Source organism: Schistocerca americana, chromosome 1 (genome assembly GCF_021461395.2).
Source record: "Schistocerca americana isolate TAMUIC-IGC-003095 chromosome 1, iqSchAmer2.1, whole genome shotgun sequence".
NCBI classification, from domain to species: domain Eukaryota; kingdom Metazoa; phylum Arthropoda; class Insecta; order Orthoptera; family Acrididae; genus Schistocerca; species Schistocerca americana.
The window spans coordinates 558,876,916-559,165,273 of record NC_060119.1 but is presented as its reverse complement, the minus strand read 5'-3'; the positions used below and the strand labels follow the sequence as shown (position 1 = coordinate 559,165,273).

Genomic DNA, 288,358 nt, shown 5'->3' with positions numbered 1-288,358 from the left:
TAAGGACGTGGTACTGGTCTCTCAAAGTACACCCCACGTGGGTTGAACATAAAGAAAAGTTGCTATATTGAAAATATTGTCAAGACGAGACGTTATAATCTCACGCACATTCGCATTTAAGATTGATGATCTTAGTTAGAGTTACTGATGAACACGTGGTTCCACTTTACTCACAAAGTAGTGACAAAGCAACTACCGGAATGTATTCTGAACTTCACACTCGAATTACACTGCGTTGCAATTTAAGATAACATTAGATATTTTAGAGCTAAACCTGAAATAAAGGTGATTAAATTTTCAGTTAGGCTGATCTTAAGAAATCCATTGTCCTACGGACTTAGCAGACACACGCTTAGCCGGAGATCTTACCACTTCAGACGCTCGCCGCGGACAGCCTGACCTGCGCTCCTACCGAGCGTGCTTCACAAATACAAACGGAAGTGACCAGAGAGGCAGCTCCCTATACCAACATGACAAGGAACGGACAGGCCCATACTAAGAATAGAAACCTCTCTGCTTTTAGAAAGCGTAGCTACCTGTTCCGACGTTGGTCCTACTGTTCTCTAGCAGACAGGCTTGTCTGCTACCACCCAGAATTCAACTAGAAATACATTTACTCATTCACCCTCTCACACAGAAGGGAAGGGGGATGACAGTATCTTATCATATACCGTATATAAAAGAAAGCATGAGACTGTGAGACATGAATTGCATATAAACTGTGTTTTAAAGTGTAGTAGTGTGACAAATCGTTCTTGTTTATGTGTAAAAGTAACTCGTTTCACTGCTCAGTCTCCTCCCAGATAGTCAGAAACACCACAGTAAATTTAGAAGAGGAATTTATGCCGTAAATGACAACATATTTAAGAAATTAACATGAAAGGAATCCAACAGAGACCTTTCATGATATCTGCTCGCATCTGTAATAAGTGGGCAGAGTAAATGATTACAATCTTGTTTGTTTTTGTATCAAGCAAACCATAAGCTTGTTTCCTCACACGGTCATCTTTGAACTTACATATACACACATCAAAAAACTTTTGCATCACCCCAGTTCCCGAACTCCTGAAGACAGACGATGACTGTGGATACTGTACCACAGACACAGGCCCTTTAACTGTTCAGAGATGTCATTAAACCCACCCAAAGACGTAAACAACCATGCATGACCAGCGCCTATTACACGGATGGGGTCCGACAACCGATCCGTTCCAGTCATTCCACCAGGAACGAGGTACAGGGCTCGCGTTGTCTGTAGTTCAACCATTCCTAGACGCTCAATACCGTGGTTCGATCGCGTCCGCATTGTTAATTTGTGCCAGGAAGGGCTCTCAACAAGGGATGTGTCCAGGCATCTCGGTGTGAACCAAAGCGATGTTGTTCGGACAAGGAGGAGATACAGAGAGACAGGAACTGTCGATGACATGCCTTGCTCAGGCCGCCAAGGGCTACTATTGCAGTCGATGACCGCTACCTACGGATTATGTCTCGGAGGAACCCTGACAGCAACGCCACCATGTTGAATAATGCTTCTCGTGCAGTCACAAGGACGTCGTGTACGACGCAATAGGCTGCGTGATGCGCAACTTCACTCCGACTTCTATGCCGAGGTCCATCTCTGCAATCACGACACCATGCAGCGCGGTACAGATGGGCTGAAGAATAGGACTGACGTCACGTTCTCTTCACCGATGAGTGCCGTATATGCTTTCAACCAGATAATCGTCGGAGACCTGTTTGGAGGGAATCCGGTCAGGCTGAATGCCTTAGACACACAGTACAGCGTGTGCAGCAAGGTGGACGTTCCCTGATGTTTTGGGTGGCATTATGTAGGGCCGACGTACGCCGCTGGTGGTCACGGAAGGCGCCGTAAGAGCTGTACGATACGTGAATGCCGTCCTCCGACCGATAGTTCAACCATATCAGTAGCATATTGGCGAGGCATTCGTCTTCATGGACGACAATTCGCACCCCCATCGTGCATAACATGTGAATGACTTCCTTCAGGATTTGATTTGATTTTGACACGGAAGCTAAAACAGCTTAGGTATAACCCGCCACTGCCCGCGCCGAAACCGCGTTTATTGCGCTGTATCGCTCCCTGTATATCTAGCGAAGCCAACCAGTGCCCTTAAATAGTGCGGGGAGTCGCTTTACCAGTTTTTTTCTTAGACACAATTTCTTCAGGTCTAGTTGTCCGGAAGATTCTGTATCTTTTGCTCTCCAATGCCATGCTTTCGAAGATTAGGTGTGACGCAGTTTCTTCACCCTCATCACAGATCCTACATTTAGGGTCTTTTTCCGTTATGCCCATTGTGTGTAGGTGTGTTTTGAAATTCTCATGGCCAGTTATCAGCCCAGTCATGAGTTTGATCTCTTTCCTGTTCACTCCCAGCCGCGTGACCGTGGATGTGTGTGATGTCCTTAGGTTAGTTAGGTTTAAGTAGTTCTAAGTTCTAGGGGACTGATGACCACAGATGTTAAGTCCCATAGTGCTCAGAGTCATTTGAACCATTTTTCACTCCCAGGATTACAGAGCTTCTTTTAAAACATGGCTTGGGCATCATTATCTTACCATGTTTTTGTTTCTGGACCTTTGTCCAATATTCTACGTGCTGTTTTCTGAGCCAGTTCCGTAGTTCTAGTTTGATCATAGCCTTCGTGATTGTTAGGACAGGTTCCGGTCCAATAAATGGAGTTGTTGCCCCCATCCCATCCAATCTGTCGGCTTGTTCATTGCCACAGATTCCTGAGTGGCCAGGGGCCCACATTAGGTTTACCCTATTCCTTCCCCCTAGCTCCACCAGAGCCCTATGGCATTCTGCAACAATCTTAGATTTTGTTGCAGAAGCTGCCAGTGATTTCAGGGCTGCTTGGCTGTCTGAATAGATGTAGATGCTACGATCATTGTAGCACATATGCATATTCTCCTCCACACATGCCCTGATTGCAGTGATTTTAGTTTGGAATACAGAGGCCAGTTTTCCTAGAGAGATGATGCACTCCATCTTGGCTGAACCCTGTACACCCCTGCCCCAGCGCCTTGATCTGATTTTGTTCCATCGGAGAACCAAACAATGTCCCCCGTACGGTGTCGAACTGGTTTTTCCCACTGCTCCCTGCTCCCAATTATTATGCTGTAAGGCTTGTTGAAGCAGTTGGGAGTTATTATATAGTCGGCAGGCATTTCCCCAGCCATTCCTATGTTTACCTCACTCACTATGTTACTGTGTGATTCTGGATATCCCGATGAGATCAAGTTTTTGCCAGTTTTAAGTCTGTATGACCCAGCTGCTGCCTCCATCTTGACCCAAAGGTATAGTGGAGGTATGTTGAGCATGGCTTCCATTCCAGCGGTTGGTGTGCTGCTAATTCCGCCTGTTATGGCTAAGCAGGCCAGTCTCTGCACCTTAGCAAGCTCCTTAGCTGCAACCCACTGTTCTACCTTCTTCCTCCGCGCTACAGCCCTGTAGGAAATCCTAGGTCTAACCACTGAGGTGTATATCCAGTGCATACCTCTGGGGCTTAGGCCCCAGTTTTTACCACAGGCCCTTCTGGTACTCACTAGAGTACTTTTTGCCTTGGAGCAGATGCTCTTAATGTGAGGGGTCCACGTTAGTTTCTCATCTAAGGTTACCGCTAGATATTTCTCTATCCCCTTCACAGGCAGAGTTTCAAGGAAGAGCTTTAGATTCCAACATGAGTGTTGGACATGCCTCTTCGTAAATGGCACCACAACAGTCTTCTTAGGATTAACCCTTAGATCCTATTTAATGCACCAATTTTGCATAATGTCCAATCCTCCTTGTGCCATATTTCTAACTGTGTCAGTAACTTAGCCAAGTATTACTATGGTAAAGTCATCTGCGTATCTTTGGCAGAAGCATTGTTTGGAATTTAGTTTCTCAATGAGTTCGTTCATCACTAGATTCCACAATAAAGGGGACAGAACTCCTCCTTGTGGGCAGTCTTTAGTGGTGTTAATTACCATATTTTCATTCATCATGGTAGCCTCTACCTTCCTTCCACTAAGCATGCCCCTGTTCGGCCTACATATAGTGGTCATGCACCTCTGCTGCCCTTACCATGGAATCGAAGGTCGAAGGCCCCTCGATATCCAGGAAGATCGTAGAGGGCTATTTCTTGGAAGTGAAGTGCTTTCTCCACCCTCCCAACGAGTTGGTGGAGAGCTGTATTATATGATTTACCTGGTTTATATGCATGCTGGTTTGAATGTAGAGAGGCTCTAATTAGCCTCCTCTCCACAACATATACATTAACCAATTTTTCCAATGTTTTGAAAATGACGGAGGACAGAATGATTGGTCTCATATCCTTGGCCTTCGTATGATCTTTGGATGTCTTTGGAATGAAGACAACCTTCACTGCCCTTCAAACATTGGAAATGATGCCTACTGCTAGGCTAAACCTGAATAACCTGCATAGGACTCTTATGAGATTATCTCCTGCCTGTTGCGAGAGAGCTGGAAAAATTACATCTGGGCCAGGTGACTTGAATGTTTGCAATGATCCCACCGCCCATTGGATTTTATTACAGTCCACACACTCCTTGGTCGATTTCCAATCCTCTCTTCGAGTGCCTGAGGACCATTGTCTCTCCGGGATCACATTCTGGTCTGTGTTGTCCGGCAGTGCATATTGAGGACAGTGAGTTTTGAGGAGCGGTTCCAGTGTCTCATGTGCTGTCTTTGTATGTTCCCCATCCACCTTCCTCAACGTACCTCCTGCATTAATTGGTACTCTACTGAGGATTGTGTGAAGTCTGGCTTGAGCAGTTGTGCTCTCCACTTTCTCACAGTATGCTTTCCAGGATGACTTATTTGCTTGTCTGATTGCGAGGTTGTAGTTCACAAGGGCCTCACAATATTTAGCCCATTGTCGGTTACGTCTCTCAATATTTAACAGTCCTTGTACCTGCTTTCTTTGTATTTCTAAGTTATTATTCCACCAAGGCACACTCCTATTTGTGCACTTCTTGGTGATTGTGCAGGTGTCCTGATATGAGGTCACTATGGCAGCGGTAACAGCCTCTGCTACTTTCTCAAACTCTACTGGATTCCTTATCGAGGTTTTAATTTCTGATAAGCCTAAGTCAAGGTTCCTCCTATATGTGTCCCAGTCTGTTTTTCTGGGATTCCTATAGGTTACGGTCTGTCTGATTCCCATTTCAACCTTGAATTTAATGTACATGTGGTCCAATGAGGATGGCTCTAACACCACATGCCATTATTTGACATAGCTGCCCATCATCTTGGAACCAATAGTTATGTCAATTACTTCTTCCCTTCTGCTATTCCTGAATGTATGTTCATTGCCCCTATTCAGGACCTTCAAGTTGCTAGCTAAAAGAAATTCAAGAAGGTACTCGCCTCTACTGTTGGTTTCCTTGCTGCCCCACACTAGGCTGTGAGCATTGCTGTCGCATCCCACCAGCAGTTGGTCACCTTGCCAATTGCAAGCCTCTACCAGTCTCCTCACCTCCAAAGGAGGAGGAGAGCTGTCTTCGTAGGGAAGGTATGCTGAGGCCCAAATAATTTCCCTCACATTGCTGCATTTTAACGGTCATTAGGTCCCTGGAACAGAAATCCATCAGTGGCATGAAAGAAATTCCATTTCTTACATAGATCCATGTTCTGGAGTTTCTTAGATTTCTAGCATAAATCAGCCACCGAGGCCCGATACGCCCCCTTTAGATAAGTAGGGTTCTTGTACCAGGGCCATGTCCACTTCCTGCCTCCCCAGGTAGCGGCTCAGGGCAGCAGACGCCCCTTTACTGTGCTGCACATTAATCTGCAGCACCTCCAGTCACCGTCTTGTTACCATCATTGTCTTTGAGGTCTTTGAGAACCCTGACGGTGACCTGCCAGAACCCTAAAAACAATTTCAGGTCCTGCTCTCGCATCGCATTCAGGGACTTCTCTCCGACCTCCACCATCAGGATTCGTCCTTCCGGTACAACCTTCTGGTTGATCACTCTCCAGTCTTCTGTCGAGACTTTTGGGTTCTGAGCCCCTATTTTCTCGAACAAAGTCTTAGGAGAGACACCCTTAAGGATCTTTGGTACCCCTATTGATACCTTTGCGGTCTTAAGAAGTTCCGCTGCCATCTTGACCAGCAGCTTCGCATCTTCCCATGGGGATATCGTGGGTATCTTGTCCTTAAGCCATTCCACCGTGTGCACCCTCTCACAGACAAAAGTGAGGGCACCACGATCTAGATAGACCCGCCTGAAGTTGGGTCCTGGACAAGCGTCCCCCCCCTTCCCCCCCCCCCCCAATCTTTTCAAACAGGGCCATCTGTACAGATTTCTCCTGCTGCGAGGTGATGACAACCAGTGGATAGCCTTCCTGGATAACTGCCATCTTAAAAACAGAGCCTGCGGTACTATAGGTCTGTTTCCCTATTTCTTGCCTCAGTTTTCTCTGGGCTCGCTTATCCAGGGAGGATAGAGTCTTAGTTCCCTCACTTACCCTCTTGCTGCCTGTCTTCGACGTTGTGGGGGTCTCCGTATCCTCTCTAACCTGAGACAGTTTTTTCTTGGGGGTCTTAGGTTCAAGTCCCTTTAATTCCCTCCACTTGTCTTTAGGAAGCCATTCTTTCCCTTCCTTTTTCCTCTGTCCTCTGAGTAGTTTCCTCCTCTGGGCCCCAGACAAGGCTTTAATCTTGATCTGGTCCAACTTCTCGGTTAGCGATATCGCTCGACTAGAGAAACCAGCATGTTCCTCAGACATGAACCCTATTGAACATGCCTGGGATAGATTGAAAAGGACGACGTGGGCAACCAACCACTCTGAGGGATCTACGCCGAATCGCCGTTGAGGAGTGGGACAATCTGGACCAACAGTGCCTTGATGAACTTGTGGATAGTATGCCACAATGAGTACAGGCATGCATCAATGCAAGAGGACGTGCTACTGGGTATTAGAGGTACCGGTGTGTACAGCAATCTGGACCACCACCTCTGAAGGTCTTGCTGTATGGTGGTACAACATCCAATCCGTCTGTGAATTGCTCGATTTCGATGCATTGTAAGTATATGACTTTTATTCTACTTTATTTTTGTTTCGATCTGCTTTGTATAGTTTCTCATATGTAATGGAGAACACTATGTTAGCAACTTTTGACATACTTGGTATTCAACTTTATTACATCTTGTCAGGAATGCTTAAGTAATGTTTTCAGTAGTGTTGTTTCTTGCCAGTGAGCGCTATGCATTTCACAGTGATTTGCAGAGCGTGAATGGAGATGTGGATGAATATGCTTTGTAGTCTTCATGACTACAGTATTCTTCCTTGTAAATGCTTAACATGGAACAGCAGTTACTCAAACGTGTTCACATGTTATTGACAGGTACTGTATACAATATATTTTAGCTGAAATCAATGCACTAAAATCATCCTATCATCCCGATAAAAATTTCGAAATCCTCTATTAAATGCGAGAAAGTAGGAAAAACTGTTGCGAACGAAAATAATGTAGATTATGAGCAACATACTTCCGTCGCATTTAAATCGACCAGTTTGTATAAGGATTCGAAAGCAGTAACCAATAGACATGAGTTCAAAGAACACCACGTGATGAAACCAACTTCTGTTTTATATGAAACAAAAACACACGAGGGTTGGAACTTCAATAGTGGCAACTATTGTTTACAGCTCGTACATAATAGGTAAGTGTTTCAAAGTTTTACTGACCTTCAAAGTAGTCACCAGCATTGTGTATAGCCCGTTGTCAGCGATGTGGAAGTCGTAGGTTCCTCTTAGCAGTGCCAGTTGTGTTGACAGTTCGAGAGGCGTGGTCTATTCCCCGACGAATATGTAGCATTTCTGAAGCTAATGCCGTGAAATTACGGCGGCTTAAGTCAGGGGAGTGTAGTAGATGGTATAGCACTTAGCAGCCCCTTCAGTCAAACAAATCAGTAACAGCTTGCACTGTACGTGCTTGAGAATTGTCCTGCAAAATGATGGTCAGGTCCTGCAGAAAGTGTCGTCACTTCTGTCTCTAAGCTGGTCGTAGGTTGTGTTCCAAAAATGAACAGCATAGAGAAAGAAGTGGTGACACTTTCTGCAGGATCTGAACATCATTTTACAGGACGGTAAGTGGATGCAAGCTGTTACTGATTTGTTTCATTTATGGCGCTGCTAAGTGCTATACTACCTATTGCACTCCCATGTCTTAAGCCCTCGTGAGTTCAACTCGATTTCTAAACTGAAGGAAACACTTCACGGCATTCGCTTCAGAAATGCTACATATTCGTCGGGGAATAGACCGCGTCGCTCGAACTGTCAACACAACTGGCACTGCTAAGAATATCCTACGACTTCCACATCGCTGGCAGCGGGTTATACAGAATGCTGGTGACTAATTTGAAGGTCAGTAAAACTTTGAAACACGTATATATTTTGTTCGAGCTGTAAACAAATAGTTAAAGTTGCAACCCTCGTATATGGAATCTCTTGCCCCACCCAAAACGATATTACAGATACAATCAAAAATTAAGCACATTACGAGCAACATATTTCGAATGTATTTCTAAGAGTGCAGTACACACAAGAAGGTCGTAAAGAAAAACAGAATGTGATGAAATGAGCTTCTGCGTCACTTTTGTCAGACTATTATTAGACTTTGGGAACTGTAATCGTTTTCACTTGATAACAGCCACACAGTTGAAATTGCAGTACTAGGTTTTACAAATTTTATATGACTGAACCTCAGCTAAAAGAACTTATTTTAGTTTGTGATTGAGATTTATCGAATGTATTACTTAGTAAGACCACGAGACTATGACGCGCACCCATAAAGTATAAATGAAAAATATTGCCATCTAATATTCGTATTTCAGAAAGCAAGAATATGGATTTCCTGTATTTAAATTTCACATCCAGGTCACTAGGAGCGCTACTGTCATTTTATGTTTTCGTGTCGTAACACGGGCTTTGCACTACTTATAATTTCCTATTCTGTGATACCCACGCCAGCTTACCTGCCTCCATCTCGATGTCTGCTGGCGGAGATACTAATGAATAGGACGTCAACGAAAGAACATACGTGAAACTTAGTCAATCTGGAACAAGATAACAGTACCGAAACCACTGTCAAGCCGCAAGGGAAAAAGTTCGAGAAGCGTCTGCACTACTGTGCCAAATGATATGAAACCGGGTAAGGTTCGTGTGTTTATTATTATGATTATTGCAGTAAGTACTGAAAGTGTTGACGTTGATCACTGATACCAGCTGTAAAGTGATTCCAGACAGACAACGGTGCTCGCTGAACCTCATCTGGACTTAGTGTATCACAGGCTCGTGTTATATCTACATCTAAATACATACTGTGCAATCCACCATACGGTGCGTGGCGGAGGGTACCTCGTACCACAACTAGCATCTTCTCTCCCTGTTCCACTCCCAAACAGAACAAGGGAAAAATGACTGCCTATATGCCTCTGTACGAGCCCTAATCTCTGCTATCTTATCTTTGTGGTCTTTCCGCGAAATATAAGTAGGCGGCAATAAAATTGTACTGCAGTCAGCCTCAATGCTGGTTCTCTAAATTTACTCAGTAGCGATTCACGAAAAGAACGCCTCCTTTCCCCTAGAGACTCCCACCCGAGTTCCTGAAGCATTTCCGTAACACTCGCGTGATGATCAAACCTACCAGCAACAAATCTAGCAGCCCACCTCTGAATTGCTTCCATGTCCTCCCTCAATCCGACGTGATAGGGATCCCAAATGCTCGAGCAGTACTCAAGAATAGGTCGTATTAGTGTTTTATAAGCGGTCTCCTTTACAGATGAACCACATCTTCCGAAAATTCTACCAATGAACCGAAGACGACTATCCGCCTTCCCCACAACTGTCATTACATGCTTGTCCCACTTCATATCGCTCTGCAATGTTACGCCCAAATATTTAATCGACGTGACTGTGTCAAGCGCTACACTACTAATGGAGTATTTAAACATTACGGGATTCTTTTTCCTATTCATCTGCATTAAGTTACATTTACCTATATTTAGAGTTAGCTGCCATTCTTTACACCAATCACAAATCCTGTCCAAGTCATCGTGTATCCTCCTACAGTCACTCAACGACGACACCTTCGCGTACACCACAGCGTCATCAGCAAACAGCCGCACATTGCTATCCACCCTATCCAAAAGATCATTTATGTATATAGAAAACAACAGCGGACCTACCACATTTCCCTGAGGCACTCCAGATGATACCCTCACCTCCTATGAACACTCACCATCGAGGACAACGTACTGGGTTCTATTACTTAAGAAGTCTCCGAGCCACTAACACATTTGGGAACCAATCCCATATACTCGTAACTTAGTTAGGAGTCTGCAGTGGGGCACCGAGTCAAACGCTTTCCGGAAGTCAAGGACTATGGCATCCGTCTGATACCTTCATCCATGGTTCGCATCATATCATGTGAAAAAAGGGCGAGTTGCGTTTCGCAGGAGCGATGCTTTCTAAAGCCGTGCTGATGCATGGTTCAAATGGCTCTGAACACTATGGGACTTAACATCTGAGGTCTTCAGTCCCCTAGAACTTAGAGCTACTTAAACCTAAATAACCTAAGGACATCACACACATCCATGCCCGAGGCAGGATTCGAACCTGCGACCGTAGCAGTCGCGCGGTTCCGGACTGAAGCGCCTAGAACAGCTCGGGCACCGCGGCCGGCGCTGATGCACGGACAAAAACTTCTCTGTCTCAAGGAAATTCATTATATTTGAACTGAGAATAAGTTCGAGAATCCTGCAACAAACGTATGTTATGGATATTGGTCTGTAATTTTGAGGATGCGTCCTTCTGCTCTTCTTATATACAGGCGTCACCTGCGCTTTTTTCAGTCGCTCGGGACTTTACGTTGGGCAAGAGATTCGCGATAAATGCAAGCTAAGTAAGGAGCCAATGCAGTAGAGTACTCTCTGTAGAACCGAATTGGAATCCCATCAGGACCTGGCGATTTATTTATTTTCAACCCATTCAGCTGCTTCACAACCCCAAGGATGTCTATCACTATGTCCTATCTATCACTATATGGCAAGTCATGTCGTGGGGGTTCATCGGTTTTCTTTGTAAACATGTTCTTTTAAGTTTACTCACAGATAAAAGGTCAGAGGGGGGTGTACAGGCCATTTCATTTCACGTTTCTCGAGTAATCCATCCAAAGAGTTCCAAATGTTCTGTTAAGAAAGTTCGTGTTTTTCTGTGCGTAATGAGTAGGACACGCATAATGTTGCCGGTCGGGGTGGCCGAGCGGTTGTGTTTCAGTCTGGGACCGCGCGACCGTTACGGCCTCAGGTTCGAATCCTGCCTCGGACATGGATGTGTGTGATGTCCTTAGGTTAGTTAGGTTTAAGTAGTTCTAAGTTCTAGGGGACTGATGACCTCAGAAATTAGGTCCCATAGTGCTCAGAGCCATTTGAACCATTCTGAACACGCGTAATGTTGGTGCCACACGGTATAACATCCCTTCCACAAGCTGCCTGAAATATAGTACTAATTCTCTCTTGAATGAATGGGCGACTGTGCAGATAAAAAAATTAAAAGAAAAAAAACAAGAATATTATGAATGTTTGTGAAGTAATTGCAAGACTTTTGCTAATAAAAATCGTGAAGATTTTCTGAAAATAATAATAATTATCATTATTGTATCTCCAGCAATAGAGATTCGCTGGAAGAAGAAGAAATCTTCTGAATCGCGACGATGTCGATCCCGGGACTCCACAGCTGCGGCGGTCGGTGATTTAGTATTGACGGCTCTGCACAATCTCAAAGAAAAACGGGAGGGGAATGAAAATGGCAGCAGATCCTTGATCGTTGTAGCGAGAATAAATCCAAGTCGGGCTGTTGAATGTTACTTTTGAGAAAAGACGGCAATGTCGCTCGTCACTGGTTTTGATGCGTGTTATTATAAATTCGACGCAGGCTCTTGAAATTATTTTCACCACAGGATGTACGAGTAAATTTGCTGGTAAAACTTAAACATATATAATGCCCAATGTGAGGTGTTGGGGTTTTAAGAGAATGAATTGCTTTTTCCTGTTTTGTTGTCTTTGACGATGATTGTATTCGCCGTTTATTCATCAAGATGAATTCTTCCGAATTACAACTGTTTTTACGCCTTCCACCTTTTCTATATAGACACCAAACATTAAACTCACAATTCTGATTGCAATGGTGGACTATCCCTTTCATACAAAAATAAATACTTCTCTCCACTCCCGCTAGGAAGACAACATCAAACCAAAAAATTAGAAGTTACATGCAACTCGGCTAACAAAGCCAGAGATACAATGTACTGCAGTCTCTTTTTAGCATCGCTGGTGCCATCGCAGCCACTGTATCTTTGAGTGTCAATATTACCGATGTAGTTTTTAAAATATAAAACAATGTACAGCTTTTCTAGTCTGTACAGATCGCACGTAAAAGAACAATTATGCAATACATTTCAAAACATACCCGAAATAAACATTTGGTCACTACCAGCTTGAAACAAAATTAAAATCATTTCCACTGCGTTGGCACGTTCACCTTGTGATGCCAACTTAATGGATTTTCCACAAAAACTGGAGGCTTATTCCCTCCTTTTGGTGGCGAAATATTGCTTCTAGCGGCTGGTAGATTTAAAAGTGGTTTAGTAGAATACAGTTTCAGTTACTGAAAATACTATTATATGTTTCGAAATATGTTATTTCTACTTTGTTTGATTTCAGGGGTATTTAACTTCTACTGCGAAGACAACGCTGATGCATTACAATGTGACATGAAGCAAACCATCACACTCGATAGATTATATGCGGGGATTGCCTGTAGAATGAACAGTATTTAATAGCACCTAGTTATAGTTCATTTCACGAGCGAAGGCGGCTTGCGCAGGTGCAGGGAGTGCGGTAACCGGTTTCAAACAATGGGTGGTCATTTACTTCACTGTCGCTTCGAATAAACACTGAGCGCTTGTTCGTGGTGTGCACTATACAATTGTGACTCTCTCTGTATGGTATTAATTCACGAATTCATACGTGTCTAACTAGCCCGAAACCACAATATACGCAAAAGTTTCGGGATTCTTGATTTCGAGATCCACATTTAAAAGATTTACTTCAAGTTATTGAAAGTAGTAGTCAGCGAAGTGCAAATTTTGTGGTACAGTTTTAAGGAGTCACTATGAAGATTTGAAATCTCATGGGATGTCAAAGAACCATCTAAAAAATAAAAAGGTAAGCAACCTTCTTTTAAACTGATCAGTCATTCATTGATCGGTTTTATATCTTTGACCACTCTTTGACTGAGAAAATTGCTGCAGTTTGTAACTATGCAGCCTAAAATTGCTTTTAAGTCAGAGCCCATGGGGAATAAAAAGAGGAGGAAGCAAGACTGACATTATTCATAGCCAAGCGTACTAGTATACGTGAAGTCGACCATTTGAAAGAGGTGATTAACCACAGTCATGAAAAATACATCGAAAAAGTTCAGCTACACCGAACTAAGTGTACCTCAGTTATAAAAAACGTGTTAGCACCGCAGTTCACTGATGTTCTAAAACAAGATTGCAAAGATTAATTAATTGATGAATCTACTGATAATGCTGTACATAAATGCATAGGATTGATTATATTTTATTACAGTAAATTACACCAAAAAATAGTATCTACATATCTTGACCTTTCTGAACTGCATGAGTACAATGCTGAAGCTATTGTCTCTGCTATATTCGATTACACCAAAAATTGTATTTACATATCTTGACCTTGCTGAACTGCATGAGTGTAATGCTGAAGCTATTGTCTCTGCTATAAAGAAGACACTTCAACGATTCGATCTGGCCTTGAAAATTTAATGGGCGTTGGTACAGATAATGCCTCTGTCATGGTTGGATTAAATAATGGACTATTTACGAAACTGAAAGAAGAGGTACCACACCTGATTCTAGTAGGCTGCTTGTGCCATTCCTTGCAGCTGGCTGTTTCAGCTGCTGGAAAAGAATTTTTACTGAGAAATTTTGAGTTTTTAATTCAAGAGACATATGATTCGTTTAGTCGCTCTGCTTCTAGATAATCTCTTTATAAGGAGCTATACAAAACCATTAACGACGGACAGAAACCGTTAAAAATAGTTCAAGCATGCCAGAAAAGGTGGTTATCAATAGGATCCGCTGTATCATTAATATACATGTAATTGTCAGAGCTAAAAACCAATTTTCCGTAGCTAAAGTGCGCGAAAGGTGTCACATGGCAGAGATATTACACGCTTTATTTGTGAACGAGATTAATTACGCATATATTTCATTTTTATATCCCATATTAATTAAAATAAACAAAGTGAATAAACTGTTCCGAGTTGAAAGATACAGATCACACCAAACTCATTGAGTTGACCAACCTGATAGATATGCTTGTTAGCAAAGTTACATTACCTGCAAATAAAGTTAATATTTTTACTCAAAATATTCGTGATTTCTTCGATCGAAGATGTTATCTGGTATTCCGCTTTGAAAAGTAATTGCTTGAAATGACAGAAAAAGGATTACCATGGGCAGACGAAGAAATGTTGCATAATGGGTGTGTAACATTTATAGTATGTCTGATTGAAGAAATAAAAAAAAACAGGTTACCAGAAAATCTGGCGTTGGTGAAAAAAATTTCCAGAATAAGTGTAGAATAAGCACTTAATCACAACAAAGAAAATCTAATTGATATAATGGTTCAATTCAATAAGATTGCAAAATTTCTAGCAAGAGTGGATGATCAGTGGCTACAGACTCATTTGTTGAAGTGGAAGGAGACCATAGACACAAAAAATTTTTGAAATGAAGTATTGCATTTGAAAAATTCTCAAGGGAAATACACATTTGAACAATTAGCGACTTTTGCGATTACTCTCCTCATACTGCCTCTTTCCAACGCCGATTTTGAGAGATTATTTAGCAGTATGAATGTAACAAAAAACAAACAGAGGAATAGAATGAAGTTAAATCTCTTAATTGCTATATTAAGAATATGCTGTAGTTTGAGGCTGGAAGGAAAATGATGCAACGAGTATGAAAGTCCAACAAACATTGTAAAAGAAATCGGTATCAAAGAGTCGTATCAATCTGAAACCGACGACGACGATGATGATGATGATGCAGTCAAAAATGTGTCATCTGAAGAAGACGAATTCATTAAAATAATTAGCTGTTGTTGTAGAACTTTTTGTATTTTCCAGAACTTGCCTTGCTGATTTATTTATTGTATGTTCATTTAATGATTGTGAATATTTTATTACTTAATAATAAAGGAAACTAATTACTAATATACTTATTTTTTGCTTCCATAATAATTAAAAAGTTTTAGTGGAAATTTTAGTTATTATGAGAGTAGGGGCATATTTGTTAGAGGTTTTCTGGTGGCTTTTGCACTTGACACTGGTGGGGAGCTCACTTTAACTGTTGGCAAAACTGCTTTTGCCACTTTCGCACACAGTCGTAAGACAGAGAACACATTGAAATGTCAAATTCTCTCAACGATACTACATAGTCCTTCTTGGGAACGAAATTTTTCTGACATACAAACATTTCGTGTCCATAATTTTTAATGGTTTTGAAAAGATTTACAGAGTATTTGCCTTAAATTTTAAACGTTAATGAATAAATTCATAATTTCTTCAGATAATAATGGAAACAGTTTTCTCTTAACAGTGATCTATGTTTCACCTGGTTGGATAAATTTATAGTTTGCACTCAGAATAAATGGTTTAACAAGAAGTGGGGCACCCATTTGGGCGAGGCTGACCAGGAAAATGAGCCCTAAAACCTGCCAATGCCTATATCCAGAGAAGGTTTACTCAACAGCATCAGTAACTATTACAGCAAAATTCAACATTACACAATTACAACAAGTTCTGCGCAGAAAAATCATATAGAATTCATCTTGAATGATTTGAATATATTATATCTGCAAAATATGCCGATGCTGACGAACGATGGTGTCGATGAATGTTTAAGAATGGTGAGAAGCTGGATGTAAACTGGAAAGGAATTCTGTCGTCTAAGGTGTAGTGAGATACTGGTAGTGGTGGTTTGGCGGGGCTGTACACGGGATGGTATGATCTAGGCCTCACAGTGCCAAGGTAGATGTTATTACGATATGTAAAAGAAAGGTGAATGAGAAAAGACTAAATGAATCGCCACGGCGCCTATCTGGAATGGAATTGGGTTAGTTTCACATTCTGACTCGCTTCTGTCAACAAATAGTCAACTTCGGTAGTGTTGGTTTGCACATTGTGTCACGAAAGAAAAAAGCCCTCTCACAACACAGTCATGTTAATTGAAGAAAACTTCCCGACACAGGTATTTTGTCCTACAATCGACAGTTACATTCACTCCGATAAAGTTTCTTCAGAGAAGAACAGTGCAAAATTCCTCATGTGCATTAGCAATAGATCAGAAACACGGTGTCTATGCATAACACCCTTCCAAAACGACAACACAAAAATCCAAGGAATTTTGCGACACTGTCAAAGGTCAGCACTTCAGCACAAGATGGTTGAAAAGACAGTTCATCACCTAACACAAAATCACAGGAACATGGTTCACTGTTCATCTCGCAGAAGGCGATTAACACAATGCCCAAGGCCACTGTTCTTCTCAGCCACAAAAGTTCGCATCATGTAAGAAGGCGGCCAAATTTTCAGCTCTTCTGCGCATCCCCCTACACTACCCACTGGCGGCCAATAATATTCATTCTTAGTCCAAGCAGCTGGCAGAGAGCTACAGATAGAAAGCGAGAAACTCGCTCCTACATGCTGCACTGTTGCCATAGTTCGCGACAACCGAATTATTCATTAAACTATCAATTTTTTGTTCTTTTTTTTTGTTACAGCAGCATAACTGTGAATATGTATATTGTAAATGTTTAAGTGCTATTAAAAGAAAAGTCATGTGACGGCAATAAATGTGAAGCAAATGAGGTGGATTATTTACTTCATTTATAACTTTTTCAAAGATGAATTTAGAAAGAGGTCGCTTACTGTTGACACTGGAAAACACAAGAACGGACCTCAGAACCATGTCGTGTCAAAAAGAGAACTGTATAGAGATTTGTAAACAAAAGTGTCAGGGCTGTAGGAACTGTAGAACCAGTTGGTTTCGTGTCGCCTGGAAAGCATCGAAATCACAAGGAACCTGTAACATAAATGGACGGTTTTAATAACGATGTTTTAAAGTGCTACATGTGAATGATGCATGCTCAACATAACAAAAACGTGTTGCAGTTATGCAGGCTTCAGTGGTAAGTGCTTCGGCAAAGTAAAAAAATTTTAAAAGACGCATTGGTTCCAAATTTGTTCAGAAGAGAGTTTTTAGTTCACAGAAGTGACATAGGTGCAGCACGAACTATATCCCATATAAAGATTCACGATACAAGAGAAGGAGGTAGTTCAACAGTGTATTACCTTGATGAATCTTGGATCAATTTGAAACATTCCAAGAAGATCTGCTGGAAAATGAGAGATGGTACTGGCGGTTTTAAAGTACTCATAGGGATAAGCTCTCGTTTAATTATTCTGCTTGCTGACTCTTCTGATTTTATTTCTGGGAATAAACTTGTATTTACGTGTAAGAAAAACAACATGATTACCATTCAGCAATGAACACTGTCAGTTTTGGGACATGATTCACAACTCTTGACATACCTTGCTTCGAAGTCGTTCATTGCCAGTTATAAATCAACTGTTATAGAGAAAACATCAAGTGCAAACACCAGAAAAGCGAATATTTTCCCCCAACCTAAAATTAAAATATGAAGCACCATATAAACCAGACTCGTGCTGATCTCCTGCAGCTCGTTAATATATAAAAGTCACGTGACAAAACATACAAACTTGACTTCCTTGCACATGAATAGGATCACACAGTTTTGCGTTTACCCATGTGTCATTGTCATTGTAGTCCCATTGAATAAATTTGGGCAAAGTGTTTTAAGGCTGTGTGGGAGAGAAAAACGAAACATTCAAGATAACATACTGTGAATCGCTTGTGCATGAGGCAATACACAATGAAGTAACAGACAACATCCCACCTGTAGCGTGGGCACAGTCTGTGTGGCATGCTGAAAAGCTTCGGAAAGAAGAATTTGACAGGGAAGTGATGATGGATATAAGCTTTGAACCTGTCATCGTAAATTTACAATCAGATTGTTCGGAAACAGAATCAAATAGAAGTGACAATGGTATTATGATGTAGACTTTGGAACAAAGTAATAATATTTCCTAGATTTAAAGATTCATGTTTTAAAAAATGTGTTTGTCAACATTCTAGTTGCATACATAATGAGAACTTCCTAGCCTTTCTGATTAGGACCTTGTATCCTTTTAATTACACAAACTATAATGTTCAACATATTGCCCAAGGAGAAGCTAAGCTTCTCTCACCATGTTGTAAACCTTTTGTCTTTTTCAAGGCAAGAACTGGATAGAGCCCTAAAATGGCAGTAACTGTTACTTGTCGAGATATCGGTGGTTTTCGATGTAATCGGTCAGATTCCCCGGAGTTATTCGCAGATGACGGTTAATTGTTTACTTGTTCAGTGGATTACATTTGCGGTCTCTCACTGTAATGAATGTCGAATGAGTTAGTTTACACTCATAATGCCCATTAACAACGAAAAATATGACAAATTACTGACCATTTTTATGATAGTCTTTTATGTTTATCTCTCCTACCACTAATTCTTTTCTGCAAGTAGCGATTACACTTAACTATAGTCAAACACATCCACACATACACGTTACACATTTTTAAAAATTCTGTTGAGCAGAAGCTGTTGTCAAGCAAATATAACGATTTCGGTTTCTGCTTGAAGTTAGTTTTGTTGTGTATTAAATTTTTACTTATAATGCAATTCAAATCGCAATAAGCGGTAATTATTGCGAGCAGCTTCAATAACATTGTCTTTAGACAATAACCGTTTCGAAAAAAATTGTGCCTCACGTCTTCACAAAGCTGAGTCAGCTGTTCTCGCCTCCCGACGTCACGCAGAGTAAATCTATGGAGCAGTAGACGCAACGTCATCAAGACGTGAATTAATATCTCTCTCATGACGACTGATCGAAACTGGTTTTAATATTTATTATTCCCCTCATACATCTGAACGTATAATACGATGTACCGTAGACAAACGAGCCTGACTATTGTCTGCAGCAATGCAGTTCGGCAACCTGGACTCTGTCCGCTGTCTGCTGCCGCGCATTGGCAATACTCATCTTCTCATACAGTACTGGCCATTAAAACTGCTACACCAAGAAGAAATGCAGACGATAAACGGGTATTCATTGGGCAAATATATTATTCTAGAACTGACATGTGATTACATTTTCACGCAATTTGGGTTCATAGATCCTGAAAAATCAGTACCCAGAACAACCACGTCTGGGCGCAATAACGGCCTTGATACGCCTGGGCATTGAGTCAATCAGAGCTTGGATGGCGTGTACAGGTACAGCTGCCCATGCAGATTCAACACAATACCACAGTTCATCAAGAGCAGTGACTGGCATATTGTGACGAGCCAGTTGCTCGGCCACCATTGACCAGACGTTTTCAATTGGTGAGAGATCTGGAGAATGTGCTGGCCAGGGCAGCAGTCGAACATTTTCTGTATCCAGAAAGGTCTGTACAGGACCTGAAACATGCGGTCGTGCATTATCTTGCTGAAATGTAGGGTTTCGCAGGGATCGAATGAAGGGTAGAGCCACGGGTCGTAACACATCTGAAATGTAACGTCCACTATTCAAAGAGCCGTCAATACGAACAAGAGGTGACTAAGACGTATAACCAATGGCACCCCATACTGTCATGCCGGGTGATACACCAGTATGGCGATGACGAATACACGCTTCCAATGTGCGTTCACTACGATGTCGCAAACACGGATGCGATCATCATGAAGCTGTAAACAGAACCTGGATTCATCCAGAAAAATGACGTTTTGCCATTTGTGCACCCAGGTTCGTCGTTGAGTACACCATAGCAGGTGTTCCTGTCTGTGATGCAGCGTCAAGGGTAACCACAGCCACAGTCTCAGAGCTGATAATCCATGCTGCTGCAAACGTCTTCGAACTGTTCGTGCAGATGGTTGTTGTCTTGCAAATGTCCCCATCTATTGACTCAGGGATCGAGACGTGGCTGCACGATCCGTGACAGCCATGCGGATAAGATGCCTGTCATCTCGACTGCTAGTGATGCGAGGCCATTGGGATCCAGCACGGCGTTCCGTATTACCCTCCTGAACCTACCGATTCCATATTCTGCTAACAGTCATTGGATCTCGACCAACGCGAGCAGCAATGTCGCGATACGATAAACTGCAATGGCGATAGGATACAATCCGACCTTTATCAATGTCGGAAACGTGATGGTATGCATTTCTCCTCCTTGCACGAGGCATCACAACAACGTTTCACCAGGCAACGCCGGTCAACTGTTGTCTGTGTATGAGAAATAAGTTGGAAACTTTCCTCAAGTCAGCACGTTGTAGGTGTCGCCACCAGCGCCAACCTTGTGTGAATGCTCTTAAAAGCTAATCATTTGCGTATCACAGCATCTTTTTCCTGTCGGTTAAATTTCGCGTCTGTAACGTGTCATCATCGTGGTGTAGCAATTTTAATGGCCAGTAGTGTACTTCCTTTCTGCTCGGCCTCCATGTGTGGTAGCACCGTGCTAGGTGCATCAAACAATCATTCTTTCGGGAAACACTCTTCCGCCATCTGTTGGTGTTGTGTTAAGACTGTAGATTGGGCTGCCCTCTGCAGTGGATAACATAACTTCTTCACTGTAAATGGACGTTGTGAAAATAAATGTGTGTGAGCAGAAGTTTTACTGTGACAATTCCTTGATTTCACTAGTGTGTAGCAACATTTTGGTGCCGAAACCCGTAAGTGTATGAAGAGAAAGAGTGCTACTACACATTAACGAGGACTCGACACCGACAGAGAAGGTTTTGAGCGACTTCAATTTCAAACTGCCGTCACGTCACGCCATGTTAAGCTCACACAGATAAGTTGCAGCATTGCTCTGAAACTGCAACAAAGGACACTATGGGTCAATTGATTTCTTATAGTTACTTGGTGCATGTTTGTTGGTGGAAGAGCAATATAGGGCAGTTGGCGTATTATCTGCAAAGCACAAAGGAGACTGCTAAAGTATCAGTAGACTGCAGCGCTGTCTGTTAGGAACAGCGACCACTTCCAAGGGTAACGGCTCACACTCCAGGACAGCGCCATCGCATAGTGACAGCATTCAACTGGTGGGGGTGTATTATCCTTGAACGCACTCTCGCGACAGAAAGCACAACCACCAACTCGCCATGACAGAAGCGGTAGCTACGAATTTGGGAAAATTGCGGCTTAAGCGGACGACTTTGCGACCGAATGCCACGCCTTTCGTCAGCCAAGTAAACGCTTTTGATGGTTCTACAGCAGCAGAAGAAGTCAAACACTTCCAGGAACACCTGCAGGAAACATTGGGAGAGTTGGCCACACTCAGTGACTTGCTGGATGACTCTGAAGACGAAGCCGACACAGAAGCTTGGAAAGAATATACAAATAAATGGAAACGCGCCCTCCGAATGCCGAAAGGCCTTCTAGGAGCAGCACGTTCAAGGGACAGAAATGCGACGTCAGCGACTCAATAACACGCCTGTATAGACATAAAATTGCCTACTATCAAACTGCACTCACTCTCAGTTGACGTAGAAGCTTGACCTCGATTTTGGGAGCAGTTCACAGTTCCATAGACGAGAATCCGATGGTGACAACTATGAAGCTTGTATTCCTCCGTAGTTGTCTTGATGGGGAACCTAAGGAATTGATCGTTGGCATTGCTGTTCCAGCTGACACATATGAGCAGACTAAGCAAATTTTGGATAAGAACAGAATTATCCAAAGTCAACTGGATTTCTTGGAGAATCTTAACACTTCGACTTCAGGCAGTCCTGAGGCTCTTAGTTGCACCTACAATGAGTGCCATAAGTGCATCCAAGCACTACGAGCACTAGGAGAAAATGTGGACTCTCATGAAAGGGTGCTTGCACCCTAACTACTTCGAGCCTTTCCTGAAGAAATTTGCAAAGATTGGCTTGTGCATGCCCGAAGGCACAGGATTGAAGAAAGGAGCCTCACACGCCTTATGGAGTTCCTAAATGAAGAGGTGGAGGGAGCTATCAACACATGCAAAATTTGTGGAGATACTGTTCCACACGAAAGTTATGTACCAACAGCATCTGCATTCCATGTAAAGGTTAAGACGAAGGCGGACAAGAAGAAGAAACAACAAAATTCAGAGCCCTTCTGTGTGAATTGCAACGAAAGAGGGCACTGGGGCCAAGACTGCCAAAAGAGTGCAAGCTTGCAGGTATGAATAGACGCCCTCAAGACAATGAACCGTTGCTTCCTATGCTTTGGACATGACCACAACAAAAATCAGTGTTTCAAACGGGGAAAGGCATCCTGTGTGAAATGTAAGGGTGAGCATCACATTTCCATCTGTGATAGCCATACCACAACAGTAAATAAAATTGGAACTATGACTTCTAACTTCACATACCTGCAGACTGCTCGCGCGAGTATCATAGGACCAACGGGTAAGAGCAAACAGACACATGCCATCCTGGACACAGGGAGTCAGTCGAGTTTCATTCACCATTCAATGATTGAATCTCTCCAACTGAGTGTCACTGGAAGCACTAATCTGGAGATAAGAACTTTTGAATCCACTTACTGTTCATCTCTCTCAAGGAGGAAGGTGTAGTTTAATATAATGGGGTGCTCCACCAATGCCCACATATCAATGGTGGCCTTTGAAAGCACAAATGATTTTTCACAACAACCAACAGTGCCACAAAATGTAGCAGATATGGCCTTGAGGGATGGTACACCGCTGGTAGATCCTAAAGGAGGCACTGAAGATCTACCTATTGAGATCCTGATTGGAGCTGAGATTACTGGAGAATCGTGACTTTGGAACAACCAATCAAGTTATCACCATCACTGGTTCTTCTCCCAACAATCTTCGGATATATTCTCAGTGGAAACAGATCTAGTACCACCGTCAGCATAGAAACTGTCAACTTCATTCAGGGCAGCTTCAATGACATGTCTGCTGAGTCAGTGCGCCGATTTTGGTACCTGGAGACAATCGGGACAGCAGAACATCAAGAGCGAGCATTAACGCCCATTGACCACCCTGTTTATCAAGAACCCCAAGAGACATACTGCGTGGAATATGGTCGCAGTGTTGTATCCCTGCGTCGAAAGAAGGATATGCTTTTCTTCTGCAACAGCACAACTGCTGAAGCGCACCTTCGCTGCTTGCAAAACAAGCTGCAAGCGAATGAAGAGCTAAAGGTCATTTACTGTGAGACCATGTAGGAGTATATTAAGAAGGATCAGCTAGAGATAGCATCTGTGGACTGTACTACTGGAAACACATTCTACCCGCCACACCACATCGTGGCGAAACGCAGCAGTGGAAGTCTGAAGTACAGAATAGTCTTCAATGCATCCTCACACGATGATGCCCTCGAAAAGGGACGAAATTTACTTCCAGATATTCTGGCAACCTTATTACGATTCCGCACACTTCCGGTGGGATTAGTGCGTGATGTAGATCAAGCTTCCCTGCGGTTAACATTGAATGAAGAGGACAGAGAACTCAAAATGTTCTTTTGGTATCGTGTTGAACACGCTGGAAATGGTTCCTACATGAGCACAAACGATCTGATTCCATATCACTTCAAACATTTGCCATTTGGACTTGCACCAAGCCCATTCCTTTTGTCAGCTGCCATAAGGGAGCTAGCAACACTAAATAGTGAAAAATATCCACAAGCTTCAGGACTTGTAAACAGCTCTGTATTCATGGACAGTTTCAAAAAAAAAGTTGAAATGCTCTGAGCACTATGGGACTTAACATCTGAGGTCATCAGTCCCCTAGAACTACTTAAACCTAACTAACCTAAGGACATCACACACATCCATGCCCGAGGCAGGATTCGAACCTGTGACCGTAGCAGTCGCGCGGTTCCGGAATGGAGCGCCTAGAACCGCTTGGCCACCGGGCCAGCGGGACAGTTCTGTAGCGAGTGTTACAGACAGTGCATGTGCGGCGTGATGGGGAGGCTGGTGGGAACCCATGATAGGCTCTGTCAAGCGCTGCTTGAGGAAAGGGCTTGGTCGCTCCCAGGTGGCTGAAAGTGTTTGAACACCACCTTGATCAGCATAGAAGCCGCAATAAACTCACGACTCATCACTCAAGGAGAGAGTGATACTTCATTAACGCCAGCCCACTTTCTAAATGGTGGGAAATTAGTAACAATTCCTTGTGGGCCAGAGCCAGCAATTGCAAGGGACATTGCCAAGGAGTTGCGACAAAAGGTCAATGAGGACATTTGGCGTAGGTGGAAGACTTGAATACCTCCTGCTGCTGAGACAATACCATGAGGTGAAGGGATACCCCTCGCAAAGAAAACCTAAAATTGGAGAGATTGTTCTGCTGCAAGAAGACAGCAAATCAAACCCTAGACAATAAAATATGGTGCATCGTTCTCCACCAGACAGATGGTATGAAGATCTATCGACCGTTCCAGCTGGTCATCACCCTCGAGATGGACCAGTGTGGGGAGGATGTCGGGGAATAAAGACTCTTACGCCATCGGTTGGTGTTGTGTTAAGGGGCTCCGGAAAGGCTCAAAATCATGAAAAGTTCAATTTTTACTTTTTTGCGTTTTCTGAATCTGCAGACTATTACCTTTTAATAGATATATAATTTATTCAATTCCGAAGACTACAACTATTTTAAAATTTTTTTTGAAATGTGTTCTGCATGGGCGTGACCCACTGTGGCGCTGTTAAACTGCTGTCAAATGGTGTTATTATTAACGTCCGTGTTATCAGGTACTTTAGTGATGTGAGATAAAGTATGTGTTGTGGCTAACCTGTGATGGTTCAATATATATCGCTGGTGTGATTGTCGATTGTTTCATGTTTATTTACTCTGTCGTTATCTCGAAAATATTCGTAATTAATTCTGTTTCTTGAGTCTCTGTTTTGTTGAAGTATAATAATGAGTAAAAGTAAAGTTATTAGAAATCCTCTGAAGGCTTTTAAGGAAAGGAGAAATGTTGGAAAGCCAAAGGTATGTGTTATTACTGTAAACAATAGAGACGATAACAAAGTGAGTGAACCTAACCTCTCAAGTACACCTGCCCATAGCAGTCAAAGTGGGAAAGAAAATACTTCACAGAAGAAGCTTGGTTCAATGAGTGAAAACTATGAATGTTTTATGGGCGAATCGGATGTGAATGAAATATTTGATATGTCGGTTCTCAAAGGAATTTTTTCAAACTGTGTAAAAAGTATTCATTGTAGTGAAGTTGGTCTGGAACTCTCCATAATAAAGCACGTAGGACTTGCTAGTGAAATACAACTGAAATGTGATAAGTGTTCATACATGACCACCTTTTGGAACAGTGTTCCAGTAACTGCAACTGAAGAAAATGGTAGCAAAATCTACGAACACAACAACGAGCGATGCTTGCTTTAGACAAGGAACGCCTTCGGGCTGAACACAGGGCTGTAAAGAGTCTAGAAATACAAGCAAGAGTAAACAGGAGGAGGAACAAGAGGAAGCTGGAGGAGGAGTTTGCAGAGGATGAAGATAATCTATCCTATGGACCTGGAATGCACTAAAAAGTTAATCCAATCTTTGTCGCTCGATTCCCAAAACTTTTATTTTCTCATACTAATTACATGTTTTCTAAGGATCTTCCAAACATATTTGTTTCAAACTTTCAGTAAATGTTACACAGTACCTTCTGCATAATTTAACACAGCCATTTTCCAAAAAACTGTATATTTTTGAATATATAAATAAAAAATTGCAAAAAAATGTTGTGAATTTTCATTACAATTGAAAAAAAATCATCTTTAATAACTGAACTAAAAGTTTGTAAAATCCCTGGGTTAAGTTGTAGCCCATATTCAAATAAATAATCTGTAAAAAGTTCAACTTCCTACCTCAAATACTTTGTGAGGAAAGATGTAATTTATAAGCGTTATTTTAACATTGCAACTATAGGGCGTTCCGGAGCCCCTTAAGACTATAGATTGTGCTGCCGTCTGCAGCGGATAACTAACTTCTTCACTGTAAATGCAAATTGTGAAAATACACTACTGGCCATTAAAATTGCTACACCACGAAGATGACATGCTACAGAAGCGAAATTTAACCGACAGGAAGAAGATGCTGTGATAGGCAAATGATTAGCTTTTCAGAGCATTCACACAAGGTTGGCGCCGGTGGCGACACCTACAACGTGCTGACATGAGAAAAGTTTCCAACCGATTTCTCATACACAAACAGAAGCTGACCAGCGTTGCCTGGTGAAACGTTGTTGTGATGCTTCCGTGTAAGAGGAGGAATGCGTACATCACGTTTCCACCTTTGATAAAGGTTGGATAGTAGCCTATCGCGATTGCGGTTTATCATATCGCGACATTACTGCTCGCGTTGGTCGAGATCCAATGACTGTTAGCAGAATATGGAATCGGTGGGTTCAGGAGGGTAATACGGAACGCTGTGCTGGAGCCCAACGTCCTTGTATCACTAGCAGTCGAGATGACAGGCATCTTATCCGCATGGCTGTAACGGATCGTGCAGCGACGTCTCGATCCCTGAGTCAACGGATGGGGACGTTTGCAAGACAACAGCCATCTGACGAACAGTTCGACGACGTTTGCAGCAGCATGGGTTATCAGCTTGGAGACCGTGGCTGCGGTTACCCTTGACACTGCATCACAAACAGGAGCGCCTGCGATGGTGTACTCAACAACGAACCTGGGTGCACAAATGGCAAAATGTCATTTTTTCGGATGAATCCAGGTTCTGTTTACAGCATCATGATGGTACATCCGTGTTTGGCAACATCGCTGTGAATGCACATTGGAAGCGTGTATTCGTCATCGCCATACTGGCGTACCACCCGGCGTGGTGGTATGGGGTGCCATTGGTTGCACGTATCGGTCATCTCTTGTTCGCATTGACGGCACTTTGAACAATGGACGTTACATTTCAGATGTGTCACGACCCGTGGCTCTACCCATTATTCGATCTCTGCGAAACCCTGGATTTCAGCAGGATAATGCACGACCGCATGTTGCAGGTCCTGTACGGGCCTTTCTGGATACAGAAAATGTTCGACTGCTGCCCTGGCCAGCACATTCTCCAGATCTCTCACCAATTGAAAACGTCTGGTCAACTGTGGCCGAGCAACTGGCTCATCACAATACGCCAGTCACTACTCTTGATGAACTGTGGTATCGTGTTTAAGCTGCAGGGGCAGCTGTATGTGTACACGCCATCCAAGCTCTGTTTCACTCAATGCCCAGGCGTATCAAGGCCGTTATTATGGCCAGAGGTGGTTGTTCTGGGTACTGATTTGTCAGGATCTATGCACCCAAATTGCGTGAAAATGTAATCTCATGTCAGTTCTAGTATAATACATTTGTCCAGTTAATACCAGTTTATCATTTGCATTTCTTCTTGGTGTAGCAATTTTAGTGGACAGTAGTGTAAATGTGTGAGCAGAAGTTTTACTGTGTCGATTCCTTGATTTCACTATTATATAGCAACATATTCAATGATAATCACATGACATAGTCTTCTTTGACATATCTCTGATTGACTTTAGAAAACCTTCTTACCTGTCCAGGATAGCATCAACCATGTTTCCGTCTGTTCCTCGGCAAATTGCTCTTAAAGCTAGCACAAACAAACAAAAATTCTAATGATCTGAAGGATCAACAAAAATAATGAAAACCTGAGGACAAGTGTGGAATGACAGGGAATAAAGAACGATAGCTCTATCTTCATGAAGAAATCACAGAACAAACAACCAACACCTAATCAACAAACTGACATGAGCCACAAGAGAAATCTGTAGTGAGACACTTTATCACCTGTACACAGGATCAAGAAATAAAATATAATTGTGAATCTTCACAAAAGAAATTAACTTCCACCCTTAATACTAGATGTAAATCACTTATACTCTAGAGAATAAAAAAAAAAAATCTTTCACTGTGCACAAGATTGTCCTGTGAGTAGCGATTGGCTTAAGCACACTTAATGTCCAATAATGTCCCTCAGTAGTTACTGACATAGTATTCAAACAATATATCAAAGAACACCTAAACTACTATATGTACACATCAATTAATATTATAGATCTGATCCTAAAATCAATAATGTTTCACTGCCTGTAGTAGTTTCTCCATGAATACTTCACTTATTAGTCCACTATTTAAAAAATACTTTAATGTCCTTATGTGGGTACACACCCTTGACTTTCATCGAAGTTGGATATCCCAGTAGATTTGTCCCAGGATGTGGGATCTTCATGATGTAAGGGCCTCGATATAAGGCCTGCTACTTCCTATTCCTCTTGACAATCGATGACGGCTTCATGTGCAACCTGAAAAGTATCAAATCGCCCACAGCGTACAATTCTCTAATATTTATCCTTTGATCATGTTTCATTTTTCGTCTTTCAGCTACTGCTGACATATTGAAGTAAGCATTCCTAATCTTTTGTCCCCAGTTTATCCTGTTTCTTAGGATTCTTGGTAACATTTTTGTCCACTCGTTTTCTTTTACTTTATCAAGCTCTATCAAAATTTTTTTAGAAAGTAATGTATTCAAGAGTAGCCTCCCATATCTGTAAAAATAAAGTACTAACAAAATGTCAGTTTGGTTTTCAGAAAGGCTTTTCAGTAGAAAATGCTATATACGCTTTCACTGATCAAATATTAAATGTTCTGAATAACTGGACATCACCCATTGGTATTTATTGTGATCTCTCAAAGGCCTTTGATTGTGTAAATCATGGAATTCTTTTAGATAAGCTAAATCATTATGGTTTGAGAGGGGCAGTGCACAAATGGTTTAATTCATACTTAACTGGAAGAATGCAGAAAGTTGAAATAAGTGGTTCATGTAATGTTAAAACAACAGCTGATTCCTCAAACTGGGGGGCTATCAAGTATGGGGTCCCACAGGGTTCGGTCGTAGGTCCTTTACTGTTCTTGATATACATTAATGACTTACCGTTCCACATTGATGAAGGTGCAAAGTTAGTTCTTTTTGCTGATGATACAAGTATAGTAATAACATTCAAAAACCAAGAACTAAGTGATGTAATTGTAAATGATGTTTTTCACAAAATTATTAGGTGGTTCTCAGCAAATGGACTCTCCTTAAATTTTGCTAAAACACAGTACATACAGTTCCGTACAGTAAATGGCACAACTCCAGTAATAAATATAGACTTTGAGCAGAAGTCTGTAGCTAAGGTAGAATTTTCAAAATTTTTAGGTGTGTCCATTGATGAGAGGTTAAACTGGAAGCAACACATTGATGGTCTGCTGAAAGTCTGAGTTCAGCTACGTATGCTATTAGGGTTATTGCAAATTTTGGTGATAAGAATCTCAGTAAATTAGCTTACTCTGCTTGCTTTCATTCACTGCTGTCGTATGGCATCATATTCTGGGGTAATTCATCGTTGAGTAGAAAAGTATTCATTGCTCAAAAACGTGTAATGAGAGAAATTGCTGGAGCCCACCCACGGTCATCCTGCAGACATCTATTTAAGGATCTAGGGATCCTCACAGTAACCTCACAGTATATATATTCACTTGCAGTGTGCATAGCTGTAACACCAGGAGAAAGGATGATCTTCACTATGCAGGGTTAAATCTGACTTTGGCACAGAAAAGGGTAAATTATGCTGCCACAAAAGTCTTTGGTCACCTACCAAACAGCATCAAAAGCCTGACAGATAGCAAACTAACAATTAAAAATAAATTAAAAGAATTTCTAGATGACAACTCCTTCTACTCATTGGCTGAATTTTTAGATATAAATTAAGGGGGGCAAAAAAAACCATTAACAACTTAAACATTAGTGTCATGCAATATTTTGTGTAATGTAACATCTTGTACAGACATCTTTTATTAACCTGACATGTTCCACATCATTACGAAGTGTCGTATTCATGAGCTATGGAAGAAGTATTAATCTAATCTAATCTAATCTAATTAGTTCCGCCAGTGTATACCCGGTTGTAGTATGCGGCAAATTATTCATAATCTGAGTAAAATCTTCAATGTATTCAATCCATTTGGTTTGCTTTTTGGAGCAATAAGTCCTCATAAACTGGTTCAGTTCTCCAAAGTCTCTTTCTATCGGACTGGCTTCAGGATGGTAACAACTCGTTTTGATATATTTGATATCTGCTGCTTGCATAGCATTCTTCCAGGTATAACAGGTAAAGACAGATGCATTATCTGTAAGAATTGGTTCTGGCTTTCCAATGGATCGGATGAAGGCATTAAAATGTTTCTTCAGTATGGTCTTGCTGGTTTCTGTACGTACTGGATACAACTGAATGTACTTTGAAAAAGGTATCAAGCACTCCAATAATGTATTTGCATCCTCCTCTTTCACGAGACACAGGACCACAAACGTCCAGAGAAATTAATTGCAAGGGCTTTTCAAGAAGGATTGAATGTAAAATGTCTAAATTGCCTTGGTTATTCGGCTTAGTTACTCGATAAATCTTACATTTTGTTAATACTTCTTGTGCTTTTCTTCTCAAGCTGGGATAGCATCAGTAAGTACCTGTCTTCTTCGCACATTTCAGCACATCACAGTGCCCCCAAACATAATGCGTAGCCGGCCAGTGTGGCCGAGCGGTTCTAGGCGCTTCAGTCTGGAACCGCGCGACCGCTATGGTCGCAGGTTCGAATCCTGCCACGGGCATTGATAAGTGTGAAGTCCTTAGGTTAGTTAGGTTTAAGTAGTTCTAAGTTCTAAGGGACTGATGACCTCAGATGTTAAGTCCCATAGTGCTCAGAGCCATTTGAAACACAATGCGTACGTACAATCAGTCTTTCAACATAATCCGCCGGGATGCACACATGCCATTCATCTGAAGATTCTTTTCTTCTGTCAAATAATACGAGTACATCATTCACTATTCGGAGAAACTTCTTTAATTGTGGCTGCTTGCTCTGTCTAAGTTTGGCTAGAACTGAAGACCAATGTGGATCCTTCCCTTTGTATACTTGCTAAATTCTTTCACATGGTTTTACAGTAGAGCGTTTTACAGGAGAGCACATCTGCAATTTGGTTTTGTCTTCCTTGAATATACACAACTCGGGAGTTATAGTCCTGGAGTGCAGACGTCCAATGTGACAGCCTAGCATGTAAGAGCTTACATTGTTGTAAAAAAACAGGGCTTGATGATCGCAGTATACTGTTGTGCATGCACCATATAAGTAATGATGAATTTTTTTAAAAGCCCATACGACTGCAATGGCCTCTAATTCAGTTGTCATATGTGATCACTCACAACAGGACAAAATTCTGCTCGCGAATGCAATGGGGCAGAACGTTGCAGTAGTTTGTTTAGTCTGCAAGAGCACTGAGCCTAATCCAGTGCTCAAAGAATCATCATTAGTCCAAATTCCTGGGACATGTCCGGGCAGGATTTTTGCATTTGCTAAGGCATCTTTGAAGCGCCGGTATGCAATATCGCATTCACTTGCCCACCGCCACGGCACATTTTTAAGTAGCAATCGGTGAAGCTCTTCCGCGTTCGTAACTTGATCGTCGAGAAATCTTCTAAAAAATGACAACATTCCGAAGAAGGAAATGAAGACATTCTGAAAAAGGCTTTCAGCTGTTTATTGTTGCTGGGCGTTGGAAAGTTCTTTATGGCGCTTACCTTCACAGAAGCTGGTGACCAAGGAACTTGATCTTGTTCAGTGCAAAGTGCGACTTTTGTAAATGCGTAGTATCTCCAGATTGTTGAAATGTTGAGAGAACTTTCTACAAGAGATTGTACTCATCCCACAATGTTGTTGCTATTAGTATATCGTCTATGAAGAGCGTTAGCTGGCTTCGCCAGGTCAGAGTACTGCATCTAGGGCCTGAATGAAGACTCCTGAACTCACGTTCAGTCCGAATGGCAGAATTTTAAACTGATAGCTTCTGCCCACGTTGACAAAAGCTGTATACTTCCTAGATTCTTCTTCTAGCCTGACCTGCCAGTACGATTCGCGAAGGTCGAATGTGGTGAAGTACTTCTTGCCGTGAAATCTTTGAATCAATTAGTCTTTTTTTTTCGGGGTGCGTTCTGACTGGAACGATAATATTGTTGATCTGATGGGCATCCAAAACTAGGCGAACATTACCACCTGGCTTGGGTACAACCAACAATGGACTGCAGTATGGACTAGACGAAGTCTCGATGAGATTTCAGTCCATCATTCGATGAATTTCTTCGTCAACAGGTTGACGTAGCCTCCATAGTATTGAGTGAAAAACTATGACAATGTGTGTCATAGGGATATACGTCCAGGAGACACATATATCCTTTGATGATTCCTGGCTTTTCATCGAAAACCACTGGGTTGTCTTTCATAAGGTTTGACAGTCGAGCTCTTTGACTATCACTCAGACAAGTAGATTCAGATGTCTTCTGAATTACATGATCATCCAAGGTGGAAATTCTCTTAATATCAGCTTCTACAATTACTTGGATCCCTGACAAAACTGCCCGTGTGTGCTCTCTTCCCGTATCGACTCCACACAAGTCCTTCCACCATCAACATTAAAATCTGCGTATGTTGCTGAGAAGTCGAAGTGCACGTCCTTCTCGCGTATCACCTCCATTCCTACCGTACTGTCCTCCAACAACTTACTAATTACTAAGAACGCGCGTAAAATCGCTGCATTTCCTAGTCTTAACTCAAATAGAGTCTGTATACGTATACTCTGAGCCTTACTGTCCTCAGCTCCAATTACCTTAGAATTCCTTACGGTAAATATTGGCAATTCGCATTTCGAGACAGTTTGTCAAACAAAGATGCTGAAGTAGCGTTAACGTTGGCACCTGTCTCAACAATTACCTTGACCGTTATACCCAGAATTTCGTGACCTAGTTTATGTGTTGTTGCCCTGGTTGTTTGGATACATAGGGTCAAAACGCCTATCATACCTCCTGGTTTTGTTCCAGCGAGGTTGAAAATTCGATGCATTTGCATTTGCATTAAGTCGCTGAACGTTGTTCATTTGTTGACGTTCGGCGTGATTCGTGCTACCTGAATTGTTTTGCCTCTTTTTGTGGTTCTGTCCATTCTGGTTTGCAAAATATTTATTAAAGGAATTAGACGGACTACTATTTTGGTTTCTTTATCTTAAATCTTCTTGGACAAAGTCAACTGTGACTATCACGAATAGAAATTTCTCAACATTGTCTTCTGGTGCGTAAATTAACGTCTCACGCACCTCTGCCGGAACCTTGGCCTTAATAATTTGCACTATGTCCTTCTGAGGCACTGCTTCGGTCCAATATCTGGCCCTATTCAAATACTTCTCGAAGTATCTCCGGAGGTTGCCTGATTTGAAGGAAAAGGGTTCTGGATTGCACATCTCTTTTTTCAAACATTCCTGGATTCCCTTGGACCAATATCGGCTGAGAAAAGCCTTTTCAAATTCTTCATACGTCTGACATGTCTCCATTACATCTGTACGCCAAAGTCTTGCTTCCCCTTGTATGTAGCCTTCCAGGAAACTGATTTTCTAGGCATCAGAACATGCCTGAGGCAAGACTACTCGATATCTTCGAACGAAAACGACTGGATTGACTGATCGCTCCTCTGTAGAAAGGTCAAGGATTGTCGATGCTTTAGTAGCTTCTCTTCCATGAGCATCTGTGCGTACAGATTATTGTTCGATATGTTGCCATGAAATGTGTCTGACACCGCAAGTTCACTTTCAGCTGTCGGTACAGAGCTACGCATTACGATAGTTTTTGCTTGAAAATTCGGTCTGATTTCGTCAGAAAATGCAACGTGGGTTGTTGAAATATTCCACTTGAGGTCATGAATGGTTCTATTGCAGTCATCTATGGTTTCCTCCATTTCTTCCTTCCATTTGATAAGTTCGGCTGCGATTTGCTGATTTACGTTAGTAAATTCGGTTTGGATTTGTGCAATATCGGGTATTACAGATGCTGGCATTTGTTATATTGCTTACTGTAACTGTGTAGCAACACACTGTGACACTTTAGTTCCTATCACTTGAACACAACCCGAGGATACTTCCTCGACCTTGTCTGCTAATATTGCTACCTTAGATTTAATTTGTGAAATCTCAGATGTAATAATTTATTGAGAGATTTTTAGACTAGCTATATCCTCCACTAAATCATTTTGTGAGTTTATATGATGAACATCAGATCTGAGATTATCAAAATCTAACTTGGTAGGTAATGTGTTAACATAAGCAACCAAATCTCTAACAGTGACAGAAATCTTTCTCTATTCGGCTACAAGTTTATCTTGTTTCTGCCCTAAACTATCTTGTTTTGCAGATAAGCTAACCTGTTCAATAACAGCCGGCCGGAGTGGCCGAGCGGTTCTAGGCGCTACAGTCTGGAACCGCGCTACCGCTACGGTCGCAGGTTCGAATCCCGTCTCGGGCATGGATGTGTGTGTTGTCCTTAGGTTAGTTAGGTTTAAGTAGTTCTAAGTTCTAGGGGACTGATGACCTCAGCAGTTAAGTCCCATAGTGCTCAGAGCCATTTTTTTTTTGTTCAATAACAACGTATGCACTACGTGAGATATATTTTCTTGTTCGGCAGCTACATTCAGAACAGTTGGGGATACACTATCTTGCTTTGCAGATAAGGCTTGGACAGCTGTCGTTAAATTCTGCATCATTTGTGATGTACTCTCGAGCAGATGTCTAATATTCATTTCTTCACAACGGGGTGGTGCCTGAGTTGTAACTCCAGTCTGAGTTGCAGGAACCTCCTCAACTGTCTGTACATTTCCGTGCAAATTACCTTCCTGCTCCATCTTACTTTGCAACATAGTCTTAACCATATGATAAAATGTGTAGTCTACGAATAGCTCCACACTCTTATCTAGATACAACAAATCACAATAAATACAATTTATTTGCAAAAATAAATCAAATCATTAATAGTGAAGGGAAGTATACTTCTAGAAAAAGATAGAAGAGAGAAACAGGGCCGGAACGATGGTTGTGGCTTACCTGATGTTCACACTGCTACGAAATTGATGTGTGACGTACTCACGATGAACATTAAGTTGCTAGTAGCAGCCTCAGTCCGTCACGTTCGGGTTACAGCACATAAAACACACAGAACGAGCACATGTCATGCCACAAATAATATTGATGCATACACACAAACATATGAGTATATAATTCCTATCTCTTGCCCGAAAGTCCTGTGAACTGTTGCCAATTCTTATAATACCCCTTCCCAAGTTAATTGAAATAATGTACTAATTCTCTCTTGAATGAATGTGTAATTTACTGGGCGACTGTGAAGATAAAAAAAATGAAAATAAAAAAAACAAGAATATGATAAATATTTGTGGAATTAAATGCAGGACTTCTCCTCACAAAAATCTTGAAGATTCTCTGAAAATAATAATAATTATAATCATTATTGTATCTCCAGCAATAGAGATTCGCTGGAAGAAGAATTCTTCGTCTGAATCTCTGCGACGTCGATCCCGCGACTCCACTGCTGCGGCGATCGGCGATTTAGTATTGATGGTTCTGCACAATCTCAAAGTAAAACGGGAGGGGAATGAAACTGAAACTGAATGTTGCTTTTGGGAAAAGACTGCAATGTCGCACGTCATTGGTTTTGATCCGTGTCAATATAAATTCGACGCAGGATCTTGAAATTATTTTCACCATAGGATTTAAGTCTTGCTGGTAAAACTTAAACGTATATAATGCCCAGTGTGGAGTGTCGGGGTTTTAAAGAATGAATTACTTTTTCCTGTTTTGTTGTCTTTGACGATGATTATATTCGCCGTTTATTCATCAAGATGAATTCTTCCGAATTACAATGGTTTTCAAGCCTTCCACCTTTTCTATATAGACACCGAACATTAACGTCACAATTCTAATTGCAATGGTGGACTATACCTTTCATACAACAATATATACTTCACTCTACTACCGCTAGGAAGACAAAACAAACCAAAAAAATTAGAAATTACGTGTAAGTCGGCTAACAGAGCCAGAGATACAATGTACTGCAGTCTCTTGATAGCATCGCTGCTGCCACTTGCAGCCACTATATCTTTGTGTGTCAGTATTACCGTCGTAGGTTTTAAAAGTCTGTCCAGGTCGAATGTAAAATAACTAAAATAACCACTAATGCATTACGTTTCAAAACATATTCGAAGTAAACATTTGGCCACTACCAGCCTTTAACACGAGTAAAAAACATTCCCACCGCGTTGACGCTTTGACGACTTTCGCAGATGAATCGCAAGACAAAGAATGCAATGAAATATGAAATTATCTCAAAGTGTTACTGCAGCGGCTTGCCTTATGTCCAGTGAGACGCCTTCCATCAACTGTGGCGGCATAACTGTTAGGAACTGCCAGTACTTGAGTTGATATAGAAGCCGATGAAGAAAACAGGGACCAATGATGTAATTCTGGAAAAGCCTGCACTAACAGATCAAACGTCGTTGGTTACCCACTTCACTCAACCAGCGAGGATTTTCAACTGACCAGCAGTACATATTACGAAGCTTGATTTGCCCAAAATTCATCCGTATAAAATCTTCCACAGAAACGGCGCGTAAGTATAACTTTGCAGATTTGTGGACACCGTTTCGAGAACTGTAATCGATTTTGAAAGTCATTGTCACGAAGCTGTTGATGAGGCGAGATGTAGAATGGATTGGATGCGTTGGAATGTAGTATTCTTAGAACGCTTCTACAGCTGATGCCTTAAAATGTTAGATGCGTTACTATCAACAGTTAGTGTTTTCATTGCTTGGTGTATTTCGTTCTTCATAGTTCAATTTTTATGATATTTTGCCATGTCTGCCAAACCAGATCTTGAGGGCTTGGGAAGATCTGATTATCTTTTATCATATAACCGCACCGCTGCTTCAACACTTTAGCGATATTGGGCACAAACGAAAATCATATGTAAAATTGTGAGGAGCTACACGAGCAACTTGTCTGATCACAACAACAACAGACTACAGACAGGTTGTCTTCAAATGCAGAGGTACACAAAGGCACAGTAAGTGACGTGTACTGGTGTGCAAAGTTAAAGTAACATTCTTGTGATGTATCATGATAAGTAATATACCTCAAAGGAACTTTGACAATACGTAAAAAGAACTGCTGCAGTCTTTTAGAGAACTGAAGCGAAAGAAATACCCAGTGAGACTACCGAAAATGTCAATTTTATGCAATGACGATAATTACACTCAAGTCGTCGTGATTCATGGTTGTCCCCTCGACATAACAAAAGGGGGGACATAGTTGTTAATATGGAGAGCGATTACTATGAACAGCAGAGCATGCTCTACGACGTGCTCCCATGCTGGCCATAAGGTGGCCGGACGTTCCATTCCCCCATCATCAGGCCGCCGCAGATGATAAAAGGGTATTCATTGGACAAATATATTATACTAGAACTGACATGTGATTACATTTTCACGCAATTTGGGTGCATACATCCTGAGAAATCAGTACCCAGAACAACCACGTCTGGCCCTAATAACGGCCTTGATACGCCTGGGCATTGAGTCAAACAGAGCTTGGATGGCGTGTACAGGTACAGCTGCCCATGCAGCTTCAACACGATACCACAGTTCATCAAGAGTAGTGACTGGCGTATTGTGACGAGCCAGTTGCTCGGCCACCATTGACCAGACGTTTTCAATTGGTGAGAGATCTGGAGAATGTGCTGTCCAGGGCAGCAGTCGAACATTTTCTGTATCCAGAAAGGCCTGTACAGGACCTGCAACATGCGGTAGTGCATTATCTTGCTGAAATGTAGGGTTTCGCAGGGATCGAATGAAGGGTAGAGCCACGGGTCGTAACACATCTGAAATGTAACGTCCACTATTCAAAGAGCCGTCAATACGAACAAGAGGTGTCCGAGACGTGTAACCAATGGCACCCCATACCATCACGACGGGTGATACGCCAGTATGGCGATGACGAATACACTCTGCCATTGTGCGTTCACCGAGATGTCGCCAAACACGTATGCGATCATCATGATGCTATAAACAGAACCTGGATTCATCCGAAAAAATGACGTTTTGCCATTCGTGCACCCAGGTTCGCCGTTGAGTACACCATCGCAGGCGCTCCTGTCTGTGATGCAGCGTCAGGGGTAACCGCAGCCATGGTCTCCGAACTGATAACCCATGCTGCTGCAAACGTCGTAGAACTGTTCGTGCAGATGGCTGTTGTCCTGAAACGTCCCCATCTGTTGACTCAGGGATCGAGACGTGGCTGCACGATCCGTTGCAGCCATGCGGATAAGATGCCTGTCATCTCGACTGCTAGTGATACGAGGACGCTGGGATCCAGCACGGCGTTCAGTATTACTCTGCTGAACCCACCGATCCCATATTCTGCCAACAGTCATTGGATCTTGACCAACGCGAGCAGCAATGTCGCGATACGATAAACCGCAATCGCGATAGGCTACAATCCGACCTTTATCAAAGTCGGAAACTTGATAGTACGCATTGCTCCTCCTTACACGAGACATCACAGCAACGTTTCACCAGACAACGCCGGTCAACTGCTGTTTGTGTATGAGAAATCGGTTGGAAACTTTCCTCATGTCAGTACGTTGTAGGTATCGCCACCGGCGCCAACCTTGTGTGAATGCTCAGAAAAGTTAATCATTTGCATATGACAGCATCTTCTTCCTGTCGGTTAAATTTCGCGTCTGTAGCACGTCATCTTCGTGGTGTAGCAATTTTAATGGCCAGTAGTGTAGATTCTCAAGTGTTTACCAAATCAAAACTGAGGGAGACTTGAAACAGGTCCCTTCAATGATTTAATCATTCTTTGTCTTAGCTTTTATCGATGTTGGAAGGCGCCAGCTTAAGAACGTCAAGATGTAAATAATCGCCATCACTGCACATCATACTAACGAAAATACCAGATTAAGTTAATAAATTCACGGTAGGCGTGTTCTTACGTCTGAAAGATGATGCCTATTCAGATTTCGAGACAGTTGCGTAAGAGCGGTGCCAGAAGTGCCGCTATGAGGATGCAAATGAAGTTTGCTCTGAATATACGCTGTAACGCTCGTGAGCATTAGTTATCCTTCAGACTGGACGTGGTGAGTTTACGTTAGTCGAGACTGTCTTTAAGGCCACAAAGACGCCTTTATTAACGCCTCTTTGAGTTTGACGAGGTCGTGTAATTGGGCTAAGAGAACTTGGACGTTCCTTCTCGGATACTGATGAAAGGCTTGATATGAATGTAGCCACAGTACATGATCGTTGACAGCGGTGGTCACGAGAAAGAACGGTCGCAAGAAGTCCGGGTCGCTTACGGCCACGTGACACTAAAGAGAAGGAATACCATCGTGTTCGGCACATCGTACTTCATCTGCAATAGCAATCTGAGCAGCTTTGGCTCCACAGTGACTCAAAGAACTTTTTTATTTCTTTTGATAGGATGAGACCCCTCCACGCTCACACCGACGTAGTGACCAAACCAAAAGTTCTACTGTCACCTCCATATATCATGTTAGGTTTCAAATCAGGAGTCACAGAATGCGGGCTGTAATGTTGTCCATGCGTCTGGGTAGGATTATTTATTTACTGTCCCGTGGGACCAAATTAAGGAGAAATCCCCATGGTCATGGAACGAGTCAATACATGAAATTATAACACGATAGTAGAAACAGATAAAATGAAATATAAGAAACATACTCAGGCGATAATTTGTAAGTTTAAATAAAGAAAATCAACAATGTAATACCGGAATTTGCTTAATTTTTCAGCTCTTCCAGGAGCTCCTCGACAGAATAGAAAAAGTGAGCCATGAGGAAACTCTTCAGTTTAGACTTAAAAGTGTTTGGGCTACTGCTAAGATTTTTGAGTTATTGTGGTAGCTTATTGAAAATGGATACAGCAGAATACTGCACTCCTTTCTGCACAAGAGTCAAGGAAGTGCATTCCACATGCAGATTTGATTTCTGCCTAGTATTAACTGAGTGAAAGCTGCTAACTCTTGGGAATAAGCTAATATTGCTAACAACAAACGACATTAAAGAAAATATATACTGTGAGGGCAATGTCAGAATTCCCAGACTATTGAATAGGGGACAAGCGGTCCTCGAACTTACACCACACATAGCTCGAACAGCCCGTTTTTGAGCCAAAAATACCCTTTTTGAATCAGAAGAATTACCCCAAAAAATAATACCATATGACACAAGCGTATGAAAATATGCAAAGTAGACTACTTTTCGTGTTGAACTGTCACTTATTTTAGATACTGTTCTAATGGTAAATAAAGCAGAATTTTGTTTCTGATCAAGATCCTGAACATGGGCTTTCCACAACAGCTTACTATCTATCCGAACGCCTAGGAACTTGAACTGTTCCGTCTCGCTTATAATATGCCCATTCTGTCTGATCAAAATATCGGTTCTTGTTGAATTACTCATTGACATGGTCCATCAGGAGACAGAAAGTGGACGAAAGCGATCGAAGGGTAGCGGTCTGTAAGGGCAGAGGGAAAAAAGTGCCAAGGGAAAAAAAACTCTGCGACAGTAGGACGGGCAGTAAGGGCAGTAGCGGCTTGCTAGCTGCGACAGTGCATGCAAGGTGTGGTTATGTTAGTGCGAGGCATCGTGCATCGTTACCTTTGTCGTTGCGGGTGCTCGTTGTAGGTCCTGTTCCAGCTGCTGAGTCCTGTAACAGTTCGAGGTCATCATACATTAGTGGGAGATCGGCCATAGATCAGTCCACAGTGTAGGGTGGGGGAGGGGGGGGGGGACTGGTTTGCGTATTGTGTACAGTACGGCTTCCATGCGATTGCCTGTTTTTCGGCGGGTCGCGCATCTGGGGTTGCCAGTAGTAGCTGTGTTGCAGGAGCTCGCCAGTACTGTTGTGTTAGCGTGCTATGGAGCACAGGTGTTCAGTTTCTTGCTAATAGTGTCTTTGGCCTATTATGTTTCCATCTATGGTTGCGGTCGTAGTTCCCTAGAGAAAGGATAAACGGGTTACGCGAGTGTCTCGTGTTTCTTTACAGTCGTGTGGAGAGTTTTTGGAATACCTGCAAGAGGGTATCTAGCCGATATTCCCGGTGAAGATCCGCGGTGCGTGTGAAACGCGGAGCATTGCTTTGTGCGGTATGAGCTGCAGACGGCGACGGTGTGTGGGCGCAGCGCATCTCCAGGCGGGAGCAGCAAACGTCATCAGAGGTCTAATAAGTGTGGTGTACATGAACCTGGACACCTTCCTGTTCAGTGTGCTACACCTGTTAAGCATAGTGTAGAGCTGCTTGAACCTCGCGTTTGCTTTGGTGGTAACGTGTTGAAATGTGGTATCCCCAGAGTAGTTTCCGGTCCAGCCAGACACCTTCTCACGGAAACGTATTGGGCGTGCATGTAGTGTTATTGGGTTGCAGTGATGATGTTTGCGCAGTAGTTTCGGTCTTCTAGTGAACAGAACGGCATCGCACTTGTCGACGTTTACTCTAACATGCCATTTCACCAGCGCCGCTCTGAGTGCAATTACCTCAAGGACACCGCGAGCCAGACGCTCCGTAGCGTGCATTCCACAGACCACAAACCACCTCCATTTGCGATTTCTGTGGTGTCAAACTAGAGCTAATTGGAAGGCAGGGTGGAGGCCTGTTGTGTTTTCTGACGAAACATGGTTCTGCCTCGGTGCCGGAGGCGGCTGTGTGTTGGTTAGGAAGAGGCCATGTGAACACCTGCAGCCAATCTGTCTGTGGGCTTGACACATCGGACCTATACCTGGAGTTTAGACTCGGCTGCGATTTCGTAAGCCGGCCGAAGTGGCCGTGCGGTTAAAGGCGCTGCAGTCTGGAACCACAAGACCGCTACGGTCGCAGGTTCGAATCCTGCCTCGGGCATGGATGTTTGTGATGTCCTTAGGTTAGTTAGGTTTAACTAGTTCTAAGTTCTAGGGGACTAATGACCTCAGCAGTTGAGTCCCATAGTGCTCAGAGCCATTTTTTGCGATTTCGTATGACAGCAGGAGCACTTTCGTGGTTATTCCACGTACCCTGGCTGCAAATTTGTGCGTCATTCCGGTGATTCGACCTGTTGTGCTGCCATTCATGAACAGCATTCCAGGAGGTGTTTTCCAACAGGATAACGCTGGCCCACATGCCGCTATTGTAACCCAACATGCTCTATAGAATGTGGATATGTTGCCTTCTCCTGCTCGATCAGCAGATAACTCTCCAATCGAGCACAAATAAAGCACCATCAAACGACAACTCCAGCGTCATCCATTCCGGCATTAAACGTCCCCCTATTGATCGACCAAGTGCAAGAGGTACTGTGCTCCAACCCACATACTGACATGTTCAACAACTTCGTAGTGGAATAATTTTATGGTAGCAATGAAAGCACACAACCATTCTCATTGGGCAAAATTCATTGTGTTATAGCCCTGAATCGACTTGCAGAGCTATCTTCTGCTTTGCAGAGATCGTCTTCATCAAAGATACTTACTCGGAGAAACATGAAAACAAAATTTGGAGGTTTCAGGTACTGTAGCATACAGTTAATTTACGGTCATCCTATAGATCGTTCCCGTGCTCTGCGCTCAGTGAATGTATGCTACTGTTCGTACTGCATAAATTTATGTCTATCACAAATCTCATAAGTCAAGAGTTTTACTTCGATGTCAGTGTAAGCGTTCCCAGCTCGCTAAAAAGAGGCCTGCATAAGCTTCTAGCGATAACACCACTTACCGTCCAGAGGGTGTTAAAAACTTGCTGATGTGTATGAAAAGGAAAGTTTACATGCGTATTAGCAGTATTCATTCATTTACAGCTAGACCTATAGTAGTGGGATATACACTTCAAAAGCGAAAACCATTCAAAAATTAAACGTTCAGCGATTAATTGAGATACGCATGTTGGTAATCGGTCGGAGAGGCAATAAGAGTATCAAATGCCACAGGGACTATAATGGAAAAAGTTACGCTGAAATGAAAAGGACGTGTGCGACACGTCCTACCAGTTCTTTCTGTGTTGCAAGGCATAAAAGTGCACAGACACGGCGAGACGTAATGGAAGGTGGTTTTTACAGCAATGGAATCAAACACTTGACGATGACAATGGTTTAGATGGTTCGCTTTTGGACTGAAATTAATTTTTCTGCCGGAATTCTGTTGCTATAGAATACTTTGCCACATGCAATCAATGAATGGAAGCATGTAAAGTAAACAGATTCTAGTGCATCACTGTTGCTGACTTTTCACAGTATTCTAACCACAAAGGCGGCTGCAGTCATCTTGTGTTGTGGGTAGTTATCATGTACGTAGCACCGGAGATCACTTCCTGTCCTCCGTCTTACAAAGTAGAGTGCTCTGTTTCACTACTCGTGTGAAATTGTAAGACATCTGTTAATTTCAGAAAACATACGTGTATGCATCATGTAGGCTGACTAAGTGAAGCATTGTATTACAAGAACCACGGCATACTGTGGTACTACTTGGGGTGCAATATGCTCAGCGAGTTTTTGGTTCTTATTCATTTGCATTTCTTCTTCTGAGCAGAGAATAATGCGAATTGTAAACGGTTACACTTCATGTTCGATTCTTCTTGTTACAATATAATAATAATAATAATGTCGGGTGACGAGGGCCTCCGTCGGGTAGACCGCTCGCCTGGTGCAAGTCTTTCGATTTGAGGCCACTTCGGCGAGTTGCGCGTCGATGGGGATGAAATGATGATGATGAGGACAACACAACACCCAGTCCCTGAGCGGAGAAAATCTCCGACCCAGCCGGAAATCGAACCCGGGCCCGTAGAATTGACAGTCTGTCGCGCTGACCACTCAGCTACCGGGGGCAGACCTTGTTACAAAAAAAGTGATGGAAGCAAACGTTCGAAAGTTGTGAACTCTCTTAACAGTGAAAGTAAACGACGATAATACTGAGCACTGAAACAGGCCGCGAGCTGATACGCTGTCGGTTAGACGCAGCTTGCGTCAAACGGACTATTATAAGCGTATGCGCGTCCTTGTTTCAATAGAATTTACCAGAAGGTGCAAAAATATTCGAGATGTGTAAGCACCAACGTTGAACATGAAAAGTATACACTAAATATTTCTATCTATAAATCCAAAGAAACACACGTTTTTCTCGAGATGTTTTCCGACCTGAATATCGAGTTTATAAACCTGTTAGTCAACTAACTTGGCACTAGTACAGAGCTGCTGCACAACGGCGAACATACATCTGACAAAAGGATATGCCGTTTTCAGATGCGAGTGCAATTCAGAATGCAGTGAAGTGCGTAAGACGAACCAAAATATCAAATGTTAACAACCATAACTGTGAATATGTACAGTTAGCAAGACATGTTGAAGAGTCTCTCTCTTTCGTTACTTTCCAGTCACAAATTGCTCGCCAAAAAACCAAAACAGTTGAAAATACTTAAGCAACAGTTATATTTCATCACCTATTACTCAGAATATGGAAGAATCCTGGAGATACTAAAAGGTATCAGATAGATTATATAATGGTAAGACAGAGATTTAGGAACCAGGTTTTAAATTGTAAGACATTTCCAGGGGCAGATGTGGACTCTGACCACAATCTATTGGTTATGACCTGTAGATTAAAACTGAAAAAACTGCAAAAAGGTGGGAATTTAAGGAGATGGGACCTGGATAAACTGAAAGAACCAGTTTCAGGGAGAGCATAAGGGAACAATTGACAGGAATGGGGGAAAGAAATACAGTAGAAGAAGAATGGGTAGCTTTGAGGGATGAAGTAGTGAAAGCAGCAGAGGATCAAGTAGGTAAAACAACGAGGGCTAGTAGAAATCCTTGGGTAACAGAAAAAATATTGAATTTAATTGATGAAAGGGGAAAATATAAAAATGAAGCAGGCAAAAAGGAATACAAACGTCTCAAAAATGAGATCGACAGGAAGTGCAAAATGGCTAAGCAGGGATGGCTAGAGGACAAATGTAAGGATGTAGAGGCTTATCTCACTAGGGGTAAGATAGATACTGCCTACAGGAAAATTAAAGAGACCTTTGGAGATAACAGAACCACTTGCATGAACATCAAGAGCTCAGATGGAAACCCAGTTCTAGGCAAAGAAGGGAAAGCAGAAAGGTGGAAGGAGTATATAGAGGGTCTATACAAGGGCGATGTACTTGAGGGCAATATTATGGAAATGGAAGAGGATGTAGATGAAGATGAAATGGGAGATACAATACTGCGTGAAGAGTTTGACAGAGCACTGAAAGACCTGAGTCGAAACAAGGCCCCCGGAGTAGACAACATTCCATTGGAACTACTGACGGCCTTGGGAGAGCCAGTCCTGACAAAACTCTACCATCTGGTGAGCAAGATGTATGAAACAGGCGAAATACCCTCAGACTTCAAGAAGAATATAATAATTCCAATCCCAAAGAAAGCAGGTGTTTACAGATGTGAAAATGACCGAACAATCAGTTTAATAAGCCACAGCTGCAAAATACTAACACGAATTCTTTACAGACGAATGGAAAAACTAGTAGAAGCCGACCTCGGGGAAGATCAATTTGGATTCCGTACAAATACTGGAACACGTGAGGCAATACTGACCTTACGTCTTATCTTAGAAGAAAGATTAAGGAAAGGCAAACCTACGTTTCTAGCATTTGTAGACTTAGAGAAAGCTTTTGACAATGTTGACTGGAATACTCTCTTTCAAATTCTAAAGGTGGCAGGGGTAAAATACAGGGAGCGAAAGGCTATTTACAATTCGTACAGAAACCAGATGGCAGTTATAAGAGTCGAGGGACATGAAAGGGAAGCAGTGGTTGGGAAGGGAGTAAGACAGGGTTGTAGCCTCTCGCCACTGTTATTCAATCTGTATATTGAGCATGCAGTAAAGGAAACAAAAGAAAAATTCGGAGTAGGTATTAAAATCCATGGAGAAGATATAAAAACTTTGAGGTTCGCCGATGACATTGTAATTCTGTCAGAGACAGCAAAGGACTTGGAAGAGCAGTTGAACGGAATGGGCAGTGTCTTGAAAGGAGGATATAAGATGAACATCAACAAAAGCAAAACGAGAATAATGGAATGTAGTCGAATTAAGTCGGGTAATTCTGCGGGAATTAGATTAGGAAATGAGACACTTAAAGTAGTAAAGGAGTTTTGCTATTTGGGGAGCAAAATAACTGATGATGGTCGAAGTAGAGAGGATATAAAATGTAGACTGGCAATGGCAAGGAAATCGTTTCTGAAGAAGAGAAATTTGTTAACATCGAGTATAGATTTAAGTGTCAGGAAGTCGTTTCTGAAAGTATTTGTATGGAGTGTAGCCATGTATGGAAGTGAAACATGGACAATAAATAGTTTAGACAGGAAGAGAATAGAAGCTTTCGAAATGTGGTGCTACAGAAGAATGCTGAAGATCAGATGGGTAGATCACATAACTAATGAGGAGGTATTGAATAGAGTTGAGGAGAAGAAGAGTTTGTGGCACGACTTGACTAGAAGAAGGGATCGGTTGGTAGGACATGTTCTGAGGCATCTAGGGATCACCAATTTAGAATTGGAGGGCAGCGTAGAGGGTAAAAATCGTAGAGGGAGACCAAGAGATGAATACACTAAGCAGATTCAGAAGGATGTAGGTTGCAGTAGGCACTGGGAGATGAAGAAGCTTGCACAGGATAGAGTAGCATGGAGAGCTGCATCAAACCAGTCTCAGGACTGAAGACCACAACAACAACATGCCCTTTGCGGGTTCTCATTTAACATTCGACAACGTTTCTGCTCGTAAAGCATTCCGATACAGACTTTATGTTAGTGTTCTTTTGTTGCACGTACTTAGCTCCCTGCGAAGTGGCTGGTGGGAGTCGATGAATCGATAGAAATACATAGTGTCATTATTCGGTATTGAATCATTTTTGTCGATAGCAACTTTATCTAGCAGTTAACACAATATATAAAGTGTCCGAGATGTCAATAAACGAGGTGATTTCAAGCTCAGTTACGCAGAATATTTCAGAGATCGTTATCTCCATGTGTCGCTTTCGTTCTCCCGGACACGCCAAACAGTGTGGTCGGATGGTTGAACCTATCGAGACAGGATGTCGGCTTTGAACCGTAACGTTTTATCTTGTTCTATGTGATGTCATAGTGCGCAGACTGATATAGAACGGAAGATTGGTAATATACATTTTGTTTCTGTGTTATTTTTGTAATGTAAGTTATAGTGGCGGTGAGATCTGTAGCCTAACCCGAAGTCTAGGTTAGGTTGGAAGGTGACCGATTGTGAAATGGAGAAGCCAACGAATGTATTGTTGTAAGAATAACTACAACGTTAACCCGAACTCCATCGACGGACGTAATTTCAGAGGTTATTCAGGGATGTTCAAATGGCTCTGAGCACTATGGGACTTAACTTCTGAGGTCATCAGTCCCCTAGAACTTAGAACTACTTAAACCTAACTAACCTATGGACACCACACACATCCATGCCCGAGGCAGGATTCGAACCTGCGACCGTAGCGGTCGCGCGGTTACAGACTGTACCGCCTAGAACCGCTCGGCCACCCTGGCCGGCTATTCAGGGATGTACCGGGTGATCAAAAAGTCAGTATAAATTTGAAAACTTAATAAAGCACGGAATAATGTTGATAGAGAGGTAAAAATTGACACACATGCTTGGAATGACATGGGGTTTTATTAGAACCAAGATGTCCGACAGATGGCGCTGGACAGGAAAACGTCAGTGATTGCGCATGACAGTCATGTATAAAAGGAGCTGTAATGAGAGAGAGAATCAGATGCGCCAGCAGTCGCAGCTAGTTTACGTTACCTGAAAAGGCGCTTTTAGTGAAGCTGGATTATCAGAATGGGGAATGTGCTAGTTCAGCGTTACGATACTATCGCCATAGGAAGAGGATTCGAACGGGTAAAGGTCCGTTGGCAAATGCATCTGTGGCGAGAATTATTTCGAAGTTTGAAGCCACGGGTTGTTTAGAAGATAGACCCCGTAGTGGCCGACCGAGTACAAGGCGTAATGCTGCTGAGACAGTTCAGGAAGAAATGGAGACTATAGCGGGTTCGTCTATGTACGGGGAAGTTGGACCGGCATTCCATACACTAGTGTTTGGATGGCACTTAGGCGTACCTTCCGATTCTATCCGTACAAAATCCATCGGCATCATGAACTGTTACCTGGAGATTTATTGAAGCGGAGGGCATTTGCGGAGTGGGCGTTTCAAAAGATGGCGGAAGATGACGATTGGTTGAGTAACGTGTTGTGGACCGACGAAGCTCATTTTACGCTCCGAGGGTCTGTCTACGCCCACAACTGCAGAAGTTTTGTAACTGCTACCGTGACGGGTGAGAGGTACGCCGATATGTTACAGAATCGCATCATCCATAGCCTGACTGATAAACACCTGCTGGAACGTATGATGTTTATCCAGGATGGCGCTCCACCCCATATTGCTAGACGCGTGAAAGCTCTCTTGCGCGCGTCGTTTGGTGATGACCGCGCGCTCAGCCGCCACTTTCGTCATGCTTGGCCTCCCAGGTCCCCAGACCTCAGTCCGTGCCATTATTGGCTTTGGGGTTACCTCAAGTCGCAGGTGTATCGTGATCGACCGACATCTCTAGGGATACTGAAAGACAACATCCGACGCCAATGCCTCACCATAACTCTGGACATGCTTTACAGTGCTGTTCACAACATTATTCCTCGGCTACAGCTATTGTTGAGGAATGATGGTGGACATATTGAGCATTTTCTGTAAAAACATCATCTTTGCTTTGTCTTACTTTGTTATGCTAATTATTGCTATTCTGATCAGATGAAGCGCCATCTGTCGGACATTTTTTGAACTTTTGTATTTTTATGGTTCTAATAAAACCCCATGTCATTCCAAGCGTGTGTGTCAATTTGTACCTCTCTGTCTACATTATTCCGTGATTTATTCAGTTTTCAAATTTTAACTGACTTTTTGATCAGCCGGTATATGAGCATTTTGGTATCAGGGACCCGTGGTCTCCGATGAATCGCTTACAGATTAATTTGATTTCCTTCGACAACAATGGTTTAGTGACCAGTGCGGTCACCATGTATTGTCACATCCTCCGTGGATGGCAAACTATTGTCGGCACACCTCGGTTAGGTTGACTACAGAGTAACTCACCGTTGAGGATACAGCAATATAAAGTATTAAATATTACCTAATGTATATTTGCGGTTTTACGTGTGTTGAGAGGGTGGACGAGAGATACAGGGTGACCCCAAACGTTCGTTAACATTTAAAAATACACTAATTCACCGAATTTCGTAGATAGAGAGGTAAAAATTGACACACATGCCTGAAATGACATGTGGTCTATTAACACTAAAACGAGTGCACAAACTGGTCAATATCTGGCGCACGACAGCAACAGTGGCGTAGCATGAAAATCGTGTGTAAAATGAGCTGTTGTGAGAGAGAGGGAGTCAAATGCGCCAGCAGTCGCAGCGTGTTGACTTTACCAGGAAAGGCATCGTTACTGAAGCTTTTCTATCAGAATGGAGAATCCGCCACTTCGGCTTTACGATACTATCGCCGTAAGAAGACTATTTGAACGGGTAAAGGTGTAGCGACAAGTGTCGCTGTGAAGAAGATGATCAAGAAGTTGGAAGCTACGGGTTGTTTAGACGATCGACCCCGTAGTGGGCGACCAGACACAAGTGCTACTGTTACTCGGACAGTTCAGGTCGAAATGATGATTTTAGCGGATCCACCTCCGCATGGTGTTTTCAGAGCTCGTGAAGTCGCACGTCGCATCGGCGCTACTGTTTGGAGAGCACTAAGGCGTAGCCTCTGATGCTATCCGTGCAAAATCCGGCGCCATCATGAACTTGTTAACCACCTGTTTTGTGACGCAGAGAGCATTTGCAGCGTGGGCACTGCAAAAATTGGGGGAAGTTGCCGATTGGTTGTCTAACGTGTTGTGGACTGACGAAGTTCATTCCACGCTCCGAGAGTCCGTCAACACACACAACAGCGGAATTTGGGATACCGAAAACCCTAGAACTATCATGGAAACCCCATTACATGACGAGAAAGTCACGGTGTGGTGTGAATTAACCACATCAACCGTGATCTGACCCTTTTTCTTCGAGAAAATTCGAGTTGCTGTTTTTCAAACTGTCAGCGTGACGGGTAGAGGGAAGCCGATGTGTTACAAAATCATATCATCCCAAGACTGGCTTGTAAACACCTACTGGAAGGTACAACTTTTATGCAGGATGGCGCTGAGCTCCATATTGCTAAACGTGTGAAAGATGTCTTGTATGTTGTATGTTGTACGTTAACTGGGGACCTAGAAACGACGGAGAGACTCCGTCCCCGCCGCAGCCCCAGTGGTCCACAACCCCACGACGACTACCTCAGTCCACTTCACCCCTCCGCCGGCCCACACTGAACCCAGGGTTATTGTGCGGTTCGGCCCCCGATGGACCCTCCCAGGGAACGTCTCACACCAGACGAGTGTAACCCCTATGTTTGCGTGGTAGAGTAATGGTGGTGTACGCGTACGTGGAGAACTTGTTTGTGCAGCAATCGCCGACATAGTGTAGCTGAGGCAGAATAAGGGGAACCAGCCCGCATTCGCCGAGGCAGATGGAAAACCGCCTAAAAACCATCCACAGACTGGCCGGCTCACAGGACCTCGACACAAGTCCGCCGGGCGGATTCGTGCCGGGGACCCGGCTCTCCTTCCCGCTCCGGAAAGCCGTGCGTTATACCGCTTGGTTAACCGGGTGGGCTGAACGATGTCTTACGCATGTCGTTCGGTAAGGACCTCGATCCGTGTGGTTATTGGCTGTGGGGTTACCGGAAGTGTCAAGTCTACCGCGATTGTCCGATCTCATCAGGGATGCTAAAAGACAACATCCGACGCAATTTCTCACCTTACCTATTGATACGTTGTATCGTGCTGTTCACAACATTGTCCCTCGACTTCAGGTATTGTTGATGAATGATGGCCGACACGTTGATCATTACTTATAAAGACATCGTATTTGCTAAATGACAATTGTTATTGTTAATTATTGCTTTTGTATTATATGAAGCGTCATCTGTTGGTCACTTTGTGCATTTTTTTTTCAATAAAACCTCATGTCATTTCAAGCATGTGCGTCAATTTTTACCTCTCTGTCTATATTATTCCGTGGAGTATTGAATTTTCAAATGTTAACGGACTGTTGGTCAACTTGTAAACTGGAATGATGCCAAGGTGTAGGATTACTGTCCCTAAATTTTGTGGCTCGTAGTTGCCATAAATTCAAGAGTTGGTAATTTTCACCAAGATGGCGTTTTCTGTTGCAAGGGAGCCTTTTGTGCCTAATATGAACTGTCCTTCGCGCATGGATACACCCAGGGCGTCGCGGGAAGAAGCCTAACAATTCGAGGAAGACGTTGCTATCTCAACGAAACTTAACTTTGTAGCATTTCCCAAAGCGTGAAAAATGATCACCAATAGATTGACTATAAAAAGTAAAACCTTCGCGCAGTCGGCCGTTTTCTCCCAGTCCCAACCAAATGGTCCTGCCGTTTAAGTGCCATGTTGAGACAGTTATCTGGATGATACAGGCATCTGGAGGTCGTTATAATGTAACCGGTTGGTCCGAAAAACAATTCATAGTCTAGTTATTCGCTAGTTGCGACACTCAGACCATCGTAAATTATGATGATGACTCGTAATTGCAAGCGCAGCCTGGACCACTGACGCCTCATGCAGCCACCATGGTAAACTTCTTCGTTCTATTGCCTTTTGCCATCACTAGACCTATCTCTCTCGCACTTCGCCCTCAATAATGTGTTCTACACTGATCAGTCAGAATATTATGACCATTGACCTACTATCGACATAAAACCGTCCAGGCGACAGCAGCGTCGCCTGGCGAGGAATGACTGCCAGTCAGACACGCACGATGCATGTAGTATCAGTGAGCGTGTTGTCCTTGTGTAGAATAGGAAAAGCGCGCGATATATCTGAGTTTGACTGAGAGCAGATTGTGATGGCTTGGAGGCTCAGCACGACCATTTCGGAACTACGCGACTTGTCGGATATTCGAGGAGTGTTGTGGTGTCTTCAACACGGGGCGAAAGCAAGGTGAAACCACCCCAGAAGTGGTGGGGTTTCGCGGCCACCACTCATTACAGACTGGACAGACTGGTCAAACAGGGCAGGCGGTGAACTGTGGTGGGACTAACATCACACTTTAATGTTGCGTAGGATACAAGTGTGTCTGAACACATAGTGCATCCAACACTCTTCACGATGGGCCTCCGCAGCCGACGACCCTTGCATGTGCTAATGTTAACACCACGACATCGCCAACTACGACTGAAATGGGCACGCGACCATTGGCTCTGGACGTTGGTGCAGTGACAGGGCGCCGCATGATCTGATGAATCCCGGTATTTTCTTCATCATGCCGATGGGAGGGCCCGAATCCGTCGTCTTCCAGGGGAACAGCTCCTTGACACCTGTACTGTGGGACGGAGACAAGGTGGCGGTGGCTCCATTATGCTCTGGGGAACATTCACGTAGTTATCCATGGACCCAGTGTAGCTCGTGCAAGGCACCAGAATGTCCAAGGAGTATATAGTACATTGATTGCAAACGACGGACACCCTTTCATGGCGATCATGTTTACCGACAGCAGTGACATTTTTCAGCAAGATAATGCGTCATGTCGTAAGGCCAGCAGAGTGATTGGAGTGGTTCGAGGAACACAGTGGGGAGTTCCAGTTGATGAGCTGGCCCTCCAACTCGCCAGATCTGAACCCGATCGAACACGTCTCGGATGAGGCTGAAAGTGGCGTCAGAGTTCATCGGCTGCCTCCCCGGCCTTTACGGAAGTTAGGTGACTCGTGTGTCCAGACGTTGCGCCAACTCCCTCCAGTGAGGGAGGCCTCTTTGCTTCCATGCCACAATGGACCGCCGATGTTATCCGTGCCGGATGGACATATTGGCTACAATGGTCTGGCTGATCAGCGTATTTATCCCTTTAGTTAACCCTCAGCTTCCAAGGGAAAACCACCCGCCCGCACTATTTGACTTATTGCGCATGCGCGATGTAGCATAACCTCAGCTAGTGTGTGCTTCTACCCATTCCACGCTCACACTAGTGGAGGGGTGGCCTGCTCTGTGTTGCGTACTACCCAGGTGGGATTCCACCCTACCTTGTTGTTAACGTCCATCCAATCCAACTTGTGGGCAGAGAGTTAAAAGTCCTTTAATAATATATCGGTATAGCTTTTCTCGCCCGACCGAGCATTGTCTCTCGTTCTTGTAATCTCTCTCTTGCGTCAGTGCAACATTGCCACCAATTTTATCTGGTTTAAACCCCATTATTGACGTAATTATGGTCCTTCCTTTTCCAAATTATATACAGGGTGACAATTATTGAACTATATGAAACAAAATCGTCATAACTTCTGAATGGTTTGCGTTAGGACATTAAAACTGCACGTTGGTCGCGGGGAATGATGGTAATTATGTGAATGTGAATATGGTTTGGTTTAGCGACGAAGCCCACTTTCATTTGGATGAGTATCAGTATTTCGCCATCGACAAGTCTCTTCGCCCTCAACGGGTGACTGTGCAGTGTACAATGTCCAGTCACGGAATAATCGGTGCGATATTCCTTGATGGCACGGTGACTACCAGACGGTACGTGAAGGTTCTGGAAGATGATTTCATCTCCATTATCCAAAGTGACCCTAACTTCGAGAAGATGTTCAGACAAGACGGAGCTCGACCCCATCCAAGCAGAAGAGTGATATCCCGGAGGAGAACTTTGGGGGACCGTAATATGGGTCTGGGGTACTCAGAGGCCACTGGCATGGCCTCGATTGGCTGCCACATTCTCTGGATCTGAACGAATGCGATTCCTTTTTGTAGGGCTATATTTAAGACAAGGTGTAGAGCAATAACCACGAAACCGTTGCTGAGCTGAAAACAGCCATTCAAGAGGTCATCGCCAGCATCGATGTTCCGATACTTCAGCAGGTCATGTAGAATTTCGCTAGTCGTCTGCGCCACTTCATCACCAGTGATGGTAGGCATATCGAACATGTCAGAACTGAATCCGCATATCTGTAGTGACGTTAACGTGTTCAACAAAGTGTGTGCACGCTGTAGTTTCTAACTAATTTACCTTTCTTTCATTTTCTTCAATGACTGTCACCATGTATTTTTAAAATGGTCTGTAGTCTACTTTTATTTCATTACTGTCTTTAATCTACTTACTTGTGATCATGCAGCAGCAAATGAATCTGATGTTTTAAGCACGATCAAGGCAAGAAGTACAGCAGTGGGTGGTTGTTTCCAAGATATACAGCTCGGAATGCTGTTTCATTTTTTCACAGCCATAAATGACATTGGTGGACTCCTTCTGGGGCTTGTGAAGAGCTTACTTTACGAGTCTTCTGTGCGTACTCACTTGGACGTGGTTAAGAGAATTGTTGCAGCCGCAGTGGTACACCAGATTATTGGTATTCTTGAGAGTATAAAAGAGTTCGTGGTGCATTGTTGTACTCTCTGCCGTGATCATAGCTGTCGGCATTTTTACCATTCTCTGAAAAGGAACAGTTCCGCATTTGTTGCAAGCTGTACTGTACACTGACAGAGCAAATACATTGTGAGATAAGTTGGCTTGTTTCGTCTGAGTTTTTTACGTTAATCTACGCTTGTATCGTACGGTTTGGTGATTACATATTGCAGGCTTTTTCACTGTTGTGGAGGTATTTTCACAGAAACAACAGGAAACCGGAATAAGAGACCGAATAAATCATTCCTCTGTAACGAGCCACCAGATACCATGGGCCCTTTCTCCTAAGTACACAGATAATATCCCTGACCAACCCATGAAAGAAGTCGTGGTTCACCGTTTAAAATAGTCATGGTGCTTATTTCACGCACATTGGATTTCGATGAGGAGTTTTTGTTTCTGTCCGCCATTTTGATAACGTCATGCGTCAAAGGGAGACTTACGCTGAGGTGACAAGAGTCACGGGACACCTCCTCATACCGTGTCGGACCTCCTTTTGTCCGGCCTAGTGCAGCTACTAAAAGTGGTATGGACTCAATAAATTGTTAGCAGTCCATTGCAGAAATATTTAGCCATGCTGCCTCTATTTCCGTCCATAATTACGAGTGTGTTGCTGGTTCAGGATTTTGTTTACGAACTGATATCTCTCGATTCACCCCATAAATGTTCGGTGAGATTCATGTCGGACTTTCTATGAGGCCAAATGATTCTATCGAATTGTCCAGAATGTTCTTCAAACTGATGGCGAACAACTGTGCCCCAGTGATTTGGTGCACTGTCATACATAAAAATTCCATTGCTGTTTGGGAACATAAAGTCTACGAAGGGCTGCAGACAGTCTCAAAGTAGCTGAACATAACCATTTCCAGTCAATGATCGGTTCATTTCCGTGTAAACACAACCCACACTATTGCGGAGCCAACACCAGCTTGCACAGAGCCTTGTTGACAACCTGGGTCCATGGCGTCTTGGGTAGTGCGGCTCGAACCCTATCATCAGCTCTTACCAACCGTAATCGGGACTCATCTGGCCAGGCCACTGTACTCCAGTTGTCTAGGGTCCAATCGATATGGTCACTAGCCAAAGAGAGGCGTTGCAGGCGAAGTCGTGTTGTTAGCAAAGGGCCTCCCGTCGGTCGTCTGCTCTCATAGCTCATTAACGGCAGATTTCGAAGCACTGTCCTAACGGATACGTTCGTCGTACGTCCCAAATTGATTTCTGTGGTTATTTCACGCAATGTTATTTGTCTGTTAGCACAGACAACTCTAGGCAAACGCCGCTGCTCTCGGCCGTTAAGTGAAGGCCGTCAGCCTCTGCGTTGTCCTTGGTGAGACGTAATGCCTGAAATATGGTATTCTCGGCACACTCTTGATACTGTGTATCTCGGAATACTGAATTCCCTAACGATTTCCGAAATGGAATGACCCATGCGTCTAGCTTCAAATACCATTTTGCATTCAAAGTATTTTACACTACTGGCCATTAAAATTGCTACACCACGAAGACGACGTGCTACAGACGCGAAATTTAACCGACAGGAAGAAGATGCTGTGATATGCAAATGATTAGCTTTTCAGAGCATTCACACAAGGTTCGCGCCGGTGGCGACACCTACAACGTGCTGACATGAGGAGAATTTCCAACAGATTTCTCATACACAAACAGCAGTTGACCGGCGTTGCCTGGTGAAACGTTGTCATGCCTCGTGTAAGGAGGAGAAACGTGTACCATCACGTTTCCCACTTTGATAAAGGTCGGATTGTAGCCTATCGCGATTGCGGTGTATCGTATCGCGACATTGCTGCTCGCGCTGGTCGAGATCCAATGACTGTTAGCAGAATATGGAATCGATGGCTTCATGAGGGTAATACGGAACGCCGTGCTGGCTCCCAATGGCCTCGTATCACTAGCAGTCGGGTTGACAGGCACCTTATCCGCATGGCTGTAACGGATCGTGCAGCCACGTCTCGATCCCACAGTCAACAGATGGGGACGTTTGCAAGACAACAACCATCTGCACGAACAGTTCGACGACGTTTGCAGCAACATTGACTATCAGCTCTGAGACCATGGCTCCGGTTACCCTTGACACTGCATCACAGACAGGAGCGCCTGCGATGGTGTACCCAACGACGAACCTGGGTGCACGAATGACAAAACGTCATTTTTTCGGATGAATCCAGGTTCTGTTTACAGCATCATGATGGTCGCATCCGTGTTTGGCGACATCGTGGTGAACGCACATTGGAAGCGTGTATTCGTCATCACCATACCGGAGTATCACCCGGCGTGATGGTATGGGGTGCCATTGGTTACACGTCAGGTACCTCTTGTTCGCATTGACGGCACTTTGAACAGTAGGCGTTACATTTCAGATGTGTTACGACCCGTGGCTCTACCCTTCATTCGATCGCTGCGAAACCCTACATTTCAGCACGATAATGCACGACCGCATGTTGCAGGTCCTGTACGGGCCTTTCTGGATACAGAAAATGTTCGACTGTTGCTCTGACCAGCACATTCTCCAGATCTTTCACCAATTGAAAACGTCTGGTCAATGGTGGCCGAGCAACTGGCTCGTCACAATTACGCCAGTCACTACTGTTGATGAACTGTGGTATCGTGTTGAAGCTGCATGGACCGCTGTACCTGTACACGCCATCCAAGCTCTGTTTGACTCAATACCCAGGCGAATCAAGGCCGTTATTACGGCCAGAGGCGTTTGTTCTGGGTACTGATTGCTCAGGACGTATGCACCCAAATTGCGTGAAAATGTAATCACATCTCAGTTCTAGTATAATATATTTGTCCAATGAATACCGGTTTATCTTCTGCGATTCTTCTTGGTGTAGCAATTTTAATGGCCAGTAGTGTTTTTCAGTCGTGCGGCCATAATCACATCGGAAATTTTTCACAGATTCATCTGAGTAGAAATGACATTTGCAGCAATGCACTGCCCTTTTATAGCTTGTGTAGCCGATACTACCGCCTTCTGTATGTGTGCATATCACTATCCAATGACGTTTGTCATCTCAGAGTGTATTACGGATTCAGCCACCTCGCCGAGCTTTTTCTCAGAGTACGTATGTGGTAATGATTAGACAGTGATAAGAAGTATGGAATGTAGTGTAATTTAAAAAGTGTAATCTAAATAACAATTGTCACTTTGGAGGCAACCATTTATGTTGATAGAATGTTCTCGCCTAATCAGCCGATTTACAGCGTCTTTACGACAAGCTTCCTGCTTACTGTCGTCAGGAGAATTTTTCGAAATGTTCTTGAAGACAACGCATGCTAATATGTTCACAGATATCTCGTGTATCTACTTTCGCAGAAGAAATGAATTTCCAGATTACGGTGTGGTAAAATAAGCAAAATCATCGTATTCTTGCAGAAAACGTATCGTTTTAGTTCTGGAGGGAAGCGAAAGGAGATTTAACTCCTAGATGACATAATCAGTCGGTATCGAGTGACGCTGAGAACGAAGTCAGTGTTACGTTTCGTTACGTAACAGCGGAGAGTGGAGGCGGAAATAGCTGTTGATTTTTCAGCCGGCATATAGGTTACGGCGGTTGTCCGGGCTGCAGCCCTAAGCGCGCAGGTTCCAGGAGCTTAGCTTGTCAGCGCCGAGAATCGCGTTAACAGTGAACGTGCAGTCGTCGCGGCCCGAGGCCTTGGCTACCGGCGGACCGCCGCATCTGCAAACCTGATGGCTGGCCACAGTGCCCGCGCTGGACCACCGGGCCGCCTGCGAGGACAGCACGTGGCGCCGCCGGCCGCCAGGTGGCAGGCCGGTAGCGCGCACCCTGTATAAAGACTTCGCCACAGGGATCGACCAGCTTAGCGTGCGCGCACCTGCTACGTCTTCGACGAGCTCGCCTCCCCCTGTTCCGCGCCAACAATGGTAAGTCTCAAAGCATACGCTTTCCACGTGCTGTTGTTTACTTTCCTGGGCTGCATTTCTTTTCTGTTTTGCTGCTATTTTAATTTGTATCTTCCAGTTTGCCACCATTTTACAATATTTTTTGTCTACCTTAGAGAACATAGTTTTTAACGTAACTGGTGTTTCCTTCTTTTTTTCTTCTTTTTCATTACGTAAAGTCAAGCGGGAAAAATCGCGTGATTCTCATACTGGTTACAGGGTTCAACACCGCTGAAACTATTCGTGTTTTACGATCTCGTCCTCCGCCAGTGACGTGTGTCTACGCGAAACAAGTTGCTGCTTACGTATGCGTAGTTCACGTTTACTGACTGTCGCAGGAAAGTGTGTGACATGCTCCCAACAGGCACCGTTTTCGATTTGTTAATTCATTGTAGCTTTGCAAAGTGATAAAAGGAAATATTAGGAGCTCGTACCATACGTACATCATTCTTAACTCACTGTAATGAATGCTGTGGAGTAACTTAACTTCTCGTTAATGCTGCTTTTTAAAAGAGGAAGTCGGTGTACAGAAATTTTGTAGAATTTCGAAAGAAATCACAAAACGTGTGCGCGCGAAAATTATGTAACGCTACAGCTTAGCACGTGTGGAATGCAGGCACGTTAAAATATGTACATTAATCACAGAGTATCAATACTGCATCAGATGAGCAGGACTGAGAAAATTCTATGCGGTTTACTTAGAAAAGCTACGCATGTGACTATGTACAGCGTCTAATGAGCGACGTTATTCCAATTTCAGTAAGTAGCAGACTAAACACTCAGGCATCGACGTAATCAGCTATAATTCTTTTAAATTTTGTTTTTCTGGGGATCTACAGCCTCCTAATGCTTAAGAAAAGGAAATGTGGTCCGTAGGCCGGCCGCTGTGGCCGTGCGGTTCTAGGCGCGTCAGTCTGGAACCGCGAGAACGCTACGGTCGCAGGTTCGAATCCTGCCTCGGGCATGGATGTGTGTGATGTCCTTAGGTTAGGTAGGTTTAAGTAGTTCTAAGTTCTAGGGGACTGATGACCTTAGCTGTTAAGTCCCATAGTGCTCAGAGCCATTTTGTGGTCCGTAGTAGGCTGTGATGTAGATGATCTTTATTTAAATCGTGTGATAAGCTCGTTTCGACGACTTGTCATTTTCTCTCAAATGATGTGAAGGGTTACTGTGTATCTGGTTAAGGTAAGACGATATATACGTTTTTGAGAGGATCGTTTTAGCTCCCTCGTGTGTCTAACAAGGGGTGCCCAGAAATGTCATTTATACTCGCAATCTTTTTGCGTTTTTGGTATCTACTATCTCTTCAAAAATGGCTCTGAGCACTATGGGACTCAACTTCTGAGGCCATTAGTCCCCTAGAACTTAGAACTAGTTAAACCTAACTAACCTAAGGACATCACAAACATCCATGCCCGAGGCAGGATTCGAACCTGCGACCGTAGCAGTCTTGCGGTTCCAGACTGCAGCGCCTTTAACCGCGCGGCCACTTCGGCCGGCTCTACTATCTCTACTTATCCATTTTAGCAAAATACAAACCAAACATACAGGCATACGTTTATGTGTATAAATTGAGGATTCTGCTCGTTCGTCAGTAATAATATAATTTTAAAAATATGAAAATTGTGTTTCTATGGATAACTCTTCTCTAAAAAAGTGTCGGTAGTTTGCCTCCTTGTGTCTATACGCAGCATTCAGACACTGATCACCTGCGATGTAAGGCATTCGTTATGTCTGGCTCGCCAGCAATTAATGGACTGTTCAGTTCTCAGTATTTTATGAAATTTGTACTTATTTCGTATACTATGGCTAATGTATTGCATAAAATAATTTATTGTCTATTTGTATGCCTTTTAGTCTTTGGTCGTTGTGTGTCTGATATACAACACATCAACTAAGTCTGGCACGGCAGCAATATATATAATGTGCCTCTCACATGTGCTATCGATAGTCGTACAGTGATTGGATGTAGGTATATCTCTGGCAACGAAATATCATCTGCCGTTAGTTGTCAAGCTGTAGTACTTAGAGCAAAGATCGCAATACGATGTTTGAAATTGTCGAGTTATTGTGGACCCATTCACAACGTAAGGATGGAATATGATGTCTACTTCTTATGTGTAGTGAAAAATAAACAGACAATTTTGACGTGTAATATGTAATAATACACATGTGAATAGTAATTTAGTACTATAAGGTGCTATGTTAGTGTGAGGTGTGTAATGTGTTACACATGGCGATGTATGCAGACAATGTGATGCTTTTTCCATTGGTTTTACAGGTGCTCGAAAATGACAAGTCGTCGAAATTAGCTAATCGCATGGTTTAAGTAAAACTCGTCTACATCACTGCCTACTGCGGACCATGTTATCTTTTATTAATAAATCGCTGTAATACTGATATTTGATACTTTATTTTAGTCAGTGCGGACAGCAGCCACACACATAGATGAATGCTTGATACAGTTTAGAAAAATAAGAGCTTCGCATTTCGAGAAGTTATAACTTCTTTCTATTCAACAGAGGATACGTGGGGGGAGGGGGACGATTACGCGATGGATGATAGTGGAATGCTCTTTTTGTACCGAAGCGACGGAGCCTGAAAAGAACCTGTATGTGGAAAAAAAGTTATGTTATGGTGTTCTTCCGTGTAGAAAGTGGGCGTCGCGGTAACACAAGTATTTCCAAAGTACGCCCTGTAACCAGCTACAAACGAACTGACTGCTCTTGAATGCATGTGCTATTGCCTTGTCAAACTGCCTCCTATTGTTTCTCAGTAGCGGGAACAAGTGCGCTCCACTCACGTCATTGTTACGGTACTCCTCAATCGAAACTTTAATTTTAGCCAGACAGAACGTCTGCCCTATGATGAGTACTAAAGCTGCAAGTATACGGTGCGAAGCTCAACTTTTTCATCTCAAATAACTGCCGGCTCGCTAAAGATATTTATAATCTCTATTCAACTGCAGGAATAGTATCGAATCTGGGACCGCATCAAACCAAGACCAATGCATTTTTACAACTTCTTTAATCGCCGAGATACAAAACCATCGACGTTTCGTAATATAACTATATTTTTTGTCGCAGAGTTGTAAGAGCTGTATGCTACAAATTCAGTGATATTATTATTCATTGTAAATCAGTCAGTAGCTTGCACAGTAAAAATGCATTGAAACAGAAATTTCTGTGCTGTTGTTGCGGCCATTTGAATGGCGCACCCTCGGATGTTTTCTCCACAATTCACGAATACCAGCGCTGCGCCGTCAAGGTAAGCGATACGAGATTTTCGCGCCACACTCGACGGATCTTCCACCCGTTGTTTTCTATGCTGTATAAAAGGAGGGGCGCAACTACGTAGTGGCAGCGGGGTGCGTGTCCAGGATGTCGATTCCGTGAGGGCATAGTTTTGAACCGGGCGAAGAAAAACGAAGGAGGGTGAAAGTATAAGTAACATGGAGGGGTTGAAGGAAGAAGGGGAAGAAAATGAAGATGATGATGATGATGTTTAGTTTGTGGGGCGCTCAATAGCGCGGTTATCAGCGCCCGTACAAATTCCCAACCTTTGCTCAGTCGAAACTCGCCACTGTCATGAATGATGATGAAATGATGAGGACAACACAAACACCGAGTCATCTCGAGGCAGGTGAAAACCCCTGACCCCGCCGGAAATCGAACCTGGGACCCCGTGCTCGGGAAGCGAGAACGCGACCGCGAGACCATGAGCTGTGGACGAGAAGAAGAAGAGGGCACTAAGACGGTAAAGGGGGGGGGGGGGAGGGGGGGAAGGCGGGTGTATGAAAGATAATTATGAGGAGATTCGGCTTGAACTACTGGAGCAACAGTCTTGTAAGACCTACCTTTTCCAGGTACCCAGACAATTGTTTCTTGTTTTCGACAACTAGATGTAACCATTCTCATTATGCCAAGTGAGACGATGCAACGAAAGGGCAAAGCACATTTTTTGCGTTTGTTGTTATGTCTGTTGCGGCCTTGCACTGATGCGTAACGAAACGATAAAAAATAAATCACTTTATTGTTGCGAGCAATACGACTTTGGACTGTGTTTGAACTGTGTCATATAACAAAGAATTATTGAAATGTGTACCTTTTGCTTAGTTAGAAAGTTGTGTTCAACCCAATAAACGAATAAACAGGAAGGGCAGCGATCAGTATTAAACAAAAACTGGAGTGATGTTGGTTGGTGGGAGAAAAAATGGGTGGGGGGGGGGGGGAGGAGGGAGGACTGTCGGAGTTTACACTGCGCGCCAGCTACCGCTGTTAGGTCATTGTGTAGAGTTATACTCCACACAAACACTTTAAAAAAAGACATTCGAACGCTTACGTTTATATTCAGTGTTACCATACTCATCTATTTCAGCAAAACCTTTTACTGCTGGCCCCACTCTGCATTTTATTTACACCTACGTATATACTCCGCAAGCCACCGGAGGAGGGTATCATGTACCACTACACGTCATTTCCTTTCCTGTTTCACTCGCAAATAGAACGAGGGAAAAACTACTTTCTACACGCCTCCGTACGGTCCCTAATCCCTCTAATCATATATTCGTGGTCCTTTCGCGAATTGTACGTTGGCGACATAGAATCGATCTTCAGTCGGCGTCAACTGCCTTTCCTCTAAATCTCCGCCAATAGTGCCTCACGAAAAGAGTGCCGCTTTCCCTCCAGTGATTTCCTTTTGAGTTCTTGAAGCATTTCCGCAATACTTGCTTGGTGACCGAACCTATCGGTAACAAATCCAGCTGCACGCCTCTGAATTGCTTCAAAGTCTTCCTTTAATCAGATCTGGTTGAGATCTCAAAAACTCGAGCAATAATCAAGAATGGGTCGCATTACCTTTCTATACACGGTATCCTTCGTAGATGAACTTCGCTTTCCCAAAATTCGCCCCACAAAACAGAGTCGAGCATCCGTCTTACCGACTATCAACCCCACGTGCTCATTTTATACCCTTTTTATTTCTGTCGTCAGTTATTTCGCTATCCAAGTAGCAAAATTCGTGTAATACTTTCAACGGCTTACTTCCCACTCTGATTCCTTCAGGATCACCTCAGTCAATTCGACTACGCTCCACTGCCCTCGTATGTTAACACTAGCCACTTGCTCTGCGGGGGTGATACTATGTATTTATTTCCAGACAAATTGTTTTTGATACGTAGTGATATACGAAACCCATTCTCGTGAATAAGTTATCTATCGGCGAAACCCGTATTAAAGTCCCTAAATCAATTCCTGGTTCAAAAAATGGTTCAAATGGCTCCGAGCACTATGGGACTTAACTTCTGAGGTCATAAGTCCCCTAGAACTTAGAACTATTTAAACCTAATTAACCTAAGGACATCACACACATCCATGCCCGAGGCAGGATTCGAACCTGCGACCGTAGCGGTCGCGCGGTGCCAGACTGTAGCGCCTAGAACCGCTCGGCCACCTCGGCCGGCTCAATTCCTGGGATAAGCCTTCATAGACAACAGTGAAACGCAGTGGGCCACTTATTATAATATATACACTGAGATGATAAAGACATGGTATAGCGATATGCACATATAGAGCTGGTTGTAGTATGACGTACACGAGGGATAAAAGGGCAGCGCATTGGTGGAGCTGCCATTTGTGCTCAGGTGATTCATGTGCAAAGATCTCCGACGTGATTATGATCGCACGACGAAGATAAAAGACTTTCAACGCGGAATGGTAGTTGGAGGTAGACGGTTGGGACATTCCATTTCGGAAATCGTTAGGGAATTCAGTATTCCGAGGTCCACAGTGTCAAGAGTGTGCCGAGAATACCACATTTCAGGCATTAACTAGCACCACGGATAACGCAGGGTCCGACGACCTTCACTTAACGGCCGACAGCAGCGGCGTTTGCATAGAGTTGTCAGTGCTAAAAGTCAAACAAAACTGCGTGAAAAAACCGCATAAATCAATGTGGGACGTACGACGAACGTATCTGTTAGCACAGTGCGGCGAAATTTGGCGTTTATGGGCTATGGCAGCAGAAGACCGACGCGAGTGCCTTTGTTACCAGGTTGACATCGCCTGCCTTATTTAACTGTCAGTAGAGTATAACTATATCAATTAAGGTACTATTATTGTATTAGTGTACAATATTGTATTGAAAAACAAACTGCGGGTCCATATTACCACCACTTCCTATATATAGTACTTTTCCCGGCTTACATGCTTCATGCCAAACATTTACCATATTAACGCATTTGTAAAGTAATCAGACGTTCGTGGCTGTTTTATACATCGGTCTGAGATTCCTTAAATACTTGGAAATGAGGGTTTAGTGGTTATTCTCTATAATACGTAGCTTTATCACAGAAGAGTTGAGTGCGTTCGAAGGATGACTCGGTTTTAATGTCTCGTCGACGATGATGTCCTTAGAGACGGAGCATAAGCTCGTATGGAAGAGGAATCGTTCCTAAGGGAATTCTTTCATCTTACTCGACCTTACGTACATTTGTTCAGTGTAGGAGAAAATAATATTTCGATGTGGGATGTGCTGTTTATGTGTTTCTGTTGGTAGCCATCATAAGTGAAGAGAGGATACAGTACATCCTCGGCACATAGCTCATTCTTCTTCCATAGCACCAAGTGTATCACGAAGCATATCAGTTGATTCCACCAACAATATCACATATTATTCAACGGTGTATTATGGAATTTCCACAGCTAAGCGCTGTCGGGCGTGGTCGGCACTGGGATGGGTGACCATCCGGGCCGCCATGCGCTGTTTCCATTTTTCGGGGTGCACTCAGCCTCGTGATGCCAACTGAGGAGCTACTCGACCGCATAGTAGCGGCTTCGGTCAAGAATACCATCGTAACGACCGGGAGAGCGGTGTGCTGACCCCACGCCCCTCCCCTCCGCATCCTCCTCTAAGGATGACAAGGCGGTCGGATGGTCCCGGTAGGCCACTCGTGACCTGAAGACGGAGTGCTTTGTATTATGGAACTTAGCACAGGGTACTCGCAAACAACCTGTTCAACAAAAAAGTATGTCTTTGTTTCCCCCTTTTTGCAGGCCAAACCCTGGTGATTACAATTTTGTACACCGTCAAGACACGAAGCAACTATCTTACGACTAAGTACTACATATCAATAATTACCGACCACTACAAAAAAAAAAAAAAAAAAAAATGGTTCAAATGGATCTGAGCACTATGGGACTCAACTGCTGAGGTCATCAGTCCCCTAGAACTTAGAAGTACTTAAACCTAATTAACCTAAGGACATGACACACATCCATGCCCGAGGCAGGATTCGAACCTGCGACCGTAGCGGTCGCGCAGTTCCAGACTGCAGCGCCTAGAGCCGCTCGGCCACTCCGGCCGACACCGACCACTACAACGGCGAGTTCTTTCTGCTTCGTTTATTATCTCGCAGAGAACATGTGTTCTAAGCGACGTCGTAGACGATTACCCGCTGGGCAGAATTAACCTCGCCGATGTTCCGTGATATCTGTAAGAAACGTGAAGAACGCAGAGAACATGTTACGCATCGCTGGCGTGCCGCGGCGTTGAAGGTTGTGATGCATCTAGTCTCTTGTGGAAGCAAGTGGTCGAAGTGCACTAGGTAGCACGTCCTGCAGACGGGGCTTCCGTGCGCTGTTAGAGATCGGAAAACATTTCTGCACTGCCGGTCGACGTTCACCTCAATGGCGCAGCGGTACTTGACATGCATTGTCCCCAGTGGAAATGATGAGGTATTCGTGTATTTCCAGGTTCGGTTACGTGTTTTCTCTTCGTGGTGCTCAGAGACGACAGTGTACTGTGAAAGTTGTCTACAAACCCGTGAAATTTTTTTTACTGTTGAAATCCCTCGTCTCTTAGGGCGTACATTAATCGTGAATAAATTTTCCTGTGTCTGTAAGTAACTAGGTAATTGCCACAATTAATTTTCAGTCTGCAACGGCACGTGCGCCGACTAGAAAATCCCTGACAGCCACTAAGCGAGTGGTCGTCATACTTGTTTGCTCAACAATGTGGGGCAGCACATCTACCGATGATACACTACTGGCCATTAAAGTTGCTACACCAAGAAAAAATGCAGATGATAAATGGGTATTCATTGGACAAATATATTATACTAGAACTGACATGTGATTACATTTTCACGCAATTTGGGTGCATAGATCCTGAGAAATCAGTACCCAGAACAACCACCTCTGGCCGTAATAACGGCCTCGATACGCCTGGGCATTGAGTCAAACAGAGCTTGGATGGCGTGTAAAGGTACAGCTGCCCATGCAGCTTCAACACGATACCACAGTTCATCAAGAGTAGTGACTGGCGTATTGTGACGAGCCAGTCGCTCGGCCACCATTGACCAGACGTTTTCAATTGGTGAGAGATCCGAAGAATGTCCTGGCCAGGGCAGCAGTCGAACATTTTCTGTATCCATAAAGGCCCGTACAGGACCTGCAACATGGGGTCGTGCATTATCCTTATCCTGCTGAAATGTAGGGTTTCGCAGGGATCGAGTGAAGGGTAGAGCCACGGGTCGTAACACATCCGAAATGTAACGTCCACTGTTCAAAGTGCCGTCAATGCGAACAAGAGGTACCGAGAAGTGTAACCAATGGCACCCCATACCATCACGCCGGGTGATACGCCAGTATGGCGATGACGAATACACGCTTCCAATGTGCGTTCAGCGCGATGTCGCCAAACACGGATGCGACCATCGTGAGTACACCATCACATGCGCTCCTGTGGTGCAGCCTCAAGGGTAACCGGAGCGGTGGTCTCCGAGCTGATAGTCAATGCAGCTGCAAACGTCGTCGAACTGTTCGTGCAGATGGTTGTTGTCTTTGCAAACGTCCCCATCTGTTGACTTAGGGATCGATACGTGGCTGCACGATCCGTTACAGCCATGCGGATAAGATGCCTCTCATCTCGACTGCTAGTGATACGAGGCCGTTGGGATCCAGCACGGCGTTCCGTATTACCCTCATGAACCCAACGATTCCATATTCTGCTAACAGTCATTGGATCTCGATCAATGCGAGCAGCAATGTCGCGATACGATAAACCGCAATCGCGATAGGCTACAATCCGACCTTTATCAAAGTCGAAAACGTGATGGTACGCATTTCTCCTCATTACACGAGGCATCACATCAACGTTTCACCAGGCAACGCCGGTCAACTGCTGTTTGTGTATGAGAAGTCGGCTGGAAACTTTCCTCATGTCGGCACGTTGTAGGTGTCACCACCGGCGCCAACCTTGTGTGAATGCTCTGGAAAGCTAATCATTTGCATATCACAGCATCTTCTTCCTGTCGATTAAATTTCACGTCTGTAGCACTTCATATTAGTGGTGTAGCAATTTTAATGGCCAGTAGTGTAATTGCTAGATGGTTATCATAAAACGCTGACTGAGAACCGCGGGCGGCACGAATACTTGATTCTAGGCTGTACCTGGGACAGTTCTCCGTAATATCCTTTCTTCCGAAACGCTAGTCCAGTAAGGTACATAAGAGAATATCTGTGGAGTTTTGAAGATGAAGAAGATACACCGGCGGTAATAGAGCCGTGAGGGCGACTCGTTCACTTATGCTTCGATAGCTGCTTCGGTAGAGCACTTGGCAGGGAAAAGCAGAGGTCCCAGGTTCGAGTGCCGGTTCAGCACACAGTAATAACCTGCCAGTACGCTTCGAATACATAATTTGTTACTGCATTGTTATGAAATTTGTGTATTGGACTCACTGAGATACATTTTCTTCAACTTCTGTAGGTCTTCCTCAACTATAGGTATCGACTGGACGTTCTCTACTTTCCTCTGTCCCGAGCCTCCGTTAAGATGTCTACAACCTCGTCCACTTTTAATGTCATCCAGCATTCCACGATTACATTTTACCTTTGATGGCGCTTTGTTACAGGCAACTCCTTCGATGTACATGCGCTAGCAAGTTGCTGTCTTCATTCCTATGATTTCCAACAGTTTTCCTCTCTTATCGTATAAGTAACTTTCATCCTCTGTTCAAAATGGCTCTGAGCACTATGGGACTCAACATCTTAGGTCATAAGTCCCCCAGAACTTAGAACTACTTAAACCTAACTAACCTAAGGACATCACACACACCCATGCCAGAGGCAGGATTCGAACCTGCGACCGTAGCAGCCTCGCGGTTCCGGACTGCAGCGCCAGAACCGCACGGCCACCGCGGCCAGCTTTCATCCTCTGTACTTCATTTTGTCAGTCCATTTAGCTTCAAGAGTTCTGCCCCTTAACCACATTTAAAAAGTATCCTAGTATATCTCCTGTTTCTTTTAGACTGTTAATGACGTATTGGCATACAAACAATAAACTGCACATCGCCGATTCTTTAAAGCTTCGGACTCACGTGCATAAAACAACTTCAAATGTCTGATTACTTTAGAAATAACTTAATGTGTTAAATATCTGACGTTAGCATATATGCGAGAAAAAGTCTGTTTAAAGTTTGTTGGAAGGTCTAAGTTTTATCATCTCAAATTCTCGATGAATGTAAAAATGGTTCAAATGGCTCTGAGCACTATGGGACTTAATTTCTTGGGGTCATCAGTCCCCTAGACTTAGAAGTACTTAAACCTAACTAACCTAAGGACAATACACACATCCATGCCCGAGGCAGGATTCGAACCTGCGACCGTAGTAGTCGCGCGGTTCCAGACTGTAGCGCCTAGAACCGCTCGGCCACCTTGGCCGGCTAGCCGTTTAGTAACATACACTTGTGTGCAGAACGGAGGCTCGAAAGTAACTTTCGCATTATGTGTCACAGTCTAGTAACATATCTCGTTGAAACATGGAGCACAGATAGAAAGAACTGCTACAATATACTACAGAAGCTAATGGAAAGAAATACGCAATGAGACAACCATAAATGACATTTTATTTAATGAGAATAATTACAGTGATGTCGTCACGATGTATGATGGCCGCTGGATATCACAAAAGTCGGGGTACGGTTCTTAACCGTGTGTGATCAGCAGGGACGGCAATGCCGGATGACCATTGTTGCGTGTGGACGTGCTTCAGTACTTCTCCCCAACGCACCCCACATATGATCGATGATATTTCAGTCAGGAGAACGGGCAGGCCAGTCCATTCGCCAAATATCCTCTTGTTCAAAGAGCTCATCCACCTGCGCTTTCGATGCGGTCGCGCGTTTAATCCATAAAAATCAAGTCGGGGCAAAATGCACGCTCGAAAAGATGCGCATGGGGAGGGACTAAAGGTGTATTCACGTTGGCGGTGAGTGGACCGTGTTCAAAGATTTAGATGTCGGCACACCTATGCAACTTTATGCTTCCACACGCCATAACACCTGGACCACCAAAACAATAATGTTCGACAATGTTCCGCGGTGCGCTAAGTGTTCTCACCCCTCTCCATATGAGGGTACGTACAGCATTGTCGAACACGATCACTTTGGTGGTCCAGGTGTATTGGTGTGTGGAGCCATAATGTTGTACTAGCATACTGACACCCACATCTTTGAAATCTATATTGTGGTAGTTCTATATATGGTCGAAGTTTCTTCGAGCTATATCTCTTGGCAGTGACGCATCATGGGAAAGTTGGTTTCGTTCTTACGTTTTGTACACAGTTGTAAATACTACACTCTAGACTAGGCTTTTAAGCAAATGTCTTTTTCTCGTTTTGTCGAAATTATCTTTGCTGTGAGCAAGTCTTTCATCTAATCAAAAAGCTCTTTTAACCACAGATGTTCTACTTCTTATTACCTCCACACATCTTCTATTGTTTCTCTAACATCATAAGTCAGCAGAATAAAAAAATATTATACAGCATGACCATGAAGTCTTTCCCTCAAGACAAAAAATTATTTCTAAGGAACTATATTAGATACAACTGTGCGGTTTGTTACAAATGGTACCTTAAGTCATAAGGTTTTTTTATGGATACATTTTCATATGTGCCCAATTTCTTGCCTATAGAACATCTAGGCAGTTCCAAATTTCTCTCCATGTCTTTGCAAACTTCACTTCCGTCACCGCGTCTGCAACATGGCGTGTTCGAGCCACAAGTGTTTACACGTCAAGATCTGGTATATTCAACAATTTATCTTTAATGCAACCCCACAAAAATATCAAGACGGGTTATGTCTGATGAACGTGGTGGCCATGATGGTGGACTGTCTCTATAGATCCATCCTAAAAACTAACGAACCAGTAACGCCGGCCGTTGTGACCGAGCGGTTCTAGGCGCTTCAGTCCGAAACCGCGCTTCTGCTACGGTCGCAGGTTCGAATACTGCCTCGGGCATGGATGTGTGTGATGTCCTTAGGTTAGTTAGGTTTAAGTCGTTCTAAGTCTAGGGGACTGATGACCTCACATGTTAAGTCCCATAGTGCACAGAGCCATTTGAACCATTTGAACCAGTAACCCACAGGGTGGCGGTGCACCATCTTATTGAATCACAACCCACGGCTCAAATTCCTGCAACTGACGTGCGAAGTAAAAGTCCGACGCGTCCAGGTTAACTGTTATGGTAATGGTAGACTCAAGGACAAAGAGAGGTCTAATAACTGTGTTGTGATTGTGCCATAGCACACATTCCCTTCCGGGCTGTCCCTTATCTGCTGTACCACGATGTATGGATTCTCCGACCCCAGGGTCCGGACATTATGACTAGTTACTTCCGGGAGATGTGAAAATTCGCTTCATTCGAGAAGGAGACTATAAGGTCGCCGTTGCCTGCATCGAATGCTTCCGACATGTTCCTGGTGAACTTACCACGCCTGGACCTATCATCAGGGTGTAAAGCTTAGAGGAGTTAGTAGATTTTCTATGGGGGTTCTGGAACACATTGCGGACGTATACGTACCGTCCTTAGCACCGTACCGCCCCGTGACATCACTACTGCTCGCTGCTTGCTCTGGCAGCTCTCCAGTGCAGATGTTACGCACGTGCGCGCACACACACACACACACACACACACACACACAAACACACACACACACACAATCAGCATGTACTACGGATTTTTTATTTTCTTTTTACAAATTTATCCAGCTGTTGTGTGCACTGCTGAATCCAAGCCACTTTACCAAAGCTTTTCTTCCTTTCTTACGTATTATTTTCTCAACAATATATGTTGATGGATATTTAGTTTTTTGTAACTCTTCAACATAGAAAGCTCCAGCTATGGGCTGTGATTTGTAATCTTCAAGGAGGTCGTTCTCGGATTGGTTTCTTGCACTTTACGTATTTTGAAAATTTCCGTGGACCAATTGGCGGTGTACCCTCTGTCAGAGACTGTTTTCTGTTTACTAATTCTGACGTAATCACCAACTTTGAGTTTTGACTGGCGTGGATCAATCATTTTAATTTTGTTATACACAGTAGATAGAAGACTATTATCTTTTACATCCACTGGTCGCATTTTAATCGTTCTGTGTGTCATGTGATTATACTGTTTGCCCAGATCTCGTACAGTGTTAATCCATTTGTAGGAGCCCTGAGCAGTAAATTTTCGGAACATAAGACTCTTGAGAGTTCTGTTAAAGCGTTCAACTACGGAAGCTTTCATATTTACTTTTTATATATATTTTTTTAAGTGCATTTGCAACTGCAATTCCAGTTTTAATCTTTAGAGCAGCGACCCATGCATATTTTGAATAAACGTCAATTACTGTTATCAAATACTTATACCCAGAATTCCATTTAGAATATGCAATCATATCGACTAAGTCTGCTTGATGGAGATCATCAAGTCCTTTCATGATAACAGACCGCCTGGGGTACGTTCGGCGAGCAGGACGATGAAGCTCATCAGCAATGGTAGCTTGCATCTTCCTTTTTTTATTCTAACTTCCTACTTACTGAAGGCATTATGCTTTTCGAAATGACACAGTTGTGATAAAAATGTTTGCCTACATGGAGCTGGAAGGGGGCGGAGACACGGGGAGGAGAAAGAGGAGCAAGGGAAAAAGAAAAAAGAAAGATAACAGATATTTTAGGAAGATGTTTTATTTTCAAAATACCATCGCATAATTAATCGTACATTAGTCTTTGCTAAACATCGATCATTTTCTTCATCAACAATATTGAAAGATTTTTTCAGCATTTTCAATGATGGACAATCCAGAGATTGCATGTTAACCACTCTGCCATGATCTGTGCCCAATAAAGTCGTCGTCCAATCTGCTTTTTCTAGACCCATTACCATAATGTAGTCACAAGATTTGCACAACTCCCACAGCGTATTTCTCGCAGTAAGTAGTGACACTCCATCCATTCCCCACTGCTGATGAAGATGATTGCGTGTCACCCACGAGCTTATCCTCTGAGTTTTTTCTGATAAGGTGCTGAATGCTAAAACTTGTGCGATAGTGACAAACTGCTCTGCAATAACTTGATTGCCGTCCACGAGGAGAGCAGCAACTTGTTTAGGCACAAAATTATTTGCATCGTCTTTGAATCCTTGCAGGTCTACGAAAGCTATCTTCATTCTGTCATGATGTGAGAAGGAAAAAAAAAAGAATTGATGAAGGTATCGTCTAATTTCGTTTAATGTTGCTAGTATCATTGTAAATCGCCATCCATCACCGACTTCTCTTGCCTGACAAACAGATAATGTCTCTCTCTCTCTATAGACGATAATGGCGATGATAAGAGGAGGAGGATAGAAGGAGCAGCCACCTCGGTGAAACATACACTGATAGCAGTTCTCTAAAAGCATCTCATTTTATTTGCTGTTTTTTTCAAAGCAGAAGTTATTACTTAAAAGCAAAAAATATGGATGTAGAGGATGCTGTATGACAATAATAGCAATGTTAGCAACAGCAGGAGGTTCGCAGCTGTCCAGGAGGGGCTTTAAACACCAGCTGTGTAAAAGGAAGAGAAGAAGACGAAGTCGGCTGGCAAAAAAGAAAAAAAAAATTTCATTGCGAAAGGTCATAGTGAACATCTGCGCATGTGATCGAGGCTGCCGGGACGTACCGTTTTTTCTTGTTCTCAACCATCTGGAGTAATCAGTTGCATCATTGCCCTTGCTTTTGGGCTGGCGGTCATTGTCCTCGTCCAACAGCTGATGTTATGTGATCGCATAAAGTGAATGCATGATACTGCAGGGTGGGAAAAGAAAAAAAAACCTCTCTCTGAGGATATGGAGGGACATTATCTGATAACATGACTAGCAAATAACACGGTAATATGATGCAGCACGCTGAGAGAAGAACCATACGAGTCTCTGCCAATAGCCTTTCGCTCTGCAAAGATTTGTCATATTTGTAAGGAAGCCTTTGAGGCAGGCGATGTGAAGCATCGTGATCATTGCCATTTTACAGGTGAGTACCGCGGTGCAGCGCATGCTAGCTGCAATGTAAACTACAGACCTCAGTTTACAGTGCCTGTCGTATTCCACAATCTGTCCAATTATGATAGTCATTTCGTAATTACAAATATTTGCGAGCAAATAGTCAATGAGAACGGGAGGAGGAAAACTAAATTAAATCCAGGCCGCGTTTCTATATTACCATCGAATATGGAGAAATACAAATCTTTCACGAAGAGCATTCAAGTAACACATAAAGACCGGCACTGCTACATAAATTTCCGATTTATAGATTCATTTAATTTTTTATCATGCTCGCTAGAAAAGTGTGCATCTTACCTAAAGCCAGAGGAACTCAGGATAGTGAGGAAATACTTTCCTGATGATCGTGAATTTTATTTAGTCAATCAGAAGGGTATATTTCAATATGAGTATGTAAGTGATGAGAGTGTTTTATCAGAAGAACACTTACCTCCGATTCAGGAATTTAAAAGTTTGCTGACTGGTGGAAGAACTGTCTCAGAGTGTGATTATCAAAGGGCGTGCAATGTATGGCATTTGTTCAAGTGCAAGACCTGGGGGAATACTCCGATCTTTATTTAAAAATTGATGTGTTATTGTTAAGCGATGTTTTTGAAAATTTTCGAAATCTCTGCATTAAAACCTATGAGTTTGATCCTGCGCATTATGTTACTTCACCTGGATTGGCTTGGGATGCATTATTGAAAACTACCAAAGCAGAATTAGAACTCATTACAGACATTGAGCAACTTCAATTCATCGAACGAGGTACTAGAGGCGGCATTGTTCACTGCTCGTGTAGACATGCTGTGGCAAACAACAGGTTCATGTCTAATTATGATGAAAATACTGATGAGTCCTATATTATTTACCTTGATGTTAATAGTCTTTACAGTACCTCCCAGTTTCACATTTTTCTTGGCTCAACCCTGAAATTGTTAAAACTTTTGATGTAAACAACATACCGGATGACTCTGATATAGGCTACATTCTGGAAGTAGATCTTGAATATCCTGAAAACATCCACGATATGCGTTCTGATATACCACTATGTCCTGAGAAAATGATACCACCATCTAGCTGTGTGGTAGGCAAGGCTAGTGCTCCCAAAAAATTAATTTCTACTTTGTATGATAAGAAAAATTATGTAATTCATTATAGAAATCTCAAACAGTCTTTGCAACATAATTTGAAATTGAGAAAGATTCACAGAGTACTGTCATTCAGACAACTTCCATGGATGAAACCATACATCGATATTAACGCACAGAAACGTATGGCAGCAAATAACGATTTTGAAAAGAATTTTTTTAAGCTAATGAATAACAGCGTCTTTGGTAAGACAATGCAAAATGTACGAAAGGGACATAAAACTAGTAACTTCATGGGATGGTAAATATGGAGCATCTGCAATGACTGCAAAACCAAATTTCAAAAGGAGCGTTATATTTCAGGAAAATTTAGTTGGTATTGAATTAGACAAACTCAATATAGTGTTTGACAAGCCTATATCTGTAGGTATGGCGATTTTAGACATTTCAAAGACGCGTCTTGTTGACTTTCATTATGGGTATATACTGAACAAGTTCCCTGTAAAAGATGTAAAACTGTGTTACACTGATACCGGTAGTTTAATTTACCATATTAAATCTCAAAATATTTATGAAGATATCAAAAGTGATGTGCAAAAATGGTTTGATACTTCAGATTTTCCTGTTAATAACAGATATAACATTCCACTTGTGAATAAAAAGGAGGTTGGACTATTTGTGCACAACTACAGGAGAAGTGCAGAGAACAGCAAAAGCCTTTACTACTTGTTTTCTACGATCTAGAAAAGGCCTTTGATACAGTTCCTAGAGAAGCCATGTAGATGGTCTTAAAACGCTTCGGCTGCCGTGATCATTTTATTGACTCGATTGAAGCTCTCCACGATGATAAGACTGGACAGGTCCTCTGCCAGAATGAAACAACTGGTGAATTCTCAATAACAAGTTGGCTTAAACAGGGATGCGTTCTTGCACCAACATTATTTGCATTGTATCTGGCAGCTATGCTTCACGAGACATCCGTAAACAATGCAGGAATAGAACTAAAGTACAGGTTCGATGGAGGATTATTCAACCAGTCCAGACTCCATTCAAAAAGGTTCACCAGTACCACTCGTGTGACAGAGCTGCAGTTTGCTGATGACAATGCTTCTGCAGCTCATTCACCTGCAGAGTTGCAGCTGTCAGTTGATTCCTTCAGCAGGGCGTACGAACGATTTGGTCTCTCCAACAATATTCTGAAGACAAAGGTGATGGCGCAGCCAACTCCTGGCTCCTCCGTTCCTGATTTCAGTATATCCATTTATGATACACCCTTGGAACAAGTGGACCATTTCCTCTACCTAGGAAGCATACTGTCATCTAACTGCTCATCTGGAAAAGATGTGGAGAATAGATTACGTGCTGCCCGTGTAGCATTTGGACGTCTTACAAAGCGTGTCGTCCTGAATAAAGACCTAACACTGTATACCAAACTGATGGTGTACAAAGCTGTAGTCATTTCCCCCCTGCTATATGGTTGCGAAACCTGGACGTTATATTGCTGTGATCTGAAGAAACTAGAACGCTTCAACCAACAGAAGCTAAGATCTATCATGAACCTGAAATGGGATGATTTCATATCCAACACGGCTGTTCTTGAGAAAGCAAAAATGTATAGCACGGAAGCTCTTATCATTGGGCATCAACTCAGATGGGTCGGACATGTCCAGCGGATGAAAAATGACAGACTTCCACGCCAAATGCTGTACAGCGGAGTGAGCACAGGTAAAAGGCCACGAGGTGCCCCTCTCAAAAATCATAAGGATCAGCACAAGAAAAATCTGAAAAACTTTAACATCGATCCGAGTAACTGGTCCACAATAGCAGAAGATCGAAGCCCCTGGCGCTCAGTTACCTCAAATGCTCTTCAAAACTTTGAGCTGGAACGGCGAAGAATGGAGAATGACATACGCCGGAGACGTAATCTCCTCCAGGCTCATCCACGTCCTCCACCTTCCATTAGCTGTGATGTCTGTGGCCGCCTGTTCCACGCTAGGATTGCATTGCTAAGCCATCAACGACACTTCCACGCCTGAACCGTGACAAAGGAAATCTCAGGAGAGAAATGAAAACTCGGATACGAGTATCAGCCGACGAACGATGTATATAATAAGAAAGCAATGTAATGGCGACATCTTGTGACTACATTATGGTAATGGGTCATTGGACGACGACTTTATTGGGCACAGATCATGGCAGAGTGGTTAACATGCAATCTCTGGACTGTCCATCATTGAAAATGCTGAAAAAATCTTTCAATATTGCTGATGAAGAAAATGATCGATGTTTAGCAAAGACTAATGTACGATTAATTATGCGATGGTATTTTGAAAATAAAACATCTACCTAAAATATCTGTTATCTTTCTTTTTTCTTTTTCCCTTGCTCCTCTTTCTCCTCCTCGTGTCTCCGCCCCCTTCCAGCTCCATATAGGCAAACGTTTTTATCACAACTGTGTCATTTCGAAAAGCATATTGCCTTCAGTAAGTAGGAAGTTAGAATAAAAAAAGGAAGATGCAAGCTGCCATTGCTGATGAGCTTCATCGTCCTGCTCGCCGAACGTACCACAGGCGGTCTGTTATCACGAAAGGACTTGATGATCTCCATCAAGCAGACTTAGCCGATATGATTGCATATTCTAAATGGAATTCTGGGTATAAGTATTTGATAACAGTAATTGACGTTTATTCAAAATATGCCTCGGTCGCTGCACTAAAAACTAAAACTGGAATTGCAGTTGCAAACGCACTTAAAAAAATATATATAAAAAGTAAGCGGGCCCCAGTAAATTTTCAAACTGATCTAGGAAAGGAATTCTACATTACTAGTTTTAACAAGTTATTGCATAAACTCAGAATTAATCACTACTCCAATTTTTCAAATATGAAAGCTTCCGTAGTTGAACGCTTTAACAGAATTCTCAAGAGCCTTATGTTCCGAAAATTTACTGCTCAGGGCTCCTACAAATGGATTAACACCGTACAAGATCTGGGCAAATAGTATAATCACATGACACACAGAACGATTAAAATGCGACCAGTGGATGTAAAAGATAATAGTCTTCTATCTACTGTGTATAACAAAATTAAAATGATTGATCCACGCCAGTCAAAACTCAAAGTTGGTGATTACGTCAGAATTAGTAAACAGAAAACAGTCTCTGACAAAGGGTACACCGCCAATTGGTCCACGGAAATTTTCAAAATACGTAAAGTGCAAGAAACCAATCCGAGAACGACCTCCTTGAAGATTACAAATCACAGCCCATAGCTGGAGCTTTCTATGTTGAAGAGTTACAAGAAACTAAATATCCATCAACATATATGGTTGAGAAAATAATACGTAAGAAAGGAAGAAAAGCTTTGGTGAAGTGGCTTGGATTCAGCAATGCACACAACAGCTGGATAAATTTGTAAAAACAAAATAAAAAAAATCCGTAGTACATGCTGATTGTGTGTGTGTGTGTGTGTGTGTGTGTGTGTGTGTTTGTGTGTGTGTGTGTGTGTGTGTGTGTGTGTGCGCACGTGCGTAACATCTGCACTGGAGAGCTGCCAGAGCAAGCAGCGAGCAGTAGTGATGTCACGGGGCGGTACGGTGCTAAGGACGGTACGTATACGTCCGCAATGTGTTCCAAAACCCCCATAGAATATCTACTGGAGTTGCACATTGTATGCATGGAAATGCAGCCGTTTGTCTATAATCTTCACCACAGTGCTCTGAGGCATGCCAATTTGTCTGAGGACACGACGTGTCGATTTCAGCGGACTTCGTTGAAACGCTATACCGTCGGTTATCAACAGAGTCGTAACTCACCCAAGGTCTACTGCTTCTTGCCTTGTCACCTACACTGCTAGTTTCTTTAAAGTATTCATACCATCATTCGACGGTAGAACGGTCGCTGAACTGCAATAGGGGACAGTGTTTTGTGCTTTCTCCTGCATAGCCGCCATGCTGACAGCAACACTCCTGAGTTACGCTACCTGCAACAAGAGAGAATGAAAAGAAATTAAATGTTGACGAAACACATGTGTCAAAGCACAAGTGTACCCATAAGAAAATTCTTGAATTAAGCTGCCAGGTGCAACAAACCGAATAGCTGTATCCAGCATGGTTACCTAGAAAAAAAGATTTGGAGTCAGGGAAGTATTTATGCCTACCCTGTACGATTGGCATATACAACACCTTTTTACTGTCGTTATGACCAGCATTTTATTGTTATTACGAACGCTGTCCAAAAAGTAGCCTCCTTTAGCCTGTAAATGAAACACTGGATAACAAAGTCAAATTTATGGCGACAATGTTAAGCCTACGCGGTTGCATTACTACCCTACGCAGGCGCCATTCAAATTCAAGCAATTATCTTTTAACTGAATGACATATATCCTCTGCATAACACTCTGCAGCGTGAGAAATTTAGAACCCAACGAGCCTAATTTGCGGAACCCTGATTGTTTGGTCACGTTGTTATGTACAATAAAATGGTTCAAATGGCTCTGAGCACTATGGGACTTGACATCTTAGGTCATCAGTCCCCTAGAACTTAGAACTACTTAAACATAAGTAACCTAAAGACATCACACACATCCATGCCCGAGGCAGGATTCAAACCTGCGACCGTAGCAGTCCCGCGGTTCCGGACTGAAGCGCCTAGAACCGCACGGCCACCGCGGCCGGCTCATGTGCAATAATTCGACAATTTGTGGGGAGTTGTTCAATAGTTGAAATATCGTGCAACGCCGGTTTTCTTATTTTTTTCTCTCATAAGTTTTCTATGCCATTTCGTTGCTGACTGCAGACGGACGGTTACTTATCATCATGAACATTCTTCCTTCCGCAATTAAATAAAGGACGTCACTGACGCACGATACCTTCACTCACAACATTCGATCGGTGTACACCTCAAATTTTACGATGAATGTCAAAAGTTTTCAGTTTTTCTGCAAGTAACATATGGCAGCATTTTCAGTTGCAACGTTCATTTCGAACGATTGCTGTGGGTAAACGAGAAGCAACGTCATTTCCTTGCTGTCGCATACTGACCTGCTGTGTGTCAGTGAAGCGGATGTTTCGTTCCTCCCCACTACTACCCCTGCTACCAATACCCGAATGTGGTACTTGCAAATTATTCTCCTGTTCTGTCCAGATGGTGCTTATAGACCTGCACGACTATTCCGTTCTCTATCCGCAGCTTTTGAAACAATTCTTACAGGACGTGAAAAGTACATTTTATTGTTAATTTAAATACATAGTCATTGATATGGATTGGATTGGGAATATCTCAAATGTGTACCAACAACGATTTATTTTTTCTTATTGTGTTACCACTAACATTTTAATCTGTGTATCCTGGGATATATTTTCGTCTTGGTTACAAGTTTCAGTGTAACGTGGTTGTAAAATTTCTTTTATGTCGGAGTCAGACCTTTGTTACGCCTATGTACTTCGAATTACGCCTGTGTACTTTGAATTGTCAAAACAAACTGTAATCTGGAATATAACATTTCCAGTGTTGAGATGGATGTATGGACACGTTGCGGAAGCCAATAAATTATAAAAAGAAAAAAAAAAGAAAAAACTTCCCATGATATATGAAAATGGAGGTTATTTTCCTGAGACTTATCATACAGATTGAGAATCGAAGGATGCATAATTCGTCTGTCCATGGAGTGCATCGTTCTACCATCTCGGTACAGAGTCAGATTTCGACTTTGCTTACATGCTGTTAAAATTTTGTAAATTCATGGAAGCTATAGAGGTATACGGGGCAGTCAAATAAAAACACGACAGATGGAAAAAAGTAAGTGGACCGTTTCATATTGCATTAAATAATCGCCATAACTGTTAATACCTGTATCCCACTGTAAGAGAAGACAGCCAGTGCCTTCATGGGAAAATGTTTGAATTGCCTAAGAACCGTGGATGTACCCAGCAAAGCAAATCAGCGGCCACAAATTTCTTTCTTTGGCGTTCGAAAAACACGGAATTCGCATGGGGGGAGCCCAGGACTGTATGGAGGATATGTAAGGCCTTCTCAGTGAAACTTCTGCAGAGTAGTCTAAACAGCTATGGCAACATCTGGGCGGTTTCTGCAACGTTGCGGAAGTTTCGCTGGAAAGCCGTTACCCATCCTCCACACCGTCCCCATCTCTCCCCATGAGATTTCCATATTTTTGGAGTCCTGAAGAAAGACATTTGTGGCGTCGATTTGCCTCGGACGAAGAGATGTACGCCTCAGTACAATCATAATCCCGTAGACATCCGCAAACATTTTTCCATGAAGGCACTGACCATCTTGGCTCTCAGTGGGATAGATGTATTAACAGTTACGGCGATTACCTGCGAAATAGTAAACGGTTTATTTACTTTCCTTACACCTGTCTCGTTTTAATTTGTCTGCCCCTTACAAAACAAACTATTATATTGTTATTGCACATAGAACCTCTACGCCTTGTTATTTTTATTTGTTGGGCGATGTTTCTTATTGTTTTATCATTTTCAACACTGCAGTGCTAGGTGAACTGTGTTATCCTTTGTTTTCTCAGGAGATTAGTAGAGCTTGCCGAAAAACCCACTAGTGACCTGGAGGGAATGTGTGCAGTACGACTCTTTGTCTAACATTCCCCGACAGGCACTTTAGCGTTTTTCTTGTACAATTCATTATTATGTTTTCTCATCGAGAAGTCCAAAGTTTATCTACTATCACAGACGCTGTGAAACGCTACATCTACATAAGTACTCTGCATTTTCACATTTATATACATGGTAGAGGGTCTAAAATTATTTATCTCTGAATGGAGATGAAAGGAAATACGTGAGTCATAATGGCAATACTATAATTTTTCAGTCGAATACATTATTTATCAACTACAAAACACTTCCGCTGGAAGTACTCTAGAATTTTCATTTCGCTAGTACGTACCCTAATGCGCTAATATAAGAGACCTGTCATTATCAACAGAAGATCTGAAATCGATTCGAAAGCAATTAAGAAGGAACCACCCAAATACAGAATTGGCACTAGAGCTATTACGTCACTATGCATAATTGGCGGACAACTTCTGGACGCTGAGCTTACGTAACGGAGCAGTTACTTAAGCAGCGATGGAGCGCGGCTGCCCTTCGCATCTGAATGTACATAGCTCTGTAGCTCGATTGAACGGAATTGATCTTTAACACGTTGCCTGTCAACAGGAAAATTTTCATCGGCTAAGGGGCCTCTGTTTATTCCCCTCTTTATGACAAGCGTCGCCACGTTGGTATGTCGTACGGCTTCTGCCACAGATGCCTTCCAAGGGCAGCGTACTCCTTACCGTCTCCTTCCTTGCTTATTCTCCAGTCTATACCCAAAATACTCTCAGAATAAGAGTACTATCAATCTGGAAGAGAACTGAAACAGTCATCGAAAGAGGCAGAATAGAAATACCATAGGAAAATCGACCAATACCAGAATGAGTCCTTTCACTGTTTGCAAGTTCCTTACAGGTTAGCACTATGCACCAGACTGGACTCTAATCGGAATTTTTCATTTGACGGACAATGTTGTTACCGACTGAGCTATCCAGGCACGATTCACGACCTGCGCTCACGGCCTTATTTTAGCAGATATCTCTCTTAATTTCCGATCTTCAGCGAAACTCTTCTGTGTGCGTTAAAGGATTAGCATTCCTGCGAGAAAAGATATCGCAGACATGTGCTGGCAGAAGTGAAACTGTGACGACGAATCCTGAATTGTGCCTGTATAGCTCAGCTGGTAAGAGTGTACTAGCCAGAATTACGAGACGAAGATAGTGGACAAATGTGAACATATTAAAAGAAAAACATGAGAAATGTGGCATTAAATGCAGTATTGAGAAACGTAAGATTATGGTGATGACTAGGGAATATAGAGAGTGGAAAGAACAAGTTAATATTAAAGGGCTGGAAATTGAAATTGTGGGTGGATGGGGGTAGGAATTAGCAAAAGTTTGTAATAGGGCAATGGATTTTATCAGTTTGTGAGGGGGCTTAGTATAGGGAAGCGAGGCAACGAAGTGCTCTACAAGACGTACTTTACGCCCATATTGACATAGCCATTGCAAACCTGAACAGTGACAAGAAGATAGTGGAGCAGAATCCAAGCTAGTGAAACGAAATTCTTAAGAAATGTGTTAGGGAAAACAAGGAGAGAGAAAAATAGAGATGTTGGGAAGAAAACTTGAGCAGGAAAGAATGGAAGAACTGCGAAGAGTGGGTTGGAATAGTTTGGACTTGTAAAGAGGATAGAAGAAGACCAGAACGAATGATGAAGACCAAGTTCGAGGGTAAGAGGGAGACGCAGAGCAGAATGACTCGATCAAGAACAGTCAAAGAAGAGGGAATCTGGACTCGAACAACAGTGTTGTTGAAGAAGACGGAGGAAAAGTGCAATAGTACCATAAATGTTCCAACACGGCCTGCTGCCAAATGAATAGAAACAGAGACGACGACGAGTTGACAAATTTAGTAATTTACATTGGGTTTACCTTCGAACCTGAAAATAATAGTAAACTGCAATTCCTTGATTTGAATATCAAGGTACAACATGATAGACGTAAGTTCAAAGTACACAAACAGTCGATAACAACGGATATTTTGATAATAAATCTTGTTATCCTTATGGCCAAAACCTGTGTAGCTTCCGCAGTTTCCGAAACGTGCTAAATTAATGGTTTTTGCGTTGTGAGTGGCTGAGCCTACATTTTAGCTTCCATCGGTGTTCTTAGCAATTATGGAGAGTTTCTTGGTGTGAGGGGGAGGCGGCGGCGGGAAATGAGGTTTGGTGATGTCTGCACAAGATACTATCGTCAAAAACAGATAACAAAAGCTCACCATTGTTGGGCAGTTCAAGGAATGAGTGGGGTTCATCTACATGTTCGTCGAAACACGGCTGAATAGACAGAGCTGTGTCCAAGGGACCGTTATCAACTTGGCATAAAGTGTCCTTATTACCGGAGAACATCCCTACCAGTCTGCCATGACGTGTAATGTATGCATTCCATCGCTTCGGCAGTGCGTGGATACCTCGTGAAAAGTATTGTTTTGGTGATGAATACAGCCATTCGTGCACTTCGGTTTTTACCTCTTCATCGCTTCTGAAATGCTTGCCTCCTAGTGCTTCTTAGAGTCGTCCGAACACATGGAACTTACTTGGGGTAAAGTCTTGTGAGTAAGGTAAGAGTCTGAGACATTCAAATTTCGTATTTCGTACTGTTGATAAGACTGAATTGGCTATGTGGGGACGAGTATTATCGTGTAACAATGAAACTCCTGAAGTCCTGGTCATTTACTTCTGACTGCGGGTCGAAGATACTGTCGTAGCAGATTCGAAAATTACTGGTCTGTCTTAACTTCACATCCATGTAATGCTCCAAAATCACACCTTTTGCATCTTTCGTAAAAAAATTTGTCCACAAATCAGTTACCATCGACCTGAAAACGACGCAAAACTTCCTCACAGGCACCGATGCGCTGATTTCTCAATTCAGCAGTCAACTGAAGTATTAGTTACCTTGCGGACAATTTATTGACTCGCAGGACAACACTTAAAGCCCAAAATAATGGCTATTTATTTTACAGAATTATGCCCCTTTTCCTTCACGAACTCTTCCACGGCAGCGATGTGTTCCTTCATCACTGACCATACACTTTTTTCAAAATCATTGGCTTTCGGTATGTGCTCAAAAAACCAAAATTACAAAATCCGCATACTACAGTTAGTAATTAGTAGCAAGAAGATAATCTTAACCAGACCGGATAGCAGCACACGTTAGTACGCTCTTCGGAGTCCGTTTCCCACATCCGGGCTGGTACCTACCTGTAAGCCCCGCCTTAGTTACGTGATTCGCAAATACTTCGTATACGTTCACACATTATCACATGCGATAACGCTTGGCGCAAACCGATACATCTACATATATCCCATAATGGGAGGGGGAAAACGGATACGTCTACATATATCCCATAATAGCAGGGGGATGGAAGGAAGGGTATCCGGGCACACAAACACGGGATAAAGTCAGGAAAGGAAGAAGGAATATGAAAATAATCTTCCCAAAACGCATCAAGATGGATGGGAAAGAATTTTGTTCTGTATCTATGTACACCCACGAAACAAACAAATTGTTTTGCAAACACAAAAAGAAGCAAATAAAAACTACAAATCCTTAACAATAAAAAATAGATAGCTTATGCCTTCTTAAAACTGACATAGTTGCAGATGGCATTCCATTCGTTTTTAGGGTCCTGTATCTCACTGTATCTCAAGTGGTTAACACAGAAACCTTGCAGGACCACTTCGTTATCCGACTGTCTGTTAGCCCGCCTATCCACGTGCTTTTTTTTTCTGAGAACCGAGTAGACGCATCAAATTGAAATTTGTCAGATACTAACGTCTACGGTCCCTTGGGCGGTGTGAAACACTTACGCTTCTAACTCAATGCAGTCAAAAAATACGGCCGTTTGTCACTTTTTTGACACTCGCAAACTCACTCATCAAAACCTATAGAGTACTTCCTGATGGTGTAGAACCATGAAATGTGGCGAGCGAGGTTTCACAGTACAAGTAAAGGAAAATGTCCGAAAACTGTTAATTTATAATTATCTCATATAAAAAAATTCTTTTTCATTTGCTATCCGACTATCTGTCAGTCTCTAATGAACCCTTTTTTCTCAGGTGTGGATAGACGTATTGAGTCTGAAATTTACGTCACACATTAAGATCTATGATCCCTTGGCGCTGTAAAAACTCAAGCTTCTAAGTCACTGCACCTGCTGGATACTTGCCGTTGACCTAGAATAATGAAATTTGGTAAGAAGCAACGTTTCACGGTACAACGAAAGGATACAAATCCGAAATTGTTAACCAGTAATTATATCACGGGAAAATTTTTTTTTGTTGTCATTGGTTCTCCGACTGTAAATTAAAACACCTTGAAAGTCTTGGAATTCACCGAACTGTTATCTTGCCAGTATCAGTGCCGACAGCGGACACAAATCGTCGAGATTTTAGATTCCCGGGTGGATTAGCTGTCTGTATAATCGTTAAATTTGTACGGAACCGTGTGAGCGTGAGTCCTACACACATCTGTCCAAAATTTTCTCTGTATAGGAGTTTTCATGTCCGTGAAACACGGAGAGCAGAGGTGTGGAAACTCACAGCTGACAGTCTCATTAACCGTTGTAAAACTTTCCTTGTTGTTTTCCTCCTTTTTTTTCCTCGTCAGGTAAGCTGTTGTTGGGCCATTCATTAGAAGGGAGTACGTCCTGCAACAGCGAAGCTAGCCGATCGGGGTGGCCGAGCGGTTCTAGGCGCTACAGTCTGGAACCGCGCGACCGCTACGGTCGCAGGTTCGATTCCTGCCTCGGGCATGGATGTGTGTGATGTCATTAGGTTAGTTAGGTTTAAGTAGTTCTAAGTTCTAGGGGACTTATGACCACAGCAGTTGAGTCCCATAGTGCTCAGAGCCATTTGAACCCCTCAGAATTGATGCCATGTTCTACTTAGTAAACTCATTCCCTTTTGTTATTCTACCATGATCACAATGAACGAAGCTCTATAAACGTTCTTCTAAAACTTGTGTATCGTCTCAACTTTTTACTTAAGTGCAACAACCTCTTGCCATGCATCATCATGGCACTATTTCGTTATGGTTCTTTTTTTCAGGGGATGGCGTTTCATTATAAGATGATGCGGGAAATAAGGAGATTCAGACACTGTAGTTGACAGTCCCTGTACCTTGCTGAACCGGAAGTAAATCAGATTATCGCAGCCATAGTTTATAAACAATTTGGTAGCCTAAGTAGTAAAAGACAAATAAAATCGTCGTTTCCAATCCGTACAACTTTCTCTAAATTTCTGTCCTGTTTCATTGTAGCACAGTACCGAGAATTCGAACGTGATGCAGAAACAAAGTGTTTTATCCGTGTTTGATAAAGACTGAATCGTGAGACTCGATAGGAGTGGTGCCTATATTTCCCTAAAGGACCGCACACGTGGGGGGGTTCGAGAGCTGGAGTGATTGAAGTGAATCGATGTTGGTGATGTCATGTGAACGACGCAACACTCGTACAAAGTGGGGGAACAGAGAAATACAGATAAAGAGATATAGTGAAAGTGAAGAAGAATGACGTGATCTGCTGAATGGAATGAACAGTCTAATGAGTACAGAGAATGGATTGAGAGTAAACCGAAGAAAGACGAAGGTGATGAGAAATAGTGGAAATAAGAACAGCGAGAAACTTAATATCAGGATCGATGGTCACGAAGTAGATGAAGTTAAGGAATTCTGCTACCTAGGCAGTAAAAAAAGAGTGACGGACGGAGCAAGGAGAACATCAGATGCAGACTAGCAATGGCAAAAAGGGCATTCCTGGCCAAGAGAAGTCTACTAATATCAAATATAGGCCTTAATTTGAGGAAGAAATTTCTGAGAATGTACGCCTGGAGTACAGCATTATATGGTAGTGAAACATGGACTGTGGGAAAACCGGAACAGAAGAGAATCGAAGCATTTGAGATGTGGTGCTACAGACGAATGTTGAAAACTAGGTGGACTGATAAGGTAAGGAATGAGGAAGTTCTGTGCAGAATCGGAGAGGAAAGATATATGTGGAAAACGCTGATAAGGAGAAGGGAAAGTGTGATAGGACATCTGTTAAGACATGAGAGAATGGCTTCCATGGTACTAGAGGGAGCTGCAGAGGAAGACAGAGATTGGAATACATCCAGCAAATAATAGAGGACTTAGGTTGCAAATGCTACTCTGAGATGAGGAGGTTAGCACGGGAGAGGATTTCGTGGCGGGCCGCATCAATCCAGTCAGAAGACTAATGACACCCCCCCCCACCCCCACCCAAAAAAAAGAGATAGAGAGAGGGAGAGAGAGAGAGAGAGAGAGAGAGAGAGAGAGAGAGAGAGAGAGAGTCATAAGGCATCTTTGTCTGGACGATCAAAAGTCCTGGTGCCGATGCAAGGCCTACGAGACAGCCGTGCATAATGTCGGATGGACGGATGTACGTCTGCATCTACATCTACATTATACACGCCACCTGACAGCGTACACCACTATAACTTCCCTCCTTCCGTGCTGCATTCCTGAATAGTGCGTGGGAAGACGAATTTTTACATCAGCCTGTTTCGTCCCGTTAAAAACAACGTGTTGAGATCTCTCTGGGAGAAAGTCCTGAATGCATTCACAAATCAGCTAGTATGGTTGTTGAGTAAACTGCAGTGTGGAACTGTATCGAATGCCTTCCGAAAGTCATTCACTCGGCATCAGACTGGGTACCTCTGTCTCCAGCGCTCTGGATTTCATGGACGAGCACAGCGAGCTGAGTTACGCAAAATCTCTGTTTACGGTAATCATGATAATTCTCATACAGATGATTTTCATTCTCCAGAAACACCATAATGCTTGGAGCATAAAACGTGTTCCATAATATCCCATCACCATCGTTAGCACCACTTGACATCAAACATAATGGAGAGCTCCGACCAATGGCAGGCAATCTGGGTATCTCAAACTTCTGCTGTCAAACTATAGTGATGATTTCTTCCACCCTGGTATATTATCCATCGCTATGCGACGCACGATGCTAGTCCGTCAGATACCCAATGCCCTAATCACGGCACACTGGACTCGCATTAGGGAGGACGACGGTTCAATCCCGTCTCCAGCCATCCTGATTTAGGTTTTCCGTGATTTCCCTAAATCGTTTCAGGCAAATGCCGGGATGGTGCCTTTGAAAGGGCATGGCCGATTTCCTTCCCAATCCTTCCCTAATCCGAGCTTGCGCTCTGTCTCTAATGACCTCGTTGTCGACGGGACGTTAAACACTAACCACCACCACCACCCTAATCACGTCAATAACCGGTTTGCATATTCTATCCCCGTTTGACCGTCAAGATTGAGATTTTCCGAGTTTTCTCGGAAATGGTTCCTTTTAAATGGCCGTGGGTAATTTTCGAGTCTGTGGTCTTTTCCGAAGCGCTTTTTTAAATCCTGACGTTTTTTGCTTACTTCTTTATTCATGATCGTTAATGACCGATGTAGTGGAATGAGCATGCCAGCTGGACATCTAACGACTGAAAAATATTTGTGCGAATGAGGAGGAGCATAGTGAACGGAAGAATATTAAAGTTCAACGCCCGTCTGTAGACTACGCTATCGTTAGAGACGGAGCACAAGTTCGAATTAAGGAACGATGCAGATTCATCCCGGAATTTGTCTTAATCGATACAGAGAATCCGTGGGAAACCTAAATCTGGATATTCTGTCCGTGATTTGAACCTCCGTCCGCTCGAATACAAGTCCAGTGTCTTGCTACTGAGCCACCTCCTTCGGAAAGCAGAAAATTTGTTACCTCAATCATTTTGTCCATCTACCTCCAGACTTTCTCCTCCATTCTGAGACAAAGACCGAGTCACTGTCCAAGAGTGTTTCATTCTTAGAAACAGCGTCTCTTTGTCTGAGAGTGGAGGAGGAAGTCTGGAGGTAGATGGACAAAATGATTGTGGTAAAAAATTTTCTCTGCCATGACCCGTGCCTTGGTTCTTTGGATTATAGCTATAGTGAACGATTCCCTTTTTCTTCTATAACTCGCATGTCTTCTGTGCTTCAGGAAATGTAATTTGTTCGTCGGTCATCCAACACTGCGCTGCGTGGTCTGAAGCATCTTATTTGTTTGTTTATTTTTCTCAAGTTACGAGGGACCGTTACATCGTAAAACAGTAAAATATTGCTTGCAATACCTGTAAAGAAAATGATTGTCACGAGAAAGTCGTGTAACCTGAGTTCAAGAACTAGCATGTGTGTCTCAAATTTTTCAGTTTTGAATGAACTGTATTGAAACTGGAAGCAGCAGAATAGTTTTTACCTGTCTATACGATATTTAAGGAAGTATCCAAGCACAAATCGTTTTTTGTCGAACATTCGCCTTCGGCCATTGTGGCCGAGCGGTTCTAGGCGCTCAGCCTGGAACCGCGCGACCGCTACGGTCGCAGGTTCGAATCCTACCTCGGGCATGGATGTGCGTGATGTCCTTAGGTTAGTTAGGTTTAAGTAGCTCTAAGTTCTAGGGGACTGATGACCTCAGATGTTAAGTCCTGTAGTGCTCAGAGCCACTTGAACAATTTTTTTGAACATTCGCCAGGTAAGCTGTATCTCCTATTAACCGCAAATCACACGAGGGCACATTTAGAATTCCGATAAGCTTGAACAGCAGCCTGCACGACACTATAAATCGTTCTAACCGCCATTTTCCCAACATTTTTTAATCATCTGTGATGTTGAGTGGCAGGTTATTAGCCTGTTTTTCTTGTTGTGCCCTCCATTCAGAAGACTGGTTTGATGCAGCTCTTCAAGTTAAGCTATCCTGACCACTCCTCTTCATATCTGCTTAACTCCTGCAATATACATCTTTCCGAATTTGCTTATGTTTTATGATATCTACCACACACACGTCCCTCTTATCACCAAAGTGCGATTCCTTGATGCCTCAGGATGTGTCCTATCAACCGATACCAACTTTTAGTCAAATTGTGCCATAACGCTTTTTTCTCCTCCAATTCAGTTCTTTACTATCTCATTAGCTATCTGACCTACTTATCTAGTCTTCAGCATTCTTTTACAGTGTCGCATCTCTTTTTGTTTGAACTGTTTATTGTCCGCGTTTAACTTTCTATAAGCCTTCACTTCAAACCAATATCTTAGAAAGACTTTCCAACTTTCTTAAATTTATATTCGATGTTCAAAAATGTTGCTTTTCAAGAGATACTCTTCTTAGTAATGGTCCAAGAACATAACCCTGTGGTACACCCTATCCCTACTTATCAGCCCATAAGCAGATTCTAATCTGTTCTCTGTTGGAGGACAACTTCCTGCTTCCTATTTGCAAGATACGAATTGAACTATTTTTGAGCCTTTTTACCTAATTCCATGACGGTCCAATATGCCTAGATCCAGAGATGTAAAGCACTTAATTTTGCGCAGTCCTTGGCGTACTTGCCGTTCGCTACAACGTATACAGCGGGAGAGCGGGTTGGATCGGAAATGGGTGGAGAGAGAGCGGCTTTAGGAGTGGTGCGTGCGGTCTTGGCTTCCCAGAAATGTGAGTAGTGTAATCGGATCATGCCGCGCCGGACTGAAGCCACCAACCAACCCCTTTGGCGCGTGTGGGCAAGTCGGCGCTCGTGCGCTGCCGTAACGGAAAGGATAACAGTGGATTAGGCGAAAATAATTCCCGCTGTACGGCCAAGAAGGAATTTCCAGATGTGCGTAAGACACCCTTGGTCTCCAGTGGCTCGTTACAGACTAATTAAATTTCGTTTGATTTCCTAAGTCCGATTTATCTCTGTATCAGTACTGTAATTAAAATATTTGCGCAAAAATAAATTGTCGACGATAGATTAGATATAAACTTGTTCCTTTCTCTCATGGTACTTGCTGCTGAAAAGAGTAACGTCCGCTCTAATCCTCGTGCTCAAGCTTTCTTTTAGCACAGCTCAAGTCTGTCTCGGGTTTGTTTCTACGTTAACAATGGTACACAGCAGCATGGATGGGTTTAATGATGTTGAGTTGACAAATATGTATCTCGTGTATGGGTTCGCTGAACACAGTGGAGTCGTTATCTGTGATATCAAAAACAACAATAAGCCAAGTAGGGCCAAAGAGGAAATCGAAATAACTCTTTCTGGACAATAAAAATATCTATAATCACACAATACAAGCGAGTGCAATTCTCGTTCCCTTTTCTGTGATTTTTAAATAACTGTTTGTTGAGTGTGGCCATTGTGTAGAATAAAATACCGTCCCAATTACGTCAACTCAGCACTACAATAGGGTTAATTTGTTATCTGTGGATCGCCTAAGTAGGCAAAAGTTGTGAGACAGTAAGAGATCTTGGAATCTATATCAAAATTGAGAGTAACGTATTTATTTGTTCTTGACGAATGACACAATTCCCGGGTTTCCGGGTTCGATTCCCGGCGGGGTCAGGGATTTTCTCTGCCTCGTGATGGCTGGGTGTTGCGTGATGTCCTTAGGTTAATTAGGTTTAAGTAGTTCTAAGTTCCAGGGGACTGATGACCTAAGATGTCAAGTCCCATAGTGCTCAGAGCCATTTGAACCATTTTGACACAATTCACATAAAATCGACAGAGGGCAAGGTGATCTAAAATTCAAATGAAATTACAAAATGACGCTAATACTGAGGGGAGATACCAAATATGTGGAAGATTGTACAGAGAAAGCGCAACAATATCTCCTCATCTGAGCAGCTGGCAAATTCAAAGTTCCGAGAGAAAGGAGGCCACTAATTATAACCGATTAAGCAACACACGTTATGTGGCAAAGTAAGTAAGTAGCGGGCTGCTACTTATTGCTATGGATCATGCAACAACAATTGCGAAACTTACATTTCTCTAAAACCAGTTAGTAGGCGCCAATCAGCACCAGACGTCAGCCGAGAGACGAATCGCCAAGAATCTCAGTTCAAAAGCCTCAACTGCTAACTCTCCAAAAATACTCCCCATAGATGGGACGACTCCATTTTGGTGCCAAAGTGACAAACAAGAATGTTGCTTACGTTACGAAAAAAGAAAGGACTGCAGCAGAAACTTCCCACTCTTGGTGTACAAGATGTACATTTACAAACAGGAAGTTGGTACTAGCCCGGAGCAGTATCTCCTCGACTGGTCGGCCTCTTCGAGCCAAGCATTCTTTTTTTTTGGGGGGGGGGGGGGGGGGGGGCGGCGATTCATTCGATGGGTACGTCAAAATTAAGGAGAGAAACCAACTGACTTTCCCACGTTGATCAGGCGGTGCCACGGCATCGCATCGTTTGATGTTCATGCAGAGTAGGCATTTATACCCTTGGGATGGCAGTGGCAGCGCAGTAACTTCTGGGCTGAGCAAGGACAGACACCGACTCTGCTAGCAAAAGTTCAGAGCAGACCGCGCTCCATCTTCTGCAGAAACTGCCCAACTCCACTAGAACGTTGGCCCCCCCCTAATGAGATCTACTGACTGCCCTCTGCCGACAAACACAAACTTAAGACCACACTGAGAGTGAACCTTCCCAGTGAGAAAAACGCAAAGCTACAAAACAGTGGCAGAAAAATGAAACGATATCGTGTGACTGTATCCCTCACTTTCAGTGTGCTGTTATCATATGATTTGCAGGTGGGAACTGGAAGTAGGAAGTTACTCATAAAGTAACATTATATAAGTTTTGGTCGTCACAGTTTCTTGTTGATGAAACGTACACCGTCATTGTATAAAATTTGACGAAGTGCACGAAGACGTACGCGTATCAGTCAGCAGCAGTATACATACCATTACGCCAAAGGGGCGACTAGAAAGGCGCTTGAAGGATGCTTTCCTTCATTATAAAATAATATTATATCATTGTTCCGTTTATCAGTATAATAACAACTATTTCTTTTTCCTGACCTTTATCTCTTATCTTCAAAGGGTCAGCATGTTAATTTTCGGATTTGCACCCTACCCCCGGAACAGCAGTTGTGTACCCCAAACTATCTGCATTTAAGGTTATCCCATGAGAAAGGGCGTGAATGTGTTCTAAATGTTTGCAGATTTTGTAGTTGATGTGAGGTATAGGGACCACCCCAGTATTCACCTACTCAGTAGTGGTTCAAAAATGGTTCAAATGGCTCTTAGCACTATGCGACTTAACTTCTGAAGTCATCAGTCGCCTAGAACTGCCCGAGGCAGGATTCGAACTTGTGACCGTAGCGGTCTCTCGGTTCCAGACTGTAGCGCCTAGAACCGCACGGCCACTCAGGCCGGCCTCAGTAGTGGGAAACCGCCCAAAAACCACATCCAGGCTGTCAGCCACACGGCCCTCGTTCTACCCACGTACCTCCAGAATAACACACCATTCTATTAGCATAGTGAAACTTGTTTTCTTTATTGATTTCTCTATTTATCCTGAAACTACTGTGGGCCATCGGACCCTCTTTACACCTAACCAGCATTGTGCATATTTTATACTATGTTTTTAATGACACATACAAGGTATATTCTAAACATATTGACACTTAACATGAGATACGACACTTAAAAAACCTGCAACATACATCGTGGAAAACAGTTAAGAGTTATTATAGAGAAAAAACAGAGATGTTACCCCATCGAAAGCAGAACAAAAAAGACAGGTATGGCTAGGTAAATTTAAACTGAAGACACTACCTGCAATGGATGAGAGAAAGGAAGTGGAACGTGGAAGGTACTGAGAGAGAAAGAGATCGGTGGATAGGAGTATCGTGGCTGATTGAGAAAAGAAACATGGAAAAAAAGAGAAGCATTTGGTTTACTGTTTGATATAAGGAAAAGAGGGGAAGGCACTGTCATTCGAGCACAGACTTGACAATGGTGCCTGACGACCACTATGTCATCCTGAGGCAACGGCGTCATCGAGATACAGCATGGAGGGACATGGAGACAGAACACGGCTCTCCCGGTCGTTGCCGGGTTAGCAGACCTCATACCACAACTTCTATTCAAGTGACTGGTCAATTGGCATCACGAGGCTGACTGCATCCTGTTCCAGTCCTCCCACCAAGAAAGAATCCCTGGCAGTACCGGGAATAGAAGTCAGGTCCACCACATGACAGTCAGCCGCGTTGAGAGAAACATGTCACGCATGTTAGTTCTCTAGGAAAATGTTATGAGACTGACAAAAGAAAACGCTTCAGTTTTCAATAAAATCCAACAGGAAATTGAATTATGCGCAGTGTGCAGGGTAGCTTATTACAGAGGCCGGCAGAAGCAACAGAGGAGTATAGTGCATGAATTTTTTTTTTACTTACTCCTGGGCACAGCTAGGATACTAGGTAAGTGAGCCTTGTATTATGTGTAATGAGATTACAGGTTCCTGATCCCTGATGTGTAGTACTGAGTAAATACTGCCTACGGAACCGACGGAGCGGTCATATCATACGGTTGCTAGGCCGTCTGGCCGCAACCATCCTTACTGGGCTTACAAAGCCGTAACAAGGGTCAAATTCATTGAAGAGCCAAAGAAACTGGTACACTTGCCTAATATCGTGTAGGGCCTCAGCGAGCACGCACAAGTGCCGCAACAAAACGTGGCATGGACTCGACTGATGTCTGAAGTAGTGCTGGAAGGAATTGACACCATGAATCCTGCAGGGCTGTCCATAAATCCGTAAGAGTACGAGGGATGGAGATCTCTTCTGAACAGCACGTTGCAAGGCATGCCAGATATGGTCAATAATGTTCATGCATAAAAAGTTCTCGGTTTACTTGCCGCGTCAAATTTGGATAAAGTCCCAAGCTTTCGATGACTACCTCCGTCATCTTCGTCAGGGGTAAAACTGACTGTCGTGGACCGGTGAGGCTTCCGCTTTTATAAGCAGTGGACGGCTTCTCATTGGCTGGATGACGTCACGGTGAAACCGATGCCTACTGAGGTGGCGGCCTCTATATCCATACATTTTGTTTGCGCGCTTTATCCAGCGTTGCTTGCAGCGCCATCCATCGCAACAGGCGGAGAACTGCGAGGAATGTAAGAAGTCTCCCTCTGTGCTCTTTCTATATCAATTGCGCGCTTCCATGCATTGCTGAGTGCATAACCGGAATCTCTGTTGAAATTATTTTCACAGAGTCTAATTTCAACTGCTTCCCTGATGACAGAGTCCCAATAGTTTGAAGCGTGAGCAAGTAGTCTTGTTTCATCGAATAAAATCTTATGTTTATTTAACAAACTGTGCTCAGCCACCGCTGATTTTTCTAGATACCTGTATTTCAGGTGACGCTGATGTTCCACACAGCGATCGGCAACAGTTCTTATAGACTGGCCCACATAACTTTTTCCACACTCGCAAGGAATGCTGTAAATTCCCGGTACTCTCAGGCCAAGATTATCTTTCACGGGTCGCAGCATTTCCTTAATCTTCCTGGGTGGCCGGAAGACTGGTCTGATTCCCTGCCGGCTCAGGACTCTGCCGATCTTGCTGGTCGTTGCACCGCAGAATGGTAGCCGCGCGATGTGTTGGTCCTCTTGATCTGTTCGAACAGCATCCTTTCTTGGTTTCTTCGCCAGAGTAGATCTGATATCACGAACAGAATAACCATTTTTTATAAATACCGTCGTCAGATGGTTAATCTCGGAGCCGATATGATCCTTGTCCGAAATAGTCCTTGCTCTGTGTACCAAGGTGTTCAGCATAGCTCTCTTCTGAGCTGGGTGGTGAAAACTACGCGCGTTTAGATATAAATCTGTATGTGTCGGTTTTCTGTGCACAGAATGTCCGAGACGTCCATATGATTTTCGCTCCACCAGTACATCTAAGAAGGGTAACTTTCCATCCTTCTCCACCTCCACTGTAAATCTTATGTTCTGATGTATACCATTCAAATGTTCAACAAACTGCTGCAGTGCCTCATTGCCATGTGGCCAGATTAAAAATGTATCATCAACATACCTGAAGAAGCAGGATGGACGTAAGGGAGCACTGTTCAACGCTCGTTCTTCGAAATCCTCCATGAAGAAGTTAGCTATGGCTGGTGACAGTGGCGAACCCATGGCTGTTCCGTCAATCATTTCATAATATTTTCCACCATACAAAAAATAGGTGGTCGTCAAAGTGTGTCGAAATAACTTCAGTATTTCAGGAGAGAAATGAGCAGCCAACATTTTTAACGTATCTTCCACTGGAACCTTTGTAAACAAAGAGACCACATCTAGGCTGATCATGATGTCATTCGGACCTATCCTCATCTGCTTTATAATGTCAACAAACATTTTTGAGTTAGTAATATGATGGCTACAGTGGCCGACTATAGGTGCTAATAATTTGGTTAAGTATTTTGCCAACCGATATGTAGGAGACCCAATAGCACTAACAATAGGTCTCAACGGAACCCCATCCTTATGGACTTTGGGTAGACCATATAACCTGGGTGGCCTTGGTGCTCTTGGTCGTAGATTCTTGACTAGTTCTTCTGGGAGGCCAGAGTTCTTCAGTAGCTCCCCTGTCTTCCTACTAAGTGCTGCTGTGGGATCCCGTTTAAGAATACGGTACGTGGCATCTTCCAATAATATGGCCACTTTCTTATGATAATCGGTAGCATTGAGGATAACTGTGGCATTCCCTTTGTCGGCTGGTAGTACAACTAACTCTTCATCCTTCCCCAACGATTTCAATGCCACTTTCTCCACTCTGCTCACATTGGGCTTAGGAGGCTTGGCTGTTGCTAAAATCCGACTAGTTGCAAGCCTTACCTCATCTGCTGCCTCTTCGGGAAGGTGCCGAACCGCTTGTTCTACTCCACTGATAATCTCGGCCACTGGTAGCTTTTGTGGAGCTGGAGAAAAGTTCAGTCCCTTACTGAGAACCGAGATGGTGGCGTCGTCAATTTCCTTGTCGGAGAAGTTGATAACAGTGCGATGTGCGTCGCTGGACCCAGAAGTTCCTTTTCCCCGGCTTAGGCGCACAAATTTATCAGCCTGTTTTGCTGTAGTCTTGCTTAAATTCGCTCGCTGATGTGCAGCCAAGGTCGTGTCTACCCATTCCCAGTCCCACGGTGACAAAACTTGAACATTTGAATGGTATACATCAGAACATAAGATTTACAGTGGAGGTGGAGAAGGATGGAAAGTTACCCTTCTTAGATGTACTGGTGGAGCGAAAATCAGATGGATGTCTCGGACATTCTGTGCACAGAAAACCGACACATACAGATTTATATCTAAACGCGCGTAGTTTTCACCACCCAGCTCAGAAGAGAGCTATGCTGAACACCTTGGTACACAGAGCAAGGACTATTTCGGACAAGGATCATATCGGCTCCGAGATTAACCATCTGACGACGGTATTTATAAAAAATGGTTATTCTGTTCGTGATATCAGATCTACTCTGGCGAAGAAACCAAGAAAGGACGCTGTTCGAACAGATCAAGAGGACCAACACATCGCGCGGCTACCATTCTGCGGTGCAACGACCAGCAAGATCGGCAGAGTCCTGAGCCGGCAGGGAATCAGACCAGTCTTCCGGCCACCCAGGAAGATTAAGGAAATGCTGCGACCCGTGAAAGATAATCTTGGCCTGAGAGTACCGGGAATTTACAGCATTCCTTGCGAGTGTGGAAAAAGTTATGTGGGCCAGTCTATAAGAACTGTTGCCGATCGCTGTGTGGAACATCAGCGTCACCTGAAATACAGGTATCTAGAAAAATCAGCGGTGGCTGAGCACAGTTTGTTAAATAAACATAAGATTTTATTCGATGAAACAAGACTACTTGCTCACGCTTCAAACTATTGGGACTCTGTCATCAGGGAAGCAGTTGAAATTAGACTCTGTGAAAATAATTTCAACAGAGATTCCGGTTATGCACTCAGCAATGCATGGAAGCGCGCAATTGATATAGAAAGAGCACAGAGGGAGACTTCTTACATTCCTCGCAGTTCTCCGCCTGTTGCGATGGATGGCGCTGCAAGCAACGCTGGATAAAGCGCGCAAACAAAATGTATGGATATAGAGGCCGCCACCTCAGTAGGCATCGGTTTCACCGTGACGTCATCCAGCCAATGAGAAGCCGTCCACTGCTTATAAAAAGCGGAAGCCTCACCGGTCCACGACAGTCAGTTTTACCCCTGACGAAGATGACGGAGGTAGTCATCGAAAGCTTGGGATTTTATCCAAATTTGACGCGGCAAGTAAACCGAGAACTTTTTATGCAAGGACTCCGCCGCGAAAGACTTCGTAGTCAATAATGTTCATGTCTGCGCAGTTTGGTGGCTAGCGTAAGTGTTTAAACTCAGAAGATCCTTTCTGGAGCCGCTCTGTAGCAATTCTGGAAGTGTGGGGTGTCGCATTGTCCTGCTGGAATTGCCCAAGTCCGTCGGAATGAACAATCAACATGAATGTATACAGGTGATGAGACAGGATGCTTACGTACGTCTCACCTGTCAGAGTCGTATCTAGACGTAACAGAGGTCCCATATCACTCCAACTGCACACGCCCCACACTATTACAGAGCCTTCAACAGTTTGAACAGTCCCCTGCTGACATGCAGGGTCCCTGGATTCATGAGCTTGTCGGCCGATGTGGCCGTGCGGTTCTAGGCGCTACAGTCTGGAACCGAGGGACCGCTACGGTCGCAGGTTCGAATCCTGCCTCGGGCATGGATGTGTGTGATGTCCTTAGGTTAGTTAGGTTTAATTAGTTCTAATTTCTAGACGACTGATGACCTCAGAAGTTAAGTCGCATAGTGCTCAGAGCCATTTGAACCATTTTTTCATGAGCTTGCCTCCATACCCGTACACGTCCATCCGCTCGATACAATTTGAAACGAGACTCGTTCGTCCAGGCAACATGTTTCCAGCCATCAACAGTCCAATGTCGGTGTTGAAGGGCCCAGGCGAGGCGTAAAGCTTCGTGTCGTGCAGTCATCAAGGGTACATGGGTGGACATTAGCTCCGAAAGGCCACATCGATGGTGTTTCGTTGAATGGTGCGCACGCTGACACTTGTTGATGGCCCAGCATTCAAATATGCAACAATTTGCGGAAGGTTTACGCAAGTATGTATGTGTCGTCTGTGGAAATATATCTCAAAATTGTTGGAGGACAAAGAGGCAAGTGGAATTTTTCTTATCCGTGGAGACTGTATTTTTTGTCCATTTGAGGTGCTGATGCAAAGTTACACCCAAGTTCTTCACCACTTCATGATATGGTATTGAGATTCTGTCAGCACTTAAAAAGAACAAAATAAAATTAATAAACAATGTGGAACATAAATATTATTTCTGTCGGTGAGGGGTACATAGATTGAAAACACTGAAACCCTCTTTTACTTCCTACTCTTTTTCCGCGTGTTATTTCGGATTTTCCTTTGTTACTGGCAGAGGGGTGTCTCGTGTTCAGGTGGGAGAGTCTTCTAAGTGTTTGCGTAGCGTGTCTCTGAGACGGGACGTGGGTAGCAGCCCGGTAGTTACCTAGTAAGATGCGGGGAACCGTCGAATAACCACAGCCACGCTGGCCGGGACACCCGGTTCACCTCGATAATCCGCTGGGCGAATTAGAGCCGCAACCGTCTCGACTCCTTGCCCCGGAGCGCTCCTCTGTCCGGGCGGCCCAGTGAAAAAACTGAGATGGTAGAAAATCTGAGCCTACGTAAAGCAGGCCTAAAGCCAGAGGTACTAATTCTCCGCCCACAAGACCAACATTTGTTGTCGCCTGATTGTCGAAACGTGTCCATGACTTCCGTATAGCTGGATCTTAGATGACCTCGACACCCAAGGATTAATTACACACTAAATCCCGTTACATAACATACCAACTGACCATGCATAATTCAAATATACGAGCCCTGCCTTCCATTTCCAAAGTCTTCATGTAAGAGAAGGTTTCTTCGCTATTGTTGGCTGTTTAACAGTGGACCTTTCTTTCCGCATATTAAACTGTTACGTGACTAAAATAACTTGCGAATTTGTGAGGATTTGGTCCATCCATTTATAGCTGGCATTTCATTTCTTCGATGCTGAGACGTAGCCTTTAAAATTTTACCCGCATTTAGAAGGAACAGACTTCAAATCCGCATTGAAATTTAGATTCTTCGTGATTTCCCTAAATCGTTTCCTATTAATGCTTTCTGATACCATCCGGCAGATGGGACAGAAAGAAACTAATCTCTGTGAAGTTCAGAGAAATGAACGCTGCATGTCGGTTAAGTGTCATTACATATTTCAAATTTGACATACTTGAATACTGATCTGAACAGGATCGTAATTGGTGACATTAACAACCTATTGATTGCTTTTTGCGACTGTTTACTGGAAAACAAAGAATGTCGAACCTTCAATGTATTTAACGGAAGCAGTTTTCGCCAAGTACCTCACAGTGTTATATGGAGTAAAGATGTAGTTGGAGAAAATACAAAACCATATCCACAGCACTTGATCACGGAATATATATGGGTCCTTTTATCGGATATTTGGATTGAAAATATATTCCAGATACCGAAACAGGGCATCAGTTCTATTTCGCTATTGCCTCTGAGTGTACCTACAAAGGGCAACATTTCTCTCGGATATGCGCAAGCAGATGTTCAGTGAGGCAGCATTCGTACGCATCTTTCAGCCCTCCTCTTCAAAGAATCACTAACTCATGTGAACACGCCAGACTGACCTCGGATTTGCTACCGTGTGCGAAGTGGCGCAGTGGTTATTACCCTGGACTCTGATCATCCAGATTTAGGTTTTTCCGTGGTTTCCCTAAATTGCTCAATACAAATGCCGGGTCTATCATTACATATTATAAACAAGTGGTCTGACCCTAGATACATAGTGCTACCCGTGCGGAGCCAGATCGGTCGCTGGTCGTTTCTAAATCGAATCTGACGCCTTGCTTTCTTGATTCACCTCTCTCCATACGTGAGTTCATAACGCTGCTCTGTGTGGGTCCTGCCTCGTTCGTGAACAGTGTATTTTCTGCGCCTCCTCTTAGAATCCATTCGCACAACAATTGCAATCTGGAACGGAGGTCTTGTGATCTGAGAACTTGGGCACGCCGTTGCCATAAGAGGCAGTCAAAGGGAAAAGTAAAACGAGACAGAATGAAAAACAGTACTCAACTGTTTATTATCTCGCAAGTAACCGCCGTAAGTGTTAATAAATTTATAACACTGGGAGACAATGGCTTCATGGAAAAATGTTTGCGGTTTTTTTACGGAACCAGATTTCCCCCAGGCGTGCATCTCATCGTCCGTAGCACATCAGCGCCAACAAATGTCTCTCTTCAGGATTCCAGAAACATGGAAATTGCATGGGGAAAGATCGGAACTGTATGCGGAATGTGTAAGGGCTTCCCAGCGAAACTTCTGCTAAATAATCCAAATAACATCGACAGCACGTGAGCAAACATTATTCTGCAACAGAGCGATGCTGTCCGTCAACATTCCCGGATGTTTGCACCTGACGGCGTGCTTCAATTTTTGCAATGTCCACGTACCGCTATGCGATAGGTACGGCGCCGTGTTCCAGAGAGTGAATGATCGGTGGGTCCTTGAAATCAAAGGAGGAGGTCAGGAAGACTTTTCCGGAGCTGAAGTGCCTGTAGTTTCGACTACACTGTAGAAGTTTCGCTGGGAAACACACCTCCTCTATGCAGTTCCGATCTCTTCCCATTCGATTTCCGTTTTTGAAGCCCTGAAGAAAGGCAGTTGTGGTCGTCGATTTGCTTCGGACGAACAGATGCACGCCTGAGTACATCTACATCTACATGGTTATTCTGCAATTCACAGTTAAGTGCCTGGTAGAGGGTTCATCGAACCATTTTCATACTGCTTCTCTACCATTCCAGTCTCGAATGGCGCGTGGGAAAAATGAACACCTAAATCTTTCCGTTCAAGCTCTGATTTCTCTTATTTTATTATGATGATCATTTCTCCCTACGTAGGGTCAACAAAATAGTTTCGCATTCGGAAGAGAAAGCTGGTGTTTGAAATTTCGTAAATAGATCTCGCCGCAAGGAAGACCGCCTTTGTTTCAATGACTGCCATCCCAACTCGCATATCATATCAGTGACACTCTCACCCCTAATGCGCGATAACACGAAACGAGCTGCCCTTCTCTGCACTTTTTCGATGTCCTCCGTCAATCCTACCTGGTAAGGATCCCACACCGCGCAGCAATATTCCAGCAGAGAAAGGACATGTGTAATGTAGGCTGACTCTTTAGTGGGTTTGTCGCATCTTCTAAGTGTTCTGCCAACAAAGCGCAGTCTTTGTTTTGCCTTCCCCTCAATATTATCTATGTGGTCTTTCCAATTTAAGTTGCTCGTAATTGTAATTCCTAGGTATTTAGTCGAATTGACAGCCCTTAGATTTGTGCGATTTATCGTATACCCAAAATTTATCGAATTTCTTTTAGTACCCGTGTGGATGACCTCGCATTTTTCTTTGTTTAGTGCCAGTTGCCACTTTGCGTACCATACATAAATTCTCTCTAGATCGTTTTGTAACTGGAATTGATCGTCTGATGATTTTACAAGACGATAAATTACAGCGTCACCTGCAAGCAATCTAAGGGGGCTGCTCAGATTATCACCTAGATCATTTATGTAAATCATGGTTCCCTAGCCCACCGAAAACATTTTTCCATGAAAGCATTGACCACCTTGTCCCACACTGGGATGAAAGAATTAACAGTTAGGACGATTACCTTTGAAGTAATAAGCAGTGAAGCTTCCTGGCAGATTAAAATTGTGTGCCATACCGAGAATCGAACGCGGGACCCCTGCCTTTCGCTGGCGAGTGCTCTGTCAACTGAGTCTCGGTCCGGCACACAATTTTAATCAGCGAGTTAGTTTCATATCAGCGCACTCTCCGCTGCAGAGTGAAAATTTCATTCCCAATAAACAGTTTACTTATTTTTTCCGTCCCTTGTAAGTACAGTGTCTGGGAATGGGCTCGTTTTCCACTCGCCTGGCAATTTGGCCCGTTCTTCATGGTTTCTTCTGCCCGTCAACCGTCCAGCCGTGAATTTTCTTCCTAAACTTATTCCTGTCTCGTATATCAGGTTTTGTTATTCCTACTTGTCTCAGGTCTTCTCTTACTCCATCGATCCATTTTATAATTGCAATTTTTGCTGCACTGCGGGTTTCGTAGAATTCCACAACCTGTCTAGCTAAACTGGTTCGTTCCCGACTTTTAATATGCCCATATTGTTTTATTCTGCGTTATTCGTATCCGATCGTACTGCGGTGGTGTAATGGTTAGCACTTCTGCGTAGCAAGCAAGACCCGTATCCGAATACGCTTTGGGATAGTATGCAATTTCTTTACTTGTTCTTAGTCTGTACCTCCCTTCTCTAGTATAATTTAGACCTAAATACACATTACTTTTCTTTCTACTTTGGATTTCTTCAGTGTCGCACATCCTGTCTAAAATGAGTGCCACAGACCCGCAGAGACACTCTGGTTTGATTGGTATGTTGTAATGTCTGCGTTTGGGGTATTTTGAGATGCATCTTTTGTTACAAATGAGGCCGGCCGATGTGGCCTAGCGGTTCTAGGCGCTTCAGTCTGGAACCGAATCCTGCCTCGGGCATGGATGTGTGCGATATCCTTAGGATAGTTAGGTTTAAGTAGTTCTAAGTTCTAGGGGACTGATGACCTGAGATGTTAAGTCCCATAGTGCTCAGAGCCATTTGAACCATTTTTGTTACAAATGTCTCTTCTAAGCCTGAAACCTGCTTCCATGTTTCGTCATCAGTCCTTCGCAAGCCAGTTTCCGGAATAGTTTCGCCTAAATATTTGAACTGAAATGCTCCCTCTGTTCTCAGGAATTTGGGTGCCATGTTGTTGTTGAATAAACAACACCTGGAGTTCTTCTCTCTCCTCTGATTCTTTAATTATTTCCGTTTGTTTTTGCACCGGTACTGTTTAAATGTCCTTACTTAGAATTGCCAACTCATCTGGAAAATTACGCAGTCTTTCCTACTATTGGCTCTTCCTAATTTGATTGGTTCTTATATTTTTAGCACTAGTTTTAGTTCTAGCGTTCTTAGATTACTTTTTTAAGACTCAGCTGAATAGCAATGGACAGTGTATATCACCTTGTCTCACCCTTGCTTTAATTTGAAAAAATTCCGTAATTTCTCCATTGAATTTTCCCTTAGATTTTGTGACACTTAATGGTCCACCAATAATTGCAGAGCTTTTGGAGTCCAGACCTCCTCCTTTTAGAATGTGGATGAGAGTTATACTGTGTACCGAGTCATAAGACTTTTTAGAATCTACGAAGGTACGAAGTACTTTCTTACTATAAATTTTTGGTGCCTAAGAACTAGTTTCAGAACTAAATATGGTCTGAAATCTGAAATATATTCATATCAATGATATCGTGTGTGCTTTTGGAGTTTGCTGGCGCTCAACGCCGAGGTTACCAGCGCCCATTAAAACATTACTTAGCATATAGTAATGAAATCTGCTTACCATTTCGGTATCAAAGTCCTCTGCATAGAAAGATTGAGCGGATCCCTATCCGTCGTTTGACAGACAGTAAATCTTGTTTGTAATTGCTGTTAAATTTAGTTTTTCATGCATTATACACTACTGGCCATTAAAATTGCTACACCAAGAAGAACTGCAGATGATAAACGGGTATTCATTGGACAAATATATTAGACTATAACTGACATGTGATTACATTTTCACGCAATTTGGGTGCATAGATCCTGAGAAATCAGTACCCAGAACGACCACCTCTGGCCGTAATAACGGCCTTGATATGACTGGGCATTGAGTCAAACAGAGCTTGAATGGCATGTTCAGGTACAGCTGCCCGTGCAGCTTCAACACGATACCACAGTTCATCAAGAGTAGTGGCTGGCGTATTGTGACGAGCCAGTCGCTCGGCCACCATTGACCAGACGTTTTCAATGGCAACGAATGGCACCCCATACCATCATGCCGGGTGATACACCAGTATGGCGATGACGAATACACGCTTCCAGTGTGCGTTCACCGCGATGACGCCAAACACGGATGCGACCATCATGATGCTGTAAACAGAACCTGGATTCATCCGAAAAAATGACGTTTTGTCATTCGTGCACCCAGGTTCGTCGTTCAGTACACCATCGCAGGCGCTCCTGTCTGTGATGCAGCGTCAAGGGTAACAACAGCCATGGTCTCCGAGCTGATAGTCCATGCTGCTGCAAACGTCGTGGAACTGTTCGCGCAGATGGTTGTTGTCTTGTAAACGTCCCCATCTGTTGACTCAGGGATCGAGGCGTGGCTGCACGATCCTTTACAGCCATGCGGATAACATGCCTGTCATCACGACTGCTAGTGATACGAGGCCGTTGGTATCCAGCACAGCGTTCCGTAATACCCTCCTGAACCCACCGATTCCATATGGATCTCGACCAACGCTAGCAGCAATGTCGCGATAGGATAAACCGCAATCGCGATAGGCTACAATCCGACCTTTATCAAAGTCGGAAATGTGATGGTACGTATTTCTCCTCCTTACATGAGGCATCACAACAACGTATCACCAGGCAACGCCGGTCAACTGCTGCTTGTGTATGAGAAATCGGTTGGAAACTTTCCTCATGTCAGCACGTTTTAGGTGTCGCCACCGGCGCCAACCTTGTGTGAATGTTCTGAAAAGCTAATCATTCGCATATCACAGCATCTTCTTCCTGTCGGTAAATTTCGCGTCTGTAGCACGTCATCGTCATGGTGTAGCAATTTTAATGGCCAGTAGTGTATGTTCTCAAACTCACCGAGTCAATCTCTAATCGACTTAAATAAATACAGCTACGATGGACTATCATACTTTTCATTCAGTTTTATATTTTAACTGTTTTAAGATAAGTATTTAAACACCTGCTGTACTGCATGATCTGGTCGGTTAATCATGTATATAGAAACTATAAATTTTGAAATCTTGCTCCCCCATGGATAAATTTCTGCTAACGCCTATGGTTTTACGACTGTAGCTCTGTGAGTCGTTTACGTAAATGAGTTTCAGATTTGACGCTACTTTTCGACTGATCCTTACAAGGGAGAAATGACTGACATGACTCATCCTTGCGAGAGGGGAGGCTGAGCTACTGTCACGATATCCTGAGGCACTGGAAGTGTTGATAACCGACGGCCTTGGGGGCAAAGAGGTCAGAGCGCCACGTGTATGCCGGTAAAGCAGCAGGCGGTGCGCTTACGGCGCCGGCGCGTTACGTAAAGCAGGTAGGCCGCGGCTGGCGCAGACGGCCGGCCGCACATGTTCCTTACGTAACCAACCCGTCCCGCAGCCTTCGCAGCCCGGCCGGCGATGACCGCTGTCCTGCGGACCTCTGGAACCGTTCCAGCCGGAGGAAGCGCTCATTGCCACAATTAGGCGGCGCTTCCACCGTTCCAAATACCTATTCTCAAAGGAGTTGAAATCAGCCAAACTAGTCGTCAGCACGAAATGTTATTAGTGGCGTGTACCAAATGGGAGACGTTCTTCTGGTAGACTACAAGGGGCATTCAATAAGTAATGCAATACATTCGTTTTCTGAAAGCAGGTTTATTTTATTCAGGATTCGCCACAGAAATGCAAACGAACTTTCACAGCGCAAGGCCTCATACAAGTCACAGGTGTCAACTGTGTGCAGATAGCGCAGACGAATTGTCGCGTTATGGTTGTCACGTGGAAAAAAGCGTCAACTTTCGTGTCAATTACTTTACAAATTACAGGGCTTTTCAGTGTGGTCAGAATTGGAGGAAACTACGAGGGACGATCAAAAAGCAATTCCGCACATTTTGTCACGGCAAATTGCGAATGAAAAAATGCGGAGTTTGTTACGTGACATTATGGAATATTCCCATTTTAGCACCTTTAGTTAGGTTCCGATAGATGGCGGCGCGTGGTATTCATAGGCACTTATAGGATGACTACGAAGACCTAGCAGTGAACAAAAACACAGTGAGTCATTCGTTATTCGCGTCTCTTTTGGCTATCTATTTTTCAACATAATCTCCGTTAAATATGGCGGTCTTACGCCGCCTTACTGGGAGGACCTCTATGCCATCATGGTACCACTCTACTGGTGGACTTCAGAGCCAACGTCTCGTAGTATCAAAAACCTCTCCATTATCAATCCACGTACGGCTTCTCGCGGAGTGCGTCCCTCACTGGGCCAAACACGTGGCAGTCGGAAGGTGCGAGATCTGGGCTGTAGGGCGCATGAGGAAGAACAGTCCAATGACGTTTTGTGTGCTCCTCTCGGGTGCGCAGACTTGTATGAGGCCTTGCGTTGTACCATTTCTGTGGCGACGAACACATTGAAGTAGTTTCTTCAATTTCCTGAGGATACCACAAACATTTCAGAGTTGATCGTTGCACCATAAGGGAGAACATCAAACAGAATAACTCCTTCAAAGCTCCAGAAGACCGTCGTCATGACTTTACAGCCTAAGGTTTATACACTACTGGCCATTAAAATTGCTACACCACGAAGATGACGTGCTGCAGACGCGAAATTAAACCGACAGGAAGAAGATGATGTGATAAACAAATGATTAGCTTCTCAGAGCATTCACACAAGGTTGGCACCGGTGGCTACACCTACAACGTGCTGTCATGAGGAACGTTTCCAACCGATTTCTCATACACAAACAGCAGTTGACCGGCGTTGCCTGGTGAAACGTTGTTGTGATGCCTCGTGTAAGGAAGAGAAATACGTACCATCACGTTTCCGACTTTGATAAAGGTCGGATTGTAGCCTACCGTGACTGCGGTATATCGTTTCGCGACATTGCTGCTCGCGTTGGTCGAAATCGAATGACTGTTAGCAGAATATGGAATCGGTGGGTTCAGGAGGGTAATACGGAACGCGGTGCAGGATCCCAGCGGTCTCGTATCACTAGCAGTCGAGATGACAGGCATCTTATCTGCATGGCTGTAACAGATCGTGCAGCCACGTCTCGATTCCTGAGTCAACAGATCGGGACGTTTGCAAGACAACAACCCTCTGCACGAACAGTTCGACGACGTTTGCAGCAGCATGGACTATCAGCTCGGAGACCATGGCTGCGCTTACCCTTGACACTGCATCACAGACAGGAGCGCCTGCGATGGTGTACCCAACGACGAATGGCAAAACGTCATTTTTTCGGATGAATCCAGTTTCTGTTTACAGCATCATGATGGTCGCATACGTGTTGGGCGACATCGCGGTGAACGGACATTGGAAGCGTGTATTCGTAATCGCCATACTGGCGTATCACCCGGCGTAATGGTATGGGGTGCCATTGGTTACACGTCTCGGTCACCTCTTGTTCGCATTGACGGCACTTTGAACAGTGGGCGGTACATTTCAGATGTGTTACGACCCGTGGCTCTACTCTTCATTCGATCCCTGCGAAACCCTACATTTCCGCAGGATAATGCACGACCGCATGTCGCAGGTCCTGTACGGGCTTTTCTGGATACAGAAAATGTCGACTGCTGCCCTGGCCAGCACGTTCTCCAGATCTCTCACCAATTGAAAACGTCTGGTCAATGGTGGCCGAGCAACTGGCTCGTCACAATACGCCAGTCACTACTCTTGATGAACTGTGGTATCGCGTTGAAGCTGCATGGGCAGCTGTACGTGTACACGCCATCGAAGCTCTGTTTGACTCAATGCCCAGGCGTATCAAGGCCGTTATTACGACCAGAGGTGGTTGTTCTGGGTACTGATTTCTCAGGATCTATGCACCCAAATTGCGTGAAAATGTAATCACATGTCAGTTCTAGTATAATATATTTGTCCAATGAATACCCGTTTATCATCTGCATTTCGTCTTGGTGTAGCAATTTTAATGGCCAGTAGTGTACGTCCGGCCGGTCGGCACGCGAGAGAGAGGACAGGTTTGAGCGACCTTGTTGCAAGGGTGACAGTCGCCTCGCTCAACGAACGACTCACTGTGTTTTTGTTCACTGCTAGGTCTTCGTAGTCATCCTATAAGTGCCTATGAATACCACGCGCCGCCACCTATCGGAACCTAACTAAAGGTGCTGAAATGGCAATATTCCATAATGTCACGTAACAAATTCCGCATTTTTTCATTCACAATTTGCCGTGACAAAATGTGCGGAATTGCTTTTTGATCGTCCCTCGTAGTTTCCATGAAAACCGACCACACTGCAAAAGCTTGGAATTTGTAAAGTAATTGACACGATTAAGTTGAGGCTTTTTTTCCACGAGAGAACCATGACGCTACAATTCGTCCGCGGTATCTGTACACAGTAGACATCTGCAAAGGCAAATCGCGGAGTGTGTGTGTGTGTGTGTGTGTGTGTGTGTGTGTGTGTGTGTGTAAGACAGAGACAGAGAGAGAGAGAGAGAGAGAGAGAGAGAGAGAGAGAGAGAGAGAGGGAGGGAGATGATGTATTGCCGCCTTGGTCTAAAGGCGCCTAGGCATGTTCTATTGAGACAGCTGCGATAGAGGGTGTAGTGAGCAATTTATGAAGGACACATTTGAAAGCTAACATTTTTCCTGATGTGGCTGTTTTTTTATATGAGAGAGTCAAATGAAAACCTAACATCCGCCACGACGGAACCATGGAATGGTTCCTTTCGACAGTTATCACCATCACCATACATGTTAAGACATTTATGCCACTGAGAGACGAGACGATCAATTTCTGTTTTACAGAACGCGGTCGGCCGCTAACAGATCCACATTTACACCCACTCTTGCACTTCCTCGTCCGACTGAAACGGACGCTCTTGCATATTTTTCTTCATGTCGCCAAAGGAGTGAAAATCACGTGGTGAAAGATCCGGGCTGCACGGAGGATATTGCAGTATTCCCCAACCAAGTCTCTGAAGTATAGCCTTCGTTCAACAGGCAGTGTTGGTTCGGGCAACTAGGTTGAAGTCCGGAACGTGGGCGAACGGCAGAGCCAATAGCGCAAACATCGCACATCTACCCCGTCAATGACATCCAAAACTGTTCACTGTAAGGTCATGATGGCCTTCTTCTTCGACTGCAGGGGTGCTCTGCTTCTCGAGTTTCTAGAGCGTGGAACCACAATCAACGCGCAGCGCTATGAACACACTTCGCAGAAACTGCGACGCACCATTAAAGTCAAAACGCCCTGGAATCATCTTATGACACAATGTCGCCTGCCCCCACACTGCCAATCGGACAAATGCTACGCTTCGGCGCTTTACTTAGGAAATAATGCAACATCCTCCGTAGAGCCTGGATCTGTCATTGTATCATTTTCACATCATTGGCGACCGTAAGATCGACACATGTGGATGGTGGTTTCAGTCGGGTGAAGAAGTGCAAGAGCGGGTGCTGTTGTGGATCCATTAGCGGCCGACCGCGTTCTACGTAACAGGAAATGATGGTCACGTCTCCCAGTGGGATAAATGTCTTAATGCGTATGGTGATTACTATTGAATGGCACCATTGCACGGTCCTGTTGTGGCGAGTGCCCGATTTTCGTTTGACTGACCCTTGTACTACCCGCTTGAGAATTTACATTAGTTAGTTTTATTAATTTTCAAAATGCGTGGAAATGATACTGGTTCAGAACACTTCAGTGCATTATCGAGGCTGTTATCTGTCCTGGGGCTTTATTGTTAATCAGTTACCACTAAATCTTGGCAACATACCGAGCAGCAACAAGTGGGGTGGTACACGTTTAAAAAAAAACTTAAGGTCCGAGATGCAGCATATCGCTCGTTTTCTCTGTTGTATTCAGCGTACAGCAGACGACTATTAGATGACGCCTTCAGTAAAACTAGGCTTGATGCCCTGCCGTGCACCTGTCAAACTGAAGATTGCCTTCCTTCACGAGGTATCGCTACCGGCGGCTTGTCAAACGCAGAACAGGTCAGCTAAAAAAACAGCTCCCCCTACGCAAAAACTAGACGACCTCAGATTACTTTTCACACTCGTTTTCCAGTCACTTTCAAGCCGCGTTGCACTAGCTAAAAACCGGTCTGTATGTTCTTAATACGATAAGAGGAGCTCACAAACTAATGAACACAAAACTGTGTACTTCAGTCGGTGCAGTGCTCAAGGCAAGTTTTAATGTTGACGTTGTTATTAAAATCTGGAACACAGTTACTACTTTAAATTATTTACTCGGTGATGACTAGTCCTGTTTAGATAGAAACCATTAATTACAGGTCAGTAACGCCAACATTCCGGAATATTCTGGAGCGTATTGTAAGCACGAACGTTGTATGACGCTCCTACAGTAAAATATGCTTGTCTCAAAAAATTAGCACAGGTTCAGAAACAAAACCACTTGTGTGAGGCACAGATTGCTTGATTCACACACGATATCTTGCAAACAGTAGATGCAGGTGAACGGATAGATTTCGTCTTCCTAGATTTCCGAAACACATTGGACACTGCACTACATTTACTAAAATATTCCATGTTACAACGTCGTGGTCCCATGAATTTCTTGTCAAAACGCAATGTTTCTTCCCCTTCTGCAGAGGACGTTTTCAACGGTGTGTAGCTTTTCCGGACGTCCCATTCACACCCTGGCCAGCTACTGAACGAGTCAAGCCATGATGTCCATCGGACCTTCGAAAATGCTACCTGAACCCTCTATGTCGTCCTCCGCAGATGGGACGAGACGTTGGATTTCAACGAGAAATTCATGCGACCACGACAAAATAGCACGGAATATTTCAGCAACTGTGACGTTTCTGGTAGTGAAATTTTACATTTTGCAATGTAACACACTGGCAACTAACAACCAAGATACGATGATAGTGAGATCTTCACAGATGTGAGATAACCTTGACAAATTTTTCACTGGTACCAAGGCGTGTTGAAATGTAATGCCTCCGATTTTTATGTGAAAACTATTGAAGCTTTTTAAACAAACGTTATTAACATTCTACATGTTTATTCTTCATTTCTACGTATTTGTTTCTCCATGTATTCAGTGTTGCGGAGAACACAAAAAATGCTCAAATGTGTTTGAATTCCTAAGGGAACAGAACTGCTGCAGTCATGGGTCCCTAGACTTACACACTACTTAAACTAACTTATGCTAAGAACAATACACACACCCATGCCCGAGGGAGAACTCGAACCACCGGCGGGAGGGGCCGCTCAATCCGTGACATGCCGCCCCTAACCGCGCGGCCACTCCTCGCAGCGCGCCGAACACATTTCTCCCGATAAGAGACAAAGTGTTTTGACGTCGTCTCTACAGAATGTTTAACTTCGTTGACGCAGCCACAACTCGTCTCTGTTTGCATAGCTTCATCACCATCGAAGTGAGGTCCTCGAATGTATTAAAGTTTTGGGAAGAGATGAAAATCAGACGGGACCAAGTTGTCACTGTATGGAGGATGATCGACGACAGCGAACCCAATGCGTCGAATTGCTGCAGATACCGCAGCGCTCATGTGTGGTCTGACTTTGCCATGCTGAAGGAGGGGGTGCTACATGTGTGGAAGAACTCTTTCCAATTCGAAAATCGATTGCAGTACGTTGTTTCTCACGTGACGACATAGTTACGTTATACACCGCCATGTTACATGTTACAATTCGGGCCCTCCAGCGGCAGAGGGCTGCAGATATGTAGGAGTGGAGAATAAAGATATAGAATGTTAATAATTTTAGGTTTATTTAAAAAGCTGTAAGAGTTTTCACACAAAAAATTTGTAGGCATTGATTTCCTGCAGCTCCTCGTATAAGCTGGTATGTTGTACTGGGCGAATGGTCTAAAGAAAAGAAAGTAATAACGAGCGAGGCACAAAGAAGTGTAAAAGGATCACCAATGTGATCAGACACTTTTGTCTAGATCAGGTAGGCCGGCCGCAGTGGCCGGGCGGTTCTAGACGCTTCAGTCTGGAACCGCGCGATCGCTACGGTCGCAGATTCGAATACTGCCTCGGGCATGGTTGTGTGTGATGTCTTTAGGTTAGTTAGGTTTAAGTAGTTCTAAGATCTACGGGACTGATGACCTCAGATGTTAAGTCCCTTAGTGCTTGGAGCCATTTCAACCATTTTTTCTAGATCAGGGATCCCAAACCTTTCGTCTGACGGAACACTTTCAGAATCCTGGTACTCTGATGTAACACCTTTTTTTTTTATTTTGAACGTTAACAAAAGTAATAAAAGATTTAAAATTGAGAAAAACTTGTTTTAATCAGAACTACTTCAGTTTAAAATCATATTTAATAAAACAACATCATAAAAACTTTTTTTAAAAAATAAGAGTGCTTCAAAAAACGCCATGTTAGGTTATTTGCGGACCTCGTATTCACTTCCAGCGGAACACCAGTGTTCAGTGGAACACAAATTGGAAAAACGCTGGTGCGGACGGAAGTTCAAAAATGTTCAAATGTGTGTGAAATCTTATGGGACTTAACTGCTAAGGTCATCAGTCCCTAAGTTTACACACAGCTTAACCTAAATTATCCTAAGGACAAACACACACACCCGTGCCCGAGGGAGGACTCGAATCTCCGCCGGGACCAGCCGCACAGTCCATGACTGCAGCGGCTCAGACCGCTCGGCTAATCCCGCGCGGCGTGCACGGAAGTCTTGTCACTGGACGATCAGAAGTAAATGCAGAAAAACGGACAAAATTTTCTCTGTGTTTATTGAACTGCAACTGCACCAGTATGAATATGTGCAAGAAAATTCCACACCAAGAAGAAAGAACCCGCTAGTACATTATTGGCGCGCGTTTGGAGCACTCCACACAAAGTAAATACTTATGGGTACTATGAAAGACTATCCAAAATCTCCGTTCGAAGATCATACCATCCAGAATCGGTAAGCCAATCACGCAAAATCGCCGTGAGCATTTAGGCAATCATTTCACCGACCCACTAGGTTGAAGATACCGGTTGATAGAACACTGTGTCCTGGTGCGTGAAAGAGGCCCTAACTGCTTGTTGCACATCCTGGTCCGACAGGAATTATCGTCCGATAAAAACCTTTTTTAAGAGACCGAAGGTGTGACAATGGCATGGGGACACACCAGGACTACAGGACAGCTGCTCGAGTGTTGGCAATACTTCTTCGTTCCGACATGTGCGATATGGGACGTGCGTTACCACGAGGAAGCACTCCTTGTCACGCACTATTCCGCAACGCTGGTTTTCGGCAGACATGCTGCCCCGTACACATTCTCCATTCTCAGATGGATTTCTACCGCTGCCAGTCCTTCGACAGCCAAGAAAAGAATAACAGCACGTTGGACCTGTTCGGACGCATTCGGAAATAACGTCGTCATAGTTCACCTTTCCTTGCCTACATGTCGGTGCTTACATACCAGCAACGGCGTCGCTCTACGTTTCACATACGCTGCAGCAACGCCCTCAAACGGAAACTTTCTGATCGCCTCTTGAATTAAAACCCTGTATACAACGAGACGACCACGTAAAATGCTTAGTACAATAGCGAATGGAAGTATCACATTTGTTGAAGGGGTGCTAATTAACAGCAGCGTAACTATAAACGAAACTGCGTATAAGATGCTAATGCTGCTGTTTCTTAGTACAGTACTTAGTGATTGGAATACTCGTCAAATAGGCCGACAGCAGATTCAAAATGAGTGAAGAGATGCGCAGCTAGGATCGTAACAGATCCGTATAACCCTTACGAAAGTGCAACAGAGTTGCTCGGGAAACTTAAATGGGAATTTTTGCAAGAAAGGCGGCGTTGACCTCGCCGAATCCTGTTGGGTACATTTAGAGAACAGGAACTCGAAGAATGTGTGACGTTTCTGGCACTATCGCATATCTTTGGTAGAATATTGAAAATAAGAGAAGAGAGATTAGTGCGCATATTCGAATGGAATAGGAGTGGAAATTGCTATCACTGATACCAAGTACCTGCTGTCATGTGCGATGGAATTGGCGAGAACTTCAATCGCACTTGCAAAGCTCAGATGCAGAGCAATCTAGGATAATATATGGTGCAAACTCAACAATGTATAACATCTAATTGCCTTGGGTTCCCGACAGCCATGAACTTCGCAGACGACCTTGCCCGCTAGCGGTGGATCCAAGGTTCCAGAAAGCATCCAGCTCCAGACAAATGGCTGCAAATTTTAGAGATGCACATTCTCTGCTGCAGACAGAGACGCAGCTTTAACAAATAGTGCTATGGGTAAGTCTTATCCAAAGTTTCAAGAAACGTTCGGCACCGATTTAGGACCACACCTTCGGGTCGCTTACGTAAAGTGGCCATCAGGATCAAGGTCGCCCGCTATACTGATGTAAATGGCGTGCTATGTACCACACAGTACCAACTTGGAATCCAGGCAGCCTCTAGGCCACGCCTCTGAACTCTGTATCGTCATCGGATTCCTCAGCGTTGAAAATGGATAAGCGAAACGTCTGAAATACGTTATGTGTGTTCTCTTGTCTTCGAAATGTTTGTGTGTAACTTCCCCGAAGTGAAGAAGCGGAACTTTTCTGATATTCACCATGACTAGTATGGAAAAAAGCTTAAAAATTGAACATTATCTGAGTTTTCCCATCCCTGTTTCTTTTTCATCTCATCTACTAATTTCTGAATATTATTTCTCGCTCTTTCCCGAAGATCATCTCCAGAGCGGAGTCCTCCTTTCTGCTGCCATTACTTTGTGTTAGTCATAACTCCCATTCGAAAGGAATATTATGTTACGAGAAAGGTACTTTTCACCATATTGATTACACTTATTGCGTTACTGTAACACCACACATTTATTACCAACACTACTACTACTACTACTATAACCAGTCTCATCATTATGACAAGAAAATAATTCCATGACACTTGATATGGACCATAAGCAGCTTACACAATGAAACTAATTTTGTAGTCAAAATAGGGAGCAAAATAAATAACAATGTTATTATTATTAACCGAGGAACTAAATAAGGTTGTCGTATTTCCCTAATTTTATTCAACTTACATATAAATGACATGATTAAAAATAGAATGAGGAAAAACAACAACAAAAAAGGAATAAAACTATATATGGATCGTGATACAGTATACAAACATTAATGTAAGCTGACGCACAGACTATAATACCACTTCAAAAGAACTATTATAAAGAAATATTTTTAAATTAAAACAAATCGACCAAAATTATAATTTCAAAATATCTGCAGATTGTTGTGATGTAAACATACTAAGGATGTATTGTTAAATATAAAAGTGGGGTCTGAAGGCTGCAGTCCTGCCAGCTGAAATAAATACATAAATAAATAACTGAAAAGCACAACGCGGCTGGCTTGTGAACAGATGAGTTATAATTTTTGATAACAAATTTAGAGTTCGTATCAGTAGAGTCGAAAGAGATCAAAGGGCTGAGCAGACTCACTGAGGTCAATGACAGCCGACGCCAACTTCTTTAACGTCTTGCGTTTCATTGCAACAAAATACTGATAAATATTCTTTTGCTTAATGTGTGGCACAAACTAAGTAACGACAAAGCCCCACGTTTTTCTGATGTAACTCATACTAAAAGTTATACAAACATTCCTACTTATGAACAATTATGAGCGAGTTGATATGGTACAATTTCATGTCACAACCGCGTAATATTAGTAACATTTCGCAGAACATATAAACTCTCAGGCATTACAAATACGTAATAATTGCCAAAGGAACTGTCTACGTATACAGTATTAACACCCATTAAATTTGCTTGTTTGAGAGTCACAATCAGGTTTTATATTCTGCTTACCAAAGAATGCCAGTTTTAGAGACAACGAGCAACGCCATATCTGTACTTACTCTCAGATGCGTTCACACATTTGCCTGTACTTTATAAATAAGAAGAAGATCAAACCGCAAGCTGAGAATCATAACATTAATACGTGAACACAAAAACTGAAGTATGGATTTTTAATATTAATTATACAAGGAGGCCAATGAAACTTATCTCATTCTCAAGGTATTTCGCCATATATGTGCACAAAAGAAAATCATGAGGGTACGTAGCCGTTAAGAGTGGTAAAAAGAAGTAGTTGCTTTCATATTCGCAATTCTGATGATACATTCTCTATCACGCATTGAAATCTCCAATACATGAACATCGAAGTTTGAAGTTCTAACAACTTCTGTACTGCGTATCGGTCAGATGCTGTCGTAGAAGTGACACTCGAAAGTAACAACGTTTCGTGAAATCGTATTCTAGAGATGTTCATGTTTGCAGGGTTCATTTGCGGTATCACACACATACCAGGCAGCTACATTGCGATAACTGCTACGCTGATGACGTTGTCAGCAGGGTAAATCAAAATATCGTTGTAACGAAGTCTGTAAGTAACGTTGTCTGTTGGCATCGTTATTAAGCTTACTTTTCTCTAAGAGTAACTTTGTGGTTATTTGGCACTGTTAATAGAAAATTTGAGGTAAGTTTAATTTTTAATTTTTTCGTTTTGAATAACTAAGAGATCCGACTTCCTCTATTGTACGGAAGCTTATTTGTTTTAGGCTACCAGTTGTGGAAGACGCAGAGCTAGACAGACCCAATTTTTGCGTGGAAAAAATATTAGGAATGTTGACTCTCGTAACAATGAGGTTGAATGGTACATTTAAAAATGCTCGTTAGGTAATTCAACATAATTTGGACAGTTGCAATTGCGGTCTGATGAATTTACAGCGTAGATTTCGTAATGCTGAACATTTCACTTCAGAGGTTACTATACGTGATACCATCCGCCAGGGTAGCCAAGAGCGCTAACGCGCTGCTTCCTGGACTCGGGTAGGCGCGCCGGCCCCGAATCGAATCCGCCCAGTGGATTAACGACGAGGGCCGGCGTGCCGGCCAGACGGGATGTGATTTTTAGGCGGTTTTCCACATCCATCTGGGTGAATACCGGGCTGGTCCCCACGTTCCGCCTCCGTTACACACGTCGCAGACATTTGAAACACGTCCGCACTATTTCACGATTTACACTGGATGCAGACAGTTGGGGTACACCGATTCGGTCCTGGGGGGGGGGGGGGGGGTACAGGAAGAGCATCCGGCCATCCCTAACACTAACCACGCCGACCCTGCGATCGCTGCGCGAATATGGCGTAAGCGAAAGAAAGAAAGTTACTGTAAGTGATATCAGGGCATTGACACACTGTTGTCATAACGGTAAATTAATTTGCCAGCATTTAGGCAAAATTTATGTTTCCAATATACTTTACCCAGGACGCACTTCAAACGATCCAGCAATTCAAATAAAATCAAAGAATTATTTCAACAATATTAGTAGCTACAATCCACAGTGTGCTATAGTCAGTTCTGACGCAAAACCTTCCGATACAGTTTAACGTGGAGTAATGATACATGACATTTTTTTTTATCATCGATCAGGTCCATTGACTTCTACGTACAATCAAAAAATGGTTCAAATGGCTCTGAGCACTATGGGACTTAACTTCTAAGGTCACTCCCCTAGAACTTAGAACTACTTAAACCTAACTAACCTAAGGACATAACACACATCCATGCCCGAGGCAGGATTCGAACCTGCGACCGTAGCAGTCGCGCGGTTCCAAACTGTAGCGCCTAGAACCGCTCGGCCACCCCGGCCGGCTACGTACAATCATTCACCATGTTATGTGCAGTTATATTTTATGACATCCACTCAGTCGATGAATGTTAATTCATTGTCAAGTACTTTAATTTAATACTTTATTTTAATCCAAAGTTATATTACCTTCTACAGGGCCTCAAAATAAAAAGAAAAAATAAACACCGAGAACGGTTACAGCGTTGTGCGGGAAGCCACACCGATCTGTTTTCAAGAACCGCACGGCTTGAGCGTTGGAGAGCGTCTGACACGGGTATGCGTTCCACATCACGTTAGTAAACCCAACATGTGTAGCACATAGTGCTGCCTACATTACAAACGCGCTTCAAACTGCGTACATCCTACGTCACCGAGCGACGTGGCGCAGTGGTAGCACACTGGACTCGCATTCGGGAGGACGACGGTTCAATCCCGGGTCCGGCCATCCTGATTTAGGTTTTCCGTGATTTCCCTAAATCGCTCCAGGCAAATGCCGGAATGTTTCCTTTGAATTGACACGGTTGACTTCCTTCCCCGTCCTTCCCCAATCCGATGACCTCGCCGTTTGGTCTCTTCCCCCAAACAACCCAAACCCAAACATCCTACGTCAATGCAGAGCCTGTATCGACGGTGCTTAGCCTCATGCACATGAGCCAGTACGTGCGGTTCACTATGAACTATTTCAGTCACTGTGTGAATTTTAGCAATACAGAGGTGTACCGTACACCATACTCATCATTCTACCCCACAGAAAATTGTCGAGTGGTGTCAGATCCAGCGACTGTGCTGGCCGTGGACATCCAATAGGGTAGGCAAAACATCTCTAATAAATATGAGGTAGCTGGGTCTTGTTAGTCTCTTTGGCAGTAGATATGGCACGGTGATACGCTCACTAATTATCCCGGCCCCAATGTTAATACTGGAACTGTGTTGGCGATTTTGAATCACCTGTGCACGCGGGTTTTCGTCCGCCAAAACATGCATGTTGTGCAAGTTTAATACGCCGTCTCCAATAATCGTGCATATCCGTGAAAAGCGTCAAGCTCGTAAATAGGGGCTCGAGTACGCATTGTTGTAAGTACCACTGTGCAAACTGCACCCGTCGTGAGTAGTCCTCCTCCCGTAATGCCTGGATTTTCTGCAGATGGTATGGATAGAACCGGTGTTCATGGGCAACTTACCACACGGCGCTTTTACCTCGTGGAGCGCCTGTGGCACTTGCTGAGTGCTGGTGGCTGGGTCCTCTTCGAACATTGTCAGCATCTCCTCCACCAAGAATGCCCAACAACGCGATCGGAACTTGGACCATCCGTATCGCGTTTCAGCACCCATCGGAGGACAAACAGTAGACTGCGGATAGAAAGTGCTACTCTCTTACTGTACAATGGACACACTTAATGGCCGGCCGTTGTAGCCGAGCGGTTCTAGGCGCTTCAGTCTGGAAACGCGCGTCCGCTACGGTCGCAGGTTTGAGTCCTGCCTGAGGCATGGATGTGTGTGATGTCCTTAGGTTAGTTAGGTTTAAGTAGTTCTAAGTTCTAGGGGACTGATGACCTCAGATGTGAAGTCCCATAGTGCTCAGAGCCATTTGAACCATTTTTGACACACTTAAGGCAGGAAACAGTTACGTGCAACTTTCCGGCTACTCCGAGGTGTGTCTGGATGCTCGTGTCGTCCACCTGCATACACAAATGGTTAAAGGGTTGCATACCTTCCTTATTCAGACACTAAAACGAATCGGAACAAACCGTCACACCCGTTCCTTCTCCGACTACGACGCTCTCCAGCACATAAGCCGTGCATTTCCAGATATGAGTTCCTTCTTGAAAACCGATCAGTTTGCCTTCCCGCACAAGGTACGAACGGTTGGTGGTGTTTTTTTTTTTTTTTTTTTTTTTGGGACGCCCTGTATGTTCGAACCCGGTTTAATAAAACAATTACAAACTATGATTCTAACCAATAAGGAAGCGGATTACTGCGAAATTTTACTTAGATCATAGTAATTATGCTCATATTAATACTGAAACTGCAAAACAGTCAGTATCTAAAATGCCCAAATTTGCACATTAGTCACTTCTTAGGCGAGCCTACGAGTAGCACTCAACATAAGTGAATATGCTTCATAAACAGTTTGTCACTGAGAGAAATTCTGTCAATATGGCTGTTTATCAAAGTTGTAGCTGCCTAAAATACAGTGCTGTTAGTATGACATTATTAGGGTCAACCATTTTGAGATAAAATGGTGTACTGATATTGGAATGCATCGTACAGTAGCGATAAAACCAGTGAACAAAGTATTTGAATTTTAGAGTGATCTGAAAGTGTGATCTGATAACCGTCAACCGTTTTCCAGAGCCCAGGAAAAAATTCTAGACAAGATTTAAGTTTGCACGTAAGAAATCTGAGTGTACAAATCTACGGCTAATAATTTTGGATTGGGTAGATAACAACAGTAATGTAACAACACGTCACTGCCGGAAAACACATTTTTCATTTCTTGCCCGCTTGATGGTAGTGTGGTAGAGATCGATTCTTTTAAATTGCATCACATCGAACTGGGGGAGGGGGCGGGCGGAGGAGGCAGAAGGGGACGGAGGGCAGAAAGTTTATCAAATGGCTCGAATGGCTCTGAGTACTATGGGACTAAATAGCTGAGGTCATCAGTCCCCTAGAACTTAGAACTACTTAATCCTAACTAACCTAAGGACATCACACACATCCATGCCCGAGGCAGGATTCGAACCTGCGACCGTAGCGGTCGCGCGTTTCCAGACTGAAGCGCCTAGAACCGCTCGGCCACTCCAGCCGGCGAAGGTTTATCAATTGGGAACATTTGGGAGAAGATTTCTCGTTTCAGCTTTTGCCTCACTACAAAGGTAAACCTCTCGATGGTTTAGTGAATCACGTTTAGCGAAATCATGGTTTTATTGATGACGTTGTTTATATGGAAGTCTTATCCACAGAGTCTGAGTAATGTAGTTTTACATCCACATTCCACTGCCCACTATGTGCTGCGTTCGTGGCGGAGGGTACTTGATGTATCACAATCGTTTCTCCCTTCTTTCCTGTCACGTTCGCGAAATGGTTTGTTGCCAAGCTTCCGTATGATGTAAACTTTCTCTTCTTTTGCAGCCATAGCTGTTCCACGAGGTGTACGTGGGATGGATGGTATATTGCTTGACACTTCTTGGAATGTGTGTTCTGAGAAAAAATTCTGAGAACGGACATTCCAAGAAGAGTCAACAATAAACCTCTGCGAGACGCACCATATTTCTCCCCGCCACCGTAGTTTAATAAAAAACTCTGTGACGCCTCATGGTTACTAATCGAACTGTGGATGTAACGCTCTCGTCGTCTATGGATCTTCTCTGTCTGCGCTACTTATACAGCCCGTCGAGGGTCCCAGACTGAAGAGCAATACTCAAGAATCGCTCGAACTAGTCTTGTGTAGTCTACGTGCTTCTTAAGTCAATTACATTTCATTGAGATTTCTCCAGTAAATTTCTGCCATCTTCGTTTTCTAAAAATAACTGCGCAAAAGAACTCAAGTCATTTTTTTGAGACCCCGTAACTTTCCCCCACTGCGACGCAAAAGCTCAAAGTGCGCGCAATGTTCCTGTGTAATGGTGCAAAAACGTGACGCCCTGTGACGTCAACCTCGGGTTCGTCGACGCTTCAGACAGCAAGGTGTCGAGTGCGAAAGAAAGGCCAGAGATCAGAAGTTCATGTGAAGTGTAAGGCGGGTTAATGATGTCACAATGGCACCACAATTCAGCTCTACGCCACCGTGGAAGTGTCACACGATGGGATGGAAGGTCGTCTCACCCTCCGCCCATAAGCCACGTCCCATACCATCTCTTGTGATAATGGTGATCGATAAATGTATGTAAATATTTATATCACAATCTTAAACTTCCAACTAGAAATATTACGAAATATGACTCCATTTTTATTAAATAAGTTTTATGACATTTTAAAAATTGTATGTAATATCGTAGCACTCTGCAGCTGATCATTCCATTGTATCACCAGTGGCAAACAAAGCTAATATAAGACAGACAGACTGAATCTAGCATATTTGTATACTTGTAGTCGAATCACAACTCACATATTGATATGATGCCGCAATGCCAATGACCTTCACAACATCGTTGACTTTGAAACCATTGTGGTAGTACCACCTTAGCCCATAGAGGGCACACTGAGTATACATCGTCTGTACAGTTATTTTAAAGCTTTTAATTGATATTTTATACAATATTTAAGTAGTTCCATGGTTGCAAAGAGATTTTTTATACATAACTATTTTTATGTTATTATTGTACTTTGTTCTTTTTTTACGTTTTGACGATTATGTGAACCCGTTTTACACTGATTGGTTGACGTGAGGTACAGGGAGAAGAGGTAGGCGGTTAATGCGTAGTCTCAGTAGCCTGTAGAACCCGGTTCTCCAAATCTGGTGTACGCACAGCCCGCGCCTCCCTGCACGTTCGACTGTCTTAAAGGAACCACAATCACACAAACGCCCAAAAGGGGTTTTAAATGTTGTGTGATGTGGTTGGTGTCTGTGAGAGTAATTCTTTTTGTACAGCAGTGGTACCTCTTGGCCGTTTGCATCTGCTTGACCGTACACAAACACCATCTCGACTTTTTCCCGATATGAGTACCGTTCCATTGTGCTGCTTACACTACGCTGCGCCAGTCTCAGAGCCTGCAACGCACAAGGAACGCACGCCACATAGTCAGAAGAACTGTCATTCGTCAGTGCCGTTTACCGTGACAACAATGCGTTTCCATACATATTTTCATAGGACATTTTTTCTTCCATTTTCAGTCAGGAATCCGACCCTGCAGTTTGTTGGTTTCATTAATATTCACCCTGTATTAGTCATCTAGTGGATAATGTCGGAAGCCCTATGAGACTGTTCGCAGACGATGCTATGATCTATAAGAAGGAAGCAACACCAAAAAGAACGAAGATTGGGATTTAACGTCCCGTCGACATCGAGGTCATTAGAGTCAGAGTATGGGATCGGACTGTTTTCAAGGAGTGGGACGGAAATCGGCCACTTCCTTTAAGAGGAACAATCGCGACGTTTGCCTGAAGCAGTTTAGGGATATGACGGAAAACCTCAATCTAGATGGCCGGAAGCGCATTTGAACGGTTGTCGTCCCCAATGCGAGTCGAGTGTGCTAACCACCGCGCAGTCTTGCTTGGTGGCAGCGCCAGAGGTCGTAGCAAACTACAGGAAGACCTGTACAGCACTGAAGTTTGGCAGTTGACCCTGAACGTAAATAAATGTAACATACTGAGCACAAATAGCAGAAGAAATTACATTATAGGTGACGGATCACTAGAAACAGCAACTACAGTAAAATACCAATGAGTAATCAAGCGGAGCTACCTAAAATGGAAAGACTACCACAAATAATAGGAAAAGGAGATCCTACGCTAAGATTTACTGGGAGAATCTTAAGGAAAAGTAATTGAGCTACGAAAGAAATTGCTTACAAAACACTTATTCGGCCGATTGTTGGGCAGTTCACATCAGACTGGGACCCTTACCATGTTGGTTTCATCGAAGAAATACACAAAATCCAACGAAGAGCGCCGCCTTTCGCCACGGGGTCGTTTCGTCGGCGCGAGAGCTTTACGAAAATGATCAACAATCTCTGCTGGTACACGCTACAAGAGAAGGGTTGTGTATAACGGGGTGGGCTACACCTAAAATTCCAAGACGGTACATTCTTTGAATAGCTGGACAACATGTTACTTCCTCCCTCATCCGTCTCGAAAATGACCACAGCGAGTAATTCCGCGAAATTAGAAGTAATAGTGGTATACGGAGAATCATTCTTGCCACTCGCCGTTCGCAAATGAAACAGGGAAAACGGGGGGGGGGGGGGGGGGGGGTATCTAAAGAATCTAAGACTTAACAATTAAACGAGATGTAACCAAGAGAGCATTTTGAACTGTGTTCTCACCTTCGTCGGTGCCATACACACATAACGGAAAGCAACAAGCCGCTGTGAACGTCAGACGAACGGCATGCTCTCAGTCTATGTCGGGACCACAAGAGGAATTCGATCCCGAGGACAACTACACAATACTCGACAGTTGTGAGTAATCGTCTGATCTCCTGTAGTTAACCTCTACAAACATCCTGTACCGTCATTCGTCAATCACTTGTCATACAAGACTCTTCTTTTACTTTTTTTTCTTACATGACTATACATCTATTTCTACCGTAACTTTGCTACAGATCTGGATTCTTGAAACGTAAGATTTTCGGAGCATGAAAGCTTATTCCAGAGGTCGGTCTGTAGATGCGGTGGAAGAAAACCAAGGACTTCTAACCGACCAGCTGAACGTGATTCCGATGTAAAAATACCGAGTTACAGCTTTTTTGGAACACGAGTCTTTTTTCCTCCTATTTCTCCTTTTTCACCGTGCTAAATACACGTGAACAGAACTGGAAAACATCGTTTCGACACCTTCTAACGTAAAGGACAGTTCCCCCGCTCATAAAAAAGTAAACAAATCTTGTTGTTATGTAAGGCCGTAACCAAGTGCTACAGTCTCCTTTAACACATAAAAAGTGCACAAATTTAAATACATTTTAGACCCGATACAGGTCACACGCATATATCAGTTATTGCTAGAGACGGGACGAATTCGAGAAATGTAAAGGTAACGTCGGTGTACCCCATATGCTATACGGCCTTCAGTACACACAGTATATATAAATGAACCAGTAGATGACGTCGGATGCTCCGTTAGGCTTTTCGCCGACGACGTTATCGTCTATAAGAACGTTGCAATGCCAGAAGACTATGACGAAATTCAGAAAGCTCTGCAAAGGATAAACGATTGGTGCAGGAACTGGCAGTTGACACAGAGCGTGACTAAATATAACGTCCTGTGCGTAAATAGGTGAAGAGATCCACTCCTGTTCGATTATCTTATCGCCAATACGTCAGTCGAAATGGTAACGACCATAAAACACCCAGTAGTCACCTTTCCGAAGCGACTAAACGGGGTGTGAGAAGATCCAACTAGATTGGTGAGCAAAACTTATGGACAAAACTAAATTTGAATGATGTCTCACTGGTAAGTAACACTGTTCGATGAAACTTGAACTAAATATAGAAAAAACTGCTGCAGTATAATACAGTACAGTTGACTACGTCCGCAGCTCTTCGTCTAGTGGCTAGCTTTGCTACCTCTGGATCACGGGGCACCGGGTTCGATACCCGGTCGGCTTGGAGATTTTTTCCCTGCCCCGGGGACTGCGTGTTTGTGTTGTCCTCATCATTTCATCATAATTTGTGACAGTGGCTAGACTGATCTGTGAAAAAATTGGACCTTGTAATAATTGGGACTTTGTACGGGCGCTGATGACCGCGGAGTTGAGCACCCCACAAACCAAATATTATCATACAGGAGGCAACTGAAATAAATGCGCAGTAAGACGAAATGACAGCTCTATTGAAAGACAACAATTACACTGAATTCATCGCGGTTCATGGCGTCCAATACACATTGCAAAAGACAGACAGATAGTTCTTAATAGTGTGTGTCATTACCAAGGACGGCAATGAATGCTCTGCAGCGTGCTTCCATACTGGCCAAAAATTTGGTAAGAGCTTCTTGTGATAGGGCGTGACATTCCTGACTGACACTGGCCACAAATTTGGTAAGGGGTTCTTGTGATAGGGCGTCACATTCCTCCACCAGCGAGACTGACATGGACGTGCTGCAGAACGTCTCCCCAATGCACAAGACGCGTGCTCCATGGTATTTAAGACAGGGGAGCAGGCAGGCCACGCCATTCGCTGGACATATCCTCTCGTTCCAAGAGCTGCTCCACTTGCACTGTTCGACGCGGTTATGCATTGTCTTCCACAGAAATAAACGCCGAATGCACCACTGAAAAGACGCACGTGGGGAAGAAGTACAGTGTCGTAATAAGGTTAACTGGTAAGTGTACAGCATACCAAGATTTGGAGGTTAGCACAGCCACGCAACATTATGCCTCTCCACACCAAAACACCTGGCCCACCATCTTTGAAATGTTTCACCCATCTCTTAACATTACTGGCGCCCAACAATACCAGTAGAGAGTAAAAACTATAGAGGAATACATCCAGCAAATAATTAAGGAAGTAGGTTGCAAGTGCTACTATGACATGAAAAGATCAGCACAGGATAGGAATTTGTGGCGAGCCTCATCAGACCAATAACAAGACTGATGACTCAAGAAAAAAATATTTATTTACGTGTGGTTACAAGTTTCTAGATGTGCTGATCAATTATATCGAATAACTTTTTTTGAAAGTGTCTGCAGAAATACAACGATGATGAGAATTTAGTAATTACGTCTGAGATTTCTCTGACGAACAAAGTGATTGTTATGGTGGTAAAATTGCTAATGTAAGTTCCAGTAACTCTGACAACGACGTACGAACAGGTAACATTCTTTCACAGTGCGCAGCAGGTTGTGCGGCAAGGTGAAAGCGCTCAGCAGAATAAAACTATGCGCTAAACCGGCTCTGAACATGGAACCTCCGGTTTTCGGGGCCGGCGCACCAGGTCCTGCTGCGCTAAGACACGCAACGCCTTTATGCAAAGCCTCGCTTGCTGCAAACTGTAGGGCCCAGTGCTGCACGTACAACAGGAGGGGCAAAACTGCTTTCTCTGGTGAACCGATTGGCGTTAACTGGCGATAGCCATAGCATAAATCTTACATTATCATAAATGTACTTTTCGCAATATCAGTGTATCTATGTTGTTGTTACATTTACACTATATGATTAAAAGTATCCGGACACCCCCAAAAACATACGTTTTTCATATTAGATGCATTGTGCTGCCACCTACTGCCAGGAACTCCATGTCAGCGATCTCAGTAGTCATTAGACACTGTGAGAGAAGCAGAAGGGGCCGCTCTGCGGAACTCACGGACTTTGAACGTGGTCAGGTGATTGGGTGTCACTTCCGTCATACGTTCAAATGGTTCAAATAGCTCTGAGCACTATGGGACTTAACATCTATGGTCATCAGTCCCCTAGAACTTAGAACTACTTAAACCTAACTAACCTAAGGACAGCACACAACACCCAGTCATTACGAGGCAGAGAAAATCCCTGACCCCGCCAGGAATCGAACCCGGGATCGTCATACGTCCTCCACACTCCTAAACATCCCCATTTCCACTGTTTCCTATGTGATAGTGGAAACGTGAGGGGACACGTACAGCACTAAACTGTACAGGCCGACCTCGTCTGTTGATGACAGAGACCGCCGACAGTTGAAGAGGGTCGTAATGTGTAATAGGCACACATCTATCCAGACCATCACACAGGAATTCCAAACTATATCAGGATCCACTGTAAGTACTACGACAGTTACGCAGGAGGTGAGAAAACTTGGATTTCATTGTCGAGCGGCTGCACATCACGCCGGTAAATGCCCAACGACGCCTCGCTTGGTGTAAGAAGTGTAAACACTTGACGATTGAACAGTGAAAAAACGTTCTGTGGAGTGACAAATCACGGTACACAATGTGGCGATCCGAAGGCAGGGTGTGGGCATGGCAAATGCCCGGTGAACGCTATCTGCCAGCGTGTGTACTGCCAAAAGTAAAAGTCGGAGGCGGTGGTGTTATGGTGTGGTCGTGTTTTCCATGGAGGGGGCTTGCAACCCTTGTTGTTTTGCGTGGCACTATCACAACACCGGCCTACATTGATATTTTAAGCACCTTCTTGCTTCCCACTGTTGATTAACAATTCGGGGACGGCGACTGCATCTTTCAACATGACGAGCACTTATTCATAGTGTACGGCCTGCGGCGGAGTGGTTACACGACAATAACATCCCTGTAAAGGACTGTCCCGCACGGAGTCCTGACCTGAATCCTATAGAACACCTTTGGGATGTTTTGGAACGTCAACTTTTTTCATGCCAGGCCTCACCGACCGACATCGATACCTCTCCTCAGTGCAGGACTCCGTGAAGAATGGGCTGCCATTACGCAAGAAACCTTCCAGCACCTGTCTGAACGTATGCCTGCGAGAGTGGAAGCTGTCATCAAGGCTAAGGGTAGGCCAACACCACAAAGAATTCCAGCATTACCGATGGAGGGCGCCACGAACTTGTAAGTCATTTTCAGCCAGGTGTCCGGATACTTTTGATCACGTAGTGTATGTCAGTTGCATTATTATTAATATTCATATCATTACTATACCTAATATTACACGAATAATGTTTACAGTACACTATAAAGGGTAAGTCAAGTAAGACGTAACACCCCTTTTATTTCCTGATTGGTTTCAGATCTGGAAACGAGGTTTTCTAAACGGTTCAAATGGCTCTAATCATCTTAACATCTGAGGTCATCAGTCCCCTAGACTTAGAACTAATTAAACCTAACTAACCTAAGGACATCACACACATCCATGCCCGAGGCAGGATTCGAACCTGCGACCGTAGCAGCCGCGTAGTTCCGGACTGAAGCGCCTAGAACCGCTCGACCACAGAACGAGGTTTTCTGCAGCTGATAGTATGCTTATGGGTACTAATGTTTTGCATGGGTTATGCTCTGAATTCTGTTGTCAACCAGAGACAAGAGATTTTAAACATTCTTATTGGCTGAAGTCCAACAACCGTGCGTTAACTTAATTAAAGAATGTATGTGTAGCCACCTCGGTTGCATAAAATTGTTGTTGAAAGTATTTGGTTCTTTTTAAGTTCAGATAACACTTCACATTGTTTATTGAAATTAATTGCTATACCTGTTTGAGAATTTTCATTTTCAAGTCTTTCTATTTCGTCACAGCCTTAGATTGAAACAAGAATTTTTTTTCTTGGAACCGTATACTTTTCGCAGCTGCAATCAATAGCCCTTGGAGAGAGAGTTACAGTGATATAAAGCTAGTTAGTATTGACGTTGAAACCTTTGCCAAAAGAATCCTAGAAATGCATTAAAACTGGAAAGCAGTACAGCCAGAGCCGGTTCTTGCAGTGCAAACATCGCCAAGCAGAGTTACCTCTCATGCCAGGCTCCGTCGCTATAAGCCGATGCAGAAAGGCAACCCTACGCAACCAAGATAAAATTTCATTTCCCTTACGACGCAGATACAGGGTCAGCTATGATTTTTGTTTATGGAACTACTTCCGTCGCGTCAGATGTGGGTTAGGAAAATTATTTCAACTGTGCGTACGTTTCCAGGGTTTTGTTCGGTAGTTTCCCATTGGTGTATATATTTGCATGCAATAAATATTGAAGCAGAAATGACTTGGTGCTAGACAACACAGTTACTGCTGGTTCTGTAGTGTAGACAAGCAAGCAGTCGGAAGGTTTGGTAGAACGACGTTGCCTGGCACGAGGGTGTTTACAACGCAATATCCGCTTTCAGCCGACTTGCTTTTCAGTTCTAGAATATTTTTTGGATTCCTTTCCGACGAGTTTCAGCTGCAAAATAAACAAGCATTGTATCACTGTATTTGTCTTTTCAAGCGCTTTCGGATGCCATTAAAAATGACATCATTCTATTTAAAGAATCATACTTGCTTAAAGATGTAGATCCATGCAAGAGTTAAGATTCCTTATTACATACCATAGTGCGTGCCCCTTAGTGTACTATCACTTGCCAAAAACCTCGTTTTGATATCTAAAACTGTTCATGAAATAAAATGGACGTTACTTCTCACGTGACTCGCCCTGTATAATGATATTTGGAAGAAAAGTTTATAAGAGACTGCTAAGTTACGTGTAATATGCTTGCTAGGTGAAATAAATGCACAAATAAAATAAATCCGTGAGGTCACACTGATTTAATGCGCTGCTTAGATTTATACGTATAAATTTTCGCAGATTTGCTACGTTTTCTCGTTTCTTTTCGTAACGAGGCGTATTCAAAAAATAAAGGAAGTTCTGTAAATTCACGTGTTATATTAGTCGGATTCACGGATTTTTTCGTTGATGTGTTGATAAAAATATGAGGTATCTGTACAATGTTATCTGTTCGATATTTACTCTATTATTAGCTGCACAAAAGATTACATTTCTTTTTATAGCATCGGGAGTCCTTCATTTTGTTCAAAATAGGCCGGATAATGAGTATTAAATTTTGCTATAAGGACGAAATAAAATTTTGCATTTGTTAAATACAGTTTTTAGCGAGTCAGAGTCCGCTATGAGTAAAACAGGGCCTTACGATCGGCATAAGCGCTTCTAAGAAGGCATGAAGCCGCTGAAGACGAGAAGCACCTTGGACGCCACAGCAGTTCGTAAACGATGAAATCTTGGAAAAACTGAAAGAAATGGCTATGAATTATCGAATCACAATCTGAGAAGTCGCTCCTGATGTTGCCATATGAGGTGACTCTTGTCTAAACGGTTTCTGCTGTTTTGGGTATAAAGCGTGTGACAGCAAAATTTGTTCTAAAATTGTTGAATTTCGAGAAAACCAGCGGGGAACGCAAGTTGCTCAGGAATCGGTAGATGAAGCCAAGAGCGATCCAGAAACACTGAAACCTGTCAGACGAGTGACGAACTACGGATTTACGGATGTGACATCGAAACTAAGGTGCAGTCGACCCAGCGGAAGAATTCTGGACCGCCAGGACCGGAAAGAGCAGTCAAATGTGAAGATTACGGGCACTGTGTTCATCCATTTTATCAGCATAGTGCACCGTGCGTCCTTGCATTAAGAACTAATGAGCAATAAGGATTATTATGTAGAAGTTCAATACCGTCTATGTGAAGTTACCTGAAAACAAAAATAACACCTGGATTTGCTGTAGAACATTCAAGGTTCTTACACCAGGATGCTGCACCTATTCGTCACACTACATTGCTTGTTCGTGAATTTTTGGCTAAAACCAAAACTGTAATCGTGCCAAACCTCCATATTCAGCAGACATGGTCCCATGCAACTTTCTTCTATTCGCAAAAAATAAAGAAAACGTGAAAAGGCGGTTATTCTACAAGCATAGACGAGAATAAAAAATAATCGCTGAGAGAGCTGAAAGCTATCCCAAAGAGTTTCCAGAAGTGTTCCGCGAATTGGAAAAGGCGCTCGCATAAGTGTATCATATCTGATGGGGACTGTTTTGAAGGGGATGACATTGATGCAGACGAGTAACGAAACAAGAATTCCCGTTATTCTTTGATCACACTTGGTACATCATGACTGATCGCCGAGATGCTTATTCTGTCACCCTGGATAGAGAATTAACAGCCGTCCGCTCCGGATATGGACGGGAAAAGTATTTTATTTCCTCCGTTCCTCATTGTTTCTCCTATATGGGCGCACACAAAAAGCAGCAGTCTTCTTCTATTGTCTTTATCCCGTATCGCCACGGGGTTTGCATGTTGAGTTTCGAATTTGGCACTGTTAATGCCAGAAGCTGCCCGGATGCCCTAACGTCTGTGAGCGTTTTCTGAATGTTTAAGTCAATTTGCAACCATCTTGCGTACTGTATCCACATATCCCGCTTAATGTACCTACAAAAATACATCATTGTTCAAGGGATGGGACGACATAAACATTAAGCACAAGACCAGACGCTGCGTGGTACAGCCGGGTTTCTCTGCTGCTAAGAGAGAAAAATAATCGTTCGTGAAGGACACACATGAAGGATAAACCTGACGTAACTGATGTCAGATACATGACAATACACAAAAATTGCGAGTACAGAATTGTTTATTCCTCTAATTTTGAAAATTCAGTATGGCATGAATCCACTATGGGTTGCAATAAAAAGCCGCTACACTTTGTGTATCGTGGATTCTATGCAGTTCGGGTACGTGGTGTAGGGTGGGTGGAGTGGGGAGACAAATATGTTATTGAGGAGAAATTTCTGTTTACGTTCCTTGTATGCGAACCTTGAGTTAATAAAATACCCTATATGCTCCGTATCTTATTTTATTACAATTCTCAGGGTCGACCTACTTTTGAGACCTAAAGTGTGGGAAGTATGATGGCTATCAAGAGCATTAGAATGTGCGACAGTTCCTGCCACAATAATGGTAGTTAACCTTGCATCTTTGTGATGTGAGGTAGGCTTTTTCTTAGCAGCCTCGACGTATCTTCTTGCTACAAGAAACAGCTGGGCGCCGCGCGGGATTAGCCGAGCGGTCTCAGGCGTTGCAGTGATGGACTGTGCGGCTGGTCCCGGCGGAGGTTCGAGTCCTCCCTCGGGCATGGGTGTGTGTGTTTGTCCTTAGGATAATTTAGGTTAAGTAGTGTGTAAGCTTAGGGACTGATGACCTTAGCAGTTAAGTCTCATGCGATTTCACACACGTTTGAACATTTTGAAACAGCTGGGCCTGGATGACAACCCGGCAATAGCGGACGGCAGTCGCATTCCCTCTCAATTTTAGGCACATTTCTCTGATACTCTCGCAGAAAAGTTCGACATCAACAAACGTAACGACCGTAGTAGAGAACGAATATGACATTGGTCATTTTGAACGGCAGTTGTGGGTGAACGAGAAACAGCGTTGGTTTCTGAAAAGAAAGGTTACTTTCCGATAGCACTCGTATTACGTTTATTGCAACACAGGTGAAGCTCTCTTGCGCTGGATATCACTTGTGTTCCCCTTTTTCCTGACTGCTTCAATCGCAGATGGCATCGTTGGGGATATAGGCCTGGTGAAGCCTGGCACCATTTTCTCGCCCACCGATCTTCATTTCTCTGGAAAAATCCAAAAAAACGTAAAACGGTACCTCACAGAGAGATGGTCAGTTCCACGTTGCATAAAAGTGTCCGGATACTTTTGATCAGATTGCGTGTGCTGTTTCGGACCGGTTGAAATCTCAGGCGGCAGAACTTTGTGAAGAAGGAATTCGTGAACTTGTTAAGACAAGGTTACCAGACAGTGGTACACATACAACTGGTGGTGCACAAGGACATTGCAGGTGGTCCGCGTGCAAAAATACAAAATTTTCATCGACATCACTAGCGAAAGTTCAGTGGGAGATGCTTTCAAAAGGAAAATTGTGCTTTCTTTCTGGACGGGAATAAAAACTGAGTACTCTTCTCTTTTCAAACACGTAATCATATTTTTCGTGCCGTTTGTTACCACTTACATCTGTGTAAGTGTCATTACACAGTTCTTGTACATTAAAAATAAATGCAGAAACAGAAATAATGTAGAAGAAGACGGAAGAGATAAGTTTAGCTCAATCTATGCAGACTTTGAAGCACTGATTAAAGGTAAACAACAGCATGCTTCTAAATGAAACATGTAGATGTTCTACATTTAAAAATTACTAATTGCTGATTTTGAAGTCTGATTTGCTACACTCCCTATTCAGTTTATTATTCTTTTGCACAACTGCTTTATATTATTTGTGACGTAAAAGTTTAATACGTATTTTAAATGTGACTCCTCTCTTTGTCGTTGATTATTTGTATCAGAACTGGTTTAATGTAATTTCATATTATTTTTTCCAAATAAGTGTCACAGGTGAACATGAACGAATCTGTAAATTGGTGCTCCAACGAAACCTTCTTGTGTATGTCTCTTTTATAACAACATAGTAACTGGTTAGCACAATGCGAAAATCATATTTTTGTAAATCCTCGTCCCCAGTTTTGTAAAGGCTCGTCGCTACTGCTGTGGAGGCCGAGTTTCCACTGTTGTTACGGCAGGCCGAGTCTGTGAGTTCGTGAAATGGCTGCAGGTGCAGTACACCGCTAAGACAATTTCTCCGTGCCACTATACCCCAGAGTTAGGTAACAGGAGAGGAGAACGAAGGTTCTGCAACACTCCTACAAATTAGTAACTAAGTCACACAAGTGTTTACTTATCTTCGTGACATTGCTTGTAATATAACAAAAAACAGGCCCTCAATGGCTAAGTGCAATGATTTAAAAGAACTGTCTGTTCACTTCTAAGAGTTCACTAAACGAAGTTCCCTGTCTAAGTCAGCTTTGGACGATGATCTATAACCAGGTGGGCGAGAGCTGCTCCCCTATCTTCCGACAAGGCTTCTGTCCGTTGTCGTCCGGTCATTGGCGGATTGTACTCGGCCGGCAATTGGCCGAGGCGAAGCCGATATCTTCATCCTCAGCGCCGCCCACGCCATTGGTGTAACTCGCGCAAGTGGCGAGTCTCTATGGCTCTGGCACCAGCTCGCATCTTTGCGCCTGTGGTGCCTTTGCCCTGGCCGTGTCTTGTTCCGACGATGCAGCACATATGTTTGTTGCCAAGCACTGAGTAGTATGGCGAAAGTCATTCCCCACCACGTGCCGTTCCTGAATCCTACGGCAGAACTTTCCGCACCACCATCTTCCCTTTCCCCCTCTCCCCCACCACCGGGTTCGTAAAAAGTGAACAAACTACAATAGTACGCCATAATTTCTAAAAATGTCAAGTGGTACGCAGCGACAAAAATTCTGGGTATCCTTGTGTTTAGAGATAGTGCTGATGCTTAAATGTGAACGGTGATTATGTAGGGAAGCGATATTAAAAATATAATGTTAACATTTTCCAGTACATGTACTTTACCTATTCCAGTATTTTATTTATAGGCTACACAATTAATGCCAAATAAACAAGTACACGCACACACGCGAAAGGCGTTCTGTGAGCAGGCTATAAATCTTGGCAACAAGCCAGTTGGCGTACGTGACCAGGGCGCTCTTCTGCAGGGCCGCTGTTACGTAAACAGCCTGTCTGGGCCCACGCAGCGACCTGCCGGAGCGGTCCGCCTTTGTATGTTATCGCAAAAAGCTAAGGGCAGGCCTTTCGCCTTCCGTTCAGAGCGCTCGTCAGTATCCCTGGCTGTTGGCCCACCACCAACCATCGTCCATTTCCCATGTTAAGCGTTTGCCAGGTACCCAGACCTTGCTTAACTGGTTCCCCAGCATTCCCCAATCCTGAAGGCGAGTTTAGGCGTTTTCTCTCTCTCTCTCTCTCCGCTGTATGCTTGGCTTGCGACCTTTCCTCCACCAAGATACAGCTCCTAATCGAAGACCACAGCGTCTTGGTGTTTTTAAGCAAAATATCACATCGACCTTCACACTGTCCCATTAGAATGCTATCGAGCCTAGGGGAAAATAAGCGCACAACTATAGGAGTACATCAAAGTCGTCAGTAGTTACATAATTTTGGAATATGCGTTATGCCTGGTTACTATATCATTTCTAGAGCCCAAAAATAGTATCTGTAGAATTCAACTTGGATTTCGCAAACAACGATCGTGTGAAACCCAACTCGCTCTGTTCGTCGACGAGACCGAGACGCCAACAGATACCGGCGCTAAGGTTTATGCCATGTTCATTGGCTTGTAAAGAACAGAATAAAAGCGTATGGAGTATCAGACCTGCTTTCTGATTCGATTCATGAGTTCCCAGCAAAAAGAACATAGCATGCTATTCTTAACGGGGAGTAATCTTCAGACGTAAGAGGAACTTGAGGAATACTCCAAGAGGGTATTATATGACCATTGCTGTTCACAATGTACACGTCCTGATAAAAGAAAGTTAATCACTCGGAAGACGTGGTCGGAATTTAATGTAACTGCGTACGTGTATGTAAATGATTAGAATAGTAATGTTCTGTGACAGTCAGAAGCACCCCATTGTGGTCTACATTTGACCAGCTGGTCGTGTCGTTCAGTACCCATTTTTTTTGGGTATTCGGATGTGACAGTGGCCCGATGTTTTACTGCGTGGGAACGTGAGGACAGGAATCTCTTCAAGGTTCCGGTCGACCACGTCTGACCACCACATGGGAGTGTCGCCGTATCGTACATCGTAACCCCTCCACATCTGCGCCTACCATACGAGAAGGCGCGACATTGTGTGTCATCCGGCAACACTGGTCGGAGTCTATCAGCTATGGGAAGAAGGAATTACTTTAACACCACAACACGAACGGTTGCGTTAAGAGTGTTGCCGTGACTGGGAAGCGTGGACTGCTGATGAATGTCGCACTGTGTTCAGCGATGACTCACTGTTCTAGACTACGCTCGACGACCATTGCCGGCGAGTATGGTGGCGACCTAGGGAGAGGTTCCAATCTTACAACGTTTTGGAGATGCACAGCAGTGTTACTTCTGGCGACACAGTGTGGAGGGCCATCGGGCGTAGCTTCAGGTAACGGCTGGGGTAGCGATTAAGGGAACACTGAAGTCACAACTGTACGTCACGGACATCAGGTGTTGTTATAACCAGGAATAACACAATAACCTCGTCAGTCTGGTTTATTAAATCACAAATCACTTTTTAACAATTATGTTAGCCAAGCGTCTACCCAGGCTCACACTCAGAAGTCATGCATAATTAAAGTTTGGTTATACCAATGTCCAAATGTGCATAGTGGGGTGCACGTCCCGTAATTATTCCCCAGTCCAGTGAAGTTCAGTCTCTCCAAGTGAAGTCGCTAGATTTCCGCCGAGCAGCCAGGTAACCTCGAGTGGTGCGGCGAGTCATCCACAAGCAGCTGGAACACGGCGTACTGCACTTCCCGATGAGAACTGTCGTTTGCGGCGGCGGCCGGGTTTATATAAGGCTTGCTAGTTAATGGAAAAACCAATCGCAATGTTTCCTGGCGTAGCCAATTGCTGTGTGCTGACAAACGCGCGCGCGCGAAGGCGGCCAGCGATGGTAGCCGCGAGCCGCCCGGAGAAGTGCGGCCAGCGATGTACACTCCTGGAAATGGAAAAAAGAACACATTGACACCGGTGTGTCAGACCCACCATACTTGCTCCGGACACTGCGAGAGGGGTGTACAAGCAATGATCACACGCGCGGCACAGCGGACACACCAGGAACCGCGGTGTTGGCCGTCGAATGGCGCTAGCTGCGCAGCATTTGTGCACCGCCGCCGTCAGTGTCAGCCAGTTTGCCGTGGCATACGGAGCTCCATCGCAGTCTTTAACACTGGTAGCATGCCGCGACAGCGTGGACGTGAACCATATGTGCAGTTGACGGACTTTGAGCGAGGGCGTATAGTGGGCATGCGGGAGGCCGGGTGGACGGACCGCCGAATTGCTCAACACGTGGGGCGTGAGGTCTCCACAGTACATCGATGTTGTCGCCAGTGGTCGGCGGAAGGTGCACGTGCCCGTCGACCTGGGACCGGACCGCAGCGACGCACGGATGCACGCCAAGACCGTAGGATCCTACGCAGTGCCGTAGGGGACCGCACCGCCACTTCCCAGCAAATTAGGGACACTGTTGCTCCTGGGGTATCGGCGAGGACCATTCGCAACCGTCTCCATGAAGCTGGGCTACGGTCCCGCACACCGTTAGGCCGTCTTCCGCTCACGCCCCAACATTGTGCAGCCCGCCTCCAGTGGTGTCGCGACAGGCGTGAATGGAGGTACGAATGGAGACGTGTCGTCTTCAGCGATGAGAGTCGCTTCTGCCTTGGTGCCAATGATGGTCGTATGCGTGTTTGGCGCCGTGCAGGTGAGCGCCACAATCAGGACTGCATACGACAGAGGCACACAGGGCCAACACCCGGCATCATGGTGTGGGGAGCGATCTCCTACACTGGCCGTACACCATTGGTGATCGTCGAGGGGACACTGAATAGTGCACGGTACATCCAAACCATCATCGAACCCATCGTTCTACCATTCCTAGACCGGCAAGGGAACTTGCTGTTCCAACAGGACAATGCACGTCCGCATGTATCCCGTGCCACCCAACGTGCTCTAGAAGGTGTAAGTCAACTACCCTGGCCAGCAAGATCTCCGGATCTGTCCCCCATTGGGTATGTTTGGGACTGGATGAAGCGTCGTCTCACGCGGTCTGCACGTCCAGCACGATCGCTGGTCCAACTGAGGCGCCAGGTAGAAATGGCATGGCAAGCCGTTCCACAGGACTACATCCAGCATCTCTACGATCGTCTCCATGGGAGAATAGCAGCCTGCATTGCTGCGAAAGGTGGATATACACTGTACTAGTGCCGACATTGTGCATGCTCTGTTGCCTGTGTCTATGTGCCTATGGTTCTGTCAGTGTGATCATGTGATGTATCTGACCCCAGGAATGTGTCAATAAAGTTTCCCCTTCCTGGGACAATGAATTCACGGTGTTCTTATTTCAATTTCCAGGAGTGTATTTCTCGGCCACGTAAGGGAGCGTGCGTGTGATGACGGCCAGCGATGGAAGCAGCGGGCCGCCCAGAGAAGTGCGGCCAGCGATGTATTTGGCGGCCGCGTACTGGAGCGCGTTGTTCGGTGTTTGTTAGAAGTGGTGTATACCACAGGTGTCCTCATGTGTTACCCCTCATGCGAGTGTGTCATGGTGCTACTTTTCAGCAGGACAATGTTCATGCACATAGGGCACGTGTGTCTATCAATGTGTGCATGATGTTGAGGGACTCTAGTGGCCCCAAAGGTTCCCAGAACTGTCCGTGATAGAACATGCCTGTGACCAGCTCGAACGTCAGCTCCATCCCAGCGTGAGTGTCCAGGGTATCGAAGACCATTTACATTAGTTGTGAGTCAGCTTGCCTCAGGAGAGGATACAACGGCTTTGACGCAGTTCCCAACCGAATCAGTGCATACATCCACATCAGAAGGGTTGCAACGCAATACTGGTAAGTGGACTCATAGCCCCCAGCTATTTCTTTTTAAATTTGACTGTTTTTTTTAATTTTTTTGTTTCCTGCTCCTCTCCTGAGTGAATCATGTTTTCTTGTCAGGCAGTGTACATAAATCATCTAGTTAAGAACGTTGAAGCTACAAGAGGTTGTTGGCGGATGACGTTATTTTGTAGAGAATTCGCAACGATAGAACTTTCTTTTGAATGCATGGGTCATGCAGAGGATCGATGCTTGGTGCTGGCATTGGCATTTGACCCTCAACAGAAACAAATGCGATGTATCCCGCATATATAAGCGAACAGACCCGTTATTCTATCACTTCAGGGCATGCGAACAATCAGCCGCATCTATAAAATATCAAGGAGTATGTGCATGTAGCGAATTAAAGCGGAATGACCACGCAACAATGATCGTACGAAAGGCAGATGCGACACTGGGATGCATCGGTAGAATCCTCAGGAAGTGTGTTCCACCCCCGGAGAAAGTTGTTTAAAAAGCTGTTTTAGCCGATACTTGAGTATTAGTCGTAAGTCTTTGACCTTTACCAGATAGAGAAAATAAAGAAGATACTACAAAGAGCAGAACGTTTCATCAAAAGTTCATATACACTCCTGGAAATTGAAATAAGAACACCGTGAATTCATTGTCCCAGGAAGGGGAAACTTTATTGACACATTCCTGGGGTCGAATACATCACATGATCACACTGACAGAACCACAGGCACATAGACACAGGCAACAGAGCATGCACAATGTCGGCACTAGTACAGTGTATATCCACCTTTCGCAGCAATGCAGGCTGCTATTCTCCCATGGAGACGATCGTAGAGATGCTGGATGTAGTCCTGTGGAACGGCTTGCCATGCCATTTCCACCTGGCGCCTCAGTTGGACCAGCGTTCGTGCTGGACGTGCAGACCGCGTGAGACGACGCTTCATCCAGTCCCAAACATGCTCAATGGGGGACAGATCCGGAGATCTTGCTGGCCAGGGTAGTTGACTTACACCTTCTAGAGCACGTTGGGTGGCACGGGATACATGCGGACGTGCATTGTCCTGTTGGAACAGCAAGTTCCCTTGCCGGTCTAGGAATGGTAGAACGATGGGTTCGATGACGGTTTGGATGTACCGTGCACTATTCAGTGTCTCCTCGACGATCACCAGTGGTGTACGGCCAGTGTAGGAGATCGCTCCCCACACCATGATGCCGGGTGTTGGCCCTGTGTGCCTCGGTCGTATGCAGTCCTGATTGTGGCGCTCACCTGCACGGCGCCAAACACGCATACGACCATCATTGGCACCAAGGCAGAAGCGACTCTCATCGCTGAAGACGACACGTCTCCATTCGTCCCTCCATTCACGCCTGTCGCGACACCACTGGAGGCGGGCTGCACGATGTTGGGGTGTGAGCGGAAGACGGCCTAACGGTGTGCGGGACCGTAGCCCAGCTTCATGGAGACGGTTGCGAATGGTCCTCGCCGATACCCCAGGAGCAACAGTGTCCCTAATTTGCTGGGAAGTGGCGGTGCGGTCCCCTACGGCACTGCGTAGGATCCTACGGTCTTGGCGTGCATCCGTGCGTCGCTGCGGTCCGGTCCCAGGTCGACGGGCACGTGCACTTTCCGCCGACCACTGGCGACAACATCGATGTACTGTGGAGACCTCACGCCCCACGTGTTGAGCAATTCGGCGGTACGTCCACCCGGCCTCCCGCATGCCCACTATACGCCCTCGCTCAAAGTCCGTCAACTGCACATACGGTTCACGTCCACGCTGTCGCGGCATGCTACCAGTGTTAAAGACTGCGATGGAGCTCCGTATGCCACGGCAAACTGGCTGTCACTGACGGCGGCGGTGCACAAATGCTGCGCAGCTAGCGCCATTCGACGGCCAACACCGCGGTTCCTGGTGTGTCCGCTGTGCCGTGCGTGTGATCATTGCTTGTACAGCCCTCTCGCAGTGTCCGGAGCAAGTATGGTGGGTCTGACACACCGGTGTCAATGTGTTCTTTTTTCCATTTCCAGGAGTGTAGTAAGAGCGAAAGCGTCACTGAGATGCTCATCCAACTCCAGTGACAGATGATGCATGAGAGGTGTCGTGCATCACTGTTCCGTTTACTGTTAAAATTCAGAGATCACTCTTACCAAGAAGGATCAGTCAGTACACTGAGCTGGCAAAAGTCGTGGGATGCCCCCTAATATCGTGTCGGACCTCCTTTTGCCTGGCGCAGTGCAGTAACTCGACGTGGCGTGGACTCAACAAGTCATTCGAAGCCCCTGCAGAAATATTGAGCCATGCTGCCTCTACAGCCGTCCACAATTGCGAAAGTGTTGCCGGTGCAGGATTTTGTGCACGAACTGACCTCTCAATTACGTCCCATAAATGCTCGATGTGATTCATGTCGGACTTTCTGGGAGGCCGGATCATTCGCTCGAATGTTCTTCGAATCAATCGCGAAAAATTGTGGCCTGTGACATGGTGCATAGGCATCCATAAATATTGGTTGAATGGCTGAAAATGGTCTCCAAGTAGCCTAATATAACCACTTACAATCCGTGATCGGTTCAGTTGGACCAGAGGACCCAATCCATTCCATGTAAACACAGCCGACATCACTTTGGAGCCCCGACCAGTTTGCACAGTGCGTTGTTGAGAATTTGGTTCCATGGCTTCGTGAGGTCCGCACCACACTCCGACCCTACCATCAGCTCTTACCAACCGAAACAAGGAATCGTCTGACTAGAGCACGGTTTTCCAGTCGTCTGGCGTCCAACCTGTATGATAACGAGCCCAGGAGGGGCGCTGGAGACGATGTCGCGCTATTAGCAAAGCCACTCGGCTCGATCGTCTACTGGCATAGCCCACTAACACCACGTTTCGGCGCACTGCCCTAACCCATACGTTCGTCGTACATCCCACATTGATTACTGCGTGTGTGTCACACAATGTTGATTATCTGTTGGCACTGACAACTCTACCCAAACCCCACTGCCTTCGGTCGTGACGTGACGTGAAGGCCGCCGGCCACTGTGTTGTCTGTGGTGAGAGGTAATGCCTGAAATCTGGTATTCTCTGCACTCTCTTGACACAGTGGATCTCAGAATATTGAATTGTCTAACGATTTCCGAAATGGAATGTCCATGCGTATAGCTCCAACTATCAAACCGCGTTCGAAGTCTGTTTATTCCCCTATGTGGCCATAATCAGGTCGGAAACGTTTTCACATGAACCACCTGAGAACAAACGACAGCTCGGCCAGTGCACTTTCCTTTTACACCGTACGTACACGATATTACCACCATATGTATTGTGCATATCTCATAACTTTTGTCATCTGAGTGTATACTGCTCCCTCTTAGTATATCTCGGGAAAATACTGTGAAGATAAAATCAGAGATATTTGAGCTCTCCTAGGTTTATCAGCAAACGTTTTCCACAGTACCATTTGCGGTTGGAATGGGAACAGTAGTAAATTTTAGTGATACACGAACTGTAAGGTAGCTTGCAGAGTACAAATGAAGATGTAGATTTGTATCATTTCCGTCATTCACATATCAGCTCATTCGCATCTCTTCCGTTACATAAGCGGTGTTTCCGATAGTGAGAATCTTCTTATATAAGATTGGGCATTGAAAGCCGGCCAAGAGTTCGCGAAAGGTCAATTGTTACGAGACACTACGATCGATGCATATCAAGCTGAAGAGGGAAGCTACAGTCCTTGACTTCGTAAGCGGACTGGGCAGAACAGGAAGTCGGACTTAGTGTTATTGGGCTAGACTGCAGATAACTCAGATATGTATTCCTGCGACGTTGTCCAACAGGAAATTGTCTAAATCGCCTGCATTGAAGACAGCAACGGTTCTATTCAACTGGTACGTTTAATTAACCTCATTAACGAAGGTTTAAGGGGATGAAAATATGAAACTTTTTAATTTGTTATGATGGTTTGTGTGAATAAGAGCCAAATCCAAATTTAAAGGTCTTAATATCAGTTTAAGTGGCAGATTCAAACACGCACACTTTTGCTCTGTGACTTCTCTCGCGACGTTCTTTGCAGTCGTAAGCCTAGGGATGCCATTTTTCGTTGCTTTGAACTTTCAGCTATTGGGTAAACTGTTGTCTTGTATTCAGTTGTTTCCTATAGCAATGACGTAGCAAGTGCGTTTATTGATCAAAGCAAAGAAATGCCGAGATCTATCTTCAAAGTTTACAAGGAAAGATATGGAGGATGTGAAAGAAAGCAAATAAGATATATAAGTATTATAAGTACACGAGACGTTTATAGCCATTTATCTAGTGACAGTTTGTAAATTTTAGGTTAGGTGACACTATTTCCTTAGTAAGCACAGAAACAAATGGAAGTGCCTCTGCTCAGAGCTCGTCCAGAATATAACTTTTTCAGCATTCGTAGTAATGGTGCAGAACACTCTGAAACCAGTGGCAAAAATGTTATGTTGGATATTAATATACTTTCAGAAACTAAGTTCGTTGTTAGTGATGAGTACCTAGCATGAATGAAGTACTGATACCTCACTACTAGGGTTGGAATATTTTAAGGAAAAACACATGGAAGGTGGACCCCCATATCTCGTCACATGTTTCATGGAATACACTTTACTGCTTAACGACAATGTTAAAATTACAATTTAAAAAGCATTGTTAAATGAATAAAACGCTAACAATGATTTTAAAAAAATTGAACAGGCTCAATTCATTAATCACAAATTTCAACGTTTACGCCATTAAGAACAGGGCTTGAAACCAGAAGTATTTCTTTCGTAACTACAACAAAGAAGCCACACTAACTAGTAGTGGCTGTACACGGGATCAACAAACAATTTCATTAGTAAAATGGAATACAATGACAGCCACTAACTGTACTAACAATTTCCAAGCATGGCTAACACGTTAAAGAAGCGGATAATGTCCATCGCCGGCCGGTGTGGCCGAGCGGTTCTAGGCGCTTCAGTCTGGTTGCAGGTTCGAATCCTGCCTCGGGCATGGATGTGTGTGATGTCCTTAGGTTAGTTAGGTTCAAGTAGTTCTAAGTTCTAGGGGACTGATGACCTCAGCTGTTACGTCCCATAGTGCTCAGAGCCATTTGAACCATTTGATAATGTCCATCCATAATACAGAAAGGGTAACAAGTCACGCCACTAATTGTGGCTGCTGAAAATACTTAATGAAAATCCCTTAAGCAATAAAATAAACAATCTCCCAAAATACAGGCAGAGCTGGGAAGGCAAACAATTTAAATGTGACTACCAACTGGTACAAACCAGCACAAACATTGACAGTTACCCTTACATAAACATACAGTTGCCGAAAATACAAGATGAGCTGGGAGGACTACTGTTTAAATGTGACTTCCATCTGGTACACACCAGCAGAAACGTTGACAATGACCCTTAATAAAAATACAATTGCTCAAAATACAAGACAAGTTGGGAGGACACGCAATTTAAATGTGGCTCCCAGCTGGTACACACCAACAGAAACGTTGACAATGACCCTTAATAGAAACTGCAGTTGTTCATAATACAAGGTAAGCTGAGAACTACAGCAGACAACAATCACAGCAAACAAGGAACAAGCAGGCAAATTTTATAATGACTGTGGGTCAAAGGGAAGGTTCAACAGTTCATACTGTTAAGTAAAAGGCCTTAAAACATAACGCACTCCAGAAGTAGCAATAAGGGTGCAAGATTTAAACGAGTAGTTGAAGAGCAGGTATAGTGAGAGGGAACTTCAGGCTTGCAGAATACACTTCAAACCCCATTAGCGTACTGAATTCACCAAACACCATAGGGTAATGATTCCCGATTAATCGGCTATTCTTCGCCGTGGCGAAGGATCAACTTCACTCAACTTGAGGCAGCACAGCCCAGACGTCGTGCGACGGCAGAAGTGGCGCCACAGCAAAAAGCGAACACGTCTCTGCTCCGGGCCCAGGGAACAGGAACGCGTCGTCCACTGGCAAAGCTACCCTGCCAAAACACATCAAAAGGGAACAGTAATCTGCGCAAATGAGGCTACAGAAGAGAATACCTAAGATGCTGAAAATCGACTTATCGTGTACATGTACAAGTTACAAGGTTAACACTCCTTGAAATTACTTGTAATTTAGAAGTCGAAATATCAGCGCCTGCGGATGCAATTATTAAGCCATACTCATCTACAAAGAGTGCTTTGCCTCCGACCTAGTATATTACAAATATAATTTCGTCGAATCAGTTTATAACAGAGAATGAACGTACAGTTGCACGGAGTACGGCCTGCAACAACAACTTGCGATCAGTTACACTGACTGATGATCATACACACAATCATTCGGAGTCGCATTGATATATCAGGTCCTATTGCATATTAACACAAACGTGGCCTTACAACAAGTACCCAAAAAAATAGAAAACGACACTTAACTCCACTCAGACGGGAAGCAGCCGTGACTTCCAGGATTCCAGCCGGAGTGTTATTGCCTCAAATCCGTATAAAAATGGTTCAAATGGCTCTGAGCACTATGGGACTCAACATCTGAGGTCATCAGTCCCCTAGAACTTAGAACTACTTAAACCTAACTAACCTAAGGACATCACACACATCCATGCCCGAGGCAGGATTCGAACCTGTGACCGTAGCGGTCGCGCGGTTCCAGACTGTAGCGCCTAGAACCGCTCGGCCACTCCGGCAGGCCCAGTCCGTATAACCGGTCTTCGAGGTGCCGTAAAATTAAAGCTTGCAGAGCAGGCCGGGAACTTGTCGATCAGGTTACATGCGACTTCCGCTGCTCTTAGTGAAACTCGCCGCTATCAGTCCTTAAGCGAGCCGGCAATGCTTGCCTCCGACCGATTTAACGTTTCACAGCTTCTCGAGGCCCGTACCGGACAGCCGAAGTCTGCCAAAAGCAACAACTTGCCTGTCACGTATCCTCCAGCCAACTAACTGTACCAGGAGCCGCCAAATCAACAGCACACAGCACACACCACTCTAGCTCGCGACTTATGATCGATATTGGCAACCCACGTAGCGGAGTCCCAAGCACCTAAGTTATAGCTGCCACGGCTCAAGTACAATAAAATTTGAACTCAGTTTTTGTACTCTAATGTACCTGTTCCCTGAAACCATTCATCACAGAACAATGAAACTCTAACAATCAATTGCCATAGTACATGCACATCAAGAGACATTCCTTTTTACCTTTCGAGCTGTACTATAAAAGACCGTAAGACTTCTTCAGTTTCAAAGATTTGATAGAAAAAAGGTTATTAATAAAACATTTTTCAGAATAAAAATTTTAACATATTATTCTTGAAAAATGTCAGCTTATTAACAAATAGTACACATGTAAGAGAAAAAAAAATTCAGTGTTCTGCTGTTAATACTTCCTGGGATAAAGTACGCTGAAAACGGTAAATTTAACATAACGGAGATAGAAGGTACCTTCTTCCCTTAATAAATGGTAACAACTTTCTGCCATAAACTGTAGAATATGTAACGGTTAGTTGGGTAAGGAAGTCCACCAACATAGCACCGGACATTTCCATGAACACTTTACCTAAAATTTCTTTTACTCATCTCATAACTAAATTTCTTCTTTGCTCATCATTCGATACACTAGGAGTTGATTTTTAATGCTTTAAACATTTTAGAGCTGTTGCGTATGGGGTATTCACAAAAAATTTCTGCAAATTTTTGTTAGTAGAGACAGAAATATTTAACCACTATACCTGAAACCTACTTTCCGATTATCTAAATTAAACTAAATTTGTTCGATATTCGTAGCAGAAGCGGCATGCTTCCGCCCTGTGCCTGATCAACTACAATTTTTCCGTATGGTTATGTGTTTGACTATGGTTGTTATCGCGAACCATTCACAAAACGCGAGACTTCGTAGTCTTGTTTTGATCTGTTCTCAGTACCCATGCCGAGTTATCTCTTGAAGTGAATATTCTTGATACATTCCAAACAGAATGGAATTGTGAAAGGAAAGGAATAAAATACAAAATCGTTGCACCCTCAGGTAGATTCGGTCTGGATGACTTACTATGTAACTGGGAGGTCTTTTAACTGCGGTTTCACAACCAGTATTGCGTCGAGCAGCGAACGTTTAACATATTTTGTTATTTAAGTTAACATTGTAAACACACTAGATAAACCAACAAATGACATGTAATATGTAGTGTTGGCAGAAGAGCCAACACTGTGTTTCTAGAGGAGGCCGAAATGCACGCGTTTAATTACACGCTGACTGGCGTGAGGTCTGGAACAGGACAATATCTTGAGAATTGCAAGTAAAGAACGTAGATGATGTAATACTTAACTTTAATCCACAATTGTAGAACATCTCTCGTTACGGTACATGCTTCATAATATTAATTATCAACTGAATACGGCGCCTTGCTAGGCCGTAGCAAATGTAGCTGAAGGCTATGCTAACTATCGTCTCGGCAAATGAGAGCGTATTTGTCAGTGAACCATTGCTATGAACGTCGGCTGTACAACTGGGGCGAGTGCTAGTACGTCTCTCTAGACCTGCCGTGTGGTGGCGCTCGGTCTGCTATCACTGACAGTGGCGACACGCGGGTCCGACGTATACTAATGGACCGCGGCCGATTTAAAGGCTGCCACCTAGCAAGTGTGGTGTCTGGCGGTGACACCACATAATAACTGTTTCGCCACATAAATACTTGACGTTGTAAACCAATATGCTCAGTTCCCAGTTGACCACGCGCTCTCAGCAACATGGCACATCTTATTAAAATGAAAGAGTAGAATCTTGCCATGCAAAGGTCCCATGCCGATTTGTCGGAAAAGCATTTCGCACGATTGAATTCAGTAAAATGTCGTGTGACTAGGGCCTCCCGTCGGGTAGACCGGTCGCCTGGTGCAAGTTTTTTGAGGTGACGCCACTTTGGCGATTTGCGTGTCGATGGGGATGAAATGATGATGAAGACAACACAACACCCAGTCCCTGAGTGGAGAAAATCTCCGACTCAGCCGGGAATCGAACCCGGGCCACTTTGCACAGCATTCAGCCGCACTGACCACTCGACTATCGAGGCGGACATTGAACTGAATAATTTGCCGCCACAATCGGGAATCTTGATAGTACAACTGCAGCTTCGACACTTACAACATATAGGGTGTTCCCTTTCCTGTTAAGACTCCTAGTGGTTGTAAAGGGGACTTAGTAGATAAAGTTATGATAAGGAGCCCATGTCCGGAAAAGTACCATTTGGATATAAAATAAGTTTGAAGATTGTATCACTATCAAACCTCCCGCTTTACGGTACGCACACAGCTCTTAGTTGTGTGCACTGTAGGGGTACTCGTCGTGGGTTCTCTTCTACGTGACGAGGGACGCTTTCTTTAAAGTGGAGAGAACGGCGCGCCCATGGACGATCACAGTCGACCCTCCTGGTTGCTAACGTACCAGTTCTTCGCAACCGTTATTGTAGTCGGTCGAAATTGGTATGTGATATCATAAACGTAACAGGGATGGCGCCCTTTCCTCAGCTTGTCTGCGAACAGTGAAGTGTGAGATTTGAAAGTGATCCGATCTCCTAACAGTTTTTGTATCAAAACCGTACATTTCTGTACATGGATTCCCCATAAAAAGTTTATCTACTAAGCCCCATCTACAACCACTAGTGGAATCGTGATACAGCCTTCATGCAGAGAAGAAGAAAATATGTTAAGGAACAAGGGTCCGGAAACACTTCATTTTCCATGTTTTATTTAATTTTCCCTCCATAATGCACTGAGGTGAAAAATTCGTGGGATATCTCCTAGTATTGTGTCGGATCTCCTTTTGCCAGGTGTAGTACAGCAGCTTGCTGTGGCATGGACTCAAAAAGTCGTTGGAAGTCCCCTCCATAGCCATCCATAACTGCGAAACTGTTCCTGGTGCAGGAGTTTGTACACGAACTGACCTCTCGATTATGTCCCATAAACTCTCGATACGATTCATGTCGAACGATACAAGTGGTGAAATCATTCGCTCGAATTGTCCAGAACGCTCTTCAAACCAATCGCGAATAGTTGTGGACCAGTGACATGGTACATTGCCATCTGTAGAAACACGAAGCCCATGAATGGCTGCAAATAGTCTCCAAGTAGCCGAACATAACCATTTCCAGTCATTCGCGAAGTCCATTCCATGTAAAGACAACCCACACCAGTATGGAGTCACCACCGGCTTGTACACTGCCTCGACAAAATGGGTCCATGGCTTTGTGGGGTCTACACCAAATTCGAACACTATAAACAACTCTTGCCAACTGAAAACTGGACTCATCTGACCAGGTTACGATTTTCCAGTCGTCTAGTGTCCAACCGATATGATTACGAGCCCAGGAGAGATGCTGCAGGCGATGTAGTGCTGTTAGCAAAGCCCATTAACGCCATCTTTCGGCGCTCTGTCCTAACGGACACGTTCGTCGTATGTCCCACATCCATTTCCGCGATTATTTCATGCAGTGTTGCTTCCGTTGCACATCTATAAGCAAACGGACAAAGGATAAGTATTAAACTCGCCTCCTCCCCTCTCCTTTCTACTACACTTGCAGATGGTAGATGCAATGCCTCTGTGTAAGACCAAATATCTGAACTTTTATGTCATAATTAATCCTGATGCGTCTATATAACGTCTTTCACAACACGCGCTTAAACATCGTCAGTGATCTGAGAATACACAAATTTTAAAATTTGGTAAACTTGTAGAATCAAAAGAGCTCTGATTTATCAAACTTCAGTAGTAAAGGTCATTTACACTGTCTTATATATATATATATATATATATATATATATGTATTAGTGGCCAGAAGGGAAGAACTAAACAATGAAACTTTACGGGTTGAGAAGGCATGAGATGATATTACAGTTATTAAAAATGGAGTAAAATTTAGAAAGAACTTAACAGTATGAGCCCAGTTATCACCACAGCGTTGCAAGCCTCTTGCCTGGATTCATGCACTAATTCTGCCGGGAAGGGTATCATATATCCGATATACTCTCTCGAGGCAGGCGTAGCTCACTAGTGTTGTAACAGGTCGTTGATACCCTGGATACGTGTGCTGGAACGGAGCTGACAGTCGAGCTGGTCCCACACATGGTTCTATAGGGGACATACCTGCTGATTTTGCTTGCCACGGGAGTTCATGTCCCCAGGTCGCCTTCATACTCGCCGACGATCGTCATCCGAGGTAATGCATAACGGCACGGCACCCATCTCAGAACACTAAGCGATAGGCTGCCTACATGTTGCCAAAGTTGTTCCGAATACGCTGCAGAAATTTCGCTGGGAAGTCCTGATACATCGTCTATGCGGTCCAGATCCCTCCCCATGCGATTTACAAAATGTTGTTGTTGTCTTCAGTCCTGAGACTGGTTTGATGCAGCTCTCCATGCTACCCTATCCTCTGCAAGCTTCATCTCCATGTACCTACGGAAACCTACATCATTCTGAATCTGCTTAGTATATTCATCTCTTGGTCTCCCTCTTCGATTTTTACCCTCAACGCTACCCTCCAATACTAAATTGGTGATCCTTTGATGCCTCAGAACATGTCCTACCAACCGACCCCTTCTTCTAGTCAAGTTGTCCCAAAAATTCCTCTTCTTCCTAATTCTATTCAGTACTTCCTCATTAGTTACGTGATATACCCATCTAATCTTCAGCATTCTTCTGTAGCACCACGTTTCGAAAGCTTCTATTCTCTTCTTGTCTAAACTATTTATCGTCCATGTTTCAATTCCATACATGGATACACTCCATAAGAATACTTTCATAAAAAGACTTCCTGACACTAAAATCTATACTCGATGTTAACAAATTTCTCTTCTTCAGAAACTCTTTCCTTGCTATTGCCAATCTACATTTTATATCCTCTCTACTTCGATCATCAGCAGTTATTTTGCTCCCCAAATAGCAAAACTCGTGTACTACTTTAAGTGTCTCATTTCCTAATCTAATTCCCTCAGCATCACCTGACTTAATTCGACTACATTCCATTATCCTCGTTTTGCTTTTGTTGGTGTTCATCTTATATCGTCCTTTCAAGACACTGTCCATTCCGTTCAACTGCTCTTCCAGGTCCTTTGCGATTTACATATTTATGGAAAAAGAAAAACATTCGCGGTTGTCGATTTACTTCGGACGAAGAGGTGCACGATGAGGTAGAATCATGGTTGTGTAGGGAACGGTAAATATTTTTCCATAAAAGCACTGACCGTCTTGCCCCGCAGTGGGATAAATGCATTAACAGTTCTGGCGATTACTTTTGACATAATTAAGTTTACTCACTTTTTTCAATCTGCTTCGGTTCCATTTGATTGCCTCATACAGTTTTATTTTTATGAAGCTTTCCTGTTATTGTTTTCCTGTATCACTTTCTTACTGCGACCTGTTTTCCAAGTTGATTCAGGGCATAGTATTTAGTCTATTAAGCAAATCTGAAACTGCATTTTGTTTGTGGTTCTGTGGTGGTTGGATATTGCGTTATTATAGTGTCTGCTGTGTGTTCCCTATAAACATCACCTGTGTGGTCTGTATGTAACGGTTAAATTCCATTCTAAGGTTCATCAACAAGGCATTCTATGCCATTGATTTACCATTACTAGTAAAATATGCCTTTACATTCCATTACATGTTCGGAAATAATGTTTTCTCCATGGTTTACGAAGATGTTGGCTAGTACTCCGGAAACAGCTAAACTCATAGGTAAATCTTCTTTCATTTAATTTTCTTGGTTGAGTTTAAAATAGTTTGGCTGAGTTACAGAGTTGTAATAGTTTAATTATGTCTTCGATTTATTCTGTAGAAAGTTGGCTGTGTATTCTCCTCATTTCTCCTGTGTGTTTCATCCGTTCCCTAGCAGGGGCACAATTACGCATGCTTTCTACATTGAAAGATTTCAGTGCTACTGTGCATGGAACCTGTATGCCACTTATGATTTATTTGTTGGTTGGTGGTTTCTATTGTTTTGTCAATTTCAAAACTGTAGTACTAATTGAACTGTGCTTGGATTTGTTTTGTTAGGTTATAAGTAGAGCTTGGTCAAAACCCACGATATGCCTGACGAGAATGTCTGCCATACGAATTTTTGACTATCTCCTGAAAGACCTTTGATTTTTTCTTCGTCTTCAGTTCATTCATTATTTTACAGCATTGACCGTTAGATGATGTGTATGATGGAGAACGTTATTGTTTGTTGCCTTATAAAATGTTAATATTATTCTTTTCTGAGTGTGCATATTTTTTGTAGCACCTGTCGCTGGAGTTTGTTCGTAATTTCTGTGAAGTTCCACTGTTAAGTAGACGAAATATTAACGAACCGAGACATGTTACATTCGTGCTCATTACACTGCGTTTGTTGAAGTCATCTGCCAGTGCTTCCAAAATCATTTATTTGCATTTAACAATAATTTTCCACTGACTCGACCTCTGTGTCCAACTGTGTCATCCGTGAACACTCTTAGAGATATACCAACGTTATAAACAATATCATTTCTGAACATCGTGAAAGTTACTTTGCTATTTCACTTCTTTGGGACACGCCATACCAAGATCCTTGTTGAAACTGGACATAAAAAATCGTCTGAAATAACTTTTCGTTTTGAAACAGGATGCTATCTTTTCCACGAGTGAACTGTTTCGCTCAGTTCTAGTTGAGAGAGGATGAGATGCGTATCAGAAGCCACATCAGCCTCTAGCAGTGTCCAACCCTGTCTCAACCTTGGTCCTCTGCTGAATCCAAGGCTGCCTCTCGGTGCGAGCGAGCAGTCGAAGTCAACCAGAAGGACTCAATCCGGACTTCTGTATCTGCACAAAGGGCGAGCCACAACATAGGCCAACGCTTCAAATATCGCTCATCATTTTGCTTTCTTAAGGCTGATGCGAAGCTAAAAAATTGCACTTTAATACGTCAAATAGGATGGTTGTCCAAGCAGCACACTGATAAGTACTTCTGGAGTTGAACATCACGTTCTCTCATAACGTCTATCCTTTTCGATTGTTTTATGTCACCATGAATCTGGATGCCCTTGGGGTGAACTCAGGACTAAGCAAGCCGCGAGTAATCAAAATTTCTGACGGCAGTAACTTCGGGGTCGAGCATCGGTCTGGCACAAATTTCGATTACTCATATTTTCATTACACTGCTGGTTCAGAATTTCTGACCAATTTTCACTACTATTTCATATCATCATATCTTCGTAGATTTCATCCATATTTCAGTGAGTCTAATTACATTGAGCTCCGCAGTTAAGCTGCACTAATAATAATAATAATAATATTAATAATACTTACTCCGTTAAGCTTACGGAAAAACTGTGACGTAAGACTGTCAGGACCGTACAGTGGTACGGCAAACCAAAATTCCTTTAAAAAATTCCTGCGAAAGATGTTATTTCAATTTGTTGTTTCCTGTGCTAATTTGCACGCTGTTACCATTGACTTTTACGAGGACTCCATGACAAGTTCTTGACCGGGCAAAGATATGGTGTTTTTTGTTTTGTTATATTGGTACACGTTAGCAATAACGTGAGCCACGTTTCTGCTTGTTACATGGAATAGCTATTCTTTAGTGCCTTTATAGCGTAGTTGTACTCCGTATAATTCGTTGAAATGGATTGACTGATTTAGCATGCAGACATAACTCTTTAGTTTTGGACAGTTTATCGCCAACGGAAATTCTTTCAAATTTATCGAAGACATAAAACGACTCTACTCCTACATTTCCAACATTAAGAAATGGATGGATTAATTTAAACGTGGCGCTGCTTCTGTTGAAGATGAGTCGCGTGAAAGCGTACATCGAGAAATTACACGATTTGGTATTACACGATCAGTAGTTGAAAATGTACTTGAACCTGTTTAAGGAGAATTAAAGTTCACTTCAAACGGATATGTTGCAGTGGTCGTCCAGAGTGATATATCTCACTTATAACATTATCTGTCAATATTTACATGAAATCTCTAGCTTGAGTCGAATAATGGATGTATCAGTTTAAGTTACCGTCACATAAATGAAATGGTCTACTTGGCAGTAACGATGTCTGCTCGAATGCGGATTCAAGTGTTGCCTCCTAAGAGACAAATATTTTTATATCGTTCCATTGTAGGGAGAGGGTGGTGTGACTTGGTACACTTTGCAGACTTCCGCCTCTAGCCGAACCTTCAATACAAGTTCAGTATATTTTCTTATTCCATTTTTAAAGGAGGGCACTCACTTCTTATGTGCTGCAGTCTTTTTCAGAAATTACAAAAATAATTCCGGAAATTTAAGGTTTTCCAAATATAAAAACGTGTTCCAAGATACAACAAGGTCGTCTACCTGGGCAGAAATATTCTGTTGAGGTTTAAAAGCGTTGCACGAGAGTATCTTGTTAACATTGTACTTAATCGCCTGTAATATTATTACTGTACTACACTCCAACAACCAGTAAGCGGCAAGCTACAGTTTGAAATAGAAACTATTGGAAACTAACAAATTTCCATTCCCAAGTTAGACGAAATTGATAAAACATAAAAGGAACTCAGTTAATTTGCAAATATCACATGTTTCATGGTATAAGACCTCCTTCAGTTCCAGGTACAAGATGGTGCACGACCGATGAAGTACAGCTTAATCATCCACACAGTATATCACTAGTTTTAAAAACGTATAGGATTTTACTTCCCATTAAATTCTGCAACTGAATAATTAACAGTATATTCCAAATAGATTTAATAGATTACACAGTACTTAAATATGAAGAATGTGAAATATTTAATAGTGTAGTACAAAACATAAGCTCATATTTAACAACAACTAAAACTATAGAAAATGGCTGAAATTGTTTATGGGGCTCTCTAGCTAACGTTCCTTAACGTGATTCTAGGTCGTAGCAAATGTAGCTGAAGGCTATGCTAACTATCGTCTCGGCAAATGAGAGCGTATTTGTCAGTGAACCTTTCCTTGCAAAGTCGGCTGTACAACTGGGGCGAGTGCTAGTACGTCTCTCTAGACCTGCCGTGTGGTGACGCTCGGTCTGCTATCACTGATAGTGGCGACACGCGGGTCCGACGTATACTAATGGACTGCGGCCGATTTAAAGGCTACCACCTAGCAAGTGTGGTGTCTGGCAGTGACACCACAGCAGGTATTACAACCAGCTGCTACCCTGGAAGCAGAATACACTACTGGCCATTAAAATTTCTACACCAAGAAGAAATGCAGATGACAAACGGGTGTTCGTTGGACAAATATATTATACTAGAACGGACATGTGATTACATTTTCACGCAATTTGGGTGCATAGAACCTGAGAAATCAGTACCCATAACAACCACCTCTGGCCGTAATAGCGGCCTAGATACGCCTAGGCAATGAGTCAAAAAGAGCTTGGATGGCGTGTACAGGTACAGCTGCCCATGCAGCTTCAACACGATACCACAGTTCATCAAGAATAGTGACTGGCGTATTGTGACGAGCCAGTTGTTTGGCCACCATAGACCAGACGTTTTCAATTGGTGAAAGATCTGGAGAATGTGCTGGCCAGGGCAGCAGTCGAACATTTTATGTATCCAGAAAGGCCCGTACAGGACCTGCAACATGCGGTCGTGCATTATCCTGCTGTAATGTAGAGTCTCGCAGGGATCAAATGAAGGGTAGAGCCACGGGTCGTAACACATATGAAATGTAACGTCCACTGTTCAAAGTGCCGTCAGTGCGAACAAGAGGTGACCGAGAAGTGTAACCAATCGCACCCCATACCATCACGCCGGGTGATCCGTCAGTATGGCGACGACGAATATAGGCTTCCAATGTGCGTTCACCGCGGTGTCGCCAAACACAGATGCGACCATCATGATGCTGTAAACAGAACCTAGATTCATCCGAAAAAAATGACGTTTTGGCATTTTTGTGCCCAGGTTCGTCGTTGAGTATACCATCACAGGCGCTTCTGTCTGTGATGCAGCGTCAAGGGTAACCGCAGCCATGGTCTCCGAGCTGGTAGTCCATGCTGCTGCAAACGTCGTCGAACAACGTTTCACCAGGCAACGCCGGTCAACTGCTGTTTGTGTATGAGAAATCGGTTGCATGTCACAGCATCTTCTTCCTGTCGGTTAAATTTCGCGTCTGTAGCACGTCATGCTCGTGGTGTAGCAATTTTAATGGCCAGTAGTGTAACATGACGGACGAAGCAAGGAAGACATAAAAAGCAGATTAGCACAACAAAGAAGACATTCCTGGAACATAGGATTATCTGGGGGTGAATCATGGACTGTGGGGGAAACGGAGGAGAAAAGAATTGAAGCATTTGAGATGTGGTGCCACAGAACGATGCTGAAATTTAGATGGGCTGATAATAAATGAGGTGCTTCTCCGCAGAATCGGCGAGGGCATAAATATTTGTGGAAAATGAAAGAAGCGACAAGATGATAGTACGTGTGTCAAGGCACTGGGGAATGACTGCCATGGTACGAGAGACAGCTACAAAGGGTAAAAACTGTAGGGAAGCCCGTGTTTGGAATATATCAAACAAATAATTGAGGACTTAAGTCTGTTAGTGTTCCTCTGAGGTGAAGAGATTGGCACAGGAGAGGAAGCAGTAGATGACCGCTTCAAATTAGTCAGATGACTGATTTAGAAAGAATAAGCGAAGAATGTATCCACCCAGTTAGCCTGGAGATAGCCATGCGGAGCCAGGCACCAGATACACTTACGTAACGGTGACATAATACTTCTGCAATGCAGAACTGGAGGCGAACCTGTTGAACCTATATCTGCGGAAATTGACAGCCATGCCCCAGACTTGAAACACGATTTCATAATTTGTCACACCTGTTTCCTCCGATCGTTTGTGACCTGTGGACGTGTTTCTAACTGCAGGACGAAGTACGAAGCAAAATCTTCATCTTGCTATGATTGGTGGAGTGTAGCGCCCAAGTTTCGCGCGATGTGCTGGTGCACACACTTTTGTACTGTGCAATTGCGCAGTCTTTAAGAATGCGTTATGGTTGTCAATATCCTACTTAAACCATCTGAATTTTCTATGGTCCGATTTAAAACAGGAAATGGGTGCTGTATTAATAGTGCTGTATTAATAGTGCCACCAGATGGCAGTTATAAGAGTCGAGGGACATGAAAGGGAAGCAGTGGTTGGGAAGGGAGTGAGACAGGGTTGTAGCCTCTCCCCGGTGTTATTCAATCTGCATATCGAGCAACCGGTAAAGGAAACAAAAATTCGGAGTAGGTATTAAAATCCATGGAGAAGATATAAAAACTTTGAGGTTCGTCGATGACATTGTAATTCTGCCAGAGACAGCAAAGGACTTGGAAGAGCAGTTGAACGGAATGGACAGTGTCTTGAAAGGACGATATAAGATGAACATCAACAAAAGCAAAACAAGAATAATGGAATGTAGTCAACTTAAGTCGGGTGATGCTGAGGGAATTAGATTAGGAAATGAGACACTTAAAGTGGTAAAGGAGTTTTGCTATTTGGGGAGCAAAATAACTGATGATGGTTGAAGTAGAGAGGATATAAAATGTAGACTGGCAATAGCAAGGAAAGAGTTTCTGAAGAAGAAAAATTTGTTAACATCGAGTATAGATTTAAGTGTCAGGAAGTCGTTTCTGAAAGTATTTGTATGGAGTGTAGCCATGCATGGAAGTGAAATGTGGACGATAAATAGCTTAGACAAGAAGAGAATAGAAGCTTTCGAAATGTGGTGCTACAGAAGAATGCTGAAGATTAGATGGGTAGATCACATAACTAATGAGGAGGTATTGAATAGAATTGAGGAGAAGATGAGTTTGTGTCACGACTTGACTAGAAGAAGGGATCGGTTGGTAGGACATGTTCTGAGGCATCTAGGGATCACCAATTTAGTATTGGAGGGCAGCGTGGAGGGTAAAAATTGTAGAGTGAGACCAAGAGATGAATATACTAAGCAGATTCAGAAGGATGTAGGTTGCAGTAGGTACTGGGAGATGAAGAAGCTTGCACAGGATAGAGTAGCATGGAGAGCTGCATCAAACCAGTCTCAGGACTGAAGACCACAACAACAACAACATTAATAGTGCCAGGGACAAGACATATGAATCACGGTTATTGAAAGAGAGTAATGTATGGTAATTAATTTGTTCATTACTTCTCTTGTTCCATCGTTATCTTTGCACCAGTGTCTTTGGTCATATTGCAGTTTGATCGTTGTGAAGTTTTTAAACATTGCGTGTTGTGAAGTAGTCCTTGTATGTTACGAAAATATGTAGATTAAGTGTTAAATCGCAATAAAAATCTCGTCAAAACACCCTCTTCCTTCCTTCCTAAAATAGCTTTTGTTCAGTTTGTCTTGGGAAAGTGTGTTTTTTAGATTACGTATTTTCATTAGATTCCCCATGTTATTTAGTAGTTGATTATGGGAAATATTATGTAAACCTTTTAGAGAGGCTTAGACACCATAGTTCCGATTAGCAAATCCTAATCATGTGGTGATGATAATGATGTTGTATATAAGGCGTGTTGTGTCGGACTTCGTACACGACAGTAAGGAGAGGTGGGCTAGAGAGTGGTGCAGTAGCTGTCGTTGTAGGGAAGCTGGACAGAAGCAGAAATGATAAGCTTTACGTAACTGGTAGTTTCCTCCAAGTGTGCGACAACTCGTTACAAATAATGCAGCAAGAAATAAGAGTTCAGCTAATACAATAGCAACAAGGATGAGGCTCTCTGAACTGAAGCACGAACGACGGTGTCGGAGCCACGTTTAGGCAGCGACTGCGTAGCGTCACGTGGCGAAGTGGCTTCGAGTGCGAGTGAGTTGTGTGACTGCCGCCGGCAGAGGACCCGCTGGAGGCTTGGTCAGTGGCCATTACCGTTTGGTCTGCCGAATCTCGCAGGACCGCCATCGGCGTCTGTTCAAAACTTGCGTTGCCGTTGCCAACTTTGAGACACCAATGGGATGTGATCGATAAGTGATACAAAGAGATGGGTGAAGCTTGCGCCTGATAGGTAAGAGGCCTCGGCCATCGTTGATTTTTGAATTTACCGCCACTGCCAGCGATTGCAGTGCAGCGACAGCAGCCCAGACTAGGGGCAGAATCTTGAACGCATGGATAGTACTCGCGTCAATACCCAACTTCAGATACCCAATATTCAACTGGAATCCGTCAGGTCAACAGCACATTCTGAAGTCTTTCCAGAGAAAAGAGGTATGCGAAAACTTTATCACACTGGACTGTCATAAAATAGAAAGAATTTTATCGTTTGTAACAGAATCTTCAAGAGTTACACGAACACTTAAATCTGCTTTTCGATCAGACGATGGGTCTTGGTTTACTAGAAGCTGTACCTGCAGTACCATAATTTTAAGTGGAAAGGCTGCTTTCTGATCCTACAAAGCCTTATACGAATCACTACTGCCTGTCTCTGGAGCTCCTTTCACTTTCGAGCGTGTATTACGCAATTTGCCCACCAAAATCAGTGACATGCGCAGCAAAAGTTAAACAAAAATCTGCAAATATACTAAGAGTTCTTCCTTGATCTCCGCATCCACGGCATCTGAAAATACATTTGGCAGTCGTAAAGCAGTACTTTAGCCACACATACAATCGTCTGCTAGATGTCGACGTGGTAGCAACGCGGTGAGGCAACGACAATGTGAACTTCTGCGTAGTTCCCGCCCAAAGTACTCCACTCTTTATGCAAAATGCAACAAAGATACACGAAGAGGGCATTTCTGGAAGAAAGACGATGTTGTTCCCGCTAGACACTGTTGGATAAATTTAGAGTACCAATATTGGAGGAAGCCTGTGACAGTCATCCTGCCACCAACGTGTTCAAATGGTTGAAGTGGCTCTAAGCACTATGGGACTTAACATCTGAGGTCATCAGTCCCCTAGACTTAGAACTACTTAAAGCTAACTGACCTAAGGACATCACACGCATCCATGCCCGAGACAGGATTCGATCCTGCTAGCGTAGCAGCAGCGCGGTTCCGGACTGAAGCGCCTAGAACCGCTTGGCTACACCGGCCGGCTCCAACGTGTCTTGGGTAGAAACCGAACGTGATGGTACGGTGGTGAGAATCTAGAATCGTATTCGGGAGGATGCAGCTTCAAGTCCCCATCCAGCCATCTAGGGTTAGCTATTCGGTAATTTCCCTAAATGCTTTAAAGTCATGCGCGGACGAAACCTATGAAAAAGCACGGCCAATTTTATCTCCCGTCCATCCACAATCCGAATTTGTGCGCCGACTCTAATGAAATCGACTTCCTTTTTCTTTTTCACATAGGGACCGTGAGAATAAGAGAAGATTCGAGCACGCACAGAGGCATATACTGTGCGCAGCGCTATTAAAGGGTCGCTGTTTCGAAATGACGTAATTGTCTCCCAAGGCAACGCATAAGTTTGGAATGTGGCTCATGGCGCCTACCGCCTTCCCCTTCTAATGGTGCAAAAACGTTGTGCCCTGCGACGTCACAAGCGAACTGGGCGACGCTTCTTACAGCAAGGTGTCGACATTTGAGAAAAAAGCCAAGAGCTCAGAAGTTCATTTGAGGCGTAAGGTGGGTTCATAATATACATTGTCACCACCAAATTTCATCAAAATTCTACCCAACGGCAGCATGGTCGTTTCACACTATGAGAAGGACGTGAAGTCCCCTGTTATGCACATTTCACCACTTGTTTTGATGCCTCTGCGATCGAGGTCACAACCAGCACTGAAATCACGCGGTTTTCTTATGAGTGGCCGAGGGAACTATTTAAGACACTCCGCCACTCAGAATCAGCACGAAAAGGCCTGAGAAGATGGCACGTAAGGCGTGAATGAAAGCACCCCCCCTTTGCGGCGTTCATTTACAAGCATTTCGTGGTCGAAAACGACGGTTCGCATTGCGAAGAGCAGCAGGCAGCAGGGCAACATACCTGACAACGTTTGACTCTGATCACCCCCACGCCCACCACCCCCCACGCCGGGCGGGAACGGGTGGTTGCATTGACACCCTTTATGCCATATACCCAAGTCTTTTCGTATCGATTCTGAGATGCGGGGTGTTTTCCTTGGCCACCGACAAGAGAACCGCGTGATTACAACGCTAGATGTGATGGTTCTGACTTGCGTCGCAGAGGTGTCAAAAGAAGAGGTGAAATACGGATAAGATGCGGTTTGAAGTTCTCCCCATCGCGTTGGGTAGATTTGTGGTGAAATTTGGTGCCAATGTGACGTAATGTACCGACCTTACACCCCAAATGCACTTTTGAGCTCCGTCCATTTTTTCCTCATGTTTTGACACCGTGCTGTTTAAAGCGTCGCCATCCAACTTTCACGACGAAGGGTTCCACCCTCTTGTATCGTTACAGAGGATTGTTGTAGGCACCTTTGGGTCAAATTTCACAGTTACCTGGTTTTCAAATAAATGGACCGTTTAATTGTGTGGCACAGCGAAGAGAGTAAAAAGCATGAATATACCAACTACAGTGCAACACATGTGATAGAAGGTATATAGGACAAACCAGCAGAACATTTGACACCCGGTGCAAAGAACATATCACAGCATGGAAATATGGAACGAGCCACTCCACTTTTGCAGTACAGTTGAGAGAAATTAACCACAAACTTACTACAAGAAAAAATTATATGAAAATAATTAGAATAAAAAATGAAATAAATCTCCTAACATTACAGGAAAATTATCATATATACAAAACAAAGGCTGGAAAGAAACAACTACTAAATGACCAAGTAAATATGACTAACAACTCACTGTTAACAATGACTGATCATATAATAGAAGAAATCCCAACAAATGATTACACATCTGATTCCTCTCGTAAGTATATACAGTAAAATATAATAATAATAATTATTATTATTATTGTTTTTAAGAATAGAAGAATGTTGGCAACACTTAGAAAAACAAATGAAACTCTGTATTAAAAAGGTGGCAGTTACAGTGATGTGTACCGTAAACAGTGAACTGAAAGTGAACTGTAAGAAGTCCACCTGGTTGCCAGATGACAAAAAGCAGTTTACTTAGATGCAGTGAATTAGAAGTTACCTGTAAGTACCTTTTCATTTCATAGAAAACGTTAAGGAACTGTTTTTAAATCTATATCCTAGATGTGAAACCATACCCTATGCGTTAAAATGGACAAACTATGAAATATTTTAGGACACCCACTGAAGATGCCTTGTAAAAAAGGCGAAACGCGTCTGGGTGCATAGACAAAAATAAAAATTTCTATGTGCAGCATGCAAAAAAGGCATTTTCTTTGAAACAATTGCAATTTATAGTAATTTTCCGCCGTTCAGTTCGTGCATGGGGTTGGACAGACGAATTTACCTTTACACTGAACCCCACCACAGAGTGTTTGGACGTGAAGAACACCGAGCGAAAACCTTTTCTGTGAGGAAGGGGCGTTGTGGGCCATTATGCAGGACTGTCTACTTAAATTCTCAGGGAAAGATTAGGGCTTAACATCTTGATGACGATGGTGTCATTGCAGACTACAAAATCGGACTGAGGAAGGAAAAACGGCCCTGTCGCTTTCAACGGATCCATCCTGGCCTTCACCTTACCGATTTAAGGAAAGCACGGAAATCCTAAGTGTGGGTGACAGGACAGGGATTTCGATCGCTATCCATCCGAATTCGAGTCCAGTGCCTTAACTAAAAAACTATCAGGAGAATTTTGTGTAGCTCAGGTACACTGAACGTTTGCGCTTCTGATAGCAGCTTGGTGACGCTTCATACTTTGTCATCGGATTATCTATCAGGATATGGTGGTCACTGCCACATGTAACCAACTTATTTTTCAGTTCTGAAATTTAAAAAATGGAAAAAAACGCTTTCTCCACCTGCTTTGCAGTGTGGACTCTTATTTTAGATTGCGGTGTCTGTGAACAACTGTTGTTATGCAAAAAACACAATTCAAAATACGGCAGTTTAAACTTTCATTATGAGATCAAATGTGGATTCCCAATGATAACCTCATTGGGATAGCAACCAGGGGGAAAACTATTCAACAACGTCGAGACTGAGCAGTTTTTTTGCAAAGCGCTTTATGAGTGGGAGTTCACTGAGATAGCGGACTAGCCACAGCAAGACCCGCCCTCGCCTGTAACTAGGACAGATTACAAGATGCAGAAACCTAATGTCGCTCTAATGTGACAGAGGGCTGGGCTACGGTTGCAGTCTCACTTTTTCCATCTCATGCGACGTCCGCGCTTGTAACTAGAACACCGCCCACAGGTTATGCAGATCTACGCAGATGGTGTTGTCATTAGTTTTTACGAGGGCGTCCTGAAAAATAATACCTTCGAATTTGTGATAACTCTTCAAGCTTTTTAAATAAAACAAACGTTGTCAACATTTTATATCTTTGAGAGCCGAGTTTCTCCCGGCATTAACAACGTTCAAATAACTTTCGGAAAAAACGACATTTTGTCTATGGAGTGCGTGATTGATTATTTTGTAAAATTTTTTTGTTTATTTATAGACGCAATCACATGTTTATGACACAGTCATAACCGGTTTCGGCCATACAATGACCATCTTCAGATTCTAAAGGCGGCATACACTGAACACAGGTTCATGCGTTGTCAAACTCAAATAACTTTCGGGAATGCAGCCGGGTGACGTCGACGACAACCGCCGATATTTCGTCAGAACCGCACCCTGCCATCTGCAAGGCAAAACTACAGCAAGTAAGCGCTGTTCAAGGGAATTTAATACTCGATTTTCAGAGAAACTGTGAAAGATAAAACACACATACTGTAAACACTAGCGCCATCACAAAGTAACGATGAAAGACGTTAGAAGTTATCGTTATTGAAATTAATATTGATGAACGGATAAGGTAGCATAAAACTTAGTCCCTCTGTTTTTTGACAAGGGAGAGAGCAGGATTCCATGCAGCACGTAAACAAAAACCATCATCTCAGTTAATAAGGTTAGTTGCTTGCTTAATAACACAATTCCAATAGCTGGAAGTTTATCACGGAATCTCTGTCTGTTATATTCCATAAGGCGACCGGTGCTAGCCGGCACAGTAGCTCAGCCTATTTGGGCAGAGGGTTTAGCTACCCTCTGTAATAAAAAAAAATGAATGAATGGATCAACGAACAACCTGAACGAGTGTCATCGGACGTTCGCCACGAACAAAATTCAACGAACAATATAGAACAAAATGAGATAAAAAAAGGTGGTAAGACGATGGTCCGCAATGGCGGATTTGCTCGGCTGTTGTAAGCGTGTGTGCCGCTTATGCTCAGTACCCCGGTCATCCACAGTCCTGATAGTGTGACCAGTATATGACATGTTCTAGGCGCTACAGTCTGGAACCGCGCGACCGCTAAGGTCGCAGGCTCGAATCCTGCCTCGGGCATGGTTGTGTGTGATGTCCTTAGGTTAGTTAGGTTTAAGTAGTTCTAAGTTCTAGGGGACTGATGACCTCAGAAGTTAAGTCCCATAGTGCTCAGAGCCATTTAAACCATATATGACATGCCACAGCTGCAAGGAATACGGTAGACACCCGCCTTACACAAACCAAGATCATCCATTACGGAACCTGAAAGGACCCTGACGTTAGTTCCCTTGCACAGCACTTACTTGCAGCGTTTTGCCTTGGAACTGGCCTGTGTGTGCTCCTGTCGAAATATCGGCGGCTGTCGACGACGTCACCTGGTGGCATTCCCGTAAGTTATTTGAACATTCTACATGTTTATTCTTCGCATCTATATATTTGCAGCATCCTGCCGCTAGAGGGCTCCGAATTGTAACGTGTAACATGATGGCGTGTACCTTAACTATGTCGGTGCGTGAGAAGCAACGTGCTGTAATCGAGTTTCTAACCGTCCACACATGGAACATATTCTTTTTCAGCATGACAATGCCAGACCACACACGAGCCTGCGACATCTTCAACAATCCGATGCCTTGGTTTCACTGTCAACGATCATCCTCCATACAGTCCGGACTTGGCCCCATCCGGTTTTCATCCGTTTCCAAAACTTAAAGAACTCTTTCGAAGACTTCACTTTGACAGTGATGAAGCGGTGCAAGCAGAGGTGAGGTTGTGGCGGTGAGGTTGTGGCACCGTCAACAAAACCAAATATTCTACAGTGACGGTATCAACAAACTGTTCTCTCGTTGGGAGAAATGTGTTCGTCGCCAGGGTGACTATGTTGAGAAATAAATACATACAGGGTGTTACAAAAAGATACGGCCAGACTTTCAGGAAACATTCCTCACACACAAAGAAAGAAAATATGTTACGTGGACATGTGTCCGGAAACGCTTAATTTCCATGTTAGGGCTCATTTTATTACTTCTCTTCAAATCACATTAATCATGGAATGGAAACACACAGCAACAGAACGTACCAGCGTTACTTCAAACACTTTGTTACAGGAAATGTTCAAAATGTCCTCCGTTAGCGAGGATACGTGCATCCACGCTCCGTCGCATGGAATCCCTGATGCGCTGATGCAGCCCTGGAGAATGGCGTATTGTATCACAGCCGTTCACAATACGAGCACGAAGAGTCTCTACATTTGATACCGGGGTTGCGTAGACAAGAGCTTTCAAATGCCCCCATAAATGAAAGTCAAGAGGGTTGAGGTCAGGGGAGCGTGGGGGCCATGGAATTGGTCCGCCTCTACCAATCCATCGGTCACCGAATCTGTTGTTGAGAAGCGTACGAACACTTCGACTGAAATGTGCTGGAGCTCCATCGTGCATGAACCACATGTGGTGTCGTACTTGTAAAGGCACATGTTCTAGCAGCACAGATGGAGTATCCCGTATGAAATGAGCGTAGGTGGAAGAACATGGGGCCCAATCAAGACATCACCAACAATGCCTGCCCAAACGTTCACAGAAAATCTCTGTTGATGACGTGATTGCACAATTGCGTGCGGATTCTCGTCAGCCCACTCATGTTGATTGTGAAAATTTACAATTTGATCACGTTGGAATGAAGCCTCATCCGTACAGAGAACATTTGCACTGAAATGAGGATTGACACATTGTTGGATGAACCATTCGCAGAAGTGTACCCGTGGAGGCCAATCAGCTGCTGATAGTGCCTGCACACGCTGTACATGGTACGGAAACAACTGGTTCTCCCGCAGCACTCTCCGTACAGTGACGTGGTCAACGTTACCTTCTACAGCAGCAACTTCTCTGACGCTGACATTAGGGTTATCGTCAACTGCACGAAGAATTGCCTCGTCCATTGCAGGTGTCCTCGTCGTTCTAGGTCTTCCCCAGTCGCGAGTCATACACTGGAATGTTCCGTGCTCCCTAAGACGCCGATCAATTGCTTCGAACGTCTTCCTGTCGGGACACCTTTGTTCTGGAAATCTGTCTCGATAAAAACGTACCGCGCCACGGCTATTGCCCCGTGCTAATCCATACATCAAATGGGCATCTGCCAACTCCGCATTTGTAAACATTGCACTGACTGCAAAACCACGTTCGTGATGAACACTAACCTGTTGATGCTACTTACTGATGTGCTTGATGCTAGTACTGTAGACCAATGAGTCGCATGTCAACACAAGCACCGAAGACAACATTACCTTCCTTCAATTGGGCCAACTGGCGGTGAATCGAGGAAGTACAGTACATACTGACGAAACTAAAATGAGCTCTAACATGGAAATTAAGCGTTTCCGGACACATGTCCACAAAACATCTTTTCTTTATTTGTGTGTGAGGAATGTTTCCTGAAAGTTTGGCCGTACCTTTTTGTAACACCCTGTATACATGAAGAATAAATATGTAGAAGGTTAATAAGGTTTGTTTTATTTAAAAAAACTTTGAGATTTTTCACATAAAAAATTCGGAGATTTTACTTTTCAGCAGACTGTTGCATTTGTTCGTCTCGTTTACAAACCCCAGATATTTCTCAGAAGGTCTGGTTCCGTTCCGTGGCTCTCCCAAAACTCAGTTCTGGTTGCTTCTGTTTGTTTTCCAGTGTTGGAACAGTATACTCAAATATACTATCAACGCCACTGATGACAGCATGGGAAATTACATTTCGCCGGCGTGAGTAAACGTGTCATTCAGTGTTCAAAACACCGATTTCTGAATCTGTCTGTATTTACTGTTATTCCAGTAATTCAGAGGGTCCGAAACTTTTTGGTGCTGCAGTGCACTCTACCTTAATGATGGAAAGTCGTTGCGCCTTTTATCTCTTCTCTACAAGCTTTTATCAGCTTCACATAAATGCAAGCGCGCATTTGCGGAATTTTGCAATCAATATCTACTGTAATTTCTGTTGCCTGATTAAATTGAAATTCTGTATGTATGCAGCATTGCAATGTCATTAGTTTCACATCTACACGACAGAAATGTAAAACGGTAGCTTCAAAATGAATATCAGATAACTTTTCCGTGTCATGTTCGACAATGTCCCCCCGTGTGAGCGTACGTCCAACATCATCGACCGTGATCGTTTATTGGTGTATGTGTTATGATGCGTGGAGACTTAATGTTGCACGGGTGTACTGAACTCCAAATCTTTGAACACCATATACTAAAGAGTCAACAGTATAGTGAAACTGTACTCCTTCCCCATGTGCGTATATACAGGGTGCAACTGTACTCCTTCCCCATGTGCGTGTATACAGGGGTGCATTCTGCCCTCACTTCATTTCTATGGATGGCAATGATCGACCGCATCGAGGGAAGAGCTCTTGCAACGAAAGGATATCCGGATAATTGTCTGGCCTGCCCCTTCCTCCGACTTGAATCCTACAAGCACGTGTGGGACGCACTGGGTAGACGTACTGCACCACGACAGCATGCACCAACGACCATCCAGCAACTATAAACCACAGGGGTGGCGGAATGTATTTGTAACTGCTTACCACAAGAACCCCTTACCAGTCTTGTGCCTAGTATGAGAACTCGTTGCAGAGTCTGCATGCCCGTCTGTGGTGGTCACACACCCTATTAAGAACCACGTCTAACCTCTTGTAATGTCCAATAAACCATCATGAGTCGCTGTGACTTCAGCGTAATTATTGTCTTTCAATAAAATGTCATTTGTGTTCGTCTCATTACGTACTTGTTTCAGAGACCCTCTTGTATTATACTGTAGCAGGTCTTCCTACGCGTAGTGCAAGTTTCATCGAGCAATGTTACGAGGGTAATCCCAAAAGTAAGGTCTCCTTTTTTTTTTTTATAAGAACAGATCTCTGTTTGTGTGGCAGTTGGTCACGCTGTTATAAAGTGTGCTTCACGCGCTGTGTGTAAATATGCGCAAGCCGCGCTGAGGCGCTCAGTCTTGGCTTGGCAGCCGTTGAGAATGGAGCTCCCGTTGGATGTTACTTCGAAGTGCGAACTGCGTGCAGTTATTCGGTTTTTGAACGCAAAGGGCACTGCGCCGATTGAAATCCATCGCCAATTGACGGAAATGTACGGTGAGTCGTGCATGGATGTCAAAAATGTTCGTAAGTGGTGTAGAGAGTTTGCAGCTGGTCGGACAGGAATTCACGACGGACAAAGGAGCGAGAGACCGTCAATTTCTGAGGAGACAGTATTGAAGGTCGAGCAAAGCATGCGTGAAGATCGGCGGATCACCCTGGATGATCACTGTCCGTTGGTTCCTGAGGTTTCCCGAAGCACCGCTCACAGAATTTTAACGGAAACATTGAACTACCGGAAGGTGTGCGCAAGATGGGTGCCACGCATGCTGACTGAGGATCACATGCGGCAACGAGTTGATGCTTCCCGCGCATTTCTTCACCGCCTTGCAGCCGAACTGGACAACTTTCTGGTCTCAATTGTCACGGGTGACGAAACCTGGGCATACCACTTTACACCTGAGACCAAGCAACAATCACGGCAGTGGCGGCATCCTTCTTCGCCAAAGCTGCGGAAATTCAAACAAACACAGTCTCCCGGTAAAGTCATGACAACCGTTTTTGGGGATCGGAAAGGGGTCTTGTTGGTCGACTTTATGCTGACAGGTACTGTCAAACTCTGAAAAAACTCAAACGGGCAATTCCGAACCAGAGAAGAGGAATGTTGAGCAAGGGCGCACACATTCTCCATGACAACGCTCGCCCACACATCGCTCGGCAAACCGTTGCTCTCCTGCAACAGTTACAGTGGAACATAATCACCCTCCCACCCTATAGTCCTGACTTGGCACCCAGTGACTATCACCTGTTCCCTAAGCTAAAAGAACATTTGGCCGGAAAGCGATTTAGCTCTGACGATGAGGTGAAAAAAGAGGTTCCTAACTTTCTGAACAGCATGGCGGCGAGCTGGTATGACATGGGCTTACAAAAACTGCCACAGCGTCTGCAACAATGCTTCGACAGAAATGGTGATTATGTCGAAAAATAGCTAAATGTTCAAGCTGTAAACTGATGTAAATCATTGCAGAAATAAACAGGTCTATGTACTTATAAAAAAATAGGAACCTAACTTTTGGGATTCCCCTTGTACTTGGCAGTAGCACAAGAGGCGAAAATTACTTTCGTTCTTAAGTTTTGCACGCCAGTGTAGTCTTTTGTGTGTCCTAGCATTTCGGCTGCTTCTTCATTCGAAAGTTCCACAAACTGCCTTCCAACTCTCGACCCTTGAATCCGAAATAGGCACCAGAGCACAGTTATTAGCGTTGCCGGTCTCGTTGTCAGCTACATTTTTCCTAATTCTTGGTTACAGTTTTTATTGCACAAGCATTACGTTATGCTACGTTTCTGTAGACAGCCAGGAACGATGTGCTACACCAGCAAAAGGCCTATTAAAGTGTGAGTTGTATGTCATCGTCTATTGCGGATGCTATTTACGTTCACAACAGGAACTACTACACGTGGAAAGCTGTGAAGCGCGGCAGACTTCTGAGCTTTATGTAGAACGTCACATCATTCGCTGTCCAGAATGTGTAAGCCTTCTCCACAACTCTAGAGAGAGGTTCTTTCCCTCTTTCCTGTTGCATAGGACTTGGTGTTTCGTAATGAACACCGAAGTTTTAAGGGTCTGTAGCATTTATTACATTCTATTTACAATTATAAATAATATATGAAATGAAAGAGTAACACAAACAGTTTTTCCTACAGCTGTTCAATGTGAGCACCATTTGTCACACGGCCCACATCGTAATGATAGGCGAGGTCTTCCCAAACCTTGATCTCAACAACTGTTTCAATCCAATTTCCCAAACTGGTAGATCCGGTGACAGCGGAGGCACATACTCACGAACATTTACGAACCCCCAAAGGAAAAAAATCGTATGACGTCAGAATATTGAAGGCATGCGAAACAAGCTCTGTCATCTGGCAGCTTGCTGCAATCCAACAATATCGTTTAACCACTCGCCTACTGAGTTACGCCTGTGAGGCGGCGCACCACCTTACTGCGAAATAAAGTTCTGTGGTTCAGATGCTTCCGTTATTCTTGAAGAATCAAGTTACCCAAGATTGTTAGCAATTCTTTTCATTTCTTGTTGAAGTTGCCATTGTGGTGTCAAGCGACTACTGCATGCTGGGTCATCAGCACGACGTGTACGTTTTAATAGTAACATGCTGATGTTCAGTGCCATGTTGTGTTTGACGCAACATCCCTATGTGACTTTCAGTACTGCAACAACCACATACAACTAATAATGTTACAAGTTCCGATGATGACAACGTAGATCTGTCGAAACCGGTCATAGTAATAACAAGGATTGCTAGCTATCTAGGCTAACTTGATTATTCAAGACTGATATAACTTTGTAATCGCCTCCAAAATGACGCAGTGTCAAACGTACTTGAGATTCTTCTAATTGACAAAATATCCATAGCTATAGCGCACTGAGATAAGAAACATCAGTTACAATTGTCTCAACAATAAAGAAAGACCCATAAACTTTCTTCCGGGATATGACACAAAAGACATTCAATTTAAGGGAGTCTTGTTGCAACTGTACCATCTCGTGGTCAATTGATGACCCCCAGATGCGCAAATTTCCACTGAGGAGAAAAGTCCATTCATCACCGAAGACGACACGATCCAAACATATTCATCGTGCAGCAATATATCACGTAGAAACTGTGAGCGACAGGGCGTAGCAGTAAGCGTCTCCTTAAAAGTCTCTACACAGACGCCACTGAAATTGCTAATTCGCGACTAGCCTTCCGAATTGATTTTTTTTTTTTGGGGGGGGGGGGGGGGGGGGGGAGGGGGGGGGTGTCTGCTATAAAGACACTCTCATTCGATCAGCAAATTGTTCAATCACTCTTGGTCGTCCCCTGTTCTTCCTTGCAAAGACAACGGGTGCTTCATACATGTGATACCATCTACAGATGTTATTATCGTTTTGAGAATTACAGTAGAACTTAATACAGAACGAACGTTGGATTGTTAACAATAGATTCAGTCCTTGCAAACTATAAAACACAAAAATCTTTCTGTTCACCACTCGCTCTTTTTCCTACTAGTGCATTCTAGCAGAAGATAAAGGAAGCTGTGTATGTGTATGTGCACAGGTATGCAAACAAAACTCTTTGACATGCTCATTGATTTGGTTTACTATTTACGGTTCTAAGTTGGCTGTAACAAATGCTACAAAGTCTTAAGCGTCGACACTCATTTTGAAACACCCACATTGTAGTACAGCTATTCATAAACTACACAATAAACGCTCCATAGAAGTTTGTATTAGTGCAATGCAGAAGAAGAAAGTTAACGTGATATATACTTCCCAGAGACATAAGGAAAAATCTCTCTTGTCGACGCCAGGGTAGTGTTAATTTTTATTTACTTCGATCGCTTTCTTTATTGGCAATACTAATGTGTGTTGTCAGTAAGATTTTTGTCTTACGATTTCTCCAATTTATAATTTATTGTCCTGAAACGCGTTTTTGGCAGCACTTTTTTATTACACTACTTCAAGCACAACAGAGACATTAGCAGCAAACGATTATAGCTTAATAACGCCTTAAACTTTTACGCAACGGAGACACATTGTGGGGCTGCGAACAAGCAATAACACGAGTCTTTCCGGAGAGGAAATGACTGGCACTTCCGCTTTGGGACTGTTCACTATAAAACAACTGAGACATTCAGAGTGGTGGATAGCTGCAGTGAAAGAACGAAAAGGAAGAGCGACGCGGTTGACAACCGCTGAACATTGCAATGGTGCATTTCTCGTGTAATGTTACGTATCTTAATTTGCACTATCGAAGTGACTTTTGAATGAAATCTGCAAGATCAGCATATCAATTTCTCTGTCCTTAATCTTCATCTTCATCTACATCTACATTTATACTCCGCAAGCCACCCAAAGCTGTGTGGCGGAGGGCACTTTACGTGCCACTGTCATTACCTCCCTTTCCTGTTCCAGTCGCGCATTCTTCGCGGGGAGAACGACTGCCGGAAAGCCTCCGTGCGCGCTCGAATCTCTCTAATTTTACATTCGTGATCTCTTCGGGAGGTGTAAGTAGGGGGAAACGCACGCTCTCGAAGCCTGGACAGCAAGCTACACCGCGATACAGAGCGCCTCTCTTGCAGAGTCTGCCAGGAAGCGCTGGAAAAAGTGTGTGCAATCGGAAGGGAACTCTTTTGAAGGAGACAACACTAAACATCTCCGTAACGCTATTACACTTACCAAATACCCCTGTGACGAAATGCGCCGCTCTTCTTTGGATCTGCTCTATCTCCTCTGTCAACCAGACCTGGTACGGATCCCACACTGACGAGCAATACTCAAGTATAGGTCAAACGAGTGTTTTGTAAGCCACCTCCTTTGTTGATGGACTACATTGTCTAAGCACTCTCCCAATGAATCTCAACCTGGTACCCGCCTTACCAACAATTAATTTTATATGATCATTCCACTTCAATCGTTCCGTACGCATGCTCCCAGATATTTCACAGAAGTAACTGCTGCCAGTGTCTGTTCTGCTATCATATAATCATGCAATAAAGGATCCTTCTTTCTATGTATTCGCAATACATTACATTTGTCTATGCAATTTTCTAATGCTGCAACTTTTTTTTGTTTTTATTGCACAAGCATTACATTATGCTATGTTTCTGCAGACAGCCAGGAACAATGCGCCACACGAGTAGCAGACCTATTAAAGTGTGAGTTGTATATCATCGTCTATTGGGGATGCTATTTACGTTCACAACAGGAACTGCTACACGTGGAAAGCTGGGATGCGCGGCAGACCCCTGAGCTTTATGTAGAACGCTCCATCATTTGTTGTCCAGAATGTGTAAGCCTTCACCACAACACAAGAGAGAGGTTCTTTCCTTCTTTCCTGTTGCATAGTGTTGGGTGTTTCATAATGAACATCGAGATTTTAAGGGTTTGTAGCATTTGCTACATTCGATTTACAATTATAAATAATATATCAAATGAAAGAGTAACGCAAACAGTTTTACTTACAGCTGTTCAATGTGAGCACCAGTCGTCACACGGCCCACATCGTGTCGATAGGTGAGGTCTTCCCAAACCTTGATCTCTGCGTCAAGAGTAACTGTTGCAACAACTCTTTCAATCCAGTTTCTTAAACTGTAAGTTCGGGTGATAGGGGGGGGGGGGGGGGGAGGCACATACACATGATCCTTTACAAACATCAAAGGAAAAAAATAGTATGACGTCGGAACACGGAAGGCGTGCGAAACAAGATCTGTCATCTGGGCACTTGCTGCAATCCAACAATATCGTTTAACCAATCGCCTACTGAGTTATGGCTGTGAGGCGGCGCACCATCTTACTGCGAAATAAAGTTCTGCGGTTCAGATGCTTCCGTTATTTTTGAAAAATCAAGTTACCCAAGATTGCTAGCAATTCGTTTCATTACTTGTTGAAGTTGCCATTGCGGTGTCAAGCGATTACTGCATGCAGGGACAACAGCACAATATTTACGTTTTAATTGTAACACGTTGATGTTATTATCGGTTTGAGGATTACAGTAGAACTTAATACAGAACGCACGTTGTATTGTTAACAATAGATTCAGTCCTTGCAAACTATAAAACACCAAAAGCTTTCTGTTCACCAGTCGCACTTTTTGCTTCTTACATAGTTTATCAAATCAGTGTTGGCCACTGCCAAAAACAATTTGTAAAACTTATTTGTGGGGAGTATGGAGGCTATGTATGTAGGCTGTTTAGGTTTTTATGTTGGTAACGCCACGTAGCGCTCTATATTAAAATCGCTGACTGCGCTATGTGCAGTCTGTGGCTGGTTGGACTCGTTGTTGGAAGTTATTCGCCAGGGTAGTGTTGGGCAGTTGGATGTGAACGGCCCGTAGGGTTGGGCAGTTGGAGGTGAGCCGCCAGCAGTGGTGTATGCGGGGAGAGAGATGCCAGAGTTCTGAGATATATATATTCTTGAGATCCAGTCTAACACATTTCCTTTTTCTGACGGACACACGCCCAGATCGTCCACTCATATTAACATCTCAGAACTCGGCATCTCTCTCCCCGCATACACCACTGCTGGCGGCTCACCTCCAACTGCCCAACCCTACGGGCCGTTCACCCAGTCTAACACATTTGGGCATGGATGTGTGTGGTGTCCTTAGGTTAGTTAGGTTTAAGTAGTTCTAAGTTCTAGGGGACTGATGACCACAGCAGTTAAGTTCCATAGTGCTCAGAGCCATTTGAACCATTTCTAACACATTTCCTTTTTCTGACGGACACACGCCCAGATCGTCCGCTCATATTAACATATATATATATATATATATATATATATATATATATATATATATATATATAATGACTTTTGAACACGATTAAGGTAAATACATTGTTTGTTCTCTACCAAAATCTTTCATTTGCTAACTATATGTGTATCAGTAGTTAGTGCCTTCAGTAGTTAGAATCTTTTATTTTGCTGATAGTATTGGCGCTCGCTGTATTGCAGTAGTTCGAGTAACGAAGGGTTGTACGGATCTGTTACGATCCTAGCTGCGCATTTCTTCACTCATTTTGAATCTGCTGTCGTCCTATTTGACGAGTATTCCAATCACTAAGTACTGTACTAACAAGGGAACCTCCCCATCGCACCCCCCTCAGATTTAGTTATAAGTTGGCGCAGTGGATAGGCCTTGAAAAACTGAACACAGATCAATGAACGAACGGACAGATCATAACTTTTCAAATAGAAAGTAAGTAAACTTTTCGCTCGAGGGATGACTTGAACCAAGGAGCTTTCGTTTCGCAGCTACTCACGCTAACCACGGGACCACGGCGGTCCTAGGCTCAGGTTCTCCTTGATGTTGCCTATGTTGCGCATGGACTACTCAGTTTGTATATTTTACTAATTTTTTTCATAGTTCCACACAACTTCTTCCTGTTTTCTCGATTGATCTGTGTTCAGTTTTTCAAGGCCTATCCACTGTGCCAACTTATAACTAAATCTGAGGCGGATGCGATGGCGAGGTTCCCTTGTAAGAAACAGCAGCATTAGCGTCTTAGCCGGCCGGAGTGGCCGAGCGGTTCTAGGCGCTTCAGTCTCGAACCGCGCGACCGCTATGGTCGCAGGTTCGAATCCTGCCTCGGGCATGGATGTGTGTGATGTTCTTAGGTTAGTTAGGTTAGTTAGGTTTAAGTAGTTCTAAGTTCTAGTGGACTGATGACCACAGATGTTAAGACCCATAGTGCTCAGAACCATTTGAAGATTTTTGTGAGGTGATTCATGAAGGGTATAGGATATTGTTCGTCAGGGCTATCCTTTTGTAGGGATTATTGAAAGTCAGATTCCATTGCCCTAAAATACTGTGTGTCAGTTTAGTGATGATCAGAATAAGTAAAGAGAAAACTGTCTCAGTACGGTCAGTTTCACCCTGGAGTTTGAATATCAAGTAACGTAGTAGTTTTACCAGCTCAGTCATTCTTTACATACAAAGGGGAAGTTTCACAATGGTGCATTTCTCGTGCAATGTTACATATCTTAATTTGCACTATCGATTTCCAAGTGACTTTTGCATGAAATCTGCAAGATCAGCATATCAGATTCTCTGTCCATAATTTCTACATATGAATTAAATTAAAACGTGCCAGGCGCTGCAGCCGCAATGTCCATTACAGTCTGATACAGACGGAAGCAAGTCCGTGGGTACAGTGACACTCGACCTTAGACAGAGTATGTTGCTCAAGATACAGCCGGGAGTAACGATAGCTTGCAGCCTAAAAGGATGCCGTCATCTCGCCACATGTGTGCGGCAGTCAGCATACATTCAGTCCTTAGACGGATAATTTTAGCTCACAATTAGTATAGCAAATTTCAATCACAGTACTATCATCATCTAAGTCTCAATGAATACGAAGGTCAGCAGTTCATCGTATAACAACATATTTCATCTGAGTTAACTTATTAAAAGGTCTCACCTACAAAGACCACTGGAACTGGTTCATTAGTTTGACGGTAACTGGTAGCTACCCGGCTGGCTATCGGTGGAACATGAGTGCTATGAATTAATTTAAATGCTACATTAATCTTACCGAAAATGGACAAATCGCACTTATACTTTTTCAGAACACATTGCTTCCTAATATATAATCTCATGGGAAAACATCTACTCTTAAAACTTTTTTCGTACCTATACCCAATTTTCTTGCCTGCCTCCGTAGCTGAGCGGTCAGCGTGCGCAGATATCATGTGAAAGATCCACGGTCAATTCCCGGTACTGCCAAGGATTTTCCGTGGTATTAGGACTGGAATGGGTCACTTCTAGAAAAATCGAGCGACGGGTGACAAAGTTAAGACAATGGATTCGCATCCAGGAGGTCTGAGATTCGAATTCCGTCTCGACGGCCGACATTTTGATTTTCCTATGCGTCCCTAAAAAGGGGGAAGGACCGAATCCGATCTTGTTCTCCGTCTCTAACGTCCAGGTCACTGACCTTCTCCTTTGTAAGAAAGACACAGTACGCGACTTGATATCAGTTCTCTGCATAATATCATACTGTGACATACTATATGTTGCGGGTCCCTCATTAAGGAAAATGAAGTCAAATAGCTCAAACGGACCTTTTTTCTATCATAGAACTACGACATTCATCACGAAACCGATCTATACACCTCAATAATTGTCCTAAGAGGTTTTTTTGCCATGGAACCCTTCTACACTTTCTATTGTCAATAGTAATGGAGGGGGAATTCTGCACTTGAATTTTTGCTTGATAATGTTCAGCTCTTTGGTTTTGCGCGTCTGTAGGGGTATAGAATTTTATCCGAATATTCTTCAAATCACCCTAAAACAGATAATCGACGTCTTTGTGCCATATCATGGGCTGAATCGCTAAAAAGTTACGCAATTATTGGCCGGACTCTGTCCTTGGAGAATACCAAACAGACAATGCTTCACCCGTAATTCGTCCGCCTCCGGTAACTGAGTGGTTTCAGTCTGCTTTAGCCCGTGGCGCGGCACGGACCTGCTGTCCCGGCCGCGGGCGCGCGTGGACGAGGAAGTGTTTACACCGCCGGTACTCGCGCGTGTTGTTGTCTGACTCGATCGCCATGGCACACAATTTTCGAAAGACTACGCTCCAATTTACGTTCGACAACGAATTTTCCAGACCCAAAGCTTTCGAAATAGAGCGTTTTTTGAGGGAAGAAGTTCGTTTACCTGCTGCAGACATAATTGGAATACACCTGTCCATTTTAAGCAATACAATGTACGTAAAGATGACCGATGAAGCTGCGTGTGAAAGAACTCTCTCCGCTGCTCAAAGAGGATTTAAATTTCGACACGTGCGGTAGCGTTCTCGCTTCCCACGCCCGGGTTCCCGGGTTCGATTCCCGGCGGGGTCAGGGATTTTCTCTGCCTCGTGATGGCTGGGTGTTGTGTGATGTCCTTAGGTTACTTAGGTTTAAGTAGTTCTAAGTTCTAGGGGACTGATGACCATTGATGTTAAGTCCCATAGTGCTCAGAGCCATTTGAACCATTAAATTTCGACATTCTGGTGGCCATATCAGCGATGTAACAGTAGCTCCTTCAGGATTGGGTGTGAGGGTCATTCGGATCTTTGAATTGCCGTTTGAGGTGCCAGAATCGATGGTTACTGAATCGCTGCGACCATATGGAACGGTACTTAGTCAGATGCCTGAACGCTGGGCAAATTTTAGTACCTATCCTGTGCTAAACGGCGTGCGACAGGTGCGGATCGTCCTTACTAAACATATCCCGTCTTATTTAGACATTGGCGGATGTCGAGCTATTGTGATCTACGATGGCCGCCAACCATGCACCTGTTCTGGCTGTGGTGGAGAAGGACATATCCGCTCGGAGTGCATACAACGCCGCGTCGTGCAACTGCCACATGGAGAAGCGTCACAGCGAGTTCCCACGCAACTGCCGATGACGTACGTGTCGGTGGCCCGCCGGGAGGTGTTGCCAAGTTCGGAGCGTGACAAGGACGTGTTTATGCAAGAGCAGACCGAGTTACGGGAGCATGGAGGTGACTCGGACAATGTCCCTACACCCACGTCACGGCAGTTGAGGGAGGAACCTTCCGAAAACTCACATGTAGCACGCGGCGTGGAAGTAGAGGTCGAGACAGTGGCGCCGGCAACGGACCAACGGACGATCGACGAACACAGTGAGGCAGCAGAGGGCAGGGCACGCACACAGCGATCGCCGAAGCGTCGCAAAAAGCGTCACCATAGTTCGGGTGACACGTCCCCCCGTAGCCTAGGGGACACGGAAGGTATCCTAGCCGAAGAACTGTCTGACACAGAACACATGCCTTTAGAGGACGCTGACAGGATTCCATCAGATGGTGACCGGATGTCCTGCCTTTCAGATGGTCACTCTTCATTGACACCGACTGACCCAGCGCTGCCGACGAAGGAGTCAGGGACACCAATGTCCCGGCAGCCACGTCGAAATACATCAGAGGCCGTTTCTCGGATGGATGACCACTGCGACTGGGCGGAACCAGTCGAAGACATACAGGAATTGCCACCTCCAAATCATGACCCCTCACCTACAGGATGCACACCACGGAACGACAACAAAGGAGGGCAGCCCGTTGGCGGGCACCCCACTGAGCACGAATAGTGGACTAAAGCCCTTGGAGTTCTCAATGACATGACACGAGCATGTCAACGACGACGAACCAAGCATATAAGGTGGGCACAGTGAACATTAACACCGCACGTTCGCTTGCAAAGATGCAACTTCTCCGGGACATGATTTGCGCCACAGACGTTGATATTCTGCTGATGCAGGAAACCTGCAATGCTGCTTTTCCCGACGTGCATGGATACAACACTTACCCAGCGCCGACTCCCGATGGAGGGCATGGCCCTTATGGACATGTGGGAAAAGATCCATGGGCAGCGAGAGGGCTACACGTATTTTACTAGCCACTCGGTGAGCAGGCTGGGTCGGATTTATGTTTCTGACGGATTAAGAGATCATGTGTTGGCTGCTGAACGTTGGCCCACAGCTTGTACGGATCACCTTGCATATTTATGCACGTTAACCCTCCCACGGCAGCGGGTCTGGCGGAGTCGTAGTTCCTGGAAACGTAATTCATCCTTATTGGTGGATCTCGAATGTCGCCAGCGGATTGAAGAAACATGGCAGATTTGCACTCGCCGTCTGCCGCTGCACCGTACGGTTCTTTCGTGGTGGCTGCAGTGTGCAAAACCGGCGATACGAAGAGCTCTCATAACGTATGGCAAGGAACAAGCGAAATGGCTCCGAGATACACTTGATTATTACTACATGGTGCTCCGCGACCTGTCCTTCAGGGCCCCATCGCCCGAGCGTCAAGCGGAAGTCCATCGCATTCAAGCCTGCATTTTATCGATCACGAGACGTCGACTGGAGGGACTTTCGATCCGTGCTCGGTGCTTGGACAACGTCGATGGAGAACGTATTGGCATGCATCATGTGTCCAGGGGACATGCGCGTAATCGCCGATCCCTAATCACAGTCCTCCATGATGACGATGGTCGGCCCTTGACGTCACAACAGGACATTGCTGCTGAGTTTCTGGAGCATTACCGCCTCCTTTTCACTGCGACGCCGACGGGCAATCGGACAGGAGAAGAAAGTTTGCGACACATGCAAACGGAGGTGGATGGTCCGGATGCAGAGGCGCAACACACATTCTATCTTCGCCGAATACCGTGACGTAATTTCCCTGACGGAAGCTTGTCGCATGCGAGCGGCGTTCGTATCGGTGGATTTTGATCGTGCCTTTGACAGGATCAACCACGATTTCCTTGACTCGACCATGCGACGCTTGGCGATACCACAGGATTTTATTACCGTCCTCATGCGCCTCCTTCGCGGCGGTTCTTCGACGGTGAGAGTCAATGGCAGGGAGGTAGCAACGATTCCTGTTTGCAGCTCAGTTAGGCAAGGATGTCCCTTGTCGATGATACTGTTTACAATAGCGCTCGAACCATTGATGCAGACTCTTAGACGGACTCTAACAGGCGTCCGACTCCGTGCGAGCTCCTTCACGTGTCGTGCATATGCCGACGACTTGATGATACTCGTCTGGTCGGAGAACGAAGTAAGTCAGGTGGTTACCCTTCTTACTACGTACGGAGTAGCTGCGGGAAGCAGGGTCAACATGAATAAAACGAAGATCATGCACATCGGTCGAGGGCTGGACGCTCTGCACAGTCCGTTTACGACGGTGGACATCTTGAGATGCTTAGGTGTATTGTTCACCCGATCGCTACGGCAATCAGCGGCGGCGAGCTATCGACGTCTCCTCCAGAACGTCCGACTGCACATACGCAACAATTCACTCCGAACGCACGACCTGCTCCAAAGGGTGGACTACACTAATGTTCACCTAGCCTCGCGACTGCCGCACCTGGCACAGGTACTGCCAATGCCACATGGTATTGTCGGCCGGAGTGGCCGTGCGGTTCTAGGCGCTACAGTCTGGAGCCGCGTGACCGCTACGGTGGCAGGTTCGAATCCTGCCTCGGGCATGGATGTGTGTGATGTCCTTAGGTTAGTTAGGTTTAAGTAGTTCTAAGTTCTAGGGGACTGATGACCATAGCAGTTAAGTCCCATAGTGCTCAGAGCCATTTGAACCATTTGAACCACATGGTATTGCTGACAGATTAATGGCGGCCTTTGGATACTATGTCAGCCAAGGAATGTTGTTTAAGATCAAATACGAGACTTTAACTCTCCCACACCATTCTGGAGGACTTAACCTCACGGATGTGCGGAACAAGGCTCTAGCTCTATACCTGCGCGCGACGCTACGCACTTGGAACCAACGGCAACACGCCATCACGTCGGCCATCCTGGATGTGCTTCTTCCCACGTCCTTTGAACCACCGGTGGCGGTAGGGACAATCTCGCCCTCTTTTTCTCACGTCGCGCGATTTTTTGTTGATTTTAGTTATGTTCAGTTACAGATACCTTCTACAAGAATCCCCACTACCCATGAGATATATCGATACTTGCGGCGTCATCATGGCAGCAATGTTGTCGAACTTAAATACCCAACACGAAACTGGCGACAGATTTGGCGAGCTGTCCATACACCTCTCCTCACCACAGCAGCGCGATCGTCATGGTATACACTAATCAACCGCAAGACAGTCAACCGCCAACGATTGTACGACATTCGCATGGTAGATTCCCCGCTCTGCCTTATATGTGGCATGCAGGACACCGACGAACATTTTCTGCAGTGCGGTGAGGCAAAGGATGTTTGGCGGCTGACGCAACGCATCATGGCCCTCCTCCGACGCACCGACGAATCAACGATCACGACGGATGCTTTATTTTTCCCTGACGCTGTATTTTTCCCCTCACAAAAAACTTCGGCAATGCGATGGATTGGAGGACACGCATCGCACTACGTGCTCTCGCAGACGTTGATATCGGGCATGGACTATTGGCATTATCTACTAGAACAACACGAAATCATCCGACGACACTCTAAATATAAAACGCATTTTGCGAACTTTCTAGGCAGCATGTTTCATAACCCCCCGAAGCGGTGGGGAGTCCCAGGTTTACGTTGTTTCGAGGGATAGGATGTACTCCCAGTGAAGTGACGAAGATGTCACTTCAGCCCTATATTTCTTTCCCTTCTCTTTTATATATGATTTTTCTTTTGGGACATTAAAATTAAATGAATAAATAAAATATTATTGTTACTAACAAAAAAAATAGTAAGAAAAGTGGTAATCGTTAAAAAAAAGTGGTCAGCGCGACGGAATGTCAATCCTAAGGGCCCGGGTTCGATTCCCGGCTGGGTCGGTGATTTTCTCCGCCCAGGGACTGGGTGTTGTATTGGCCTAATCATCATCATTTCATCCCCATCGACGCGCAAGTCGCCGAAGTGGCGTCAAATCGAAAGATTGCACCAGGCGAACGGTCTACCCGCCGGGAGGCCTTCGTCACACGATAGTATATACCCGTAATTCGCAGTACCATGCCATCCAGTACTACAAATCCAACAGAATCCATTGACTCTTTGAAAGTTGACATTACAAATCCAGTAGCAGCTATTGACATCTTCGAAAATTTGGCCTTAAGTCATCAACTTTCGACTAGTTTGTCACTGTCCGCTGTCTTTCCCTGTCTCATGCTAATACGAGTATTTACATTTCTGTGTAGCTGCTAAACTATGGAGGCTGCGGAGAGAGGACTAGACTCTGGCCCTGGAGCTCCCGGGTTCGATCCCAGAAAGCGCTGTGGATTTTTCCTCGTTCCTCCAGGAAAGGTCCAGGTCTACTCACACAGCAATCAAATGAGCACTAGAGATATTTCCTAGTCATAAAATATGACCAGGGCGATGAGCTCGTCACCCTTCACCTCCTTGTGCCTGAATGAAGAAAGGCTGCACTCTACCAGCAATCGGGCCAGTGGAACAGTCATGGGCTTGCTCCACAGACGGATGTAAGGAATACAAGCGGCAACACAAAATCAGTATCTTCACTGCGAGGTAGCAGCTGTAATGTTACCACTAAAGCGAAGTTTCTAAATACAGTTATTCTAAATTCCTCCACTAAAGAAGACGAAGTAAATATTCCAGAATTCGAATCGAGAATAGCTGCCAACACGAGTAACTTGAAGGCAGATATCCTTGCTGTAGCGAAGCAACTCAAATCACTTGGCAAGTCTTCCAGTCCAGAGTGCAAACCACTTAGGCTCCTTTCAAAGTATACTCATGTAACAGCACCATATTTAGCAATCATATACAACCGGTCGCTCATCTAGAGATACGTACCTATAGACTGGAAAGTTGCTCAGCTCCCACCAGCACTCAAGAAATGAAATGGGAGTAATCCGCTGCATTACAGACCCATAACATTAATTTCGATCTTCAGTGGGATTTTGGAACATACACTGTGTTCGAACGTTATCAATTACCTCGAAGAAATCGCTCTGTCGACATTCGGCACGGTTTCAGAAAACATTACTCTTGTGATACACACTTAAAAACGGTTCAAATGGCTCTGAGCACTATGGGACTTAACTTCTGAGGTCAACAGTCCCCTAGAACTTAGAACTACTCAAATCTAACTAACCTAAGAACATCACACACATCCATGCCCGAGGCAGGATTCGAACCTGCGACCGTAGCGGTCGCGCGGTTCCAGACCGTAGCGCCTAGAACCGGTCGACCACCCCGACCGGCGATACACACTTAGCTCTTTATTCAGACGAAGTGCTGAGTGCTACTGACAAGGGATTTCAAGTTGATTCCATACTTTTAGATTTACAGAAGGCTTCTGACACTGTTTCTCACAAGCGGCTTCAATCAAAATGCGGCCCTACAAAGTATCGCCTCAGTTGATTTCGTAATTTTTCTGTCAGAAAGGTAACAGGTCGTAGAAACTGACGGAAAATCATAGAGTGAAACGGAAGTGATATCTGGCGTTCCTCAAGGAAGTGTTACACGCCCTCTTCTCTTCCTAATTTAAGTAAAGGATTTAAGAGACAATATGAGCAGCCCTCTTAGGTTCTTTGCACAAGATGCTGTCGCTTACCGTCCAGTATGGTCATCAGAAGATCAAAACCAAATGTAAAATGATTTACACAAGATACATTTATCTTGGGAAATGTGGAAATTTACTCTATATAATTGAAAGTAAGAAATCATACACATGAATACTAAGACGAATCAGTAAAATTTTGGTTATATGATAGGGCCTAAGTCACACAAATTCAGTTCATCTAAATACCTAGGGATTACAATTAACAAAATCTAGGGATTACATTTACGAACGACCTAAATTGGCACGATTACGTAGAAAATGTTTTGGGGAACGCGAACCCAAGACCAACTTTTATTGGCAGACCACTCAGAAAATGCAACTAATCTACTATATAAACTAACCTACACTACGCTTGGCCATCATCTTCGGGGGTGACGCTGCGCTGTCTGGCGTCCTTAGCAGATAGGATCAACGGAGAACATCGAAAAAATTCAAAGAAGGGCATCTCGTTGTGTATTATCGTGAAATAGGGGAGAGAGTGACACGAACATGATACGTGAATTGGGTTAGCAAGCGTTAAAGCAAAGGCGTTTTTCGTTGCAGCGAGATCTTTTTACGAAATTTCAATAAACAAATTTCTCCTCAGAATGCAAAAAATATTTTGTTGGCGCCCAACTACAGATTGAAAAATAATCATCATGAAAATAAGAGAAACCAGAGCTCGCACGAAAATATTTAAGTGCGTTTCCCCCATGTGTTGTTAGAGAGTGGAATACTAGAGAAATAGTCTGAAGGTGGATCCATGAATCCTCTGATAAGCACTTGGGTGTGAATTGCACAGTAGACACGAAAGTGTACTAAACTATTAGACCCTACATCATTTATATTCTATTTTGCACACTTGAATATCCTAGGCCAGCTGTTCCAGCTCGAGTACTAGATGTGAGCAGCACAGCACCCGAGGGCAAAGGTGCGTAGTGGTCTGGAAAAAGATCACGCCACGGTCAGACAGGGAATATGGCCATAGCGTGCGCAATCGCATACCTCGTGCGGACGTCCGGTAAAGAGTCGGCAAATGGTTGCGCATGTGCAGGATGAGGAGTGAATGCGGTGCAACAGGTCCACCTGGCAACTAGCCTACCTAAACTACCCGCACCTGCCCCCTGGTCAGCTGGCAGTGCTTTGCCTCATGGGGTATCATTGGAACAGCCTCTACCCAGTCTGTCTCTGGCCCTGCTATGGTCTCCTTCCAGTGCCGTGTTCCTAGATGCCATATCAGATGTCCCGCTGACTTCTCTCTCATTGCGGTAAGCGCATTCTGTACAGCATATATTGTTTCCACTACGTTCTGTATAGTACCTCAGTTGGTACTTTATCTGTCCACTAAATTTTTAAAAATTATTTGATCACATTTCAAATGATTCTAGTTTCTTCTTTTCTTGATTTCTGGTGAAACATGCTTAAGTTCCATACAGTGTTATTCTCCAGACATATACATTCACGAACTTGTCCACGTTCATATCAGCGTCTATTAGCAGTAGAACTCGTTTACTGAAGAAAGATATCTCTGTACCCATCTCCTTATGATATCTTTCTTACTTCCACCTTCAGTGGAGGGCGGTGGGAATTCCAGATAACCTTCAAATGACCTTTTGATGGAAATCGCTAACATCAGCATCAGCTTTCCTGGAATCGCAATATCAGCAGAATTTTTTCCCAGAATTCTCTCCTCCTCCCCAATTTCCTGAAATTCCCTCCCCCCTCCATCCCTCCCCCTCCCCCTGTGCCCAATGTCGTTACACAGGAAGGAATGCAGTATCCAAAAGAATTTAAAAAAACATGGCCCTTTCACTCTATTATCTTAGTCCCACTGCTTGCCAGTTTATGTGAAATCTATTACCATTGGCCACAACTAGGTGCATAGACTCTCAGCCAATCGGTTTGGCGCCCTGGTGACTGACATTGAGGCCAACAGCGTGCTAGTCCGTCCTCCCAATTCCTTGAGCAATTTTACTTCTTATAAATCGATTGCGTGATCACCATCATTCATTATCTGCACTACAATTCCAGGAAATTCTGGGAAAAAAATTCCGCTGACATTGTGATTCAAGGAACACATGCAGACGTTACCAATTCCCACGAAAATGTCATTTGAAGGTTATCTGGAATGCCTTTTTTTTTTCTTGAGCTACCTTCTCTGTCAAATATGCTTTCCTCCCATTGTCCAAAGTCTCGCTTATATCCGGCAAGAGGAGCCATGTTGTCTATGAAAATTTGCATTGTCATTTGTTTCCCTTACTCTTTTATTACTCTTCGGAAATTTCCTTCCACTTTCCTCATTGCTTCTTACACATAAAAGTTGAGCAACAGTAGCGATATGCTGCAACCTTCCTTAGTATATAAAAGTCATGAAACCGTCTTTCTTGGCCTTTCACTACGATCAGATTTATAGCTGCTCATTCCAGAACATATTGCAGCCTCATTTCAGTCATCGTGATAGATACAAATAAACATAGCACATAAACTACAGTTTTTATGTTCTCACAAAAAGCTTGTGTTCCAGAACATACACTGACAAGCCAAAACATAATGAACACCTGCTTAACTGCATGTTGGTACGTCTTTGGAATTCAATATAGAAGCGATTCTGCGTAGCGTGAATACTAAAAGTACGTGGTAGGTTTCCAGAGGTTTGCGGCATCAGGTAGCAATGCACGTCACATAATACCCAAAACATATTTTTGGTAGGCCAGACGTCAACGTGAGTTCAATGTCACGCTCAAGCTACTGTAGGACGTTTCTTGGCAGTTACCTTGACAGTTATCCTGCTGGAATATGCCATCACCGTTGGGGAAGAAGTCAAGCATGAAGAGAGGCAAAGGGTCCGTAATATTGTTTACGTAGTCCACAGCAGTCACGTTGCTTTCGTTTAGAGCCACGGGTCTCATGGAAGCCAAAGTGAATGCCCTCAGTAGCACAATACTGCCCCCCCCCCCCCCCCCCCCCGCTTGCGACCGTGGCGAGGCATATGCTCGAAGCAGATTTTTCTGGATGGTGGCATATTAGGACATGACCATAGACCTGGTGTAACAAAAAATGCGACTCATCCGATCAAGTGACACGTTTCTACTGATTCACGATCCAGTCTCCATGAACTCGAGCACACTGCAATCGTAACTCACGATATCGTTGGGTCTACATGGGGACAAATTTAAAAAGGGAAATGGATAGGTTAAAGTTAGATATAGTGGGAATTAGTGAAGTTCGGTGGCAGGAGGAACAAGACTTCTGGTCAGGTGACTACAGGGTTATAAACACAAAGTCAAATAGGGGTAATGCAGGAGTAGGTTTAATAATGAATAGGAAAATAGGAATGCGAGTAAGCTACTACAAACAGCATAGTGAACGCATTATTGTGGCCAAGATAGACACAAAGCCCATGCCTACTACAGTAGTACAAGTTTATATGCCAACTAGCTCTGCAGATGATGAAGAAATTGATGAAATCAATGATGAAATAAAAGAAATTATTCAGATAGTGAAGGGAGACGAAAATTTAATAGTCATGGGTGACTGGAATTCGAGTGTAGGAAAAGGGAGAGAAGGAAACGTAGTAGGTGAATATGGATTGGGGCTAAGAAATGAAAGAGGAAGCCGCCTGATAGAATTTTGCACAGAGCACAACTTAATCATAGCTAACACTTGGTTTAAGAATCATGATAGAAGGTTGTATACATGGAAGAACCCTGGAGATACTAAAAGATATCAGATAGATTATATAATGGTAAGACAGAGATTTAGGAACCAGGTTTTAAATTGTAAGACATTTCCAGGGGCAGATGTGGACTCTGACTACAATCTATTGGTTATGACCTGTAGATTAAAACTGAAGAAACTGCAAAAAGGTGGGAATTTAAGGAGATGGGACCTGGATAAACTGGAAGAACCAAAGGTTGTACAGAGTTTCAGGGAGAGCATAAGGGAACAGTTGACAGGAATGGGGGAAACAAATACAGTAGAAGAAGAATGGGTAGCTCTGAGGGATGAAGTAGTGAAGGCAGCAGAGGATCAAGTAGATAAAGAGAAGAGGGTTAGTAGAAATCCTTGGGTAACAGAAGAAATATTGAATTTAATTGATGAAAGGAGAAAATATAAAAATGCAGTAAATGAAGCAGGCAAAAAGGAATACAAACGTCTCAAAAATGAGATCGACAGGAAGTGCAAAATGGCTAAGCATGGATGGCTACAGGACAAATGTAAAGATGTAGAGGCTTATCTCACTAGGGGTAAGATAGATACTGCCTACAGGAAAATTAAAGAGACCTTAGGAGATAAGAGAACCACATGTATGAACATCAAGAGCTCAGATGGAAACCCAGTTCTAAGCAAAGAAGGGAAAGCAGAAAGGTGGAAGGAGTATATAGAGGGTCTATACAAGGGCGATGTACTTGAGGACAATATTATGGAAATGGAAGAGGATGTAGATGAAGATGAAATGGGAGATACGATACTGCGTGAAGAGTTTGACAGAGCACTGAAAGACCTAAGTCGAAACAAGGCCCCAGGAGTAGACAACATTCCATTGGAACTACTGACGGCCTTGGGAGAGCCAGTCCTGACAAAACTCTACCATCTGGTGAGCAAGATGTGTGAAACAGGCGAAATACCCTCAGACTTCAAGAAGAATATAATAATTCCAATCCCAAAGAAAGCAGGTGTTGACAGATGTGAAAATTACCGAACAATCAGTTTAATAAGCCACAGCTGCAAAGTACTAACACGAATTCTTTACAGACGAATGGAAAAACTAGTAGAAGCCGACCTAGGGGAAGATCAGTTTGGATTCCGTTGAAATGTTGGAACACGTGAGGCAATACTGACCTTACGACTTATCTTAGAAAAAGATTAAGGAAAGGCAAACCTACGTTTCTAGAATTTGAAGACAAAGAGAAAGCTTTTGACAATGTTGACTGGAATACTCTCTTTCAAATTCTAAAGGTGGCAGGGGTAAAATACAGGGAGCGAAAGGCTATTTTCAATTTGTACGGAAACCAGATGTCAGTTATAAGAGTCGAGGGGCATGAAAGGAAAGCAGTGGTTGGGAAGGGAGTGAGGCAGGATTGTAGCATATCCCCGATGTTATTCAATCTGCATATTCAGCAAGCAGTAAAGGAAACAAAAGAAAAATTTGGAGTAGGTATTAAAATCCATGGAGAAGAAATAAAAACTTTGAGGTTCGCCGATGACATTGTAATTCTGTCAGAGACAGCAAAGGACTTGGAAGAGCAGTTGAACGGAATGGATGATTTCTTGAAGGGAGGATATAAGATGAACATCAACAAAAGCAAAACGAGGATAATGGAATGTAGTCGAGTTAAGTCGGGTGATGCTGAGGGTATTAGATTAGGAAATGAGACACTGAAAGTAGTAAAGGAGTTTTGCTATTTGGGGAGCAAAATAACTGATGATGGACGAAGTAGAGAGGATATAAAATGTAGACTGGCAATGGCAAGGAAAGCGTTTCTGAAGAAGAGAAATTTGTTAACATCGAGTATAGAATTAAGTGTCAGGAAGTTATTTCTGAAAGTATTTGTATGGAGTGTAGCCATGTATGGAAGTGAAACATGGACGGTAAATAGTTTGGACAAGAAGAGAATAGAAGCTTTTGAAATGTGGTGCTACAGAAGAATGCTGAAGATTAGATGGGTAGATCACATAACTAATGAGGAAGTATTGAATAGGATTGGGGAGAAGAGAAGTTTGTGGCACAACTTGACCAGAAGAAGGGATCGGTTGGTAGGACATGTTCTGAGGCATCAAGGGATCACCAATTTAGTATTGGAGGGCAGCATGGAGGGTAAAAATCATAGGGGGAGACCAAGAGATGAATACACTAAGCAGATTCAGAAGGATGTAGGTTGCAGTAGGTACTGGGAGATGAAGAAGCTTGCACAGGATAGAGTAGCATGGAGAGCTGCATCAAACCAGTCTCAGGACTGAAGACCACAACAACAACAACAACATGGGGACACGTAGGGGTCTCTGGTACATAGACCCACGTTCAAGTATGTCCGCTGAATGGTGTGCTCCAAAACATTTGTGACTGCACCAGCGTTGTACAGCGTGGTCAGATCTCCCACATATCGCCGCCTGTCTTACTTTACAGGGTGGAGTAGACTCCGACCTCCAGGTTCTGCGATGAGGCCTGGACATTCAGCGTCTTGCCGCCTACTCGACATTTTACAGTTCATCAGCCAAGTTCCATTGATGCTCACGATAACACCACGGTAACAGACGACCAGCTTCACCGTTCCCGAGTTGCTGATTCCCAGGCGCCACGTCATAACGATCTCCCATTGTCAAAGTCCAATTGTGGCCCAAATTGTCTCTAGAACGAGTCTCTATTTGATTCAGATCCGCTTATATCATTTCCTTAACGCGCCTCGTGCCCGCAGCGCCACTGGTTGGCATTCAGTCTCAAGGTGGGCAGTGTTCATAATGTTTTCGTTGATAGTGCATGTGGTACTCTCACTGAAACTATATTAGGATAAATATGGAGCGAGCTTCTCTGCTCGATGTTTACGTAACTCCAATACTATCAGAATACGTTCTAATGCTCTCGTTTATGAAACTGGAGCAGACTGGCGAGTTTTCTTTTGGAATATGTTGAGAGACATTTTCTTACATAATGATATAAGGAATGGATAACGAATAAACTATATGTAAATGTGGTAGAAATACAGGAGACAAGGTCAATTTCAAGGTACGGGACGCTGAAATGAATGTGAAGTGCCAAAGAGTGCTTGAGCGCATTGTTTCCGTCAAGATCAGTTGCAATGAACGGTTAAGAAGTCAAGGAGCCGGTTGAAGGCCAGCTTACGTAAGCAGGTGGACGGCGCCGCGTGGTTGCTGGCTGTACAAACACAACAGCCTCCAAAGAGATGCTACACGTATAGACGTAAGCCAGTGGTCGCCCGACGCAGCTCGTGGGCCTGTATGCGGCTCTTCGTCCCCTTGAATGTGGCTCTGCAACAAAATACCACATGCGAGCGCACACATACAGTGCGAATGAAACTTCGCGGCCTACGCACAAAAGTAAGTTTTCGGCCTGGGCGTTAGACGGGGGTGTAGATGCGTCAGGGCACCTCCACTCTGCGCCACCCGCACACACTTCTCTGCTTGTGTTCGAAAGTGGGGGATGAATAATGGTTATAAGTCAGACACGCGGGATAATTTTTCACGTCCTGAAGTTCAAGTATGAAGCAGCGGCAGAAATATCTACTCCGTTGAAGAGTGTGGAACTGTTTCTCGTGAAGGTAGAAAAAACCGTGTGATCGGGCGGAAGAATATACGTATACAAGCAGTGGACTAACGATGAATCATTTGGAAAGCGATTTAATAATAACTGAGTCGGAATTAAGTGAAACGGATGACGATAGGAATAAAGAAATATAAGCTTATGCAATCGCAAATAAAAATACCTGTACATATGACTAGTTTCCTTATCTATATTTTTACATTGTTAGTTGGTGTTTGTGTCTTTATCTTTAAGGAAGTACTCTGAAGTGAAGATTTAGCCGATTTTTAATGTCTGGTTTGTATTCCTGACTCACAATCAGCCGAAAAACTAGAGTTTGCTGTTCTTTCCTTATTCGATTCTATATGTGCATACGAGCAGTCATTTTCTAGCATAACTTTATCAAGAGTAAACTGAGGAGTCATCTTATTGCTGAGAACCTGGAATTTTACCTAAAATTAAAAACGACATAGAAATCTGATTCACCCAAACTTTCCAAGGAGATGAAGGCCATTGTTCACATCAGCTTTTGTCAGTCACTTTCAAGATTTAATTTTATGGATACCTTACAATCGAATTTTATCAATAAATAATATCGTTACTATGACAAAAAGCCGGCCGGAGTGGCCGTGCGGTTCTGGGCGCTACAGTCTGGAGCCGAGCGACCACTACGGTCGCAGGTTCGAACCCTGCCTCGGACATGGATGTGTGTGATGTCCTTAGGTTAGTTAGGTTTAATTAGTTCTACGTTCTAGGCGACTGATGACCTCAGAAGTTAAGTCGCATAGCGCTCAGAGCCATTTGAACCATTTATGACATAAACTTTTATTCAACATACGTAAAGTTTGTGTAAGACTTGAAAGGTAACGTTAAGTTCGATAAATTAGTTTTAGGGAGCTTTGTAGAGTGTAAGAAGATGTATTGAGAAAGGTATGTTGAGGTGGTTTGGACATACAGACAGGATGGATGAAAGGAGGTAGACGAGCTTAGACGGAAAAATAGGAAGGGGTCGACTTCAGCGAATGAAGTTAAAAAAAATTGGTTCTTAAAAGTAATTTCAGACGTCGTACTACTGATAAATGACGCTCTTGACTAATGAGTTTACCAACCTCTGATGTAAGCGAAAAAAATTCCGCTGGCAGTTACGTCTATTTCTGGAAGCTGATCTCTGTCCTTAGCCTTACATATTAATTTTACTGTATTATGCTGATGGAAAATGGAAATGAGCGTTTGGCGTCATTGGCCGGGAGGCTCCTTGCGGGGCAGGTCCGGTGGCCTTGGTGCAGGCCTTATTACATTCGACGCCACATTGGGCGACCTGTGCGCCGGATGGTGATGAAATGATGATGAAGACAACACAACACCCAGTCCCTGAGCGGAGAAAATCTCCGACCCCGCCGGGAATCGAACGCGGGCCCGTAGGACGGCAATCCGTCACGCTGGCATTACACTGATCCTTAGCAACCAAGTAAAAAGACGCAGTGGGTAGAATGCTGGACTCGCACTAGAGAGATGCGGAGTTCGAATCGTCGTCCAGCCATCCAGATTTCGATCTGTCAAGGTTCCATAAACTGCTTAAGGCGAACGACAGGATGGTTCCCTTCAAAACGACAAAACCGATTCTATTCACACACATGTCCCATCCGAGCTGGTGCTCCGTCTGTGACCGCGTCATAGACGTTACTACTTCCTCAGGAACTCTTTGAGCTTCGTCAACAGGTGGTAACCAATAAAGATCTGGCTCAGACTGTAGGGTGAAAGGGTAGAGAGATCGATCCTGTACGTGGCAGACAGAATCTGCCCTTATTTATCTTTGGTTTAGTACAGTAGCATCGACGACGCGGGGATGATCCATACTACAAGCGGACGCGGTTTGGCACCCACCGATAGTTGTGGCGCATTCTTCAGACTGGCGTGAGCAGCTATGCCGAGCAGGTTGCAAGCAGGAGTTGTCTGCGATATCGTTTATGGAAGTGAATAATTTTTAGAATGGTTTTAGTTCCGTAGCTGATGAGTGTATTTAGTTTAAAAGGCGACCGCTGAATATCGAACAGCGATGGCAAACTCAAAGAGAACTGCGTAAAGCGAGTGATTGTGACTGTAGAGTGAGTGTGAACAGATTGCATTGATGCATATTACTTGTGCTTGAAGAACATAAAATCATGGTTTACTTAAACAGAGTTTCTATTCATGAAGACTATCACTATTGTTTTATTATTTTGGTGGGAATAAACAGGCGGAACCCGTGGAAGTTGCAATAGGGTGCGTGGCTGTAGGAGCACGGTTAGGAATTTCAATAAATTGGCACGTGTATCTTGGGCGTGAGTTGGCCTTCCTGTGCTGTCATAATTTAAAAGTCCGATGCCTAGAACTTTCGACACCCAATTATTTCAAACATTTCTTTAACCAAAAAGAGAGGCGTCCTATAAGGGTGAGCAATCAAAAATTTCCCATTCACATTAATCCTGCAAGTTTCTGGTTGCAGCAGCAGTGTGAGAACGGGCATAGCCTTGAATAAGCACAATGCCACGAGAAATTACTCCATGCTAATTGTTCTGGATTGCTCGTCGCAGTTTTCTTATGATGATACAATAACCTGTCCATCGTTGACAAATATTACGCCATTATCATCCCAAAAGCACCATCACCACGAGTTTTCGCATTGACACAGTTTGCTTGAATTTTCGGTGTTTTTTAGGTGTTACGGATGATACTATTCCGGTGATTGGTTCTTGGTCTCTGGTGTTAAGAGAGACAGTCACGACTCATCAAAAGTAACTATTTGATCGATAAATCCATTTCCAACTGCATGATACTGTGTTAGAAATATCAATCCATCAGTCTTCCAGTCTTCTCTGTGCTTCGTGTTAGTCTCCCAGTTACTGGATAACCCTTCGGGCTCACACTTTGTTAAAGCCAAGATAGTCGGGTACAATTCCATCAGTCAAGAAACGGAAAATGTTTGGGGAAGGAATGTGTGACTCGTCCGGAGTCTCTTGCATGATTCCGCTTTTCACTCGATTCTTCAAATAATCTATGATGAGTGACGGGCGCACTGATCAAGTTTGCTCAGGCACATTTGTTCGTCCACAGTTCAACATTTCACACCACCTCCCTGCATTTCTTTCGCTTATTAGTGCATCACCACACACGTCCTTTAGTTGACGGTAAATTTCTACAGGTTTCAACTTCCGAACATTCAAAAATCGATGTAACACCGCGAATCTCACAGTCGAAGGGATTTCGTATCGCACAATTCATTCACAGAATCACAGAACTTGTTTGAATGGCACTCAAGCAACACGTAGACATAATGTTAAGGAAATCAGTAGACCTTGGACAGAAGTCAGATATCAATCTGGGCGCCGAGAAGTGCAGGCGGTTATTAATTCCTATAGGGCACTAGCAGAATATTATCAGACTTTCGCGTTTGGTCCTGACATCTGAGTTCCTTTAACAGGAATGTAAGCTCAACAATGTTCATGATACTAGTATATTAAAACATGCTCCCCCGATGGTGGAACTCCACCACACAGACCACACGTTTGCACAAAACAAATCGAACGGTGGCCTCTGAATAAATTCATAACCGAAATCTAGTCAACCGATTTACACTAATTGTTTGGCGAGGTGACGTAAATTCGTCACTACATAAACATCATTCCAGTAGGCTTTCGTGACATTTGATAGATAGCATCCCCAGCGTAACCCATATTTCATTAAATGGCGCTCCCACGCCTAAAAATCTGAGCTACCAATATGTCTTCTACTATAGATACAAGCAATAAATTATTTTACAACAAAAATCTGTGACAATCATTGCAGTGCAGTGCAGAAAATAGTTAATCCGTTTACCTCTCTTGAACTGTCTTGTACATCTTCATTTCCAACTGCACTAGAATTAGTTTTCTTCCTTGGCAAAAAGTAGATGAAACAAAGAAAGCTTCCACTACTGCGATGTAAGGCATCGTAAGTGTGGTACAAAAACAAAAGACCACCATGAAAGTGCCCATATAAGAAGGGCACGGCTGACTGTGAAGGTGGATGGACATCAGAAGTGAAATTTATGCAGCTGCACGCCCGAAATTTTATTGAAAAAAAGTAACAGAAAACACGCATTGTAGAGAAGACAAAGATTGGATTATATTCAATAAATAATTGAAGATAGTGGGTGTAAGTGTTGTTCTGGGGTGAAGAGGTTGGAACAGGAGAGGAAAAAGTTGCGGACCGCATCAAACGGGTTACAGGACTGATAATTAAAAAAAAAAAAATCTGTCAAATTTTTCGTGATCGCGCCACTACAAAACAGATCCTCGCATTTAGTAATAAAAAAGAGAAACTGTCGGCGATATTTTACGCGCCCGTAACATGACATTAAAAATACCAAGATCACATAATAAATAAGTAACCATAACAACTGTGAAAGGTATCAATCCATCAAGTGCTATTAGTATGTCACATAGTCCTGTGTCCATCTGCTGTGGGAATGCTGTACTGTGATACTCAACACGGGCGATAGTAACCGATCACGCAGCAGGGGTGACCGGTAGAAGGCGCTGCCAGATGGCTTTTTGCGTATACTGAATACCGGTTACCAGTTCCCTGCGGCAAAACGCTGAGAAGGCCTGCGGCAAAAAGCTGAGAATGCGTCTTTCCCTCCATACACGCCGCCGTAATGTCTTCTGTCGACAACGTTGGTAGAATGTACCTGTTCAACAGCTCTAGGCACGATCAACGTACCAGAGCAAAGGACAAGGTGCTATAAAACCTTTTTATTTCTCTCTCAGTGAACACTAGACAGTTAATGAATGTACAGTGACAAGAACAAGATGCTATTGGATTGGCACTTCATCCCGTTTTCCAAAAACGAACAAATGACTGAATGAGCGGTCGGCTAGACCAGTAGTTCTCTCACTTCCTGCTTTAGCGTAATGTGGTCAACATTCAGGAAGTCAAATTCACGTAAATTTTTGTGTGTTAGTAGCTGCAGGAATAATCAACATAACGTAGAATTTTGAAAAAATGACGTATTATACATGAAGATTAAGTAATTATGTCCTTTTATATGTATTTTTTCCATGACATAATCACGCCTTTCAACGCCTTGAGAAAACAGTATCTGATCAAAAGTATCCAGACATCCATGTGCTATGCAGAATTGACCACCAGGTGTCACGAGAGGCGGATTTGTCAGTATAAAAGAAGACGTGGAGTAATTTTTTGTCAGTACAGAAGCAGTAACAGCAAAATGGGTCAGATAAAAGAGTGACTTCGAGCGTGAACTAGTCGTTAGATGTCACGCAAGGAACTGATCAATCAGGAGCATTTCAACTCTTCTAAAGCTGGCCAAGTTGACTGTTTGTTAGTGACATCACTGTCAAGTGGAAACACGAATGAACAACTACAGGTAACCACGACCAGGCGGACCTCATGTACTATGGATAGGGACCGTCGAGCATTGCGGAGAGTGGGCGTAAACAATCGCGTGAAATCAGAGAAAGAAATCACTCGCGAGTTCCAAAGTACTACCAGTAGTCAAGCTAGCATAGTGACAGAGCGAAGGGAGTTAAAAAGAATGGTGTACAGTGACCGAGTAGCTCCTCATAATCCACACATTTTTGTGCCCAATGCTAAACGACGCTTGGGATGGTGTAAAGTGCGATGGCACTAGGCAGTGGGTGAGCGGAAATGAGTGACTTGGAGTGCTGAATCACGCTGTACCCTGTGGCAATCCGACGGAAGGTTTTTTTTTGGCGAGTGCCTGGAGAACGTTAACTGCTGCCGCGTGTATGCCAACAGCGAAGTACACGCTGTTACTGGGATGTTTTTGATGGTTAGTGTAGTTCCTGAATATGGCTGACGAAAAAGGTAAATACGACAGGGTGTGAACACATTTTACAGCATTATGTACTGCATATAGTAGAGGGTCAGCTCAGAGACGATGACTGTATCCCCATGCTCGCTGTGTACAGCAGTGTCTGTGAGGCAATAGTTTGTGGACAGTAACATTCGTGAAAAACACTGGCCTGCTCAGAGTTTCGATCGGAACTCAAAGGAAAACCTTAAGGATGAGTTCGAAGACCGACTTCGTTCCAGACCCTAGCGTCCTCCGGTTTTGGCTTTGAGGAAGAGTGGACTGCCTTACGTCTATAGACATAACAGCTCATTGGATGTGTTCCCAGCAGAGTTCAAGTCATCATAAAGGCGGAGAATGGACACAGACCATATTAATTCCCACTAATAGCTGTCCGGATATTTTTGATCAGATAGCTTATTACATCAATGCTTGCAGCACGTGCCTGTACTCTGAAAATTACCACTGGCTGATCGAAACAGGGTTTGGCGTTGGCAAATGAATCATAAAAAATAAAGCACAGAACTGTCGCCTTCGCCGCCTCCTACCACCCCATTTTTGATACAACGCCCCCCCCCCCCCCCCCCCCCCCGCTGCACCGCGCCTCCCCCTCCCTGCCACCTTTTTTCTTTCCACTGGCTTCTCTAAATTGTGAAGATGGCCCCTAGGAGGTGATAAAGCACTCTGGGGTATACCACACATGATTAAAACACCCCAGTAAGAATCAGAATTAGAGACAGCTGTTGCGTTGGGGAGAGTATGTGCATGTGTGTGAGAGAGCTGTTGTCGCCATGGTATTGGAGTAGCTCAAAGTATCGAGTGTCTGTGCTGTGGCCATCTGTCTACATGAATGCTGAACTCATGCTAGGCAAGAAGAGAGCATTTGATAGCGGTCATATCGTTAATATCCGTTACAGGCACTGGGCTTATCGTCTGCACAGTGTCAAGGGTTAACTATGAATTCCTTGCCTCCGGGAAAGCCACCGACACCGCCTTAGTCCACAAATGCAGACAACAGAATGATTATAGTCGATGGTAACGGCAGATAGATGGCCCACATCGCGGCAAATTCTTCGCCGGTACACGGTACACTCATTGCTATTGTTACCGTGCCATTTTCACTCTGATTTGTGTAATTCTGTCGTATTCCTCGTGAAAAACACGAAGATTTAGAGGAAACATCGTACAAAAGAACTACTTTTTCTTATAAGTCACACGCTATTGTTGACTGTCCACCTCTGTAACCGAGTGATCAGCACGGCAGACTACCATGTGGAGGAAACCCAGGTTCGATTCCCGGTACTGCCAGAGATGCTTCCTTGGTGGGTGCACTGGTACGGGGACACTCAGCCTCGTAAGGCCAACAGAGGAGCTACTGAACCGTTTAGTAGCGAATTCAAGGTCAAGAAACCCGACAACGACAGGGAGGGCGGTGGGCTGACCACACGTCCCTCTGTACCGCATCCGGTAACACCGTTTACAGAGGAAGGTTGGTTCTGATTGGCCGCTCAGTGCCAGAACGGGAAAACTTACTTTATCTTACCTACCTATTGTTGGCTCTAACCACTTGAGCCGCTTTGAACCCGAATACCACTCCTTTTGCAGTATCTTTTCCTCCGTAGTACTATTTCATATTCTTCCTCCCATGACGTTTTTCCTGCTTAGCTATCGTTTACATTAATTATACAACTTATATTCTGTTAATGTTTCATAGAAAGCCGCCCTTCATGATTATGACTGCCTCCATTAGATTCCGCCGATCCACCAATTATCAGCAAACACGCACGCTCGAATTCCAAAAACATCGCGCTGTCGGCACTGAAAACTCAAAGAATGACCGTCTGGAAAAGAGCTTGGCTCCAGGTAGATATAATCGGCTCACAGAGAGAAGAAACGCGCACCGTGCTGCGAGACATTTTGTCGAGTTCGTAAGCGGTTTGTTTCTCAGATGTAGACGGAAATGGAAGGTATATCACTGTGAAGTACTAGTTATTTTGTGAAGCGTCCTGTGACAATCGACAGTCTGGTTCTTAGATTGTAAATATGCAGTGTGTCCCAGAAGGGATGGCCATTGTTGAGGCATATGACAGGAACCATCATTCGAAGCAAAAAGGTTTGATAAATATGAGCTGTAAAATGCATACCTTAAGACTACGAGCACTTCTTCAGTAGAAGAGATGTGTGTCACAGCAGCGAAGATGAACAACTGCTCGTAACTCTTAAGTTATGCACGGTAGAGCTTATGTTTATTAGATTTTATCGGTTCGAATGATCGCTCCTGTCGTGTCTCTCAATACTGGCCATTCCTCCCGGAACACATTGTAAAACGCATGGCGAAATCACTGTGGCATTTATATGCGCCTATTTTTCCTTTGAAGCCAGATTTTTGTTCTTTATCTTTGTAACACCACCATAATCAGGTGGATATTGCTTTAGCGTAAGGAAAACCACATTTTTACTACTATTACTCTCTTTTTACAAAAAGGGCCTTGAGAGGCCCGTCAGGTCACAATGGTACAGTCAATGACAAGCTTTATTTCATGAGAAAATTTTTTCCTCTCATTGACATGCAAGAACACCTTACATTCGTAACACATAAAATGAGATCCCGATTCTATATCATACATAGCACTGTTTTGACATCTCCCACGACTAGAAATAAAAGTTTTCATTTAAAATGAAAATTCCTTCTTTCTTCCTATGTTCTGAAGAGACTTGTGATACATTTCTTCCTATCACTGCTATCTTAAACTTGCTTTTCTTTAGATTCTCGATAATTAGTGGAAGTATTCAAGTGATGGCTGATACACAGGCATGGTGTTATTTTTCGTTCGTTTGGCCTGTAAATTGATGAGTCCGAATTCTTCAATAACTTATTCTATTCCAGAAGCACTACTCTCCTCTTTTGGTGTATCTGCATTATATGGGAAATACACTTCGAACAACGCCAATGTCTCTTTATCTTTCAACTTGCTTGTCACAGCTTATTATGAAGAAAAATTAAGCTTTAGGCCTGAAGGGAATTAAAAGTACGGAATTTTTCATACGAACGTTTTCTAAAAATCTTCAATATTTTGTGCTTCTGGAACATTATTAGCGTTAATAAACTTGCCACGAAACGGAGAAAAAATACAAAGACCAGATTATTGTAGGACGAACTCATAATCAAGCACAGAACGACCAACTTACAGCTGCACGCAATGAGCGAGGTGACGCTGTGATTAGAACACTGAATTCGCATTCGCGAGGACGACGATTCAGATTCCTGTCCGGCCACTCTGATTTAGGTTTTACTAAATCGTTTAAGGCAAATTCCGGGCTTGTTGTGCCTTTAAGATGGCAGGGCCAACTTCCTATTCCATATTTCCTTAACCCGATCTTGTGCTCCGTCTTTAATGACCCCGTTGTCGACGGGACGTCACACCTTAATCTTCCTTCCAACCAACACCATGCAACTAAATAGCGCGAGGACTGCACTCGCTGAAATTCAGACCACTCTGGAGCAACAGATAAGACATCCGTGAAAGTTCTGCAATGTGTTAACAATGTACCAAACTAGCAAGATAAACTCCCTATCGCATCCTACACAGATTTAGTTGTAAAATGGCCCAGTGTACAGCTCGTCAAAAACAGGAAGAAGGTGTAGCGAACTGTGGATAAAGAAGCAAAATAGATACAGTGAACGATCCAAGCTAAAGATGTGCAACATTGAGAGAGTTGCAAGAATCGTGGCCTTGTGGTTGTGTGGTCACGGTGTTGGTCTGCGAGGAGGGTGATCCATGTTCAAACTTCCCGTGGGCCTACCCTTCTTTTTTACAAAAATATGAACTCTCCGTCCACTGTTTGGATTTTGCTCTTTTTTCACAGTTCAGTACACCTTCTTCCTGCTTTCTTGCTTGACCTGTGTTCAGTTTTAGACAGGCTATCCCCTGGACCATTTTACCACTAAATCTGAGGGAGGTGCGATGGGGAGTTTCCCCTGTAAGAAGTAATGGGGCGCCGCAGTTCTGTAAGGCCTCAAACCGTACAGAATGTTATATGCTGTTAAAAAATGGGAGAGGGGACTTAGAAGTTCCGACAGAAATAAAATGTGTTAATAATTACGGTATGCCAAATTGGGAGTGAGTGACGGGGCTGCTGTTGTGTGTTGCAGGAGAACGGAAAGACCATCGAGCCGTCCGGTCTGGCGCAGATCAAGTTCGATGGCGACAGCCCGTTCGAGCTGTTCCAGTCGTGGCGAAAAGACGCCATCAACACGGACCTCGTGCTGCCCGACGCTCTCACGTTCGCCACCTGCAATGGGTAACGACACCGACTGCTCTTCGTCTTGCCAGTAGCCTTGCCGCCGTGGTTCAGATGGTTCAAATGGCTTTGAGCACTATGGGACTCAACTGCTGAGGTCATTAGTCCCCTAGAACTTAGAGCTAGTTAAACCTAACTAACCTAAGGACATCACAAACATCCATGCCCGAGGCAGGATTCGAACCTGCGACCGTAGCGGTCTTGCGGTTCCAGACTGCAGCGCCTTTAACCGCACGGCCACTTCGGCCGGCTGCCGCCGTGGTAACACCGGTTCCCGTCAGATCACTGAAGTAGGCACACTGAGGAGCTAAGTGACTGAGAAGTAGCAGCTCCGGTCCCGTAAACTGACATACGGCCGATAGAGCGATGTGCTGACCATATGCCCCTCCATATCTGCGTCCAGTGACGCCTTTGGGCTGAGTACGACACGGTGGTCGGTCGGTACTGTTGGACCTTCATTTATGGGATCTTTAAGGGACTGCTGCATTAAAACAGCACATTTTACTGGAATGTAAGGCTACACGTGAAAATTATGATACTTCAGCTACACAAACACGTAATCGAGAATGGCCCTTACTCGATTTCCGTCTATCAGCCAATAAAGGCGGTCACACACGAAACTGCATGCTTGACAAGCACGCATGGCCAAGCATACTTGCGCAAGGGTGCACAAGTTTTTCGCTCCTCCACACAGCTCAAGCAGGCTTGCAGCTCAAGCAGGCTTCTACAAGCATCAGTTTGTTCAGCACAAAATGTCGAGCTCAGACGGAAGAGGAAACTTGATATCTGTAGTAAGGAGTGGATAAAGAAACGAAAATATTATTCCCATATTACCTGTTAGCTGTAGACGAGCTACGGAAACTGTTTCACAGTATCGCTGTGGTTGTTCTCTATTTCTCCATGTAATATTATATTCTTTGTCTTTTTCTACATTAAAGTGCAGCATTTGTACAGGACGAAGTAAAAATTAAATCACTGAGTAGTGCTTCCACAAACCTTGCTATTCTTGGTACACAAGCTCAAACACGCGCGCGCTGGAACGCTTGCACAAGCATGTATAGTCGAAATTCGATTAAGCATAAACCTGTTTGTACAGTCCTGAAGCTTGCGCAGATTTATCCTGCACACGTAGGCGCAGGCAGTTCAGTGTTTGGCCGCCTTAAAAGAACACGGTATGTGACGCCACATAAACGTGTTTCTTGCGGTAGAACGGAACAAAAAAATGGCTCAAATGGCTCTGAGCACTATGGGACTCAACATCTTAGGTCAAAAGTCCCCTAGAACTTAGAACTACTTAAACCTAACTAACCTAAGGACATCACACACACCCATGCCCGAGGCAGGATTCGAACCTGCGACCGTAGCAGTCCCGCGGTTCCGGACTGCAGCGCCAGAACCGCACGGCCACCGCGGCCGGCCTAGAACGGAACACCGAGAACATTTATTTCAACATTTATTCAGTACGGTCTTTACCATTTTGTAGAATGAAGTTTTGTGGCGACAGATCGACAAATATTGGAGGTCTATGAAAGGCAATATATGGTGGTGTGTTGGCGAAATACATGAATGCAATGTGGCAAGAAGCTGTTTATTGGAACGAAGGTTGTGCTAGTAGATAGATGCGAAGTATAACCCGAAGTGTAACTGGGTTTGGAGGGTTTTAATTTGGTTGTGAGTTGCCGAAGCAAATAAGTATATTTTGTAATATCCTATCATACTGGCGGTTCAGTGGTTAAGGACCAGACTGCAAATACAGATAACCTACGCTCTCACGTTCGACTAATGTTTCTATACATACAGAACTGTCGACAACATAATCAAGCACCAGTCGTTCGGAAATGTGAAGACGAAGTGGGTAAAGAATTAACTTAGGTAACCATTTTCAAAGACTTATAAAAACGCTGGCAGCGTTACAATTGATCGACGTCACGTTTTGCGACGTTTCTGCACGACAAACTGTACCAAAAATGACTCGTTTTGTGGGGAACGTTAATGCCCTACTGCAGTAAACAGTAAATTTTCGTCACATTATAGTTTAAACCAAATATGGTGCATGGAAGCAAGCAAGCACTTGGTGCTGATTTTTTACAGTAGTATGCCCTGCACTACACATCCTGATGGAAACAAAGACACTGCGAGTGATCTCGGACCTGCGAGTGATCTCGGACCGTCGTTGGCGCCAATGTAATCGCTGGCTGCGCTGAACACTAACTGCATCAGTTAAATTTGTGTGACAGCATTCCTTTTTCGGCAGTCGGTTGCTTTCGTGACATAGACATTCGTATATATCGTCTACAGCTCGGATTTTCATAGAGAAATTCATCAGAGCACTCCGTTGTCCGCAGCTCGTGGTCTAGTGGCTGGCGTTGCTGCATTTTGGATCACGGGGTCCCGGGTTCGATTCCCGGCCGGGTAGGGGTTTCTGTCCTGCCCGGGGACTGGGTGTTCGTCTTGTCCTCATCATTTCATCATCATCATCATCATCATCGTTCGTGACAGTGGCTACAGTGGATTGCGTAAAACAACTGGACTGTGTAAACATTGAGACTTTGTACGGGCGCTGATGATCGCGCAGTTAAGCACCCACAAACCAACCATCATAATCATCACAGCAGTCCGTTGCGAAAGACTTTTTCGTTGTCATTAAACGACTGTCTACAAAATGTTCATAACTGAGAGTAGCATATTGCGTTTGTGGCACGCTTTTGTGCAATGAAAACATTCTTTCTTAGAGATGAGTTAATCCTAAGATATAATTTCACAGAGTAAACTACACTGATAAGCCAAAACTTTATGACCGCTGCACACCGCGACGTTGGATGCCGCCTGGTGGCGTTGCGGGCAAGTGACGTGGTAACCAAAGTATGTAAGCGAAGCAGACGCGGACGGGGAATAACCCTAGTGAAGATATGGGCTGCAAATGGAGAAATCCATTGAGAAAACGATTTTGAAAGAGGGCAGGTTATTACCACGCGGATCCTGTGAAAGAGTCTCTCGAAAACGGCGAAGCTGGTCGAATGTTCACGTGCTAATGTCGTGAGCATCTACGGAAAGAGATAGGACAGTGAAACTACCACTGGACGCTAAATGGTTGGACGTCCACGACTCTTCACAGAACGTGGGGTTCGGAGGCTTGTCTGCTCGGTAAAGTAGGATAGGTGGTGATCTGTGGCATCTCTGCTGAAATAGCACAATGCTGGTGCACACCGTTCATCGTACACTGTTTAACGTGGAGCTCCTCAGCAGACCACCCCCACGCGTTCATATTTTGCCCCAACGACATTGTCAACTACGACTGCAGTCGGCACGGGAACATCGGGATCCGACCGTCGATCAATGGAAACGTCTCGGCTCTTCGGGTGAATCACATTTGTGTTACACTAGGTTGATAGTCGTGTCCACAAACGCTGTTATTGAGGTAACCGGCGGCTCGAAACATGCAGCGCGCCACGGACGCTCGATGGTGGGAGCAGTATTCTGCTATGGGAGACATTCTCCTGCGCTTGCATGTGACGTATGGTATTAATTGAAGACACGCTGCCAGCTGCGAACCACCTGAATCCCTTCATGCTTGGCGCCTTCCTGGATAGTGATGTCATCTTTCAGGTCCGCATCTCGTGGTCGTGCGGTAGCGTTCGCGCTTCCCACGCCCGGGTTCCCGGGTTCGATTCCCGGCGGGGTCAGGGATTTTCTCTGCCTCGTGATGGCTGGGTGTTGTGTGCTGTCCTTAGGCTAGTTAGGTTTAAGTAGTTCTAAGTTCTAGGGGACTGATGACCATAGATGTTAAGTCCCATAGTGCTCAGAGCCATTTGAACCATTTTCATCTTTCAGCAGAATAGTTGTCCATGTCTGGGAGCCAGAACCGCGCTACAATGGTTAATGACCTAATTGTGAACCCACGTTGATGTCTCGGCGACCATATTCGTCTGATGCAAATCCTATGGAACCCATCTGGGTCGCTATCGGACGCCATCATCGCGTACGCAAATCAGCGGCTCGTTATTTATGCGAATTACAAGACCTGCGCGTTAACATTTAATGTCAAATACCTCCACAAACTTACCAACAAACCGTCGGATCCTCGATACGCGGAATCAGTTATGTATTTCGTTGCAAAGACGGACAAAGAAGATGTTATGCAGGTGGTCATAATGTTTTGGCTCATCAGTGTACGTATGTTAGCTTACTAGGGCCTAACACGCCTCTCTGCAAGCCTTGCAATGAGGAAAGCGCGAAAGTAGCAGAACTCAGTTGCCCAAAAGCCTCTAAGCTCAATTAAAATCGTCAGGAATGTCTATACCCATTTGAGAATTCCCACTTACTACCTATGCTCTACATGGGTGGTGCAGTTATGAGAGATGTAGGACTTTACACGTTTACACGCAACCTTTTTTTTTTTTTTTTTTTTTTTTTTTGAGAGAGAGAGAAAGAGAGAGAGAGAGAGAGAGAGAGAGAGAGAGAGAGTTGCTATTTGCAGAAAACCAGTGAACTATTGTTTTAAACCTATTATTTACAGCCTGACTTATCTTAACGGAACGTTTGCGTTCTTACACCTGCACCATCGCAGATCCCCCTTCCACATGCGCCAATTGCTCACAATACCCGAGGCAGCAATTAAATTATTGCTTCAGTCTGAACCACGCGACTGCTACGGTCGCAGGTTCGAATCCTGTCTCGAGCATGTATGTGTGTGATGTCCTTAGGTTAGTTAGGTTTAAGTATTACTAAGTTCTAGGGGACTGATGACCTCAGATGTTAAGTCCTATAGTGCTCAGAGCCACTTGAAACTTTTTTTGAATTAAACTATTTCGCCTATCGCCCCGTGCAAATACGACAACACACCCAAGAGCGAAGAAAGTAGTGAATGAGGAATGTGTAATAAAAAGAAGTATGGTGAATACCTATCAGTGGCTATAGTCTCGGATGACATTGCTCTTCGGTTTAATGGGAAGTGAGGCTTAGAAAAATCGGCTCGTTTCTTTTCTGTTCCACTATGGAAAGTATTATTGTGTATCTGCTTCCATAGGTACTTATGATCGTGCTTATAATCTTAGCTTGAAATGTGTATGGGTGCAATAACATTGTTTTACACAGAGTAGAATGTTACGTTCCCCTTGCTCTCTATACTTCTCGTTCTTTCGTTTTGCAGCTTACAGTGTGCGAATCCAAGTCCCATGTTCTCCTAAAAAAGTTTTGGAGATATAATAGGGGGAGGTGGCACTACATACTTCCGCTGCACATTGCTCTGAAACCGGCTCCGCCATTTTAATAGCCTCTAAACATTAGCAGACAAGTGTTTACAGTTGCTTCTTGTTCTTAATTTCTGTAGTGTCCATGCGACATGTCTTTTAAATAGTAACTATTAGAGTACTTTCGTGAATAATGAAGTGTCAGGAACGGATTTTTAGACGCTTTTCATGTCTTTTTTTAAGGCACATTTGATCCACTAATGCCGGCCGGAGTGGCCGAGCGGTTCTAGGCGCTACAGTCTGGAACCGCGCGACCGCTACGGTCGCAGGTTCGAATCCTGCCTCGGGCATGGATGTGTGTGATGTCCTTAGGTTACTTATGTTTAAGTAGTTCTATGTTCTAGGGGACTGATGACCTCAGATGTTAAGTCCCATAGTGCTCAGAGCCATTTGAACCATTTTTTGATCCACTAATACGACGCATTTAACCTCGTTAACATAACTTCCTTTTGTTTCACGTTTCGAATAAAAAAGAAGCGAAGTATGTGACGTGAAAAGGCTGCTTTTCTAATCCATCACTTTCCTTAATACGGAATGACGAAACTGATATGCCGCCTATGTCTCTTCCCGAAAATGCTGAGAACTTTTCTCGCTATGAGTGGAAGGTTTGCTATATTTCCCTCTCTTAGCCGTTCAACCACACCGCTCTTAGAGTTGTCTTGATGGGAAATCCAAATCACATTACGGAAATAAATTATCTACAGGAAAAGCAACCAGAGCAACTAAAAGTAATGTATACAAAAGAAAATATCACTTGAACGAGTCCACTTCCGAATGAAATGTGATTTTTTTTTGCATTTTAGACTATAATCAGAACGACTAGTACACTTGTAAGTTTGTTTTTATCAAAACACTTCCACCAGAAGCTGATGTTTGGGGCTGCCAACCTGGCTGACGTCGGCTTCAGATTTGTGACGTCATGACAATTTCCCGTATTACACCTCCGTGAAAACAATGCACACATAAAATGTGATGATTTTTACTGTACCGACGTTGATTTTGGATCGGAATCTCTAATAAATCCAGGCACCCAAGACACTGTAGCTTAAAGCAGGTCCGAGTAATGCATTATGAAAAATCGCAGCGTCAACGACTCCACAAAAATAAACAATATTATTGGGAATATAACCTCAACTAAGTACTACAGTACTGTGTACAAGCAGAGCTTTTCGGAACATTGCCAGTTACTGTATGGAGTAATAATACATTTAAAGTCCATCTTTCAATACTTTACAATAATTTAGAGTAATTCCAAAATACGAAACATTACGAAATTAAAAATCTTACTTAGCGAGATATAAATAAGTATTGAATTAAATTAATAAGTACAATCCGGAACTTGTGAAATCTGTACGTGTTTTTATAATAAAATTAATATTGTGTGTTCTAATTGCTTATATTAGTTAAAAAACAATATATAAATCTGATAACGCATTTGGTTCGTTATGTAACAAGTCTGCCCAAATTACTGGTTTCTCAACGTTCTCTGTTTTCACAGGCGTTGCGTAGCGGTTGTTAGACGTTCACTAATATCCTGAACTAGCTTAGTAACCGCTGCTTCACTCGCGCGTTTGCGAGCATATATCAGGCCTGATGAAAATGTATTGTGTTAAAAATCCGTTTCTATTTCTATGCAACTTTTAAAAGGCATATTTGTCGTGGTGATTTTTAAATAGCTTTCTTTGATTTCGTTCTTAAATTTCGACACGATGTAATCTTTTCAGCCGGCCGAAGTGGCCGTGCGGTTAAAGGCGCTGCAGTCTGGAACCGCAAGACCGCTACGGTCGCAGGTTCGAATCCTGCCTCGGGCATGGATGTTTGTGTTGTCCTTAGGTTAGTTAGGTTTAACTAGTTCTAAGTTCTAGGGGACTAATGACCTCAGCAGTTGAGTCCCATAGTGCTCAGAGCCTAGCCTAGCCTAATCTTTTCACGCTCGTTAAGGCCACAGAACAGTGGTCTTTTCCGAATGTACTTCTGAAAAAAAAGCCATTCTGCAAGCTGGCGTCGAAGGTTTATGTTAATCCTACTTTTGGATTCTTAAGGTGATATTTCGATAGAAACTTTCATCCCCTAACACACATTTTTTTATTTCTAACCAAGAAGTCAAATACCAATTTTCATAGATTTAGCTTTAATAATGTTTCAATCTGACGACATTTTTTCATAAAAATTTACATCTTGTATTTCACCTTCTTAGGCGTTTAACTTCCATAAAAACTAAAACATTTATTTTCTTGTTTCTAACGAGAAGCCAAATTCAAAATTTCGGAGATTTACCTTCAGAAATGCTTTCATAATGAAATATTCCATAAAAACTTTCCTCCATTATTTCCCCTTAGGAATTGAATTTCCACAAATTTAAATTGCTGGCCGAGAGCTCAAATATCAATTTTCATAGATGTAGCTTTAAAAATGCTTTAGTAATTCTTTAATAATTAATTTAAAAAACTCTCACACACCATATCACCCTCTTATGGGTTGAATTTCTGTAAGTGCTGAAACGTATTTTTTAATTTCTGGTCGAGAACCCAATACCAATTTTTCGTAGTTCTAGCTTCAAAATAGCCGTAATAGCAACATATTTTCAAAAACCCTTTCATCATCTGTTTCGAAAAATCCCTTCTTACATGATAACTACAGTATGAGATCACCAACCTCTCCAAATTTCAAGTTTTTTTCTTAGCGGTTTGGACTGGGCGACGATGAATCAGTGAATCAGCCAGGACATTCCCTTTTTCTTATTGCATTCGACCACGAGATATTGCTTTTTTTTGTTGAACTACGAGTTTAGAAAGAACGTGCTCCTGTCATTAGGTTTACTACAGTGGAACTACATTAAGTTTCCTCGAACATAGATGTAGCGACATCATGTCTTAGTCAACTGTCCACGAAATATTAAAAGTTCTGATAACACATTAAAAAGTAACCCAGTGCAACGAAGCTAAATAAACAATCCTTCGCCACTAAAACATTTCCAACATCCTGTTTTTCTCATCTGTCCCACGAATCATTAAACTTCTCCTGTCCACACATTACGTTACCGTCACAAATGCTAACGTCTTACTTCAATGTAGAAGACTGTCTAACAGTCAGTGCTCGCTTACATCGATAAATGCCGTCTACTAGTACATCGTTGATTTTCTGCGTCAGACACTGATGATTTTGGTCTAATTTTTAATTGTTCTGCAGCGCTATATTCTGTGGTGTGCATAAAAGTGTGTTGTAAAAAACAATATAAATCAACTTCTTCTTAACGAACTGTTTTTCGATCTGAAAGCAAATCAAAATGTAAATAACTTAATTACAGACCAGTGATGATGCTTCACCTCAATAAAGCGAAACGCATCTGGTGAAAAAAATCAAGCATTTTTGTAGTTGCATCGACAGAACAGAAATACCCTCAAGAATTATAAGGCAACCACGGACACTATGGCCACACAAATGAAAAATTTAATGTCACACATTTTTAGTTGGGAAATACTGTTTAGTTTCATTGGACTGCGCTGTATTAATGCGTTTTCAGGAGCGCTTTTAATGTTTCGCAGACAGTTGAGAAAAACATGGTGCCGGTCACAATTTAGTGGGACGGGGGAGAGAAAGGGGGGGGGGAGACTTAATGTAGCTCCGGAAACACGTTTCAAGATCTGGCGATCGCAGACTATGATAAAGATCCTACACCTACACCCACATCCCGTGTGTAGGAATTGTTTCTCGAATATAACGCCGGATTTTAAGACGAACATGCAATGATGACATCTTCACGCTTTAATATTTGACGGTGAGAGATGATTTCAATCACTTTCCGTCCTCATTTGGCTGCCTGTGAACAGCCAGTTGAAATCAGTGTCCCGTCATTCACGGATACATTCTTCAAAAGGTTGAGTTTTTTTCCTTTTGTTATGGAAGGCTTATTGTTGAAGTGGCGACGAAACTTAGATCGTACTTAAATGATAGATTCATTATTGCGAATTGCAATACATAAATCTATCTTTCCTGTGGTTTAACCATCATGGTAAGTCTGACGAAAACAAAAAGCAACTTTCACGCAAAACAATTATTTCAGCTTTTAAACAGTTAATACAAGTACGGAGTATACTGTATTTAATGATTGTCAAATTGTGTAGTGATGTATCAGACTTGTTCCTGATCATGAACTTTCCTTTTAGTACAAATATGAAATCTGCCTCCCGTTTTCAAAAAGAATGCACATATGCTTGCTTACGTTGTTGCTATTGTTGTGCTCTTCAGTTCAGAGACTGGTTTTATGCAGCTCTCCATGCTACCCTATCCTGTGCAAGCTTCTTCATCTCCCAGTACCTACTGCAACCTACATCCTTCTGAATCTGCTTAGTGTATTCATCTCTTGGTCTCCCTCTACGATTTTTACCCTCCACGCTGCCCTCCAATGCTAAATTTGTGATTCTTTCATGCCTCAGAACATGTCCTACCAACCGGTCCCTTCTTTTTGTCAAGTTGTGCCACAAACTCCTCTTCTCCCCAATTCTATTCAATACTTCATTATTAGTTATGTGATCACTTCTTGTCCAAACTCTTTATCGCCCACGTTTCACTTCCATACATGGCTACACTCCACACAAATACTTTCAGAAACGACTTCCTGACACTTAAATCTATACTCGATGTTAACAAATTTCTCTTCTTCAGAAACGCTTTCCTTGTCATTACCAGTCTACATTTTATATCTTCTCTACTTCGACCATCATCAGTTATTTTGCTCCCCGAATAGCAAAACTCGTTTACTACTTTAAATGTCTCCTTTCCTAATCTAATTCCCTCATCATCACCCGACTTAATTCGACTACATTACGTAAGTCTATGTAAAGCTGAGATTCTTGTTTTTTTTTTTAGGGACGGGAAGGTGACGGCTCGTACAGTCCGCCTCAGGAGAATAGAGCCAGACGGATTCGTCATCATGACGGACCGCCGCAGCCGCAAGGCGAGGGACCTGGTAAGTCCACTCATGCAGTCTACCCTATCATTAGCATACCGCTGAACTGCTCTCACGCCACTGATGTACTGACTCTCCAATTAAGGTAAGGCTGTTTTTGTTGTCTCTGATACTTTCAACAGCATTTTTTTTTTTTTTTGCTAACATGCGACTCCTCTTCATTTCTGCAGCAGCAATAAGTCCTCATCACAACAAGCGCCTTAATCTAAAACCTAACAAAAATGCGTTATTCACTGTTAGCATCACCAGCCGCTGCGGGATAAAGACCTTCACTATTCTATTCCATGCGTTATGGTCTTCAGCTATACGCATCCATGTTAACATCCTCATCTACAATTCGGAGGCCAACATACGATTTATAGTGGAGAGTATTTCTAGTACCAATGTAATTTCTCCCTTTCTCAGTGCAACAGAAATGATGCGAGGAAAGAAAGACCACCCATAAATCTTCATTGTTGTTGTGACTGGTTTGATGCAGCTCTCCACGCTACTCTATCCTGTGCAAGCTTCTTCATCTCCCATTACCTACTGCAACCTACATCCTTCTGAATCTGTTTAGTGTATTCATTTCTTGATCTCCCTCTACGATTTTTACGCTCCGTGCTGCCCTCCAACACTAAATTGGTGATTCCTTGATGCCTCGGAATATGTCCTATCAACCGATCTCTTCTTCTACTCAAGTTGAGCCACAAATTTCTCTTCTCCCGAATTCTATTCAATACCTCCTCATTAGTTACGTGATCTACCCATCTGATCTTCAGCATTCTTCTGTAGCAGCACATTTCGAAAGCTTCTATTCTCTTCTTGTCTAAACTATTTATCGTCCATGTTTCACTTCCATACATGGCTACACTCCATACAAATACTTTCAGAAACGACTTCCTGACACTTAAATCTATACTCGATGTTAACAAATTCCTCTTCTTCAGAAACGCTTTCCTTGCCATTGCCAGTCTACATTTTATATCCTCTCTACTTCGACCATCATCAGTTATTTTGATCCCCAAATAGCAAAACTCATTTACTACTTTAAGCGTCTCATTTCCTAATCTAGTACCCTCAGCATCACCCGATTTAATTCGACTACATTCCATTATCCTCGTTTTGCTTTTGTTAATGTTCATCTTATATCCTCCTTTCCAGACACTGTCCATTCCATTCAGCTGCTCTTCCACGTCCTTTGCTGTCTCTGACAGAATTACAATGTCATCGGCGAACCTCAAAGTTTTTATTTCTTCTCCATGGATTTTAATACCTACTCCGAATTTTTCTTTTGTTTCCTATACTGCTTGCTGAATATGCAGATTGAATAACATCGGGGATATGCTACAATCCTGCCTCACTCCCTTCCCAACCACTGCTTCCCTTTCATGCCCCTCGACTCTTATAACTGACATCTGGTTTCCGTACAAATTGAAAATAGCCTTTCGCTCCCTGTATTTTACCCCTGCCACCATCAGAATTTGAAAGAGATTATTCCAGTCAACATTGTCAAAAACTTTCTCTAAGTCTACAAATGCTAGAAACGTAGGTTTGCCTTTCCTTAATCTATTTTCTAAGATAAATCGTAGGGTCAGTATTGCCTCACGTGTTCCAACATTTCTACGGAATCCAAACTGACCTACCCCGAGGTCGGCTTCTACCAGTTTTTCCATTCGTCTGTAAAGAATTCGCGTTAGTATTTTGCAGCTGTGACTTATTAAACTGATAGTTCGGTAATTTTCACATCTGTCAACACCTGCTTTCTTTGGGATTGGAATTATTATATTCTTCTTGAAGTCTGAGGGTATTTCGCCTGTCTCATACATCTTCCTCACCAGATGGTAGAGTTTTGTCAGTGCTTGCTCTCCCAAGGCTATCACTAGTTCTAATGGAATGTTGTCTGCTCCTGGGGCCTTGTTTCGACTTAGGTCTTTCAGTGTTCTGTCAAACTCTTCACGCAGTATCATATCTCCCCTTTCATCTTCATCTACATCCTCTTCCATTTCTATAATATTGTCCTCAAGAACATCGCCCTTGTATAGACCCTCCATATACTCCTTCCACCACTCTGCTTTCCCTTCTTTGCTTAGAACTGGGTTTCCATTTGAGCTCCTGATATTCATGCAAGTGGCTCTCTTTTCTCCAAAGGTCTCTTTAATTTTCCTGTAGGCAGTATCTATCTTACCCCTAGTGATATGCGCCTCTACATCCTTACATTTGTCCTCTAGCCATCCCTGCCATCTCCATATAAGTTCCATTTTCACTGATTCTCTAGTCACGGTCATTTCGTCGGACATTCACCGTTCCTCCCAAACGTTACGAGAGTCACTGTATTCCCAACATATAAGTGACGTCAGCGAAATCACTGTGATGGCAACTTGAACAACTGTAAACAACAGAAGTGCATCCAACCATTCCGTTGCAAGTAGCCGACGTGCGGTCGCACTGTGTCAAATTGTTATGTAACAAATCGCAATGCAGTATTTTCTCAAAATAAAGTGTTCACAACATCATCCAGAATGTTCTGAAGAACAAAAAAGTATGTGCAAAGTTTGCCCAGCATACTTCGACTCCCTTATAAAAACGACGAAGCGTGAACGCCTGCTGTTACTGGATTGAAACGCAAAACGCGGACAGTTCATTTCTGGGACAAACAATCACAGCCGACGAGACTTGGTGTTATCAATACGAGCCTACCAGAAAACGACAAAATATAGAAATTAGCATGAAGGATCAACGCTTTGACGACATATTCCACATTCAAGCTAATGTGACGCGAGAGTTGAAAAGCGTTCTAAATAAGGGCTTTTCTCACAGTTTCAATTCGTTGTATGAACGCTCTGTGCTTTGTACTCAAGTGGGACAGACTACGTGGAACACCTGAAACATTAAAATCGCCCTCTTAAGGTTTATCTTTTTTATTGATGTAGTGTCGAAACTTTTTGGACTGACAGGGTATGTGAGAGTGAATATTTTGCCCGACTCTCCTTGCAACTTACGCTCTCAGAGGTTTAACAGTAAACGTCTCCATGATGCACAACGCCTCTCTTGTAGTGTCCGGAAAAGGAGTTTGATAACCATCTTCATAAAGCTCTCACGCTTATTAAACTATCTCCGGTGACGAAACGCACCGCTCTTGGTTCGTATCTTCTCTAATCGCCTACTAATGCTACCTGATAAACGTCTGTCGAACAAGTGTTTTCCAAGCCACTTATGACGCGTATGAATTACATTTTCTTAAAATCTCAGCCTGTGATCTGCTTTTCCTACAACCAGCTATACGTGAATACGTGAGCATTCACATTATGTTGCTCGGACGGTTACTCAATAAGTACTGTACCGTTATTACTGTCACAATAAGATCGTTGCACGATTTTCCACATTTCTGTGGTCTAACATATAAGTTCTGTTTCAGTAGCTTCGCCCACAAATGAGTACTGCTTTCATTTATCGTATGTTATACATTTGAGAATCAGTGGAGGTACACATTTCTTATTGCTTGAGTTAAATCAGACGCAAAATGCTGTACCTCGTCTCTGTTAAAGTTGTGCCTTATTTGCTGATAACAAGTGATTGTTATATGCATTCAGTAAACGTAAGCACCAAATTTCTAATGTACTAAGTTGTACCGTTAGTTAGGTCTGGTTTACTCCACTACAGTTTTGCTGAAGTTCTTCTCATAGTTTGGATGAGATGTGCCAGGACTTCACAATTATTATGCAAATGAAGCAACTAGAAGGGGAGGAATAAACGAAATGAAACGACGGGTTGACAGGGTATGTGATTACAAAATCAAGACGATCTACAAAGAACTTGGCGATGAAAATGGAACGATCGTATGGCATTGTTGGTCGTGAGGTCCCATTCGGGTTCGGGCGCCAAGTGCAACTCTTATTTCAATCGACGCCACATTGGGAGACTTGCGGCCGATGATGAGGATAAAATTATGATGAGGACAACACAACACCCAGACCACGAGCGGGAATCGAACACGGGCCCAGTATATGGTAGGAAAGCACGTTACCACCCAGCTAAGCAGGCGGACAACTTGTCGGTATGAGTCCACTTATCAGTATAACGTTTCGCTCCCTCTGGCTTGGATGCCTGCATTAATTCCATTGGGAAGTGGGTCATAAAGCTGCTGTTTCCTCTTTTAAGCAAGACGCTCTAAAGCTGTTGTAACTGATCCTTGATATCCTGGATAGTGGCAGTGGGGCGGAGTCGAGTCCGCTCTGGATCCGCACATGTTCTTTCAGGGTCAGATCTGGGAGTCTTGGTGGCCACGGGAGCACCTCAGCATCGCTCATAGTTCATAGAGACACGTGCCATATGTGGACGAACATTATCCTATTGAAAACTGGCACCATTATGCTGTCCCGTAAGAGGTAACAGTTGAACACCCAAGTTGTCCGTGACATACCGCCGTCAGGGTACCCTCAATCACTGTCATTGTGTGTCCGCTGCCTCTGGACCACGGGGTCCCAGGTTCGATTCCGACCGGGTTGGGGATTTTCCTTGCTCGGGGACTCGGTGTTTGTGTTGTCCTCATCATTTCATCATCATCATCATTCGTGACAGTGGCTAGATTGGACTGCGAAAAAAAATGGTCAGTGTCAAAATAGGGACTTTGTACTTACGCTGATGACCGCGCAGTTTAGCGCCCCACAAACCAAACAACTCCATCATCACTGTCATCTACAGAGCTATCAAGTATGACTTCACATCACGGTTGATGGTGATCGGACGGAACACTGACGCCACAACAGCAGTAACACAGCTCTACCTTTACAAAACATTGGGAGAAATGAAGCACTACCTGGTTGCCACTGTATTCGCCAGCGATGGTTATCCAGGGTAATGCACAACCGAGCTTCGTAGCTGAACACGAAGAGACGCGCTATTCATTAGCGGTTTACGCTTCCCAGCGGCGGTACTATTCCAAATGCGTCCGTTTGTGCTGTGGTGTTAACGGTATCCTAAACGAGGCGGTAATTCCCTAGACCGATTTCTGCTAGTCTCGCACCAGTGATGCAGGATGATACAGACTGCTGTAGGCAATCCATTATTATTCTCCTATGGCAGGCGCAGATGTGTAGGGTGGTCGACCGGAAACTTGACGACTAGTATGCCTGCCCTTAACGTTCCCATGCAATTCAACATCGGACCAGTGTAACATATGGATGCCCCACAAATCTGGATACTGCGCGAATCGACGTGCCGCCTAGACGAATATTCACAATGAGACCCCAGTCAGGTGCTGTTAACGCTGTCTCACACGATTATGCGGTATCTCCGTGTCCTTCACAGTGATCACTCAACATGTGCTGCTGGTCACTCCTCTACCATACGCTCCTATGCCTGGTAACAAGACTCGTACCAACAACACTAATGCACTCCAGTGGCTGTTGTTCCTGTCACCGAGAATTCCTGCTCTTATCACGTAAATGCTCGCCAATGGTGTGTACATCTACATCTTCATTTATACTCCGCCAGCCACCCAACGGTGTGTGGCGGAGGGCACTTTACGTGCCACTGTCCTTACCTCTCTTTCCTGTTCCAGTCGCGCACGGTTTGCGGGAAGACCGACTTCCAGAAAGCCTCCGTGCGCGCTCGAATCTCTCTAATTTTAGGTTCGTGATCTTCTCGGGAGGTATAAGTAGGGGGAACCAATATATTCGATACCTCATCCAGAAACGCACCCTCTCGAAACCTGGACAGCAAGCTACACCGCGATGCAGAGCGCCTCTCTTGCAGAGTCTGCCACTTGAGTTTGCTAAACATCTCCGTAACGCTATCACGCTTACCAAATAACCCTGTGACGAAACGCGCCTCTCTTCTTTGGATCTTCTCTATCTCCTCTATCAACCCGACCTGATACGGAACCCACACTGATGAGCAATACTCAAGTATAGGTCGAACGAGTGTTTTGTAAGCCACCTCCTTTGTTGATGGACTACATTTTCTAAGGACTCTCCCAATGAATTTCAACTGGCACCCGCCTCACCAACAATTAATTTTATATGATCATTCTACTTTAAATCGTTCCTTACACATACTCCTAGGTATTTTACAGAAGTAACTGCTACCAGTGTTTGTTCCGCTATCATATAATCATACAATAAAGGATCCTTCTTTCTATGTATTCGGAATACATTACATTTGTCTGTGTTAAGGGTCAGTTGCTACTCCCTGCACCAAGTGCCTATCCGCTGCAGATCTTCCTGCATTTCGCTGCAATTTTCTAATGCTGCAACTTCTCTGTATACTACAGCATCATCCGCGAAATGCCGCATGGAACTTCCGACACTATCTACTAGGTCATTTACATATATTGTGAAAAGCAATGGTCCCTGGTCCCATAATACTCCCCTGTGGCACATCAGAGGTTACTTTAACGTCTGCAGACGTCTCTCCATTGAGAACAACATGCAGCGTTCTGTTTGCTAAAAACTCTTCAATCCAGCCACACAGTTGGTGTGATATTCCGTTGGCTCTTACTTCGTTTATCAGGCGACAGTGCGGAACTGTATCGAACGCCTTCCGGAAGTCAAGGAAAATGGCATCTACCTGGGAGCCTGTATCTAATATTTTCTGGGTCTCATGAACACATAAAGCGAGTTGGGTCTCACACGTTCGCTGCTTCCGGAATCCATGTTGATTCCTACATGTACGAAGTCACACTGAAATACGTCTATGTCTTCCGGGTGCTTCACGTATTTTTTCAACCAGTGTAGTTGTATACATATAGGTCCACACGAACCATCTTTTCAGCTGTTTGCACGAAGGGTGTGATTTCATTGTCTACATCTACATCTACATTGATGCTCCGCAAGCCACCCAACGGTGTGTGGCGGAGGGCACTTTACGTGCCGCTGTCATTACCTCCCTTTCCTGTTCCAGTCGCGTATGGTTCGCGGGAAGAACGACTGTCTGAAAGCCTCCGTGCGCGCTCTAATCTCTGTAATTTTACATTCGTGATCTCCTCGGGAGGTATAAGTAGGGGGAAGCAATATATTCGATACCTCATCCAGAAACGCACCCTCTCAAAACCTGGCGAGCAAGCTACACCGCGATGCAGAGCGCCTCTCTTGCAGAGTCTGCCACTTGAGTTTATTAAACATCTCCGTAACGCTATCACGGTTACCAAATAACCCTGTGACGAAACGCGCCGCTGTTCTTTGGATCTTCTCTATCTCCTCCGTCAGACCGATCTGGTACGGATCCCACACTGATGAGCAATACTCAAGTATAGGTCGAACGAGTGTCCATAACGAACTTTCTGTAAATACTACTATTGCCGTCTGCACTTAATATAGCCCGTAATTTATGGAGTCATTCTGAATGTGTTCGCAGGCCGAAGTTCCGTCTGGGGCGATGGTGTTCCTCTGGTGCTACGTGGACGACGAGGGCCGGACGGTCAACAGGCAGGTGGGTAGCCGCAGTGCACGCGACAGCCGCACACCTGTGGCGTCATCTTTTAGGTTCAGATTTGCAATTTTTCAGCTGTTATGCATTTTCCTGATACGATTTCTTCCTTGGTGACCATACTGTCTGTGATTAGTTTGTAGTTGACCCCTCTACTTCCCTGTTGGTGTGTCTATTGATGTTTTTCTCTGTTGGTCGATAATTCAGTTTATTTTATGATTCTGTTTTCATTGTTGTTACACAATCTCTCCATTTATTTATACATCCTGTGGTTGCTTCATTTGTGCTTTTCACTCCCAATTCTTGTCTGATTGTTGTGCTCCTTATCATATTAGATAGTCTACAGCCAGCTACACTACTGGCCATTAAAATTGCTACACCACGAAGATAACGTGCTACAGACACGAAATTTAACCGACAGGAAGAAGATGCTGTGATATGAAATTGATTAGCTTTTCAGAGCATTCACGCAAGGTTGGCGCCGGTGGCGACACCTACAACGTGCTGACATGAGGAAAGTTTCCAACCAATTTCTCATACACAAACAGCAGTTGACCGGCGTTGCCTGATGAAACGTTGTTGTGATGCCTCGTGTAAGGAGGAGAAATGCGTACCATCACGTTTCCGACTTTGATAAAGGTCGGATTGTAGCCTATCGCGATTGTAGTTTATCGTATCGCGACATTGCTGCTCGCGTTGGTCGAGATCCAATGATTGTTAGCAGAATATGGAATCGTTGGGTTCAGGAGGCTAATACGGAACGCCGTGCTGGATCCCAACGGCCTCGTATCACTACCAATCGAGATGGCAGGCATCTTATCTGCATCGCTGTAACGGATCGTGTAGCCACGTCTCGATCCCTGAGTCAACAGATGGGGACGTTTGCAAGACGACAACCATCTGCACGAACAGTGCGACGACGTTTGCAGCAGCATGGACTATCAGCTCGGAGACCATGGCTGCGGTTACCCTTGACGCTGCATCACAGACAGGAGCGCCTGCGATGGTGTACTCAACGACGAACCTGGGTGCACGAATGGCAAAACGTCATTTTTTCGGATGAATCCAGGTTCTGTTTAGAGCATCATGATGGTCGCATCCGTGTTTGGCGACACCGCGGTGAACGCACATTGGGAGCGTGTATTCCTCATCGCCATACTGGCGTATCACCAGACGTGATGGTATGGGGTGCCATTGGTTACACGTCTCGGTCACCTCTTGTTAGCATTGGCGTCACTTTGAACAGTGGACGTTACATTTCAGATGTGTTACGACCGTGGCTCTACCCTTCATTCGATCCCTGCGAAACCGTACATTTCAGCAGGATAATGCACGACCGCATGTTGCAGGTCCTGTACGGGCCTTTATGGATACAGAAAATGTTCGACTGTTGCCCTGGCCAGCAAATTGTGCAGACCACTCACCAATTAAAAACGTCTGGTCAATGGTGGCCGAGCAACTGGCTCGTAACAATACGCCAGTCACTACTCTTGATGAACTATGGTATCATGCTGAAGCTGCATGGGCAACTGTACCTGTACACGCCATCCAAGCTCTGTTTGACTCAATGCCCAGGCGTATCAAGGCCGTTATTACGGCCAAAGGTGGTTGTTCTGGGTACTGATTTCTCAGGATCTATGCACCCAAATCGCGCGAAAATGTAATCACATGTCAGTTCTAGTATAATATATTTGTCCAATGAATACCCGTTTATCATCTGCGTTCCTTCTTGGTGTAGCAATTTTACTGGCCAGTAGTGTACTATTCTGAAAAACATTTCCGCAGATTTTATTCTGGGTTCATTTCATAAACTATAAATGGTATTGTCTTTATTCTCTAGAAGTTATTAAGATCTCTTTCCTCAGCTTTCTATTCAGTGTTCTGTATTTTGTCTCATTAATGTAACTGCATCTTTCACTTTTTTCGGTAGGTCTTTTACGTTTGTGAAAAAGATAGTATTTCCTAACAACTTGAATTCATTCATCTTCTTTATCTCCCAAAAAATTGAATTCAATCAGTCTCTATTTTTTGGCGGTTTATTAGAATTTTCTTTGCGACCAGATCTTGATCTTTAAAAGCCTTGACTTCAGTTTTTTGTGTCGAGATTGTTAAATTTTATTTAATCTGTAAATGACCTTGTAACCTTCCCCCTCACTTATCGACCTTAATGACAGTGAAAAATGAAACCGCGTGTACCTAATGGGAATTTTGGAAAAGCAATCGTCACCGAAGTTAACCTGTCGGTAAAGAGGGAGGAAAGGGTTACATCTAAATGAAAGGAAAAATGCAAATGAAACTGGTGGAAATTAATTTTGAAAAGGGGTAAAGTTAATAAAGAAAGTAAATGTGTGGCCGTTACGTTAGCAATTAACTAGCGGTAATTAGATATTTGAGATTTGGGGGAAATCACGGTCGCCAGTCCTAAGGACAATTACTATAGTAACTGAAAAAGAAAGGTTATTACACATACTAGAAGCGTGGCAACTGAAGGTTGACACGTGTAGTGTGAAAACTGAAAGTTTGTCAGAAGTAATAAATTTCGCTACACTCTGACTTTATTTAGCAAAAGAATTAATAAAACTGGAAAATCGAAAGTTAATTTAGTGACTGAAGTTAATAGTGAGCTTTCTTTCTGAAGCACATCGACATTAAGTAAAATAAGGTTAGTCTTGGACTACCTCAACAATCATTTCAAAAGCTACTTGAATCTACGCAATTTAGAAATAAGAGAATTAACTTTGAACTTGAATTAAATGATTCTGAACAATTAACAATAGTAAAATTTAGTACGTACCAAGCTGAGCTGCAGTCACAGGTAACTAAAATACGGTAACAAAACTCGCACTCTTAATTTGTGCTTGTGTAATCTAACTATTGTAGCCAGCTAATGCTTGAATTGAACTTTGAAATTAAAGCAGTGAAATGGAATTATGCTGGCGTTTGAATTTCAACGACACTCGGGTTCATTTCGGAAAAGGAAGGGACCCTGCTTGGCAATGCAATTGGGACAATGAGCAACAAAGGTTCATGCTAAGTTGCTGTAATTTTGTGAGGCAAATGGAACAATTTGAAAAGCTGAGGTCTGCCATACAGTTCTGAAACTTTACGTGCTTTTAGTCTTCCTTGTTGGTTGATTGAAGGTTTGAAGCCGTCGATCGAGGAGGTGGCGACAGTCACTCATTGTCGGCCGTCGCTGTTGCAGAAGCTGGATGTTGGCGCGCCTTCTTCTCGACACGGTCACCAGGCGAAACGGGCTCTTGATGTGCGCCAGCTAATGCTTCCCGTCCGCGACACCATGTCAGAAACTATCATCGCGAGTCGAGCGCAATTACATGCTGCCAAACCCCGAAAGCGCGGCAACTCGCGGGAGCGTCACACAACACACCTGCTCCACTCGCTACTCCAGCCAGACCCTCTCTGCTCTGCCCGCGCTCCACGCGGCAGAGTTAACACTACCAAAGATCCTACACACTTTGAGTCTTCACACGACCTATCGATGTAATCGTTCGATAGCAGTTTTCCCTAGGCAAGACCCAGCGTAAAAATACAAATACTATTGACGAAACAAACCAATTATACATCGACATAAATGCATAAATATATATACACAAATAGTAAAACAATTACAATATGTAAAGACACAGAAATGTCATATCTTGAGGTAACAAAACAAGGAAAAAAAATAATAGTACAATAGATGGAAATAGGAGGATATGCATTTCCGGCGTTACACATGCCCCACATTGTCTGAGGATGTTCGTGTAACGTAAACAGACTCAGAAAATGTCCCAAAAAAGAAACAGCGGAAATGCATATGCTCAAAACATCAACAAAATTTAGCATTCGTCTAATTAATCATAAATCAATTTTTAGACCATAATAATTGAGTGGAGACACTCCTAATCTTATTCCACCCTGTCATCTTGCACAAAATAAAACAGGTTGACAACATATTAAAATTCATAGAAAACATAGAAAATGGTTTAGCTATTCTAAAATTGTCAAAATTCCCTAACAGTATCAAGAAATGGAATACTATTTACAAAATTAATCAGAGGACATGGTCATAAAAACAGGTAGATCAAAATACGCAAATTAATAATTAATTACATAGAATACACATTTTTACATAACCCTTTCATAATTAATATTCTCGTCATGGGAGTCCATTAAACGCTAAACAAGAAAATAACACACATCAGATCGAAAAAAACATAAATATTGACAGTAGAATTCTTTCAGCTGTCCAGGAAGAAAAACAATTCCGCCTTCCGTACTCGCAAGTACAAAGAATGCCGACAGCGGCCCAAGAGCCGACAGCGGCACCGCCTCGCCAGTATTGTTGCGCCCGCCTGTGCGGCACGCTTGATCTCACTCGCCTGTGTAACGGCATTTCCAGAACGTCCGTTTCACTGAATTCTTTCGGAAAAACTCACTCCCGAGTAATCTCAAGGAGTCCATAAACACTATCACAGTGGATAACTCAACACTGTCCATCATCACACATGTACAAGCCTGAAACTTAAAACAGCGTCTAAGTACATCGGCAATGACTAGTAAAACACATATTCATGGGATCTCACAGCTAGTTACAAAATCATATTTACATTGCTTAATCTACTGTGACTCAGCTGAAAACTTAAACTAGCAGCTTGGATTTTTAAATTGATTAATATTCAGTAACTCTTAAATCATTTAATCAACATAAATTACTTATTAATTACAACTTCTTTAATGACCTCTAGGTCAGGCAAAAGCATCGCCACATGGCACATCCTTAAATCTTACACTCTATATCTACATACTGCACAAATTACCCTATCTGTGGTACTAATCAATCCTTGATTGGTACAATTTCAGGTCTACAATGTTTCGTATACCTAATAGCTTTCCAGAGCTTGGATACTCTAAGCAATAAGCATTTGTGTGAGGTATACCAATGACTTTATATGGTCCATTATAAACAAACTTAAATTTAGAGATTTCATTGTCTATCTCGCTCGATTTCTCATGAGCTTTTACAAGTACTAAGTCTCCGATCGCAAACTTAGCAAAACGCGCTTTAGCGTCATGACGACGTATGCGAGCATCGGCTTTAAGCTTCATTACTTCTCGCAAACGATCTTTTTTCACACCAATACTAATGTCAATCCGTGGAGGGAATTTGATTATCTCTTCCAATAAACTTTTACTTCTGTCATCCAACAGGATTTCCTCTGGAGAAAATCCCGTCGATTCATGTCTCAAGGTGTTCATAATTCTCTCAAATACTGCTACATATTTGCCCCATGCCCTATGGTTGTGATGGCAATAGGTACGGCACAGTCGGCCTAGCTCGCGCATATACCTCTCAGCGGGATTCCCAGCCGGACAATAAGCTGAAATATGGATCACCTCGACCCCATTACTTTCCATGCCTTCATTTCACAACTTAGAAGTAAATTGTGCCCCATTGTCTGATAGAATCGCCTTGGGCTTACCAATATGAACAAAATAATCGTTCACAAGCTTGCTATAGACCGCTTTGGCTGTAGGTTTCCTAATCGGGTATAGCTTGATGAACTTGGAAAAAGCTTCTAGCACTACTAAAATGTAGGCAAAGTTTCCTGATGACTTGGGCAAAGGTCCGTACAAGTCCACGCACAGTAATTCAAAGGTGTCGTTAGGCCTTATACTTTGCATAGGACCACGACTCGTACAGTTGGTAACCTTCACCTTCTGACATAAATCGCAAGTTTTCACTCTGTCAGTAACGCGTTTTAACATGTTGTTAAAATGCACTACTTCACACAGCTTTTCCGTACATTTCTTCGGTCCACAGTGACCATACGCCAAATGGTAGTAGTCTATTATTTCCGTGACGTATTTGGTGGGCCAGCATACCCGCCAAATATTACTATCTTCACCCTTACGTATGTACAAGATATGATCGTATATCTTGTAATACTTCCTTAATTTCTCTCCTTCTGGACTCTTTTCATCATATCGGGTTTTCACCATATATAAACAACCATCCTCGTTCTGATGACGACGTAGATTCTTACAGATGTTCATTATTAATTTACGTCCCTCAACTTCTTTTTTGAAATAGTACAATTTGACCACTCCATCTGCCTCATCTTTCAATAGACCTTGATTAGACTCGGGCAACCGCGACAGCGCATCCGCTACGCAATTGTCGGTCCCTTTTACGTAACAGATGTCATAGTTAAATTGCTGTAAATACAACGACCACCTAGTCAGTCTTTCGTGAAGTAGTTTACAATCCTTCAGATAAGTGAGCGCCTTATGGTCCGTATGAATAATCACCTTACGGTCCCATAGGTAACCCTTGAACTTCTTGAATCCCCACACGACAGCGAGACACTCTTTCTCAGAAATCGTGTAGTTTCGCTCACTTTTTGATAAAGTTCGACTCGCGAACGCTATCGTCCGGTGTTCCTTATCCTCTCCTTTACCAACTTCATGGAACAGTTCTATCCCCACCCCATAATTCGACGAATCCGTTCCCAGATGGAAGGGTAGCGATAAATCAGGATGAAATAGTATGTTAGATCTTAACAACTCGTCTTTTAATCTCTCGAAAGCGGCCTGACACCCGTCAGTCCACACAAACGGAACGTTTTTGCGTAAGAGGTTATTCAAATTTTCATCATTAAACACTTGTCCTTTTACAAATTTACGGTAAAATCCTGTTAGCTCTAGAAAACTTTTTAACTGTTTCCTAGACTTGGGTGGAGGACAATTCCTTATTGCCTCTAGTTTCTCTGGGTCCTTTGTAATACCAGCTGTGGTAATTACATGCCCTAAAAATTTCAGTTCCTGCTTCACAAATTCGCATTTCTTTAGCTTTAGAGTCATTCCGCCACGGCGCAATGCTCTAAAAACTTCATCTAACAGGTCACAATGGTCATGCCAAGTGGCATTGGCCAACTATAGGTCGTCAACATATACAGTTAATCTTGAACTCAAAGCCGGTCCTAGCACATTATCTAGGGCCCTGATGAATACGGACACAGATATATTAAGTCCAAACGGCAGTACTCTATACTGATAACACCTGCCCGCAAACAAGAAGGCGGTGTATGGCCTAGATTCTTCTTCGAGTTCTATTTGCCAGTAACTAGCCGTCAGATCGAGGCTAGTCATGAATTTAACGTCATGAAAACGTTGCAAAATGTCCTCCATACTCTCTGGTCTGTCTGTTTCACGTTGAACGACCCTATTCAACGTGCGTGCGTCAATCACAATACGCACACTACCATCCCGCTTTGCTACAATGACCAAACCGTTATTATATGGACTCGTACTTCTTTCAATCACTCCCCATTCGATCATCTTATCTATCTCCCGTTGCACTGCTTCCTTTTTGGACAGCGGTATAGCATACGGTCTCACGAAGAATGGTTCGTGCGGAATCACATGCAACTTGCATTTATATCCTTCCACAAGTCCCGGTTTGTCTGAAAACACACTCTTATTCTTCATTATTACTTCATACAGGCCTCGTCTTTGTTCGTGTGTTACGTTTGACACACCATCTACAATACTTTCCAATTCACTTTCTACATTATTGTCAATGCCGAGATTCCTCACATTACAGTAGTTCAAATTCATACCTACGTCAATAGCATCCGGCCAATTAACAATGTGTATAGGCTGGTATTGCCTATGCACACCGTCTCCTGTCTCGTCAAAACTAACTACTATTGTTTTATCTTGTGACGTACATGTCAAAGTTTTGCTTTCGCAATTAATCACTGCACGGTATTTTAATAGCCAATCTAACCCGATAATTACTTCCGTAGTTAAGTCTGGCACGACGACAAACTCTTGTTCAAATCGTGCCCCGCATATCTCGAAGTTGACAAAAATCTGTTTTGTGACCGGTTTACTGGCCTTCCCAGTAGCACCGATAATTTTCACTCCTGTTACTGGCATAACTACGATGCCAGGTCTGTCTTTCAGTAACTCAAATATTTTCCCAGATACAGCACTCAATTCTGCACCGGTGTCAATCAACACGTTTAGTTGTAGGTCGTGCATATTAACAGACACTACTATCTGTCTACACTTGTCCTCGACTGTTTCTTTATTTTCCCACAGTAAATCCTCGTCTATATCCAGGTCATTCCAGAAAAAACCATCCGGCTTTGATCCTAAATCCGGTTTATCTGGCGGCTTTTTCAGCCTCTGTTCACATACAGTTTTAATTTCAACACGTTTGTCCTGAGGCATAGTCTGTAGCGTCGCCTCCAATACCGAAACCTTTTCCTGTAACTCGTCAACTAGTGAGTGTTGCTTTGCTATCAATTCACTAATTGTCACCTTCGTTGATTCCACTTTGGTCAGATTGATCTCATCTGCCAATCTACCTGGAGGAATGTGCCCAGTAGCATCTGAAATTACTTCCTCTGGATCTGCGCAACCCACACTGCTATCGTCTGACTGTATAATGTCAGTTCTAACCTCATACACGCTGTAATCTATGTGCTTTTCTACCAATCGTGTCCGGCTATCACTAAAATCTTCGTAATCTTTCTCCTTAATACTCTCGCAACGTTTAAACTGGAGGTTTGCGTCGGATGGGTCGGCTACTTCTATAACTTTCGGTAAAGTCTGCCGGTTAGGGCCAGAACTTTCCGTTACTACTTCAACATCTAACTCCTGCAGGACGAAACACGACGAATCTTGCTCGTGCTCCCCATTAACATCAACTATTTCTGGTAAAGTCTGCCGGTTAGGGCCAGAACTTTCCATCACTTCACAAATACTATCTTCCTGTGGGACGAGACGCGGCAAATTCTGCCCGCGCTCTCCATAAATGCTTCTCCCGTACAGGCCCCTATAATCTCTTAGTTCGTCGTATAAGCGACCGAACTGCCTTAACCAGACCTCATCCCTCTCTGCATCCCCTCGCTCAATGACGGACGTGTTATCCGACATCTGATCTTCTCTCAACAATTGCGAATCATTCTTAAACTCAATCTCCAGTTCCGCTGAGGGTATTACAGCTGGCACCTTATAATCGATTTCCGGAACACTACTTAAATTGTTCTCACTGACAGTGAATGTACCTTCTACTGCCGTGTATACAGCTGATCTACTACTTGTGGACGCACTCCTTTCTCTTAACACTGGCACACTCTCCCGCCGTTGATTATTCCATACGGAATTTTCATAACGACGACACCTGGGTTTTCTCCTGTTATTGGGCCGCCAAAATTTCTCCACGCCCGGTCGGCCCCTCACCGGCGCGGCTAATGGTTTCCCTGTCTCGTCCCAGCAGATACGCTCCCCGGATACTGCTGAGGCGGCTGGTCACACCCTCTGGCGTTATTACTATTCTGCGCATCCCGTATCACGCTAGTATGATACTGGTTTCCGTCATTCCGGTTATTATTTGCATTGTACCGATTGTCATTACGGCCCGAACCATTATTGTTATTGCTGCCAAGATTGCGGTATGCATTATTCCCATGGTTATCGTTGTTGTGGTTCCCGTTGTTGTTACCACGGCCTCTACCACTGTCGCGATTATTGCGCCAATTGTCCTCGTCCTCAACTCTTTCTAGGAAATCATTGATTGTCTTGTAACTGCTTCCTATGTAACGTTTTGTATCATCTGGAAGCTTCTTGTAGAGTTCCCAGACTATTTCGGATTCCGTGCGGCGATCACGCAAATATTCCAACTTGCGGATCCAGCCCTCACAAAACTCCTTCATCGAAACGCGCGAATTCGCATCGAAAGGCCTCGATACGACAAATTCGCGCCAGACACCTTGCTGTTTCTGCTCTGACCAGTATTCAGCCAGAAACAAATTTTTAAACTCGTCAAAAGTCAGGTTCGTAATGTTGAGGTTTAAGCCCCAACGCTTGGCATCACCAGCCAACACATCAATAACCGCATTAATTTTTCTCTCATTAGTCCATGATCTGGGTAAAACTCTTTCACAATTCTTAATGAAATCCGTCGCGTGTATACCGCCTTTTTTCAAGGGGTCGAACCGCTCCTCTTTCGTCAACAATTCCAAACTATGTGCATAGATTGGCACATAGCTCTGTTTTTCGTCAAGTTTCTTTTCTAATTCCGACACCCTCGTAATCACTTGGCAAGTGGTTGTCGTAAGCGTTTCCACTTCCCTCTTTTTCTCTTCGCAGGTATTAGCCTGCTTCGTCACTTTGGTATCTACTTCGGATACTAAAGCCTTTAAAGTTTCCACCTTCTGATGATCCTCTTTTCTCACTAATTGAATTTGTTCCGTCACCTTATTCTCGATGATCGGAGCAACTGCGTCTCCTACACTTTTCTCGATTCTGCTAATTTCGGAATCAAAACGAGTATTTATGCTCGCAATTTCCGCCTGAACGCCTATCATTTCCTGTTTAAGATTGCCGATTTCGGTATTAATTACAACAATATCTTCTTTGATTTTATCAACTTTTGTGTTAACAACTCCAACATTGTTGATAACAACGTTAATAGCTTTGTTCTGATTGCCTAGCATCCGTTCAAATTTTTCAGACTGAGCTTCTTGCTTGGCAGCCTGAGCTTCTTGTTTGGCAGCCTGATCTTCTTGCTTGGCCGATTGACTCTTGATTTCGTTAATCAAAACATTCAATAAATCAGTTAAATTCCCGGAAACTACCGGTTTTACTTCCGTAGCGGCTTCCTCTTTAATTGTCCCCCCGTATTCGTCATCAAGGGATTCAGATTTGATTTTCACTTCTGATTCCGAAACATTTTCTAAACTTTGGAATTCCATTTCTGCTCTTTGTTGCGTTTCGGCGGTCGCGTCTTTCATGCTAGCCGCCTGCCCCTGAACAATGGGTACCGCGGCGCGCGTTTCCCACTCTTCGACCGATTGTTCCGTATCCAAGTCTACCAAATTTTGGCAATTGTTGCCTTCACTCATTTTAATAATTTTCAATATAACTGCCAAATCTCAAATATAATTAGGATTACTCCCACTACTTATTCTCGCTGACGTAACGACCTGTACGTAACCAGTACTTTGTTACGAGATTTGCAACATACAAAATTCGTGTCCAGAACAACCTCAAATCCGAAGATTGTCCTGTCACCAGGTCGCCACGTGTCACCTCCCCCCTCACTTATCGACCTTAATGACAGTGAAAAATGAAACCGCGTGTACCTAATGGGAATTTTGGAAAAGCAATCGTCACCGAAGTTAACCTGTCGGTAAAGAGGGAGGAAAGGGTTACATCTAAATGAAAGGAAAAATGCAAATGAAACTGGTGGAAATTAATTTTGAAAAGGGGTAAAGTTAATAAAGAAAGTAAATGTGCGGCCGTTACGTTAGCAATTAACTAGTGGTAATTAGATATTTGAGATTTGGGGGAAATCACGGTCGCCAGTCCTAAGGACAATTACTATAGTAACTGAAAAAGAAAGGTTATTACACATACTAGAAGCGTGGCAACTGAAGGTTGACACGTGTAGTGTGAAAACTGAAAGTTTGTCAGAAGTAATAAATTTCGCTACACTCTGACTTTATTTAGCAAAAGAATTAATAAAACTGGAAAATCGAAAGTTAATTTAGTGACTGAAGTTAATAGTGAGCTTTCTTTCTGAAGCACATCGACATTAAGTAAAATAAGGTTAGTCTTGGACTACCTCAACAATCATTTCAAAAGCTACTTGAATCTACGCAATTTAGAAATAAGAGAATTAACTTTGAACTTGAATTAAATGATTCTGAACAATTAACAATAGTAAAATTTAGTACGTACCAAGCTGAGCTGCAGTCACAGGTAACTAAAATACGGTAACAAAACTCGCACTCTTAATTTGTGCTTGTGTAATCTAACTATTGTAGCCAGCTAATGCTTGAATTGAACTTTGAAATTAAAGCAGTGAAATGGAATTACGCTGGCGTTTAAATTTCAACGACACTCGGGTTCATTTCGGAAAAGGAAGGGACCCTGCTTGGCAATACAATTGGGACAATGAGCAACAAAGGTTCATGCTAAGTTGCTGTAATTTTGTGAGGCAAATGGAACAATTTGAAAAGCTGAGGTCTGCCATACAGTTCTGAAACTTTACGTGCTTTTAGTCTTCCTTGTTGGTTGATTGAAGGTTTGAAGCCGTCGATCGAGGAGGTGGCGACAGTCACTCATTGTCGGCCGTCGCTGTTGCAGAAGCTGGATGTTGGCGCGCCTTCTTCTCGACACGGTCACCAGGCGAAACGGGCTCTTGATGTGCGCCAGCTAATGCTTCCCGTCCGCGACACCATGTCAGAAACTATCATCGCGAGTCGAGCGCAATTACATGCTGCCAAACCCCGAAAGCGCGGCAACTCGCGGGAGCGTCACACAACACACCTGCTCCACTCGCTACTCCAGCCAGACCCTCTCTGCTCTGCCCGCGCTCCACGCGGCAGAGTTAACACTACCAAAGATCCTACACACTTTGAGTCTTCACACGACCTATCGATGTAATCGTTCGATAGCAGTTTTCCCTAGGCAAGACCCAGCGTAAAAATACAAATACTATTGACGAAACAAACCAATTATACATCGACATAAATGCATAAATATATATACACAAATAGTAAAACAATTACAATATGTAAAGACACAGAAATGTCATATCTTGAGGTAACAAAACAAGGAAAAAAAAATAATAGTACAATAGATGGAAATAGGAGGATATGCATTTCCGGCGTTACAACCTTCCGAACTGTGTCCTTACTGTTAGTCATCAACAAACAGCGGTGTCAACAAGTAATTTCTTGGTTAAAGTTATCGGTGTAAAACTATCTTCTTGCCGTTTGTCTATCATGTCATCAGTTTCGAATTTAAGACTTGAATTTGAAATTCTCGAGTAGAAGGCTCTTTCCATCTTAGGCAATACACATAAAGAAGGTCGCAAATTATAGCTTGTGACACGCTTGAGTGAACGGGTGAAGATGATCCATTCGCTAATTTTCTTGAACTGTGGAAAACTTTCATGTCTGGATACGCTTGTGAGCAACAGAACTAGAGATAGATATTGCGTTGGATAAGTTTACCATTGTCTTACACCGGAGAAAAATGCAATAATTCATGTCAGATCATTTGTATTCCTTTGGTAGCCTGCTGCTCATTCCAAATGATTTGTACTTTTAGTCCAGTCAAATAGCAGATATACCTTGCAAAAGGTGGGGTAGAAGAGTTTATTTTTTCAACTCGTTCATGTGGTTGTAAAGATTAGAAAACTGAGTTTTGCCAACAAAATTTCGCTTGGGAAAACTTTCTGTAGTCAAAAAACTTGGAAGATTTCGGCCTTTTTTCAGTTTTTTCAAAATATCTCAGTTTATTTGCTCCTATTGCTTTAACGTCTATTTTTTTTAAGAACACAAAATTCTCTACAAATTTGATTCTTGCCATTTTTTCTACTCCCAATATCTAAGGCGCTACAGCGCCTCAAAAAATACCAATTTTTCAAATTTTGAGCATAGTGCCAAGACACCTTATTTTTGAACACTATTTTTTCAGTTTCTGTTTGTGTAGTATAAATACATTATACATGATGTTATATGTTTGAATTTACCACCTCACTTTCAGGTATTCAATTTCTCTGCATGCAACATAAGGATTGCTGGACACTCAACTATTATGATTCTTACGTCACTACCTGAAGTTCGCTATGGCCCACCTCAGCCCTAGTATTTGTAAAACTATAAATTTAAAAATACATCATTAAGACACACACACACACACACACACACACACAAATACACACGCACACAAAATAAATTGTCTCAGGAAACTGAACTATTATTAGCTGCAATAGGCAACCTAATTAGGTAGGTAATTATTCATGTGTATAAAAGCCACACAGTTGACATTAAAAATAAGTAGCTTTATTACAATTAAAATGTATTGTCAGTTATTAAAAAATGTTGACAGTTCTGGCTGTGTAATACTTGTAATATCGCACTTTAGCGCACTTGAGACAGATATGAGCATCACTTCCAACGTTTTGATGGGCCAGGTTCCTCAGTGTCACCAGAAATACCTTGAGTTACGGATTCAGGGTCTGTACATAGAGTTGACCCCAGATTGACCTCTTCTTTAAACAGCGAGTCAGCCTCAGTAAGTTCGTTGATTTCGTCAGCGGTTTCCTCAACATCCTACATAACATCTTCTTCATTGTGTTCATATAAAAATTTTGGCACGTTCTCGCAGTTGACCCCAATACATTTCTTCCAAATTGAATAACATTTCAAACCCGCTTTTCTGCAGGAGCACGCTCCGCCACAGTTCAGCTTTCATGAGCATGAAACAATGTGAAGAAGTGCTTCAGGTGCTGGATCTTGGCTCATTATAACGGGTATTGGACCGTGGTCACTGTGATTCCAGCCCCATTTCTCAGGAGGTTTCCAGTTTCCCATCCAACTTTGGACTAGTTTGTAAGTCCGCAACGAATGATGTTGTGCAGCATCTTGTGTAGGTGGCAACCGTGCAAGATTCAGTTTGCTTTTTTTGGAAGACTTGGCGAATAGCTGGTACCGCAAATGGTCTAGTGTGTGGGAACTGCTGACACCTCCACTATACAATGCGATAGTAACCTGTTCTCCTGCTGTTATTATTTCTTCACGGGTAGCATGTGGTTTATTGAACGCGCAAAGCGCTGAGGTTAGGTGTTCATTTTTCGCAACAATATTGCAGCACTTAATTTTTCCTTGACCAAACAAAGCGGATGTTGTATTACATCCGCTAAAGGCGTGAGTGAACAGAATATATTCACTGTCAAACTTGTAAGATGCAGTGGAAAACCACTTGTCTTCTGTATTTCCTCTTCCTGGCTTTAAGAAAAATAGGTTTTCAATACCTTGCCCCAAACAGGTCATGAGCACAAGCAGGTCAACATCTTCTCCTACAATGACAACACTTCCAAAATCTTTGGTTCTTGAAATGGCAGATGTTACAATCATAACGTCAGCATCTTCTTGTGCCTGGTGCACTTCAATGCTACACTCCAGAAATTCCTTTTTAAGAAGAGTGATCAAACGCATCTTGTTTCGTTCGTTGTACAAGAACTTGTCCTGAGGGACTTGGTTCACCATCTCTGATTCAACCGCAACGTCAACCAAAGAATGTTGTTTGGACCTGCGAATCCTCTGAGCACTCTTTGTGCTACATTTGTCTCCCTCACATGGATACCCATCAAATACAATAGCAAATTGAGATCCAAAATGACGTTGCAGGTAAGAAACATAGCTTTGGGCTATTGACTTGAAGCAAACATTTCGAGTCCAAGTCACTTTGTGGATAAGGTACCCTCCATCAATGACAAAAAATTTACTCGGTCCACCTGACTTCACATCTTCCACTGGAACGAAGGCATTGTAGAATGAAGATTTTGTTCCTTTTCGCATGCCTTTTTCTGAGAAAAGGGACATTGGGTAAGGAGCAAGTTCATATTTTAGGAAGGCTTTTAACTCTTCTTCACTTTGTTTCATTAAACAAATACTTTGGAAAAGAGTTAAAGGATCAACAGGAGTAATTTTAGTACTCCCAGATTTTACAGAATTGAACGCAGAAAGGAGAGTCACAACTTTGTCTTTTTTACGGAACTTTACATCGTGGAAATTGTCAGCAGCTATTCTTTTCACGCCTTTTTCCCCCTCTTCGTGGCACATATGACCATTAACATCCTCCGTTCCGACAACACCACTGTTAATAGACATTATAAAATCACTTTCAGGGATGGGAGGGTGCACTGAAAACCAATCACGAAGCTTATGCAAGTCTATGCCATCTCGTTCGATGCGACAACTTCTTGCATCTACATGCTGTTCTGATGTTACTGCGCTCACTTCGCAATACGACTCAATTTCTTCACAAATGTTCTGCATGTGAATCATACCCAGTGTCCATCTGGTTAATACACTATCCGTAATTCCTCGGCCAGAAGTAAGTCCTCCAGAACTCTTCATGGTTCTCATCAATGCTTGTTCTATAGTCATGTCAGAAGGAACCCCTGACCAATACTTTTCTGATCGCCGGATTGTAAAATGTCCTTTCGTTGTGAACGTCTCATATTCTGATAAATCCATTTTTTCCTCGAGTCTCAACATATCCTGTAAGTAGAGGTGGCCACTTTTAGCGTACATAAAATGTCCAGCCGAATGGAAGTAGAGAAGCATTTTTCGCACGCTTTCAAGATGAAGTTTCCAACTGCCTGATCGATCCGCTTCAATAAATTGTTTCATGAGAGTGACCACCTTGTAGTACTGAACTCATAATTTTGCTGTGGATCCCTTACTTTCAATCGTTTTCAGGGCAGTTAAAAATTTTTTTATGACATGTTTCCTAAGAACACTGTTATCCTGGCCAACTGACAGTTCTGACTCACCACAAGGAGAAGACAAGTCATTCAATGTCCCACGTTCATCTTCTGTTAGCTCAGTCTGATCCCACACTTGACAGGCCAAAGCAAGGTGACACAATAAATGCGCTCGCACAGCCCTGGAATAGGCCTGTCCAGACAAAATCTTTTCAACGCTGTTTTCAGCGAATATTACACCAAATAAGTCCTTTAATCCACTTCCACCCATGATCATACCGATACATCCCATAAACGACATAAGGAAATGGAAACCTCCAAGTCGGACCTCCACATTATGAAATTCAGGAAGGTCAATCTCCACAATATCCCTTGCCTTCCAATACAGAGGCTGATCAAATGTGACAAAGCATGTAGTCTGATTATGTCTTTTACATGCATCTCTAGCTATCATCAGAGCAGTATATATTGTGTTATAATGGGTTGGTGATGAGTTAAGAAATGGAAGACACTTTGTTTTAGAACGTTCATATTCTTTGAATGCCGTCAAGCGTTCCATGTAACCATTCCATCCTGAAATTACTGCATTCTGAGACCATTTACAATATAACCACGTAATTTCCGCTGTTGAGATGACGATCTCACCTTTTGCAGGAGCAATTATGTCCAAATCTTCAATTTTTATAGCCTTCAGCCCTCCAACTTGTGTTCTGTGGAACGTCTGTATGTCATTTTTTCCGGCTTCACTAACAAGTTGAGCTGAGGGACGATGATTCAACTTTTTAATATTTTTCTGAGGAAGCAATGCATCATGAGGAGTAACACACATTATACCTCCCATTGCATGAAAAATACCAGTTCCATCTAGGTTGTTTACATTGAAATCTGCATTATCAAACACAAATTGGCAAAATGCGTCACTTCGTTGTCTTTCATTGTCAAGCAGAAGGACTGACGACACTTCCAATAGGGCAGCTTCCGTATAAGATGCTGGAAAGCCAAGGGAAGACAAAACCTGGATGAGATGTTTTGAGCCAAACTTCCGGTACAAGTATGCGCTAATAGCAGTCAAAAGTGATAAAATAAATGAACGTGCCCTCGCAGCACTCATGAGTGCGTGAGCAACAGAAACACATATTTTCCCCCATTTTCTGGGAGACCGCTTGTATTTCAAAATTATAGTTTCAAAGAGCAATCTTACAGATTCTGGTATGACAGACTCTAGATCACATAAAAAATTATCAGAGGGAGGGTACTGTTTTATATCGTACACTACTGATCTTATATCGTCTAATATGATATTTGCAGCTGCTTTGACGATTCGTAGTCTTTCTTGCTGAGGATCTGAATTACTTTTGGTGTACCAATTTTCACTGAGTAGTTGGTGCCCAACATTCTTGAAACATACGACTGCTGGCTTTGAAGCTGTTTCAGCTATCACCACACCGTCACCATATTTCTGGAAAAGGCGAGCCTTGACAGTTCGAAAATCAGGACGAGGTGATGTGGGTATTTGCTCTAACAGATCGTCGATAGAAAACTGACGTCCTTCCGTATTGGCTTCCAGGTAGGCAAATATAGCCTCCATGCCTTCATCTACTTGTGTTGCAGGTCGGTAACCTCGTTTCTGTCCAGTAGCTGAAACACGGTGAAAGAACTTTCTGCAGCAAAATCTGTAGTACCACCCATCTGCAGCAACCAAATCATTTACATTTTGAATCCGCTCTATCACTTGTTGACCAAATTCATCACCATGTCGTTTAGCCTGTTCTAATACTGTCGATTGCACTTCCAATTTCATTACTTTGTAAACAAAATTTCGTTTGGCATATGGCAATCTTAACTGCTTGGTTAAAAAGTCATAAGAATTCCCTTTTGCACATAAGAAGCATTTCTCTGTGAAATTGAACTGACCTTTTCCCTGCAACTGACGTAGCACGCCTGTTGGTTCCTGAGGATGTCGAAGGCTAGCTGCTATCATTCTCTCATTAATGTACTTCTTGTAGCATGCTTCATGCACCATCGCTTCACTGAGCGTTTTAAAAAAACAGGTGTGAGCAGACTCCCTGCGTTTAGCACTACAATCGATAAGTGTGGTCAGTCCTTTCTTTTTCACATTGCGTCCACCACTGACCACAGTTTTTTCGCAAATGAAACACAAATTCATGTCAGACATACTCATTTTCAGCACCACAACAGATACTGAATGGAAGCGACTCCAAACTGTAGGACCCTTATTGTTGTGTGCTAATAGCTGTCAGCGCGCTGTGAACAATCACCAGAGATAATCGCCTTCCGCCCGCCAAAGAATAAATACGCTTTTGTCCACTAAAGAACAATTCCTACATACTCTTTCCTATAACTGATCATTAACGTCAATCAACTTTAGAAAATGTACGGCACCTGCATGCAATCGTATTACATATTGTAACACAAATAAACTTCACGCAATCCGACGTGAATGTGTTCGCAATTACTGAATATGATGCTGTTTGTCCTGGCCCTGCAGCAGAGTGAGATGGTAAATTCCAATGAATAACATGATGAGTAATATATTCATACTACACAAATAGAAACTGAAATAACAGTGTTCAAAAATTAGACAATTTGTCACTTTGGTTGAAATTTGAAAAATTGGTATTTTTTGATGCGCTGTAGCGCCTTAGATACTGGGAGTAGAAAAAAATGCTAAGAATTAAATTTGTAGAGAATTTTGTGCTCTTTAAAAAAGAAAATAGACGTCAAAGCGATAGGAGCAAATGAAACTAACATATTTTGAAAAAACTGAAAAAAGTCCGAAATTTTCGAAGTTTTTTGACTGCAGAAAGCTTTCCCAAGAGATATTTTGTTGGCAAAACTTGGTTTTCTAACCTTTCCAACAATATGAACGAATTAAAAAAAGAAAATCTTCTACCCCACCTTTTGCAAGATATAGGCTTTTTTTCTGACAGTTTCACTGGACTATTTAAGCAAGACAATGTATCACTCCTACTACACATATACTCTGCAAATCACTGTTAACTACAACACAGAGAGTACCACGTGTTCTTGGGATTGTATGTATGTATGTATGTATTAAACCGGGGATCTAGAAACGACGGAGAGCTTCGTCTCGCCGTAACCCTCAGTGGTTGACACAGCAGTCCACCCACCCCACCGCCGCCCTACACCGAACCCAGGGTTATTGTGCGGTTCGGTCTCCAGTGGACCGCCCCCGGCAACGTCTCATACCAGGCCCAGTGTAACGCCAAATGTTTGTGTGGTACAGTAATTGTGGTGTACGCCTATGTGGAGACAGTGTTTGCATAGCAATCGCCGAGGCGGAATAAGGGGAACCAGCCCGCAATCGCCGAGGTACATGGAAAACCGCCTTAAAAACCATTCGCAGGCTGACCGGCACACCGGATCTGGACATTAATCCGCCAGGAGGATTCCTGCCGGGGACGGGCACACCTTCCCGCTCGGGAAGCAGCGCCTTATAGTGCGCGGCTAGCCGGGCGGAAACGTTCTTTGGGATTACTTCATGTTCCGTTCGCATATGGTTCGCGGGAAGAATGAGTATTTTAGCGACTTTGTGCGTGCTGTATTAGACTAATACTGTCTTCGCAATCTCTAAGGGGGCAAACCATAGGTACCTCATGTACATAGGTTGGACAAAAATATGGAAACACCAAAAATAGAACACATTTCCATGCCTAATACGGTGCAAGAAACCAGTTGAGACTCAAAATAGGTTCCACTCGTCTCGGAATGGATAACTACAAGTCATGTATAGTTTTCGAGAGAATGTTATACCGTTCTTCCTGCAAAATAGCTGCAAGTTCACATATCGTGATCGAGATGGATAGCGATCGCGCACTCTTTTCTCCAGAATCGACCACAAAGGCTCAATAATACTGCGATCTGTAGACTGTGGTGGCCAAAGGAGATGTGACAATTGATCCTCGTGCTTACAATACCATACACGGCATCGCCACTGCGTAAAAACCTTTGTACTATGGGATGGACCTGATTAGTCACAATCATCACATAATTCTTGGCAGTAATTCGACCTTGTAGAGTAACCACGAGGTCCATGGAACACCAAGATTGGCTGCCAAAATCATCACCGAACCCCCGTTATGTTTCACCCTTGGGGCTTAAATTCAGACCAGAAGTTGGAAAAAGTGTGAAACAAGAACTTACCCGACCAAATGACTTTCTTCCATTGCTCCACTGTCAAGGTTTTATGACTTTGGCTGCACGTTTTCCTGTTAAGGGCATTTGCGTCACTCACGAGTGGTTTTGCAATTGCAGCTCGCACTGCAATTCCCAGCTTATGGAGCTCCCTCTGTGTTGTTTTAGTGCTGACAGGATTCGCGAGTGTGACATTAAGTTCTGCAGTGACTTTTCCGGCAGTCGTCTCCTTATTTTTCGTCACAATGCCCTTCAATGACTGTAAGTCACGGTCGTTCAGTACACACTTTCGTCCGCGTTGTGACTTAGCGAATGATGTTTTTCTGCTTGCCCTGTATGCAGTACAAGTCTTCTAGGCGCTTCAGTCTGGAACCGTGCGACCGCTACGGTCGCAGGTTCGAATCCTGCCTCGGGCATGGATGTGTGTGATGTCCTTAGTGTAGTTAGGTTTAAGTAGTTCTAAGTTCTAGGGGACTGATGTAGATACAGAATATGTAATCATTTTCGTGTGGCTTATTGCGTAGTGCAAGCCTACCAACTGGACGACACTTCGGCTGCGTCAGTGTTCGAGGTGCCCTCTATGTTCGGAGGAGGGAAGATGAAGGTTCAAATGGCTCTGAGCACTATGCGACTTAACTTCTGAGGTCACGCGGTTCCAGACTGAAGCGCCTAGAACAGCACGGCCACAACGGCCGGCTGGAAGATGAAGGTTTAAAGCTCTCTTCAAAGTGAGGTTTCTAGAAGCAGTGTGCAAGCGCGGATTGAACAAGAATGCGGAAGAAAATCGGTAGTGGTTTTGTTACGCAATCATGTCGATATTTTCCTTAAACAACTTAGGAGGATATAGAAAAAGCCGACCGAATTTGCATGGGCGGGCGGGGATTTGAACCCTGCTAATCCCACAAGCTAGCGCAGCGTCTTTCCGTGATTCCCCTAAATCGAATACGGCAAATTCTGGTATGGTTCGTTTGAAAAGGACACGTCTAAGTTCCTTCACTCTCTTTCCCGCAGTCTTTGCTCATGCACCATTTCTAATGGCCTTATCATTCACCGACTATTATCCTAATCTTTTTTTCTTTCCTCTGTCATAGTAACAGAGGTTGGTTAGTTCGCTCTTAACAATGTTCTACGTCCACATTCGATGAGACGCTGCGGACAGGTTTGAAATTAAGCCAAAAACCCAATGTAAAATCTAGAGATCGGAAACGTTATGCCACCATCTCGTCTCCCATGCCTTTAACAATCAAATACTGGAAATGAAATTTTCGTCCATCATCTAGAGTCGAATCCGGAACGTATTCGTCGCGAGCCGTCGCTTAATCGTGAGTATCCCGCGTACAGACAGACATAAAAATTTAGTGACCTCTGGACCCTTGGGCGAATGCATACAGGGAGGAGAAGGAGTTCCGTTTAAAGATCCAAAGCCTGTCAAAGAACGAAAGTATTTGAGCTCGAACACATTCTCAGCACAGTCACATCAGGGATCATTTAAAGGTCCCTTGTTGCACCTGTGATTTTGGGGCCGCGCAGAACTTCTGTGAATTTTTGAAGGTAGGAGACGAGGTACTGGCGTAGTGGAATTGTGAGGACGGGTCGTGAGTCGTAATAGGGTACCTGAGTTGGCAGAGCACTTGCCCACGAAAGGGAAAGGTCCCGTATTCGAGTCTCGGTCCGGCACACAGCTTTAATCTGCCAGGAGGTTTCAAACTCTATATATGCTTCCAAGAACCAAATGGACATGTTCGGACACGTCCGAGAGAACAGACACCACATATACAGGGTGATTCACGAAGATATGAAAATATTTTAATACGTTAATCTACCAGTAAAACTAAAGGAAAAAGTTCATGTAAACATAGGTCCACAAATGTTTAGTTATGGAGTTGAGGTTAATAAAAGATTTTTGCCTGAAATTTAGCGACTTCGCTAATATAAATCCATCGCAAAACTGTAGGACGTTAAAGTAACATTTCCATTTATTTTCTTGTTATTGATCTGTTGAATCTAATAAAACATGCCCCAAACGTGTATCTGCAATAGTTTTCCAGAATATACAGAGAAGCAAAGACGTAATTTCGTAAAATTTTTCATTTATCAACTACTTGGCCCAGTTTGTTTTTTAAATTCCAGACAATCGCACAAAGTTTTCAATAGAAGTTGTAGACAAATTAATTTTGGAAAAAAACTGAAACTGTATGAATGTGTCAGATAATCTGCTTTTATTAATACCATAGCACACGTGAATTCATGTTAAACCAGGAAAAAACAAAGTTCAATGTTAAGGAAGTTGTACAGTGTACATACGGTTTCACAATACATTCAAAATAAATGTTAAAACAACTCACAAACGGTTGCCAACAATGACATACACGTTTCTACATTCTTAATGGAAAGTAAACAAATTTACTTGTGTAACAATCTTTGCTCTCTGGGTGTTCTGGAAAACTACTGCAGATACACTTCTGGGGCATGTTTTAATTGATTCACCAGATCAATAACAACAAAATAAATGGAAATAGCGCTTTACTTTAATCTCCTTCAGTTTTGCGATGGCTTCATATTAGCGAAGTTGCTAAATTTCAGGCAAAATCATTTATTAGCCGTAACTCCGCAACTAAACAATGTGCGGACCTATGTTTATGTGAACTTTTTTCTTTAATTTTACTTGTAGAATAACATATTGAAATATTTGCATATCTTCGTGAATCACCCTGAATAATCAAGGCCAGGACAACTAATGATCGCTTCAGTGCAGGTGCATACCAAGCTCGAACTCTTATGGGAATCGGCGAAATGCCATGAGTGATGAGGATAATGGGCAAGGGCACTACATCAGTAGTGGGTGAACAAGAGCGTGCAAGAGTAGTCCGTGCAGTTGCGATGACCGTTGTGTCTGCATGGTGTAGTGACCAGCTCATCTGCGTGTGAGCAGCATAATCGGGTTCGAATCCTGGTCCGGCACAAATTTTCAACTTTCCCATGAATTTAAATCAATACCCACTGGCAGCTAATGTCTGTAACTTCTTTGTGCCTTGATTAATAGTGGCTGATACAGGATCAGAAGGGAATCTGTTCTTTCGAACAGACACCACATATATAAAACGTTTCTGCTGTCAGTATTGAATCCACATTTGCCGACAAAGTCGCTAGTACTTTGTGACTCCTCATGTGGACATAAGAATGAACAAGTACTATTTGGAAGCCTCTGGAGGAAACGATGTAGCTCTAAAAGTCATCCCACCTAAAACTAAAAAAATGTGTACAACCTCTGGAATTGTGCTTGTTCACGCAGTATAAAATATACGCCAAAAGAATAACAGACTCTCTTAAACTACGTTCCAGGGACAAGCAGCCAAAACTGCACGATCGTTTAATTATCATGAAAATACCGGGTGATCAAAAAGTCAGTATAAATTTGAAAACTGAATAAAGCATGACGAAAGTAGCGGCTGAGCACACGATCATCACCAAACGACGCGCGCAAGAGATCTTTCACGCGTCTAGCAATACTTTTTTTTTTTTTTGTTATAATAAAACCCCATGTCATTCCAAGCATGTGTGTCAATTTTTACCTCTCTATCTAAATTATTCCGTGGTTTATTAAGTTTTCAAATTTATACTGACTTTTTGATCACCGGGTACATTCTGTCATTTACAGTTATCTGTGGTACGAATGCTTCGTCACGCGTGGCAGAACGCCGGCTACGATGTTGGTGAACCTGTGAACTACACTCCTGGAAATTGAAATAAGATCACCGTGAATTCATTGTCCCAGGAAGGGGAAACTTTATTGACACATTCCTGGGGTCAGATACATCACATGATCACACTGACAGAACCACAGGCACATAGACACAGGCAACAGAGCATGCACAATGTCGGCACTAGTACAGTGTATATCCACCTGTCGCAGCAATGCAGGCTGCTATTCTCCCATGGAGACGATCGTAGAGATGCTGGATGTAGTCCTGTGGAACGGCTTGCCATGCCATTTCCACCTGGCGCCTCAGTTGGACCAGCGTTCGTGCTGGACGTGCAAACCGCGTGAGACGACGCTTCATCCTGTCCCAAATATGCTCAATGGGGGACAGATCCGGAGATCTTGCTGGCCAGGGTAGTTGACTTACACCTTCTAGAGCACGTTGGGTGGCACGGGATACATGCGGACGTGCATTGCCCTGTTGGAACAGCAAGTTCCCTTGCCGGTCTAGGAATGGTAGAACGATGGGTTCGATGACGGTTTGGATATACCGTGCACTATTCAGTGTCCCCTCGACGATCACCAGTGGTGTACGGCCAGTGTAGGAGATCGCTCCCCACACCATGATGCCGGGTGTTGGCCCTGTGTGCCTCGGTCGTATGCAGTCCTGATTGTGGCGCTCACCTGCACGGCGCCAAACACGCATACGACCATCATTGGCACCAAGGCAGAAGCGACTCTCATCGCTGAAGACGACACGTCTCCATTCGTCCCTCCATTCACGCCTGTCGCGACAGCACTGGAGGCGGGCTGCACGATGTTGGGGCGTGAGCGGAAGACGGCCTAACGGTGTGCGGGACCGTAGCCCAGCTTCATGGAGACGGTTGCGAATGGTCCTCGCCGATACCCCAGGAGCAACAGTGTCCCTAATTTGCTGGGAAGTGGCGGTGCGGTCCCCTACGGCACTGCGTAGGATCCTACGGTCTTGGCGTGCATCCGTGCGTCGCTGCGGTCCGGTCCCAGGTCGACGGGCACGTGCACCTTCCGCCGACCACTGGCGACAACATCGATGTACTGTGGAGACCTCACGCCCCACGTGTTGAGCAATTCGGCGGTACGTCCACCCGGCCTCCCGCATGCCCACTATACGCCCTCGCTCAAAGTCCGTCAACTGCACATACGGTTCACGTCCACGCTGTCGCGGCATGCTACCAGTGTTAAAGACTGCGATGGAGCTCCGTATGCCACGGCAAACTGGCTGACACTGACGGCGGCGGTGCACAAATGCTGCGCAGCTAGCGCCATTCGACGGCCAACACCGCGGTTCCTGGTGTGTCCGCTGTGCCGTGCGTGTGATCATTGCTTGTACAGCCCTCTCGCAGTGTCCGGAGCAAGTATAGTGGGTCTGACACACCGGTGTCAATGTGTGCTTTTTTCTATTTCCAGGAGTGTATTTCAAAACTGTCACTGACGTGGCGATCAAAATTGATACTACAGAATGTGCTGTTACGATATATGATCAACTCGCTTGTCTTCACTGGGCATTCTGTAGTGATTCATATTGCTTTGTGCATTTTATTGAAAGTCATCACTTGCATTTATACTTCAGATAGCTGCATTGGGTTGATTTCTACAAAGACATCTGCAGCGACATCTAGAGTACGTTTGCAGAGTCTTGCAAAAGTTTCACCAGCACAATGAGAGTTCAGTAATGATTCTGTAATCAAAATTTCATTTCTTTCGAACGCAAATATTTTCCTTGAGAGACTATGTAGCGATTGTCGAAGACAAAGAAGAGGACATTGACATAAGAACACCGGTGACGGCGTGGTAACCCGACGCCTACGATCGCGGGGCTGTGTAGCCGCCCATGACACGACTAGCTACTGGCAAGACACAGCCGTTCTTTTACGTAACATTTCCGCTTGTTAGCGGCGGCCCATCGAGAATACACGTAGCGAGACCTCGATTACGACAGCCACGTTCTAATAGAAATTCTTGCTGACGGAGAAACTAGTCCAGAAGCTGAATATTATGAAACTCAGTAAGGGAGTGTTAGAACATAAAACCCAATTAGATCATAGTGATTTTGTGATTAAAATCGTCACTGGTGCACTGGTGCCTCTTACATAAAATATTTATCGTAATTGGCAAGGTACACTCACTGGCAGAATTATAGTCGAGCTATGTACGACGGGCAGTCAATAAGTAATGCAAAACCTTTTTTTCTGAAAGCAGGTTGGTTTAATTCAGGATTCCAGTAAACCATATTATTCCTCGCTCGTTTGGCTACAAAATCCTATTTGTCAACATAATCTCCGTTCAATGCGAAGATCCTTACGCCACCTTTCTGGGAGAGTCTGTATGCCCTCGTGGTACCACCCTACTGGTCGACGTCGGAGCCAACATCTGCTGTCTGCATCAGTAACTTCCCCATCATCCAAATGCTGCTTCCTGCGGAGTGCATCCCGCATTGGGCCAAACAAGTGGAAGTCGGAAGGTGAGAGCTACGGGCTTGTAGGGTGGATGAGGAACAACAGTCCAATGAAGTTTTGTGAGCTCTTCGGAGGTGCGCAGACATGTGTGAGTCCTTGCGTTGTCAAGGATAAGGGAAGGTCGTTTGTATTTTTGTGGCGACGAACACGCTGGAGTCGTTTCTTCAGTTTCCTGAGGATAGTACTGCTGTGTGGGGCCGGCAGGCACGTGGGGAGATCGGACAGGGTCGTGCGATCTTGTTGCGATGATAAGACACTTCGCCCAACGACTGGTTCAAATGGTTCAAATGGCTGTGAGCACTATGCGACTTAACTTCTGAGGTCATCAGTCGCCTAGAACTTAGAACTAATTAAACCTAACTAACCTAAGGACATCACACACATCCATGCCCGAGGCAGGATTCGAACCTGCGACCGTAGCGGTCTCTCGGCTCCAGACTGCAGCGCCTAGAACCGCACGGCCACTCCGTCCGGCGCCCAACGACTCATCATGCTTTTGTTCACTGCACGCGCATATGATTATATGCGATGCTCTGGTTTTTCGGCAGAATAAACTCCATGAAAGCTCTCTGCTTGGAACGCACCTCCGTTACAGGCGCCACTTTAAAGGTTACTCTGCTCCCAATTGGATCTTCATAAAACTATAGGGGCTGAAGCTGGAATATTCCACGATGTCCCACAACAAATTCCGCATTTTTTCAACCGAAATTGGCCCAGAAAAAAAGTGTTGCATTAGTTACTGAACGCCCCTCGTACATACACTGATGAGCCAATATATTCTGACCACTTCCAACCGCGAGACTGAATGTTGACTAGTGGTGTTGCGGTCGCGTGACGCGATAAGGAAAGTATATCAGCGGAGTGGAGATGAATGGGGAATGATTCCAGTGGACACGGGTCGCAAATGGAGAATTCCATTGATATAATCGACTTGGACAAAATGCAGATACTTATGGTCCAGCACCTGGGGACGAGCATCTCGGAAACCGTGAATCCGGTAGACTGTTCACATGGTACAGTCGTGATAATCTGTGGAAAGCAGTTCTAAGACAGTGAAACCACGTGTGGGCGACGAGGTTTTGGACGGTCGCGCCTCGTCACTCTATAAATCAGAGCAAGCGGCGATCTGTGACAGACCTCAAGGCAAGATGCATTGATTGCTCGAGCGGACGCAAGTATTTTGGAGAACACCGTCCAGCGCACATTGTTGGACATGGGTCTCCACAGCAGACGAACCTACGTGCTCCCGCACTGACCTAACGACATTAAGAGTTACGCTTGCTATGGGCGCGCGATCAAGATTGACCGTGGATCAGTGCAAATGTTTCTTGTGACATCAGGCCGATGTGCGAATACGCCCCCATCCAAAAGAACAGGGAATCGAAACATACATACACACAGCCATGGTTCAAATGGCTCTAAGCACTATGGGACATACCATCTGAGGTCATCAGTCCCCATGACTTAGAACTACTTAAACCTAACTAACCTAAAGAACATCACACACATCCATGCCCGAGGCAGGATTCGAACCTGAAACCGTAGCAGCAGCGCGATTCCGAACTGAAGCGCCTAGAACCGCTCGGCCACAGCGGCCAGCTACATACAGCCATGAACGCAGGCCAGTGGGCGCAGTATTATGCTATGACAGACAGTCAACCGGGCTCCAGTAGGACCTGTGGTAGTAATAGACTGTGGACTAGGTGAGCATTGTTAGGGCCACTTGCACCCCTTCATGCTTGATGTCTTTTTCGATGGCGATGGCATCTTTGAGCAGGATAACTGTCTTCTCACAAGGCCAGAAACATGCTACGGAGTTTGAGAAGCATAACGGTGAACTCATGTTGATGTCTTAGCTAGCAAATTGGTCTAATATGAACCCAACTGAACACAGCTGGAACGCTACCTGGCGCCAGTTCCACATCTGAAAACCACCCTCCCGTAATTCACAGGAACTGCGTGATCTAGGCATAGATATCTGCTATTATCCAAACACTGGAGTACTACTCTAGAGCTGATAGCACTAGCATATTGTGACTTCCTTTGCATGTGCACTGTGCTTTCCCAGAACATGTCCAACAAATCTAAGCCTTCCATTCGCATTTTCTAATGCTTATTTTATGTGTCCCATTCCATACCGCATCTTAGTATTGCGCTAACCTTGTAACCGGACACTCTAGGGTTCTTTCTCTTTCTTATAGACATTATCTATCAGTTATCCACATTTGAGGAGAGGTTCCATTCATTATACCAAGCGGAAATATTGTCACTGTGTTTCTGCATTCCTTACTGTGGCCCCACGCCGATACTTTCCCGCAGACGACGGCATTGTCAGCGAACAACACGATAGTGCTGTTGATCCTACCTGTTAAATTGTTTATGTGTGCTGATAGTATTAGTTGTCCTTTTACTCTTCCTTGGGACATGCCAAGTGTTACTTTCGTTTATGATGAACATTCGCCGTCCACTGCTACATTCAAAAATTCATCAAGCCAGTTCCATATCTGTGAAGATACTCCATATGGCAGTGTCTTGGTTATTAGCCAACAACGTGGTGTGTGTGTGTGTGTGTGTGTGTTGTAATTCCTAAGGGACCAAACTGCTGAGGTCATTGGTCCCTAGACTTACCCACTACTTAAACTAACTTAACGCTAAGGACAACACTTACACCCATGGCCGAGGGAGGACTCGAACCTCTGGCGGGAAGGGACGCACCCAACAACGTGGTATAGCATCGAACGTCTTTCGAAAGCTAAGAAAAGAAATCCACTCTGATGACCCAAAACATTCTGGCTACTTGCTTAACAAAGTGTTGGTCAACATCTGTGACGCAATGCAGCAACGAGTCTGCATGGCATCAATTCAGCAAGTCCTTGGTTTGGTTCCGGAGATGCGTGTCACCAGATGCCTATGGACAGATCACTCAAATACCATAAATTACGAGCTGATGGTCTGTAGACACAGAGCTGTTGTCCCAGATGTGTTCCATCTGATTCAGATCACGCGTATTTGGTGGCCAACGCATCAACGTGAGTTCACTATTATGCTCCTCAAACCACTGTTCAGGTCTATTACACACACACAGTTATCCTGCTGGAACAGTGCTATCGCCATCAGGGAAGATGCAAAGCATGAAGGGATGCACATGCTCAACAATAATGTTCTTATGGTGCATTCCGTTGCTACCACAGCTCCCATGGATGCTTGCATATCCAAACACAGCCACTAACCTAATGAAGCAAGAAACGCAATTCATCTGGTTAGGTGGCACATTATCACTGATCCACGCTCTAATCTTGACAATCCCACGCCTACCTGAATCGCAACTTATGATGTCATTGGGTCAACATGGCAACACATAGGGGTCATTTGACGTGGAGCCCCATATTCCACAATGTACACTGAATGGTGTGCTCTGAAACAGATGTGCCTGCGCCACCATTCTACTCTGTCTTCAGATCTGCCGCATGACACAACCTATACGGTGTTACAGAGTGGGCAAGCCTTTGATTTACACACTCAATGATAAGGTGTGGATGTCCAACATCTTATCATCTACTCGTTGGTTCACTGTCATTCACCCACCTCCCATAAATGCCAACGACAGTAGCACACAAATAACCACTGTAAAATGGCATTCCATCTCACAGTGGGTAGTGTTCATCAGTGTGTGTGTTCAGCTGCATCACTTTTTTGCCAGTTGTCATGTATGAAGAAAGCAAGCTGCTTTAGACACGAGTAAGCGGGAAGCATCTGCTTTAGAGATTTGTTAGATCCAAAATTTTCCATGCAGGCACTGCAGTGGGTCACCCATCCCATTTGGAATTGTTTCATAGTCTTTAACTGACACCATCCTTCCCCAGCATTCCCTGTTGGTGGGCTCTTCAGGATCATAATAAGTTCCCTCTTGCCTTCTGCTTTTGACAGTACCCCAGATTATCGGCACAAGATTCCTCCTGATGGGTGTCTGTATCTCTGGCAAATGAGTTGATCATATCTCATCAGCATAATCTCTCAACATCACTCTGCAGTCCACGTAACAGTGTGCCAGCCAGATGGACTGTATCATAAAATGAACTTTCTCTCTCTCTCTCTCTCTCTCTCTCTCTCTACCATTTACTGTCATTTTAACCTTGTTCCCCAAGCAGGAGATGTGGGGGATGGGGGTGAGGTTGAATGCTGTCCACTTTAATACATTTGTTTTTCACCCAGAGATATTTTAAAAGAACATAATTATTTACAACACTAAAACATGTTAAGTTACACGAATTTTATAGCAGTGACTTGCTTGTAGCTTTCTGGAAACATAAAAGCACTTCTGTGTTTTGGAAGTGAACAGTAAGCGATGAGTGTTTTTGGGAGAGACTATTTTGGACTACTTTGCTGAACAGAGAAATAACAGAAGATCTGCAAAGCTTTAAATACCTGGGTAGCAGGACTGAAATCAACTAGAAGAGCAGCACAAAAATTAAAACTAGGATAGAATTGGCGATGGAGGCATTCTGTAAGAAAAGGAAAATTTTCTGCAACAATATACAAAACAATTTGAGGAAAAGACTAATAAAAATGTTTTGTATGGAGTGTCCTCCTGCATAATGCCGAAACACAGACACTGAGGAAGGAAGCTCTTGAGATGTGGACATGGCGGAGAATGAGAAAAACAAGTTGAATGGATAACGTGAAAAATGAAGAGATACTCAGAAGAGTGAGGGAACAAAGACAATTAATGAATGCAATATAAAGAAGGAAAAGAAATTGTATTAGTCATATACCGAGAAACAGTCTTTGAGGGATATGTGGGAGGGAAGAGGAGCTGAGGGAGGAAGAGTTTTCAGATCCTGTATGATGTGATGGATGGCAGCACGTAGAGCAACGTTAAGAAGGAAACAATGGATCGCAGGAAATGGAAACACGAGAAACCTGCTAATACAGCAGAAAACTGATGATAATGGTTATTATTATTATTATTATTATTATTATTATTATTTCTTTACTTTCTCAGATATTAAGTCTGGTTAAAAATGGAAAGTGACGCAGACCTTGATCAAGCGTCACTTCCTTTTAACTGTATGGTATATGTTATATTGCATTTAGGAACTTTTGGGTAATTGAACATGTATCAATAATTACGGATTTCTGTAGTTGTATATATAAGTTTGGATGTAGCTGTATTGCATTGATGTACTGGTGGATATTGTGTGGTATGACTCCTATAGTTGATAGTATAATTGGTATAATGTCAACTTTATCCTGATGCCACATGTCCTTGACTTCCTCAGCCAGTTGGATGTATTTTTCAATTTTTTCTCCTGTTTTCTTCTGTATATTTGCTGTATTGGGTATGGATATTTCAATTAGTTGTGTTAATTTCTTCTTTCTATTGGTGAGTATGATGTCAGGTTTGTTATGTGGTGTTGTTTTATCTGTTATAATGGTTCTGTTCCAGTATAATTTGTATTCATCATTCTCCAGTACATTTTGTGGTGCATACTTGTACGTGTAACGTGTTGTTTTATAAGTTTATGTTGTAAGGAAAGCTGTTGATGTATTATTTTTGCTACATTGTCATGTCTTCTGGGGTATTCTGTATTTGCTAGTATTGTACATTCGCTTGTGATGTGGTCTACTGTTTCTATTTGTTGTTTGAAAAGTCTGCATTTATCTGTTGTGGTATTGGGATCTTTAATAATATGCTTGCTGTAATATCTGGTGTTTATTGTTTGATCCTGTATTGCAATCATGAATCCTTCCGTCTCATTGTATATATTGCCTTTTCTTAGCCATGTGTTGGATGCGTCTTGATCGATGTGTGGCTGTGTTAGATGATACGGGTGCTTGCCATGTAGTGTTTTCTTTTTCCAATTTACTTTCTTCGTATCTGTTGATGTTATGTGATCTAAAGGGTTGTAGAAATGGTTATGAAATTGCAGTGGTGTAGGCGATGTATGTATATGAGTGATTGCTTTGTGTATTTTGCTAGTTTCTGCTCATTCTAGGAAGAATTTTCTTAAATTGTCTACCTGTCCATAATGTAGGTTTTTATGTCGATAAATCCCCTTCCTCCTTCCTTTCTGCTTAATGTAAATCTTTCTGGTGCCGAATGTATGTGATGTATTCTATATTTGTGGCATTGTGATCGTGTAAGTGTATTGAATGCTTCTAGGTCTGTGTTACTCCATTTCACTACTCCAAATGAGTAGGTCAATATTGGTATAGCGTAAGTATTTATAGCTTTTGTCTTGTTTCTTGCTGTCAATTCTGTTTTCAGTATTTTTGTTAGTCTTTGTCTATATTTTTCTTTCAGTTCATCTTTAATATTTGTATTATCTATTCCTATTTTTTGTCTGTATCCTAGATATTCATAGGCATCTGTTTTTTCCATCGCTTCTATGCAGTCGCTGTGGTTATCCAATATGTAATCTTCTTGTTTAGTGTGTTTTCCCTTGACTATGCTATTTTTCTTACATTTGTCTGTTCCAAAAGCCATATTTATATCATTGCTGAATACTTCTGTTATCTTTAGTAATTGGATGAGTTGTTGATTTGTTGCTGCCAGTAGTTTTAGATCATCCATGTATAGCAAATGTGTGATTTTGTGTGGGTATGTTCCAGTAATATTGTAGCCATAATTTGTATTATTTAGCATGTTGGATAGTGGGTTCAGAGCAAGGCAGAACCAGAAAGGACTTAATGAGTCTCCTTGGTATATTCCACGCTTAATCTGTATTGCCTGTGATGTGATATTATTTGAATTTGTTTGGCTATTAAGTGTGGTTTTCCAATTTTTCATTACTATGTTTAGGAACTGTATCAATTTAGGATCTACTTTGTATATTTCCAATATTTGTAGTAACCATGAGTGGGGTACACTATCAAAAGCTCTTCGGTAATCAATGTATGCGTAGTGTAGCGACCTTTGTTTAGTTCAAGTCTGGCGATGCTACAGATGTAACAAATTATCGTCCTGTCTCTCTCTTAACAACATTTTCAAAGGTTCTTGAAAAGGCAGTGTATAACAGGATTGTGGCACATCTTGATAAACTTAATATTATTAACCACAGACAGTTTGGTTTTCAAAAAGGGGTTTCCACAGAGCGTGCCATATATTCACTCACAAATGATGTCTTGGAGTCTATTAATAGTAAGAAGTCACCAGTTGGTGTCTTCTGTGATATTTCCAAGGCCTTTGATTGTGTAAACCACAAGATACTCTTGGAGAAGGCCTATCATTACGGAATCAAAGGGTCTATAGGTAACTGGCTAAAATCATATCTTCAAGACAGGAAACAAAAGGTGGTTCTACATGGCTGCAACAAAGGATCTCCTAATCTAGTGGATTCTGAATGGGGCAAAATTCAGCATGGAGTTCCCCAGGGATCTGTCCTTGGACCCTTGCTGTTTTTAATATATGTTAATAATTTACCCCTGTCCATTAGTAAAAATTGTGAATTCGCAATGTTTGCTGATGATACAAGCATTGTCGTTGATGGTCAGTCTACTGCTGATCTGGAGACAGATGTTAATGATATACTCAGAGAAGTTACAGCTTGGTTTTCAATTAATTCTCTTTCAGTTAATATTAAAAAAACTAATTTTATACAGTTCCACACAAAAAATAAAACTCTAGAAAGTATAGTAATTGCTCATGACAACCAGGAACTAGAACAGGTGCAATCCACTAAATTCCTGGGGATTCACATTGACAGTAGGCTCAACTGGGAACAGCATGTGTCCCTTACTCTAAAAAGGCTTTCATCAGCAACTTTTGCTCTAAGAATAATTACTCATTTTGGGGACATCAACATTTTAAAATCGTCTTACTTTGGGTACTTCCACTCATTAATGAGTTACGGAATAATATTCTGGGGTAATTCACCAGCCTCAAAAAAAATCTTAACTGCTCAGAAGAGAGCAGTCAGAATCATGTGTGGGGTTCCTCCACGAACCTCATGTAGAAAACTTTTTATACAGTTAGGTATTCTGACCACAACATGTCAGTACATATACTCTCTGATGAATGTAGTTAATAAAGACTATGCTCAGTATGAAACAAATTGTTCATACCATAACTACAATACTAGAGGTAAAGATGATCTACATGTTGAACTAAAAAATTTAACACTTGTACAGAAGGGAGTAAAGTATGCTGCTATAAAGACTTTTAATGCACTGCCTAATTATATTAAATGTACAATAGAAAATGAAACGCTGTTCAAAGGTATGTTAAAAAAATACCTGCTCGACCATCCACTGTACTCGTTAGATGAATTCATTTCCAGAAGTAATGACCTCCCTTAATAATAGATGTATTTAGTCTCTTAGTTATTAGATGGATGATACAATATTATGTTAATGTTATAGTGTTAATGTTATAGTTATAATGTTATATTGAGAATTGCTATACTAGTTTAATGACAGCTTGTAATATCTATATCATTGAATTATATTACTATTCTGTAGCATTAATTGTATTTGTACAATTGTATTGACACGTTCCACATCCAGGCGAATCACTCGCATGTACGGATCTATGGAATACGCATACCAAATAAAAAAATAAAAAAAAAAGATGTCACCACTGCATCTATTATCTGTTGCTCTTTACATCCTCATGCTCCCTTGCAGCAGCCTTTTTGTTCTTCATTTATAATTTTGTTCTGTGTTGTATGTGTCATTAATTTCTGTGTAATGACTGAAGTTAATATTTTGTATATTGTTGGTAGGCATGTTATGGGGTGATATTTAGCTGGGTTCGCTGTGTCTGCTTGATCTTTAGGTTTCAGATAAGTTATTCCATATGTAAGTGTATCAGGAAATGTGTATGGGTCTGCAATGTAACTGTTAAATAATTTAGTTAGATGTGAATGTGTTGAGGTGAACTTCTTTAGCCAGAAATTTGCTATTTTATCTTTTCCAGGGGCTTTCCAATTGTGAGTAGAATTAATTGCTTGGGTGACTTCATGTTGCAAAATTATCACTTCAGGCATTTGTGGTATCATCTTGTATGAGTCTGTTTCTGCTTGTATCCACCATGCATGCTTGTTATGTTGTACTGGGTTTGACCATATGTTGCTCCAGAAGTGTTCCATGTCTGTTATGTTTGGTGGATTGTCTATTTTAATGTGTGTGTTATCTATTGTATGGTAAAATTTCTTTTGGTTTGTGTTGAATGTTTGGTTTTGTTTCCTTATATTTTCACTTTTTTTGTATCTTCTAAGTCATTTGGCCAATGCTTGTAATTTCTGCTTCTTTTCATCTAATTGCTCTATCGCTTCTTGTTGTGAGATTTTACCTAACATTTTTCGTTTTTTTTTTTCTGACATTTCATTTCTTATAAATTGTGTTAGCTGTCCGGTGTCTTTTCTCAGTTTTTCTATTCTGATCTGTAGCCTGTGTTGCCATGCTGGTTTTGTGGGTTTCTTCTGAGTGTTGGTTGGTTCTGATCTCTGCCTAGTGTATATATTTAGTGTAGTCAGTGCTCCTATATAAACCAGTAGTTGTACCTCTTCCATAGTTGTGTTTTCATTTATTTTGGTGTGTATGATTGTGTTGATAGTTGTTATTGTTGTTTCGACTTGTGGGTTATTTGGTGGTCTATGCAAGAATGGTCTAATGTCTGTATTTGTGTCTTTGTATTCTATATATGTCAGCTGAAATTTTTCTTCTATATCTAACATAGGTGTCACTTCGTGTTCTATTTGTGCTTGTTCTGGTGGCTGTCTTAAGATTTCGTTTTCCTCTGATTGTTTAATTGATGCTTGTTGTTCTTTGTTTGTTTGCTGTGGGATGTTTGAGTCCATTACTGTATTTTCTTCTTCTTCTGATTGCACATTATTTTGTTCCAGTATTTGTTGTACTTGTTGTTTGATGTTTTCTAAATCCGACTGGGGTATCCTGTTATTTTTTATTATTACACAGATCTGATCAGCTAGTCATTGTTCTGTTAAAAATTTTAATTCTGGGTATCTGGTAATAAATGTTGTGTATACTTGTGATCTGTATCCAGTTGTGTTGGTTCCTAGGTGTGTTGCTTGGTAATAACAGAACATGAGGTGTCGATTAACTTCATCTGACCATCTCATCCTCTGTCTTTGTTTTCCTTCTAGGATGGTTGCAGGAAGCATATCCTGCAAAACACCTCTATTTGGATTTAAATCATTTTCCACTTGGCTAGCAGTGTCGTTACCGTTGTGGGCGGGCATAGGGTTCAAGCGTCATCCCCGACCATGATGGCACTTGTCCGAGGCTTCTTTAGTTCTGTCCTGAACCAACTAATCACACTAAAAGGGGGGTTAGCCCTATTAGTGGTTTGTTCTTTTCGTCACCTTTTACGACTGGCAGAACATACCGGAGGCCTATTCTTTATTACTACAACTATTATTATTTATGTTTTAAGGATGTAGGGTGGAAAAAATGGGGAATGTTATAACCGTGACAGGAACGGTCACGGAGTTGCCGCTAACGAAAATGTGGCGTGACCGAGTGGGAGCGGCCTGCGAACAAACAAGACAGACGAACAGGAATGGAAGGACAAGCATGATGACGGACAACCGAGCAAGAAACAAAGATCAACAACAAAGTATTAAGCAATGGGGTCACAAGAGGTAACCTCACGGAATCAAAACAATGTCCACTTGTAAACGGGGAGTAATCACACGCAACAGAAACACGATGTCTGTCAGCGAGATATCAACCAACTCAACGCGTATACCAGACTGCCTTGCTGAGTGAGAGGCAGCTCCCTAAATACACGACAGGGTATGTCGCTATTGGCCACTGGGATCGCATATCATGTGCTCCACAATGGTGCCCTCATGTTATATTTGGGGCCAGGAGTGCGGGCAGCCACAGCATATAGCGCGACTGCTGCAGAGACCAGAGACCTCTAGTTGTGATCAAGTTCCATGCCATCTGGCGCAGATTCAAAACCTGCGGCGTTCGTTGCCAGAGGGATGATGACTTTGGATAAAACTGCTGGGTGGGGTGAGGGGGGGAGGGAGGACAGTGTGGATCAGAAGAGGAAAAAGAGTATTCTGATGGAGCTGGAAGGATGGGTAGGTCTCTGGGCAGATTTAGTGGTTAAGTTGGAGATGTTTCATTGCAATAAGATGTGGACAGTGTGCATGATGCATAATGTTGGCAGGGATGTGCCAATGAAAGTGTGGCAGAGTATGAGGGTTGGTAATTGGAGGAGAAATGATTGAGTGGTTGATGTCAAATAAACTGGAAGTGCAGGAAATACGCAGAAGTCCAATGTGTGATAGCAGAGCGGAGAATTTATAGGTTCATACAGGATTTGGGTGGGGTACAGAAGGTGGATATAAAGGTGAGGCTCGGTGCATGCCATTCCAGAATTTACAGTGAATGATAGAATTTAGGTTCCATGGAAGTCCTGGTGATATAGCTTAATTAATACACTCCTGGAAATTGAAATAAGAACACCGTGAATTCATTGTCCCAGGAAGGGGAAACTTTATTGACACATTCCTGGGGTCAGATACATCACATTATCACACTGACAGAACCACAGGCACATAGACACAGGCAACAGAGCATGCACAATGTCGGCACTAGTACAGTATATATCCACCTTTCGCAGCAATGCAGGCTGCTATTCTCCCATGGAGACGATCGTAGAGATGCTGGACGTAGTCCTGTGGAACGGCTTGCCACGCCATTTCCACCTGGTGCCTCAGTTGGACCAGCGTTCATGCTGGACGTGCAGACCGCGTGAGACGATGCTTCATCCAGTCCCAAACATGCTCAATGGGGGACAGATCCGGAGATCTTGCTGACCAGGGTAGTTGACTTACACCTTCTAGAGCACGTTGGGTGGCACGGGATACATGCGGACGTGCATTGTCCTGTTGGAACAGCAAGTTCCCTTGCCGGTCTAGGAATGGTAGAACGATGGGTTCGATGACGGTTTGGATGTACCGTGCACTATTCAGTGTCCCCTCGACGATCACCAGTGGTGTACGGCCAGTGTAGGAGATCGCTCCCCACACCATGATGCCGGGTGTTGGCCCTGTGTGCCTCGGTCGTATGCAGTCCTGATTGTGGCGCTCACCTGCATGGCGCCAAACACGCATACGACCATCATTGGCACCAAGGCAGAAGCGACTCTCATCGCTGAAGACGACACGTCTCCATTCGTCCCTCCATTCACGCCTGTCGCACGTGCACCTTCCGCCGACCACTGGCGACAACATCGATGTACTGTGGTGACCTCATGACCCACGTTTTGAGCAATTCGGCGGTACGTCCACCCGGCCTCCCGCATGCCCACTATACGCCCTCGCTCACAGTCCGTCAACTGCACATACGGTTCACGTCCACGCTGTCGCGGCATACTACCAGTGTTAAAGACTGCGATGGAGCTCCGTATGCCACGGCAAACTGGCTGACACTGACGGCGGCGGTGCACAAATGCTGCGCAGCTAGCGCCATTCGACGGCCAACACCGCGGTTCCTGGTGTGTCCGCTGTGCCGTGCGTGTGATCATTGCTTGTACAGCCCTCTCGCAGTGTCCGGAGCAAGTATGGTGGGTCTGACACACCGGTGTCAATGTGTTCTTGTTTCCATTTCCAGGAGTGTATGTCAGATAAAGGCCTTGAAGGTGTGTAGTATATGTGAGGGATGCAAACCCTACGTTCAGCTGGTTAGAAGTTTTAGTAAATTTTGGGTATTCTGTTGTATGTTTAGTAGATGGTCTTTCATGATAGTTTCTGGTCGAGAGCTACTTTGAGATATTTTAATGTTTTGGTTAAGTGGACATAACGGGTGTAAATGATGAAGTGGAAGATATTGAGGCATAAGTTATGGGCAGTTTGTCCTCTAATCATTACCTGGATCTGGGAAGAGTTGATCTTGAATAGCCAGTGGTTGTACCAGGAGGTAACCTGAATGAGATGGACTTGAAGAGACTTCTGAGATTTCGGGAGGGTAAGTACAGGTTAGGAAATAGAGATCATCAGCATACAGGAGGAGAGGATTTAGTCACATTGGCAGTGTAGAGCATCTTGGATTGAAGGCTGACCCTTAATAAGCTGACCAACATTATTAGAATGTCTTTTAGCCTCTTAAAAGCAACACATGACTGCAATTGTACAAGTACACAAGACTTTCTCCAACCTGTTGCCTCTAAGCTCAATACATGCTTACCAAGTGTTATCTGGGGAACACGTTGGTGGCCTATCCATTCCACCAACTGATGAAATGTGAAAGTAATAGCTGACTATTTGCCCCATATATGATGTAGTAATTGGGTCTTATCTTCACAGTTTATACAAAAACATTATAAAGCCATCAGCAGAGTGTACTCAGATTCTCCAGAAGAAAGTAAATTACAGTTTACAGGTCCATCAATGACAAGTCTGTTAGAGCCTCAAAGCACAAGATCAGATTGAGAAAGGACAGAGAAGAAAATTGAGAGATCCTGACATAGAAATTTAGGGAAGCAATGGAAAACTTAAATCTTGTAACAAGGAAATAAAGCCCAGTCTTCCTGAATGTGTTACATACGACTTAACCACTGAGTCACCTCACTTGCTTACAATCTTTGACACATTGGGATTCCTCACTCTTTGGAAAACACCGTTCATGGAGTAAATAGTATCAGCAAATGTCTATGTATTCTGATTTCTTCCATAAAACACCATGTAGCTGACATGTACACATACTCTCTTACACCACCTTCTACCGCTGGAGACTTCATTTTCAAAATTACTATTTACCTTTCCTGATGAGGCAACAGTTTGTTGCGAAAGCTTGAATTTTGTGTTTATGTATGTGTCTGTTTGTGTTTCTATCGACCTGCCAGCGCTTTCGTATGGTAAGTCACATCATCTTTGTTTATATATATATATATATATACATATAGTATGTTGCATAGTATTGTGCAATAAGAAAATATCTTTATTTAAAAAGTGAATTGCCATCCAGATATAAATCTAGTTAAGGGAAACTCATTAGGATGAAGTGTCATCATGTAAATCTGTTTATTAATGAATAAATGTCATTAATAACAAACATGGAAACTCCAGGTAGGAATATCAACACAGTAGGAAAAAGACAGATTCCTAATTACCATAATGAAGACACATCAAGTTGCAGACAGGCACAATTAAAAGGCACTTATAGCTTTTGGCCACAGCCTTCACCAGTAAAACACAGAGATGGACTTGAAGAGACTGCTGAGATTTTGGGACGGTAAGTACAGGTTAGGAAGCACATGTCATGTAAACATGACCACCAACTCCAGCATCTCGGACTGGAATGGCATTGCGGGTCGGGATACAGGAGTTGGTGGTCATGTAGGCACGAGGTGTGCTTGCTTGTGTTTCAGTGTGTGTGTGTGTGTGTGTGTGTGTGTGTGTGTGTGTGTGTGTGTGCGCGCGCGCGCCTATTTTACAGGTGAAGGCTGTGGCTGAAAGCTATATGTGAGTGTCTTTTACTTGTCATTAATAATAGTAGAACAAGTGCTGCAGCGTATGACAGAAGTAAGTTGCTTCTGAGAGTTAAGGCTAAAAATCTATAGCATCATGATAGAAGATGGAGTGCATAGTTTTACTGTTAATTTTAGATCAGGAATTTACTTTACATGCGATGATCAAGTGTTGATACCATACTTTCTAACCTGTTAAAATGATATATATTACATACTGTACATTTATCAGTTATAAAAATTAAAGCCGAGTGCAGCATTTCCAGTCAATAACTAATGAAAGGATTAGTTTCTCCAGATGCAGGAATGTTATTAAAGTACATTATAATTGTTCTTATTTGCACAAAATGTTTTTTTAATCACATCTAAATTGCTTTCAGATGTTCATTACAAAAATTATTCTGAAACAACTGACATTTTCCCATCATATACTTGGATTAAAATGAAATACTAATATGTCCATTACATTAATAATCATCTCAGAATCACTGTAATGGGTGTTTGTAATTACTTTGAGACAAATAGAATATTGGCAGGTGGACTTTAATTTCAGTGCATAGCGCTTTTCATTAATAGGCAGTTGGTGGATGATGCACTGATGCTAAGCAGCCACATACAAGTCAGCAGGCAACTACTGTAACAAGCCTGTAGCTATGACGAGAGCTGGATCCGATATCTAGAGTTAGCAGTAATGTTCCTGAATGAGTTGAGTTAAGATATAATTCATCATTATATCTTATTAGCAATCTCATATTATTCATCACACCAATATAATTATTCAAAAGCAACTTTGGTCACTGTTGTGTAACACCCCGCTTTCCCATGCTAAAACACATTTACTATATAAGTTCCTTTTGTAAGCATTCCTGTGTAACATTTAGTTTAGCTCACAGAAACACCACATCCTGTTAAGTGACAAATCATCTTATCTGGAGGCCTGTCCATTGCACATTATCCCTGAGTTATAGGTCAACAACCTATCTTTTCCAGACATATGATGGCACCTGGTGTCCCTCTCTAACTCTATTGTCTAGTGGGTTATTTTTTCTGTCTTGAGACCTACCTCACAAAACTACTGCATTAAAAATTCTTAACATTGCAAACATTCAGTACGAATATACCTTGAATGAAGTTCTGCATATAAAAAAGATGAATGCATAATTCTGATAATAAAAAAATTTGAAAGCCATTCCAAAATCATGTATGAAAAAATTGAAGTGGTATCTGAAGACTGTCTGACATTGTGAAAGATGCATCTATTGTCACATACTAGGTGCAAAACTACAGTCAAACCAATTGGTTTGCAAACATGGATATGCACCAAAACAGAAGAAACTATTTACAATGGTAGGAAGGCTAGTGGCAGATGTTTCTTGGGATGTGCAAGGCATCATCTGTAGAAAGTAAAATAATGACAACTCATATTATGCAGTTTTAGTAGATTGTCTCCATAATGAGTTCAAGCAGGAATGATAAGGTGAGGCAATAAAAAGTGCTCTTCAGCAGGACAAATCACATGAAAATGCCTACTAATCCAAAACACCTTTTTTAATGTTTTTAAATTTTTAAAAATGTAAAATGTTATCTGAAAAACTATTTTCAAGAATGGATGTTACTTTGCTTCAAGTACATTAAACTTTATTCCTTAGAGGTTCTGCATATGACATTAAATCTGGCCTTATGGATGCAGGCATGTCAGATACATACCTGAGAAACAAGAACCTTACAAGTACAGCCTGCTGTCTGACTGAAGCATATGTTGCCTTGCCAGCAAGGCTGAACTCATGAAAGTTCTGAGACTTGTATTCAGTTCCTTTTGCTTCTTAAAACAGAGTTCCATTAAGTCCTCAATTGTGCCAATCACTACCTAGCAGAGTTGACATGTGCAGTGTTCCGTGTTGCAGGTGCGTGTGGAAGGGGAAGTACTGGAGCTGCAGCCAGAGCAGTACCAAGATCTGTATGATGCAGAGCCACTCTTCTGCAAGATACGGTCTCACATCTGCCAGCAGGGGAAGCCTGTTGACTGGTATGAGCACAAGCGCCATCATGACGAGGTGTATGACCGTGTACGTAATGAGGGCCTCGAACTGCCCATGCCGCCTCACTTGTGAGTACACTATGCTTCCTGTCTTCTCACTCCATGCCCCAAAAAACTTTATTCTGAAAACAAGGTGTGTGTGTGTGTGTGTGTGTGTGTGTGTGTGTGTGTGTGGAAAGGGGGACTTGGATATAAAGTTAAATACATATAATTTAACAAATGAAAGCTTTGGTATGTTGATAGAGACAATAACAAACACAAACGCACACAAATTTCAAGCTTTCACAATCCACAGTTGCTTCATCAGGAAAGAGGGAAGGAGAGGGAAAGACGAAAGGATGTAGGTTTTAAGGGAGAGGGTAAGGAGTCATTCCAATCCCGGGAGCGGAAAGACTTACCCTAGGGGGAAAAAGGAACAGGTATACACACGCACACACACACACATATCTATCCGCACATATACAGACACAAGCAGACATTTGTAAAGGCAAAGAGTTTGGGCAGAGATGTCAGTCGAGGTGGAAGTACAGAGGCAAAGATGTTGTTGAATGACAGGTGAGGTATGAGCGGCGGCAACTTGAAATTAGCGGAGATTGAGGCCTGGTGGGTAACGGGAAGAGAGGATATATTGAAGGGAAAGTTCCCATCTCCGGAGTTCTCGTGTCAGTGGGAAGTATCCAGATAACCCGGACAGTGTAACACTGTGCCAAGATGTGCTGGCCGTGCACCAAGGCATGTTTAGCCACAGGGTGATCCTTATTACCAACAAACACTGTCTGCCTGTGTCCGTTCATGTGAATGGACAGTTTGTTGCTGGTCATTTCCACATAGAAAGCTTCACAGTGTAGGCAGGTCAGTTGGTAAATCACATGGGTGCTTTCACACGTGGCTCTGCCTTTGATCGTGTACACCTTCCGGGTTACAGGACTGGAGTACGTGGTGGTGGGAGGGTGCATGGGACAGGTTTTACACCAGGGGCGGTTACAAGGGTGGGAGCGAGAGGGTAGGGAAGGTGGTTTTGGGATTTCATAGGGATGAACCAAGAGGCTACGAAGGTTAGATGGATGGCAGAAAGACATTCTTGGTGGAGTAGGGAGGATTTCATGAAGGATGGATCTCATTTCAGAGCAGGATTTGAGGAAGTCGTATCCCTGCTGGAGAGCCACATTCAGAGTCTGATCCAGTCCCGGAAAGTATCCTGTCACAAGTGGGGCACTTTTGGGGTTCTTCTGTGGGAGGTTCTGGGTTTGAGGGGATGAGGAAGTAGCTCTGGTTATTTGCTTCTGTACCAGGTCGGGAGGGTAGTTGCGGGATGCGAAAGCTGTTTTCAGGTTGTTGGTGTAATGGTTCAGGGATTCAGGACTGGAGCAGATTCATTTGCCACGAAGACCTAGGCTGTAGGGAAGCAACTGTTTGATATGGAATGAGTGGCAGCTGTCATAATGGAGGTACTGTTGCTTGTTAGTGGGTTTGATGTGGACGTATGTGTGAAGCTGGCCATTGGACAGATGGAGGTCAACCTTGAGGAAAGTGGCATGGGATTTGGAGTAGGACCAGGTGAATCTGATGGAACCAAAGGAGTTGAGGTTGGAGAGGAAATTCTGGAGTTCTTCTTCACTGTGAGTCCAGATCATGAAGATGTCATCAATAAATCTGTACCAAACTTTGGGTTGGCAGGCCTGGGTAACCAAGAAGGCTTCCTCTAAGCGACCCATAAATAGGTTGGCGTACGAGGGGGCCATCCTGGTACCCATGGCTGTTCCCTTTAATTGTTGGTATGTCTGGCCTTCGAATGTGAAGAAGTTGTGAGTTAGGATGAAGCTGGATCATTACCTTTCGCTCCCGGGATTGGAATGACTCCTTACCCTCTCCCTTAAAACCCACATCCTTTCGTCTTTCCCTCTCCTTCCCTCTTTCCTGATGAAGCAACCGTGGGTTGCGAAAGCTTGAAATTTGAGTGTGTGTTTGTGTTTGTTATTGTCTCTATCAACATACCAATGCTTTCGTTTGGTAACTTACAGCATCTTTGTTTCTAGATATATTTTTCCCATGTGGAATGTTTCCCTCTATTATGTAAATACATATAATTGTAGAAATAGATTAGTGGCTTAAAGCTAATGAAGAGAAACTTGTTTAAATCCTTAATATGTTGGTATATTTTTCATCTAAGAGAATATATTGTACTTACAGACTAATTGAGGGTTCCACATCATAGTGAGAGATCACTGTTATGACCCAAGGAATATTGAAATAAATAAATGAAACCATCTGAGTCAGTAGAGCCTCAGTGACTTGCAATACCATCACTCAATGGTCCACAGACCATGTGTGTGTATGGTCTTGTTACAGGAAGATGGTTCAAATGGCTCTGAGCACTATGGGACTTAACATCTATGGTCATCAGTCCCTTAGAACATAGAACTACTTAAACCTAACTAACCTAAGGACATCACACAACACCCAGTCATCACGAGGCAGAGAAAATCCCTGACCCCGCCGGGAATCAAACCCGGGCACAGGAAGCGAGAATGCTACCGCACGACCACAAGCTGCGGACTTACAGGAAGAAGTTCCCTGGGTCTAATGTAGGCTAATGCTGGTAACAAATGTGTCACAGAATGTGGTTGAGCCTGAAATCAAGAGAAATTCACAATATGTCTGATACAGTTTTGACCAGGTTATACAGACTTCCTAACTGATGACTCTTTTGAAAGATTTCAGTATTGATATTCTCTCAAATACCGGAAATGCTGATTGATGTTACTTGATATTCAGCTTTCATTACCTTTCCACAGTGTAATCTCCATTGCAAATTAAAAGATATAATGCAGTGCCCAGTGACAGTTTGTTATTAGACACAGTTACCTTCAATGATTTAGATATAAATGTGATATACAGTGATTTATCTGAAGATGATGATCGAATCTAGTAGTAGTAGTAGCAGAGTTGTTGTTGTTGTAGTAATAGTAACAGTATAGTACAGTAGAATAGTTCATCTGTGTATCACTTTCAGGTGGATAGTGGACTGTCACTGTATTAACTGAAGACTATAAAAATAATTCATGTATTCAGGCACTGGCATTTACACACTTGCAGGTCTAGTTGGGCGGAACTGGACAGATAGTCAGCCATGGCTTACAGTGAGAACCAACCTATTTGTCTGGCATAATTTAGGGAACCAACAACAAACCTACACTACAATGACAGTATGAGAATTAGAGCTTCCAACTACCCAAATACAAGACAGCCTGTTTAAAATAGTGCACCTTTATTCAGTTTATTCTTAGAGTACAGTACTGTTTTGATTCCACTAATTTTTCAACATAAGTCACTACACACTCTAAACATGTATTATTTCACAAAGTAAAAATCTACTTCTGCAGTGTTCATTCATTTATTAGTGCCAGTCAGTGCACACACTATCACCTAGCATCAGAAGCATGGCACCATTCACGGCTCATAGCTAAAATTAGTAGGGATGCAGCTCCATAAAATTTTTGGTGTTTGTTTTAAAATTGTGTAAAAGGAAATAAAAATTTATAAAAAAAAAGAAAATTTACTTAGAAACTTGATAAAATCATAAAAGTACAAAATCAAACACTTTTTACTTACTTTAACCTAAACTGTTACTGTTGACGTTTGATCCGTCCATTTGGAAATGAAATCCTTTCTTTTATTAAAATGTGAATAACTTTCTCCTTCATCACTGGATGACAACTTATGCATTTTTCTGTATTGAAAGCTCTGCAAGTGCATTTAGTCTTCTCATGCTTTTCTGTTTTCTCTTTCCTTTTTTTTTATATTTGTAAAACCAGCTTTTGTCCATGTTACATCACCTCAAAACAGCATTCAGAATTAAAGATATAAACTATGAGGGTCATTTGGAAAGTAGAGAAGTTTTTTTTCTACAGAAATTTTTATTTGTCATAATTAAATGAAACTGTATTTTACAAACAATTTGATACCCAAGCAACTCTTCTGCATAGTCGCTATTCAAATTTAGGCACTTGTCATACTATTTCACCAGCTTTTCTGTGCCTTCTGCATACTCAGTTGCTGCCAAGTTGTTGAACCACTGATTAATGGCTTCTTTAAGTTCATAACCACTTTTGTAGCATTTTTCACTATAAAAAAAAATCTTTCAATTTGGGGAATAAATGGCAATCACTTGGTGCTAGGTCTGATATGTATGGCAGATTTTAAAACATTTCCCACTGAAGTTGCTGAAGCAAGTCCTGTGTCCCTCCTGCTGCATGAGGCTGATCACTATTGTGAAAGAGGATGAGTCCACTGGTTATCATTCCATGCTACTTGTTCAATGGAGCGGTGATGTCATTGAAGCATCTGACAGTAGGCTGCTGCCCTTATGGTCTCATCTCTAGGTATGCAGTCGATGAGCGGGAGACTCTTACAGGCACAAAACACCACAGCCACAATCTTTGTTTAACTTTTTTTGGCTTTGTTGGGGATTGCGAATACCACCATTCCATTGAATGGCACTTTGTTTCTGGTGCGAAATATGATATCCAAGTTGCATCACCAGTGCCAATGTGATTCAAAAATTCATCCCCATCCTTTTCACAGTGGCTGAGAAATGTCAATGCAGCTGCTATTCATTTCATTTTGTGTTCATCTGACAAAATTTGAGGAACCCACCTGGCACATATTTTTATAGCCTAGTTCTGCACTAACAATCTTCCACAACACAGGTCTTGAAATGTCTGGAGAGAATGAGTGCAGTCAACTAATTGTGAAACGACTATCTCCTTGAATTTTTGTTTAAATCCTTGCTTTGAGTCAATTGGTCACCACTGAGGTCCAGCACAAGCAATCTTCATTGTGAGCATTCTTCCATCTACATGCTATACCACCTCTGAACTGATGCTTCATTCATCACATTACCATTACCTCATGACTAAAATGCATTTTCTAAAGTAAAATTTATGACTTGACCACAGACTTAACTTTGTACTTGGCATCCATGGGGAACAGTCACGTGTCATTTTATCTGTGTATATATTCATCCAATAAAGTATAAGTCCACAGTACCATGCTGTACCGCATTTATATCATACACGCACCATTATTGGGTTTCATATATCTTTTTCATAACTGAGGATGGCTACTGACATTAAACTTAAGAATTGAATAACAAGTATAAACATAGAGTTTTAAAAATAGCTATCATTAATATTGGTGGGAATGGGGGGGGAAGGGGGGGAGGGGGGGAGGGGGGGGGGGGGAGGAACTGGAGCCATTACTGATGGCAATGAAGTTTGATTTTCATTTTGCGTACTGAAGCTTCCTTTCTTTAAGTCATCAGTCGTCTAACCGTTTTATGTCCTCTACAGTTTTAACCCTCTAGTGCCATGGAAGTTATGGCCTGGTGTCTTAACAATCCTATCATCCTGTTCCTTCTTCTTGTTAGTGTATCTGTATGTTCCTTTCTTCACATATTCTGCAGAAAAACTTTCCATTCTAGACCTTATAAGTCCACATTATTCTCAATGTTCTTCTATAGCACCACATCACAAATGCTTTGATTTTCTTCTTGTCTGCTTTTCCAACTGTTCATGATTCACTGCCACTCAATACTGTGTTCCAAATGCTCATTCTTAACAATTTATTCCTCAAGACCCTATTTTTAGCTAGGAATATCCTCTTTGCCTATACTAATTTACTTTCTATGTCTTCCTTGCTCAATCCATCTGTGTCCCCCCCCCCCTTTCTCTGTCTCCCCCTCCAAAGGTAGCACAATTCCTTAACTTCGTCTGCTTTGTGGTCACCAATTTTGATTTTTGGTTTGCTACTAATCTCATTTCTGCTACTCATTACTTCCATCTTTCTTCAGTTTCGTCTTAATCCATAGTCTGAAATTCATTAATTTTCATTCCATCTAACACATCCTGTAATTCTTCTTTACATTTACTGAGGATAGCAATGTCATCAGTGAATCATATCACTGATATATGATGCACAGTTGCACCATCGTCTCATACACATCAAATTAGCAGGTGTAGCAGTGGACTGTTTCTCCAAATAACATAGTGTGAGGTCAAGGGCTTCTACTGCATCACTGTGTGGCACCAGCTCTCCTTTGTCGCTTTCAGCCTCATTGTCACTTCTATCACAGCAGTCCACTTCTTCCTGGTCTTGAGTCACAGCAGCAACCAAATCAGCATCAGTAAGGTTCTGCACACATGCCCCATCTGCTGCCATCCACTCATCTACATCTCCTTCACTAGCTTCTTCACATCCAGGGATTGTCTGTATCATTTGTAGTAGATTTTCCTCTTCATTTTCAACTAGGTTGTCCTGATATTCAAGAGATGTCCACAGTTTTCTCCACAATTTTCTCAGAGTATTTTCTGGAATATGCTCCCATGCCTCAGCGGCTCAATAAACAACATCCTTCACATTGGTCTTTTTTTTATTTTGTCCACTAAAAGAATGCTATCATTTTGGATCAACATTCTTAAAAATTGATTTCTGTAAATCAGTTTTAATGTTTGCAGTTTGCCCTGGTCCATTGGCTGTAAAAGAGGTGTAACATTTGGCACAAAAACTTCACCACAATTTCTCCATCTCATAATTCCTCAGTGCAGGGGTGAGATGGCGCATTATCAATCAAAAGGATTGCATGGGGAGACAAATGATTCTACTTAGAAAACCATCAAACAAAGGGAACAAACTGGCCGTGAAACCATTCTTTGAACAGCTTACCATCCACCCACACTTTTTTCTGGTTGCAATAATATACAGGCAAGGACTTCATGTTGCAGTTTTCAAAAGCTCTGGGCCTAGCAGATTTGCTGATCAGCATTACAGACAGCTTGTGATTACCAGCAGTGTTGCTACACACTAATAAAATCACACAATCTTTGCACATTTTAAAACCAGGAGCATGGTCTTCTGCTTTTGATGCCAGGCTTTTTGTTGGCAATGCCCTAAAATTAAGGTCAGTCTCATCAGTGTTATAAATTTGTTGAGGAGAATACTTTCCCCCTCTTACCATTTTTTCAAACTCACCCGTGTATTCCTTCACTGCATCATGGTCAGAAGAAAGCTTCTCTCCAGTAATTGTTAGCTGATGGATTCTATGACTTTTTTGAATTTGTCCAACCAACCCGTACTTGCACTAAAACACTCATCACCATTTATTAACTTGTTCAGGTAAACAGCCTTCTCCTGAACAAGTGCTCCACTAAAAAGAGTTCCTGTGTAAACCAAAGGAAAAAATCATTATCCACTTTATTGTACTGGGACTGTTTCAAAGTCTGCTGAATTTTGAGTGTTTTTCCCAAAGATGTTGCACAGGACTGTTCAAGCTTCACTCTGTTCTTCTTCCAATCACAAATGGTTGCTTTAAAGACACGCAGTTCTGTTACCAGTTTAGATACATTCTCACCAATGTCTACCCACTTCAAAGCATTCAGTTTTTCTTTGAGAGTTAAAAATGTTGTATGTTTCTATTTACTCATAACGAAAATACATACACCATTACACCTGAATGAATGCAATACAACTGTTACGCATGCCAGCAATCAATAACTAACATAACCAAGCACTTTGCGAGCCAACTGGCAGTGCAGTGACCTCAGACACTACAAAGATCTCAACAATGCACAACAACAAGCGTAGGGAGTGAGAGTGAGCCATTATTCCCACAATTGTTCCCATTTGTTACCATGGTGTACCAACTTATCTGCTTGGTATAATTCATTCTAGAAACTCATCGCTGTGATTATGGCTAATCCGAACAAATCGGTAATCCGAACAAGGTCTGGTTCCAATTAGTTCAGATTAAAGGGACTCTACTGTAATAATAAAAGTTAGCCTTTGCCATACACCATGCAGTAGACTGTGGAGTATGTATGTGGATGTAGATACACTACTCACAAATCTATTTTGCATCAACTATATGTTATACGATGGGTGTTCAATAAGTAATGCAACAAACTTTTTTTTTGTTCAGCGAATTTCAGCTGAAAAAATGAAGAATTTGTTGTGGGGCCTCATGGAATATTCCTGCTTCGGCCTCTATAGTTTTATGAAGTTATGGCAAGTGGTGGCACTATATGCAGCCTTCAAAATGGTGCCTGTAATGGAAGTGTGTTTCAAGCAGAGAGCTTGCAACTGAGTTTCTTCTGGCAGAAAACCAGATCATTACAGACACTCACAGGTGCTTGCATAATGTCTATGGAGACCTGGCAGTGAGCACAATCGCAGTGACTCACTGGGCAAGGCATCTGCCATTATCGTAACTGGGTTGTGCAAACCTGTCCAACCTCCCATGTGCTGGACAGCCATACACAGCTGTAACTTCTGCAATGTTGAAACATGAGGACACTCCCATTCACGGTGATTAATGGGTCACAAAAAAACAATCAACTTCTCAAATGGAATTCTCTGTTAGTAGTGCCGACACATTCATTCACCAGTTGAGGTACTCAAAGAGCAATAATGGACCATCTGTGCAGAATTGTTTGTGCGTTATGAAGCTGATCATGATAATCTTTTGTTGACCTTTGTCACTGGTGATGAAACAATGGTTCATCACTTGAACTAGAAACAAAATGGCAATCCACTGAGTGGCACCACGCCACCTCTCCTCCAAAGCAAAAGTTCAAAGTCAGACCCTCAAATGGTAAGCTCATGGTGATGGTCTTCTGGGAAGGTGTTATTCCATTTGATGTCCTTCCTCATGGTGCAACCAACAACTCAGATGTGTATTGTGCCACCCACAGGAAACTGAAGACACAACTTCAATATGTTCCCCATGACAAAAATGCAAATAAACTTTTGCTCCTCCACAACAGTGCAAAGTTTCACACAAGCCTGAGCTTTGGAGAGAAGCTCACAAAACTCCTTTGGACTGTTCTTCCTCATCCACCCTACAGCCTGGACCTCACACTGTCTGACTTCCAACTGTTTGGCCCAGTGAAGGATGCACTCCACAGGAAGCAGTTATGTGGATGATGGGGAGGTTACTGATGCTGCAAGACATTGGCTCTGATATTGACCAGTAGAGTGGTACCATGTGGGCTTATAGACCTTCCCAGTGACGTGACCTAAGGCTGTCCCACTGAACAGAGATTATGTTGGAAAATAGGGTTTTGTAGCCAAAAGGAATGGGAATAAAATGATGTATTGGAATCCAGAATAAAACCAGCCTGTTCTTCAGAAAAAAAAGTGATGCATTACGTACTGAAGCCCCTAATACATTTTATCAAGCTGCAGAACAACATCTCTGTATTCACGAATGTATGGTGGGGTTCTCACAGAGGGGATACATTGCAATAAAGTTTGTACAATATGATGGTTATTGATGTGACACTTATGCTACCACAGAAGCAGTACAACAAGTAACAAGACACAGCAGTGGCAATAGCCTTGCAGTTGCTGCCAGCCTCACTGTGGACAACTTCAGAATATGTCAAATATTTACTTGAGCCTGGAGAGAAGTAGGGCCCTCTTTCCAGCATTAAAAGTGATTTTGATGTCTTAGCCACATTTGGTACACAGCATAGCGTGACCTAAATGGTGCAAAATGTAAATTGGCCAGTGACTACATTTGTTACTGAAAACTTTTCAAAATATTTGCTGTGTTTTACTTAATTTAGAGGTATCACAATAGATATGGGCCATAGTGAAAAGAAAACTAGTTCACTATCAAACTGTGACATCAGACAATAAGATGCAAAATAATAATCTTTTTTTGCTGAATAATTTCCTCAAAATTAAATGAGAAGATTGTACACCAGACAACACACACCAATCCAAAAACAGTAGTTATAATTTTTAGGTAACACATAGAAGTTTTACTGAGAAACTAACTACAGTTTCACCAACAAAAAACCTTTTTATGCACATCAGATGACTCATTTCCCTCCCCATGTTTCATACTATACAGTTGTGTGGAGCAACAACCCTATGTTGCATCGGGCAATATATCGGAGAACTGTATCAGTGTTATATTGTTGTCATCCCATTGTGAACCACTTAAGCTTCTTCAATTATATTCCTCCACACTCTATCAATGTGGGTTGCTGTTGCATTGTCACATATCACTTCAGTGGAAAACATCCTGACTGTCACTGAAATGTGGCATAGGCATTGGTGGAGGAGCTCGAAAGAAACATGCATTTATGAGTAGTTACATTTATCACTGCTGGTTAAATTATGTATACAGAATGTAAATTACCACTATTAGGCAGTAGGAATAACTCTTAAAAGAAAAGAAATTTACAAAAGGTAATATCACAAATACATTTTGTGAAGCTAAGCTATTCCACATATTCAAGTCTCTGCATGCAAAGACTGATATCAGTTGTACTGAAATAAACTCAAGAGTGTCATAGCTATTTAAATTTAAAACTTACTCGAGTTTATAATTTCTGATTGCAGTTTTCTTCACTGGCTATGCCAGAAAGGGTTCATAGATTTGATTTGTTGTTTATATTATCAAGTAACGAGATTTTGTTGGATATTTCACAATGAAGAGCAAGTAAACTGTATGTTCTAGGAACATGGAATTATTTTAGCTGAGAGATTATTAAGGCTGAATGACTGAACTAGTTATAGCAAGTGATTGTAAACCATTCTGGAGCATAACAAGCACAAATTTAAGATGTCAGATCTCAGGAACTGCACTGTGGATGTTTTTTGGAAAATAGAATGCCCATGTTGAAAAATATGGCAGGGATATAGCCTTTCATTCTAATAGTATTACTGGATTGGCTACTTTTCATTACATTACTGTATTATTAATTTCTTGCACTTATTATTTAACAACAATTAGTAAAGCTTGACTTATTATTTCGGTCTATGCTTTCCTGTTTCAGTGTGGCCTACAAGCTTGTGGCAAACATAATGGACTTTTATTACGCTTATGACGAACTTATTGGTGACAGATTATTGTTCGTTCTTGACCCAGATACAAAAAAATGGAAGTACAATCATGTATATGCTTAAATACATTAAGAACTACAAACACTGCCATTTGTTTATGTATTACCATTTTATATTAGCGTTATCATAAATTAAATGAACTTTATTGTGTACACATTTTTGTTAGCAGTTTTTGTTTGTTTGTCATATATAATTATTTTTGAACAAATGAATTTGTTACACTATCAAGTTCATAAGTGTAAAAGAGAATACACTTGAATGTGCTATTGTGATCCTTTGTAAAAATAAAGGTGGAAAAATGATAGTGGTTACAGCAGTTATCTTTTCAAGCTTCAAAGTTATCACTTACTATTGATTTCTTTTGGGTTATTCTGTGTGTGTTTATGTCAACATTCCTCATTGTATGTCAGAACTTAATATATATTTGTTATCCTTTGTTCAATATGAAATTGTATTCATTTTTGTTTACAATTACAAGCCTACAATTTATGTTTGTTACTACAGCTACTTTTTCACATTACTTAATATAATCTATCTTATATATGTATTACATATGTAATTTGTATACAATTACAACATCAGCATGCTGAACACATTTCTGTACCTTCATTGCTTCTAAGGAAATGAGAGTATGTATCATGAATATGACAGTTCATTATTGTATACTTTGTGAGCCTGTTTCTGTGAATTCACATAATTTAACATTGCCAGTTAGATAATTTTTAATTTCCTATTTCATACACTGTTACTTTCTTCAGTGGTGACACACCACTTATATCAGCCACACATGATATATGTTTGACTACCAATGAAGTCAGACATATACTTACAGAAAATGTAATTAGTTCAACATTTATAGCTTTTCATTGACATTTTACTGATGCTTAAGGATAAGTTGGATCAGTTTCCAACCCAATAATTCAGTCACTCTACCTCAAAAATTATTGGGACCAAATATCATTGTTATTTCTGTTACTCATCAAGGCACAAGAGGGTAGTAGTGTTTACTATGGGTTTGATACATGTTTGACCTGTGTGTTTAATGTGCCAAAATAAATAATACTTTTGAACATACAATTTTGTTTTCTTTCACTGTTGAAACATATGGTTCTGTTTTCTTTCTATATGGGAATAACAAGCAAAGTGAGATTAACAAAATTCAGACAAATGAGTACTGTAACAATGTAATGTGAATAATATATAAGGGTTGCCCAGAAAATAGTTCACCACATTTTTTTTTCTTCAACTGTTCTTTACTGAACATAATGAGAACTACAAACATGAAAGAAAGGTGTTTTATCTACATACGCTATTTTTCCACATAATCTCCATCCCGCTCTATGGCCTTCCTCCAGCACAAAACAAGGCATGTACGCCCTGTCAGTACTAATGTTTGTTGTGATGGTGGAGCTAGTGCTTCACCGTGTTAACCATCTCCTCATTGTCCTCAAAATGTCTTCCATAAACGGCACCCCTTAATTGCGAATGACAAAATCAGCTCGCTGCAACATGTCTGTGTGACCGCTGTGGATGTCCTTCCCGACCGCTGCAGACCATGGAACCCCACTGAGCCGCCTTCTGATGACCTAACCCTCCCTGCCCAGGGACTAACTGTACTTCTGTTGACATCAGGTGCTCCACAAACTTTACCCAAGCATTTGTGAATATTCCCCACAGTTTCTTTTTCTGCAGTGAGAAATTCAATGACAGCACATTTATTGTAACGTACATCACCTACAAACGCCGTTTTGAAACTGTCCTCCAGCTACACTATCTGTAGGAAATGAAAGAAAATTAGCACACTCACTCAGGAGACTTCAAATAATACACCCATAACATTTCACATTGTTTTCGACTCAGGTAAAAAAAAAAAAAGAAAAAAAAAAAAGTGGCACATTACTTTCTGGGCAACCCTCTTCTATGCAGCACAAAAGGTCTACAATAAATACTGATGATTGCTATATGTTAATCTTAAATATTTTGGCTAAAATTCATAATGTTTGGAGTATGCAGAAATAGACATTAATGGGAGGTAAAAATTTTGCTTATTTTAGTAAACAAGACACACCACTAGCATAAGAATAGTAAATTCACTTGGAAGGACTGGAATTCACATCCCAATATAACCATAGAGACTGTTTTCCAAGATTTCCCTAAACTGTACTGGGAAAATGCCATGATGGCTTCACTGAATTGGCCATGGCCATTTTCTTTCACACTTGTTGTCCAACATACTTAATGCGATTAATGAAATGAATTGAAGTCATAGAACCAGATGTTTAGTTTTATACTTAAGAGCAGTTCAAGAATGACTGGATGGAGAGGAACGTAAATAAATAGAAGGGGAAAATGGCCTGCAGTTCATTTAGTAAGTTAAACTGATTTTTCAAATTAAGATACTTGTGTCTCAGAAACAGAAAGTTTGCAATAAGTGTGTACCAGTTTCAGCAACAAGAAGTCATCTTGACTGGTCTAGCACACTTACAACATTTCTGCTGCTGCCAAAAACAAATTACTGCCCAGCACTCCACTTTATGAATAAGCTACATTACTTTCTTTTGGTTTCTTTAACAGCAAATTAAGATACTGTATTTGCAGGGATTTCAGTATGTACAAGGACGTCAAAAAAAACTAAGTATATAACTTTATTTTTTGAAGTGATTATTAAAACTTTCACTGCTCCTCATACACAAAAGAAACAGAGAAACCATTGGTGTGCCAACCACTTTTTTTTAGTGAGGGAGGGGGGAAGGAGGGGAGGGGGGGGGGGCTAAACCCCTTCACCAATTGTGGAAGGGCAAGAAATGTAATACTTGACTGTTCAGGTCAATCAAACCTATTCAGTGATTTTGTCTAACATGAAACTTTTTACATACAATTTCTGAATGTAATTCTATTTTCCACAGCCTGAGAACAAATTATTTCATGACATCTGTAAGATTAATTTTCCCAGCTCTGATTTGATGAACATGAAGCCTCAAAGATGTCATTGTTGATCTGAGGCAAATCTCATTGAATGGTCTCTTAGAGGATGTTAATGATAGTGAACCTGTCATTGTCAAAATGATGAGATGATAACTTCCCGAAACAGGTATTTTAACACTACTACACTCAGCAGTAATTTGTCTCACAATAGAGGATGCATTACATGGTTCACAGTATTTTTAGCTATACATTAAGCCTTTCCATGTCAAAGTTCAGTGTGTGTACTCCAAGTAACTCTTCCAAATTTCATATAGATGGAGGATCTCTTCAAGATGAGATAGTTGCTTTACATCTTATTCGTCAAATCTTCACTCAAACTTATTCAGAAAGAGATCAAGAATTTCAAACACACCTTTCTTACTTCTTCATTCATGGGACAACTCTACAGGAACAGACAATGTTACTGTGTGTTTCACCACAAGAGCTGCTCTTAGAATGTCTACATAACATTCTCCTCTGGTTGCATCAAAATTTCAATTCTGTAGAGGTAGATACATTCAATAGCGACTACCACATAAAAAATAGTGTCAAACTTTCCGAGCTGCTTCACAGTCTCACAGGACTTTCACGTCTGATTGAACTCTGTGCATTCAATACTTAGATGACAATTGCTACTCAGCATATAGTAGAGATGGTGAGTTGCAGCTAGGCACAACAAAAAGACTGTCAGAAAGTGAGCTTTCAGCCTACAAGGCCTTAATTGAAAATAGACAACAAACACACACACACACACTCATGCAAACACAACTCACACACACATGAACCAGTCACTGGCTGTTGAAGCCAGACTCAGTTTCAACAGGCACAGACTGTGGTCATGTGTGTGTGAGTTGCATTTGTGTGAATGTGTGTGTATATGTTGCCAATTTTCAGCAGAGGCCTTGTTGGTCAAAAGCTCACTTTCTGACAGTATTTTTGTTGTGCCTATCTTTTCATAATATTGTTACAGTCCACCCTGGATTCTACTTTGTTCAACACTTACGTTACTGTGTTCTGGATCAATTCATAGTTTTCCATGCAATGCTTCACAGATTTTACCCTTACAGCTTACTGGGCTGGCGACGCTGATGTCAGCTGTTGAATTTATAGGTTTGGATTTTTTTCTTATTGACACTTTATACATATTCTAGAATTTTATGTCATATGTCTTTCACAGTTACCAGCACATTGGAAAATAAAATGGATCACTGCGTCTTGAAACTTCCTGTCATTCCAGAAACACAAATTTATTACTGCAGTGGATGGCAAAAAGCTCTTTGGCTGGTCCTGAAGGATCCCCCCCTCCATTGTTCCACTCAGACATATTAGCTGCACCATTGAAACAATGAGCATGTAAAAACTAAGTTCTTAGTGAGAGTCTTAAGAGGTATTTAATAGTTGCCAGCGGAAATGCCCCTGAGTCCAGCAGAATGTACAACCCCAAAAAGAGTTATTTTTCTTTGATCAGCTGAGGGTTGCTGCAATGTACACGAAAAGTAAACTGCTCCTGACCAGCTAAGTCCATCATTGAGTATGCCAAAATTCTGTAAAGTGGAGAATTTTTCATTTAGTTAACAATGTTTTTGTGTATCGTTAGAGACATAATTAGCTTTATTTCATTTTGTATTACTGACACCAACCCAGTTATGTGACACTTCACCATTATCATCAGTTCTGGTACATCATTCTTTCGCTCACTGAGAAGTGTCATCAGGTTTGCAGTGATTGTTCTACAATCTCTTGGTGTGTTTCCTGCTTGGTCCAGGAGTATGAGTTAAGTGACAATTCCTAGTAAAGGGTTTACCTTCCTCCCGATTGATCAGCAGATGTGCTGTTTTCACATGGTGAATAATTGTAACTGACTCTCAATGAAAAAGATTTTTCTCATGTACTCTGAACTTTTCTGCATGCTTTTTCCAGTAATAGAAACTGTGGTGGAAACTGTTGGGTAGAGGGTGTGGGACAGTGACAGATCAAGGCCAAGATGATTTCAGGAGTGGAGAATGTGTCATAAGGTTAACTTCCATCTGAGCAAACCAGAAAAGCTAGTGCTGTAGGGGAGGATCCAGATGGCCCAGGTTGTGAAGTGTCCATTGAAATCAAATGTGTTATGTTCATCCGTGATGCTGAAGTGGGAGAGATTCAGTTTCAGTGATGTGATGTATGCAGTGTGGATTGTAGAGGAGCAGTATCTTGTGGTGGGAGCAAAAGTTGTTATGGGATGCATGGGAGTTGGATATGTGTTTTTGTAATAAGGTTGTGTGTACAAGGACTGGTGGAACCTGAAAAGCTGAATATCATTGTGAAAGGAAGGATGCAACCCACAGAAAAGAATTTTTATGTTTAGACCATTGGGGGGGGGGGGGGGGGGGAGGGATTCCTTGGTTTAGACAGCATTTAAGAAACAGGATGTGGAACTAGGTTTTAGCCAGGCAAAGGGACACTTTCTGAACAGGTGCAGAAATGTAGAGCAGGAGTCCATTGTGGCTGAGATGGCATTGGGGAAATGGAATTTATGTAGTAAATGTGGAAATTAAGGTTGTGAGGAAGCTGGAAAATACATACAGATATGAAAAAATACACACAAATACGTAAAACTAAGCACACATACATGAAAATACAAGAATATACATGAAAACATGTAAAAATACATAAAAAACACAAATATGTAAAAAAAGGTACAAAATCATAGGAAAAAGGCCATAATGGATGAGGTATGGGAGTATGTGTCCTGAGATAATGATAGAGAGAGCAGGGGAGGGGGACAGTAATTGATTAGACTGAGGTTCACAATTTGCTGTCGCACAGGTAGGTGTGGAGAATCTGCATCACACCCTTCCTTTCACCTTTTCAAATTCTGCCAGTCCCTGTCTGTCATGAACCTGGTACTGCAAAAACACATTTCAATGGCCCAGGCATCCCAGAAACACCTCTGTTCCCCCCACAAGATACTGCTGCTGTGCAATCCCTACTACATACATCACATCTCTGAAACAATCGTTTGATCTCCAGCACCTGGAAGAGCATTCTCCCTACATTATCCAGCCTGCTGACATCCTACTACCATCTCGGGGCACTATTATCCAACCCCTATCCTACCCATAGTGTTCCTCCTAGTCAACCCCACATTGTACCAAGACCCCGCCTATCTGACCTTTTAAACCTACCACATCCCCCAAAACTCCCTACCAACAGTCCATTAAATACAGAGTCAAAACGGTCCCACAACACTGTTGTTAGCCTTTCCACCAAAATCCTCAGTCCCATAGAAGGCCTCACCTTCAGCCCCACACTCTCTGTCTCCTGATCTGTGCAATGGAAAATCTTCATCAACTATCCCTCCAAGAAAAGACAACCTAATCCCAACAATGAAACTTTCATCTCCCAAGTCATACCACCATCCAATCATGATCCTCCCACCCCCCATCTAACCACCCCCTGTCCAGCTCACAGTAAATCCTAACCTCTGACTTGGCATCATCATCCTTCTCAGGTCCCTTCCTAAGAACACCAATCTTTCAGCAGAAGAAAAGACAGCCATACACAGCCTCAAAACAGATTCTGACTTAATTATCGTGCAGATAACCAGCTGTTGTTATGAATCGCAGTGACTACTTGGTGGAAGGCTTCTGTCAATTGTTTGAATCCTCCACCTATAAGGTCTGTCAGGTTGATCCCAATCCAGAAGTCTAGCCCCTTCATAAAGCCTTAGGCCATGGTTATAGTGGAGCAGTACGGCACAACAAAAGGAGAATGGCGACCAGAGCAGTGTTGATGAAACAAACCTGTGCAGTTCAGTGTGCATGAGGCCACAGTGGCACTGAGTGAACCAAACATGTTTGCTTTTGAGCACAACAGATCTAAAACTCATCTGTTGTAAGATTTGGTAAAATGCCTCAACTACAGATATGCCTCAACTCCTAATAATAGAAAAGCCAATACAACTGATAGGTTTGGCAGTGTAGAGTCTAGCAGTATATTAAGCTCTCCTTCTCGCATGAAGAGAAATACTCTAGGAGCATAAAAACCTATCATCTTTGCTTTCCTTCCCATATCCCCCAACATCGATTATAATACATTTCCTCTGAGTGCATGCAACTGGTTGCAGTAAGATTGAATGAAAATTTTTGTAACTATAAAATACTGTACCAGAATTTTCCGGACATTTCAGAGGAATGTGTTTTCTGTCCTTGATATATAAATCATTTACAGTATTTAGAAAATCATCCTCACAAGGCATTCACATGTGGAGTGGCTGGGGGCAACCCACATCACTTTCATAGTTGACTCTACATTTCTTAAGGCGGTTGCAAATACTACTGTGAATGTGAGAGCTATTCTTGGAAACTTCTTCCAATTTCTAGACACCTGTAGCAATCCTCATTTCATAAGTTGTTGAATACACTTAAAAATGACATTATTTTTATTTTTACTTATTTTATTATTATGGATTCTTCCATTACTTCTTGGTTGAACAATTCCATAAAATAGCTTTGTTCTGCTGCATTTTGTTTATTTCAAATTATTTTTCAGTTTATTAAGCCATCTTCAAGAAACAACTGACTAGTGTGTTACCAAAGAACCACTGTCTCTTTCAGATGCTAGTCAGTTGTTCCCCAAAGATGGTCCAGTATGTTCAAAGCCAGCATGAAGCAAACAAAAGTCAGTAGAACAAAAACAGTGTTCTTGTTATTCATTCTTAAAAGTAACATTATTTCATTGGAAAAATGTGTAGTGGCTTGAATATTGGTTAGATATGGAAGTTTTGCCTATTACTCACATGACAAAATATTCTCCTCTTTGTGTACTATCATTTGCCAAAATCTTGTTTTGATATGTCAAACAGTTTATGAGATATGAGGAACATTACAAATAGTTCAATTTGGCTTTTTCACTGGTGCACAAGTTTGGGACAAATTGGTTTACATATGATCCATTTCCTTGAGATTGGTGATATGACAGTGATATCCATCTAAATTTAAAGAATAATTCAGTATATAAGCTACATTTCATATGTAAAAATATATGACTTAAAACACGCATCAAATGCAAATTCATAGCAACCCCTATTTTTCAATGCAAACTTTTCGAATTTCTTGCAGTAATTTACTTAACCCCACAATTTCACAGTAAGTATGACTTCGGTGAAATGATGGGCAGTTCATCATGAAGCTGATTAGTAAAGCCAGGAGATGGACAAGACTCAATTTTTTTACAAGATAGTTTCTGTGAAATTGTTTGAGAAAAATGTTCAAATGTGTGTGAATTCCCAAGGGACCTGCTGAGGTCATTGGTCCATAGACTTACACACTACTTAATCTAACTTATGCTAAGAACAACACACCCACGCCCAAGGTCGGATTTGAACCTCTTTTGAATAAAGTTCTTCCAGTAGATTTGAGAATGAGGTTAACCACTCCATTGACAGTGTGCTGATTGCAGAGGAGAGAAGCGAAAAGCATAATGAGGTTTTGGGTATAGTTTTGAGAATTTTCTGTAGTATGGGTTCATTCTCAATTTACAAAAATCGGAATTTGGTAGTTGTAGGGGAAATTTCTTGGTCATATTGTGACGGCATCAGAGATTCTACCTGATCTACAGAAAATTGGGGCAATTAGAGACTTTTCTGATCCTAAAATAAAGAAACGGATTCAAGCAGTCTTGGGTTCAACTAATTTTCATAAAAGGTTGATGGGGAAGAAAACTCCTTGGGATTAGGATGCCCGTGCACAGGCAGAATTTGAATGTGTGAAATAAGCTCTTTTGGGAGCACCTATTCTGTGTAAGTTCATGTAGTTTTAAGATGGGTTTTGGTGCTGAGCTCTTCCAAGAATCTGGTGTGAATGGAGTGATTAAGAGTCATACTACTGCTTTGTGAGCTGAGTGTTCACTAAGACTGAAGATAGTCTGGCTTCCATGGTTGCCATCCACACAGTTAAGGGAATCTACTGGTTGCCACATGCTTTCCAGACCCCACTATATCTTGGTGTGAAGCCATGCTGCAACAGCTGCCTGACACAAAGCTCTGCCTTCTCTGCTGTGCTGCTCCACTATATTTGCAGAACCTCTGGCCTGAATTCATTTCCCTCCTCATGCCTATGACGCTCCACACACCCACCTTCTACATGCTCCCCAACATCCACAAACCCAACAATCCTGGATGCCCTATTGTAGCTCGAGTTCCTTCACCAATGCTCCACGATCCCTTTCCCTTTACCTCTTGGGCCCCTACTCATCACTTCTGTATACACCAACATCCTTGCCACTATTGAACACTACTTCTCCCAATGTCCTTCAAACTCTAAACCCACTACCTCATTCCTCATACACCCTACTAACTTTGTCAAACCACACAATTACTTTCCATTGATGGGAAGGTATACAAAGAAAAGAAGAGCAGCACAGTCATAAACACCTGCCTGGCAGCCTCCTATACTAATGTGTTTATGGGCCATCTAAAGGAAACCTTCCTAGCCTTCCAAAACCCCAAATTCCCTGGTTTACTGACGATACCTTCTCAGGGTCAGGACACCCTATCGTCAGTCCATCACAACCTCAACACCTTCTCTCCCATCTGTTTCACCTGGTACTACTCAAACCAGTGTGCTACCTTCCTGGATGTTGACCACCTCCTCTCTGATGGCTTGACCCACACCTCTGTCCACATTATACCCACTAACCACCAACAGTATCTGCATTTTGATAGCTGCCATCCCTTCCACACTAACAGATCCCTCCCATACAGATGGGCCACCCAGAGACGCCATATCTGCAGTGACAGGAGCTCCCATGCCTCGTATGCCGAAGGTATCACAATAGCCTTCACAGACAGGCACTGTTCCCCACACTTAGTCTGCAAACAGATTTCTAATGCTATGTCCCAACACACCCCACCCTCTCACCACCCCCAAGAACCAGTTACATAAGAGTGTCCCCTTTATCACCCATCACTACCTCGGACTGAAACAGCTGAAGCACATCCTTCATCAGTGCTTTGATTATATAACATCATGCCCTGAAATGAGAGACATCCTACCCAAGATCTTCCCCACACTTCCTGAATTGGTGTTTCATTGCCCAACCAAGCACTTCTAATTCCCACCCCTTGCTGTGGAAGACCCAGGTACAAGATTTGCCCAACTTATTCACCCAGTACTTCCTGTACCAGTTCTTTTACCAGCTTATCGTACCCCATCAGTGCTCAAGGCCAACTGTGATTAAAGCAGCCATGTCATATACCAGCAATGATTCCACAGCTTTTTATATTAGTATGACTACCAACCAGCTGTCCACCATCACCAATCTGTGCCCAAGAGCAAAGTGGACCATCCTGTGGTACAACATGCAGCTGAATATAACATGCTTGATTTCAAAGGCTGCTTCACAACCTAGGCCATCTGCATCTCCCCTCCACCACTAACTTTTCTGATCTGCTCAAGATTGTTGTTACCCTTATTACACATTCTCCACTCCTGAAATCATCCTGGTCTTCTTGATCTGTGGTAACCTACTGTCCCCACACCCTCCATCCAACAGTTTCCACCCCCTCTGTCCTATCACCTCCCTCCCCCCCCCCCCCAATTCATGTCCTCTACCCTCATTGTGTGCCACTCTCTGCCAACATACCCACCAGTCTTTTGCCCTTCTTTGCTCCTCATCCCCCATCTCCCCCGCAGCCACCAATGCTGCACTTGGCACCCTTGTCTTGCCACTAACTAGTCCCTGTACACTCTATCAACCTGTGATGACTTCTCTCTCCTCACCTGTACCCTGTTATCCCTCCACTTTTCTCACCCTACTCCAGGTTGCTGCTTCCATTAAATGCAACACAGCTGAATTCCTACCATAGCAGCCAGAAATAGTTGTCATATGTGTGGGGTGTGCTTGCTTGTGTGAGCATGTGTGTGTTTTGCTTTCTGAAGAAGGCTTTTGCTGAAAGCTCAATGTATAACAGTCTTTTTTGTGGTGCCTGTCTGCAACTCAGCGTCTCATCTTTACTGTGAATAGCAGTATATCCCATTAATAATATTTACGACAATCTGGAGAGACGAGAATTACCTTGGTACAGTCTTAGGTTGCTAGAAGTTGATTATACCGGCCATTTTGAGGATGAGTTTGCGTTTCCCACATTCATCTCGTCATATATTGCTCCTGAACTACTTTGACCTAAACAATAAAAAAAATGTGGTTTTCAAAACACAATTTGCTAAATATCACTTGTGCCAGTTGATACTAAAAATAGGAATCATGAAAGTAGTGCTACAAATCCATTAATGTGCTCAGATAAGAAGTTTTATACACAAGCAAAGTGTTACAGATGGCATCAAAGTTTAATACACCTTTTCAAAAATTATTCCCTGTTTCTCCTCTTTGAAGGGTATTAATGTGAAACTTTTTTTGATTACGATTACAATATTGTCAGTCGTTCTGACTTCTCTTCTGTTTCAGATTTTTATTTTTCAATTTAAAACTATTAAGAGATTAAGAGATTACAAATAAATTATTTTTGTGAATATTTTCTAGCTTTCTTTCATAATTCATTGCTACTCTGGATTTAATTATATTAAGATGTGGGGACAGTATGTTACCATAGGCTGAGCCTGGGTTTACAAGAGAGGTGAATGTGTTTAGAGATAATTCCCATCTGCACAGTTCAGAAAAGCTGGTGGTGGAGAGGAGGATCCAGATGGATTGGGTAGTGAAGCAGCCACTGAAATCAAAGTTGTTAATTCAGCTGCACTTTGTGCTATAAAACAGTCAACTTTGCTCTTGGTCTCAGTTTGACAGTCACCGTTGATCCTGGTGGACAGCTGGTTGGTAGTCATATCAATATAAAAAGCTGTGCAATGATTGCAGCAGAGCTGGTAATTGACATGGCTGCTTTCACAGGTGGTCTGACCCCTGATGATGTAGGATAATCCTGTGACAGAACTGGAATATGAAGTGCTGGGTGTGTGAATTGGGCAGGTCTTGCACCTGGGTTTTCCACATGTGTATGATAATGTGACAAGGGGTTGGGATTGGGAGTGGCATAGGGATGGACTAGGATGTTGTGGAGTTTCGATGGGTGATGGAAGCCCACTTTAGGAAAAGTGGGAAGGGTCTTGGGTATGATGTCCTTCATTTCAGGGCATGTTGACAGGTAATCAAAGCCCTGATGAAGGATGTGGTTCAGTTGTTCCAGTCCGATGTGCTATTGGGTGAGAAAGGAAGCACTCCTTTGTGGCTGGTTCTTGAGAGTGATGGGAGGATTGAGAGTGTGAAGGGAAATGTCACAGAAGATCTGTTTGTGGACTAGTTCTGGGGGACGTGGCCCATCTGTGTGGGAGGGATTTTTTGGTGAGAAAGGGATAACAGCTGTCAAAATACAGGTCCTGTTGGTAGTTGGTAGATTTAATGTGGGAAGATGTACAGATGGACCCATCAGAGAGGAGGAGGTCCGTGTCTAGGAAGGTGGCACACAGGGTTGATGAGCACCAGGTAAAGCGGATGGGAGAGATGGTGTTGAGGCTGTGCAGAATTGAGGATAGGGTGTCTTGGCACTGAGTCCAAATCATGAAGATATCATCGATGAACGTGAACCAGGCAATTTGAGAGAATAGGAAGGTCTCATCTAGATGGCTCATAAACAGGTTTGCATAGGAGTGTGCCATGCGCCTGCCCATGGCTGTGCCACAGATTTGTTTCTGTACCTTCCCTTCAAAGGAGATGTAGTTGTGGATTATTCTGAAGATTAGATTAGATTAGATTAGTTTTTCGTTAGTAAGGTGTTTGAGGAATGAGGTAGTAGTGGCTTTAGAGTCTGAAGAATGTTGGGAAAGATAGTGTTCAATAGTGCTAAACCCAACGCAATAAAAATACGTAGCTCGCTGCAAAGGAGTAGTCCGAGTTAAAATGATTGGGCCCGAAAAGCAATCTGTAAAATAAGAGTATGTCTCAGTGACTACAAAGAATGGTAGAAATCGGGAAAACAATTCATGTTGTAAGAATATCCGAATAAACAAAGTCAAATAAATGCAGCCTAACGTCCAGTTGGAAGCAGAAAGAAATAAGTAAGGCTGAACACACATATTATCCGTACACTACTGCTCCGGGAGGTAACTGGGCATCAAACAGTGATGGCAACGACTGGATGAAAACAATCGATTCATTCGGTTGTTGGAAAACAATCGACTCATTCGGGTGTAGTTACGGGTATCGGTTGAATTATTCATTCATTCTCTAGAGTGAAACTAATCTGTGGGAGCAACCGAATGAAAACATTCGTGTCAGCAGGTTGTAGTTTTACATGTCGGTTGGATTATTATTCATTTAACTATTTCCAGTGAAAGCAGTCAGAGGGAGCGATCGAATGAAAAGATTCGACATTGTTGTAGCTTTGCATATTGACTGAATTATTCATTCTTTCTTTTCAAGTGAAGACAATCAGTAGTTTTTCTGTCGGTTGAACCATGTACTCATTCTTTTGATTGAAACTGCTCTTTAGTGTTTTAGCTGACTGAGCTATTCATTCATTCTTCTGAATGAAACCGCCTGTGACACTTTAATTAGCTGAACTAAAGCAGTGCTACATTACACTGACAGAGGATGGTCCTAAGTGAAGAAGTATTTCAGGGGTATGCCAAAGTTAACATGAGCTGTATATCTGGTCATTTAATTATTAATTGAATAGATTAATCTTTCCTTTCATCATTAAAAACTGCTTCATATTCTGACGTGGATTAAATTTTTCCAGGTGCCATTTACGTGCAACTAATTAACCTGACGTATCAGTGGGGTAGGCCTGCCGTCACTTAAATTGCCGACCCAGACAAAAACTTCGAAAACCCAGGGCATGTGGTTCGAATCGGATTACTTTTTCCCGAACACAAACAGTCTGTAGACCACAAGCTGGTCGATGGCCACGATGTTCCGCGGGGACGGGGCTATGAGAGGGGGAACGTTTCCTCGCTTGCGTTTCAGTACTAACAATGCCAGCGGGCGCGTGTCTCCTACCGATCAGCAGATATACACTCCTGGAAATGGAAAAAAGAACACATTGACACCGGTGTGTCAGACCCACCATACTTGCTCCGGACACTGCGAGAGGGCTGTACAAGCAATGATCACACGCACGGCACAGCGGACACACCAGGAACCGCGGTGTTGGCCGTCGAATGGCGCTAGCTGCGCAGCATTTGTGCACCGCCGCCGTCAGTGTCAGCCAGTTTGCCGTGGCATACGGAGCTCCATCGCAGTCTTTAACACTGGTAGCATGCCGCGACAGCGTGGACGTGAACCGTATGTGCAGTTGACGGACATTGAGCGACGGCGTATAGTGGGCATGCGGGAGGCCGGGTGGACGTACCGCCGAATTGCTCAACACGTGGGGCGTGAGGTCTCCACAGTACATCGATGTTGTCGCCAGTGGTCGGCGGAAGGTGCACGTGCCCGTCGACCTGGGACCGGACCGCAGCGACGCACGGATGCACGCCAAGACCGTAGGATCCTATGCAGTGCCGTAGGGGACCGCACCGCCACTTCCCAGCAAATTAGGGACACTGTTGCTCCTGGGGTATCGGCGAGGACCATTCACAACCGTCTCCATGAAGCTGGGCTACGGTCTCGCACACCGTTAGGCCGCCTTCCGCTCACGCCCCAACA

General features: G+C 43.2%; 1 protein-coding gene across 1 annotated transcript; it reads left to right on the top strand.

Annotated features, from left to right (window-relative positions):
• The first annotated feature begins 58,522 nt into the window (after positions 1-58,522).
• On the top strand, positions 58,523-274,825 carry LOC124624850 (pyridoxine/pyridoxamine 5'-phosphate oxidase-like). Its single transcript, XM_047149133.1, has 6 exons — positions 58,523-58,659; positions 201,915-202,063; positions 212,182-212,281; positions 219,617-219,691; positions 262,707-262,909; positions 273,685-274,825. Exons 1-6 carry the CDS (start codon positions 58,657-58,659, stop codon positions 273,812-273,814), a joined length of 660 nt encoding a protein of 219 aa, XP_047005089.1. The 5' UTR covers positions 58,523-58,656; the 3' UTR covers positions 273,815-274,825.
• The last annotated feature ends 13,533 nt before the right edge of the window (positions 274,826-288,358 follow it).

Excerpts from the sequence above, each read along its gene's own strand:
- LOC124624850 (XM_047149133.1), top strand. Across the intron at positions 202,064-212,181 it reads ACGTTCGCCACCTGCAATGG|GGACGGGAAGGTGACGGCTC; the intron begins GTAACGACACCG and ends TTTTTTTTTTAG. Across the intron at positions 219,692-262,706 it reads GCCGGACGGTCAACAGGCAG|GTGCGTGTGGAAGGGGAAGT; the intron begins GTGGGTAGCCGC and ends TCCGTGTTGCAG.